At 46.7% G+C, this 233,964-nt stretch overlaps 4 protein-coding genes across 4 annotated transcripts; 2 read left to right on the plus strand and 2 right to left on the minus strand.

Annotated features, from left to right (window-relative positions):
- Positions 1 to 15,668: 15,668 nt before the first annotated feature.
- Positions 15,669 to 34,168, minus strand: RPIA (ribose 5-phosphate isomerase A). Its single transcript, XM_030947419.1, has 9 exons — positions 33,921 to 34,168; positions 28,458 to 28,518; positions 26,397 to 26,452; positions 22,566 to 22,625; positions 21,665 to 21,729; positions 21,271 to 21,339; positions 20,622 to 20,763; positions 20,038 to 20,137; positions 15,669 to 16,883 (listed from the first exon to the last, which is right to left on the minus strand). The coding sequence occupies exons 1-9, from the start codon at positions 34,101 to 34,103 to the stop codon at positions 16,786 to 16,788; spliced, it is 834 nt and encodes a 277-aa protein (XP_030803279.1). The 5' UTR covers positions 34,104 to 34,168; the 3' UTR covers positions 15,669 to 16,785.
- A 6,674-nt stretch (positions 34,169 to 40,842) lies between these two features.
- Positions 40,843 to 84,035, plus strand: EIF2AK3 (eukaryotic translation initiation factor 2 alpha kinase 3). Its single transcript, XM_030947859.1, has 17 exons — positions 40,843 to 41,246; positions 47,893 to 48,022; positions 62,898 to 63,092; positions 64,715 to 64,845; positions 66,817 to 67,051; positions 67,302 to 67,464; positions 68,346 to 68,483; positions 69,022 to 69,144; positions 69,680 to 69,900; positions 70,267 to 70,379; positions 71,446 to 71,568; positions 72,774 to 72,923; positions 73,953 to 74,721; positions 78,732 to 78,899; positions 79,432 to 79,533; positions 81,734 to 81,796; positions 82,838 to 84,035. Exons 1-17 carry the CDS (start codon positions 40,984 to 40,986, stop codon positions 83,012 to 83,014), a joined length of 3,264 nt encoding a protein of 1,087 aa, XP_030803719.1. The 5' UTR covers positions 40,843 to 40,983; the 3' UTR covers positions 83,015 to 84,035.
- Positions 84,036 to 86,472: 2,437 nt separating this feature from the next.
- On the minus strand, positions 86,473 to 134,814 carry LOC115903148 (histamine H2 receptor-like). The gene is made up of 6 exons (XM_030947406.1): positions 134,662 to 134,814; positions 132,038 to 132,209; positions 130,613 to 130,759; positions 92,976 to 93,282; positions 88,821 to 88,997; positions 86,473 to 87,145 (listed from the first exon to the last, which is right to left on the minus strand). Exons 1-6 carry the CDS (start codon positions 134,812 to 134,814, stop codon positions 86,473 to 86,475), a joined length of 1,629 nt encoding a protein of 542 aa, XP_030803266.1.
- An 18,765-nt stretch (positions 134,815 to 153,579) lies between these two features.
- On the plus strand, positions 153,580 to 156,030 carry FOXI3 (forkhead box I3). The gene is made up of 2 exons (XM_030948026.1): positions 153,580 to 154,282; positions 155,441 to 156,030. Exons 1-2 carry the CDS (start codon positions 153,580 to 153,582, stop codon positions 156,028 to 156,030), a joined length of 1,293 nt encoding a protein of 430 aa, XP_030803886.1.
- Positions 156,031 to 233,964: the final 77,934 nt, after the last annotated feature.

Genomic DNA, 233,964 nt, shown 5'->3' on the forward strand with positions numbered 1-233,964 from the left:
ATACACCCCTGATTTCCCATCCAGAATCTGAAGCGGGTTTGTCTCCTGGCGCTGGCCAGAGCTAAAAGACATCCCATTGACCAGTGCAGGTTCCAACAGGGAGGGTTTAGCAGGAAGGCCATCCTTGGAGGGGAAACCTGTATTTAGGGAATTGCTAAACCAGGGACAAGTTCTTGAGCTGGTTTAGCCCTTACTCACCTCAGTGATGACTCTGGACCTACATTTCTGGCATCAGCTGATGTCTGATCACTCTCTGATGTCTGATCTGAGCTGATGTCTGCTCTTACCGTCAATAAAACAGCCCAGCAGCTTGAAATCCTCATGAGTCTTGTTAGGTGTAGTAGCATTATCACCTCCTATCACTGGAGGATGTGCAAACAAATTGGTCATTCCCCACCATCTCCCTGGAATCAAGGCAGGAACCCAAGTGTGAAGCTAAACCCTGGCCTCACATCTATCCAGCTTCCAGCAGCTAAGGGGAGCTGACCCTTCTAAAAACAGACAAGTTTGTGGGTTTCTATACTTTAATTTATAGGCTGTAAGTAAAATAATCCCAGCATCTCAGCCCTGGAAAGTGACTGGGAGGAGCTGGACCACTGCTCTCCTTTCCTTTGAGAGGGGCAGAGAGAAATCCAGAGCTGAGGATTCCCTCTGGAGGGATTAGCCACGCTTGTGCTTTAACCTGCTTTATTTTTAACCTGGAGCCTGTGGTTTTCAGTAACAGAGCTATGGCTGAGAGCATCTGCTAAGGAATTAGTTAGAAATTAACTTTGCTGGGACTTCTGTAACTCCAGAGAGCAGAGATAAGGACCAGTGAAGAGTTTTGGCAGGGAGGGTGTAGGTGGAGCAAGAAAAGGATCATCCAGCTTGCTCTGTTCAGTGCAGTCCTCATTATGCTTTCAGCAAACAAATCCTATATTTTGCTTCTGAAAAATCCTGCAAACTTTTGTGATACTATTAGTATAGTTACTTGAGGGGGGGCTCAGTATTATTAATGCCAAATGAAAATAAAGAAGCACATACACACTACCCCTCATCCCCTAAGCTGTGGCTTCGTATTTCTAAAGAGGCTGACATTTCTACTGTGCTTCACAAACAGGAGATCAGATTTCAGCTTGGCACCAACTGTGGTCACAACATCAACATCGGAAGCACTTCAGTGGGAAGTCCCAAGGATGGACACCTGCAGCCTGCCAGCCCCAAAATGATCCTTTCAGGTCCTTCATGGCTTGGATTTCTCCTGCCAAAGACTTGTGGTGATCTTCATCCAAATAGTGTTTTTTTTCCTTTGCTCTGTGATTTGAACCAAGTCTGGCTCTGTCACATATCAGGGGCTTATCAGAGCTTACTCATTTTATTCAGAAAATTTTGCCAGAAATGCTTCAGCAGCTCCAGGTCTTAGAGAAAAGCTTGACATTTGATGGGTTTTTGTAGCAGTTCACTGGGCTGCAGCCATATACCTCCCACTGCCTTTGTCCCTGCTGGAGACAGGGCAGCCAAGCATAGCAATCTGGTTTATTGAAAACAGGGGTGCCAGACCTGGGGCTGCCCCACAGCGCTGGGAAAGGTCACATCCTGCAGACCTGCACTTCCAGATCATCAGGTTGCAGTGCTGGAAACGAGGAGTGAAGCAGATCTGAAGATGGGAGGGGTTCACAAAGGGAAAACAGCAGACTGGGACAAATTCTGTTCTCAGAGACCCTGCATGGGGTTTTCCTGGTGTTGGAGCAGGATACAGGATCCTACAAAGCCTCTGCCACACTGGAAGAAGCAGGAGCAAAATGGGATGCAAGTTCCTTGAAATGCATATGCCAGAAAAGCTTCTGGCCATGGCTTGTCTCCCTGCTGTCAGGAATTGAGTTTGGCTGTTAATTCTTTCATAGAATCATAGAATGGTTTGAGTTGGAAGGGACCTTAAAGACCATTTCATTCCAACCCTAATTCTGTGCCCTGAAAAAGACTCCACTGAATACCAGTGAATCCCTGTGTAATAAATAAACTCAAGTCTTCTTCCCTGGAGGCCACATTGGTTTTTAAGGTTTCAGGATTGTGGGGTGCATCTCAGCAGGACTTTAGCTGAAAGCTGATAAAACCCTGACATCTAAGGGCCAGAACTGCAGCAGTGGAAATAGGCAGATTCCTTTTGAGTTCAGCGTCCCTGAAATGCTGTGGTTCATGTGTCTGTACATTATTAGTCATGGAGCAATGATTTTTTTTTAATCCTGTGGAGTTTAAGAAAGCCATAATTCTGAACACGAGCATCAGAAAATAAGAGAGTGGTGAGGACTGGGAGCACCCAGAAGCCACAGCCAAGAGGAAGGTCTCAACCTGGCTAAATGTAGCACAGTCTACCACAGATCAGGTCTGGTCTGGTCTGGTATCCCCAGAAGTCACAAACACATGCAACAATGTGTTCACCTTCACCAGAGAGAGCAGTAAATCCAGCTCCTTCCCCTTTGCCCTGTTCCCCCATCATTGTCATCAGCTATTTCATAGGGAGATTGGTTGGGCCACTGCAGGACAGCTGTGCTGGGCAGGGCAGGGCTCTGGGGTCCTGCAGCAGGAACTAGTGGCTTTTCTTATCCCCAGGTGACAAACTTCTCCCTCCAGCAGTCTCCTGGGGGTATTCCCTTAGTTCCAGTGATGTTCACCCACCTCTCCTGGAGACACACACACACAAAAGCACAAAGAGAAGCTCAGCTGCAACTCTTATTTAATTCTGCATCATAGAGCCACAGAATGCTTTTGGTTGGAAGGAACATTTAAAGGCCCTCTAAGCAACTTCCCTGTCATGAGCAGGGACAGCTTGCACTAGACCAAGTTTCTCAGAGCCCTGCCCAATCTGAATATATGTCAACACCTTAAGAAGTGCTGAGCTGATAAATTACACATTTTTACTCCCTTTTATTGAATGCCATCAGCTCATTTTCAGTGGTCAGACAGGTCACGTGCAGTCTGGAAATCCCAGAGCTGGCCACAGCAGCTTCTGTTGGAATTTTTTACACTAAAATTGCTTTTCTTTTCAGGCACTGTGGGATTGATGAAGAGTAGAAGTTCTCTAGAGTCCACCATTTCTCTGGAGGCTTAACAGCCTCAGAATAAAATATGAATATAGGTTTATTCTGTGGCAGGATTTGTCTTGCACCTAAAGAAAAAAATATATTTGCTCTAATTTCTTGTTACACTGAAGCCAGCTTTGTCCTTGCAAAAGTAACTGGCAACATTAAAGGAACACAGATGTTTTCTAAAGGGAAAACTTTTATTTGAGGTTTTTAATTTTGCAGAAATTGCAGAAATTTTGCTGACACAGCGACGTCAGTGTGCAAAGTTCTGCAGGACCAAGTTTATGTTCCACTGAAATCCTTTGCTTCAGGACTAGTTCTTGAATGTCTACAAAACGTATACAAATGTCTAAACTAAATCCACAGGGGCTACTCTTCATTTCACATCCTTGCAGTTAAAGTTGGAGCAGTAGTGGTGAAGGCACTGCAGTGGCAGCACTTGGGAGCTTTGTGAGATCCCTCTGGCTATTTATCCTTTAAAACAAAAATCAGTTTTTACTAAGTATACCTATTTTTTATTTTTAGTATTATTTAGTGTATATTTTTCATTGGCCAGAGAAACTGAGGCTGCCCCATCCCTGGAATTGTTCAAGGACGAGGCTCTGACCAGCCTGGTTTAGTGGAAGGTGTCCTTGCCCTTGGCAGGGGTTAGAACAAGGTGGTCTTTAAGGTCCCTTCCAACCCAAACCATTCCACGATTCCCGGATTTTTCCGTGCATTGTAACAGCCACAAACACCACTAGATGTCACAGCTGCTTCACTGTTTGACTGCTCTCTCCTGAACAGCCTCGGCTGAAGAATAACTTTTGCAGGTTTAACTAAGGAGAAAAATGCAAAGACAACTAAGCAAAACCAAGGTCCCCGGGAAGTGCAGGCTGCTATAGGACACACTTTTCTTGAGAAAAAAAAAATCACGTGTTTCTCAAATCCTCTGATTTTGGGCACAAAAAGGCTCTGCAGTTTGTTCAGTATGAAGGAAATTCGTGTGCAGGGCCACCCTGATCCTTTGAAACTACAGCAAAAAGCTATGGAGAAGTTGATGTGGGACACAAAACACTGTGCTGGAGGCAGGAAAGCAAAGTGACCACAGGATATTATTTTTGCCTTTATTCTGATAATTTCAGTGCTGGCAGTGACTTTCCTGCACTTTCCCTGGGAATAGCATATGGCATTTGTGTTGTCACTGTGGTTGTTGATGCTTGAAGGTCCTGGAACACACAAGCAGCCACCCACCTCCTCCTACTGAAATAGTGAAGAAATAGCAAAAACATCAACTGAACTTAATCAGGCCAAACTCGAGGTGTTTTCTGTTGAAGGAGCTAATTTTAGATGCCAAACTACCACAGAGGCTGGCTGTATCTCTGCCCTATTTTAGCAGCTTGTGGCAGAGAAGCAAATGATTGGAAGGTGAAGGAGCAAGCACAGTTGCTTCAGCCCATGTGAAGGTCAGGGAAGAATATTCTTCCTCTGTTCCCAAGGCAATCTGATTTCTGTCTCTGCTGGTGTCATCCATAGGAACCTGTTCATCCTCAGGTCTTAGCACTGAGGTTGCCACAAAAGAAAAATACATTGTTTTCGGGGGGAGGTTCAAACTAATTATCTCCCAAGGCTTTTAGAGAATTTTTCTCCCTCCCCTAAACACACTGTAGTCAGTGCACCAGCCTGTGCCTTCATTATGTGCATGAAAATAATAGCAAAGCTGAAGATAATTAATTCATTTATTCACTCTCTCATGACCAGTAATTGCTCCTGTGGATTCCTTTTTCACTCCAGTGACAACAATTATTGCAAACAAAACCAAAACTGAATTCCTGTGAAATTGCTGTTAAAGCATTCCCTGAGGGTGAAAAAAAAAACAAAAAAAAAAAAAAAAAAAAAAAATAAAGCAAAAGTGGTTGTCAGAACAACAGCACCTTACAAGAAGCAGTAAGTATCTTGGTGGGAGTGTTCTCACTTTGCTGAATTGTGAAAAAACTTTGTGAGGGAAAGAGAAAGGGCAGACATTGATCTCTGCACTGTGCCCAGGGACAGGACCCAGGGAATGGCCTGAAGCTGTTCCAGGGAAGGTTTGTGTTGGGTATCAGGAAAAGGTTCTTCCCCCAGAGGGTGGCTGGGCCCTGACCAGGCTCCCCAGGGCAGTGGTCACAGCACCAGCCTGGCAGAGCTCAAGGGGTGTTTGGACAATGCTCTGGGGCACAGGGGGTGACTCTTGGGGCTGTCCTGTGCAGGGCCAGGAGCTGGACTGGATGATCCTTGGGAGTCCTTTCCAACTCAGCTTGTTCTGTGATTCTGTGAAGAACCTGGTTTAACTTCAATCCTAAAATGGACATGAAATGGCAAAGTCCAGGAACTTCAGCTAAATTAGTTCATATCCCAACTGTCCTTCTCTAAAAGCTGAGTGCATTTAATGGGAAAACAGATTTAAAATCCCACAGAAAATAAATGGCACTTTCACCTTGAGTGAGCCTTGAGTCAGACCTGCAGTGGGTTCCAGAGGAAACTCCCGTCACAGGGCATCAGAAGCACAGGCATGAGCCTGCTTTTCCTGAGTAAGGGGCATTTTTCAGCTCAGGGGGGTTTCTGCTTGGCTACACCACTTCAGTGGGTGCCACAGAGGAGGGTTAGCTGTCTGCTCTCACACTCCACTGAAACACCCAGATACATTTACCCTCAAACTGAAATATTTGCAGTGTTTAAATTAACTGTGATTGACAGGTTTAGAATGAGACAAGCCCAGATCCTGTAGGAGATCACAGTGAAGCACCACTCATCAAACACACCTGTGTGTGACAAAATAGGATTTTTATTAGATTTACCTGTGAGAAATATTTGAAAGGTGATGTCTTAAATGGCTGATTCTGGCTGTGCTTCCTCCAGGTTGGGGTGGACTGCAGAGGAGCACCACAGAGCAGGGGTGGACCATGGGTTAGGACCCACATCTCTCCACTGTAACAGGAACCCAGAGTGGCACAAAGGTGTGTGAACTGCCTCAGGCCTGGGCAGAGGGTTCCCAGCCTCTCTACATTCACCTAATTTGCATGACTTGCCCATCACAAGATTAATTATTACAGTGGCTTTAGTCAAATTCCTCTTCCTCACTTTAAAGCAATGCTTTGTCCATCTGATTCAGATACAGCCTAAAACCAGCTGAGGCCAGTGAGTCTGTTCAAGCTGACAGGCTTGGCTAAATGAGCTTCTCTGCTGGACTCAGTGGTGCTTTCTTTTGAGATGACACCAAATCACAGCTTTCCCAAGCCTGATGCCAACTCCCTTTGTGACAGAAGGGAAGAGAAACTTGGCCCACAATTTGCTTGGGAGAAAAGAGGGGAGAAAAGAGAGAAGAGAAATACTTTCAACCACCCCCTCATCCTCGATACGTAGCCCAGCTTTTTCTAAATCAATCTAACAAATCCTAGATGAAAACAATCATAGATATAGATATACAGATGTAGATGTAGATATAGATGATACAGATGATATAGATATATATAGATAGATATAGATATATAGATAGATTAGATGTATATATAGATAGATATAGATATATATATATAGATGATGTAGATAGATGTAGATATAGATATAGATATAGATTATATAGATATATATAGATATAGAAAGATAGATATAGCCCCTCCTCTACCCCATGTCAGCCTGGGAAGCACCCTGTGAGACCCATGGAGGTTTCCTGCCTTTGGTGAACTTCCCAAGCTGTGCCCATTGGAGCAGCCCATCCTCAGGGCTTGGAGCAGTATCAGGGATCCCCCAAGTGATCATCCTCAAGACACCAGAGGTTCCTTGTGTGTTTTGCCTCGACTGTTTGGGCTGACCTCCCCAAACATTGTATATGTTTGTCTGGAGAGGCCTTGCCTGTTTCCAGAAAAACAGGATGGTTTCAAACCATCTGTTTATCAGCAGGGGTGACAGCTACTATTGCCAGGTGAAAACTGAGATGCTCATCTCTTTTGTCTTCTGGGAACTGTATTGAAAAACAAACAGCCCCATGGCTGGTCAGGTTTGGTCACAACCCAGAAATTCTCTTTAGCAACCTGGCTGCTAGCACCTGAGTGTGTTAAATCAGACGTTGTGGGTGATGAAGGCAATGACAGGGCTGATATTGGATGTAGGGAGTGACTGGCAAACAACCCCATCCCCAGCACAGCCACTGTCACCATCCCTGTGATGTAGAGATAAACAACACAAATTTGAGTGTTTTGGCTTCATCTCACTCTCCAAAAATCACCTGCTGTGTTTCTGCAGTGACCTGGCTGGTTCCCAGAAAGCATCCCCCACTCCCACATCGGTTCCATGGAATTTTTCAGCACATTAATCTCCATTTCCTCCCCTGATCACACCTCTGCACAGAACAAGCTCAGTGAATGTGTCCCATCAGGGATCCTTCTGTGAAACACCTGGATTTTTAAAACTGCATTTCACTCAATCTTTCAAAACATCCTTCCTCTCCATCTGGGAATCCATCTGCAGCTGACAGTGATTTCTGGTTCATCAGCTCCACCCTTTCACTGGAGCTGTTCCTGCTTGGTGTGGAGGTGAGGAACCCTCACCATGGCTTGTCACCCTCTGATCAGAAACCTTTAACTAGATCATGTTTTCCTAGCAAGTAAGCAACAGCTTGGGCCAACATGAGGTAACATGAGGTACTCTGTATGCTTGAGCAGATTTGAAAAAATCTCTCTGCATCATCCATTGAGTATTCTGAATTCAGGAAAATCTTGTAGCCATCCTTTCCACTTCTACACAGCCCTCCTAGAATCACATTTTCTACTCTAAGCAATGCAACACTTTGCTGAAATGTTATTACAGTTCTCTGGTGTTGAGAGACTTGTAGGCAGGAGGGGATGTGGGTTGCTTTTGTCTGGGGTGGGCTGCCCCAGGAGGTGCGGGGTTCTGCCTAAAATAGATGGGGTGAATCCATTTTGCTCTTTCCATGAGGCTCCAGGTTTGTCCAAGCTCATGTAGCTTTTGAGTGGGAAGTTATGTGAGATAAATCCTATTACTGATGTGGGAAAACTAGGAATAAGTTGTTCCTGGTCCTGATCTATCCATCTGTTTGAGGAGCAAAATGAGTGCGGAGATGGATCAATAGACAAATAAACGAATTATAGCAGACAGTATTTGCCTGTGCTTGGCCAGCCATCTGGCTAAATAGCAATACTGATCTCGTAAATAATGACATCCCTGAAATACCTCACTTACTCCTCAAGCAATAAATACAGGCCTTAGGGCATGAATTTCTCCACTGAATTTTTCTTGGGGAAGGCGGCCATCCAACACAGAGTAACAGCAACATGTGGATTCTCTCTCTCACGTTGGTTTTATCTTACCTACTTCTCTTAGTTTAGTCAAATGAAGACTAGAAAGCATTAGGCTTTTTTTCTGTCTCATTTACTGAATATTCGGGAAAGAAAAGCACCTGCTTTTTTTCTGTCTTATTAACTGAATATTCAGTTTGGAACTCTGAGTATTATTTATCAATAAAAGTTTGAGTTTTCTAAGCATTCATTGACCAAACAAAGCTTATTTTCCCTTTTATAACCAAAATTCTCCCAAACTGGATGACTGAAATAACTTCAAAAGCTCACATTAGGCACTTGGTGACTGCAGCACTTTTAGGCGGCTGAGTGGAAGAGCTGAGTTAAAACACAGAACACCTGTAGGAATGATCCCCTATGTGAGCTGCCCCATCAAGGCTTGCAGAGAAAAAAGGCCCAAGGCTAAGTCAGTCCTGATCCAGAGGGATCAGGAGTCCAGAATGAGGGTCTGGTGGGATCAGACCAGCCAGGGGCTCAGAAGGGAGAGCAGGGGCTGTCCTGTGCTGGGCACAGCCAGTTGTGGGTGGTTCTGTGGTTGCTGGGGTGTCCCTTTGTGACAGTGTTCTTTGTGTCTCTTTGTGACAGAGGCAGGTTCCAGGGCTCTTTGTGACACACAGGGGCCTTGCTGTGCCCAGAGGCCACTGTGACCTCTGGTGGGGGAGGGGGGGTGGTTTTGGGCACAGAGGCCTGGAGTGCCACTGTCCCAGAGCACCTTTCTCAGGAGGCAGCAGCGGCCTGAGAACCTCTGCAGGACAGCATGACAGACACACCCAACGGGGAGAAGGTGAATTCCAAATCCTTGCCCACCCAGGGGCTGCTGAGCCTGAAGAGGTGAAGGATGAGGAATGGGGCAGCATGGAGAGGCTGGTGGTGGCACAAGGCTGGGCTGGAGCTGTGCCAAGACAGCCCCCTCCAGCCCACACCTCCTCTGTCCCACAGATGGACTTCAGGCAGCCCCAGAGCGAGCAGAACTGTCCAAATGCTCCTTCTGAGGCAGCAGAGGCAGCAGCCCTGGGCGAGCAGGTGTCCTCAGCAGCGGCACAGAGCCATGTCCCACCCCTGCAGAGCCCCTGCTCTCCCCCAGGCCCCTCCTCTGCCCAGGGGACAGCCCCGACCCTCAGCGGGCCTGGCTCAGTGCTGGAAGCACCAGAGCCCGGCGAGGGCTCCTGGTCCAGTGAGGAGGAACAGAGGGAAGTCTGTTATCCTCTCCAGCCGTGCCCAAGGGGAAACTACATGGAACAAGAGCTTTCCCAAGGGGAAGTCAACAGAACCCCCAAGCCATCCCAGGGGGAAAACAACAGCAACAGAACATCCCCGCAGGAAAACTGGCGCCGGATCACTATCAGGACGGTATGGGTCAACCCCGCCTACGCGGAGCTCCTGCGGGACCCCCTCCCGCAGGAGGGAGCAACTCCTTCTACCTCCGATGAGCAGGTGCCCGCAGAAGGGACACAGAGCCCTGGCCCGGCCAGCCCCTACTGCTCTCCCTGTTCCTCACGGACCCAGCTGGCAGCCCAGACCCTGGGTGAGCTGCGGGGTATGCACAGGCAGCCCTCCCGGCGGGCTCTGCAGGCTCTGTGCACCCTGCTCTGGTGCTCCTGCATGGAGCTGCAGCTGGATGATTAGCGCCCACTGCCAGACTCAAATCAGTTCGCTTGGGATACTTCAGTTGTCAATAAATTTTTTAATATTTGCAAAGGGTTCTGGAGAATTGTCACTGTCTGTGGGATTCACACCTGAGAGAAGCAGAGAAAAGAACGATCAAAACAATTCTTACCTCATTTGCTGCTCCTGTGTTGTGCCAAAGTGGAATGCAATATGTGGATTGTTTACCCAAAGTGATGGTATTTTGTTTCCTTGGCCTATCAGGGCCAATCACGTGTCCAAACTGTCTGTCAGCAGACAGTCACAAGATTCTGTGCAGTTGAGTTGGGTGCTTTGTGCAGATTCAGTGTAGATGTAATGTAATATAGTGTAATATAATATAGAATAATATAGTATAATAAAGTAATTAATTAGCCTTCTGATAATATGGAGTCCTCCTCATCATTTCTCCCTGCCACGGGGTCACCTTGTTTACTATAATTGTCCCTGCTTACTGCACAGAGACTCAAAGCACCCAACACCTTTCCTGCAGGAAGACATGCCAATAGAAGATGCTGATTTGCCAGCAGCGCTCAGTGAGCCACCTCAGGACCCAGATGGGTTCCAGCAGCACCAGAGATTTGAAAATCAGTGTTGTCATGGTTGTTGTGGCCAAGACAGCCACCAACCACCACCTCACCCACGAGAGCCTCTCTGGGAACAAGTAGCAAAGAGCAGAGGGCACCTCACCACATTAGCTCCCGGAGATCCTCTCCCAAGAAGTTGTCATTCAAGTGTCTTGGGAATCTCCTGGACCTGTCTTTTCCCAATTAACATCTGGCCAGTGGAATTGCCCCACAAGGACAAGGGTGGTTGGGTTGGCGGTGTCCTGAGAGTCCTTAAAAAATAATTCCAATATGCCATGTCCTGGTAATGAACAATATCCTCTGACTGGTGTCCAGAATTCTGGGCACTTGAAGTGAAGAAATGTCACTTTGAGATAAAGGAGCTTGGATGAAATATTCCCTACTGACCTGGAATATGGGAGATGTAATCAACTTAACTTTCAGTTCACTGTCTCTAGAACATCCATGATTTTAAAGGCTCAGGTATTAGATCTACTCCAAGGAAAAAAAAAAAAACCAACTAAGTAACCAGATGGGTTTTCGTCTTCACAACTCAACACAGACCAAACTTAGCTGTGTAGAGGGAACATGGAACTGTGCCTGCCTGCCTGAGAGCTTAAAAACATGTCCATCTGATTTTCAGGAAAAAAAAATCCTACCTTTTTTATCCTTTATATATGGTCCAAAACTGATTAGTTGAAAAACAGAAAAGGCAAGAAATTGCCCGGGCAGGATGGATTAAATGATACTGAACCTCTGAGTAATGTTTTGATGTGATTGTGACTGTCACATGTGGCAAAACCTCCAGCTCTACAATCCAATGAGCAGAGAAGATTTTTTTAATGATTCTACAGCTGAGGGTGTTCAATCTGCTACAAGTTTTTTGCTGATTTGCTTTAAAAGTGATAAAAGCTCTTGGCCAGCCTTGCTGGTGCTGAGGCCACGGTGTTGGTGAGGCAGAGCATCCCAGGAACTGGAAATCAAGCCCATTGGACATTTGTGGGCTTCAGAGATATGAATTACAGCAAAGCAAGTCCTTGAGCAGCTTCCAAGGATCAGATGAGGGAGCAGCAATGGCCTTGGGCTGCTGGGGAGCCTCTGGAAGGAGGCTGGAAAAGGCTGTTGATAGCCAGGGCTATCGCAGCAGCACATCCACAGGAAAAACAGAGCCTGAGCAGGAACCCTCAGTGCAGCCCCCAAAGCCCAGCCAGGGTCAGCACGTGCTGCTTGAGCTCTCAAATAAGGATGAAAGAAACATTTCATAAAAGATAAACCTCAGCCCACCTGCAGAGAAAGCTGCAAGTGCCCTGTCCAAAAAGTGGTGGTCTGTGGCAAAGAGGCTGAGTTTGCCCAAAGTGCTCATATGCAGGGGATCATACCCCAAAAATTCTCTCAGTAGAAAGTGTGATTATCTACTTGCTCTTCAAGTAGACAAGATTTTGGTACATTACTTATGAGCTGTTGGATTCAACTCTTCACTGATCTGGTCCAACCCTCACTAAATTATATATAAAAGTAAAGGAAAGAATTGTAATCTCCTCTTCAAAAAATAATACTCATTTAAGTGTTAAAGGGAGGCAGGACTGTCTTTTTTTCCCCTGCAATAAATTAACATAGTAAGAAAAGCATCCCAGTGTATCATCTAGATTTACAGCAGGGTTTTTCAGTTTCATTTGTCATTGTCAAATACATTACATTGGGATTAAACCGTACAGGTTATTAAATACTGATTACAAGAAGCCAGCGTGCTGTGGCAGGCAAATAAAACTTGCAAGTTACTAAAATTAAGGCTTTGAAAATGTTTTAAGGGAATTAATGTTTAATTAGAGATTTTGATCTATAAAGCATTCTAGTAATAGCTTCAGTAGGAGATTACACAAACCTGTGGGACATTTATAAGTGGAAAGGATACTTGATGTAGTATTTTCTTTAATTAATCCTGTGCTGGACGACCACCATGAGGGAATTTAGAGTTTGGTGCACAATAAAAAAGATCATTCCAGTCAGCAGGCACTTCAGCTTCTGTGGGGTTTTTTGCATTATCAAATTCATATGCACATAATTTTAACAATACAGCATGAGATGAACTTTGAATTTAGTGTGATTAAGAATATTTCTAACTCTACATCCCCAAGGGTACTTGGATATTGACATGTTGGGAGGTTTAAGATCTGAGCTTGGCTTAATAGTCACTTTTTTTTCTCCTGCTGAATTTCATCTTTCTGTTACTGACTTCCAGAAACAACATAAATCATCAAAAGCATTTTGCTTTCCAACATGATTGATGGTTTTATCTTTCACTCAGACATTCTTGTACAAAGTCTTCTGTTTCCACTAAAGAAAATAGTTTATGTTATTTCCTGTAGTCAAACCCAGTGACTGATCCTTTACTGTTTTGCTCACTACATGTAATGTTGATGGTCTGACATGACTTTCACAAGTCAGGAAGTGTCATTAAGGAAGTGTAAGAGGTTTTTGTGTTGGTAGGTGTAAAAATACAAACAGAAGAGTCTCATGCTCTGAAAAAAAATTCCTGCTCCCAGCTGCCAAGGTTATGGAGTTACAGGGATGATAAAACTCCCATTAAAGTTCCTGGAAGGGGAAGTAAATAAACTTCACAAGTTTTCAGTACAAAAACCCAGCAGTTTTAGGTCTTTAAGTTCATCTTTAATCTGAAATGCATCACCTTTCTGCTGATGTACTGAGTGAAATAAAGCTGCAAAGACATTTTTGAGGATTCAAAAGGCTTGATAAATTTGAAAAATCACTTTGAAAATGAGGACATCTTTCCTTTTCCTCCTCCTTTCCTGGTGCAGCTGGACCACAGTGTCATTTAACAGTGTAATGACACTGTTAAATCCATACAGTTAAAAAATGGATCAGGCCTTATGTTTAAAAGATATTAATACATACTACAGCTTACTAATATTCCTCACAGCTAATTTTTATCACTGGTTATGCTATGCTGATTTTCTCCTCATCACTTTAGCTGTAATTGTTTGGTTTAATACCCAGAGCACAAATCCTCTATGCTGCTTGCCTAATTATTTTCACCTCTTTTTGTGTCATAGTTCTCAGATCAGTAATTATGTCAGATCATAAACCCCATCCTACACTGACTGTAATAACTTGATAAATAGTAATACTTTCTATATAACATGGAATAAGGTAAGTTGGTTTAACAAAACACATAATTTCTTTCTAGTTAGTTTAATTAATTTATCTTAATTATTTAACCTATTAACCACAGGTTAATTAAATTGAATCTGATGCACTCTCTTACTATATTTATATTGGGTTTTTTTTTCCTGAATGGGACTAGTGTTTCATTACCTCAGTTGCTCATTAATTTTAGTGCTGCTGTTGCTCTTTCTTGAAACGTTTGTTTCCTCCAGGGCCAAGTTAATCCATAATTCAGAGCTAATGGTAAATCTCCCTGCATTACCTCCCATGCACAACCCAAAAGGCAACAGGAGGGGGGCTGGATCACATCAGGTAACAGAACCCACTGCAGGAATGCACCCTAAATAGCCACCATCAGCCTGCCTTGGGTGTAAAAGGACACCTCCTTCCATCTGCTTTTGATAGCAATTTTTGTCCCAATGCCCTTTTCTAAAAATATATCCCTGCTTTTCTTCCCAGGGTGCAAGGGAGCAGGGTGGGAGAGAAGTGGCAGCCAGTTTCTAAAGGCTTCTGAAGGCTCTTTTGAGGAGCACCTTGAAAAACCAAAGCCCAGAGCAAATGCCACAGTGAAACCAGCCAAGGTGGTAAAATCAAACTCAGCAAACTCAGGTGCAGGAGCTCTCAGGAGCAGCTGCACTGCCTCTACCAAAGGAGGTGACAGGGAGCTGCAGTGCCTGCCCTCAGCTGGAGATCCACCACAGCATGCTCATCTATGAACTGTTGCCTCTCCAAAAACATATGTAGTAATGGTGATAGCCTGGAAAAGCAAGGACCAGGGACTAGAAACAGCTCTGCTGCCTGTACACTTCACTTTCTTCAAACAGGCTTGTGGCAAGACAGCTGAGCATCAGTGTAAGCAGGCTGTGCTGGTGACAGGGCAGAGCCAGGGCACAAAGCCACCCCAGGAGGGGATGGACTCCCTGCACCCACACCTGCATGTGCTGGCAGGTGAAGATGAGGGTGGTCATGACAGATGAGGGAGCCTGGCAGCCTCCAAGGGAAAGGACATGACCATTCCCAAGAGCCCCTTAAGTCAAACTCCATCTACTGACTCTGCAAATGTCAGCTGGGGGAGCTTGCACAAGGATTCAGACACTGAATTTCTCCCCAGCGGTTTTAATTCCACACAGACATTTTAATTCCAGCTGTGTAGTGCCCATAACCCACAGCCCAAGTCCCACCCCAGCAGGGGAATCTGCTGCAAGAGCCCCCACAGGATTTACTCCAGCACCCAGAGCAGCCCAAGAATCAGACCTGCCCATCTCCAGGCTATGGAGCCCCTGCTAAGCACAAAGCTGAATGAGATCACAGCTGGTCCAGGGCCAGAAAGTAATGGTGCAGTAATGGGTTTATTGGCTTTTTGAGAAGGAGCTGTTTGATTTCAGGCAGAGGAGAGTCAACAGCAGCATTCACTCCTGCTAATCTCATTTCCAGCAGCACACTGAGTGAGAAGGCACTTGGGCACAAAGCTGTGCTCGATTGCTCTCTGTTTATCCAGGATTACATTAGGAGCCCAAGAGCATCTGAAAACAGCCCCTAACCAGAGCTAGGGCTTTGCAAATGGCTTCTGCAGCACCTGGCTGGTGGGAAAAGAAATCCCAGTGTTTCCAGCAAGCTGCTGGCAGTTTGCTCAGTACAAGAGCTGGATTTAGATGCACAGGTTTTAGATGTGCAAATTGAAAACAGTGCCTGTTGAGGAAAGTACTGCAGATAACAGGCATTGACCAAATAATTTGCTTCATTTTAAATAATTCATTTACCTTAAGTAAAAAGAAATCAAATGCAGAAGGGTGGGTTTGGCCAGGGTGAGGGATTTTTGCAAGGGGTAAGTTACCAGAAGTTGGTCTGACTGTGATCTACCCCATTATCCACAAAATAAGTTACTCTGAGAACAAAATTACCACCAAGTCTGGTATAAGAGCTCTTTATTTTAGTGTCTAAAACACAAAGAGAGAGGGCTTGCATTTCAACATCAGAACCATGCAAAGCACCTACACACCAAAAATGAGATACTGAACAAGTGTCTCTCTCCTGCTACATGTGGAAAATTTAGGCAGGAAGACTCCATTTTCCTGTGCGTTTTGCTTTATCCTTCCACAAATCAACAGCTGTGAGGGGTGATAATTAACCTTCATTGCAAACCAGATCATTTGCCACTGAACACTATTCCGTGCTGCCCTAAGCTGCTAAAATATGCTCCTGTAAGCTTCATCAAGCACCCAGTTCTGCTCTTGGTCTAAAAGGTCCCAGACGTCTCCAGCTACAGGACAGACTTTAATCAGAGGTACTGAATTAAATGACAGCAGAGTTTGGCTCAAAGGATGAATGTCTCCTCCACACAAAAGCCCACAAAAGGCCCTTATAAGTTTCCCAGAGAGGGGGATGTAGAGACCACCCTAGGCTCAGAGAATTGTCATGTGCACAGAGGACAACCAGACATCCCGAACTATTAAAAAACAGTGGTATAGAAAAATAAAAGGCATAAAATACTGAACCAAAAAGGTTCCAAATAAGGCATCAGCAGGTCCCAACTGGATATGCTCCTGTTACATACATCACCCTCCCAGCCAGGATAGTTAGGAATGATGCATTAGGATTGTATTTCTGACCTCCATCATTAAGTGCTATGAGCAACCAGAAGGGTTCAAGTTCTCTTTGAAAAAAAGAAAAAAAAAAAAACCAACCAAACCTCCAAACACAAAACCAGGGAGTAATGTTTTTGGTTAAGTATTTCTTAGAAAAGAAAATAAAAACGTTAAAGCAATTCATTGAAATGACTCATTTAAAAAAGACAACATTCCTGTAAAGTAAAAATATATATATATATAAATAGAATCTATTTTTGTTTGTTTGTTTTTCTTAAAAAAAGAGACATTCAGTATCACATCAGCGGATCCTGATCGGCTTTCCTGCGGGTCTCCTGCAACAGCCGCCACTCCTTAAGGCAAACGTGGGGTTGGCACGGGTGGGACAGCTGGGTCCCCTGGCAGGGCCCTGTCAGCAGGGCGGCTTCTCCCTCACGCTGACCGAGCCGTCCTCCATCCCAAAGTACACCCGCTGGGCCATGTCGATGAACAGCCCCGTCTCCACCACACCTGGGGAATGAGAGATCACTGGTTACTGCCACAGCCACCCCTTCACTCTGTGCCCTGTACAGTATTTATATCCTGTACAGTCACTGCCACAGCCACCCCGGCACTCCGTACCTGTACAGTACTTATATCCTGTACAGTCACTGCCACAGCCACCTCTGCACTCTGTATCTGTACAGTACTTATATCCTGTATAGTCACTGCCACAGCCACTCCCCCTGCACTCTGTACAGTATCTGAAGGGAACCCCCAACGAGGGGGAGAGAATAATGCACCTTGTCATATTTTCTGAAAAATCCTCTTTGCCTAGGATTTTTCTCCTGAGAAGCCTCAGAAAAGAATGAGAACAATAATTATCTGATTGCTTTGGAATGTGGTCTGGAGATTGTTTACCAGCAGGTGAATGTTTGATTGGTTCCATGTGAATTGTTTTAACTCAATGGCCAATCACAGCCAGCTGTGTTGGACTCTGAGGAGTCAGTCACGAGTTTTCATTATCATTCTTGTTAAGCCTTCTGTCTGTATCCTTTCTCTATTTGCTTTAGTATAGCACAATATCACATCAATCGTATAATATCGTATCGTATCATATCTCATATTGTAGGATGTGGTATGATGTGCTATAATATAATATAATAATAATATAATATAAGCCTTCTGAGAACATGGAGTCAGGTTCTCATCTCTTCCCTCGTCCTGGGGACCCTCACTAAGACCACAGCATCTGACTCCATCTTATCAGAAGGCTAATTAATAACTTTATTAAACTATATTATTCTATACTATATTACATTATATTACATTTCATCTAAAACTGAATCTGCCAAGTACTTGACTCTGCACCCAACTGCTCTGACTCTCGTGACTGTCACGCGACAGTCCCACACACACACACACACACACACACTTGGCCCTGATAGGCCAAGGAAACAAAACACCATCACTCTGGGTAAACAATCTCCATATTGCATTCCCTTTTGGCACAACACAGGCACAGCAAATAAGTATTGTTTTTTCTTTCTCTGAGGTTCAGAGAATGTGAAACCCAGAAATATTCTTGGGAACAACTGTGCCTTGCTTTTCTCTGTTAAGAGAAATGTGGTGACACTCGTGTCCTCTGCTCTGCCCTCTGTGGTTTTGCTCCTTGAAAAGCACCAGTGCCTCCATCAGAGGTTTGGAGAAGTGTCCAACCTGGATCGGCCACACTGGGAGCTTCTGGGAAGCGTTTTCCATGCAGCCACTTCCAGCAAAAACTCTCCAAAGACTGAGGAACAACTCCCAAAGCTCCCTCGACATTCACGCTGCCCCAGCCACCACTGTTGTACCAACACAGCCATGAGAAAAGCATTTTCTGCTATCTGATGGCCCATGGGAGCAAGAGGAAGCTGCACACGCCCACAGCACTGGGGATCACTCCCTCTGCCTTTAAACTCACCTGAAAGACTTCCCTGTAAGAGATCACCTGGCTAACATCTGTTCAAATGTTAAAACTCAGCAGCTCTGGTGCTGCCTCTGCAATTTGTAGCCCATTTGTAAATGTACTTTTGATTGCATTTAATTATGGGGTGCTCTGTCCCCCTGCTCTTCTAAGTTCTTCTAAGCCTTCTAATGTTTACACTTCTGTAATGGAGTTTCTCACACACTTTTAATGTAAATAATGATTGTTTTGCATTCCTTTCTGGAGGAGGAGAGAATTGATGGACTGTTGGTTTGACCAGTGTGGCTGGAGAGGTGGCAATTTCATCCTCCAATCCATGGTCGCTTTTGAAAGTCTATAAATACTGGAGTTTGGAAATAAACTGCCCTCTTTTTACCTTGGACACCCAGCTTGTGCATGGTAATTAATTTTGTGTCCTATTGTGACAGTGCTCCTAACTTCACAGTGATCACTGAGACACAGCCAGAGGTCAGGAAGGTGGACAGAAACAGAGACAAGGGCTACCACAAGCACAAGGTGGTAGCCAAAACCCTTCTACCAGCACTGCATCTCGGCTTTAACAGCCACACATTCAGGCTCATCCACTTCTGGGTAGGGAATAAGCTCTTCTTCCCTGAGCAGGTTCATTTCTGAGCAGGAAACAGGTGCCATTATTTACTATTCCTTTCTCAAACAACAAGAAATGCAGGGAAGAAGCTCCTGCTGTGCCAGAGCAAGCAGGCACTGCCTGCCTCTTGCACAGACACAGCTCTAATGATGAAGAGATTTGTACAGCCATGGGCAGCAACTGGGTTAGGATATGGAGCACTGCACCAGGGGCAGCCCAGATCACCAGAGATCCCTTCCAACCCCAACAATTCTGTGATTCTGTGATAGCCCTACCGAGGGAAGCAAAACCACTGACCAGAGCCTCTGCCTGGCCTGGGGTTTCAGTTGTGGAGCCAGGACAATACACAGCTGCTTTGTGGGGATGTTGGCAACTCAGTTTGTGCAACAAGATCCCAACCTGTTCCTGCATGTTCTGTGAAGGCAGCTGTGTGAAGGCAGGACTTGAGGGACAGGCTTTGCCAAGGTAACCAGAAAGACATCCAGATGCTGCTTCCCTGAAGTTCAAGGAGTGCCAGTGCCCCTGGGCAGACCCAGATGGTCCAGAGACAGCTCTTGCCTGGGCAGCAGGTCTCATGCAAGGCAGGGGTCCTTGCAAAGAGGCTGTTTTGTTTGCAAACAGAGCACTCAGCCACTGCTGCTTGAGCCCAGCAAGAGCCTGAGTACACTTCATCCTCACAGCAAGGCCAGCAGAGAGGGCTTCCCAATGGGAATGGGATGCAGAGCTGTAAGCAGCTCCTGGAAAATACCACAGCACAGTGCAAACCCTCCCTCGAGAGTGCACTGGTGTTTCCACTGAAGTCCCTCTCTAAATGGGCACAAGGAGAGTAAGAAAGAGGACAGTACTGTTGTGCCTAATGGGAAACAGTGTCAACATCAACCAGCATCTACCCCAGGTTTTCAGCACCATGTGGGAAAAGCGCCATAGGCACAATTGTACCAATTGAGCTGACTGCCCTCTTGAGTAGAAACAAATGCAGGGACCTGCAGGAGGGCAGCAAATATATACACACACATTCCCTCATATCCAGGAGAGAGCTGCCACATTCCAAGTTACATATCACACACCAAGCTTTAGTCAGCTTTTGTGGTTTTTAAAAAATCAGACATCACCTGGTATCATTTTGATAGCAGAGTTCACTTCACGCCACTCGTGAACCTTGTCAAACTTCCAGTCCAGGATGAAGTTCCCATTGTCTGTCACCACAGGGCCCTGGAAGCAAACCCAGTTGCCATGGCATGAGCCCTGTGTCTCATGATCCCAGCCAGGGACTGTCACAGCCCTCACTGGGACCAGCTGTCCCCACTACAGTGGTTTAGAGTCATCATTCACATAAACTGGGGCTGTCCTCACAATAAACCTGTCAGTGAAACCATCACCCCCAACCTGAGACCCTCTCTGGCAGCTCAGACTGCCCTGCAGCCCCCCAACACCCCCAGACTCAGGCTGGAAATCCCTCTGCTCCCTGCTCCAGGATGCTTCTTTAGGAGTCACAGCCAGAGAGGCTTTCAATGAGCAGCCTGAACACATAAATACACAACCCAGTAACCAAAGTACAATAAGGAGGAATTACACAAGATGTCACTTGTGGGACTGAAAGCCCAGATGTCACCAGATGAAGGGCCAGACCTCTCGTCCTCCCTTTGCCCATGTTCAGGTGGGTTCCCAGGGAAGCAGGGCTGACAGGGACACTCACTGCTTTGTTAACAGCCATCCGCAGCTCCACGACACCGCCAAATTTTTTGGTCAGGGCTTTGGTGACAGGGACATAAGCCATGGGGATGACCTCGATAGGAACTCCCTTCTTCCACTGCTCCCCAAGGCTGTCAGATTTTTTCCTGAGAGCAGAGTTTGAGGTGGGATTAGTGCTGGACATTACACTGCTGACACCATTAACATCACCCCAGGCCCTTGGCAAACCCCTCAGGCACAAGGCTTAGGAGCACACAGGGTCAGTCCATGTGTGCCCTGGTGCAGCCAGAGCCAGTCTAATGCACAATGCTCTACCCACTCAAAAGCCCTGTTTTGACATGCTTTGGACAAGCAGAACAGGAGTTGTTTTTTCCACAGCCCCATGGCTGGAAAATTTATCCCATGCTGACAATCACTGAGCTCAGAGAGCAGAACTGCCACTTCCCCACAAGCTCTGCTGACTCCCAAGCAGGCCTGCTGAGTTGAAAATTAAGAAAAAAAGATAAATTGAATTGCTGAAATACTGGGAGCCAGGCTCATTTCCACCCATTCCTGCTCTCCTGTAACCATTGGAATGACTATAATGGCCTAGCACAGCACCATCTGAAACCTCCCATGGAGCAGAAAGGTATTATGAGCAGTAATATCTTCACCTGTAATCAGCAATAACAATGAAGCACTTTGCAAATCCTGCAACTATCTTCTCCTGTGTCAAGCAGCCACTGCAAGGGGGAAAAAATAAAAACAGAACCAGAAAACATCAGACTGCTCCTCACTGTGCCCAATGGCCTTGAAATCCAGTCCCCTCTAATATGTTCTTGCTGGTTTTGGTGCTGCCGTTGCCCCACACCTTATCCTCCTGATCTCCACCCTCACTCTGTGCCCCTTGTCCCTGGCCAGGAACCATCCCCCACTGTTGGGACACACACAGCCCTGCACAGGATCCCCTCCAGCCCAGCCTAGAGACACCCACAGCCACACAGGGATGCTCAGTGACCCCCACCAGCACTGGGACAGACAGACAGACAGACAGACAGCAAGGCTCACCCGCCACCTTTGATAAGGTTGAGGTCGGAGTCCACCTCATCTGCTCCATCGATGGCAACATCAAGCTGTGGGGAGAGGAGGAAATGGCTGTGGGAACCCCTCCCCTCATCCAGGCCCTGCTCCTGCTGCAGCTCCAGGGCTAGCAGCAGTCACAAATGTCACCAGAGCTGGCACCACCTTGGTGCAGCCTGACCAGACACAAGTGTCTGATGGGCCAGCCAAGGACACCCTGAGACCACCCAAGCCCCTCCAACAACCCCAGGCATGTGAGAGGAGGAGAAACCCAAACCAAGTGCTGGCCTGCAAGGCACATCTCTTTAGCCTCTGGTGTTGTTAAGAACCAGCATGCAAGGTTTTCCCAGGAAAAATCTTTGACAGTTCAGCAATATCCCTGTCTCAAGCTTCATCTTGGAAGAGATGCCAAGCATTTGGAGGCACCAACAACCCAGCAGCCTTCTTGCCATCTAAAGACAAACTAAAGAACTAAGACAAAACTTGGGGTAAAAATAAACTAAACTTGTTCAAATCATTAAGGTTAGAAAAGATCTTTAAGATCATTGAGTCCAGCCATTCAACAAACCCTGCCAAGTCCCCACTAAACCATGTCTTCAAGCATCAAAACTTCATGTTTTTTGAACATTTCCAGGGATTCTGATTCCACCACTGCCCTGGGCAGCCTGTTCCAGTGCTTGACCAACCTTTCAGTGCAGTAACTTTTCTTAATATCCAATCTGAACCTCCTGTGGCACAACTTGAGGCTGTTTCCTGTTGTCCCAACTCAAGTTCTGCAGCGTGGCTGCCCAAACTCAGCCTCAGGGGAGGACTAAGGAGCCTGGATGCTTTCTGAAGGACCAGGTGAGAGGAAGGTCAGCTGAGGTCTCACCTCTGTGGTCCCACTTACCTCTGGATTTCGGTCCAAGTCACTCAGTGTTAAGCCATTCTGCAGGATCAGCTGACGAGCCTGTGCACCAAGAGAACAAACACCATTTATCAGTGGCAGGAAAGGAAAACAGACTCTTGATGTCCTTCCCTGGCTGCAGCAAGGATGGAGCCTCCTGGGAGATCTCCACTGCTCCACTCTGAGCTTGTGGAGAGGTTGCAACAGGAACACACAGCAAGAAGAAAATTATGTTTCCACACCAAAGCAGTTTAATCAAAAAAAGTCCTGCTGCTGATTTGAACTAAAATTCTCAGCTGGTGCAACAGAACTCCTGGGTTTGGGTGTCTCCATACTAAATAGCAGGAGGCCTCATCAGCTTGGTGGGAATCACTTGTATCTAAGCACTAAAGCAGATTTGGAATTTTTAAATCCTGTGTTGTTTCAGCTTGGACATCATTCTCCCTCACACCCATCCAGCCCTTCCTTATCTCCTTCCTTGAAAAATGGGACCAAGAAAATTAAATATTTACACCACAGCAATGTGGAACTAACAGAGAAAATATTTCTAAAATATAACAAATGCACAGCTTGTGGGAAAAGCGTGGGAAGCTGCTGAAACAGCTGCTTGGTGGCTCTGACCTAGGTCTCCTGCAGTGGCCATGTGTTTCCCTCTAGTGGCAACACAACACAGGGCACCCAGAGCTGCCCTTGGCTCAGTCCCTCGGTTTGAACAGGCAATCACAGAATTGTTTAGACAGATTTACTAACACCAAGTCCAGCCCTTAACCCAGCACTGCCCAGGCCACTGCTAAACCACGTCCCCAAGTGACACATGTACATGGCTTTTACATCCCTCCAGGGGTGGTGACTCCACCACTGCCCTGGGCAGCCTGGTCAGTGCTTGACCACCTTCCCAGTGAAGAAACTTTCCCAAATATCCAATGAAAACCTCTCCTGGCACAACCTAGGGCCATTTCCTCTTGTCCTGTTATTTGTCACTTGGGAGAAGAGACCAACCCTGACGTGGCTGCCCCTCCTGTCAGGGGGTTGTGGAGAGTGAGAAGATTCCTTTTCTCCAGCCCCTCAGCTGCTCCTCATCACACCTGTGCTCCAGAGCCCTCCCCAGCTCCACTCCCTTCTCTGGACACCCTCCAGCCCCTCAGTGCCTTCCTTGTCATGAGGCACAAAACTGAACACAGGATTCCAGGTGCGGCCTCACCAGTGCCCAGCAGAGAGGGACAATCCCTGCCCTGGTCCTGCTGCCACTATTGCTGACACAGGCCAGGTGCCCCTGGCCTCCTCAGCCACCTGGGCACACGATGGCTCATGTTCCCAGCACCCCAGGGCCTGTCCTGCTGGGCCACTTTCCACCCACTCTGCCCCCAGCCTGGAGTTCTGCAGGAGGTTGTTGTGGCCAAAGTGCAGACCCAGCACCTGGCCTTGCTGAAGCTCAGACCTTTAGCCTTGGTCCATCCGTCTGTCCATCCATCCCTCCGTCCATCCATCCGTCCGTCCATCCATCCTGTCCAGATCCCCTGCAGAGCCTTCCTGCCCTCCAGCAGATCAACACTCCCACCCAGTTTGCTGTCATCTGCAGAATCTCTAACTGGTTGAACTTTCTATGTTACAAATCATCATTCAAGTGAGATTCCCTCCTTGCACAGACTGTGCTCAGTCCGAACTTGCTACCATGCTGCAGCTAGACCAAGAAACCCCAGTGCAATAGCCTGGATCAGCTGATTCCCCTGAATTCTACCCACTAACACTAACAAAGTGCATCAGTCACAGGCACTGGCATACCAGAAACATTAGAATTAGCAGGTGGCACTCCTGGCAATAAGATTTGAATAGTTTATCATGGCATTTCATAGCATGCAGTTTTAACACCCATGGGCTGTGGGGCCCTAAGGACTCACAAAATTATAAGAATAGAAAATCAGTGGGTTGGCATTCATCACATGGTGTCCACAAAAGGAGATTTCAGGGATCTGGGAAACTCAAAGCATTGAGAAACACTGTGCTGCACATGCAGGCCAGACCCTGAACAGGCTGAGTCAGCAGTGTGGCAACGAGGTGGCTTGGCTCTCTCCAGGCTCGGCTTGCAAGGCAAGGGGAGCAGTGGGAATCAGAAGCAGAGCTCCCATCACTGAGGGAGGAGTGGTGGTAACTGCACAGCACTGGACAGGAGCAGTCCCACTCCGTGCCCCCGGCACACGTCCCGGTGAGAAGAGACAACGCAAGCGCCAGGGACAGATACTTACCCTGCTCTAGCTTTACTGGTGGAGGTGGATTAATGCCCTGACAACAGGGAAGGGAGGAGTATAAAAGCCCACTGAAACCAACTCTTCCTTGCCAGTGATCTCAGGCAGCCATCTACACCTGTACACAGTGAAAATACAATGCTGTTTTGCTGACCTGGGAACGCTCCACTCAGTTGAGGTCTAAGGGACTGCAAGAGATACAAGGCAGCCCCATGTTGGGAATTTTGGCTCCTGCAGGTGTACAATCTCTCTCTTCCCTTTAACAGCAACTTTTTGTTTTACTAGTAAGAAACTCAGTGGTGTTAAATCAACTATGACAACATTTCAGGGCAGGACAGGCTCCAGCCCATGCTCACTACAAGAGCTTCATCAATAGTTTCTTTAAGAACTAAAGACTGAACTTAGAGCACTTCTCCTAAATTCAAAGGGGACATGGCATTTCAGGGTGGGAATCATTTGTGATAGATCAGACTCTCACCACAGTCTATATAATCAAGAGAAGTACCAATATAGGTTAATTTTTTTTCACTTTCTGGCCTTTGCAGCACCTTACACCATACCCCAGTTACCTGCAACAGCTGGGAAGAGAGAGCCCTGTCATCCCCACACCTAAAGAACTGCAGGGTAGGAGGATGTTAGTTTTCCTAAGATTTTACGATAATTCAGGTTGGTCTCTATCCATCCAGGTCAAAGCAGGGTCAGCTCCCAGGTTGCTCAGGGCTGTATCCACCCAGTCCCTGAACACCTCACAGAACAGGCTCTGCCCTGCCTGCCACACTGCCTGACTGCCCTCACAGTGACAAGAATGTGACAAAAGCACAGTCCCCAGGACCATGAGAAGGACACATGCCCAATTCCTTGACTGGGGTATTGCCACTCAGCCTTGAAGACCCTTTGGGTGGTCCCCACTGTGTCACCTCTGCCTGCCCAAAAGGAGGTTCCCACCTCAGGGAGCAGAGGCAAAGAGACCAAAGCCAGTTGCCAAAGGCATGGGAGATGCTCAGAGGCTTCCCCAGCAGATCTGTATTCCACCACCAAGCCAGGCTCTCCCTCCAGCTCTCTCAACATCCAGCTTGGTATGAACAAATTCCTGCAAAGGCTGCACAGCAAACAAGAGGTTAAGCCAATTTCTCTTCTGCAATTTCTTATCAAATCCAGCTGATGCATTTGAAGTTCCTGCTGAAAACACAAGAGCTCTCTATTATTCCTTACAGCTGTCAGGGCTGATACAGACTCAAAGGAGACAAAGTGTCTCCAGTGAGCTTTGCACTATGAGTCTGGTTCACCACTAAGCAGCATTTTCCTGCAAGTGGGATCCAGAGGAAGCCACACACCAACCCTGACACAGCCAGCCTTACCACACTGGCTCCAAATACACCTCCCAGCCCCAGCTCAGGTCACGGTAACACAGCACCATCACTTTCTTTGTGAGGTCCTTCTGTAGGCTGCACCACAACTGCTCTCACTGGTGCTTTTGGTTCATTCACACCACGGTGACCCAGGGAGAGGCAGGGTGGCCTCCCACAGCCCAGGGGGAGATGCCCTGCAGGAGTGTTTGGACTGGCAGGAAGCAAAGGAGGAAAGCACTCACCTGAAAGGATGTAGGGATGCAGACAATGGTCAGGTTCTCCTCCTTAACTCGCTCAGCTGCAGGCAAAAAGCAGAAGCCTTGATTAGTTCATTGCACAAGACAAAAACATAGCAACTTTCTCTTTAAGAAACCTCAGTTTTCAGCCCCCCTGATTCACTGCAATTACTTGCTTGGCTTGCAAATAACTCAGTCACGCTCAAAATGCAAACAGGTGCCCCCTCCATAGGCTGAGGCTCAGTTTCAACACAAATGTTTCAACATCCACTCTGGCCCAGCCCAAGCCACCAGGAGCCATTAACCTTTATGTCTCCAGCAGCAGAAGAGCCCCAGCAGCAAATCCTCACCTGGGAAATCGGCCCCATCCCCTCTCTGACTCCATTAGACAGGTTTTTGCTGCTCTCCATGTAAACACAGAGCTCCAGCAGCTGTCTGAAAGTTTTGCTGGCTTGTTGCCCTGGGGACATCACATTAATTTATTATAGAACATTTAAATATATAGCAGGGAAAGAACTAATAAAGTACAGTATTCCATTAAATGGAAGGAAATATTTCCTCCCCCAGGCTAACCTCAAATGACTAAAATCTATTACTAAGATATCATTATGGATAAAATGTTATTTTAGTAATTACAATACCCAAGCCAACAGCCCAAGAGCCAGCAAGAGCTCGTGCACCAGAGCAAGCACATGAGCTACATGCTCCAAGGTAGTGCTGCTGCTGGAAGGATTGAACATGCAGTACATAAGGCTGGATGTTCTTACAAGCCACATCCCAGTTCTAAAGCAATCAGGAGACATGAAAAGCCAGAAATTTGCAGCCTGGAACAGCCACTCCTCTTCAAATACAATAGCCATTTATTTAGAGACTGATTCTGTGCTCAGAGGGGGAGTGGTTGCAGTACTGAGCCAAGCCCAGAAGGCTGAACAGCAGCTCCCAGACAATGAAGTGCATCACACACAGAGTGGGGAAATGGGTGACAAGGGGCAGCCCCAGCCCTGCTGTGCCCCTGCACAGTGAAGGGCTGGGCTGTGCTCAGAACTCAGCCTGCTCTGGGCTGCAGGACAGCTCTGCCCAAGGGAGCTGGAGGTCACCAGGGCACTCCTCAGACAGGCAGAGCCACCCAGGTGGGACACACTGAACTGTGCTGCCCAGAGAAGTGGGGCAATCTTCACACCTGGAAGTGTGGATGTAACACTTGGGAGTATGGCTTGGTGCTGAACACAGTGGTGCTGTGTGGGATTGGAGGATCTTGGAGGTGTTTTCCACCCTTAATGAGTCTGTGGTTCCCCCTCTGTACCCAAGCAAGATGCCCAAGAACAACAGGGCTGATCCTGCACTCCCAACCCACCATGGCCCCCACAGCTGCTCTGCTCTGCATCCAAGGACATCCAAAGTTCAGCAACTGAGACTGCCCTGCAAAGGAACTTTAAACCTCTGCACCCTCTGTAATGAGCTGTGACAGTAATTACCCTCACACTCACTCTGCACTTGCCTCACTTGAATATTTTGCTGAAATTTTCTGCATCACTCCCTGAGCAAAGCCCTGCACCTGGAGCAAGCAGGTAAACCTGGCTGCAGGGTACATTAATAAAATACAGCAGAATTTCACATTCCTCATTTTCATTACACCTCAGCAGGGCCCTCAATGTGAATCCCGTGGATGTGGGGAGCAAAATGAGCCACAGGCAAACGGGTTAAAGGAAGCAGAGCAGCTGCATGGCCCCGAGCCACACAGCAAGTCAGCACTGGGCAGAGCTGGCAAGGCTGGAACCAGACCAAGGAGTTCAGCTCCAGTTTGTGGTGGGTGCCAGTGGAGAGCTTTTCCTGGCTGTCAGAACAGGTGGCAAATCATTACCTCCTCAGGTCTCTCAGGCAATAAATATGGAGCCCAAGGCCCAGTTTTAACCTTCAGCTTCAAGCAGGACACAGCAGCCAGTGAACAGACCCAAGGCATCAGCTCTAAGTCAGCACACAGGTGATTTTAGGGTGTTTTTGAAGTAGTTGGGGCAGATGGAAAGGAGACTTTTTGTGGTGGGAGGGACAGGAAGGGGAGCATCCTACCTAATCGCTGCACCGCGTGTACAATCGTAGATCCGCTTCCGATCCCAAGAACTTGATTGTTCTGCAAATCAAAGAGAGACAGAGGAATGCTGTCACTGGAGGCTCCAGACTCCACTTTCCCAGTAAAACTGGCATCATGAACACATGCAAGAGGAGCCTTGTCCAGGGATGCACGTGGACACAGCATCTCAGCACTCTGCAGGCAAGGGAGGGAACACGCTGTGCCAGCGAGGGCACGGCCGTGGTCTGTGGCCAAGGGATTTTAATCAACTCTGCCTCTCATTAAAGGACATGTGCTTGCTAATTACCAGCACAGTCCGATCTCAGGGTGTTCAATGCACACTCACTGGTGGTTGCTGGCATTCCATGAAAGCTCTCCTGCCGGAAAGCTGTGAATTTCAGACAATACCACAGAGGAAGAAGGGGAAACAACCTCAAGATAAAATCTCCCAAGGAAGCCACACAGTAAAAGGCTGCATTTGCTGCCAACCATATCATTAGTAAACAGCACAGATGCACCAGCAGCCAAAGCAGAGAGCACAGCAGCTGTTCCTGTGAATAATAGAGAATACTTTCCAAAACAGAGTGTAAAGCTGCCTATAGGAGAGTCCAGCAAAACTTGGAATGTGGGTGAGCCTGGCAGCATGTGCTGAAGAGGATGAAATTTTAACCACAGCTCCATCCTGGTCTTTCTCTGTGTATTGCCTGATTTAAGAAGGATCACGGCCTGTCACCTGTAACACAGATACACTCCTAAAAGGTGCTGCAGGCTGAGGGTGGATGGGTGCACTTGTGTTACTTCTGCAAGACATGTTCTCTGCCACGTCAGTCTCTGTTTATCATCAACTCAGTTTCCCATCCCCTGTAAGTGACCTGCAGCCTTCTGTACTTCCCATTTTCAGCGTACTTCATTTTCTTTGGATGGGATCCAAAGCTTAAATTGACTTAAAGAGGCCCAGTATCACCACAGAGACTTCAGATGAGGAACATATGAAGACAACCAGAGATGCAGGCACAGAGCTGTTGTGCATTATCTCTTGGACATTAGACAGATCTGGAGCTCTTTCCTCTGTGAAGCAAATCCAGAGTTCAGCAGCTGTGGAAAAAGCCACACCTGCAGCACTTCAACCAGCTAAAATCTTGCTGTCACTCAAGTTTACCTGGAAAGGTGGAGTTCAAGACAGGTCACACTCCCCTAGGATTAGTCATTTCTCTTGCTTCTGCAATTTAAAAGCTCAAAAAAAACAGTTCTCCAAAACCAGAGGCTCAGCTTCCATCCCAGCCCTCACTAACCACTGTGACTCTGCAGCAGCTGGGCACAGCAACAGGTCCCCGCTGCACACCTGCAGCGTGGCCAGCAGACACCAAGAGCTCCTTGTGTCACCCACCCAGCAGGCAGAGCCAAGCAAGGCCAGCCAAGGAAGGGGCAAGCAAAGCTGAGCAGAGGTGGCAGGACATGGGCAGTACCAGTGTTCCCAAAAGACTTGTTCTGACCCGGGGAGAGGCAGTTTCTTCTCTTTGCCCTCATTTCTGTAGGGTGGGACAGCTTCTTGGAGCAGCTGGGTACCCTAAAGGGATGGGGAAAGCTTCAGCATGGGCAACTCCACTGTAATGAAGCAGGAAGAGCTCACAAGGGTCCCAGCCCATGCATTTATCAGCGATTAGAGGTGAAGTAGCACTTTTGATCAGTCTAAACTGGTGCTGTCACAGCCCCTGCCTTACCGTGACTCCCACCTCTCCCTCCTCAGCTCCAACCCCAGCCAGACCAGGGGCAAAACCAACCACAAAACATTTTAAAAACAGGGGCAGGGCAAACATTGGTGAGAAGTAGAGCACTGAGGAGCAGCACCTCATGCAAAAAAAATTACATTTCAAGTTGTTTACCATAAGCCCACCAAACAAAACCCAGGCACTGAGCCACAGCACAGCTGAGGACCCTTTTGGGTGAAGTGGGCAGTGACCACAGCATTTTCCCAGCCAACCCAAGGGCCTAAAGACACTGCCCAGCACCACAGAAGCCAGCAAGGCAACACACATGGAGCAGTACCAGCAGCACACAGGCACTGGCCAGTCCCACCTAAGTTTCCAAGGTCAGAGAACAAAGAGCTCCATCTAAAAGCAGTAGATAAATACAGGGCAAATCCCAAAGTTTGCTCAGTCCTCTCTGGGGCAGTAGGACACAGGGCAGGAGCTGTATTTTCATTTCTAACAGAGGTGCTCACAGGGCCTGCCCTCAGAGGTGTTGCATAAACTCAAAGCCAGCTCTCCCCAAGCAGCTTACAGCTCTAAAGCCCCAGCCCTGTGCCAGCCCCACTCCCCCAGGCTGTCACAGCCCCACAGCCTCTGAGGCTGCTCAGCTCAGTGTCCACTCCAGAGCTGGGGAACTCTGCTCCTGCAGCTGCCCAGGGACAAGGGCTATGGGTAAACACGCTGATCTAGCTTTAATAAAAAAAAATAAAAAGAAAAGAAAATACAACCAGAAAAGTTATCCTGTCCTAATCCCCCCTCCCACACCCAGGTTTACATGTGGCACACAAGGAGCTGCTGTCCTGGCAAGGCAGGGATGGGTGTGAAGGTGGATGCCAAGTGAGGAGCCTCATCCAGTACCAGTCCCACATCCCCAGTGCCACAGATTTATGGCACAGTTAAGCAACAGAGATTTGTCCAGCAGAACCAAACCCTGGTGTCTCCCACACATCCCTGCTGTGCAAGGGAAGTCTCAGCTTTGCTTTCAGAGGCAGCATTGCCCCCCCTGAGAGCTCTAACAAGCAAACACAAACGTATCCATTACAAACAGCAGCTGCCCCCTGCCAGTGCAAACTGACAGCTGAGACCATCCAGCTCCTGGGCAGTGACTCTGAGCTCCTTCTCCATTATTTCCTGAAGCCAGCTTGCACAAGCATTGGGGTGTTACCCCAGACACTGCCTCATTTACTTAACTGGCATCACAAGCCGAACATTGAACTTTAATTAGCTGGGACACAGCCAGAAACATTATCCTAAATTTGCCTGGCCATAAAACAGCACAAGGCCAGTGATTTCACTATTAAAGTCCAAAAGTACTGGTTTTACTCCAAATCAAAGGAGCCCCCATTTATGATACCTCACAGCAACAGCGGTGTCTTGGCTCCATGCCTTGTGAGATGAGCTCTTCCTCCCATGACCCCTCAATGCACAATTTTGGGCTTGCCTTGGGTAAGAAAGGGGATTTTTATGAAACTGCCAGAGCCCCCAGGCTCCCCCATCTCACAGACTGATCACTTTTGATGGTGTTGGCCTGGCAGGGGCTGGGTCTCACACACATGCCTGCTCTCAGGCAGGTACAGACTGCTCAGAGGAACAGGGCTGCAGAAGCAGCAGAACCTTCGTGGGACACGGGAAGCCATCAGCAACTGAACCTCAAAACACTACCCCAGTGAGGGGGGAGCAGGAAGGAAAAGGGATTTTTTTTTCTCTCCTAACTGCTAATATCTACATTCTTAGCAGGAACTCCTCACCCCGATTTCAGCACTGCTATTGCGAAAGGGCTGGCACAGAACTGATAAAGCCCTGCGTGACTGGAACCGTTGATCGTTGAGCTTCCCAACCAGGCTGTGCCAAACCTCAGGCAGCTCCAGCCCTATCTGACATTCACGGGACTGACTCAAGCCCCTGGCTGCACTGCCCTCCCTGCAGAGGACAAGACAGAATCCTCTGGTCAGGGACTGTTGCTCCTTGCCTGGGTGCTCAGAAATGGGGTGTAGCAGCAGTGCATCCTGGATTTGGAGAAAGGAGCAGTACCTGGCATTAGCCTGAACTCCCACCACAGCCCAGCTCGCAGGAGGGTGCACAGCGAAAGTTTGGAGGTGCAAGATATTACCCCAAATTTAGCATAGACAGTGCTGAGCTGGATCAGGCATGAAGCTGCTGCTGGAGAGGCACACACTGGGGAAGGAAAAGCTGTTTTCTCCCTTCATTTCAGCTAAAGGGAGTGAAGTCCAAAGCAAAGGAGAAAGAGGCTCAGCAGGACTCATCCATACACCCCAGGGTCCGTGCCACCTGAAGCTCATCCATGCCCTGGGAAGTTCTATGGCCATTCCGTACACTGGGGAGTCCCGGCACTGCACAGCCTGTCCCTGCACCTGGAGCTGCCTCACACAGCCCTGGGTCTGGCCGTGCACTGGAAGGCTCCGTGCACCCCTACGTTTTGTGGCTGCTCTGTGTTTTGTGTGGTCTCGGCACCCCAGAGCTGCTCTGTGCACCCCACGGTCCATCCATGCACCAGAGATTCTGTGTAGTCCACGGCCCCTCTGTGCATTGCGGGGTCCCAGGACCCTAAAACCTGTCCCTGCACCCGGAGCCGCTCCATGAACCCAGGGCCATCCGTGCTCTGGGACAGTCCGTGGCTGCTCTGTGCTTTGGGGCGTCCCTGCACCCCACAGTCGCTCCATGCGTCCCAAGCTCTGTCCGTGCACTGAGGGACTCTGCACTCCCAGTGGCCGCTTCGTGCTTTGGGGAGTGCCGGCACCCCAGAGCCATTCTGTGTGCTGGGGGATCCCGCGTGCATCCCGCAGCCTGTCCATGCACTGGGAAGCTCGGTGCATTCACTGCCACTTCGTGTACCGAGGGGTCCCGGCATCCCACAGCCTGTCCCTGCAATCCAGAGCCGCTCCACGCGCTGTAAAAATCCGCGCACCCCGCGGCCGCTCTGTGCTTTGCGGAGTCCTGCCACCCCGGAGCCGCTCCGTGCACCGGGGGACTCCGTGCAACTCACGGCCCCTTCGTGCATTCAGAGCCCCAGCACCCCAGAGCCTGTCCCTGCGCCCGGAGCCGCTCCAGGCAGCCCGGGACCCGTCCGTGCCTCCAGAGACTCCGTGCACCATGCGGCCGCTCCGTGCATTAGGGGGGGTCTCTGCACCCCAGAGTTGCTCCGTGCACCCCGAGCTCCGTCCGTGCACTGGGAGCCTCCACACACCCCGTGGCCCCTCGTGCATTGGGGGGTCCCAGTACCCCGGAGCTGTCCGGGGATCTCTCAGTGTACTGAGGGCTCCTTGCACTCCAGAGCCTCTCCATGCGCTGGGAAGCTCCGTGCACCCCATGGCCGCTCAGTGCACTGGGGAGTCCCGGCACACCAGATCCTGTCCCGGCACCCCGGAACAGCTCCGAGTACTGGGGGTCCCGGCAGCCCAGAGTTTGTCCCGTCACCCTGAAGCCGCTCCGTGCACTCCATGGCCACTGCATGCATTGGGGGACGCCAGCACCCTGCAGCCACTCTGTGCTTTGGGGGGTCCCTGCAGCCACTCTGTGCTTTGGGGGTCCCTGCAGCCCGGAGCCCCTCCGTGCACTCCGGGTCCGTCCGTGCTCCCGGAGGCTCCGTGCACCCCGCGGCCGCCCCGCGCTCCGGGCGCTCCGCGCACCGCGCGGCCGCTCCGCGCTGCGGGGCTCCGAGCCCCCCGCGCCCCGCAGCACCCAGGGCTGCCTCACCTGGACGTGCTTGTCCACGGCGGCGAAGGCGGCCCGTTTCTTGGCCTCCTCTGCCATGGTGCCGCCGAGCCGCCCGCGGGAGAAGCCGCGCCGCGCCGCCGCCCGCCCCGTTCGGACCCTCCCTGGCGGCCGGGCAGCCAGGGGCGTGCTCCGGAGCAGGGCGAGCCGGCCGGGGAGCCGCATGCCGGCGCGGCCCGCCCCCGGGGGGCTCTTCCTCACGGGCTGCAGGCCTGGGCCGTGCCGGCTCCTCTCCTCCTCCGCCTCCACCTCCTCCTCCTCTTTCTCCTCCGCCAGGAGGCTGGGACTTGTAGTGCAGCGAGAGGCGAACTACAGCTCCCACAATGCCAGACAGTCCTCGGAGCCACTTGTTGCATCGATGTGTAAGTACCGAGTACTTGCTAAGCTCCGAGAAACCCATTCCAGAGGCTGGAAAGGTTCAGGCATTTCTACAAAGAGCAGAGGGATGCGGGGTGTCCCACCGGGAAGTGCTGGGGAGGAGGAAGGATGATGGCGGGAGTCCCTGCAGGAGGCCAGGCAATGCACTGAGCTCAGGGAGTTACTGGAACTCTGGCCAGGCTGCCACAGGTTTTGAGGAAGAGCCTTTCTTGGACTTTCACTTAAACTTTAGCACGATCTCCCTCGAAAGTAGCAACATGGGCATGAAAAATGCCAGGGGTCCTCTGGGCACGTGGTATCAACCAGCACTTAGTCCTTACCCCACCGTGCAGGAGGGTCAGGACAAAACCCCACGGAGATCTCCTGTTCTGAAGCACACAGAGCCGTTTTTTATTTGCCATAACTTTTCCCTCTAGCCTGGGTTGACCTTTGATGGAGTTGTTTCTGAAACATACTAGAGAAGCACAGCAACCTTGAAGTCCCTGTACAGGAACATTTTCACTCCTGTGAGCCACATTAGGACCATTCACAAGCACTTCAATCTCTCTCAAGCTGCAATCCCACAAAGAGGGATGAGAATTGCAGGTATTTACCCCTTTACTACTCACTCCAAGGTCAGGCCACAATTCGTAGAGAATAATCTTTTTATTTTCTCAACAGAAAAGCTGCCGCTGACTTCTCTTTTTTAATTCTGTGTATGACTGGCTTGCTTTTGCTGCCAACCTCTGATTCTGCTGTGATTTTCAAGGACTAGAAACATTTCCTTTTGTTCTCCCTGGGCCGGCACATCAGCCCTTGAACAATGGGGTGGGATTTCAACAAAGACTCTATTATCATTGCCCGGGCTTATCTCATCTCCGTGAGGCCTTACCTTTCTGTTCAGAGCAGGTGACTCGATTTTAAGAGCTGCACGTGGTTCTGTGCAGCGGTTCAGTGTTTTCTGCCAGCTGGCAACGATTTTTCCTGCAAGTTACCCATTTGAAAGGGTACATACACACATCTAGTGGGATATATATTTAGAGGGAATCAGACCTAAGCACTGCTCTCTTCCATGATGCAAGAAGGGTAAAACTGAAGGAGCAGCTGACTGAGCTTTGGGAGACATTACAAGAGCAGGTAGTGACAGGACAAGGGGGAATGGCTTTAAACTGATAGTAGGTTTAAATTAAATATTAGGGGAAAAATTTACTGTGAGGGTGGTGAAGCACTGGAACAGGTTGCCTAGAGAAGCTGTGGCTGCCCCAGTGTTTAAAGCCAGATTGGAAGGAGCTCTGGGCAACTTAGTCTAGTGGAAGGTGTCTGCCCACAGCAGGGGCTTGAAACGAGATGATCTTCAAGGTCTTTTCCAACCCAGGCCACTTCATGATTCTATGATGATTCTGTTCAGTATCCTAAGTATTTGACTGAAATGAAGAACAGTCACTAGGGTTTTGTGTTGACTTAGGAAGCCCAATACTGGGCTTCTCTCAAATCTCACTGTTGTGGGGAGTGTTAGTGCAGAAGTGTGGGATGATAAATCTGTTGTACACTCAGAGCAACCGCTGATAGCTTTGGCTTGAAAAACATCTTGCAGTGCCTGGGGAAACACAAACATTTCCACTTCCAGATAATGACCTTTCTGTTAGCAATTTATCTAAATCTGTTGGTGAGTTACAGGTCCAGTGAAAGCAGAAAATCTTTCATTTATGCTGTACTGAGCCTTGCCTGTGCACTAAAGATTGGTATTGGGCATTTTAGAAACGGATCTTCTGTGAATTTCAGCAACAACCAGCTCTGTTTGCAAACAGCTCAAAGTCCTTTTGTACAAGCCTGTTTTTGTCCCATGTCAAAGCTTCTCCAGAAGCCAACTCTCACCCTGTGTGCTTCAGTGCCAGGAGGTGTTTGAACCTGCTTTGAACAGACATTCCACCTGTCAAACAGCAACTAGGAGGTGTTAACCCCAACCAAAACCATGCTGAGGAACGGAGCAGCTCAGCCCTTTCAGGCTGTCAGGGCGACTGCGTGACTCCGGGTGCTGAATTCTGCATCTGAGGCTGAAATTACATGGTAGGAAAATTACATGGTAGCTGAGATAACAGCTTGCTGTTGACAAAAAGGGAAGAGCCTGCTCTTCACTGCCTTCAGTCACCATCCACACGCAGCCTGGCTACAGTTTATGCTGGTGCTGGCATTCCTATCACCCTGTGCTGATTCACCTTGCCATTAAGGCAAGAAAAGGCAGCTTCTTCTTACCAGGTGAGTGAGGTTGAATTGGGTCAGTCAAATTTAATATATCTCTCTGAAAGGGAGTTTTGTAACTGGCTTAAGCTGCCCTGTCTAAGACAGAAAAAAAAAAAAAAAAGGAGCATTCCCACCTTATGGTCCATCACTTGCCAAGTTTTCCTGCTACTTCCATGTGTTGGCAGAGAGCTGCTCTTTCTGAAAGGTAAGGCAACCAAAAAAATCAAGGTCAGTTTTCCTTGACCTTTCCTGAGGAAGGTAGCAAGATCTATCAGTTGGGAGAGGGAAGGCTGTGGGACAGTCTTCCATGGCAGGCTTAACCCAGCCTAAACCAGCTGGAAAAGTGGATTCTAACCCGAGTGAAATCCTGGTGAAGGCACAGCCCCTCTGGGTGGCAGATGGGTTGATCCAATTAACTACTCCTCTCTCACTGATTAGGCATGAAACAGCTAAAATCCAAGATCCGTGATAGTAAAACTTCAGTAACACACTGGTGAATCCAAGTGGAAGATGGAGATTTCCCAGACAAACTCTCTTTCTGCTTGGCAGGAGCACTCCAAGCCTGTCACATCCCTGCAATTTACATTCCTGCAACCTAATTTTTTGTCCTGCAAACTCCAGTTCAGTGACATTTCCTCTGAATAACGCCTGCCTCCCTGCTTGTCTCTGGATTGATCAGTCGGGTGAAGAATTACTCAGTTTTATTCTGCTTGTGAGAAGGCATCAGCAGACGTGCCGGTATGCTAATTACAGCATATGTAGATTTTGGGAGGTGTGGATTCTCCTGGAAAAGGGAGGCACTGGGAATGGCCCTGGGCACAGGGCAGCCACGAGGTGGCACGCTGGGCTTTCACTGCTGCGCCTTGCTCTCCCAGGAGCAAGTTATTCGGGAAAAGCAGGCAGATCTTCAGTGGAGTTATGTAAAACACCATTCCTGTTAGCATCCATCCATCCTGCAAGAGCAGGCTTTGATTTCCACATAAGTGGCTAGTTAGATTCGAAGTTATTGTCATATGACTGAAATAGATCTCTTATGTCAGTCAAAACAGAATGCAGGATGTGAGTCATGCTTTGCAAAAAGCAGGAAGTTTGGTTTTGTTGGCAAAAATTTTTAATACAGAGAGAAAATTATAGGGCTGCATTGCCATGTTTGTCATAAGGATTTGAGAATAACGTTGTCCATCCCTTGGAGAAATGTTTCCAAAACAAGAAAAATAAGAGCATTTGCATTCTGATTATTATTCATTATTCCTCGGTGCCACGGAACCTAGGAGGAGTCTAGAAGGAAACTGTACTCTGGTGAGAAGTGCCAGATCCTCCCCAAAATAAAAGGCTGCGATTGGGAGGCTGCTGCTCTGGGGCGGGGGTGGGAGGGAACGCGAGAGAATGAGGTCATGCTCGGGGTGGTTGTTGTTCTGCCTGAAGTGTGATAAACCTTCGTGACCCAGCACAAAGGTACAGGTGCAAGTCTAGTCGTGCAATATCCCGATATTCTGGAAGTTTCTGGGGTCTGTGGTTGTCTCTGAGTCCCTCAAATAAGTGGTGGGACAAGAGATAAGTTACTGTAAAAAGCATGGCAAGGAATCAGCTTTTCTTCATTGTCTAGGAATATAATGGAGTTTAAAATTTAACTAAATTTACCCTTCAACATGACTGTTCAAAACATCACCATGCAAAAAAAAAAAAAAATGGATTTAAATGGAGACAGGTGCAGGGGAGGGCAAGTCAGAGCAGAGAGCCAAATGTGTAAGGGAAGAATAAAAGCCTTTGGCTTGGTTTGCCTAGAGAAACAAGGAATTTGATTACTCTTTATAAACATATGAACGGTAGACACTCAAGAGAGAGGAGTTATCTAAATAAAGAAAATAGTAGCACAAGAACATATGGGTACAGTAATAGAATGTCATTTAAGTTACTAAAAATGACATGTGCCATTTGGCAGGTGGCACAGGGTAAATTCTTTTGGACTTTGTTATAATGAGGGAAGTAAAAAAACCCAAAGAAAGGTCCCTGGATTGCAATTCAGTGGTTGGCTGGGGAGGGGTGTTTGTGACCTGCGTTTGCATACACCTGGTGCTCTAAAAGAGCTATATTTCCAAATCATCAGAAAATAAGAGTGCAAGCAGGAGGAAAAAAATTAGGTACCAGTCTAAAAATGACAATTATGAGCTCTTTTTAAAGAATTCATTGGGCAATCAAAGAGCCACAACTTCAAGAGAGAAAAAACATTGACAACTCTTGTTTTATTAATGGACTGGAGAGTGTGAGTAAAATTAAAAAGAAATAGCCAAAATGGAGAAAGCAGGAAATAAGGAAGTGTTGGTATAAATGAGAAGCTGTGAGAAGCTGAGTAGTTATTGGAAGTGAAGCACATCAAAGGAAATCCATAGCTGGCAAGGCTAAATCCCAGAAAACCCTAGAAGTGAATGGTACAGGCCCATTACTAGATGGACATGATTAAAATGTCAATAACAATGCAGAAGTGTTCATTGAACATTTATGATCTGTGTTTGTAAAGAAGCAGGAAGATACATGTGTGGGGGGTCACCTGACAGTGATGTGATTCATTTCAGTGCATTAGTGACCAGTGGAGCTCTTGTCTTCCAGGGATAACTGTGGCCCAGGAGGTTGGAAACAGCTGACTGCAGACTTGTGTGTTGACATTCCTCATCAGTGAGCCTTGATTGACCAGGGCAATTCTAGGAGGCTAAAAAAGTGCCAGGCTGGTGCCTGTCTTCAGGAGAGGAGGCTGCATGATATGGAGGAAATGTAGATTTAATAACATCAGATCTGTGGATAATGTTCTGGATCAACACCAAAAAAGGGTGTTATGTCACTCATTAAAGAATTAGTAATGCCAGTCGGAGGTCTAATAGAAATCTCATTTCATGCTTCTAAAAGACAACAAATAATTCAATTTCCTGCAAAAGGAAGGAAAGCTGTAATAAACTTTTAAAAGCATTTTTACTTAGAACTGCACAATATTTTAATTAAACAGGGTAATAAAGCATCAGTGAAGAATACATTAAACACTGGTCACAGAGATTATTTTTTTATAAGTGGTTATAAATCACTATTGAATAAGGCAATGTCTAATAGGACCCTTCAGGATCATATGTGCTGTACTACACACATACGTAATCAATATTTTCATTAGTCATTTGGAAGTAAATACAAAATCAGCCCTAATCCAATTTGCAGATGACATCCTCATCAGTTGGGTGGTACCATCAGGATCACGAAGGACTGTTCTTCAAAATATGGTAAACTGGGTCTGGAAAAAACGGGGGAAAAACTAACCCTGAAGGGGACAATTATATGTATCATTTATATCAAGTATACAATGAACAGGGACTCACAGAATGACTCGGGTTGGAAGGGACCTCAAAGACCATCTCGTTCCAGCCCATGCCATGTGCAGGGACACCTTCCACCAGCCCGGGTTCCTCTGAGCCCCATCCAGCCTGGCCTGTCCTGGAACACTTCAGGGACAGGGCATTCACAATTTCCCAGGACAGATCTGTGAACACATGGAGGGAACACGACTTTAAGGTACCGCAGGGGCTTCCTGGGGCTGCTAACACACCTGGCCAAAGTGCTGGGGTTAGTGGTCCTGGGGCTGTGTGTGCTGGGGTGGGGGGCCACAGAAAGCCCTCACAAAGATGAGGTGACCTGGGGTCAGCACAGGGCCCATTTCGGTACCAGGGTTAGGGTTACGTGTACCGCCCAAACAGCCGGGGGGGGCACCACCGAATGACAGAATCAAATCGGCTGGACAAGACCTGTAAGCTGACCGAGTCCCCGGTCTGTCCCACAGCCCAAGGGCGCTCAGCGCCGTGCCCGCTCCGCCTTGGCCACCCCCGGGCCCTCCCTCCCTCGCGGCCCGCTTCCCGCCCGACGGCTCCATTCCGCTCCGGCCTGGGGGGGCGCTTTCTGCGCCCGCCCCCCCCCGCGCCGGGTGGTGCGTGCCGCTGGCCCCGCCCTGCCGGCGCCGAGGAACAGCCACGTCTCCAGCCCGACCGAGGAAGGGGCGGGGCCACGTCGCCCGCGCGCCAGACGGCAGCCAATCGGCGGGCGGGCCGGTGAATCATGCGCTCGGCAATTGGCCGGCGCGGCGGTAGAGGAGGGGGAGAGAGCGGCGTGGCTCTGATTGGCCCGGCGGGCTCTGTTGACAAACACCCAGCTCCTCCCCGCCCCCCGCCGCCAGGTGCGCCAATCAGAAGGAAGCGGCGGGCTGAGCGGCGTGGCCGCGGACCAATGGAATGCGTGTCCGCCTCGCAGGGGCGGGTGCGCGCGGGGTGCCGGTACGTGGCGGGCGGGCGGGCGTGGCGCGGCGGGCAGGGCTGCGCGCGCGGCGGGCGCCCATTCTGTGGCGGCGACAGCGGCGACAGCGACAGCAGCGTTCATGTCCTAACGGGTTGCGGCGGCGGGCGAGCCGGGCCCCTCCATGCGGGGGCCGCGGGGCCGCAGCGCTCTGGCCGCCTTCGCGTTTCTGGTGCTGCTCGGGGTGGCGGCGGGCGGCCCGGAGCCGCCGCCGAGCGATGCCGCGGCTGTGGAGGCCGCGTTCGGGTTGGGGGCGGCCGCCGCTCCCGCCGCTCTGCCCGCTGGTTCCGCGGACGTGACAGTGGAGGACGATGAGGGCGGTGTGGCCCCTGCAGGGCCCGGAGAGCCGGACACTGAGGGCAGCGGAGAGGCCCGGACCGGCAGCAGGTGAGCGAGGGAGGGCGGTGACTGGGGTGGGGAGCAGTGCTTGGGGTTGAAGGGGGGTTTCAGTGCCCGGGTGAGAGTGCGGGGTCGGTGTCTGTGGTAAGGGTCATGCCTGGGGCTGACTGGGGAGAGTGTCGGTGCCTGGGATGGCCGTCGGGGGCTGGGGTTCCTCAGCGGTGTCGGTGGCTGGCTGGGGGTCAGTGACTGGATGGAAGTTGGTGTGGGACGGCTGAGGTGGGGTCAGTGCCTGAGGAGGCTGAGGAGTGTCGAGAATCACTGTCTGGGTCTGGTTAGGGGGAGTATCAGTGACTGGGATGGGGTCAGTGTTGGGACTGTTGAAGGGTGTCTGTGACTGGGGTGGGGGTCAGTGGTCTCAGCGGGGAGGTGCTGGGGAGGGGATCGGCTCCGGTGTGGGGGTGCTGGGCGAGGGTCAGCGCCTCAGGGGACAAGGGTGCCGTGTCCAGGGGGAACACGATTGTGTCTGGGCTAGGAATCAGCTGCTCGGGGTGTTGGGGAGGGGGCAGTGCATGGGGAAAGGGCTGCAGCGTCCCGGGGGTCGTGTGTGGGGCAGGGCCCGTGCAGGAGTAGCGCTGGGATGGGTCGGGAGTGTTGGAGCGGGAAGAGGGGAGGAGGGAGAATTGCGCTGTGGGGTTATCGTGGGTGGAATGGTGCTTGGGAAAGCGGTGAAATACGGGTATCGCAGGCTGGTGCGTGGAGCTGGACTGTGGGACACGCAGGGGAGTGTCCCAGGACCGGAGGAGAGATGCAGGGAGAACGGGTGGAAGGGATGAGTCCCGTGCTGGGGCTGGAGGAGCGCTACCGGGATGGACAGGCTGGACCGAGGGGCAGCGACAATGAGGAAAAGGCACTCCGGGACCTCACCAGCGCTGAGGTGCTTGTTCTTTACGCCGTGGTTAGCAAGGAGAAAGGGTGTCTTAGTTCTTAGACAAACAAGCTGCCGGATGTCACGCTATGTGACATCTGGCCCGTCTGCTTACCCTGGTATTACCACGTCTCGATCCGTTCCTTGCCTTGCTCCCAGTTGTGTGCCTGCGGGAAGGAGACCCTAAAGCATCTGGAGTCTAAACTCTTCCCAATGCCCGCAGCTCACAGTTGTTCAGAGCACGCTGTCCTTTTCTGTCATCGTTTTGTTTTAAAGAGAATGCAGTTCCCTCTGAGTACTTAATTGTCTGTTCAGCGCAGCCACTGGGGTGTGCCTGAGGGGAAGCCAAACATGCTAGGCAAATTGATGAACAAGTTTCAGAATATAAGAAAGGGAAATAAAATTCTTAATAGCTTCGTGTGGCAAGAAGCTCCGGCAAAAGGAAGACTTAGATGAATGACTCGAGTGCAGAAACGTTAGTGAGCTGATTCCGGTGTGTTTCTGAATTGGCTGTTAACGAAGAGATGACAAGCCACAGCCAGAGTTTAAAGGAAGAACAGCATGACTAAATGCCTGCTGTATTTGAAAACATCAAAATGAATAGCCCAAAGCTTGTTTTTAGTATGCCCAAGCATTCACTTAAAACAAGAAACCGGCTGATAACTTGGCACCCTGTTTTCTTGGAGGACAGTCTCACCAGTTAGCAACAGGATCATTCTTTTGTTTATCAGGTGATCAAAATACCACCTGGTTTATTGTAATTCTGCTGTATTCAGTTTTTGATAGGACCTTTGTTTGTTTAGCCTAGGAGAATTTTAAAAATATATTTTCTGCTTGTCTTCCAGAGCTAAGTAGAATACACTAAAGATGTTCAATGTAGTAAATTAAGCCTGAGATTAAATGTAGCTGCTCTGTAATTGATTGGCATGTAGGAACAGATTTGCTGTCATCAAATAAAAATAGAATGGCTGCCTGACCATAGTGTTTGTGTGCATTTATTTTTTAATCTGAGATTTCCACTCATCTCAGCTAATTGTTCTTCTGCAATACACAGGCAATATAGAGGTCAATATAATCTGGAAAAAAAAAAGAAAAAACCAAACCCGCAACTGTCTTTGCTGTAGGCAAATGAATATAATCATCTTGGTTTGAAGATTTCTTTGTTTTCCTAAAAGAAAACAGGAGGATTAGTGATTTACTGTACTCTTTACATACAGACATGCAGGGTTTGCTGTTGGAATAGCTGCTTAGAGTGCAAGTTTAACAAACAGCCATGTTTGCAATGTCCCAATGGACTTTTGAGGGTTTGATGATTCTTCTAAACTGAAACAGGAACAGTGGTAAATGTTCCATGATGACGATGAGTTCTGCTTTGTTTTTCTAACAAAAACAACTTACTTGAATAAATGCAAAGTTTGGTGCAGTGAAAGGGTGTGGGTGAACTAAAGAACTGTTCCTCCTCTGTCCTGTTTGCAACTCCCCTTGCTATCTTAGCCCTTTTGTTTGTGGGTAAATCATACCTTCACTTCTTTAACGTAGACCTGTACTGTGCTCAGGCCTCCTGACCTCCCAAAGTGGGCTGTGATCACTGTGGGCACTAACAAAGGTTTCAAGGCCCAGGACTGGCCTTTTGTCAGTGTATGTGGAAGTTTGCAGTAGATATTTTGCATAATTTAAAGGGGGGACATTATCACTGCCCTGGAATAACAAGTTCCTGTCTGTGAGCAAAAGAGGATAGGAACTGGTAAGAAAACATTTTCATTCAGCCACAGAGGCTGTTTTTAGATGGTTGGGGTCAGGGAAATGTGTCCAGATGTGCTTTCATAGTGACAAACTGCAAATAAAATCTCACTACACAGCATTAGCTTGTTCTCTGCCAGCTGCTCTGATTTCTGATATCTCTGTATGCTGCATGAACTGGCCCCTTGCTTTAGTCCTGCTGTTGGCCATCTGTAAGGGCCCAGAAGGGATTTTCTTCTCCTCCAGCACAATACATTTTGGACCAGCAGCTCAAGGCAAGGAGAAGTGCAGGTCTTCATTTTACTGATGTTAATTTTTCAGGTGAAGGATCCCAGGATTTAAGTGACTGCCTCATTTTGAGTAATATCTTTTTGTATCTTTTTTGTTCTGGTCCGGGCTTGTGGAGAATATTGAAATATAATTTTGTGGTATTGGTCATAGGTTTGTTTTTTTCCTGTCTTTTTTATCCCTGTGATGTGATTCACTCCCTGGTATGGTCTGTCATTTAATGTCAACAAGTATTGACACAGACTTGATGCTGTTTGTCTCTATCCTCCTCACTTCCTTTGTGTTAAAGCTGTGATTTTTGACTTCAAGCTGGGTAATATTTTGAGTTTTCCCTTCTCAGAAGAGAACCTGTTTTGGTAGTGTTCTCAGAAAACCTGTGTGTTCCTGGAAGATGGCAGCTTTGGTCAAGGCAGTCTTTCAGCTTTACCCCAGTCAGGAAGTGATGTAAATAAAGCCAGCAATAAGGTGCTGTTTTTCAGAGAATAAAAGAGTTTATCAGGCCTAACCAAAATAGAAACTGAGTCAGGAATTCCTTTTGCTTTCCGTTTGTCAATCAGTTGGCCCAAAGACACATCAAAAATACCCTTTTTCAGTTTGATGTAATGGAATTACAGGAATTGCAGCCCTGATGTCTTGAGCCAGCAAAGGCTGGCAAACAGGTGGCTGAAAGGACTCTGTTCTGGAACTGTGGCTGCTTTCTTTTTATGTTTCTAAGATTTTGATGTAGGAATTGCCATAATACACTGCAGTAAGCCCACAGTGGCACTGTGGGGGTGACAAAAAGCAAGTCACCTGCCTGTTTTTAAGCTCTGAAATATTTTCTTGAAGTAGATGCCTAAATTGCTTTTATCATAATGTGTTAATTTAGTGCTTGACTAGACTACCTGAGCAACAGAAAGATCTCTTGTCACCACTTCATGCTCCCAGTACACAAAGCTGCAAGCACTGGAATCTCACAGAGAAAGGGAAGGGAAAATCTGACAGTGAGAAAGTGTGACACTAGAGAGAGTGTTGGGCACAAATTTCAGCTCTTGCACCAAGTTCAGGGATGGGGTTTTAACTTACTGGAGTCCATCAGAGAAGAGGAAAACAGGTATTGAGATTTTAATTCAGACAAATAGAGTAAGGAATGAAGGATTTTATCAGAAGAGTGAGGAGTTTTAGCTCTTTTTTCCTGGTATGTGGTATTGCTGAAGAGCAAGATGAAGCTGGAACCAGAAATGTGGCTATTTAGTTGAAAATGAATCAGTTATTTAAAAAGCAGAGAGAAATGGATGTTTTTCTTAAACCTAGTTCCAGTTCTAAAGGTAGCCACACCTAAGATTTAGATATAGCTGGGCTGGTGCTGTTCCTCTGTCTCATGACAGTGTGTGCTCAGTAGGTGAAACAAAGTCCATTCTCCAGATGGGGACTAACCCTGAGTGCCACTGTACCCAAGAAAAGCCAGGATTTTTACACTGTGCAGAAGTGGGTGGTTAAACCAGTTCCTCCAAGTGTGTGCTGCTGGCACAAAGGTTCCCCACGCTCCCCTCCTCTTTCCTAATCAACTAAACTTAAAACTGAAGTGTGGTTACAGCACCCTTTGGGTGGCTGGAGGTCAGGGTGCAGGTACAGATTCCAAAACCACTGTCTTTGTCTTCAGTGGTGCTGGAGAGCCTTAAATAGTGAGGTAACTCCTAGGGAAGGCTAGGTTTGCATCTGGTGGGGGAAGATAATACAGAAATGTGAGATACAAAGGCATGAAGCACTTGTTACTTGAGGGAGAAGTCAAAGAGGAAGAATTAGATAAAGGAAAACAATGGGAGCACACAGGAAGAAAACATTTCACAGTGTGATTTTAGGATTTGTCTTCTCTGCAGTATGGCTGCCAAAATTCCCTTCATTCTAGCTGCATTTCTACCTCTTTTTATAACCTAGTTGTCAGGAGGATCAACATAAAATTTAAGTAGACCCACTTGGAATAATATTTTCTTATGCAATGCTAGAGGGTTTCAGATAAATTGTTTTACCATAAAGCAAACAGATTGTGTTAAATATGTGTCCAAGGCCTTTGGTGTGTGAGCACTTGTTTACAGTACTTGAAAATAGTCAATCTCCTGCAATCTGGTTTATTATTAACCCAGTCTACGTTTCTATGCAGTTGGGAAAAGTGTTTGTAATCAGCTTATAAAAACTTATGTCTTCTACTGTGCAAATATTTGCACAATTGGTATTTTTCTAACAGTTTCTTAAACTTAGCTTTTTGAGGAATGTGATGCTTGGCCACCTTCAGAAGTAGGAGCTGATATGGCATTTTTGGAACAGGTTAAAGATCTCTTTATTAGTAGTGTAGTGCTATAAGCATTATAAAAATCCAATAAATTGTGTGGGTTACTTTAACATGTAAAACAGCCATGTTTTACATGACCTTTGTTGGAGGTGATGTCATGAGCCACTCTCCCTGAACATGTTTTTAGATCATGATTTCAGTTTTTCCTTCCTTAAAGCAAACTAATAACCCCCATCATTTCTTCCCTAAATTCCGTCTTACTACACCATTAACTTTGAACAAGTGAATATATTTGGCCAGAGCTCTACATAATAATTTATTGTCCCTTATTGTTTAAAGTAAAGATTAATGTACATGTCTGTGTGTGCACTACCAGCTCCCTGCCCTTTCACCCTCACCTGAAACTGGTTAATCTCCCCATCACTTTATTTGCACAGTTTCTTATTCTCATTGAATCAGTGACTATAAAGGTCCTTCTGGGTCACTGGATCCAGCCCCCCTCAGTGCAGGCAGCCTGTAAAGTGATCAAGTTCTACTCCCTCTGCCTTTGAAGACTGGTGAGCTGCTGCAAGCCAAACTGACAACACAATCTCAGCTTTTTCAGGTCAGAGAGAAACAATCTTCAAGGGAAAAAAAAAGCCCTTCAGAAATGCCTTGTCAGTGCTTTGTCTCTGATGTCTCTCTTGTTTATTTTGTTTGTTTGTTTATTTCAATGCTGGAGCTCTAGCCCAACCAGAAATGCTTATTCTAATTGTACAGCTCTGTAAGAAACAAGATTTACTGAAACTGAGGAGCTTCAGGCACTGTAGAAATCAGCAGCCAGCCTGTCATGGCCCTGTATCCCAGACATCAGGCTACTTAAAGCCCAAGCTGCAAAACCCAGTTTCGTTTCTTCATGGTCTGCAGGTGTTGGAAGTTTTTTGTAGTGCCCTGTGTGTGCCTTTGGAGGGACTTTTTTATTCAGAGACTTACAAAATGTCCTAAAAATTTGATATTTAATCCAAAATTATTGAAAACTTAGTTGCAACTTAATATTTCTTACATCCTGGTTGGTTGGATTAATAGTTTTGGGTTTAGGTTGCTTTGAAAGGGTGTATTAAAGCTCAGTTTGGAAGGGACTGGAAGAAGCGAGATCCATACTGTTTGTAGAAATATCTCCAAAAAGATGATCTCATTCAGTCTTTTAGTGGTAACATCTGCATGCAGGAGCAAAAAGTCAACTGGCTGCCCCTGAATCTGAACTCTGAAAGTGTCTTACAACATGGAAATCAGTGCATGACATCCAGCCAGAGACTTCAGCTCTTCTACTCTGTTGTTGGTCTGGGTAGACTACCCAGTTGAATTGCTTTTCTGCAGAATATAGAGACTTAACTTAAGGGTTGGAGTTGGATTTTCCTAAGCATAAAAGGCAGCTAATAGGGGAAGTCCACCCTGCTGCAGTTCTGACTGTGAATGTTTCCACCTTGCAGATCTCTAGTAATTATCAGCACTTTGGATGGACGGATTGCTGCACTGGATCCAGAAAACAGTGGGAGAAAACAGTGGGATCTGGATGTGGGATCAGGTTCTCTTGTGTCATCCAGCCTCAGTAAACCAGAGGTAAGGCTTAGTTTCTTTCCTGACTAAATATTTAAAACTGGAGTTGTCTGTAATAAAAGGAATGCAGCTTCCTCCCTGTTTGGTAGATGTTAAATAATGGAACAAACACTTACAAAACTTTGTCAGTACTATTCTCAAACTATTTTTTTGAGCGCTTACATCATGTTGCCATTTCAAACTGGAGTGTGTCAGCATTTCAGCCTTGGGATTGATGTATTTGATAACTATCAAACTAGATGATGTAACTGAGTTGGGGAATTGTGTGTAATTGCTGATGGAAAACAAGTTACTTGTATTTTCAAGCAAATGAAAGGATCATCTGCCTTGTATTACTAGACTATGTCTTGGCAACCACTGGCTTTTTTTTTCCCTCAAGAAAAGCAAAAGTCCTTGTGACTTAATAAATGAACAAAGGATTGTTTTGGGTGTTTTATACTAGATAAGCAGGCTGCCTGTGAAATAGAATGTGTTAGCAATTAAACAGAGTGCTGAAGGTCACCCTGAAGTACTGAGTGCTAGAGGGTTGCATCACTTCTTGCAGATGAACTGTAAGAAGAAAATCTAGAGTTCAGTTTCTTGTTTGGTGCTATTGGCCACTATCAGTTTCAATAAACTAGGCTAAAAATTAGAAGGAAGTTTTTTTCCTTTTTTTCCTCTTCCTGCACTGGGAAGATCTCTGATTCATTCTCCCCTAGAATTAGGAGGAACAAAAACCCCAACAAAGAGGTAATTTGGGATGGTAACACACCACAGAAGTACACAGTCCCTCCCTGTCAGGGATGGTTGGGTTTGATGACCAGTCCTGTATCATCCTTTGCACAATGAGCATCAGAGAATGAAAGTTGAGTTCAGGATTATTCACACTGCCTGACTTTCCTGCTTGTGGTTCTTTGTTGCTATCTGTGGCCGTGAACTCTGTTTTGGTGTAAAGAAGGCAAAGCAAAGATGTGGACTGTTGCTGTGGTATTGTGAGAGCTGCTGATGAGTATGTCGGGTTGCAGAAGTAATATGAATGTTTACTCGCATTCCTTTGTTTCTGAGAGAGAATTTTATTTATGGATGCAGCTTTGTGAGATTTGTTCAGGTGTATTTTTGTGGTTTAGAAAAAACACTGCAGAAAAGAAGAACTTTCCCCCCAGAATATGTTTAAGAGCATTGAATTGTTTAAGAGAATTGAAAATAATACAGGAGAACTGTAAAGAGCTCTGTGAGGTCGAAGATGTCAGTGATTTTGTGATCCTTCACAAATGTTCTCAGCAGTAGATTCATAAAATACTGGTCTGTTACCTGTTGCTGCAAATAGTTTCTGATGACCACATGAAAACAGAACCAGTGGTTATGAAAAGCACACATTTAAAATCTGTGCAAATATAAACTTTGTTTTTTCACTACGAGTTAAGTCACAAGCCCAGGTTTTTAAAGATTTTGGGAGTGCAAGCATTTCTAATGATAGAAGTGTTTTTGCAAATATAGATTCTGTCACTCAACTGTCTGTCCAGGGTTTTGATGTTTTTCCAGTATGGTATGACTGTAGAAGTGAAAGGTTGGGGTTTAGACAAGAAAAAAATGTAGTTTGTCCATGTGGTATTTAATTCCCTTGTGTGATTACAAGTCAATACGTTGTGGCAGTCATAAAAATACATTTTTAAAGAGCATTTGTAATGGATAGAGGAAGTTGGACTTTCAGATGGGCTTTCAAATAGTTTCATTTCTACAGCTGTGGCCAAAGACACTGAGGGATTTTGGCAGTTAAGATGCAGAGCCTATGAGATAACTAATTTTGGAAGGAAAAGGTCATTTTGGCCTTTCAGAAGCTGTTGAGTGTTACAAATATGGGCCTTTTTAGACTTCTTACTGTCATGTAAACAAATGCTGTTAAGACAGAATTTAACAAGAAACATGATGAAAAGTGATGAATACTCGGAATAAACTGCATTTAAATATTTAAATATTTAATCTGCTGTCAGTAATCAGCTGAAAGACTTCATGCTGTGAATCTAGATACTTACTTAAGTCAGTAATTCACCTCATTAAAATTGCTGGGAAAATTCTGGTTTGGGTCAAAAAACTGATGTGGGCATGTCACCTCTTGAGTTTTATTCTCTCAAACTGAGTCTTGAGACTTTTCCTTCCTCTTCCAGCATTTTTGAAGTAACAAAGGTTTTTGTGCTAGCAACCACAGAATTCATCATAAGGCAGTAACATTATGTAAGCTGTTAAATTACATCTTCTTGCAAGAAATGGCAGATGAGAAACTTTGTGTTACACTTGCAGAGACAAAGATTTGCGTTCTTTCCGAGCAAGGAAAGTGTGCTGCTGGCTCTTAATTGTTTTGATGAGGGTTTTTTTAACTATCTCAAGTGTGACTACAATGAACTGTAGTTCCAAGTCCTGGTGCAAAAGCATGAATTTAATTCCCAAGTGCCTTTTAAGAATAGACCTTAGATCTTCAAACTTTCGGTGTTTAACAGAACTGTAGTTAACTTCCTTTACCTAACTGTAAAATGTCAACCTGGCTGTCTGGAGCTCTTGTGTTAATTAGGAAAGTGAGGCAGTGAAATTTCAAATGTTCCAGCAGCTCTGTCAAACACTTCAGATCTTGAAACTACTGCTTAAGACACTGACAAGTGAGATGTTCATCATTTGTCATATGAACCAGATCAATTAGAAAGGAAAGGCTGCTGAAGTATTAATTGTGTGTCTGGGTAACTAAAATGCTAAAATTCTTTCCTTGGCTCTAAGCTCCAACATAAACAAATCGTGGTCGGGGTGCCAATGCTGAAAAGTTGACTCTGCAGTTCAGGCTTGTGTGTGAGAATTTAAAAACTGTTTCCCTATCCATTGTTTTAAAATGGAAAACCTTTCTCTATAAAAGCCTGGTTACAAGTCCAAGTTTTCCTGTTAGCTGCACGCAAAGATTGCCTGATGAAATTCACAGTAAAGTCATTGAATCACAAGTTTTCTAAAAGGGAGCTTAATTTTAATAAAAACACTTTGCTCTTTAAGATTTGGGTTTGTAATTAATACACTGTCCATACTTAGAAAAGAATACTTTGGGGAGAAGCAGCATGTTGAAATAATGATGGTTAATTATAGTGAAAGAGAGAACTGCTTCAGAAGCAGTGGGAAAGGTTCATAGCACATAGTTTGTTGATGAGGATGATTAATTCTTTTACCTGCAAGCTTTATACTAAATTATTTAATGAGCACCAATCAGAGTTGTTTCAGTGCTCTGGGCAGAGGCTACACTGGGATGGACTCAATAATCAAGTATCTGGTAGGCTTGGGCTGTTACAGACTAATCCCTAAGTAAGCATCTTATTTCCTTATTGGAGGCATTGAAGATCATGGGACAAAATCAGTTTCAGCTCACAAGGCTGACATTTATAGGAGAGTAAACATACCACTGTATCCTGGAAGAATGGAATAATTTGATTATGCCATGTCACCAAATCTGTCAACATCCTTATTCCAATAAAGACTCTCATGACCTTTGTATTTCATTATGTGTATGCATGTATATAGAGATATACAAACATAAATATATCTTTTTATTGTGACAGCCACATACAATCAACTTTTCTACAAACTTAAGACATCTGTGCCATCTTTTTTTTTTTGACATAGAAGTGGCATATTTTTATGGAGTAGCCTAGTATTATGGTTTTTTCTCCAGAGAAATCTGAAGAGGTGAGGAAGTTTTATACTGAAGTCATCTGAAAACTCACTGCATTGTTGATGAAGTGAACCCATAGAGACTTTGAGCAGATTGTTTCTTTTTTGCTTAGAGCAGTGGGTTGGAAAAGGATTTTGGAATCTCACAAAACTCCACTAGTGACTGCATTTAATGTACAGTATGAGTATATCTTCTTTCTTTTTCCCTCCCTTTATCTGCATCATTAGCCCTTCTCAATTTTCAGTGCTTTGGTTTTCCAAAAGAAATACAGAATTCTGGTGTGAAGTGTCCAGACACCTGGGACTCTGAGCACTGACTTGCCTGCACATTGCTGCACTTTGGATAAGGCATCCTCTGTGCCCAGACAAGGCAGAGAAGAGCCTGGATCTGTCTTGGGTTGCTTTGGGGAGCACAAGAGGAAACTCAGCAATTCCCATCCTTTGACCTCTTACACTCTGGAATAGAAGAAAATGCAAAATCGACATTGAAATGGGTCAGGGCAAGGCAAGAGGTCAAAATGCCCTTTGAGGGGCTTGAATTGTGAATTCTGTTATATGCCCTCCCAGAGGTTCAGGGAGAGTAAATAATTGAACAGTGTCTTTGAAAGAATTAGGAAAGTTTCACCAAGCACTTACAGCAGTATTTTATTAGTTTGAATAAAACTTATGTGTTTGTTTGGCTCATGGCTTTCTATTATAGTTATTTTGCAGTTGAGTCACTGTCTGTAAATACCATCCAAGGAAAAGCTGATAGTGTTTGTCTTGGATATGGGTGGGGAACACTTAAGACTGTCAGACACTTGAGTGTTTTCACTGAAGAGGTTATTATAGCAGCTGTTAAATGCAGTGATGAATATTAGGAATTTATATTAATCCTGCATAAAATTGTTCTGACTCTGCTAACATTCACTGGCCAAACAAAAAGGAGATGCTTTTCAAACTACACAGACATTCTGAGAAAATGTCTTTGTTCTGAATTCTGCTTAAAAATGAATGCCTCTGTCTAGTTCACTGTTAGTAATTTTAACTCTTAATCTTGGGTGCATCTTAAAACATCTGGAATGGGACACACCAGCAACAGAAGCAATATTTCCTGCTTAGCACTTGCAATAGTCTCCATGCACCATCCAGGCAGCTCACAGGAGAGTCAGTTTGATATACCAGAGTAGCAAGTTGGTTCTTTGAGGTGTTTGAGTGGGTACAAAAGGTTTTTAAAGGACAGTTTTGCTCCAGAAATAACAAAAATTTTTAAATATATATTTGTGCTGTAAAATTACTTTCTGGCTGTAACACATTCTGAGCAGATGTAAAGCACTGAATTGCCACTCTTCTCCAGCAGGCAGAGTGTAAATCAGTGGTCTGGTTATTGAGGTGACTAAACTGGGGAAAATGCATTTCCTTGTAGGTAAACTGGTATAATTTTTGTTGTCTGGAAGAGTATTCTAGTGTCCTGTAGTGACCTTTATTTTTGTGTACCACTGAGACGTGTAGAACCACCAGATGCTTAGATAGTTGGAGGTGTCATTCCTGCAGAGAAAGACTGGCACATCAGCTGGCTCTCAGTCATACAGGTTTTTCTATAACAGACATGAAATTAAACTGTGCTAAATGAAATACAAGATGTGGGGATTGATAACAGTCGTTTTGTTGTTGGAGGCTGGAGGTAACCAGTTTAAAACTGAGAAAACTGTGCACTAAGATATCCCGTGACAGGGAATCAGCTGCCATCTCCATTGCACTGCAGGGGAAGGAAATGTGATTCCATGTTGCCTGCGGGTAGAGAGAGACAGATTAGTGTCTTAAATGGTCCTGGAAAAGCTCATAATGAATAAGAAGTGAGTGTCCAGAATTGTACTTCAAAGGAAGATAAATTCTAATTGCAATTGAGGCAGAGAAGGCTTAGAGCCATCAAGGGGAGTGGAGCCTGTGTTTGCAGGAAGGAATGGATGTGACTTCTCTTTAACTGCATGGATGTATTAGCATTCCTGATGGCACAAGTGGTTCTTTTCAGTTCTGTTGCTGGAAACACACACACGTGTGGATGAAGATGTGACAGGCTTGGGAAACTTCACTAGAGACACCTGTGGATTTCTGAGTAGAGATTTTTGTTGCTTTCTTGATGAAACTAAAACATAATTTACACTTTTCCTGAAAATAAACTTCTAATGTTGTTTAGTGGACAAAAAGTCATCTGCAAAAGACTTGTTTTAAAGTACCCTGATAGCTGGAAGCTGTGCTTTTATAGGAAACACAACCAACTTTTTTTAGTAGGGAATGGTAAACCTGAGGAAAAGGGGAATTGCTGACAGCTGCCTGAGGTGAGCTGGTGGTCAGTGTGATGCAGCATCATACCATTATCAGAAGCAGGGCTGTTGCTTAGGCAAGTGATGTTATGTATTTATCCAAACTGCACATCTTCAATCCTCTTAGTTTGGTGTCCTGTTCAATTAAAAAGCCCAAAAGCCTAACTGTAGCTGCAGCTTGGTGGCTGCCTTGCTGACACTTGGAGTTAACACCGACCAAGCCCTGAGGAAGTGCTGACACGTGTCCTTTCCCTGCTTTAAGGACCCTATGGAGGATGACAACTTCCCTTAGGGGACACGTGAGCAGCTACAGAGCAGGATGTTGTGGCTTGTGTGATACCAAAGCTCTCAGAGCAGTCCTCAGGTGATGCTCTGCCTTGAACAAAGCCAGGAAAGTTTCTCAGAGTGCTCTGTGTACGACCAGCTTTCATCTCATGCTCACAGCCATAGTAAAAATGCTCCAATATTGGAAAGGCTTTTTCCCATCCCCATTGTCTTTGGTTTTTTATTCTTTATAGTAGAATAACAGAATGGTTTAGGTTGGGATACTCCTTTAAGATTACAGAATTACAGAGTCCAAATGTTAACCCTACAATGCTGAAGTCACCACTAAACCACATCCTTAAGTGGCACATCCACAGGGCTTTTACATCTCCCCAGGGATGGTGACTCCACCACTGTCCTGGGCAGCCTGTTCCAATGCTTGACCATTCTTTCAGTGAAAACAGTTTTCCTTACAGCCAATCTAAACCTTCCCTAATGGAACTTGAGCCCATTCCTTGTCCTATTGCTGTTTCTTGAGAAAAGAGATTGACTCCTCTCACTTGGCTGAAACTTCCATTCAGGGAGTTGTAGGGAGCAATAAGGTCTTCCCTGAGCCTCCTGGTTTTTTCCAGGTTAACTAACCACAGCTCCCTCAGCCATTTCTTGCAAATCTTGTGGTCTGGACCCTTCACCTCCTGGGTCTAGATAAGGGCAGGAAGAGAGCTTGTAATTCAATTGCATATGGCCTACTGCATGTTTTGTATTGGTTGTTTAACAGTTCTGCTGTTTACAGATAATAAAATGGAGCAACTCTAGTACCTAGACAAATATCAGTTTCAGGTAATGGATAACTTAGATGGTTGGAATTCAGCTGCCCAATACACAAAAAAGTAATTTATTCTGCCCTAGAGCCTTTTTTAACTTTCATGCTATATCTTTGTCTACATAGAGAAGGGCCCATTTTAAGGGTTAAGCGATTTAGACAGTTTAGCAAATCATTCCTCTAGCAGCACAGCCACTGACATCTCATTTCCTAATTTCTTCTGGACTTTGTGCTTCATAAGGAGGTAACTATTAATCTTTGTCAGACTCGCTGCATGTTTCGTGTACTCTTTCTTTGCATCCTTGAAAGAGGAGACTGTGATTTGCCATGTTCTCTTCTTCTCGTGTATTGGGCTCTTTTCCTATAGGAGTTCCTCTGTGACTTAGTTTCTCACATGGACTCTGTGTCGTTTTCTGCAAAACCATCCTCTCCATGCAGGGCCAGGGAAAGAAACATGCAGGGTCCAGCAGAGATCAGTTTGAATCCTGGTCTCCTTAAGTGCCACAAGAAGCTTCTGCTATTGCTCCTGCATGGATGCCAGGTGCTCACCAAAGCCACTCTGTCACTTCCCTCCTCAGCTGGACAAGGGGGAGAAAAATCTGTTGGAAAGGCTCATGGGTCAAGATAAGGGCAGGGAGAGATCATTCACCAGGCACCCTCATGGACAAAGCAGACTTGACTCCAGGAAACCAGTTTTATTACCAATAAAACCAAACCTGAAGAACACCTTCTCTCACCCCTCCCTTCTCCCCAGGCTTAACTTCACCCTGATTTTCTCTCCCTCCACCCCAGAGTGGTGCAGGGGGATGGGGCATGAGGCTGCAGTAAGTTCATCACACCTTGTCTCTTATCTCTGCCACTTCCTCCTCCTTAGGGGAGGACCCCTCACACTTTTCCCCTGCTCCAGTGTGGGGTTCTTCCCACCCCTGTAGCCCCCACCACCAAAGCCTTGCCTTGCAAACCACATACAAGTACCAGTTCTGCTTTGGTGGTTGATGAACTGTGCAGGGCCTGTTTCTGGAAAGGCAATGCTTTGGGTAATGTTTTTTTGTACTAATCCACTCCCTTAGGTGCTGTTAGTTTCAAGGAGCTCAGTGATGGGCTCAGTAGCAGCAGCACCAGTTTCTCAGTGTCTCAGAAAGCACTGCTCTTAAGTTTCAGAAGACTTGCAGTCTTATTAATAAAACTTGCCATGTAAAAGAGGGGGATGGAATAATGTCAAAATAAAGTCTTTCTTAAAGCACTGTGCAGTTGGTTTTTTTATTATTATTAAGGAGAACAGTTTTTAAAAGTCTGTTACCATGGCAGCAGAGCAGGCTGGCATCTCTGTATCTCAAAACCCCAAGTCTTGTTTGACTGTGATTAAAGTAACTGTGGTATTTCAGTTTGCTTGTCTTCAGAGGAAGGGTCTGTGTGATTGCACAGCAAACAGTACTGGGTTCCTGATCTCTTTTGAAGATGGGGTAGTCTAGTTAGCACACTGAAGTTCCTCAGATTTCCTTTATGGCCCTTCAAGGGAGGGCAGAGCAGGAATAATTCTTTTAAGGGCAAACTCAAACTGAACAAGGTAGCGTGCCCCTGACATCGGAAAGGAGAGTATAAGTCTCAAGCTGCTGTGCTGCTGTCATCTGTTGCTTTTTATACTGTTTGTGTAAAAGACAGTTTTGTTGGGACCCTGGTGCTTACACCTGATCAGATTTTAAGATCTGAAGTGCAGAATCATGACAGAGATACCAGCTCTAGTCTTTAATAAAGGTTGTCAGGAGGATGTTGCAGGTGTTGCTTTGAAGAGAGAGAAGAAAGGAGTTTTGAAATGAGTTCTCTAGTACTCAGCCAGGCACAGAGTTACAGCATCACTTCACACACTCATCATACAGAAAACAGAGGCCCATGAAGGTTGAATTTATTACTCTTTTCCATGTATTCATGAAAAATGAAAGAGAAACTACCAGTTTGTGGAGTGTGGGGACTGATGGAAGGAGAAGAAAGACAGTGATAGATATAAACTTTTGTCATAAGGTGCTTAATGCAGGCAGGAGTCAGGGGCAAGGTTTTGTCACTTGATAGATGCTGTGAACTGTTGCTGGGTGAGCTGTACAGCCTGATGCTTAAAATCAGCCTGAGCTGTGAGAAACATCTCTGCTCACTGTTGCTGTGCAGACCTGGTGTGCTCTTTCAGGCTGTCACAGCCCAGCTGAGATGAAACCTATTTCCACGGATTCTCTGATGTGCCGCCTCTCAGCTCTGCAGGGGAGGAAGGCCACCTAACCTCACTGCTGTAAACAGCTCAATAAAATACTGATTATCTGATGTCCAGGTGCAGCCTTTCTCACAGTCCTGAGCTCAGAGATGGTTTGGGCATGTTCAGTGCTTAACAGGCACAGGAGGTGGTCAGGACAGGTATGCACTTCATAAACAAGTGTAATGCTGAGATCGGAAGTAATGGTACTCACAAGAAGGAAAAATTCTCCAGACAAACAACAACCTGTTGGTATTTCCTGCCTCAGCTTCCTCATTGCCTTTGAACATGTCTTAGGTTGTTTTACTGATCTAAATCATGGACTTCCTTTCGCAGTCAGTTTTCTTTTTCCTGGCTGGTTGAACAGTCAATGTTTTGAAGAATACTTTGCTCTTTTACCAGTGCTTTAGGCAGTGGAATCTTTTCAAAAGATTGTGCTTGTGTCTGGGTCTTTGTTCTCTTAAGGAAGTGGGGATGTTATGGACCTGCTGAAGTTTGAAGACTCTGGCTGGCCCCTTCATCCCTGTGTGCTGCTGTTTGATTAGGGTTTGCCTGTTAGTAAGAGTACAGTGTCATCCTTAGAGTGCCCTGTGCTTCAGGATTTCTGCAGGTAGCTGGAGGCAAAACAGATGAATCAGCATCCTGAAATCTGAGGTGAAGAGAAGAAAACACCTCTTCTATTGGAAGGAAGTCATAAGCCCATGTCTCTTTGCAGATAATCTTCCTACATGCATAGCAAAAAAGAGCAGACAATAAATCAGTTCTAGACCAGCCCAAACTAGGGACATCTCAAAAATTGTGTGTGTGTATGTATATCTATATATATCTATATCACCTGAAAAATCTGTAAAGAATTACAGTAAGAATACCTGTGTTGCTGTCTATAGGTTTGTGGTTTTAATTTGTTTGTTTTTTTAATGTGGAGCATACCAGCTTGCTTTCACTTTCCCAGATTTCTTTGTGCAGACTCTTGTTTCTACCCTTCAGAATAAAGCTGCCATATGTGACTTTTAATATGTTGCCTAGATTAATTTTAAAGAGGCTTAAAAGACATAGTTCTCAGTGAGAAGTAGCTTTCTTAAGACCATGCTTGATGTTGGCTTTGATCCTGTTTATTACAGTGATCTTATTGTAGGGATAATCATAGAGGGGGAAGAAACTGGTACCCTTATCACTTAAGATCATGTAGGTTGATCTTCGTTAATTAGTAATTGGAATGAAGCTCTTGCAGCTTATAGTAACAGTAGGATCTGAAAACTACAAGCAGAAGTGTTAGAAAAACATAAAGACATCAAATCCTATTTTAAGGAGAATATTTCACTTGTGCGTGGTTATTTCCTTGGATTTAGTAGATAGCCCAGCCCATCTGTAAACAATAATATTGACTGTTTTGGCACCAGACTTGGCTCAGATGTGTCTGCACGTGAGCAGGCTTGATTTTTGTTTCAGACGATAAAGAGCATTAGGAAGGGGGTAGAATGTCACGCTTGCTGTTAAACAGCTCCTGGAAGCTTTAGTACTTCAGCTTGTTTTGATCTCTGTTTACACAATTTTCCCTTTTCTTTCTTTTTCTCTTCTCCGCACCGCTGTAAATCAGCGGCTTCCTGCACCGACCAACCTGCCGTGGCACCTGGCGTACGGTGCCCTCCTTTCCAGTAAAGAGTCTAGACAGCAAATTCCCTGGAAGCGTGTGCCACTCCGGATCGTTATGGCTTTTTGCTTTTTTGTGGAGGCTTTTTAGAAACTGCATTACCTCACCCGTCGGCCTGGAGATTGCGCAGCCCGCGCCGCTGATAGGGCTGCAGAGCCCCTCGCAGAGCCAATGGAGAACTTGGGCTGCAAACTCTTAATGAGCAAAAGAGCAGCGGCTCGTTTAGGGCTCCGTAGTTAATGTGGGGGCTTTTTTTAAGTGTTACTTCTGAAAGACGAGCCACTTAACAATTATGTGCCATATTGCTGACCAGTGAAGCTGAACAAATAGCTATTTACATTGACAGATCAGAGGAATGTGTAAGTGCATCGTGGTAACCTACATTTTCTGTGCCAAGAGATTTGCAGCTGACTGCCTGGGTGACTCACTCCTTGGATTAGGAGATGAGGTAATGCTTTTGAGATACAGGGTGATGTCATTCCTTTACCTGAGCTGCATGCCGATGCTAGTTGCTAGTACTTTCAAGGAAAGTCCCTTTTCTGCTTCTCATGTACTAGAGAATGAGCTGCATAATTCAGATAGTTGTTGTTATTAATGTCCTTCCGAAGCCTCTGGCTGAACTGCTCTTTTGAAAACGGATGTCACCACAAGTGGCCACAAATGCCTTTTGTTACACATGTATGTGGGCACTTGCAAGTGGCACATTTGCATACCTGTCCCATTCTTCAAATAAAGCTGTTTTTTTAAAAGAAGACTTTCATGGTAATCAGGTGCTACCTCTTGTTAGCACTGTGTCATGTAATTCATTTATAAATAAAGTCATCTTAAAAGAAGGTGATTTTTTCCCCCCTGTTCTGTTTCTGTAGTGAAATAGCTCATTTGTGATGGTAAGTAACCCAGACGTCTCACTTGCACTTAGGGTCAGATTAACCTTATCCATTTCTACTCTAGCATTGTCCTTCACTGCAGCAGCTCTTCCTGCTGCCCCTGCTCCCTTTGCTGATGTGTTCATAGACAGCAGCTGTGATTTTCTCAGCTTTTCCCTCCCAGTGTCACCCAGGACGTGCTGCTCCTGTGGATGCCCTCAAGGTTGAGAGCACAAACAGGTAATCAGCAGAGCTGCCCAATGGTGTCAGCTGTCCTCTGCAGTCTATGGGGACCATGGTGTCAACACTCGAGCAGGCAGAGAGCCACTGTCAGGGAATTTTCAAAGCCATAACCTGATTTGATCCATATTTTGGGAGTATACAGGTGTGTGCTGCTGAGTCAGCTTCATGCATGTTGGAAATTCGGGTGTGGTTCCTAGAAATGGCCAATGTCTGTGTTGTTTGCTGGGGGAAAATTTCCTACTCGGGCCCTGGAGTGAGAGCTTTGGGACAGGGGGGGCACTTAAGGTGACTGTCCCCAGAGCTTGCCCACAGAGAGTCTTCCTTGCTCAGCAGCAATTCCTGGGCAGTTTACAGCACTGTCTCCATTCTTCACAAACCATGGAATGGTCTCCAGCCTCTGGAGCAGAGTATCTCATGCTGGCTGGGCTTTCAGACTACTTGCATGTGTATGGATCATGTGCAGATCCATTCAGAGGATTTGTTAATGCAAAGTAACAGCTGCACAGGCTAAAAGTTGTCATCAGAATTATTATGGGCTTCTGAAAGAATATATTACAGAAACATTTTGTGGCATTACTCCTCTGTGTTGAACAGAGTTTTAACAAGGTACTTCCAGCATGGTTACAGCTGCAGTTTTGGCACTGGCATTTTGGTTTTAAAAATGTGTTTTCCAAATCTTCTCAGTCTCTTTGTTTCTCAAGACCATAAGGTTGCTCTTGAATATGAATGTTTATTTAAACCTTGTTTGCTTTATTTGTGCACCAGTCAGGTGATCTCTACAAATGACATGCCCCACTCACCACCAGAATATTTCCTTTTTTGTTGGTTTATTTCTGTGTGTGTGTTTATAGGGCTGTGTGTGTTTATTTTTCCTCCCCAATGGTAGACCATAATGCAGCATTTGTGTGTCACATGCAGTGTCTTTTCCCAGGACGTTTGACCTTTATTGCCATAAGGTAAATATCTGAGAGGGAAAGAACTCACCTAGTTTTGCTTTGTAAGAGCTTCACAGCTAATCTCAGGAGCTTATTTTTATCATCTCTTCAATTACACATTGTGCTCCTGAAAGGAGTTTTTATTTCAATTGTCTCTCATCATGAGGCTTTTCAAAGCTGGAAAGCATTGGTGTTGGATCCTTTAGGGACCTTAAATACCAGCAGTGTGGGGTAACTCACCTGAATTTTCTCTGTAAATGAGGTGTGTTGAACAGTGTATAAGGAGATACTAGTCATGGCATGCACACATCTACAACATCTGTCTGTCCCTCCCTGTTCAGGTGAATCCCAACTTTCCTTAATGCTGTTTGCTCGACTCTGACCCAGTTAGAGGAATAAAAATTCCACGTTACATGGAATTTGAATCATGCAGAAGATGTGGTTTCAGATCCTCACAGTAGCTCCAGAAATAATAACAAGAAGAAACCTTCCTGCGTCTTTTGTACCACTTTGTAATACACATCTGTGCCTTGGAGTCTGAGCAGGAATATTTTTTTCCAAGTGACTAATACACATGTACCAGAAGCAGTCTTTAATTCCTAATGTGTCAAGTATCCGAATTTAATGTAATTATGTTGTAGGATATTGCCCAAATGGACAGAGGTTCTGAAAAAGCAATAAAACCTCCCATGTTAATCCATATCCTTAGAAGCTAAGATTATGTGGATTACAGTTTCTCTGTTCTTGATGGGCACAGCCACTGTGGCTCCACAGCATTCGTTATGGTCCATCATGCTGATAATGAGTTTCTTAATAAGTCCCTCAGTACTCACTGACAATGACTCATACCTCTGAACTAAGATCTCCTTGAAAATCTCTGTGTAATGGGTGAAATATTGTATCCCACTGAAGATTTTTTTTCCTTACTTGTGTTTTTAGGAAAAAGCCAGGCAATTTTTACAGGAACAGTGTGCTTTAAGATAAGAAATTCCAAGGAGAAGTCAGATTTAACTGTCAGGAGAGGCAAAGGTGAAAATGTGAGCTCTGATCTCAGTGATAATTGCTCTCTCTGTGCTTTACAGAAAGTTGGATATTCTGAAATAGACATTAATCATGAAAACAGGCTCAGTTGTACTTTCAAAATTACTCTATTTTGAAACTATCCCAAATAATCTGCAAAACTTTGCACTTTAACCAGTGCCTGTCTCTTGGAGAATGCTTCAACCCACATCATATTTTCTACAGTTTTGGATGAAACCTGTCAACTCATCAAGCTTTCAAATGTTTTGAAGAAGTGTCACACACTGAACTGTTTTTAAACTAAGAATAGAGAAACATGGGTTTGATTTGAATGCCTGAAAGTTTTCTGTCTTCAGTATAACTTTGAAAAATAGAACTCTGAGATACAAAACCAGTAGGACTCTGAGATACAAAACCACTGGGACGCTGGAGCATAGTGCACTAGCCTTGCTTATACAGCATTTCTCTTGCCATTTGTGGTCTGTGTGCTTTTAAATTATGGTTATAAATAATTAAAATTATGATTAAATCATAGCTAACTGTTGCTATAGGACATGAAATAAAATGATGCGGACATGCAACTTTTTAAGGTAAAAAAGAGGGTGTTTAATTTCTGACTAATATTTATAGATTTTTAAAAGTGACAGTGGATTGGAGGATGACAGTGCTACTTCTCCAATGACACTGGACAAACCAATAGTTCATCAAATTTTTCTTCTTCTATGAAAAAATACAAAACAATAAGTTATTCACATAAAGTGCCTAAGAAAGTTCGTTATAAGAATGTAAACGTAGAAGGCTTAGAGAAACTTAAAAAAAACAAAGCAACAGCTAACCTTGAATTCAATTACTTTAGGTGTTTGGAAACAAGATCATTATCCCTTCCTTGGATGGGGACCTCTTCCAGTGGGATCGGGATCGGGGGAGCATGGAGGCCGTTCCTTTCACGGTTGAGTCTCTGCTTGAGTCATCCTACAAATTCGGCGAGGACGTTGTCTTGGTTGGAGGAAAGTCTTTGACCACCTATGGGCTGAGCTCCTATTCGGGGAAGGTAAGAGCCTGAAAACGTCTTTTGTGGCTGTGTGTTTCGAGCTCTGCCTTGCAAACAGGTAACTCCTGAGGTTTAAACTGTGGTGCAGCTCAAGAGTTCATATGCGGGGCGCAGAAGGGGAGAATCTGAGCTTCATGGGCTGCAGTAGATGGCATGGCGCTGCAATCTCCTCCAGCCTTGGAGCTCCTGCTCTGCCCCTGTGCTGGCTTTAACCCTTGTCTCACCGTTTGCTAACCCAACAGAGCACTGTTCACTTTTTACTAGATCAGTTTTGTGCTGCGTTAGCTGTAGCAGGGGATCAGGGAGTGCCAGAGCCAGCACAATGGAAGGGACAGGGGCTTTGTCACCAGTAGTGAGAGGATAAGAGGGATGACCCCTTTCTGTGGGAGGACTTCAGCTTTATCATCTGGCTCTGAAGGAGACTTTGCAGTTCAGCTCACTGTGTATCAATTAATGCTTTAGGTGACACCTTTTTTAAAACTAATTTCAGGTTTTCAAAACTACTGAGAAAAGAAAAAAATTCAACATATGCAAAAGTTAAGGACTTACAGTTGTTGTCAATGTGCTTACTATGAGAAGAAGTTCTCCTTACCTTTTAAAGTCATATTTAAAAGTTGAGTTACATGTCAGATGTCATTTAAGTGGTTGTAAATATTTTGTGTAGTGAAGAACAGACATTTGATAATTCAGAAACATTACATTTTAAAACAAGTTAAAAATAGATTCAGTTAAAAAAATTTAAAGTTCCCAGTGTTTGTTTTCAACAAAATCAGGGTGGTTTTTTGGTGGTTTTTTTTTTCATTTTCACCATACATTGTAATGTGGAACACTTCTGTGGTGTGGTGTGGAATCATCACTAATGATAAAGAGCACAGACCTCAAACCAGAGTTCATGGATTCCTTTTGGTTTCCTCACTGGTAGCAGAGGGCTCTGTGCACCAACAGGCTCCTCCAGTGCTCAGAAGAGGAAATTTTCATTTCTGTTTTGATTCCTGGCTTATGCTCACAGTAGCAAAGCTGCCTCTTAGATGAAATAGTGCCTGACCCTTCCTAAGAGTTCGGGCAGTTTCCTCTCTCTGGCATTGCCCATATGATGCAAGTTCTGTTTGAGATTGGGACTGTTGGAAACTGTACTGGGAGAGTTTATTAAGGTTTTCTTTGCCTTTTGATAACTGACAAGGCAAAGGAGGAGTCTTTGTGGTATTTTATATAAATCAATAGTACTTTATTTGAAGCTGATAGAGTTATGCTGAGATAAATATGACATGAAAGCAGAATTATGCTGTGGGTCTTGCAGGAATGTTCTTTTGATGTCCACAGAAATAGTGGAGGAAGAGAGAGCTCAGATTTCTTTTTGTTAGAAGTACATGCAAAATATAGTCAAATGGTAGTCAAAATACCACAGACTGTAAACTTTCTAGAATCCTTTGAAAGTTTTTGTTCTGAAAAGCCGTTATCTCTTAAACCAGGCTTTTCAACATCCCTCCAGCCAAACATATAAAGTCATGGAGTTCCAAATTGCCTACCAGCCAAGAGCAGGCTGTAAGGATTGTTAGCTTTGAATATTGCTGTTGATGATACTTGTTTTGAAGTCTCACATGTGAGCCTGCCTTGTCCCTCAGGTGAAGTACATCTGCTCAGCCGTGGGCTGCCGCCGCTGGGACGATGAGGAGAGCGAGCAGGAGGAGACGCTGCTGCTGCATCGCACCCAGAAAACCGTCCGGGCTGTGGGGCCACGCAGTGGCAACGAGAAGTGAGTCTGACCTGCTCAGAACAGTCCTGTAGAGGTGGTGAGGCAGAAAAGATGGGAATTAGATCACATTGCTTCCCTCGTCCTTGCTCACCTCTGTCGCAGTAGGACATGAAATGAGCGACACTCGCGCTCCGAGATATTTAAGGCAAGAAAGAGCGTGTTTGTTTTTCAACTCCGATATTTATAGAATTCCAAAGGTCGCCATGGATTGGAGGATGAAATTGCCATCTCTCCAACCTCACTGAACCAACAGTTCTTTAATTCTCTCTTCCTCCAGAAAGGAATGCAAAGCAATCATTATTTACATGAAAAGTGTGTGAGAAGCTCCATTACAAAAATGTAAACATCAGAAGGCTTAGAAGAACTTTAGAAGAGCAGGGCGATACACCTCAGAAAAGTTTGTCACTGCTGTACTGCACAGGGCAAATATCACTATAATGATTGTTCTAACTGCTGCTTTTGTACAAGAGGAGACAGTTTAAAAGTTTTATAATCTACTCACTTCAAGGTTCTTTACCTACTAATGGTAACTGTCGCTGGGGCGACAGGTTATACATAATGTCTTAAGTTTTCATTTTAAGTTGGTATTTTAAACCATTCTTAAATTTATGTTGTTCATTCCATAATGTAGGTGGTTTGTTCTTTCTAAGCTGTAGAAACTGATTCAATCTGTGATTTTTCTAACTCTGTCATATTGAAGTTTTAATACCTCAAGATTTCTGAAAAATTACAGACACATATTTTCTGGAGAAAAAAGAAACCAAACCCACTTCATAAAACACAGACTTAAAAAGATGGGTCCTGTACATAGATACAAGTAACTGCCCAGCAACATAGTGGAGAATCAGTCATTCCCTGTTCCCCTGCTCCCTCTTCTGTTTGCAGCAGGATGTGACAAGTTGTGAATTTGTAGCCTTTCAGAGAGAACCTAATGAGAACTCAGTAACAGATCAGATGTCTGAGAGGATAAATCTTGGTTTCTGTGTTTCTTGGAGACAGATATTAGCCAGGAGAGGTATGTCAAAACCATAGTATTTAGTCTTGTGTCCCAGAATCCTTCTCTTTGTGGTGAGAAACAGAGGTGCTTTCCTGGTGACACGGAATGGGTAGGAAACATCTGAGGTTTTAATCCAGAGGAAAAAAATTTTTGTCTTTAATAAATCAACTGAGTATATAAAATATGCCAAACTTTTACCATAAGGATGTAAATTCTTTAAAGAGCCAGTTTGGGCTCCTGGTGGTTGCCAGACTGATAAGAAGCTTTAGGTACCCAATTATACTGTATAAGAAATATTTACCCCTTCATGCTGTCCAAACATGCCACACTTTTCCTGTCTGTCTCTTTGTAGATTTACAAGAATTGAAGTTTTTTGCTGTGCAAGAAAACTGTGCTCCTTACACATTTCATTATACATTTGTCTTTTTTTGGTGTTAACCTATGGAACACGAGCAGTCCTGATTTCATTAAGTACCTGTCCAGGGATCTGTGTATGTGGGGTTAAACAAAAAAATCATAGTCCCTTTTCCAGTTTGAAAAATCTTGTGTTTCCAGTTAAATCCACTTAATTAGTGAAGAGAAAAATAGCTTGTTAGAGTGCTGCTTCCTAACAGCTTTGTACTTACTGCTTTCATCAGCTGCAGAATGTTTTCTTACCAGACCCAGCTCTAGTACTTGATGATTTTAATTTCCCCCTTCATACACTAAACCTTTAGTGTCATTGGCCCTACTTGACCGGTTTTTTTCTCAGTTCACCCATCATGTTGGACAGCATTTCTCAGCTGGTTTGATTTGTGTTCTGGATTAGCACTCCCCTCCTGGTATAGTTTTGTCCATTTAACAATGTGAGAGTTTACTTAGAAAATATGGGCCAAATTCAGGTAATTCAGTTTAGAAATCTTCTGCACAGAGGACTTGGGACTTCCTTGGAATATAAAAGCTGTTTCTACAAAGGTTTTCTCTTTTTCTTTGAGGTGGAATTTCAGTGTTGGTCACTTTGAGCTGCGCTATGTCCCAGATATTGAAACTAGAGCAGGATACATTGAGGGCGATTTTAAATCAACTATGAACAAAGAAGAAACAAAAATTATTTCAGAGGTGGATGAGCAGGAAGCTATGATGAAAGACACAGTGATAAAGGTCTCTGTGGCTGACTGGAAGGTGATGGCTTTTAACAGACGAGGAGGACATCTGGAATGGGAATACCAGGTAGGGGGAAAGACAGAATATTAAATATCACAAAAGTAGATGTTTTGAAGATGTCTTTCATCTTTGGTTTCAGGCACTGTCTTTGTAAAGGAGCACACATCTGCTTGTAATTTTTAACTGAAGTTCTGACGTTGAGCTGCTGCATCTGTTACAAAAATTTAAACAAGAAATTTAAGCACTTTGTTTTTTATTCTTATTTAATAGCTCATTAATACAACATTCATTTTCCAATTACCTCTCTCCTCTTCAGTTTTGCACTCCAATTGCTTCTGCATGGCTGCTTAAGGATGGCAAAGTCATTCCAATCCGTCTGTTTGATGACACAAGTTATACAGGAAATAACGAGGTACCGGAGGATGAAGAGGATCTTGTGGAAGCTGCCAGAGGGGCCACAGAATCCAGTGTCTATTTGGGTGAGACACCAACTGCAGCATTTTCCGTAGTAAACATTATTAATTTCTCTGTTGAGGTTGTAGTAAAGCAAATCTTTTTTACTGGTAGATTTCAAACCCATAAATCTTTTCCATCTTGATTCTGAAATGCTCATTGCTTTGTAGTTTCAGTACATTGGAGATGACTAAAAGTCTTGAAACTTTAAAAGACAGGTTGGCAGCTAATAAAACAGCCTCATTGCCCATTAATTTGTACACTGATTGCAGTAACATACTGTGAAGAAAATTCAGATAAGATTTTACATGGCTTAGTTTTCATCCAGCTGTCTGGATCCATTGGATGTGGTTTGTGACAATTTGAAATAGAGTGGCTGGAGAGCCTCCTCCTCAGCTTTCTGTCTCTGGGAGGTAAATGAGCTTTAGTTTCCTAAGACTTGGTTTGCCTTAAGCCTTTTTCTCTAAGTCTTTGCACCTTGTAGCTTTCCAGTTAATGGTTAGAATAACAGATAAAGAATAATACTAGGAAGAAGACAGATTGTTGCAGCCTTCCTGGTAATGGCTGTTTTGTGCAGCATTAACAAGGGTAGGAAGTTTGAATGAGGTCTTTCTTCTGCAAATCCCAAACTCCTTTATAGCTCTTAAAAATTGCTGGCATTTTCCTGTAGCACCAGCTTTGGAGCTGTAAAAATGAGATGTTCTGAACTCTTGCTTTCCTAGAGCAGAGGGAAGATGTTACTTGAATTCATCCAGCTTAGCAATCAGAGTCAGTATCTCAGGTTCTCAGAATAAGAAGGAATATTTTCAGAAATGTTGTTAACCATGTGTTTTGACTAGACAGTTTTATTCCAGGGGTGAAGAGAACCAAATCTAAAGACTAATACACTTCCTTGTTTGTTACTTAGGTATGTTCAGGGGCCAGTTGTATCTTCAATCATCAGTCAGAATTTATGAGAAATTCCCAACCAACCCAAAGGCTCTGGAATCCAGGAATGATAATGCAATTATTTCTCTTCCCAAAATCAAATGGAAACCTTTAATCCGTAAGTAACAATTCAGAGTTTAATTTATTACCTTAGCTCAGAAAAGACAGGGCATCTTTCTGGTTTCCAGTATGTTTCAAACTAGTCTGATGTTTCCTGTAAACTACTTCAGGAGTATCTCTGTGCTTTATTAAGTGTTTATTTTTTTCTAATCAAATATTTAATGTCAGTTTTCTTTTACTATGGATTTGACAGGGTCTTTGTTACTAATTAAATGTTGGGTTGTCTTAATCAAATTTTTCTACAAAAAGAGGAAGAAGTTTTTTGCAGTGATGTGAATATGAGTGAATTGACTTGTCAAGGGGGAGAATTATTAAGTAACTGTTACCTTAAAGTACCTTTCTTAATGTTTCCTTCTATGAAATTTACTTCACATTACCTGATTCAAGAGGCATTTTGTAAAATTAAGCAATTGGAGTTCTCTTTAAATTCATGTGAGAACAGAATTTTACAAACAATTGACATTTTATATACTCTGCAGAATAAGCAGTCTGTACTCGAAATAAAGCTCAGAGAATTTTGTCTTTTCTATGCTTAGAGTCCCCTTCCAGGACTCCAGTGTTGGTGGGCTCTGATGAGTTTGATAAGTGTCTCAGCAATGACAAGTATTCTCATGAGGAATACAGCAATGGAGCACTCTCAGTTCTGCAGTACCCATATGGTAGGTGAAGTTCCAGACTTTGAAGTGTTTCAGATAAACAGCTTTTATTATCTGGAAATTTCAATCAATGACCATTTGTTAGACCTTAAATATGTTTATTTTTAAAAAGTATTTAATGAATTAGGAAATTATTGCCCAAACTAGGATTTCCAGATTGCAGCGTAGGTTCAATTAGTGCCACATAAAGCACAGCAAAGTGCCAGGAGTTGCCACGGGAGAGCTGTTGTGTGTGCTGCTGTTGCCACTGAGAGTTGTTTGGAGTGGAGAAATCTTGGAAATTACTTTTTCCAGAATTTACTAACAGTGCTGGAGACTCAGGATGGTTGTCACAAGTTTTCCATATGGAAGATATGCTCATTTAAAGCTAGAGAGGCCTAGTTGTTGTCCACAACCTTAATTAACTGAATTTGCTTATGTGCTATTTAAAATCATGGAAATAAAAACACCCCATATCTGTTGAGGAGACCTCTAATGAGAGTTGTTTTGTAGGTACCTGCAGGTAACTCTGTGTTCTCTTTGTGTGTTTTATACACAGATAATGGTTATTACTTACCCTACTACAAGAGGGAGAGAAACAAGCGCAGCAACCAGATCACGGTTCGATTTTTTGACGACTCGAGTTACAAGAACATTCGCAAAAAGGATCCTGTTCTGCTGCTGCACTGGTGGAAGGAGATTGTTGGCACCATTTTGTTCTGTATCGTGGCCACCACTTTCATTGTGCGCAAACTCTTCCACCCCCACTCTTACAGCAGAGTAAGTGTTTTCAGAATCAGAGTGATTTTCAGAGTCAGAGTAATTTTTTTCAGAATCCCAAATACAGAAGGAATTATTTTAGCTGTTTCTTTCAGTTTGGGCTCTGCAATGAGTAATATTAATAAGTTAATAACTAATGAGATAACCAAATCAAAAGCCTAAATTTATTGTTTAATCTGTGTGTGAAGGCTGCCAGCTGCCACATACAATTTGCTTAACTGCTTCAGCAAGCAGATTAGACTGCTTCTGACGTATCTGGAGATATTTATTTAATGCCATATCTAGGGTACAAACCAGGCTCAGGCACTCAAGGAGTTGATTTTGTTTGTTTGTTTGTTTTGTTCTTGTTTTGGAAATCCTTGTTAGCTGCGGAAGGAGTCTGAAACACAGTGTCAGACTGATTGTAAGTATGAGCCCACTTGTGGAGACATTAAAGACAACAGCTGGAGTGATGCCAAGAACTCTGGATATGTGTCAAGGTGAGGTCTGTTCAACACAACATAAACAGGGTGTTTAATCAGTGTGGCTACTAATGCTGTCTGGAGATAGAACAAGTAGGTGTTCACCTGTTCTTACCTAGGAACTCGCAGTCCTCTGATTTCCCAGGATAATCATCAACAAGGACTCTGTGACCCCATTACTCGTGGGAGATTGCAGTTATGATTAGTCTCAGAAATTCCAGAGAGTCAACAGGTTACATGTGATCAGAAGTATTGCTCTCATACTTCTTGCTGATAAGCAAAATGGGAGATTGATCCTTGTAGGTCTTAATCAGTGTTTACTCCATCTGTTCCTGTGTTTATGGTGTAAGGCAGAGAAAGGCAGTTGCAGATGGAAACAGATGACATCTTATATACTCTGCAGAATAAACAGTCTAAACTTGAATTAAAACCTTTATTGGTTTTACAAAGGAGTTGGTTAAGACAGAACGCTTAATTAGGGACATGCCATTATGCTCCAGAGCAAATGTGACCATTTCCTGTACATTTATAACTCAATGAAAGTCAGAACTGGAATGTTTAAAATGAGGAAGAGTAGGAAAAGTAGTGATATATAAGAACTGTGATGTTTTGGATGGGATGTTGTGTTAGTTTTGCATTAATTGATTTGTGGTGAGGAGGGAAAAACATCAGGACTAAAAGGACTAGCTGCAGAAACAGTTATTTGGGGTAGGGTTAAAGGGAAATCATGATTTAGAAAATACTCAGCTATAGAAACATGGGCTGTATACTCAGGATCCAGTAGGCATGCAACCTGGTTTTCTGAAAAACCTCTCCAGTGTGTCCAGTGCATGCAGAATGCATCCTGCTGGCCTGTGATAGGCTCTGCATAAATACACAATGGACAGTTGTCCATTTCATAGATAGGGAATTGCTCACAGTGGGTGAGCAGGGAAAAGGAAGAAATTCTGCACATGTTTTGCCTGTACAAAACTACTTCAGTTGTGGTCATAAATGACTTTATTTTTCTATCTATACTAATGCTTTTTTCTCCTCTATCCTCCCTCCCTTCTTCTGTCCCTTCCTCACACCCCTCTCTTCCCAGATACCTGACAGATTTTGAACCAATCCAGTGTCTGGGTCGTGGAGGTTTTGGAGTGGTTTTTGAAGCCAGAAATAAAGTAGATGACTGCAACTATGCCATCAAGAGGATCCGATTGCCCAACAGGTACTGAATGGATTTATTTGGAATAATGAATGAATGGTAGGATCCCATCCTACACAGAGCCATCGGCGCCTGAACTGATTTCCCAGATCCTTCATTAGGGTGAATGACATACTTTTAACAGGGGGCTGTCTCAGTGTTGGCACAGAGAATTTGGCATATGCAGTCCCAGCAGAGCTGACCTGCTTGGCTCAAACACTCCCATCACAGATCCCTTTGTGGGGATGCTGCTCCACAGGGATTTCCTTGGTGAATGGAGCCTTTGCTAACAGGACAAGTTATTGTAGTACTGCTAATGTGCTTCTCTCCTTCCTCTCCTTACCTTTCCTACTCCACCTCCTCTTTCTTTTCTCTTTTCCTCACCTCCTTTTTTGACTCCATTTGCCCATTTGTTTTATTTTCTGGTCCCACGACCCCTACCTTTTCTCTCAGTCATAGGTGATCAAGCCATGCTGCTGGATTACCCTACCCAGAGCTTGCAGCACTTCCTTTTAGTGGGAGATGGGAGACACTGCTGCTGAAAATCTCAAGTTAGAACAGCAAGAGGGAGGGGGTAAAGCTATGAAATCTAGAATTACTATTTTTTTGAATGTGTTAAATAAGTGTAACTTTTTAAGATTAAAGGTTTTGTTCAGAAACTTAAGGTAGCCTAAATTCGTCTTTTCCAAGAATATTCAAAGCTATTAAATAAAACCATCAGACTTTATTTGAGCCACTTATAGTCTTATGAAGAGAGATAAATTCCTTCAGTAAGACAGGAGGCTGCCTGCTTTCCTGTCCACAGAACAGAAATAGTCCTTATGCAACCTCCTTACCTATCGCCAATTAAAAAACAAATACTAAGGTATTGCTGTCTGTCTTGACTGTCAGTGTCTTCTACATCCCTGTAGAATTTTGCTGTTTAAAATCTTTTTTTCTATCCTTGAGAAAGTTAAGAAGATTAATTTCTTCTTGTTTTTGCTGCATGTAATTATGTGAAAAGGGAAGACTAAATATTGAGCCATTATGAGCACATTCTGCTCCTCCACACTTCTAAGCTAAAGGAGTTACTCTGGGGAATTTAAGACATATTTTAGTTTTGATGTGAAAAGCAATGCTATTGGCCTGGTGTACACTGGGGCACCTTTGATTAAATTCCTTTGCAGAAATGTTTGTGCTGTTCTGTTGCTTTTTGTGACCATGTGTCTTCTCCTCACCCCAAACCACAGGGAGCTGGCTCGTGAGAAGGTGATGAGGGAGGTCAAGGCTCTGGCTAAGCTCGAGCATCCAGGGATTGTTCGGTATTTCAATGCATGGCTGGAAGCTCCTCCTGAGAGATGGCAGGAAAAGATGGATGAGCAGTGGCTAAAAGATGAAAGGTAACTCATGGGGCTCTTTTTAACAATTGAATTTGAGATTGTATGTCAGGAGAACTAGAAAACTGGTAGAGGATCCAGGAAGATGGAGAGACTGTCTAGGAGAGAGATGGTTGTTAACTTAGCCTGCCAACTTTTCAATTGAACAGATAAAAATATATCACACTTCTGCATAAAGTTCTTGGTTTATGGGTCCTCTCTTGTGTTAAGGTTCTTCTTTCAGCTTAGGAAACATTACATGGTTCTTGATTGAACTTGTGTAGCTGAACTTTGCAGTGATTGGAAGGTTGGAGCGTTGCTGCTGTGATTCAGTTGCAAACTTGGCATCTCTGCCTTTTTTGTTCCTTTCTACTATTTTCTTCCTCTTAATTGTCTTGAGTTAGATGGACCTGATACCATACTCCAAGAATTAAATAAATTTATTTCACTAGAAATGCATGAGGGATAATCAGACTGAGGATTTGTGAAACTTGGTAGAAGTAGGTTAAAAATGGAAAATTAGATAAAGGAGGTAGAGAACGTGAAGAGAGAGGAAAAAGTGGGTGTATGCTGGCATTTACAGAATGAGGCCTAATACAAGACTGCTGGGTGGTTTCATAATAACAACTTAACATGCCTCAGAATTTTTAGAATACAGCGACCTTTATATTTCAGGCATCAAATTAACATTTCACAGCTGTAATTCTTCCAAGGCACTTTAAATAGTCCTTGCAGTGCCTGTTCCAAAGGGCTGCATTTTTTCAAACTGAAGATAAGCCTGATTGCTCATTAGGAATCCAGGCAGTAGAGCTTGTTAAATATTCCTTTATCAACACTTTTGTCTCAATGAGAAAACCTTATCCTTGCTAAGACACAGATGCTAAATGCTGGTTATTGGTGATTCCCACACTTGGGTAGTCACTCCTTGTTGCAGTATGATGCAGGTGTCAGGGGTAGCAGTTGTTAAAATCTGGGCTTTCAGAAGTGCATTTCTAGTAGAATGATTGGAATCTTCTACAGTTTCTCTAGTATTGATCTCTCTTTGTCTTCCAGCACTGATTGGCCACTCAGTTCTCCCAGCCCAATGGATGTCCCATCATTTAAGATCACAACAGAGCCATTTTCAACAGGGGAACACATTGAAGTTACTGCAGCTTCATCAGAGAGGGTGAGGTCTGTGGGGATACCCTGTGGTCAGTCAGATTCATCTGGAAGCCAGTTTTCCCCTCTGGAATTTTCTGACACAGACAACAAGGACTTGCAGCACTCAGAAGATCCACTATTAAACCTTCAGGACAGTGTCCTTACAGGCTGTGATGTAGAAGACAGTACTATCAACAGTAACGAGCTGGGACACTCCTTGGAAATTTGTCCTTCAGCTGTTCCTGTAGTACATCTGAAGGAAGGGACCTCCTCTTCTATTGTGTTTGAGGATTCTGGCTGTGGAAATGCCTCCAGTAAGGAAGAGAAAGTTGATGTTTCACATAATGAGAGTCCTTCTGAGGATAAAGGGAAAAGTGCAAAGAAATCTGATAACAAGAAATCTGCTTCAGGAAGTCCCCTCTCTGTTTCTCCTCCAAGGCCAACGAGTTTAAGCCTGGACCTTTCTAAAAACACTGCAGAAAAAGTGAAGCCCACCTCTCCAAAGGTGTATCTGTACATCCAGATGCAGCTCTGCCGGAAAGAGAACCTCAAAGACTGGATGAGCAGAAGATGCACCATAGAGGAGAGGGAAAGGACAGAGTGTCTGCAGATCTTTCTGCAGATTGCTGAAGCTGTTGAGTTTCTGCACAGCAAAGGATTAATGCACAGGGATCTCAAGGTTTGTATCCATAGGTTGCTGTATGTGGGAGGAATGTGGCACTGCAGACAAAGCCTGCCAAAATAGCTGACTCCTCTCAGTGACCTCAGCATGGGTGTTAAAAAAGCTGAATTAATGTCTGTACAATAATCTAGAGGTGCAGTGCTCCAGGAAATAAATATTCATCACTTGTTACTGCAATTAAAGTCATTCTTACAGCAAGACTTCTTGTACCTGGCACAGATCAGTGGCATTTGTCCTATGGTATTTTGAATTCATGTTCTTTGTACAGGGTTGTTCAGTGCTGAGCTGTATGACAAAGCTATTTTGGATCCTGTTCTACTATTTCAAGTGAAGCAGATAATTGGCAGTGTGGAGCTTGCAGTTGGACTTGATCTTAAAAGTGTTTTCAACCTAAATAATTCTGTGATTCTAATTCTGGTATTTTCCTTCTTTCTGTAGCAATACAACCTAAAAGGAGCAGTGTAACTCTTGGTTAGAGAAAGTAAAACTTAAGCAGTACTTCTCTGGGATTGAAATGTAAACTGTCCTGGAGCAGAATTGTGAGCCAGTGCCAGCTATCACAGTGAAGCTTTCTAAAGGAAGGATTTACAGCATTTTTAATGTCTCATAGCATCCAGACAGGGAGGACTGGGAAAGGTGGTTTGCAGCTCTGGTGTTTAGTACAACTGAAGTCAGGAGTAACTTGTATCTTTTCTTTCATTTTGTTCATGATCCTCCCATGCTAATGCCTGATTTTGCTCTAACTTAAAGCACTGGAAGTGTCAGTATGTGTCACCAAATAAATAAATTGAATTGAAGAGCCCAGCCAAAGTTAGTTTTATTAGGCCTAGCCCTGAGAAATTGATCTCTTTTGCCAAATGTGGACAGTTCTGTTTCCCTTTGCTTGTTTGAAGAGGCATTAGTAGCCTACCTCCGTGGAGTAATTACTGAAATGATTGTGGCTTCTCAGATGGTAATTTGGCATCAGCAGAAGCAAAAGCTAAAAAATACCATGTCAGATGTGGCAGTAAAAGGAGGTTCAAATTAAATATCCTCAAAGGGTATGTCAGAGTTAGAAAAACTCTAATAGCCCTTCCAAGTGTTTTCTTTTCCCATCAGCATTAGGCAGTTACCTTGAACCAGTTATCTGACAAATCTTTAGTGCTTGAGAAACTGACCATAAAAGTAATTAAATCCCTGTACTACAATGTTGCTAGACATGTTAATTAATAACCTTTCTTAACAATACTGTCAGGTGTAGCCTTCTGCAGTCTTCACTGAGCTCGCTGTTCAGTAAACCTTACCTAGATCTTCACTTAAAACTGTGTTAGTCTTAATCAGATGTGGAGTGTTTTGTTGGAACATCTTAAAAGTTCAGTGCTGGCAGCAGTTTGAACAAGAGATTTAATTTTGTTTACTTGGTATAACCAACTTGGAAACAGTCTCCCTGGATGAACACCTTCCTCCTCCAGGAAACTTTCTATGCTTGTATAGATGTTAACTCTTGGATCTCAAAGTTTATTTGTCTGTTATGTGTTAATTTGGTCAAAACAACAGCCAGCTTATTTAATTATTTTCTGTACTTTTCAGAAGCTCCTAGGAAGAGATCTCATCTAATTTTGTAATTTGTCCAGGAGGTTGGTCATGCAGCCCTGAGTTGGTGCCAGCACCAACAACTGAATAACCTGCAAAGCTGCCTTGCCTGGGCTGCAGGCAGAGCTCAGTGATAGCAGAGGCCAATTCTTGCTCCCATTGGCACCAACAAAAGCTGGTAGATCTGTGTGAAAATAAATTTCTATATGGGCATATTAAAAGATCCAAGAAGTAATCTAAATATTTAAATTAACAGTGCACATTAAAATACATTAATTAGGCTCCTGCTAATCAGGGATACTGCAATGACAAGATGGTAGGAATTTATGTGGGGAAGTGAAGAGGTCAGAGTTCAAATTCTTTTGAAGAAAATGAAGTGCAGAAACAAAAGTCTGCCTGTCAAGTGAATTTACTGTTATTCCTAGGATAAGCTGTCGGTCATGCTTGGCAGCTCAAAAGAAATTATCAGTTTCACAGAACTGCAAGAACAGTCTTGGATACATTTTGCAGCATTAATTGAATTAAACAGAGTATTCCAGATGTGTGAGAAGCTTATTCATGTGGAAAAAATGAGAATTCTTATTCTGACTGAAGAATATGGAGAGAAATTTCTTTGTGCAGGTGGCAAGATAACTAAACTTAGAGGGTGGTTATATATGATTGTACTCTGCTGATGATTTAAATCAAAACTGTGTGCTTCTGCCTTAGGCTTTTTTTTTCTCCCAAATGTGATCTTGGTGGTTTCTTTTTGCTGGTATTTTGCAAGAGCAGAGAGTCCGTTCCCCTTATTTGTAGAAACTATTTGCAAGCCTGTTCAGAGACAGTGTCCAGCCAGAGAAGTATTAAAATAAACTTTGTTATGAGGAGTTTTTCCCCAGGAAGAAGACAAATCTTGCCTTGTATGTTTGTAGGAGGAGAATGGAGATCAAGGCAATGGGATACAATCTCCTTCCTAATGGAGATGTTTGATCCTTGAGCATTAAAATTCTCATACCAAGACTTTTGACCATGTGGGTGTGCACTGAGGGGTGGGTGCTCTGCAAATGCTTCAGCCAGAGCCTGGAGACACTGTGGGTTTACAGGGCAGTGGCTTTTGTGCCCTGAATGCACTGTGACTCCAAAGGGCTGGACATTCATTACAGGGAAATACAGTGGGGGATAAGACCTGGCTCAGAAGGCAGTTTCAGAGGCACGAGGTGGGCCCTGTGGAACTGTTTCTCTAGGGCTTCCCTCAGAGCTGGCCATTCCCAAAAAAAAAAAAAAAACCCCCAAAAAACCCAAAAACCAGAAAACCAAAACCCCCAAGAATCCTTTTTTCTGTCTTGTTTCTTGTGCACACATGGGTTTGTATTCAACTGAGGAAGTCAGATGGACTTTGAAATATGGTCCTTTATCTTGTGGGAAAATATTGCCTTCTGTCTGTCTGCCTGCTCCTGTTGCAGGGCTGATGTCAGCAGAGCACAGACCGTGTTCTCCCAGCCTTGAGGGCCCAGGAGCTCTGAGAGGAGCTTGCCCAGCACCACCTGCTCTTCACAGCTTGGCCCTGTACAGCATCCTGCTGCTTCCTTCCCCTTGCAGGATCAGTCTGTTCTTATCCCCAAACTCTGGGTCTGTATTTGTAACCCAGCTGGAGTGGTTTTACTTCAAGGGAATAATCATTCTTTTGGTGGGTGCTGTTCTAGCTTTTGTTGTGCTTCTTCAGCCAGGAAGCAAATTTCTTGAAAAACTGTCTTGGATGTGCACCATTGCCAAAGGACAGCTCTGTTCCAGTCTCTTTTATCAGTAGGCTAAGCCAAGGATGGAGGTGTGTGGCAAACAAGCTAAAGGAGAGTTAAGCCAGATCATCACTGTTGCTGCCTCTATGAATTGCAAAGTTCTTAAGCTTCTATCAAAAATAAACTTTTAATTCTGTTATGCAAACAGCTGTTCCTATGTTAAACTGCACATTACACTGAAAAGCAGACCTTGTTCCCACTGTATCTGTAATTTAACACTGAGATGATGTGCTATGTGCTGGTTAGTAATACAGCAAACTACTTTAGCACTTAGGGATTAAAATACAAAAGCCCAGGAGATGGAACTGCATTGCAGCATGTGATGTGAAAGTGTCATGTGGGCTGGATCCCTTACCTGTGCTGTTCCCAGCAGTGTTGACTCTGTGTGTGTTCCTCAGCAGAGCTGTGTGCTGCTGGTAAACCTCTGCTGAGTGACAAGAAATGAGCAGTCTGAGCTTCAGGAAGAGACAATGGTTAATGCAGGAGTAATTCCTTTTACCTGAATACAATTTTACAGTTGTAAATTGCTATTCTTCATCACTTTAAGGAGTGATTTTAACCTTGACAGCTTCTGAGTTAGAACCAAGTGTTATAACCACTGAAACACAAACACTTGTTTGTTGCTTACTTTTTCTTTTCTTTTCACCTCTGTTTTCTCAGCCTTCCAATATATTTTTCACAATGGATGACATAGTAAAGGTTGGGGATTTTGGACTGGTGACTGCTATGGACCAAGATGAGGAGGAGGAATCAGTTCTGACCCCAATGCCAGCTTATGCCAGGCACACAGGACAAGTAGGGACCAAACTCTACATGAGCCCAGAACAGGTTTGTGCTTTCTTCTCTAAAGCTGTGCTTGGCAGTGCCCAGAAGAGCCCTGAGTTTTTGGGAGCTCTAAGATCAGGCATTCCTAGTAAAACATTGCAATCAAGTCACTTAATTCTTTCTCATCAAAATAGAGTTTTGAGCTAAATTGAATTTCAAAATGAATATTTAAATGTATATATTTGTTATAGCAAAACCAGTGGCTAATTATTCAGACTGGATGCTTTCATTTTTCTTGCTTTTAATGCAGTATGGGAAGGTAACTGAAAAGACTCCACTTAATTGAGGAAGAACACACTCTTGTGCATGAAGTTAAGTAAGGTGAAACATTTTGCTTTGCAGCACAGAGGAGCTGAGGATCAGGACCTTGCTCCCTGGTGCTGATTGCTGAAGTTCACCAACGTTCCTGTGCTGCAGCTTCCAGCTCTGCACAGGGCTGGTGACTTGCACGGGTGAACTTGCAGGGGTGATATTTACTTTGCAGATAATTGCATGCAGTACCTTGATTGCCCTGACCCTGACTTTGCCTTCTCAGATCTGTGGCAACACCTATTCACACAAGGTGGATATCTTCTCTCTGGGACTGATTCTCTTTGAGCTGCTCTACCCCTTCAGCACACAGATGGAGAGGGTCAAGGTATGTGTGGTGTTGGGTTATCTTCAGTTTGAGCATTTGTGTAAAACATATGTTTGCTTGGTGAAATGCTGGCAAGAGGTTCCTATCCTGTTTTCTTTGGAGAAAAGCCTTGCAGCTAGGAGCACAGCTTCTTTATCAGCCTTGTACAGACCCCCTGAATCACTGAAAATAATCTGCAGTCTTCCTAATGTGTGTGGTTGAATTGAGGCTTTAATGTCTTTACAAAGCCCCTCTGTTGTGAGGCCAAGTAAGAGAAACTATTGAACTACAATATCAAGAACTCAAGTAATAAATATAGCTTGTGACTTTAAGCCTACCAGCTTGGTTTTCATTCAAGAATTGGAACCACACTGTGCATTTTGATTATTTCATCCTTCATTTGCATCTGCAGTGCTTTTTCACCCAGAGCACTTGGTGAAAAATGGCTGTTCCTTTTCCTCTGGTGAGTCTTGGCTGTGAGTCTCACTCAGCTTCAAGCACAATCTTCCCATAACTGCTGCCATTCATTGCAGCAGATGTGAATTTGGGATGTTTGATGGTGCATTACAGCTCTTGCTTGCTGTTAAAATGTGAGATCCATCTTGCTCAGGAGCAAGTTCATGGAGAACGGGCTACAGCCAGAAAGGTCTCTCCTCTGTGACAACCAGTGACCTGTTTAGGAAAGAAAGAATCATTAAAGCTTGAATTTATCATTTGAATGTGCTTGGGGGTGTTACATTCTCAGGTGAAGATGGAGTGAGTTTAGCAGAGAGTAAGAAACATCTTGAACAGCTGCCTGACCAAGTGCTTCATCTGTTGCATTCTCCTGATTAAGATGCTCTGGCTTTTAATGGCACAAACAGTACAGTGTAGAGGAGGAATTGGTGTTTAATTTGAACTTCTAGCACTGAAATCAGTTTCAATTTCTCTAAATTATTTTTACTGAAGCAAAATACCTGGGGAAGAGCCATCCTGGATTCTCAGATCTCTTGCAGCAGTGATTACAGGCTTTACCCTTCCAGTTTCTCTCCTAAGAATAGAAGCAAAGCAAATAATCAGAATGAAGCCTAAATTCCACCTAATTCAAATTTTTTACTGGAAGAGAGTGTTAAAAGAGTGCCCTGACTTTCCAGGATTTTCACTGTCATTTCACTCTTCTTGCTAAAAAGGAAATTCCTGCCCTTTCATTGCTGGGTTCTGGAGTTTGGCTGCTTCAGTAGCTGTTTCTGAGTTTTTACACTGAGGTTTTCATTGGCCTCAGCCAAGCATTAGCACTGCTTGCTGAAGCAAAACATGCTCTGCCTGACCAAGTAACCCCGCAAATTCTAGGAATTTGTGACAACTGGCTGGAAAAATCCCCAGAGGTAGAGCGTGAGAGCTGCCTGTGTCTCAAGCTGTGAGCAGTTAGTCAGTAGCAGCGCAATTTATTTCCAAGTGACATGCTGGAAAACAGATCACTAAATGCAGGCTGAACTGACAGAAAAGGAGAAGTTTTCTGAAGCGTTTTGATGTCATCAAACTCAGTTCTCTTGAACAGGAGTTTGGCTGTTGCCCATCACTATTAACTGGTCACTTTATATTTCCAATGGAGTAATAATGAAATGAATCTTGATTTAACTTCAGAACTCCTGTATTTTGTGCTCAAACTTTTGTGAAAGGAAATCCTTCCAAGAAAATTGAAGTGCTAAATGCTGAACATGGGAAAAACACTGTCACTAGATGGAGCCAGTGACCTTTGTATGAAAGGAGCGCAGAAATACCCAACACAACTGCTTTCCAAGCTGCTGATAAATCTCCTCATTCCTCCTTAAAAGTTAAACAAAGACAGCTGCTTACACTGGTAGTGCAGAGACAATAATTTCATGTGTCTTAATACTGGTGAAGGCCATCCTGGAGATATGGGTGGTGCACAGATTTGTTGATTTTGTTCAGCTGAAGTGAGAAAGTTCAAGTTGATGTATCTGACTGATATCAAACTGCAGAGATCACAATTCTTGTAGCACAACTCCTCCCGATGCAGGCTCAGTACCTAGGGGAGCAGCAACTCACCTGTTCAACTAGGTAGTGATTTTTAACCACTAAAGCAACACTTTAAAACAAAGGGTTTTCTTTCGAGCAGGCTCATTTCTTTGCATGATTTGCATATTTTTGAAGGGTAGGTTAATATTACTAAGGAATGATATTTTGGAAAAGTTACATGTCATTCTTCATATTTTTGCAGACTTTAAGTGATGTTCGAAATTTGAATTTTCCACCATTGTTCACTCAGAAATATGCACAAGAGGTAGGTACAGTTGATGCTATTAATTATAGCCTTTTCATTAATAATTGTAGCTTTTTTCCTTTGCTTTCCAGTTGCTTTGTAGGTGAAAATGGAGAAACCAGGTAGCTTTCATGTTATTAAGAGGCATTTCCCAATCCCAGTACTTCTCTACATTTCAAAGCTATAACATTGCAATAATGGGCACGATGACACTTCTGTCACAGTGTTCCTCCAGGAATACATTTTTACCTGTCTTCCCTTTGTCACTTACAGCCATTCATTTCACATATGTCCTGTCATGATTTCCTGCAACAAATCCATGTTCCCAAAGAGAAAGTGCAAAGCTTCAGACAGGTAAAGGAGAGGCTCTAGGTAGCACCATGGCTGTATGGGATCCTCTCCAGAACTGGACCTCCCAAGAGGGAAATCACCATGAGTAAATTGTGCTGTGTTCTCATTAGTCAGGTCTATAAAGTGATGTGGTGGCAGGTGAAGAGGAGGTGATGTCCAAAACCTCCCCAATAAAAAGCTGAGGTGTTTTCAGGTGTTCAGGGTAGCTTCAGACCAGTGGCCAAATGAGACCAGCCTTTCCTGCTTTACAGCTGAAAGCTGCCAGGGAGAAGGGGCTGTGCTGTGCTCAGCTGGAGCAGGACACTAATTCTGATTAAATTTGAAACAAATATTTAGACTACTTGCACATTTAAGGGAAAAATTCTAATTTGCCACGAGAGAAATTCAGTGTGGCTAAATATGTGATGGCTAAACGTGAATCTAAAAATTACATATAAATTATGTATCATATATTTAACTTTGATTGCAAATAATGTGAAGTTTTTTATAACCCTATTAAACCTTGAATCCAGTGACAGTAAAGACATTTTTAAGAGATGCACAGTGATACATTTTAAAATATTTAGTGAACATTAACTACTGAGCCAAATAACTCAGAAAGCAGCTGGGGTTATTTTCCACTACTACACACAGCCACAGCTGAAGCCAGGACATGAAATGAGGAAGAGTTTATGGATTGGTTCATGTAATATGTGTTGTCTTTTCTTTCAGTACACCATGGTGAAAGACATGCTCTCTCCAAGTCCCACTGAACGACCAGAGGCTGCAGCAATCATAGAAAATCCTGTCTTTGAAGACTTGGAGCTCCCACCCAAGCCCGTGCTCAGGCAGAGGTCACGGACAATGAGCCTATCAGGAAATAAACATTCCAGACAACCAAGCAAATAACCATCCTCAGGATCACTTCTTCCACTTGGCAGGTTTCACAGGGATTGTTCAGCAGAAGGATCCTATGATGCAGAATGTTTATCTTGGGAATAGTTTACTTCAGCTTTTTTTGCCATGTTTAATGTATAAGACAAGTTGGGCAGATTTCTGTTTACTCTGATAGCCAAGGAAGCCCAGTAACCAAACCTTTCACATTCCATTTTCCTTACCTTTAGTCTCCTAAGCGGACAGGTCCAGCTGCTGTGCTTGCCAATATTGTGCTCCATTATCCTTTTTTGGGGGGTTTCTTGGGTTTTTTTGAAGCTTGTAAATGTCAGCTTGCTGGGTGAGTGAGAGATCTGTAACATGTAAATAGAATTAAAATACTGTATTTTTATAGAGCAAATTACAGTCTCTAAGCCTAGTGAGTGTCTATCCGGGTCACTTGCTCTTTGGTGAAATGAAGATGATTTTGAAATTAACTTTGACTCCATTTTTTCCGTGGTGGGTAAACTGGGAATCTGCGCTATTTTTAAAGCAAAAAAGTACCACAGTTGTACATATTGTCACTGTCCATAGCCTATCATTAGAGGAAATCATTTCATACTTCTGCACTACAGTAGATCTTAGGGAATGCATCTTACACGGATGAAGCTGTAGAGAAGGAAAAGGAACTTTTTGCCATTAAATGGGGGGTTTTATAGGCAGTGGTTGGAAGAGCCATAGTCAAAATTATGTACAAAAATGTTGTGATTCTGAAAATTTAAACCTAATGAAGTCATACTTGTCGTATGTAATCTTGTAGATTTGTACTTTTTAAAAAAAATCATCTGGTAGGCATTTGTGTAATCTGCTAATTTAACTGCCTAATGCCATGCTTTTATTTCTCACTGTAAATATGTTAATTTTTATTTATAAAATACAGAATCAATCCATTTGGGTTGGTGGTGTACAGGATGCACTTGTTGTAATTGTTGAGTGCATTGAATTATTGTGACTTCTTTCAAGTCTAAATGATTTAATAAACGTTTTTTATTTATAAGACAAAATAGTAGTTGCTTCTGTTTGAAGCCTGCATCCGTGTGTGCTGCAGATGGCAGCCCTGTGCAGTGGGAACCGGATGGGCTCTGCATTCCTGAAACTTCCTTTGCTTCCCTGTCTCACACTGGCCACAACGTGTGTGATGACGCAAAACCCAATGTGCTGCTTGGAAGTGAGACAGGATCTGGAGAAAGAAGGGAATTGAGCTCTTAACTGGGTGGATTATGGATGCAATTGCTCACCAGAGAGGGGAGAAGGGATAATTCTTATGCTGTTACAGCTGTTCTTGTACAATTTTATTTTTCTCTTTTACAGACTTAAATTTGTTAAAGTGTCTGAGATCAGTTTCCTAAAAGGATACTGGACTCAAATCCTTCTGGGGATTACTCTGCTGTGGTGTGACACTGTGACAGCAATCAAACCAACTGACACCCTGCAGCTTTGTGATAAGGCAGAAGTAGATTACAATTATTGTCTTCCACATCCTCTTGGATAACTCCCCCAGATACTGGCTTGTCCAGGTGAAACCAGAATGCTGCAGTGAGTGTCTGATCAGGAACAGAATTTGTGTTTAGCTGGGTTACAGCAGGAGAGTTAAGTGTGTCCTCTTCCTTGGATGTCCCTGTTTGCATCAGCAGCACAGTGGAATGGCCACGTGTGGAGCCTTTGCCTTCCCTGCCGGCTCAGTGATTACAGGGGGAGCACAGGAAATGAGGATTAAGGTATTTTTAACTTGCTGTGTATCTGGATGGGGGTAGCTGCCTATTCCAAGGGCCCTGCAGCATTTCAGTACCATAACTGGCATATGTGTTCACACCAGGTGTATCTGCATATTCTGGGATGTTACATTTGCCCTCAAAGGGGTGGATGAGTCCTCCCCTGCAGGGTCTCTGCCCAGCCACAGAAGCATCTGGCCTTGCTCAGCTCTGAACTGTCTGGTCAGTCTTTGCTTCTCTAAGCACTGGAGTGTTGTCCCTGTCTTTGTCCCTTATTGCTCCAGGGTTTGACAGAGAAAGGCTCTTCTCTAACCTGGGAGGTTTTCCTCTGAATGATGTGTACTTTCCTGCCAGCTGTTTTGTGGAAGAACACCCAAACTGGGGTAGCTGTGAGCTCACAGCCCTGCAAAGGGGCTTTGGCCTGGGGTTCTGCTGTGCTGTCCCATTCTTTCACAGGATATTGCCATCCCTCAGCTCCTTTCCTCCCCTATAGCTCTTGGGAATGAAACCCCATTCCTTGTCCTGTTCTGTCAAAATAACCTGGGTGGCAGCAGCAGGATTTCTGCCCTGTCCACCTTTGTGCCCACAGGATGCTTCCCCCAGAAGAAGGTGTAGGTAGTTACCACTTCCATATTGTTGCTGGAGTCCAAGAGTGTGGAACACCTCACCCTCTCCATGGAGAGTCATTTCCACAGGAGAACCACTGCTGAACCCCAGATCAGGGCTGTTTTTTCTACCAGGCTCTTGAGACAGAACTCCTGACCCTTGTGCTGGCATCTTAGGTAGCTCAGCTGCTCCAGGCAGGTCCTACTGCATTTTGCTACCTCTGAGGATAGTCCGCTGCTAGTTTTTCAGAGTAACCCTTCAGTGAGGCACTTGCGGCTTTCTTGCAGGGAGCCAGTGTTGTTGGAAGTCCAGACAACTATTTTGGACTGGTAAAAATAATAATTTCCATTTATCATTATTTTTATATCTGTTAGATACCACAGTGTACACACAAGTAATAATTCTGGTTCACATCCCATCTTCAGATGGTGTCAGCCACTTATAGCTTTGAAACTGCAGTGCTCCTGCTGTCACAGCAAGTCTTTGTCATCTGGGGTCTGCCACAGGGAATGTCCCCTTCCAGAATGAACAAGGAAACCCACAGATAATTCACAGAAGGCCACAGAAAGTTCTGAATATCCAGGTGTTGCAGAAGCCAGTGAGCTGAACCCTGAGCAACAGCCCAGGCTGCAGAGTGGTGCCTCTTTTGGAAGTGAGCACATCCCTCCTCTAATTCCCATACACAGACTGGCACAGGTGGAGTTATTAAAACTGGTCAAATCTGTAATGAAACTTTGAGATAAAAAGCTACAGCAGCCTGATAAGAAAGACTGTCCCACCTGACACAGATCACCAGCATGTGCACAAATGTAAGGTGACGTTATACCATACTGGTTTGGTGGTTTTTTACCCAACATGAAGGTTGAATTTGTCTTAGAAAATGCTCATTCGAAAAATAATTATCCAGGAATGAATTAGTTCCATTAATATATAACAAATTGCTTCTAAAATATCTGAGTTCTTCATATGGAAGGTCAAGAAATACATCTTTGTTGTATTGTCCCCAGCTGTAATATTCCAGCCCCTGCTTCCCCTATTTTCCTGCCCTTTGTTTTTCCATTGGGATGTGCTCCAGCACCTTCTGTATCACCACATCCAGCGGCTGCTCCTGCACCCCTATGACTTGGGTTTGCCCTTGGGGGCACCGTTGGGCACTGCTGCGCTGTATTCCAGCTCTGGAGCCGTCTTGGAAAACGTGGCTATGGAAACCATGTCTTCCCCAACGTCCACCTGAGACCTGCGCCTGCACAGGAGCAGCTTCTTGAGGGCGTGCTGGAAGTCCCTGTTGAGGAAGGCGTAGAGCAGGGGGTTGATGGTGGAGTTGCAGTAGCCCAGCCAGGTGATGATCTTGAAGGTGCCGAGCAGCACGGTGCTGGTGGAGTCGCTGCCTCTGGCCGCCAGCCAGACGTTCAGCACGAAGTAGGGCAGCCAGCACAGCACAAACACGGAGATGATGATGCTGATGGTCCTCGTGGCCTTGTTCTCCAGCTGCAGGTGGTTCTGCCTCTTGCTGTTGGGGTGGTAGTGGATCTCCAGCGTCTGGGACATGATGCGGGTGGCCTTGAGGCGGGAGGCTCGGTAGATGAAGAAGTACATGCTGCACATGACCATGAAGGGGAGGAAGAAAGCCAGGGCAGAAGCCACGATGGCAAAAACCCAGTTGGTGACAAAGATGCATTCCCTGCCCGCATCAAAGTCTACCCCAGGGATCTCATTCCAGCCTTGCATGACGGGAAGGAAGGAAATGAGGGAGGAATACACCCAGACCGTGCAGGTCATCACGATGCATCTGCAAAAGGAAAGAGATGCAGAAAGGAGGGAGGATCTGAGTAATTTTGGGCTGAGAACATCCAGTACATTTCAATCCCCATGGTAACCTGTGTGGGATATCGCTGCTGAGCAGTCCAGCAGGGCATGGAGAAGGGAAAAAGCTGAACTCTAACCAGTCCAGACTTGCATATCTCTAACAATTGGGTAATTGGTCTGTAGTTGACAGAAGTGGGGTCAGCTCAAGAAGTGCTCAGAGCTGGCTGAGAGAAGATGAGGAAAGGTTTTACAGAAGATGTTTGTTAGTATTTGAAACAACAGTGTGCAGATATTTTTGCTTTCAGCTTTAGTATCTGGCCATTATCTCACCCTCTAGGGCCTGATAAGGATGGAAGTGATGGACATCAGATGGCAGAATCTGCAAGGGGGGGGCCACAGAGCCCGCTCTTCTCTTTGCCTGAGATCCACAAGTTACACACAGCAAGAGTGACAGTGGGGAAAATATGCCTGAACCCACCCTGTACAGCACTCCACTGCTGCAGTGTCCTCTCTGCCCTCCCTCAGATGACTTTCTGCACCCTGCAGTCCTCATTTCAGCCTTTCATGTGAAACCCACATGGGAGCTCAGGAACTCTCCTTGTTTTCCCTGAATATCACTTCAGAAAAGATGGTGAGTTTAAGAGAGGGAAGACTACTGCTACATGCATCCTTCTGGGTCTCCTTTCACCTAGTCCTTAGAAGTTCTTCCCCATCTCTGCAAATGTTTAAGGCCAAGGCTCAAGCAACCTGGTCTAGTGGAAGGTGTCCCCGCTCACAGCAGGGGGATGGAGCAAGGTCATCTTTAAGGTCCCTTCCAACCCAAGCCATTCCATGATTCTATGAAATTCCTGTGAAATGACTGCACAGGGAAAAACCTATAGGTCCAACCCAGCCCATATCACTGGTTTCTACCCCATTTTGCAGCCCTTCCTTAGCTCAAAAAATATTCTCCCAGGAGCACAATCCAACCCCCTCAGCTGTATCCTCCTTGTCCTCTCCTACACCACATCAAGCATTTTCTGCAGTTTTAAATGGTGAAAGTTCCTTTTCCCACATCACTCTGCTTCTGGGCAGCACCTGAATGATCTGAGCTCATCCAGCCTCAGATCAAGGTAGGCCATTGTGGTGTTTTCAGGGTCCCCTGGAGGAGGAGAAATTGAGAATACGACTCCATGTTCTTATAAGGCTTATATTATATTATATTATATTATATTATATTATATTATATTATATTATATTATATTATATTATATTATATTATATTATATTATATTATATTATATTATATTATGCTATACTAAAACTATACTAAAGAATAGAGAAAGGATACAGACAGAAGGCTAAAAGATAATAAAGAAAACTCGTGACTCTCCAGAGTCCTGACACAGCTGGACAGTGATTAGTCATTAAGTCAAAACAATTCACATGAAACCAATCAAACAATGACCAGTTGGTAAACAATGTCCAGACCACATTCCAAAGTAGCAAAACACAGGAGAAGCAAATGAGATAATTACTGTTTTCATTTTTCTCCGCGGCTTCTCAGCTTCTCAGGAGAAGAAATCCTGGCAAAGGGATTTTTCAGAAAATATGATGGTGACAGGCCATGGCCAAGTGACAGCCTGGAGGGACTCAAAAAGAGAAGCAGCTGCACTCACCTGCCCCGGGACATCCTCCTGGAGTAGTGGTAGGGGGTGACCACGGAGCAGTACCTGTCCAGGCTGATGAAGCACAGCGTGACAATGGATGCGGTGCAGAACATGACATCAAAGGAGATCCAGACTTTGCAGAACAGCTTCCCAAAGAGCCACATCCCTGTCACCTCATAAATGATGCTGGGAGAGAAAGCAGGTGGAAATCAGAGCTGGAGGGGCTCTTTGTGCAGTCCCTGCAGGTGTATGAGGCCAGACTGGGTGAGCAACCTGGTCTAGAGAGAGATGTTCCTGCCCAGGGCTGGAACAAGATGATCTCTAAGGTTCCTTCCAACCCAAACCATTCTGTTTCTACTTTTTTGTGACCGAGTCAATGCTGTATGTTATCACACAGGTACTCAAGGTGGGCAGCTCAGACAGCAGGGATTCATCCTCCAAGCACAACCCAAAAAAGGAGCACCCTGTGGTATTTTCAGGGTCCTCAGGACGAAGGAGGAATTGAGAATGTGATTCCATGTACTTAGAAGGCTAATTGATTATTTTGTGATATTATATTATATTAAAGAATGCTATACTAAAACTATACTAAAGAATAGAGAAAGGACTCAGAAGGCTAAAAGATAATAATGAAAACTTGTGACTGCTTCCAGAGTCCTGACACAGCTGGCTGTGATTGGTCATTAAGTCAAAACAATTCACATGAAACCAATCAAACATCCACCTGTTGGATAAACACTCTCCAAACCACATTCCAAAGCAGCAAAACAGGAGAAGCAATCGGATAATATTATTTTCCTTTTTCTCTGAAGCTTCTCAGCTTCCCAGGAGAAAAATCCTGGGCAAGGGGATTTTTCCAGAAAATATGACAGTGACAGCACCCCACGTCTAGAGCATGACTGAACAAGAGGAAACCTGTGCTTCTTGCAGCCTGAGTGCCTTGAGAGAGGTGCTTTGCCCCACAAAGCTCCCCAAATTTACACCTGCACAGCTTTCTTTATCACAGCATTTCCCCAGTGCCTGGCACAGCACAGTCTTTTATAATTTCTCCCCAGTTCCTGGGGCATGGGACATCTCCAAGAAACTCACTTCACACCCAATCAAATGCTTCAAAACCAGGAAGGATTTCCACTCTTGCTTAAAAAGAAACAAAACAACAACATCCTAGGAGGAAGCCCATGCAGGCCTGTACATTATGTGGCTCATAAATGCTTCAGCAAGGTAAACACACCAGCAAAAACAGACACAGTACCAAAAATATTTCTAACAAAGTCAAGAAGGGCCTGTGAGAAGTGAGCAGTGAAGGAAGGAACATATGGCAGCTGTAGGAAGGCTGATGCATGTTTCTGTAGCATTCACTGAGATGCCATTTGCTTCTTTCTTTCTCCAGCTTTCTGCAGCTCCCGAGGTGCTGCTGAAATCATCTTTGTCAGTGAATTTGATGAGTAACTCCCTGGTCCTGCAAAGGTTTAATTGTCCTGTAACTTCCCAGCTTGCTGGTAAAACACAGTGAGCCCAGGGCTGCTGAGCTGCAGTGCTCAGGTGTCCAGCAAGGGGGAAAAATTCAACCTGATGTCAGAAAACAATGCCTCAGCTACATCTCATCACAGCAGTTCACTAAATGGATTTGTGAAGGCTGTTCCAGAGCACAGTAGGTGGGGGCAGTGCTGCTGAAGGGTCCCAGCCCTCAGCAGCTCTTTGTCATGTGGGACTCCGTGCAAAAATCCAAGCAAACCACAGCAGAGCCTGTCCCTACACCATGGGCAGCATGGAGGATCCCACAGCACACACCTGGAAAGGTTTCATGGCTCTTTTGCAGAGGGAAATGAGGCATTAGAATTGGAGCCCGGGTTCAGCTCTCGACTTGGGGGCTGTTCTGCCGTTCCTCAGAGCCCTCCTTTCCCCCAGAGATGCTGCAGAGGCTGTGGTGTGCCCTGGCCTCCCAGAGGGAGATGTGCTGCTGTGGGGACAGCCTTGCACACAGATCCCAGGCGAGCAGGTGTCCAGTTCTCACCTGCACACCCCTGACCTGCAGACATCCTCACAGCGTGGGGTGATGGACACCTGACCACTCTTCTCTGAGGTAAAAAGTCTCTGCAGCTTGGAAATGCTGCTGGATAGGAAGGAGTAGTAAAAGCCAAAAAAGCCCACACAATGAAGTCACCCCTTGCCTTGCCCTTTTGTTTGCAGAGAAAAAGAATAGCTGGAAATATTCAGCCTGGAAATGACAGACTAGCTGGAGTACTCAGTCAACAAGCTAAGCTCACTCCTGCAAACCAGTCAAGACAGGAACAAAAGAAAAATGTTACTCTTATGAAATTAAGACACCAAGGACAAATTTGTTCTTCCCTTCTCCCACATTTTCCTGAGCCAAACTGCCTCCTAAGATCATTTCTTTTCCTTCCCTTTGGCACATAATAACCTGCCAACTGAGGAGCAAACTGAAATCCAAAAGAGCAGCATAGATGGGAAGCCAAACCAGTGGGAAAGTGTAGAACAGCAGCCACTGTGCTGGCAGGGCTGGCCAAGGCTGATGGAGCCAGCAGGCTCCGTTCCTCAGCATGGCCCCACCAGGAGCTGGCAGGGATCCCCACCAGGCAGCGCCAGGACACTGAGGAGGGGCACAAAGCACCAGCCGTGCTCTCATCTTTGCTCCCCTTTGCATTTTTGTTGCTTAAGTAAAACATCACTAAAAGTAGATTCAAAATAGATAGAGGAAGAAATTTTTTTAGTGAGGATGCCCAGAGAAGCTGTGGCTGCCTCATCCCTGGAAGTGTTCAAAGCCAGGGTGGATGGAGCTCTGAACAACCTGGTCCAGTTGCCCATGTCCCTGCTCAGTGCAGGGGTTGGGTTAGATGACCCCTAAAGGTCCCTGCCAACCCAAACCACACTATGGTTCTATAATTTCAGAACCTGAACTTTAAATTCATCGAGCATAGACTTTAAGTTAGCAGTAATATTTTATAAAAGAACATCATTAACTGCATTTTTTTACCTGATACTATGAACTTTTAACTCAGTTTGTAATTGCTTGTTAGGACAATATTTTTCAGTGCCAAGTTCAAAGGAGTAGGCAGCCCAATGAGAACTGAAGCATAGAACATGAAAAGAATTCAGCTTCCTCAGACTGCCCCATGAACTCAAAACAAGGTGCAGCTCCCTGATTTACACAAACCTCTGTCTGATCTGCAGGACAAGACAGTCAGGACCACAAGCCAGCTGCTTTCTGCGTTTATTTCACTGTTTTACTGTTTTAGCCAGGTAGTGAAGCTCCCATAAATATAAACCTCATGCAGGGACACCTGCCTCTCCAGAGCCTCTTCCTCCATGAAATATAGGGAAAGCCTAAATTACCCTGCTTATCCTGAGTAAATTCCTTACATTCCATATGCAAGGCTAGTCCTGGAAGAGGGAGCAACGACTGGAGCTCCACGTACAAAGCTGGAAATCAAGTTCAGATCAGCAGCCAGGGTCCCTGTATGGCCAGCAGGAAAAATACCCTTGAGAATTGTGTCTGCATGCATGATAAAGAGATCATTACACAGAGCAGAGACAGGGAAGCACCTACAGCCACCAGCCCTTTGGAGAGCCCAGCCCTGAGCCCAGCAGGTGAATCCCAGCCCTGCTCTGTGGTGTTTGTGATGGTCTCCAGGATGAGGGAAGAGATGAATCTGACTCCATGTTCTCAGAAGGCTGATATATTTTTATACTATATTATGTTATATTATGTTATATTATGTGTTGTGTTATGTTGTGTTGTGTTGTGTTGTGATATGTTATATTATATTACATTACACTATGCTACACTTAAACTATACTAAACTATAGAGAAAGGATACATCAGAAGGCTTAACAAGAATGAATAATAAAAACCTGCGACTCCTTCCAGAGTCCCGACACAGCTGGCTGTGATTGGCCATTAAGTTAAAACAATTCACATGGAACCAATCAAACATCCACCTGTTGATAAACAATGTCCAAGCCACATTCCAAAGCAGCAAAACACAGGAGCAGCAATCAGATAATTATTGTTTTCATTCCTCTCTGAGGCTTCTCAGCTTCCCCGGAGGAAATCCTGGCGAAGGGATTTTTCAGAAAATACCACGGTGACATTGCTCAGGGAAAAAGGACATTTGTCCTCCTCTGCTCCCAGCCACTCCTCACCTGAAGGGCATCACCAGGCAGGCCACCAGGAAATCTGCCATGGCCAGGGACATGATGAACATGTAGGTGACCGTGCGCAGCCTCTTCTCCACCACGGGGCACAGGAACACCACGGTGTTTCCCAGCAGTGTCACCACGTCGATGAGGGTGAGGACAAGCCCCACCAGCACCTCCTGGAGCCCAACCCCTCCCCTTGCAAAGGAGGAGGCAGCGGAGGAGAAATTGGAGAGCCAGGATTCATTCCTGTCCGTCAGCATCTTCCCGCTGTTAAAATCTGAACGAGACAAAAGGAGAGAAGCAGAATTACCTCAATGATGATTTGTAGGTGTGGGAAAGGGAGGATGGAAATAATATTTGCGCTTCATTTGCTCCAGGAAAAATCCACACACCCTGCTGTGGCTGTGTCCTGGGTTAGCAGCCCATTAGAAGTGTCTGAAATCCTGAGGATGAGGTAAATGTGAAGCATTGACTGAAGTCCTTCACAGCATTTAAAAGCCCTCCTGTGAATGAAAATGCATCATCAGATGAAGCATGAGACCAGGGGAAAAAAATAGAAATGTACTGAGAGCAGAGAGAGGGAAAGAAAACAACTGAAATCAAAAATTAAAGCAGCTGGGCTATATCCCACTGAACAGCATGCCAAGTCCACATAATGTGGGGGCTGGAACTAGATGATCTTTAAGGTCCTTTCCAACCTAAACCATTTTGTGGCTCTCTATTCTCATTACCATCTTTGCCACCCCCAGAGCAGCTGGGGCTGCTTGCCCAGGCTGGCTGTTCCACAGCCCCACTTCTCAGTCTGGGTTGTCCTGGTGCCTTTTCAGACTCTGAATTTTAGGGGTTTTTTACTACCACAGTGGGCAGCTCCATCCTCCAGCCTGAATGGCCAAGCAGGGCTGCCAGCAGCTCCACAGGGAGCAGAATTGTGGAATCACAGAATGATTTGGGCTGGAGGATCATCACATTGAGGTGTCTCAGGTGCAGCCCTGACCCCAGAGTCATGTTCCCTCTGTGCCCAGATGCTCCAGCTCCTTAATTGGGGGGTTTTCTGTTGAGGAAATCCACATGTTTGTGTCCACAGCTCAGTTCCCAGACTTTACAAAGTGGTGTCACAGGTAGGTGGGAAGGTGGGAATGATGCCCTGCAAAAACTCCAGCAGTTCAAAGCTCACTGGTGCAGCTGAGGGAGCACAAAGACAAAACTTGTGGGGAAAAGAGAATTATAGAAGTATTTCCTGATGAAAATTTGTTATATTTAAATATCATCACTTCTCCTGTGACCAGGATGTGTTTCCACAGGACCCTCTGGTGAATCCCACATCTCCAGGATATCCTGAGTGCAGTGTGAGGGTGGGCCTGGATAACATCCCTGTAGCCCAACTTGCCTCATCTCACAGGGGCCAAACTTTGTCTTAGGGTGGGTGTAAGAACAAGGCAGCAAAATGTTCCCAACATCTCTTTGTCCTTCCTGCAGTCTTTGGTCCAAAATTACCTCTTAAGATGTTTTCAATGATTTCTGAATCATGAACTTTTCCTGCTTCCCCTCTGGCCCAGCAAACTTTTAGCATCCATTACCTCCTATGGCAACAACTTCCACAGCTCAGCTCTGCACCCTGCAAAGAAACACCTCTTTGTGTGGGAATCCATAAAATCAGAGGGTTTTGGGAAAGCTGCAAAAGGCAGGCCTCAGAGACAGCAGAACTGTGATTAGAGCTAAGCAGCAGCCATGAGATTTGTCAGCAGAAAAATTATATAAGAAGTAGAAAAGTAAGGACAAATAGAGCAATGGTGTGTGTATTAACGCTTGGCTAGAATAACTCCCTAAGCTGCAGGAAAGTTTATCTAGTGAGATATTAGGAAGTTCTAAGCTTAATAATGGAGCTCTGTGCATTGTGTTTTAAGGCTTACAAGCAGGTATTGTATTCCAAATAAGCAGGCATTGTTTTAACCAAAGGGATGTGTGCTTATAGTGGTTGGATAAATCTACTGTCAATGTGCTTTTGCTTTGTGTGATTGGTCATAAAGTTTTTAAAGTGAGTTGTAACATTGAGTTCTTTGTCTGCTGCCTGGGATGTGAGCTGCTGGCATCTTCCCATTGTCATAACCATGGAATGAGGCTGATGCTGGAAAATCAAACAGCTCAAGGCACGTTCCCAGCAGTCCTGTCCCGTTTGTGATTTGTACACAGCCCCAGCCAGTGACACTTTGGGCTTGTCCTGAGCCTGCCACCAGCTTCATTGGGTGCCTCTGGTCCTTGCCTTGGAAGAGACATCACACAGCCCATCCCCACCCACCCCCTCGGTGCCACTCTGGGCTCTTCAGCCTCTCTCACACCCCACCAGCCCCCTCCTCACCTGCCAGCCTGCTCATTCCTCACAGGGAAGCAGCAGAGGATTCCTGCCCATCCCTCCTGCTCTTCTGAGCCTCTGGGAGGGATTGGAGCTCCAAACAAGCTCCAAGGGGTAAATGCTCGGTGGATTTGCCTAAGGGAACAATCTCTGCTCTGTCCTGCTCCTTTTTCACCACCATCCTGACATGATTTTCTGATTTGAGTGGCACTGAGCTGCCCTTTCCACTGGGCTGTGGCCATCCAAAGATCTTGTTCCTGCTCAGAGTCCACTGCTTTAGATGGGAAAATACATGAAATGAGGAAATTAAGTTCTCTCCATCTTTTCAAAACCCCCTCACTTCACAGTTGAATTCTTTCTTCCACTGTAATGCTCAATGAGTCTCATAAAAACTTTTTTTCACTTAATAAAGTCAGACATTTTCCTTCATGCCCTGGTTAGACTTTCTTTAGCCTGTAAATATCACCATTTCATGACTCACAGTCTCTAGAACCCCACATATCCCAACCCCTATCCCTGTAAAGAGCATCTCTGACCTCTCTGTAACTCACCATGCGCTTACCCCTCCTGCATGTCACCTTTCAGACAAGTACTTTAATGTGGGAAATGGATATGTTGATCTCTACAAATCCATTTCCCACATTTTTTTTCACACAGGGAACTTCCTTCTTATCTCAGGGCTATTACATTTCCTTAAAAGCCCCCACCATGAGGGACTATATTGAAAACCTTTCAGAATTCCAAGCAGCCTACACCACCCAGGTGTTTCTTTTCCACCTGCTGACCTCTTCCAAGCATTCCTACACAACTGTGAGGCTGGGCTGCAGTTTCTGAAAGCAGTAGTGCCCTTGTCCTTGGATGTAACCATGAGCTCATGCACCTACTCATCCTTCAAAATCCTCAGCTCCATCCCCTGACTTCTGCTTATTTGCTGGATTTAGCGGTTTCCTTTCTTTCAAGTAAAAAATAAAAAAAATGAGAAACAAAATTAAGACTCAAGCTGTCTAGAAAATAAAAAATAAAGAAGGAAAGCTCTTCCTCACTGGAGCTGGGAGCCACTGGCTGAGACCTGAAGCTCTCCTGCTCCTCCAGCACTGAGAACAATCAGGTTTTTTGGACATCATCTCAGGCAGCCCCCTGGGCCAGCACTGCTAAAAGTCTGCAGGGTGTCTTAAGTACCTCAGTCCTAATGAGAATATTCCTTGGACAATACTTCACATCCTGGTAACACCCCATAAAAATAAAATAAAATAAAATATCCAGTCTCCAGCTGTCCCATAATTGCCAGGAAAGAGGATAATCTGTGCCATTCTTTCTAACAGCTCCACTGAGGGTGTCATCAGACTGGATGGGCTCCTGTGGAACAGTTGGGTTTCAATGCAGCCACATTTCCTGGCAGAAGGAATTGTTCAGGCTGTTCTCCTTCCTGTGTGTTCCACACAGACTGCTTGGGGACAGTGGGATGGGAAATCCACAGCAACAGGGGTGGGAAATCCACAGGGACAGGGGTGGGAAATCCACAGTGACAGGACAGGGATGGGAAATCCACAGGGACACAGCTGGGAAATCCACAGGGACACGGTGCATGGCTGCACAGGAGCCAGGCTCCAGAACCTGCCTCTGCAAGGGCCATTCCCAGCTCCACAGCCATCTTCCATCTCATCTCCCACACCTGCTGGTCTCCTCACACCTCTGGTACCTCGACATGATCTGGAAAATGCCCTCTGACCCCACCTGGAGTTGACCCCTAACCAGTTTAAACACTTGAGCACCACTCAGTGAACCTCAGGTTCTCCAAGGAGACCATGCAGCATTAGGATGGGGTCCTAAGACATGAACAGCAAAACATCAGGTTAGATGAAAAACCAATGTTTAAAAAAAACCAAAAAAACTATGTTGAAAATTAAAGTTCAAAACATTCAGTCTCAGGTTTTTAAAAACGACCGTCAAATTTTTGTTCATGGGTAGATGAGAATGATAGATGAGAATTCTGGATTAATTATTTGGGTTTTTTAGATGTAACACTGAGACAAGAAGGTTTTGAAGCCACACCTTCCTGCAAAGAATGACTGTTCCCACACGGTCATTAAGTTTGTATCAGCGTTAGAACGACTCTAATTAAAGCAGATCATTACTCACACTGCTCTGTGAACACACACCACTCTCAAACTTTGAGCAGAATTAGGACATGGTTGTTAGAACTCCTCTTTGCCAGCTCTTTGTGCTCCTCAAGTACCATCTCAGCCACCAGCCTGGGTTAAAGGTCTCCTCCAGTGAAAAACTCACAGCAGCATTGTCCTTAATGCAGGACACATTCAGCAGCAGGACTGCACAAAACCAGACAGATGTGCCTACACTCACAAAACACCAGATTAACACACTTTTGTCTTTTTTTTTTCCTTTTTATCAACACAAAGGCTGAGGGACTGGAAATAAGGCTGTCTTTATTTGACATCCATTTCTCCAACAATAAAAACAAGGGATAATGGATTCTTGAAATTTCATGTTTGCATCTTGAACTCTAATTCAGGGTGCAGACAACAGGATCCGGCTGCTCCTGATCCCTTTCAAAAATCCCCTGGCAGTCCCTGGAATCTCATCCACAGTCCCTGTCAGAGCTAAGCAGCCCAAGGTGGATGTCTGGATCCTTTTACCTCTGCCTGAGAGGCCAACCTTTACCCAAAGTGTACTGAATTAGTTAACTAAGAAGTTTTGCTCTCAAACTGCCTGGAGAATTGTCAACACAGTGAAGGAGGGGATGATACCATCTTAACCTCTCTGTGGAAATTATTGGGACAAATCAGGATACGCCATCTTCCCCCACTTCCTCAGCTTAAAATATTGGAGCTTTTAAATACTCCTGTGAGCTGCAGCACCCCATGTGGTTACACTGCTGAGATAGCCCAGGCTCTTTCTACAACATCAGTCATTCAGTCTTTCCTGTAAGAGCCCTCTTAAACCAAAGGGATAAATGCCCAGTTGTACCATGATGTGGGATCTTCCCAGGTTTCCTGGGGATCTCAGATGCCTTAGGGTTTGCACTGGGTTTTTTGGTTTTTCTTATATAATGGTTTTACTTCCTTTCAAAAAACTGATGGCTTGGATTCCGCTCTGAGGCTGCCTGAGCAAAGCAACTCCACCATTTCTGTTCCCCTTCAATATCCAGAAAGTTTGACCTAATGTATTCAGCAGACAAACCCCAAGCTAAAGGTTAATTTCATCAGTGAAAGGCATATTTTGATGGCAAGGGAGGGGAAAAAAAAAAAAGCTCTGCAATCTCAAGGCTGACTGCACTTTTAAATCTTAGAGGAATGATGAAAACTGGAAATATATTACTGGGAATTATTTGCTGCCAGGCTCTGCTGCTCTGCTGAATCAGGCACAAACCGGCAGGGAGCAACGCCTGCCCCAGGACCTCACACACCTTTCCCTCCTCTCCCCGTGGGAAAACAGCAGCACTCGGTGATTGTTGAACAGTGCGAGCGATTTGTCCAACTGTGGAAGGCTGTGGGTGGTGATAAAGGAGGGGGGAAATGCCTGGGGATGCTTCCACCAGGGCAACACGCACTCGAAGCAGCGAGTGAGCCTCTGCACTGACTCTCCTTCCCTCTCTCCAACTTTCCCGATGGAAGGACAGCGTTTCCCAGGGCACGATTTCTTTCCACCCCCAAACCCGCACTCCTACAGCCTCTCGGAGAGCCGCGGGGTTGGGAACACAATAAAACACAATAAACCACAATATCCTTACCTTGGGAAGTGTCGGCTGAAGCAGCCCGGCGGTGTCCCCAGCTGCGGGGTACCCGGGGCTCGGGCCAGCCCGGATCCGTCCTCACGGAGCTGCTCCCAGCCTGGCTGCGTGGGGATGGATGGTGGTTCCTGCCCCGAAGCGGGATAAATCCTCATCCACAGCCGGCACAGCGTTTGGGATCAGCCCCCGGCAGACGGGGACGCTCCTGCACAGCCACAGCAGGTCTGGCAGCCTCTGCCTGCCCGGGGAGAGGGGAGAGACCGGGGCGACATCGCAGCAATAAAACTCGAGGCGAGGTCAAACCCGCGCTGCAAACACGGGGGTGCTCACCGGCATCGGGAACTGAGCCGGGGTGCCAAAACCCAAACCCTGGGGGGCCAAAACCCCAAACCCTGGGCAGACAAACCCCTCACCCTCTGGGGAGCAAACCCCCCAACCCCTTGGGTGCAAAACCCCCAAACCCTCGGGTGCAAAAACCCCAAACCCTGAGGCGCAAAAACCCCCAAACCCTGGAGTGCAAAAACCCCCAAACCCTGGAGTACAAAGACACTACCGCCGGGGTGCCGATCCACAGCCCCGGGGCGCCAAATCCACCCTTCCTGGGGTCAAACCCTCCAAACCTCTTGGAGTAAAACCCACAAGCCCCAGGGCAGCAAAACCCCCGGCCCCAGGTGGGGCAAAACGCCGAGGATGCTGCGGAGCATCAGCCCGGGGAGGTGCTGGGGTCCTGCCCGCGGAGGGGATCTGTGGTGGAGGTGGGGAGAAGAGGGGGGAACCGTTCCGGAGGCGGAGACCGTGTTCGAAAGGGATGTCCTTTGGGCAGAGGGCTCAGGACGTGCCTGGGGTAGGCTGCAATAGAGGGGGTCCCACCCGGAGCAGGGAGCAGCAGCGGCAGCCCTGCCCGGGGAAGGGTGTCAGGATCTGCCCGGGGATGAGGATGGGGATGAGGATGGGGATTCCGCCGGCAGCACTTACCGAGGGCAGGCGGAGGAGCCGCCCTCTCTCTCCTCCGCCCCGCAGCGCCCGCTCCTCCCGCTCCAGCCGGGAATCCTTCCTTCCTTCCCCCCGGGAGACGGGGCTCCGGCCGGGAATCCTTCCTTCCTTCCCCCCGGGAGACGGGGCTCCGGCCGGGAATCCTTCCTTCCTTCCCCCGGGGAAACGCTGCTCTCTGCTCTCCTGCTTCCAAACCAGCCCTCCCCACTCCCCCTCGGCAGCCGCGGGTGACCCGATGCATGAAAACAATAATAAAAAATAAGAGGCGTTCCGTGGGTTTGGCTCCCCTGTTGCCAAACAGGGTGGTTTGTTCATAAACTAAACGGGGAAAATCTGAAAAATCTCGGGCTGGAAAAGGAACCTGTGGCAGGAGGTTGGTGAGATGTCACCTGGCCAGCCCCGCTGTGCCTTGTGCCCGAGGAGGGGAGGGCTGGCGTGGGTTTTGGGAAGGTTGGGAGGGCTGGCGTGGATTTTGGGAAGGTTGGGAGGGCTGGCGTGGATTTTGGGAGCTGGGCAGAGGGTTCTTTAGGCTGAGCTGGCCTGGGCAGGACCGGACCCGGCCCCGGTTCGGACTCAGGGAGCCACCGGCGCCTCTTGGGGAGCTCAGGGGCAGAAAATGAGCCCGGCAAGAAGAGGTGTAAAAACCGGGTTCTTTGAGTGCTGGGGGAATGTCACACACAAAGAAGGGCGGGTGTAACCCTCGGCCATGGCTCCTGTCCTAAAACAACCCCCAAATCCCGGCTCTTCACACTGAATTGCTGCCGTCGGCATGTCGGGCTCCTTTTCCATTTGCTTTCCAAAGACTGTTGCAAAGGTTTTGAAATCTGGCTTCACCCACCACCAAAAATGACACTGGAGAATTTTTCATTGGGTTTTTTCAATGGATTTCCTTTTTTCAAAAGGAGATCTCTTGATCAGGGTTGGTGGAAAGTAAAGAAACTCAAATTTTTTGTCCTCTCCCTGGAATAGCTCAGCTGCTGGATGGCAATTGGCCCCTCAGGTTTCAGACTTGTCTGTGATATTAGCACCCAAACTGTGATGGAAGAGCACGTTTGGGTAGTTTTGTGTCATGTTTATCGCTCCAGAAATAACCCTTTGAACATAATAAAATCTTTAATTTAAAATACTTTAAATTATGGATTTTCTCGAGAGGAAAGGGAAAGGAAAGGATGAGAGAAAAAAAAAGTGAGAGGAAAAGAAAAGAAAAGAAAAGAAAAGAAAAGAAAAGAAAAGAAAAGAAAAGAAAAGAAAAGAAAAGAAAAGAAAAGAAAAGAAAAGAAAAGAAAAGAAAAGAAAAGAAAAGAAAAGAAAATTATGTCACAGCCAAACACAACTTCATCCCTGCATTTTCCTTTAATAAGAACAAAATATTTTCTATAAAGCAGGAGAAATAAGTAATGCGTGAACCAGAGTTTTCTGTGACATTAGATTGATTCCATTACTTTAGTCAAAATAAGCTTCCATGTGTTTCTGAAAAAATCAGCTTTGACAACTTTGATGCAAATATGTGTTTAAAGTTGCCTTCTAATTTACATTTCATTTTAAGAAGTTTTAATAAAACTTGAAATCTGAGCAAAATATTTTATTTCTGATCAAAAAGAACAATTTTCAAGCCTGAAGGAAAGGTTCCCCAGCCTCTTTGAAAGCTGAGCTCCTGAAGCCAGTTTCTGATCTCCTTCCTCTCTCCTTTAATGCCACTGAACCAAACAGGAGAATCTGACCAGGGAAGATAAGCAAAGGAGTAGAAATTTTACCTAAAAGCTTGTACCATGGTCTTTTATTTCTCCATTTGCTGACAAATAAACATCAACAAATATAATTAAAGTATATATATATTGTATACACATTTAAATAAATTATATTTTGTATCCTATTAATATATTAAAAGCATAATAAATATATTAAATTGCAGAAGCAAGAAAAAACTTGTGATTTTTAATAACATCTAGTTTATAGTGGGTTTTAGTGTTTTGTGGTTTTTTTGACAGAACCTTCCTAAAACCTGTTTTTTCATAGACCCATCGAATCACAGAATGGACCTTTCAAGGTCATGTAGTTCCAATCCCCCTGCCATGGACAGGGATCCCAAATCCTTTTTGTCAGGGCTGCTCTCAGTCTGTTCATCCCCCAGCCTGGACTGACAATGGGGTTGCATCCACCCAGGTCCAGCACCAGCACCTGGCCTTGCCAAAACCCCCTTCTCCCTATTTCCCTTGAATTCAGAGTAAAAACTAGTCCAAAAACCCCAAAGGAAGTTGCCTCTTTCCCTAATTATCGTTAATTGCCCATTCCTGGGGGCTGGGAGGGGTCTCCAGAGAGTGGCACAGCTGGATCCTGGCTTTCCTCTGGCTGGGCCCTGCTTTGTCCTCCTGGATCCCAGGCAGGCTGTCAGGCTCCAGTAATTGAGTTTTTATAGAGTAGAGAATAATAGCAAACAACTGCAGCTCTTCCAAAGCACCAATCTCAAAAGAAATGACAAAGGAGAGAGAAAACAGCAAGAAGAAGTGGTCTGGACAGAGTGCTGCAAATGCTGTGTCAGCCACTCATATTAATGTGATCAATTCACCTGCCAGCATGTCACAAACCATCAGAAAAAACCATGACAAAATTTAACCTTTACTGGAAATTCAAAGATATTATCAAGCAGGGTTTCCTGGGATGTTGTCTCATGGGTTCTGGGGTTCTGGTTTTACATTATATTTTCATTATACTTACATTATATTTTCAATGCTACCTGGAAAGGCAGGAATGAGAGAAAATTGAGTTTATTTAGCTTTCTGATCTTTACAACAAGGAGGGTAATAGGAAATGTACATTTCAGAGCCTTTTGTGTATCAACAGCAGCTTGATCTTATAAACTTTGAGAAGTAGTAGAGCTGTTTATGCAGGCACCAGGGTACAGCTCCTTAAACTGGCAAACAAGGTGGTGCAGGGGCTGGAATACTCAGGTCTGAGAAACAGATTTTAGAGAGTTCTTAGGACTTGATAAAAGCCCTATATAGAATTGTCTTGAGCTGGAAATGGGAGTGTGTGTCCTATTTCCATCTGTCAGAGGTGGGGCAGTTCTCTTCTGTCCCTTGGGCAGTTTTCTTTATCTCTTCCACAAACCAATCCTCCCTCCAGGAGATCTCTTCTGTTCATGGGCCATTAATTATTAATTATCTTCTGTTCAGGGGCCATTAATTATTAATTATTTTCTGTCCAAGGCCAGTGAGTGTCCCTGCATGGCTGATCAAATTCCATCATGCCACTGGGAGATGCTCCGCCCAGGGGAGGAGCCAAGCATTCCTACCTGGATACAATCTGAGGTTCGGAACAGCACAGCAGCCTTTGCCCACTGCATTCCCAGAGGAGCAGCTTTCTGCTGCCCTGCATTGCCAGAGGGAGCCCAGGCCCATCTGCAGCAGCCCTGGAGCTGCAGAGGAAAACTCCCCCCTTGTGCAGGATCCCTGCTCCAGCAGCAGCACAGCTGGCACTGCAGGAGGGCTGAGCCCCCATGGGATGGGGCTGTGCCACCCCCTGACACACAGGGGGCAGCTCCTGCTCTGACTCTGGCAGTGGTTTGCTTTCTGGGTTTTTTTTATACTGTTGCATTTGTATTTTTAATTTTCCTAGTAAAGAACTGTTATTCCTATTCCCATATCTTTGCCTGAGAGCCCTTTAATTTCAACTTTATAATAATCCAGAGGGAGGGGGTTTACATTTTCCATTTTAGGGGAGGCTCCTGCCTTGCTTAACACACACCTGTCTTTTCAAACCAAGACATGCAGACACTGAGGTGCGGCTCCTTAAACTGGAAATAAGGTGGTGCAGGGAATACTCAGGAAAGGTTTGAGGCTTCATTTACACTCTGTGGCCACTTGCACAGCATTGTTAAATCCCTAGGGAAGGAGGGAAAGAGCTCAGGCCAATGTGTTGTGTTGCCAAGTAGAAGGACACAAGGAAACTTGGTGGGATTTAGACCTCATGGTTCAGCAGTGGAGATGCTGCTGTGGCAGGTGATAACCACACCATGCACAGAGATTTACAAAATGCACAGAGAATGATGGATAAAATAGACCTGTAAATCACATGGCATTGGGCAAATAGCCCCTTAAGGGTGTCAGCTTTGGTGTTTGCCTCTTGAGGGGGAGCCTGTCCTGATGGCTTCAAACTGTCCCGATAACACTGCTTTTTCTCCAGCCCCTTCTGAAGGCACCAGCATGAGAAGAAGGAGGAAGAAAGGAGCATTTGCTTGCTTCATTTAGCCAGGTGTGGACCTGTACAAACAGCTGTCTGGACTGTTACACAGCTCTTTCCTAACACTGCTGACTGACAGGGTTCCTGAGCAGAAGCCTCTGGAGGTGTCTGCTGACCACTTGTGTGGCAGCTGCAGGGTGTGCCCTGTGCCAGGCTGCTCTGGCCCTCTGCACTCGGGCTGTGCCCTGTGCCAGGCTGCTCTGGCACTCTCACTTCATCCCTGTGGAAGTGCTTGGGTCCCCAGCCAGGCAGGGAAGCTCCTTGGACACACAGTCCCTGCTGGGCTCCCTGGTTGTGCTTTGCCAGTATCTTCTGTGCTGCAGTGTCTGAGGCACTCCTTGTGCTTGGTGAATTCTACCTGACAAATTCTCTCTCTCTCTTCCTTCATCAGGCCCCCTATATTTATGTTTTCTTTTTCAGGTGGGATTTGTAATCTTCCTACTTTGACATAATCACTCCTAAACTGATTGCTCCAGCTGCCTGTGGCAGGCTCAGCTGTTCTGTGCTGCTTCCACTTGCTCCTCAGACCCCAAAAGTGCTTTATCTTCTTTCCAATGGATATCTTGGGGGTATACATTCCTAATTTTTTCTATCTTAACACTATGCAATTGATATTCTGGAAGCAAATAATACAGGTATTCCCATTGCCTTCTAGCAGTGTTTATGCTGATACAGTTCTAACCCTGTAAATATCTCCATGTGTCTGGGTGTTCTTCAGCTGAACTGCAGCCTGTGTCACACTGCTGAAAAATCAGGATCCTCCCCACTATCAAGGGAATTAGAGAGACCCAAAACATTCTTGATGAAATCCATGGGAATCACTGGAGCCTGAGATAGTTTATTAGACATTTATTATCATCACACCCATTAATTCAAGTCAGTAAGATGGAAATGTAGTTATAGAGTTATAGAATTATAGAAAAAGATAAAAGAAAATCAATCCTCAAAATATTGGCCAATCAATCCAAACAACCATCACCAGGGTCCAATTAACAAATCACTTTGGGTAAACAATCCCCATAACACATTCCACATGAGCCAAACAACAGGAGCAGCAAGAAGAGATCAGAATTGTTTTCTCTTCTCTCTCTGAGCTTTCTCACTGTCTTCCCCAGGAAAAATCCTGGGAGAGAGAATTATGTCTCTGTCTGTTCAAAGAGTATGTGAATAGCACACTTGATGATGAAAATGAGTTCCAAAATCTTTTTTCTGTCACTCCCCATAAATTTCCCATTGGTGCAAACTGGCCATGTGTGTTTTCCAGAGGGACCTCTGGTCACTGTCCCCAGAACTCTGCTGACAGCCTCTAAACTGCAGGGCTCTAGGTACTGAACTGGGTTAGTCAGAACGTGAAGTTTTGTGTCCAAATTCTGCTCTGTCATGGATTTTCCCTGGAGCTAGGGAAGAGTTTGAGGCTCATAAGCTCTAAAAGCACATCCAGACAAAGACATGGTCCAGCTCTGCCTCCTGACTTGCAACGATGGCAGCTCCTGAGTGCTTTTGAATGTCTGAGTTGTTCTTTGCAGCTTCACTTCAGCCACACTCTGGTGTCACTCCACACAAGAGTGAGCAACTCCAGCTGAACCTTCACCACTGCTTGGGGAGACCTTGGGCATTTCATCCCGGAGAGGGATAATGGATCTGATACTGCCAGATCACCCTTTTCTCACACCAGCTGATAATCCAGCAGAGACATATCCTGCAACGCAAGCAGAGGTATCCAAGGCTGGCAGGGAGCTGTCCCTAAATTTACCTGAAAGCAATAATGATTTTTACAGCTGTTAGACATCAGGAGACTCTCTGGGAGCTCTGGATAGTTTGCACTGCAGTGTCCACATGTCTGCTAGGTATTCCCATGGAATTGGTTGCTCACGCCTCTGAAGTGGCTTGTTTATCTCCCTGTAGCTGTTGGGCAGATGACTTTTATTTGTATGGGAGATCTTCCCAGAAATTTGATGACACTTCTAAGCAAAGTGTTTTTCCCTGCACAGGGCATGTCCCAGTTATCAGAGGGTCAGGGTTTCACCATGGTCACGCTCCTTGCCATATTCACACCACAGCATTTTCACCTGAGGATTGTCATGTTGTGCAAACAGAAACCCTTTGTCCAGAAGGAACCTTGGTATTTTTATCCTCAAACTGAAACCCAGTGAGTAACATTCCCCAAAGTGCTCTCTAATTATGGGCTCTTCCATTCCTAAGCATCCAGATTGGGTTGGGCTTGGAGCAGGGCTGTACAACTGAGCTTGGTGTGTGCTTTGAGCTCCAGAAAATTCAAAGACCACCAGAAAATTCAAACCCAAGAGGTATGAAAATGCTCAAACTGAGTCATCAGAAATGAGTGGAGATTTTTTAAGCCTTCACTGCCTGCCAAAAGCTGCACAATGACTCAACATCATGGTCTGAGGCAAAGCCTCTGGTTCTGTGTGTTACCTATTAGACCGTGTTGGATGTGAGGGATGGAGAAAATTATAAATCCAGCCAGAAATCCCATTGAGGAGACACCAGAGATCTGCTGCACAGACCACCAAGGGGAGTTGCAAAGGCTTTTGTTGATCTTGGAAGAAAAGACACCATTGATACCCAAAACAGTGTCCTGAGAGGGAGGAGAGTGCTAAACATCCACAAACAAAACCATTGGAGGAGAAAACTCAGGATATCCTACATGCTGTATCAGGACACAGAATCTATTTGAATAGCTGCCATATATTAATTGCTTCCAACAATCCTGGTTCTTGGCTCTGTTGTGTATTTCTAGCAATGGTGCTGAAATTATTGTATAACTCCGAGGAAAAAAAAAAGAGAAACTTATCATGGGAACCACTTGTCAGGCTGAAAAAAGTTGCCAAAGAAAATTTTCTTTTTCCTTTTTATTGTTCTCCTGACAAGCTGGACAGGGGCTCTTTTCTGTCATGCTGAAAAATCTAATTATATACATACATAAAAAAATAGATAGCACTAACCATTTGTCTCGCATGACTCACCACTGTCTGCAAATGTCATAAATGCTGGCAAGCAAACTGCAATCACAGAACACATTAGCGTCTCACAAGGCTGCCTGGCTTGATTACAGGCTGGCAAGGATTAGGCTGAGTAATTGGGAGAAGATGGGAGGAAGATTTCACTGGACATCTGGGATTATTGTGTGCAGGAAGCATGGCAGGAGACAAACACTAAAGGACAATCCAGTGCCTTCAATGGCAATCCCTGCTGCAGGTTGATACCATTTGTACAGCCCAGAAGAGATGAAGAAACAGAGCCTGTAATTTAAATAAATGTCTGTGAAACCCTTTGTTCATTTATCACTTGGGCCTAGTGTTTTAAAGAAAAAGAGGAGATCCCTGTCTGGAATAAATCTTCATGGCCACCTCCTGTGCAGGAGCAAGGCTGGGAAGCCCTGCTCTGCACCAGATGGTGGGAGGAGAGTTTCTGCTCCACCACAGTGGGACCCTGGACACCCTCACCAGGGTGCACAGTAAATGCATTTCCCTTCCTCACCAACCCCACTGGAAGACCAGGGTCCTTCTGGGTCCTTCTGTGTTCCACAGCACCTCTTCCTCTCTGCCCTGGGGCTACACCAGGTCCTGAGGCCTCACCTGCTGTGCTGTGTCCAGCTCTGGGACCTCCAGCAGGACATGGAGCTGTTGGAGCCAGTCCAGAGGAGGCCAGGAAGATGCTCAGAGGGCTGGAGACCCTCTGCTGTGGAGACAGGCTGGGAGAGCTGGGAGTGTTCACCTGGAGAGGAGAAGGCTCTGGTGTTGCAATAGGACATGAAATGAATGACACACACAAACTGAGAGGTTTAAGGAAAAAAGAGGGCAGTTTATTTCTGAACTCTAATATTTGTAGACTTTTAAAAGTGATTATGGATTGGAGGATGAAATTGCTACTTCTCTAGTTACATTGGTTAAACTAACAGTCTATTAATTCTTTCTTCTTCTAGAAAGGAATGCAAAACAATCATTATTTACATGAAAAGTGTGTGAGAAACTCCATTACAAAAATGTAAACAGTAAAAGAACTTAGAAGAACTTAGAAGAACTTAGAAGAACAGGGTGACACTCTGGGAAGACCTTAGAACCTCCTTCATTGCCTAAAGGGCTACAAAAGAGCTGGAGAGGGAGTTTTGACAAGACATGGAGTGACAGAAGAAGGGGAAATGGCTTCAAACTGAGAGAAGGCAGGGTTAGATTGGATGTTAGGAGGAAATTCTTTATTGTGAGGTTGGTGAGGCCCTGGCACAGGTTTACTGGAGATGTTGTGCCTGTCCCAACCCTGGAAGTGCCCAAGGCCAGGCTGGATGATGCTCTGAGCAACCTGGTTTAGTGGAAGGTGTCCCTGCCCATGGCAGGGGTGTTGAAACTGGCTGATCTTTAAGGTCCCTTCCAACCCAAACCATTTTTTGGTTCTGTGATTCTGTGCATGTCAGGGCAGACCAGAGCCACAGAGGAGCGCCCTGGGCTGAGCAGAAGATGAGATCACAGGAGTCTCAGTCTCAGACCACCAGGCATGATGGATCTGCTATAGATAGGCTTTAATAAGTAGACAGCTGTTCTAGATTGCAAGGCAATGGGTATTCTATTTCCATCTGTTAGAGTTATCTTCTGCTCATTGGGCAGTTTTCTTTATCTCTTCCACAACCAATCCTCCCTCCAGGAGATCTGTTCTGTTCATGGGCCATTAATTATTAATTATCTTCTGTTCATGGGCCAGTGAGTGTCCCTGCATGGCTGATAAAATTCCATCATCCCACTGGGAGACGCTCTGCCCAGGGGGAGGAGCCAAGCATTCCTACCTGGATACAATCTGAGATTCTGGGACACCACAGCAGCCTTTCCACTGGATTCCCAGAAGAGCAGCTGCCTCTTCCAGTGGACCTTCAGTGGAAAACTCCCCCCTTGTGCAGGATCCCTGCTCCAGCAGCAGCACAGCTGGCACTGCAGGAGGGCTGAGCCCCCATGGGATGGGACTGTGCCACCACCCTGATACACAGTGGATCAGCTCCTGTTCTGACTCTGGCAATATTGTTTTGTTTTACTGCATTTTAATTTTATTTTTATTTTCTTCCCTAATAAAGAACTGTTATTCCTGCTCCCATATCTTTTCCTGAGAGCTCCCCTTAATTTCAAATTTATAACAATTCAGAGGGAAGGGGTTTACGTTTTCCATTTCAGGGGAGGCTCCTGCCTTCCTTAGCAGACACCTGTCTTTTTAAACCAAGACAACTTTTTTAAAAAACAAAGCTACTTCTAAAACTCTGGAGAACTCTGAGGAAACTCATCCTTTCACAGTGAGATGGACAGTGAATTTCTGAATCACAGGGTTTCTCAAATGCTCTTCCTCAACTTCCATGGCACCGATGCCAGGACCTGTCCCAACAAAAGCCAGTCTCACTTCAATTTTACAGTCCCGTTTGAAAATGTACACCTTCCTGCTTAATTTTTAAAGTTTAATCCCTTGATTAAACCTTTGTTTAGTCCCTGAAGATCTGCACTCAGTCCCATTCACATGCACAGCATTTCCTGGGCCAGGGACAGACAGCTCTCGAGCTGTAAAATATGTTTGAAATGTGCAAAATGTGTGAAATGAACTGTGTGCATTCCCCAGCTCCTTCGATGTGCCTGGAGCACAGATTTTATCTTGCTGGATGACACCAGGGCAGTGATGCCTGATTTTTTGAGAAGTTTCACAGTAAAAAATGACAAATCATGAGGAAATACTCATGTGGACAGGGAGATTTTGGGCAGGAAAAGAGCCATGCTCTGTTTAAATCTGAGGCCATCCTGTGCTGCGTTGGGAAATTGTGCTCTTCTCTACAAAAAGCTGTGTTGTGCTTTTTGCATTTGACAATTAGATCTGTGGCTTATTTTTAGCTTTAATTAAGTATTCTTTCAAATCTTATCACTGCCCACCCAGAGCAAGTGGAGTGGCATAAATACAGACATGATGTAGAGTATCTTATGCTGAAGAGCACTGCAACAGCAATTAATAATCTTTTCTTTTTCCCAAGCATTTCATCTTGAATCCAGGAGAGGACTTGTTTACTGATCTGGTTCATTTGTTGAAGAATGAAATGCTGTCTGGCAAGGTTAATATTTCACATTTTATTATGGCTTTTCACTTGAGGATCTAAAACTTTTTTACAAGACTCAAAGTTTGAACTATAAACTTTTTTTCAGCAAATTGTGGCTGCCCTTTCCCATCAGTACTCAAGGCCAGGTTGTATGGGGCTTTGTGCAACCTGGTCTAGTGGAAGAAGTTTAGTTTCGCTTTTTTTTTTAGAACATGATTTCCCTTCCTCCATACCCCCCATTACTTAACCTATCAAAAATTTTACATATAAAATCATAATTAGAGTTACAAAATACTTTAGAGCTATATAACAAAACATCCCTTGCCACTCGACTTTTACTAAGTTAAGCAACGTGCATTTGCATGTAAAAAACATCTCACTGCTTGTCTTTTTAAGCTTTACTAAAGCTGCAAAATACCTCACAGCTCCATGGGTGGAAAGCTGATCAGAGAAGCCAAAGGCTCGCTGTTCCAGCGGGAATGGTGGGATAATTGCCCGCGGTTGTAGCACACACCTGATCTGAATGCCTATGGAGGAGTTTGTGGAAATGAGGATGTGCCTGGAGCAGCAGGAGGAGCGTGCAGCTCCTCTGCGATGGGAAATCACTCTCTGGAAATGCTGCTTTGCTCCAGAGATAAGGAAGCCCCAGGGAGATTAAAGAAGCATGTGTTGGAAATCAGGTGTTATTCTCCAAGGACTTTTCTCTTGGCAGGATGTGTGAATATTACTTGGTCATTAAATCTGGGGATATATATATATATAAAAAATATATAATATATATTACATACATTATATATTATTTATCAATATAATGTATATATTATATCTAGATACATGTTATATGTATCTATATATTATGTATAATATATGTATTATATATATTACATATATGGGTATATATATGGGTATATCTTACATATAATAGATATTATAATATATTATATCTATATTATATCTAGATATAATATATATCTATATATATTATATCTGGATATAAAAATATAATATATATTGTATATATCAAATATAATATCTAGATATAATATATATCTATGTATTATGTATAATATATATAATATATATCTATCTATATTATATATAGATATATAATATAAAGTATATATTATATATATGGGTATATCTTATATATAATATATATTATTTATATATATATATGTATATATTCTATCCCTTTTCTCTGGCAAGAGAAGGGATAGAATATAATTGCAAGGCTGGGGAAGGCAGATTTTAAATTTGAATGGTTTGGGGGGCAGCAGGAATCACTGCACATTTTGGGGGGTTGCTAAGGGCACGTGTTCATGCTGGCACCTCTGCTGGGGATGCCCAGCTGTGCCCAGCTGTGCCCTCTGCCACCCCACAACTGCACCTGCTGGCTCTCAGAAAGAGCAGGAGAGAGGGAAACTCATCTGTGGGTTATGATATAGGAGAGGCTGAATAGAGGAAAATACAGCCTGTCTGCTAGGATGATGAACTTCTTTGAGCTGGATCACACAGCTCTTCAGGGGCAGGACAAAAATCCATCAAAAGCTCATCTTTTCCAGGAACACATATAAAGAAAGTGGGGAAGGGAATGAAAATCCTCATCATTGATGAGGACAACAGAAACTGGGCTGGGGGGTGAGAGTGTGGGCACATGGCCCTGCCAGACAGCCATGCCCGCCCAGCAGATCTCTGCATCATCTCACTGCTTTCTCATATTTGCTTTTTTTGCCCCCTTTCCCTGTTCTCATAGCTCAGTAATTCTTTCCCAGGAATTCACATAAAATGGTGCACCAGGTGCTGTCCCCAGCCAACAGCTTAGGAACAAAACCCAAAAATGTATTTCTGTTGACAACTGTATCAGACTGATTCCTCTGGACCACCAAAATCCTCCTCTCCCAATAACAATCTGTCTGCTTTCCACTGCCTACTCTGTAACACCAAAACTCATTTTTGGTTGTTCTGTTTTTCATGTCTGGCTTTGTACAATCCAAGCTATGTTTGTTTATTTGACACTGACTTGTGCTAGATAAATATGATCTATGCCAGATAAATATAGGTTGGATTCAAAGAATTGGTATCCAGGCTATTTATGTTAGCAGCTTGACTGAATCAGTTTTAACCAAGGTAAAAAGTAAAATCTGAATATAGAAAAGGAACCAGGTAATAAACAAGAGCAGAATATAAGTTACTTCCATGTATTTTCTTTTTGCAAAACTGTGTTTTTCTGACCTTTGTGATGAAGTTGCCACTCACCCCCTTTAGATCTGACACCATCCATAGCCACAAAGCTGACATTTCTCAAACCAGGGATATCCACAAATGCAGATGAAGGTCACAGTGACCTCCAGGCTCTCCTGGGGAGGCACTACCATGTCTGGGGCTGACTGTGAGCAGCACCCACAGCAATGCTTTGCTCTCTGCTTTTGGCCGCCCAGGCTGTGCAACTCTCCCCTTCCAAAACCCGGAGAGGCAGCCCAAAGAAATCACAGCTGGCTCCCCAGGAGCCTTTGGGCAATGAGCTGGAAGTTGCTGGAATTTACAAAAATCCACAGTCAAAAATTAGTGCTTATCTATTAAAACTGTGGCTGAAGCAGAGTCCTTTGGCTCTGAAGGCTGAATCCACATTATTCCAGGAATAAAATGAGGAAAACAACCTGAGCTGAAACCACCACCACAGACAGCAAAGACTTCCCAAGCAGCACAACCAGGAGCTGCCAGTTTCTGATGCTCTCAGTGATGGGCACAGCCCAGGGAGGCTCTGAGCACTGAATTTGAAGCATTCCACATTCTCTGCTCCAGTAACTGGGAGAGATAAATACCTTCCTGCAGCTTGGGGGATAAATTCCTTCCTGCAGACAAGGTGATGGGTGAAGGGTGAAGGCAGGGACACCTTCCACTATCCCAGGTTGCTCCAAGCCTCATCCAACCCATCCTTGGGCACTTCCAGGGTTGGGGCAGCCACAGCTCTGGGGGAAAAAAAAAGGCATCATTCTAGCAACAGGTCCCTTGATGTATCAGATTTTATGTAAATTCATCAGATTTTATGTAGATTATTGCAGAAGATTAAGATACACATGAAAATGGTTTTTCTCTGATAATTTGGTTTTTTACTTTTTTTTTTTAATATATAGTTGATGTTATACAGAGCATTGATGGAGAGCACTGTATCCTGTCCCTTTTTTAATGAACACCCAGGGTGTGCCAAAACCTGCTCTAATTAGAGCAATTTTAGTGCTTTCCAGTGAGGTCACTGCTTAGGAAGTGCTACTCCATTAAATAGAACAAAAAATATCACCTAGAACCTGACCCACCCCCAAAAAACCCCAAACAAAATTAAAAAACAGTTGCTGGGGGAGAGAAAACAGAAGAGTTTCTGGCAAGAGAAAAGACCTCAGTGCAAATCAGATTCCTCACCACTGCCCAGTTCAGACTTTTGCCAGTTGGTGCTACATGGTGCTCTGTTAGAAGCCTTTACTTTTTGGTGAAAGGAAATCCTGTTTTTCTAGCTTGTGCCTGTCAGGGTGGTCACAGGGGAGCTTTAAATATTCATTTATTTTACCAGAGTTCAGAAATACTTAGCTCAAACCAATTAAGTTTTTAATTAAAATGCATTAGAAGGAGAATCTTGCATATTAAATTTCTCCTTTTATTTTCTTTTTTTAAGAGACACAGCAATCAATAGAGTTTGGCAGCCCCTGTATTACAACAAGGAGAAGCCCAATAACATTTTTAACCTTTGCTTGTGAATTGCATGAGTCACAGAATTGAAACTCACAGAGCAGAACCTTGTAACTCCATTTCCTTTTCCCAACGTGCTGATTTATGTATTGACCATATTCCCCAGCTCCCTGGGACAGAAATGCTGTCATTTTAAAAAGAAGCAGGGTTTCATCTGTGGGCATCATGCTTCTGTGGATTGCCAGGTCAATATCTGCAATTCTGTTAATGTAGGAGCTGCTGCAGTAATTGATCTGTGCCAGCACCCACCACCACTTGAATGATAAATCCATGTTTTAAACAAACTGCTATAAAAAACTGCAGAGAGCCTGGCAAAAAAAACCAAAAAAGCCTGGAGAGAGCCAATAAAGAAAGATAAAATAAAATAAACTGTTACAGAGCCTCCTCTGTGCAGTGTCTTCAGAGGGGACTTGGGTATGGGGTGTCTAGAAGAGGTGAACGATGGTGTTGGTTCAAAAAAAAAAAATGAATTTCAGTCTTCTTATTGTTTTGTGCTTACCCAAAACATACAAAATCCCATACTGGGACAGCAGGATACAGAAAACATTGCCATTAGTGGGATGAGTCTGAAATCCAGCTTTTCATGCTTGTTATTAGAGATAGGAAAACTTATTTGCAGGCTTCATAAACTTGATTTAGCGTAAGGATTTTGATAGAAAATGAAAAATGCCACTAAAACACAAAAATACTTTTAGTTCTGTTGGAAAACAAATTGTGTACAGTGAAAAACAACCATCTCCAAAGCAAGGATGGGAATATTTTATAAAGATACATTAATCTCAGGTGAACTTCTGGTGAAATTGCTTTTCTGTAAGGCCAAAACTATAAGAACAAAATAAAGGGAAAATTTAGTGCTCATATCTTCTTGAAAGAGAAAAATGTCTGTATTTGAACATTTTCTAGACTTCTCAGTTGGAGACACCTGGCAGCACCTCCTCACTGGCTCATGGTATAACATAAAATAATGAAAATATCTCACTGCAGAGGCAGAAATGTGTCCTCAGAGGTGGGGAATGAGCAGCAGAGCTCACCCAAAACACAACCCCAAGGGGCCCAGGAGAGCCTTCCATCAAAATAGAAAATGTATTGACTGGCTTTGATTGCTGCTGGAGTAAAGCAGCAGCAATTCTCCATGTAGGAGAATTACCTTTAGAACAAAGAATGTTTTTAATGTAACTGGCTTCTAGGAAAGGGAAGTGCAAGACAGCACTGAACAATTTACCAAGAGGTTTCTGTCATTCCCGTGCTCTTTGGGGTATAGAAACTGACAGAGCATAAAGTTCCTTTGAAAGTCAGACTACTGAGAAGTTGCAAAGTGATTACCTGAGACTGTGAAATAGATTAATTAACAAAGAAAAAAAAATGCAGTGCTTAATAAAAAGTTCCATATTCAAGGTGTCTGCCAGGTGTGTTTTGCTTTCAGTGCTATTTTTCTCTCCACAGCAGGGAACAGAATTTCCCATTATAATCAGGAATACTGCTAGCACTTAATGCCTGAATGCGGGACCAAAGACAAATTACAATGTAATCAATCTTTTCAAACTTTTGTGAAGGATTTCTCCTCTCACCTTGCACTCAAAAATGCTATTAGCATTAGTGGAAGTATCAGTTGTTCCTTTTTCAGTTTTGTTGGCCTGGCCCACTGTCCTACAGCCAGAGCTTTGGCCCCTTAATACAACAAAAATTCTCCATTTGTAGGTTACAGTGGCAGCGTCACCCTTGGCTGCTCCTCCTCCTGTGATTCACCCTCATCCCTGGCAGGGATAAATGTGGAATAAAAAAACTGTGGCAAGAGGCAGTCTATATTTTTCATTTCACACTCTGACACATAAAACAGAGCCTGTTTCAACTCAGTGCTTGGGTTTTAAATTTACCCTTCCAGCTCTGTGTTTAGGCAAAAAAGCCAGTTTGCTTTTGAAATGTTTAGTTTTCTGTTGTTCACCATCCTTTGTCCCTTTAAATAGGGGCCCATTGGTACCTTTTCCAAGTTGGCAAGAACACAGGGAAATAGAAATTTGTATTTCTAAATTGGGAAACTTTTTTTTTTTTTTTTTTTAATCTGGTAGCAGCTAGAAACTTGATTTAGGTGAACAAATGAACAGAATTAACTTTTCAGATGCTTTTCCACAGCTATCCAAGTGTCATCTCCTCCCAGCCATGGCCCTCACCACCAGATCCCAGCATCAGGAGTCAGCCCTGGCTGAGCTGGAAAAGGTCGTGATCAGAACAAGAAATTCCCCTTCATACCTATGAAAATATGGGGAGCTGCCTGATTTCCCAGGGAGGAGCTGAGTTCAGCATCCCCCTATGGAGATGTTCAGCTCTTTCCTCTTCCCACGGTGTCTGGATCACATTTCCAACATGCCCAGTTCTCCCTTTGCCTTGTGGTGGGCTTGAAGGCACCAAACCCATGCAGACAGTTGCCCAAAAGACAACAATGGTGCTGGAAAATGGATGCTGTCAGCATTTCTGGCCGCCTTTCCCAAAGTGCACCTTGCTGCCACACTCAGCAATGTTCCAGTTCCAGTTTCTGCCAGTCCCAGGTTGTGGCGGGAGCTCAGTGTGAAGAGGAGCAGAAGAGGAACAGGACCTCTGGTCAAGGCCAGGTCCTGTTTGGAAGGTCTTCAGTCCCAAATGTGAATTATAGATGGAATTAGGTCACCTCTGAAGAACAATCAGAATCCTTTCTTTGTCAGATGATCAGCTCCCTAAAAACTTTTCCTACCAAAAGCACAGGGAACACATGGATTTCCCAGCCATAATTGGATTTGTGTGCTTAAATCCCTTTATGGCATAGCCAGGGGCCTATAAATCACAGGGACACTTTGGAAAGAGACCCACACTCAAAAATCTACATTTTAAATTATTTTTTTTTTAATTTAAAGAGAAAAGGTTTTGGTTTTTTATTGTTTTTTTTTTTGCCTGCAGGAATTCTTTAGCAAATACATCTGACAGGTCAGCCAGGGATGAACAAACACAGGAGAGAAAGCTCCTGGAGCCTGCAGGGCTCCTGTAGGCACTCAGAGAGCTGTTCATAAAAACAACTGGAAACTGCAGAGCAGGACTGACCTACAGCTCTCTGACCCTGCTCCTCTGTGACACTTAGGGTCTGCCTGTGTAACTGGCACATCCTTGTGTATATATATATATGTGTGTGTGTGTGTGTATTTAATACATACATTTTATCCATATATATTTATAGATGTATGTAGATGTATTGATATAGGTTTTGTTTGCTCGTTTTGAGGGTTTTTTTGTTTGGTTGGATGTCACTGTGTTATTTTCTGAAAAATCCCCTTGCCCAGGAGTCATCTCCTGGGAAGCTGAGAAGTCTCAGAGAAAAAGGAAAACAATATGATCTCATTTGCTTCTCCTGTGTTTTGCTGCTTTGGAATGCGGTTTGGCAATTGTTTAGCCAACAGGTGGTTGTTTCATTGGCTTTATGTTAATTGTTTTAACTTAATGACCAATCACAGCCAGCTGTGTTAGGGCTCTGGAGAGAGTCACGAGTTTTCATTTTCATTCTTTGTACCCTTCGGCCTGTATCGTTTCTCTATTCTTTAGTATAGTTTTAGTACAGCATTCTTTAATAGAATATAATATCATAATACATTAGCCGTCTAAGAACATGGAGTCAGATTCATCATTTCCTTCCTGCCACAGGCGGCCCCAGAAACTGCCACAGTTGGTTTTTTTTTTTGTTTTGTTTTTTCCCAGCCATAGAGGCAATGGCTGAAGCACATGTTGGAAATACCCAGACGAAGCAAGCCATGAGTCTGAGTAGGGGTGGATCAAGCATTTAAACCTTCCTAAACTGCTCTCACCTGTCCTGAAGGTGTTCCTGAAACTTCTGACGGGAGCCAAAGTCCCCAGTGAAATCCCCACTGACCCTTACACTGTGCCCCATGAGACTCCAGCTGCTGACCTGCTGCTGCTGTGCCAAATTCTGTCAATTGTACAACACAATCCCAGAAGGCAAAACCCTTCCAGCAGTGAAACCCACCTGTGCTGGTGGCCAGCAATGGTCCACACCTGGGAGTAAGCGCTTCTGCAGTAAAAAATTGGCCTGAAGGCCAGAAAAAGCCTGAGAATAAAATTATCATGCACTGAAATTCCCAGCTCAGCATCAGACAAAACCACTGACATATGGCAGCCTCACAAACCAACCCAAAACCTGTTGAGTTTAGTATTTTATGCTCAGTATGGATAGCTGAAGCCCCATCTTGCCCTTGGCACAATAAATGGACGGACTGAAGAAAGTGCTTTATAACTGCAGAGTGCCCAGGGACCCCTAAGAGGCTTCTGCAGCATCCAGGTGCTGTAACCCTGGACATGGAATGGGGGGGAAAATGCAGATTTCATGAGTTGCTGTTGGAACCCTGGTTAAGTAATATTGTGTATTTAAATAAAAAAAATCCCACACTGAGGGCCATGAGTAGTTAGTTATTGAGTTAAAATTAAAAATAATTTGTCATTTCTTAATTAGACAATTTATCCTTGAAAAGCCTTGTAGAGAGAGAGAGACAAAGCTCCATTTTTAGTTTGTTAGAGTACTATGAAACTCACAGTTTGTAAAAATATAATATAAATAAAAATGAATGAACATCTGAGTTCAAACAAAAATGACATCTCACACATTTAATCCTGATCCTAACAATAAAAAAAAAAACCCAAACAAACAAACAAACAAAAAACCCAAAACAAAACAAAAAAACACCCAAACAACCAAAAAAGAAAACCACACTAAAGGCAAAAAACTCCACAAGTTGCCTGTAAGAACTGAAATGAGGGATGCAGAACTCCAGGTTCCAGGTGGCTCTCTAAAATGCAGCTTATTACATCCAAGATGTTACAGCAGTCATGGGTGACAGAGCTGTGCCTACAGCTGTCAGCTGCAGCTGCAGGCAGCCCTGGAGACCCTGAGTTTAGAATATAAATTCATTATATAGTATTCTTTGCTGAGCATCTTAATACAGTAGAACCAATCTATACCTTAACTTTTATCTATAGTCTATCATAACCACTAAAATTACCATATTCATGTTATTGTTCCCCAATCACTAAAAGTCAGTACATTACAGTTTAAGCTAGAAGTTGTTTTTCAGTGTTCTTGCAGTGGAAAATTCTGAGACCTTTTTTCTACTTGCAATATTTGCTGACTTGTTTGCCTGGGCTATCTTTCTGCTTGGTAAAAACATCTTCTTGTTTGGGGTGGGTTTATCCTTTGCTCTAAGTCATAAAAACCCCTTCTAACTAACACACCCTTTGCCTCCTTGGTTATCCAGTAAGACTGGCTCAGCAATTCTTTTCTTGCATATCAAAACTTGCTTCCATCTCTATTCCTTCATCAGACTCTACGTTCAAAAATCTTTCTGCTAAGCACACATCTGTGAGACCTTCTTGTCAAACTTTCATCCTTCCCAACAGTTGCCAGTGGAGATTTGTGTTCACTGGTTAAAGCTCTGAGCTTTCCTCCCCAGAGAAGTGCTGCTCCTTGTCACAGCCGGCTGTGCTGTGCTGTGTGGCCAAGCCTGGCAAGGCAATTACTGCTGAGCTAGAGGTGAAGGGCAGGCAGGCACTGCTGGGATGCTCCTGGCATTAATGGATCTCATCAGTCCCCATTTGGGAATGCAGCAGTTAAATATGCTTCATGCCATGCTGTGTCACACACGTGCTCATCCTTTCTCGGCTCTCTGCTGCCAGAAAAACTCCTCGATGCAAGCTGGAGGAGATGGATGTTTGTTGTTGTTATACAATAAACAGCATTAAATAAATCTCTGAATAAATGTCTGGAGAGTATCATAAGGTGGGCAGAGGTTGGCTCACAGTAAGAGGTACTGTACAGAGTAAGGTGTGCAGCCAGAGGGTGCCAAGCATTAAAACTTGAATTCCCAAAGCAGAGCTCTACCAGGAGCTGGCTTGGGTGTTAAGCAAAGAGGTAAAAACTTGAATTAATTAATGATTTGTGACAGAAGAATGGCTGATGGAGGTCTGCCATGATGCACAAGGTATTGGTTAGGAGTTGGCACTTGGGATGTCGGATTTCTGGCATGTGGGGAGCACGAGCTGCTTTTCCTGCAAACACAGAGCTGTGCCTGAGATCAGGCTGGGACACACACAGGTACACACACACTCACAGAGGCACATCCACACAGTGCTAAGGAAAAAAATGCTCAAACCCAAACCCTGGCCACAAGGCTGGGCAGCCAGATCTGGCTTTCATCCACACCAATTGTCACTAATCCTCTACAGCATCTTTGTCTTGTTGAGTCATGGGCTAAGCACAAATTCAGTTACTTGGACCACCCTGTTCCAGTGCTTCAGCTGATTTCCCTGGCCCTCTGATTTAGCATCATAGAAGTGCCTTCAGGATTCCTTTCAAACCCATTCTCCATAATCCAGTTTAATGTGGAAACAATACAATAAATAAAGATGATAAAAACCCAGCACAAAACAAAACAACCCCCCAAAAAACAGCTTTCAGTGCTATCCCCCAGACAAGATTATTTATTACACATATTGGTCAAAGTTTTGAGTGATCAACAAATGAAGGAGTGGGTTGCTGCCTTCTCTGAGGAGAAATCACCCCAACAAACAGTGTTTGAATAGGAAAATATCTATTACAGGATGTGCAGCAACCGTGGAGAATGTGAATCCAGGAGCAGCTTTATGAGGGGTGACTCAGGCATTGGTCATCCCCAGAAGAGTGGTCAAAACAGTGAGGGAAGAGGGGCAGGAAAGCACCTGCATTGCAGGGAGGAGTGACTCATGGAGAGTTTCATCTCCAGCCTCACAGATTTCTGTCCTGTCGTGCAAGTCCCATCCCCAGGAGCATCCCAAATCCATCCATCTGTCTTTCCCTACCAGCTACAGGCCTGGGAGTTTGGGGCTTATACTCAGGAACTTTTCCCTTCCTTCCCAGAGGTGAAATTTTGGTGGAAGAGTGGTTCCCCTTCCATGCAGTTTTCATTCAGGATGAAAAAAATGGTTTGGCCACAAAACTATTTGAAAATTCAGGTGGGTTTCACCAAAAACCCCCTGCTAGCATGGTTAGGATTATGTTGATTAAAGAGACAGCTGATTCTGCCCTGAAAAAGGTGCATAATCAAATTAGGTCCAAAATGAATGGAAAAAGAGGGTTACCATTTTCTGAAAGCCCAAGTATTGTCTTTTCTCCAGTTCCTCTGTTTTTCAATCTATTTCTTCAAAAGCTAGAAATGTACCAGTGAAAGGAAAAGGCCTGACTCAGCTCAGACTATTCCCACACTTCTTTTAACCTTGAGCAACTTGCTCCTGAAACCACAGAACTTCCCAGCCTTGCACTCACCTGACACCCCACACCTCACTCCCAGCCACGATGGGCTGGTTCCCATACCCTGCACTCCTTCCCTTCTCCTGGGCAGCTCCAAGCTCTCCATCCCACAGAGCCACAGCACCAATGCTCCTCCTGTCTCACCAGGGTGACCTCCAGAGAGCACTGGAGTCAGATCTTAGAGTTCTCCAAGAACTGAAGAAATGTTGCTTGGATGTTTTTCCTGCAACAGAAAGAATTGGGATCAGAAAGAATTGTATGGAAAACCAAAGGATCGGAGCTGGCATTTCTCCATCTGGCTTGCACAGCTCCATTTGGAGTTTAAAAAGCCCATTTATTTTGTATTAGGCAAACAGGGAACTGGTACAAAGCAACACTGGGTACCAACCCCCTCTCATACATGCACTGGCTGGGTTCCAAGGCAGCAGTGGACAGGCACAGGCTCAGAGGGCACCTGATTCCTCAAGCACATCAGCTGCTGCTCAGCTCTTCTCCTTGTGCTTTGCACCACTTCTTGATTTCTTTGCTAGTCTTGAAGCAATTTTCCCCACCTCTCAAGATTCACACTCCTCCAAAAGCCTCAGTGGGGTGTGCAAAGGTTTGGGGCTCTGTTTTGAGCCAGTGCCCCAATTTTTGGGAGTTCTGTTATTGTGCCATCTTTACTGCCCTGTCACACCTGGCACTCAGCACCAGTTTGGGCAGCAGCACCATGTGAACAAGCCTAGCTCAGCACCAGCACCTTGCAAAGCCAGGCTAAGGCAGAATTAAAGCCTTTAGGCTGGTATTTGTAGCAGCAAGATTGGGTTTGTTGATTTTATTGCAGGAAGCTGTGACCACTGCCAGAAACAGTGCCGGGGAGGCAATGGGGAAAGTGAGCACTTTCAGCTGTGGGACTGCAAAATGCCACATCAGGGGTCTCCTCTCTCTGATTTTTATTAAATTTACTTCTAATTTTTTTTTCATTATTTATTTTCTACAAAGCCCAAGCCTCTTGAAATAACTGGAAAATTTTCCAGGGAACCCAACATCCTTTGGATGCAGTTTTCAGGGTGAGTGAACCCACCACCACCACAGTGAGAGATGCAACGGGATTTTGGGAGCTCCTCTGTCACCTGCAGGGCAGTACAGCTGGTCTGGTTCTCCAGGTAAGGCAGTTTTTTGTCACAGCTGAATTGAAGAAGGTGCAGCTGATTGTAAAGGTGTCATAGCCTGAATCTGCTTTTGAGGCAATGTGATTGAAATAAAACACTGAAGTGCTTGTTTTCAGTTTTTGTCATTATTTATGTCTTTCATACACACATTCCTTGGATCAATCCAGTGAAATCTCACGGTGGGAGCAGTGATGGAAAGCAGGAGCAGCTGGCAGAGGAAGGAGCAGCTCCCAGCCTGGAATACCCTCACATGTTGATTAGAGCAGGAGCTTCCTGATGGGACTGTTTGCCCTGCTGACCTGCTTAATTAATTGACTCATTATCAGCAGCTCCCCCAGGAGCCATCAAACATCACCCATGAGAATATTTTCCCTTGATATCCATCCCACAGAGAAATAAAATCTACTTATTTTTCATATTTCTCTGGCATATCATTTCCCTGCTGAGTAGCACACACAGCTGGATGTTTCCATGGAAGGATGAGAACTGAATTTGCAAATATTACAGCATGTTTCCATTTAACAATTGCTTTTTTAAAAAGGGAAATATTTTATATAGGCTTAGCTCCATGTAAGAGAGGCTCTTCCCAAGGGGGATAGGCCTGGCTGGATATCACCACTCTTCACAGGGAGAGAGCAATGCTCAGGTCTACAAAGGCCACATGATCCCAGAACTCCTTGGAGTTCTGTCCAAGAATGAGATCTTGGAGATGTGTCCAAGAATGACCTGCAAAGTAAAGGAAAGGCTCAGACCACTCAAAACCCAATTTTTTTCAATGTCCAGTGACCAAGGAGATGGAGAGGAAAGTAAAGTATGTGGGTCACCATGACCCTGGATCGAAACATTTTGTTCTGAACTCATGGAAGGTGATCTCATGGGCAAAGTCAAAACATATTACAGAATATGTTGCTGGTAGTTTACAACAAAAAATAAAGTAGTATCAGTGGAAAATTCTAACAGTTTTACCAGGTTTATATTTGATGGAGGCAAATCCATCAAGCAGCTTTCAAGCTGACCACAGAATCACAAAACAAGCTGAGTTAGAAAGGACCCCCAAGGATCATCCAGTCCAGCTCCTTGCCCTGCACAGCCCCATCCCCAGGAGTCACCCCCTGTGCCCCAGAGCATTGTCCAAACACCCCTTGAGCTCTGCCAGGCTGGCGCTGTGACCACTGCCCTGGGCAGCCTGGTCAGGGCCCAGCCACCCTCTGGGGGCAGAACCTTTTCCTGATACCCAGCACAAACCTCCCCTGACACAGCTTCAGGCCATTCCCTCAGGCCCTGACAGCAAGAGAGTGGTTCCTTCCAGATGGAGGAGATCTGAGTCAAAGCACTTGGATGTCTGAGCTGAGCACAGGTGCATGCAGAGGACTTGTCATCATCATGGAGTCATTTATAGCTGCAGTCAGTCATTTATAGCTGTAAACTCACTTTTATCTTGCAGCAGCATCAGACAGACCTGTACACTATAAATGGAGTCATCCCATCCAGCAGTACATCCCCTTTCACTTTCTATTGATGATTCATGTAGCTTTTAACCAAAGCAAAGAAACCCTCTCCATCTAAGCAAGCTCAAATAAAGGCAATGAAGAACTTTTAATGTTTTATGAACTTCTATGAAGGTTGTGTCCCAAATTCAAGCCCAGCAGACTGTTCCCAAGCACTGACAGCACCTGAGCTGTCACAGAAACAGTGTGGAAATAGGCATGAGGTCAGCTGAGTCTGGTTGGAAAGCAAAAGACCTGGTTTTAGAGAAAATGGGAGGAGTAGCTGGCACTTGCTTTTGTTCTGGACCACCAAGCCATAACAATAAACCTTTCACATTTCTCTCTGTTTCTCTCCATCTCTTTTGAACTCCATCATTTGCCCAAGAAAGTGCCATTAAAACTATACCACTTAAAAAGAGTTGTTTGACCACCATCCCTTGACAAAATTCAGTTTTGTAAAATGTGTTGATTGGCAAATTCTTTGCTTATAATTTCTGCTCAGGTTGGTGGCTGAGCCAAGGGCAGAGCTGACCTGGCTGCAGGTGTGGATTTGCATCAAATCCAGGTGTGGATTTGCATCATTAACTCCTTCTCTGCTACCATGAAGCATTTGCTGAATGATTTATTGCACAATTGTGAGTTGGGTGGCAGCCGTGGGAAGAGTTTTGTCCAAAACAGGAGGAAAAATTGATTGCTCAGTGATGGGGCTGAGGATAAGCCCTTGAATGTCCTTGCAGCCTTCAAAGATGTGGTGGCATTCATGGGCAGTGCTGTTTGCAGAGCAGAGGTGTCCAAGCATTTACTGCAGGTGCTTCTCTTTTATAAATGTCACATCATGAAACCACAATGTTTTGTTCTGCTGGGCTAAGTTAATCCTCTAATTACATTTGTAAAAACACCTCTGGAAATTCTTGCCTGTTACAATGCAAATCACCAGTTCTTCCCAAGCAGGCTCCTCCAAGGGAGCTGCTGTGGGATTTCTGCCTGTTCCCATGCAGGGCACAGGCAGCATCAAACACATCTGAGGGTTCAGTCATTCCTTGGTGAACTGGATGCTCTGTAGTGGTGGCCAGAATGGCCACAGACATATTTTAGCCTGTCTTTCAGCACTGTGAAAATAATTTAGCCATTCAATAAGGATGTTTTGCACCTCTGATGTACAATGGGATAATTCGTGGAGAGTTCCAGAAAGACTCAAAGTAGAGAAAGTCATCAATGGATTAACCCATGATAATTTTGATTTTTCCATAAAGGAGTCATGAAGTAAATTTAAAGCTCAGTCAGTGCTTCCATGCTGGGAAATAGAAAAGACAAAACTAAAGATGGAAAATGCTACTTCAAAATTCATGATGAAGATGAGGGATGAACCCAGACATCCTTTTCCCTGAACAGATATCTCCATTATGAATCCCAAGGAAGACAATTCTTCAGCAGCTCAGCAGGACCAGGCAGGGTGTGGGATCCTGATGCCAACTGGGATTCTAATGGCTGAACTGCCAAGGGAGATCAGTTCCACTTCCAAAATGAGAATTTCCCCTTCTACCCAGGAGATGGCACTAAGGCATTCAGGTAAAAAGCATCACTTCAGCCTTACTAAAAACCTGGTTTTTCTGAAGCTGGAAGTTGGGGGGGAAAGCTGCAAATTTTACATTCATTGGGTTGTGCTTCTTGTGATGGGACCAACTGAGTGTCCTGAGAGGAAACCTCTTTCAGATTGTCCTTCTCATGGCTCCAGTGATTCTCCCCAGACCAGAGCAGCCTCCATCCAGGGATGTTCCTCTGTTTTGTACACAGGGAAGCACCAAATACTCTGCAGAAATATGGCTCAGTCACAGCAGTAATGAGGCAACAGGATCCTGGAAAACATCTCCTAATCTCCACCAGCCACCTCCTGACCCATTCCCAGCTTGTCTCTCTGTGTTGTTTCAGGGGTTTTCTCTTGGATTTTGCTACTTCTGTAAAACCTGGTTGCATCACTTTTGGAACCCTGTTGAGCTCATGGTTGGTGTCATCTTGGTGCTGCAGAAAAAGGACTGGAAATGGATGGTGTTCAGGTAAAGCCACTATTACCTAGAGCTTCTCACGTCTTTTTGGCCCCAGTGCTCTTCAGTTAACCCTGTGTTAACACAAACCCAATGTTCTTATCCTGCCAGTTTTGCCCACCATGGTTGTGATTACAATTTAGCAATATGCTTTTTCCTAGTGATATTACCTTGTATATGTGCTCTGAGAACTTTATACAGACACAGCCCCCCATCAGTGCAGCAAAACCCAGCAGAGCAGAGTGGAAATCAGTTTGAGGAACCCAATTCCAGCATGGGGAGACAGGAAAATGATGCTTTTTTTATAAGAGAAAGTTATCAGTAAGGCACGGGGTAAATTTTAAGTGGTGTAAAAGCACATATTGCCCTTAAGAACATCTCAATTCTCATGGTCTCATTTTCCTCAGAGAAGTCAAACTCTGTCTCATCTCTGATCTAAGCAAGCATTTCCCTGTTTTTTAAGTTAAAGGTAGTTTCATTGTTTCTGTCCTCCAAAATTGCCACCAGTCCACTACACTCAGCTACAGTGGAAATCCCAAATGCTGCATGAGCTCTGGTCAGCAATGCCCCACACCAGAGCAGCTTTGAGAAACACTGGCCCATTCTACTTCCCTGTATCCTCTGCTTGGAGCTTCCCTGTATCATCAACTTGTTTGCCAGACATCATTTTGGTAAATCCTGCAAATTTAGATGATTAATTCCTTGGGTCAGGGACCAGTGTGCTGTTGTGTCTACACAAGTCCTGTCACCAACAGGTCTGGGGATAGTTGATTTCACTGTAAAATAAGTTATTTGTTCCCATTATTTTTGACATTTTAGCTGTTTATCTTGCTCATCACTCAATACTGCAAGGATGCCCTTTAAAAGGAATAACTTTTAGGTGTCAGGGAGAGGTTTCTCTACACCACCTACTCTGGGATAATTTTGGCATCAATTTAGAAGACCCATTCAGGTCACTAAGGCCACAGCAGAAGAGCTGTCAGCCCTTTCCAGGTCTGGGTTCGGCAGCTCTCCATTGCCATCTTCAGGCTGAGAGCAGCCTTGAACCCTTCAGAAACCTAAAAATCCCGAACGGACACGGCAAACTCAACTCCCGTTTGCCCAGAATTGGCTGAAATTGATGGTCAAAATCTGGAATAAGTTGTTAAATGTAAAGGAGGGGAAGGAGCTCTGCAAGGCTGGTACTCAGCTGCCCTGGAAAACACGGGATATTTTCCTCTCTATAAGTGGACAAGGTTTTAGAGAGTAAATTAACACCAACAGCGCTGTTTAACACACACTACTTCTTGCTGAGAGTCAAAGTTTTATCATCAAGTTCTCTTTAAAGTACATAAATGGAAACTGCCAGGGTGATTTTAGCTCTGTACCCTCCATTGTCCCCTGAAAATAACATTTCCTGACAATGATAAAAGCTGAGGTTCATGGGAGATTTTAATCATAATTTGCACTTAAAGAAGTCTTTGCCAAACATTTCACATCTGACAGACACAGTGGTGGGTTTGGTAGTGATGAGGTTTCCAAGGCTTTCAGGGTCTCTGATGAGCAGGATCACACAGGCAGCTTGGAGGGCCAAAGAGCTGTAATCACAGAACAACATAGGTAACACATCCTAAAAGAAATCAGAAAAATGTGCCATAATGTAGATGTCCTGGTCCAACAGGGCCAGCCCAGAAGAGGCTCCCCAGAGCCAGCATTGTCACCCAGTGAACATCTCCATGCCACTCCCCACCTCTCCAGTCTCCAGACAGTGTCTGGCCACCCTCACAGTGAAAAACACTCTCCTAATTAGATCTGGTTGGAAAATCACTTTCTAGGAACCCAGAAAATCATAGAATGGTTTTGGTTGGAAGGGACCTTTAAAGGTTATCTCACCCAACCCTCCTGCACTGAGCTGGGACAGAACAAAATCATAGAATGGTTTTGGATGGAAGGGACCTTTGAAGGGCATCTCTCCCAGTCCTCCTGAGCTGGGACAAATGCTGCTGCTCAGAACATTCCAGCAGCCAAACTCTCCGCTCTCATGGTAGCTTGTACCAGATCCCAGGACTGTTTATACTTTTCCCCACTGAAATCCCAGCCCTGAGGGCCAACATGGATGGTGCTGGCGCTTACCACAACCACCTTGGCAGCACTCAGTTCCCGACCAGTTTCCATCGCGGCGTCCATCGTGCATCCTTCCCGAAGGGCAGCCACTGGGCAGAGATGGGAGAGGACCAGTCCAGATTCTTCAGGAAGATGCTGTAGCTATCTCCATACTCAGTCACCCAGCGGCTCCTGCAGAGGACATGGAGAAAGGCATGAGGAGAGCACCTCCACCCAGTGCTTTGTGCACCAGAACAAAGGACCTGCCTCCCCTCCTGCCTCCCCTCACCAACAGGTCTGGGGATTGATTACAGTTGATTTCATTGTAAAATAAGTTATTTGTTCCCATTATTTTTGACATTTTAGCTGTTTATCTTGTTCATCACTCAATACTGCAAGGATGTCCTTTAAAAGGAATAACTTCTAGGTGTCAGGGAGAGGTTTCTGTACACCACCTGCTCTGGGATAATTTTAGCATCAATTTAGAAGACCCATTCAGGTCTTCACCCACCCAGCCAGGAATCCATGTGGGGCAAACAAAAGCACATTCAGGTGGGATGGGAGAGAGGGGAAACAGCCTGTGTCCATCAGGAATGGGGCAGATGCTGCAACACACATGGCTGTCACCAGGATCCATCTCCCACCTGGACCAACCATTACACAGACACAGTCTGCACCCCACATACAACTCCAGGATCACAGATTAAAATCTGCAGTGCAGAGCTGAAATATGTGTGTGTTCGGGGAAGGTGGGGGGCATGAGGCAGCAGGGAGGAATTGCCCTTCCAGTGAGAAATGAGAGCTGAGGAGCAGTTTATGCCTGTTTGGTTCATAGTGTGCAGATGAGTCACGTTGCAAACAGCTCCTGCCCTGCTTGATTTGAGAGAGCCCTTTCCCAGGGGAAGTCTGGGCATGGAAATGATGAGACATGCCTCCTGCCCCAGCCCCATGGGGATCTTCTTTCCACAGGGATGAGACTGTCACAGGAGTTTTCTCTCCACTCTTACGAACCCCACTGCAAAACTTCTCAAGAAAAGGATGATCAGGCTTTGGGAGTGGATTTGTCCCCGAGGGAATTTCCTTGGGCTCATTGCATAACAGGGACAAGGAGAAATACATTTGAGAAACATCTTCCAATGCCAAGCAGCTCCAAAACCTCCCTGACCTACTCCTAGCCTGTTCCCCAGTCCCAGCAGCCACCCTCTCCTCCCCTCCCACCTCTCCCTTACTCATTGAAGCGGATATCCTCAGGGAAAATGGGAGAAGGCCTTATGTCCTCTGTGTACAGTCCAGCATGGATTCCTCTCCGGGGCTCGAAATCTTGCTTGTAGACAGTTTTCCAATCAAGGTCAGAGCAGTCTAGTGAAAGAGAGTCCAAATAATTTAAAGACTTTTTCTTGGATGTCTGTCTCCTGCACAGTCTGAGTGTTCCCCCTTCCCCTGAGCTCCATTGGCTGTTTGTGCTTCCAGCTCTCCTGTTGGAGTTAGCATGATGAAAAGGTTAACCAAGGGAAAATGGAGGAATTGCTTCCCTGGTGTAGGTAAGGTCCTTTAGATGAGATTATTCAGCCCTTATTTTCCATATCCTGTGTGAGGGAAGACATACAAGGCAGACCGGGAAATGACATCTTGTGATCTTCCTGTCTGGATATTGACTTGGCACCTGGTATACATTTTCCCATACTGTCTATTTTCTTTTCCATCCTGCCACTCATCAGGGACTAAACCAAGGAAGAGATTCATGGCTCACTTAACCCCTAACTGAGGATCATCACATCTGCTGTAATATCTTCCCCAAAAATCCCTGTGGGAGCTGGTTTGAAGAGGCCCCATCTCCCACCAGACTCTCCAGGGATGTCTCATCTGTGTGTGAACAGCTCTGTGTGTGTCCTTCTGATCAAGCAGATCTAACTGGGGATGAACATGCAGGGAGGACACACAAAGAAGAGCCATCCATTGCAGAGAGATTTTCTGGGTATTTTTAAAGTGACTGATTCCTACAGGGAGTAATTAGTGGAGTATTTTTGTTGTTTTCACTGAGGCTGAGGTTTCAGGTGTCTCACACATGCATGGCCATGTCAGGCTGTTAATGCAACCCAGCTCCTTTCTTATGACATTATTTCCAGGGAGACCACACTGAGCAGGGCTGTGGTCCATGGGATGGGCTGTCTGGAAATTGGGGTGAAAGAAACACCATTTACAACACTCCAACCTCTTCTAGAAGATAACTGCTTTTCTCTGCTCTGCTTTCTCCCCACCAATGGGCAGATGGTTACAGGGGATCTGTGAACCCTTCCTGTGTCACTCATTTTCCCTTCACCCTCTCCTCATCTCTTCTGGAATGATATTAAAAACCACAAAACCAGGCTGAAGGCCACCAGTTATTCACATGGGGCAGTTTCCACAGCCTCCATCCACTGACCTTGCAGTAAAACAGCTGAGCTCCTGTTCTTGGTTTTGTATTTATCAGCATTGGACAGCACTTCCTTGTACAAATCCTGGGCAAACTGCTGGTAGGTGACCACGTTAGCAGGTGGTGGCAGCTCTCTCGGCTCCAACACCCCTGAGACTGGGAGGAGAAGAAGGTGAATTAGTCAGGAATCACCACCAATAACTCACCCAGATCCTACCCTTTGGATAACCTAAGTTGGAGTCCCAGCTGGCAAAGATCAGGGGAGACCCAGTCACTTCAGCAGAGCTTTGCTGGGGTTGCATCAGTTTTGGTGGTTCATGACTCAAGTAGGGGAAGGATTTTTGGGGGTCCAAATCAAGGGGAAGGAGCCCACTGCCTCCACATTGCTAAAAAGGAGACTCTCTGCAGCAGGTCTGTGTGTGAAAGGGAAAAAATCTGCACTGCTGGGATACACAGGGGAGAGCAGGAAAGGAAGAGCCCACAGGGGTTTTGTCATTAGCATAAGATAGCTTCAGATGGGCTTGGCAAGGAGATCTTTGCAGCCCTCAGAGGTAAGTGGAGTCCATATGGAGACACCTGTCTGAGTTGCTTGTCCAGACTCTCCTTCTATTGAGTGGAGAGGGAAAACCCACCAGGGCTCACTTCACCTCATTGTCAGGGTGGCATTAAGCTGCAGGAGATGGCTGTGTCTTTGCTCCCCTCTGATCATGGAAGGATCCAGACACAGGCATCCCACACTGGGAGAGATCAGCTCAGGGAGCAGAGAGGACATCCTTGGCATGTCTTCTGTTTGCTTCTGGAGCACTGCTGAGCAATGACACCCTCTTCCCTCTCAAGCAGGAACTCAGAGAAAAATCTTTGCTTTGGCATGGCTGAGCATGTCAGAATGATGCTTGGTGACCACTCCTTTTGTTTTCCTGACTTCCATGAGTATTTTAATCCATGCAAGCAAGCTGTTAAATGGTGTGGCTGAGGGCTGGCCACCAGCACATTTGCTGTCAGACAGGTACCCTTAGCAGAAGGGTTTTTTGAACCACCCAAACCCCTCACATCCAGCCAGGGCCCTTTTCCCTCCCTGCACTTCTGCAATGTGGGGTTGACTGCCTCTCCCTCTATCCCAGCAGAGCTCTGAAGATAAAACCCTTAGAGACCCTTGCTGGAAGTGGCTCTTCATGCACCAAGATGTTTCTAAAACCCCAACTCCCTACTCCCATGCTTTGGGCTGGCCTGGGAGCTGCATATTCCTGGTGACAGGGCGCTGTGCCCATGTGTGACCCCTCTCCAGCTCAGCCCAGCACCCAGGCACCAGCAGGATGCTGCTATCCATCCCTGTGTGCCCAGCCAGCACAGAGCAGGGGCTGGGGGCTGGCAGAGGCCCAGCAGACAGTCCCTCAGGCAGCTGGACACACCAGCAGTGCCAGCACCAGGGCTTACCCTCAGTTTCATCTGTGGGAGCAGGAGGTGGAAGGGGCGAGCAGCAGCTCAGGTCGTGCACAGGCTCAGCCAGAATCTCCAGTTTCCCTGCCCATCTTGGGGACAGGTCAGAGGGCTGGAACTCTGGCAGGTAGCACTTGGGCAGGTCTTCCAGAGGAGGGTATGAAGGTGTCTGCAGAAAAAAGTCCTGTGTGAATGGAGAGGCAAGAACTGGGGAGGGCAGGGACTAAAGCATCGTCCAACACAGCCAAGCCTGGGCTCGGGTGGGATCAGCATCCCTGGGGATACAGGGGCCACAGAGCAGCTCTGGGGCTCTCACTGGAGTACAGGAACCAGCACAGCTTTCTCTGCCTGCCCATCTTACAGCCTGGGACTCTGCTGGGCCCTGGGTGGGCAGTGGCAGGGAGAGGGGAGCCCTGGCAAAAGCAGGAATGGCTCCAGGGCTCCTGTCAGGGAAAGGCTAAAGAAGATCCCAGTGTGGCTGCTGCCTCCAGCCTCTCCAGCTGCAGCTCCAGATGCTTCTTAGGGGCTCAGAAAGGGATTCTCCTGCTGTGAGGAGCTCCAGGCTGCTGGGCCAGCAAGGACCATGCTCACATGGTCTGTCTGTTGCTTTGGGTCTCTGTGGCTTTCTGTCTGTCCCTCCAACCCCAGGGTAATCCTCTGATGTTTTTCCTTTGCCAGGCTGACAGTAGGGCAGGGGGAGGCTGCTGGAACTACCTGTGTCTGGGGGCTTCCCCCACTGAGGACAGCCAGAGCTTCTCCTGAGGTATCTCCAGAGGGACAAAAGGCTCCAAGAGACCCTGCTGGGGATGGCTCACCAGCCAGTGCTTTCTTCCTCAACCCAAGGACTTCCCCTTCCCCTTGGGAGTAGGTTAGTGCCCAAAATTTCACAGATAAAAACATCACAGTTGTTTTACCCTCTTAAAAAAGAGCAAATCCTCTCAGGGCCAAGAGGGAAACCTGGGCCTCCTGAGCACCTCATCACCACACTACCCAGTGGGACAGCTTTCTTTGGCAGGTCTTGGAACTGATAGGGAGCCAAAGGGAGCTGCAACCCAAGAGAATCAGACACAGCTTCCTTCCTTCCTATCTCCCACGCTACACCAGCACCTTGAAGGAAGTGCGCAGCCTTCAAAAAAAAAAAAATTAAAGGAAAATGAAAAAAGAAAAAAAGAAATGGAGATACATGGCTTGGGAACTGCATTCCAGCAGGCAGGGGTTAAACACTGCCGTGCCAGCCAGGCTCCTGGAAGGAGAGCAGCCACCTGGGGGAGGAGAGGAAAGAGGAAGGAGAGGAGAAGGGAGAAGGGAGAAGGGAGAAGGGAGAAGGGAGAAGGGAGAAGGGAGAAGGGAGAAGGGAGAAGGGAGAAGGGAGAGGAGAGGGCTCCCCAGGCTGCTGCCCGGGCGGGGATGGCAGTGGCATCTCTCTGCCCCGGTGGGCACCCTCGCACAATCATTTCCCTGTTGTTGTCCCCACCTTTTCCTCCCCAGCCTCACTTTTTTCCCCCTCTCTGGTGAGCGTACGAGCCCCAAGCAGTCCCGCAGCCGAAGGTGCCCCCCAGCACCTCTCCGCAGTGGCCCAGAGCAAACCGCAGCTGTCCCCACCGGGCTGCCACAAGCAATTAAACCGGGGCAGGCGGAGCGAGGCAAATCAGATTAAATAGCTCAGGGGGTCGCTCGCACTGCCAGGAGATTGGAAAAAAAAAAAAAAAAAAAAAGTAGAAGAAAAAAGAAGAAAAAAAACCAGCTTCCCCACAGAAGTCCTCTGAAGCCCGTGTCAGGGCAAGGAGCCATCTCCATCCCAAAGGCAATTCCCCTCCTCAAGGCTCTCAGGGATGGATTCCCAGCAGCCCCACGGGAACAGGCACAGCCCTAGGCTCCGGCACCGGCTCAGCCAGCACTCGTTAGTGCCCTGACTTAATGAGTGTAATTAGCATCACTCCCCACCAACAGCTTTACCGGAGGGTGCCAGGGGGATTTCCCGCAGGAGGGACGGGGGCACAAGCCGAGGGCATCTGGGTGTGATGGGAGTGGCTGGTGGGTGACAGCCCTGGGGACCACCGCCATGGGGACAGCAGTCTGGGGACAGCAGCCCTGGGGACCACAGCCATGGGGACCACAGCCATGGGGACCACAGCCCTGGGGACAGCAGCCCTGGGGACCACAGCCATGGGGACAGCGGCCTGGGGACCACAGCCATGGGGACCACAGCCATGGGGACAGCAGTCTGGGGACAGCAGCCCTGGGGACCACAGCCATGGGGACCACAGCCATGGGTACCACAGCCATGGGTACCACAGCCATGGGGACCACAGCCATGGGGACAGCAGTCTGGGGACAGCAGCCCTGGGGACCACAGCCATGGGGACCACAGCCATGGGGACCACAGCCATGGGTACCACAGCCATGGGGACCACAGCCATGGGGACAGCAGTCTGGGGACAGCAGCCCTGGGGACCACAGCCATGGGGACCACAGCCATGGGGACAGCAGCCTGGGGACAGCAGCCCTGGGGACAGCAGCCACCCCTGGCTCCCTTTGGCACCATCCCCATCCCCAGCCGGGCCGGGAGGGGAGCTGGGAGCCTGGGCTGGGTATCAGAAGCAGGGAAAGGAGCACGGTACCGGAACGTGTGCCTGGATGGGGGAGTGATAATCGTCGTGCCAGCAGAAGTCCTTGCGATAGACGCTCTTGTACTTGTCCAGCGCGGGGGGCAGCTGGGGGGGAGAGGAGTGAACAGAAGGCAGCACTAAGCCTCGGGGGAAGCCTTCAAACATGGAGATACAAACCCAAAATGGTCCCCCAGAGCTCAGGAGAGGTTGAGCTACTCTTCTAGGCCACCTGGGTCAGTCCAACAGGACGATTCCTTACTCTGTTAAGCCCCAAGTAGGATAGCTGGGAAGGTTCTACACTCTTTTGGCAATGGTTTGTGGGGCTCTTCTTGTCCCAGGGTTTCCCTTGCAACAAACACCTTCCTCCTGCCTTCCCCAAACCTCCTCTGAGTGCCCAAATGGCCCCAGGCAGAGCACTAACACTGAGCTGCTGAAATACTTTGATCAGCTGCTGAGGTCCAGCGTCACTCAGGTCAAATCAGCTCATGCTTCCATCTTCCATCTCAGTAACATTTGCTGTGTGCTTATCACATATTTAAAGAGCTGGCTAATGTCAATACTCATTCTGCAAAGTCATTGGGGAAACTGTGGAGGAAAACTCTGCCAGGGGATATAAAGGCAGTGACACCTACACTAACACCAGAAATCCTTGCAGTGCAAATTTTGGGAGACAGGGAGGATTTTAGGGAGAGAGCACTGTCTGTGTATTTTGTCCCTCAGCATGCACCATGAGCACTGCTGGAGTCAGGAAGCTGCTGAGATGAGCCTTCACGCTGGCTCCAGAGCTGTTTCTATGCTGAAGCATCAAACATGATAACTCATCAGTGATAACTAATCAATGATAACTCATCAGTGATAACTCATCAATGATAACTCATCAATGCAAGGCAAGGGCTGGGGGAGGTGTGCCATAGACATGTTTTATGAAAAATCCTTTCTTTGGGATTTTTTCTCCTGAGAAGCTGAGAGGCCTCAGGAACAAAATGTAAACAGTGATTGTCTGCTGCTGTGGAATGCAACAGGTGCATCTGTGATTAGTCTCATGTGGTTGTTTCTAATTATTGGCCAATCACAGTCCTGCTGTCCAGACTGTCTCGGTCAGTCACAAGCCTTTGTTATCATTCCTTTTCTATTCTTAGCTAGCCTTCTGATGAAATTCTTTCTTCTATTCTTTTAGTATAGTTTTAATATAATATATATAATAAAATAATAAATCAAGCCTTCTGAAACATGGAGTCAACATTCTCGTCTCTTCCCTCATCCTAAAACCCCTGTGAACACCATCACAGAGGTGAGCTCTGATTGCAGTGTCACTGTGATCTCCACTGTTACACAAACACATCCACCACACACGGGTGGCTTGGGCAGCCCTGGCATGTCCCTGTGACTGGGGACACTGCAGCAGCACACAGCACCTTAGGGAAGGCTTTGTGTGCCTTGCCACCAGCCACCCACCTTGGGCAAGGCTATTTTTTATATTCTCAGTCCTTCTTTTCTAACATTTCACTCTTTTCCTGCTCTGGGTTTCCCAGACCAATGTTTGCTTTTGGCCAGGATGCAGAATTCCACTGTCACCAATTCCTATTATCTTCCCAGACCAGCAGACCCAGCCAAACCCACTACTGGAACACCAGTGAGGATGAGAGTCCTGTGTGTCCTTCACCTTCCAGGCCTTTGCATCTCTTATCATCTCCATGGTGACCCAGGAACCTGGACCAGAAAAATCACTCCGTTAAAAACCAGCAGACCAGGTCTTCCCCTCCATCCCACCTCAAGGGATAAGGGAACTGGAGACCTGGAGCTGGCTACTGGCAGGAGAAAGGGGATTCAGATGGAGCTGAAATACTCAGATTGGCAGAGTATGACTGATTTCAGCCAACCTCAGCAAAGTAAAATATACCCAAGCAGGATGTAAGAAGATGGACACCTCAGGGGATGCAGTCTGTTGGAACTCAGAAGGGAGGAGATGGAGGCATCCCAGCACCAGCAACCCCAAAATCACCCAGGGGGTGAACAGGTGTGACCCCTCCTGCAGCAGGAACATCAGTGATGGGATCCAGCAATGCCTGTGTGGTCACTGTGTTTCCAGGGTCAAGGGAAAACTCCATTGTGACACCACTGAACTTCAGAACCCTGGAGCCCTCCTGGAGGTGGACAAGGGGAGCCTGAGGGGGTTGGTGTTGTTTCCTGGAGGCAAAGGCACCCAACAATTATGCTGGGGAGCTGTTATCACTTTTCCAGCTGCAGCCAGCCATGCTGGGGACACGTGGCCAGGAGAGGGACAAAGGCTGCCCTTTGTGAGCTCTTGAAGCCTCCACCCAAATCCTGCTGAAGAGGTGAGCAAAAGAGGGGGAAACTGAGGAGAAAAGGACATTGCTTTGTGAGTGTGCTGAGCAGAAGCAAACAGCATCCTTACCTCCCTGCATGGAAGGATGGGGAACACTCAGAGTTAGGGCAGGCAGGGAATTCCACTTGGGCTCAGAGGTGGCTGAGGACACCTGAACTGTCCCCTTCATGCTGCCATTCTCTTCCTCTGATGAGGCAGCAGGGGATGCTCAAATGGAGTCCTCTGTCCCATGAATAGAGAGGAACACCCCACCAGATACACAGAGCAGTATTTAGTCCTTAAAAAACACCAAGCCTTGACCAGGTTTGGATGTATTTCACCAAAAGACTGATCTTGCCTAATTTTGGGTGTACACAAGGAGGACATCTCCCTCTGAGCAGATCCTTCCTGACCTCCTGGCTCATTTAGGACAATTCATGTGGCCAATGCAGGTACATAGCTGGGGCTGAAATAAATCCAGAAACCCAAGCTTTGTGAGCTGAATCTCACCCAAGAGTCCAATTTCTGTAGCTATACATGAGCCTAGTGCAGCCATTGGCTCAGAAATGAGATTCTCTGCCACTACAATGATGCAAGTAGTGGTGAAGGCTGGTGATGAGGCAGAGGATGAGATCTCAGCTCCAGGAGGAGAACCAGTCACAGACCTGTGTTCAGAGGCACCATTGGAATGAGCTGAATTCCATGAGTTATTTCTCTCTCTGCACACTGTTACAGGGAGCCCAAGGATGTCTGGCAAGGGTTGTGTGCTGCTGACAGTTCTGCACTGGTGTCAGGAAAGAGGAAAAGCCCTTTGTCCTCACTGCATTTTATGCAAATTAATATTAGAATAAATAACGCAACAAGGAAAGAAACTATTTCCAGAAATGTGAAACTCTCATGTTCTCCTGTGCTTATATTAAAGGGATTACACTCCATTTCCTTCTTAATACAGCTAATGCTCTATGGGAAGCCCTCAGGCCAGGGATTAAAGCACTTATTCAATTAATTAGGAACAAACTTCTGCCTTAAAGTCAAATACACAAATATCAGTAAGCCCTTGAGAGTGTCTTCCTTCCAGGGCAGAGAAAATGGATTCTATTTCTGATGTAAATGAAACCAAGCCTGCAATCTAGAATTACCTGGAATAATAAAAAATTAAGAACAATCACTTTAAAAATATCACTATTCTGTAATACAGCAAAGTAAAAAAAGGACAATCCCGTCATCTTGAACTCAGTATTGGAACCCCCAGAATGGGGAGCAAAATCAGGCCCCACAAGCATAAACTAAATGAGATACAATTTTAAGATGTAACACTGGTAACCAGCTCCAAGCCCAGGCACAGCAATGTTTGGGAATATTTGAAGTTAGGGGTGAAATCCTGGCCCTGGTAAACACAAAAAAGGAAAATGCTTATTCAGTAGGATCTGAATTTAACCTAAGGTGTCTGATTCATTACTGAGATAGGAGACAATTTCCAAAACCTGGCTCCAAATCCTAATCTTGATGATAGCTTGATCTTTCTGTCTTCTCGCAGGCACAGCTCACATGAAATTAAAAGGCATTTTGCCAGAATGGTTTATGCAGGAGCAGCCCACTATTGCTGTTCAGTTTCCCATTTCTTCCTCCCAAATATCAAAAGATGAGGCTGATAGTTGCCAGCATAACCCCAATTAGAAGTGGAGAGGAACCAAACTCGCAGCTCTCACTTTGCCTCCAAGAGAACTTTTTTGCCTCCTCTTTGCTAATGCAGATATGGAGAAAGCTGTGCCCTGCATGGCTGCTCTCTGTGTAGCTGTCTGCACATCCCTGAGACAGAAGATAGTGCTGAAAACCAAACAAACACCTGCAGGAGGAAATTACTCTTAAATAATTGGTTTATTTTCACAATACTCCAGGGAGACGATGGCTCAGATTCCCAGAGTCAGGAGCTTAAACCAGTCACCTGAATGGCAGTGCCCCTCTTTCTCAAGGCAATGACAACTCCAAACATCCAGGAAGGTATTCAGAGGGTGCTGGTGCTGTTGGCCTCTCCACATTTGCACAAAAGCAAAGCACACATCAGCCAGGACCAGAAAGTCAAAGGCAGACATTCATGTGTTTGAGTATCACCTTGGGAGAATTTGCCAGTGGGCCCAAATGCGTGATAGCTGAGCTCAGATCCTTTAAAATCACATAGGAAGAGTTTAAGTTGGAGTCGAGGAGCTCAACTATAATGTAAAACAATGAGATTTGTGTACCTGGCCTGTGCAGATCCCTCCTGGCATCCTGCTGGTCATTCCCCCTGTACTCAGAGGTACCTCTGGAAAGTCAATCTTGTAGTCTCAGTAAGACTGCAGTTGCATATAGGACATGATGCAGAGATAAATTTCACCTCAGTTTGGCCCTAAGTTGCCATTTTTGTTGTCTTTTCCACCTGTGAAACACAAGAGTTCTCTGTAGGTCTGTACTGCCCCTGTGCCAGGCACTGCTCAGGGCGCTGGCAGAACCTGGGGGAGCCATCTCAGCTATTAACAATTGCATGCACAAAAACATGGCCAAGGAGGACATACCTCCCTGTCAGCCCAGCCCCTGACAAGAGCTCCTTGGGCCAGGAATAAGATTCATTGCCCTCATGAAGATGTTGAAAGAGGGAAGTGATGGGTAAGCAGGACCCCCAGCCTGTGGAAGAGGCAAGGTTTAATCTGGGAATCTCCATTCAGGTTATCACCACTGGGAGACAAAGTGCAAAGAGGAGACTCTTCTTCAAGGGAGGAGTGTTGACAGCCCATTCTGTCAGCAGGAGGTCAGCCACCCATTTGGGTGAAAAACATGAACTTTTGTGGCAGTGCAGCAGTCCAGCATGGCCACATTTCCCATGGAGTTATTTATTTCATCCTTCTCTCCTGCTTTCTTGATAAATTTGTGGGGCATTTGTGACTTCTTGTGAGCAGAAACCAGCAGCATCCTTCAGCCTAAATCTGACGCCCCTGCTGCTCTCCTCCAGCCACCTAAAGCACTTACAGGACTGAGCCCTCAGAGCCAAACTCCTTGTTGCACAGACACTCCTCTGTGCAGAAGACAAGGGCAGCTGGTGAACTCAGTCGTGGTGCTCCAAATCTTTGGGCAATTCTGCTGTAACCTGCTAAAACAATCAATTGTTTGTCCCTGATAATCCCCCAAAAACCATCCATCAGCAGAGGATGGCTGAAATCTCATCACTGCCTATGAGATGTGTCCTGTGATATAAATCATGGCATATTTATGCACCTGTGTAAGGCAAATACATATGGGCATTGTCAGAGAGCCTAAATCTGCTCCCTAATGCCGTTGTTTAAACAGCCCTTTAACCACATCACTTTTCTCCTCGTTAGGTTAAGTTGCTGGAGGTGAAAAAGTCCTTCCAAAATGGTTTTCACTCACTCACTCACTCAGGCCAAAGTAAACATGCCTCTGGGACCATTATGTGTATCAGGTATCCAGGCTTTGTTAAGAGCTTGCCTGTTAGGTAAATTCTGCTTCTTTTTCTCCCTGCAAGAAACAGGTTAAAATTAGAGACAGGCTCACAGGAGTAAAGCAGAGCAGCCTTACAGAGAAATGGGAAAAACAGAAAAAAATCAGAGCAGAGCACACAAGTGACCCGAGTCTGGAGAGTCTCTTGATCTAATGCAACTCTGGTTTCAATATGACACTGACTTGCTTTATGCCTGTCACTTGTGATCACATTCATCTCAAAATAAAATGTGATGGACAGTTTATTTTCTCTGTGCTGGACATTTTCAGTCAGCAGGGTCACCCTATGGAGCTGAGAGCCCAGGGTAACAAGCCAAACCTTTGCTAACAAGATATTAAGAGGAAATGTGCACCTTTAACACACCATGAGAATCCTCCAGCTGTGTGCCCACAGGCCTGGAGGAGCTTCTGGGCTGTCCCTGAGTGTCACCTCACATTACAACCACACCTGCTTCTTAAAGGCAAGGCTGGCAGGACAATGACCACTCTGAATCTGCTCATCCAGACCCCCTCCACACCCAGCTGCAGTGAAAAGGAGCTTTTCCATTGACTGCTCCAAGGTTTAGGCTGGCTGTGCCACAGGGAGATTCCCACTGCAGCCATTAGGGCTGTTCAGCTGATCTAAACTGTCGGGGAGAATAAAGGAACCACCTGCTTCCAGTGACAGGAAAAGTAAAGTGAGATCAAACAGAAGCAGGAGGAGAGAATTTAAGCAATGCAAGAGGTGGCTGCATGTCATTTCAGAAGTCACCTTTTGTCTTTGATCTGTGCTTAGGAAGTGGGCACCTCCTGGATCAGATGGCCAGTGGAGAAGTGTGCCACCAAAGCCACCCCACCCTGAGGTCTCAAGTGTTTGCTTTCCCCAGGGATCCTCCTTCTACTTCCTTGTAAATCATCTGCCCTAAGATTTCCTTTAGAAAAGCCAAATAATACACATTAGGGAGCAGGACTTGTGTCCTCCCCTGACACCAGGATCATTCACTGTGATGAATTTGAGCCTTCTCTTTTAAAGCTGTGTTACACATGCACATGTAGGTTCCCTAGAGACCAGGGACTTATTATAAAAGCTGCTGTGCAAATAAAAAAGCCCTGTCCCTGAAAAGCTTGCAGTCCAAACACACGAGACACATCAAGAATTTGACTGGAAGGATTTTAAAGACGAAGCACTTTGAGACAAAGCAAACTACACATAACACAGAAAATCTGTGGCAAAACTGTGGATAAATCCCACTTTGCTGAATCCTCACTTCTGCTCTTTAACAGCTCCTTGGAGCACTGCCTGGCTTTTGCTAACAAAGCATTTGTTTTAGCAGCACACTTTGGGGAAATTAAACCCTGTGCCATTTTCATGTGGCGAGAACATGCAGCATCTTTCTGAAGGCCAAGATTCATATCAGGTGCGAGTACAGATATTCACCAACCCCGGGCATGCAACAAAAGAAACCCTCTGCATTTAGTTTGTTGATGCCTTCAGTGAGTATTAACAAGTGGAAAAATCACGGGAAAGAGAGAGCCTGGTCTCAGGTTACCCCATAAATTGGCTAAGGCTGCAGAGGGGATTACAGTCCCAGAGCCACCCTAAGCACGGAGATGTCATTAGGGCAAAATCAAAGGTAACCATGGGGCTTGGCAGGTAACTGTCAACAGCCACGGGAAAGAGCCAGCCTGGGAAGGAGCTCCACGTCAGGATGAAATTCAGTCACCTTTATTTTCATTTCAGGTGAGGGGTCAAGCAGAAAAGCTATCCCCAGCGGCCTTTATTTACAGTTTTCAAGGGAGTGGCTGATGGAGCATTTAGAAGAAGAAGGATGAACCTGCTCTCCCTCACTCAGGGAGACCTGCCTGATGACAGACAGGGGATGCTGTAATGGCACAGGAGCTGGGAAGGAGCCTTTTATGAATGAAATGGCTGTAGTGCTAGTGAAAAACTCCCAGTGTCTCAAATGGAGCCAGGACTTCATCTGTAATATTTGCAGGGAGCCCAAGGAAATTATTGTCCCACCAGGACACTCTAGCACAGGAGCTCACTCCCAGAACTGCTAACAGCACAGAGCCCCCCATAAGCAGATTTCAAGGCATTTTTTCAATATTTTTCTTTTACATTTTTATCTCCATCCTCCCTAGGCAGCCAACCTGAATTTCTAGAAAACCACTATGTTACTTTTTTTTCCCATCTAGACAGGTTTAAAATTTGCTATAAAATCCTTACAAGGTTTTTTGTATTTCTCTGGATCTCTTGCTGTTTATTTAATAGAGAAGCTACAAATGGTTTTGTGTTGTCAAGTCAGAGGAGCTACATCCATGCTGGAAAAAATGCCAGGGACTGTTTTGTGTTCTGAGCTCACATCCACACAGCCGAGCAGCACTGCCAGTAACAGACTGGTCCCATGGAAACTGCCCACTGGAGAAGTTTATAGCCTCTGAGCCATGCCTGGGGATGGGAGAGTAGTGTAAATCCCAAAACATGCCTGGTCCCTGCTGACAACTGGACAGCATGGACTGCTGCAGGTCACTGCCTGGGCCCAAGGCATGGTCCTGCTCAATGCAGCAGGGGAAATGCAGCCACTGAGTCTGTTCTGGGCATCCAGAGCTCTCCTGTGCTGCTGCCAGGTAAGTGGAAGATCACTTGCAAGGGAGTTTAAGTCCTCACAGCTTGCAGCTGACCAGCATGGGGAGGAGGGGGTGATGGCATCACACAGAAACCCCACAGGGCACAGCTCCAGCTCCTCCATGGACTGTGGGCTGCAGCCAGGCCTCCTGCCATTCCCAGAAATCCCCACCCAGACAATGAAACAGACAACAAAGGGCCAAATTCCTCCTTTTCCACTCAGGCACTGCAAACCTCCCTTCACCCTCCCTCCTCTTTAAAGACCTAAACCCAACCAGCAGCCAGTTTTGCAAGGGTTAATCAGCATTAAATGAATGTGGAGAGACAGTCCAGGACTGTAATCACTTATTATTTTCAGGTAATGTGCTTTATCTCTGGCTAATCTCCTCATCTGGAGAAACACTCAGTGCAGACAAGAGTCACTGGGGTTATCTCTGCTGCTGGGGCTCCACGGGCTGCTGGCTGCCATGGACCCACGAGAGGCCAAGGAGAGGACTTCAATTATGGCCTGAACTATGCTCTGCTAGCTGAAAGGCCATTGTTTAATCTACTAGAAATCATCTATTTTAGCAGATAAAGGGATTACTTGGGTTTTCTTTCCCCCAAGAACAGCATGTTATTCCAACTACTAATGGAACATTCGGTATTTAATTAAAGAAAAAGCACGGGGAGAAGCAACACAGGCATCAACATCACTTCTGGGGAAATTCAAATTGATTGTCACCCTTTGATGCTGCTCAATCACCTCTATCTCACTCACCCTTCCTACAACCCAGATTAAATCATCTGGTTCTCTCCATCCTGAACAATTTTTTTTTTCCTAAGGGATCCCATCCAAAACTTTGGGACTATGTGATGTGAATTCACTGCTCTGCAGGAATCTCCTGACTTGTAAAGAGCCAGATTACACTCTCCTTGTCAAGAGGAGAGTGTGGAAATTTGGGTTTGCCTCTTCCACATGCTTGGTGTTGGTTGCTGTCTGTCAGGGCTCTGTCTGCCTGGCCCATTAGAGTGATCTGGGGACACAGGTCCCGCGTTTGGAAACTCAAAAGTGGCTTCATTGCCAACAGATGAACTGGAACTGCTGCATGCAAAAAATCTGCTCTTTGTCCCTTTTCCCTCCCAGCTCCCTTGGCTTTGCCATCTCCATTTCCAGAGATGTTTGCCCTTTATTTTTTGTCCCACAGACTAATGACCATAAAGGGCAATGACAAGTCATTCCCAAGTGCTCCTCTGCTCTGCAAGTACAGGTTCCTTGTTTTGTGTTCTCCACCCCTTCCATCCACAGACTGTGGACCCAAAGGGTCTGTGGGGGAATAGTAAGAGGCAGATGCAAATGCAGCGTATAAGGGTGCACACTTCTTTTGTGAAAATTGTAAACTGACAACAAAAAACCCAAATGAAAAGCAATAAACCAATTTCTGTTAGCATCTGAATGTTAACCCTCTTCCCTTTACCAGAATAAAGAACAGGGTATGTTCAAGGAGATTATCCATACATGCAGCAGTCAGAGCTTCCTCACAGAGATGACTTTTTGCACATGTTCCTGCTGACTGTCCCACTCCTGGCACACTCCCAAAATCGGTGACACTTCATTGCAAACACCAGCTGGGTTTTTTTGGGGTTTTTTTTTTCCCCTTCCTGATCATTCATTTCTTTGCACACAAAGCAAGGACAGGGACCAACTGAGCAGCCTGATTATTTCCTTCCATAATTTTTCTGTGTCTTTTCATGGCTGTTTCAGTTGATCTGCACCCACATGTGCCAGCTGCATCCTCCTCCAGATCTCTGTGAGGGATCTGCTGTGTGGCAGAATGTCCCAGACAAACAGGGCTGTCCATCTTGTCCACCCAGCTGCTGCCTGTCCGTGCAGTTCTCATCCTTTCTCCCCTTCCTCCTGGCCTTTGCCTGGCTCATGCCAATGTTTGATCTGCATCATCCATCACAGGACACAGCAACCTGGCTCTGCAGGCCTGAGGAACCGGCACCACCACTGGAGATGTGATCATCTTCAGGTTTTTGATCGTCTGCCTTTGCCCAAAGTCTTTGGTGACTGTAACTCCATCCTTCGCTTCCTACAGGCAGCTCCAGAAGCTGCTGTGAATTATCAAGTCACCCTGTCTGCTACCAGCCATGGTGTTGAACCAGTTGTTCAGCTTGTTCTTGACCAGCACTGCTGACCTCACCTCTTCATAATGTTCTTCAGCAGCTTCTTTCACATATCACATAGCCCTAGGACACTCCACACACCTATTGCAACATTCCGGGTCAAATGACTTTTTGAAATTGTGCAACTGAAGAGAAGAAGTGCTCCTTGATATCTCTGACCTTGCCAGGGATCAGCCTCTTGCACTAGTTTTGCTGTACTGTCCCTCTTGCTCTGTGGAAATGATTTTAGCTTCTGACTCCTCCAGCAAGGAGCACAGTGAGGAATTTGCCTGGGTGTCAGGAAACACACAAGGCTTGGATGGTCCCTTGTGGGAACTCACGCACTAGGAGCCCTTTTCCTTGTTTAAGGGATCTTTGCTGATAACATGGAGGTGCCTGGTTGGGCCAGTGACCCATGCCACAGCCACATCAATCCATTCTCAGCCCTCAGTCTCCCGCCCTTTAATAGAATTATAGAATGGTTTGGGATGGAAGAAACCCTAAAAATCATCCAGTTTCAACACCCCTAGCATGGGCAAGGACATTTCTGCTAGACCTGATTGTTCTCCAGGATTGTTCTCTTCCAACCTGGACTTGAACACTTCCAGGGATGAGGCAGGTTCAACCTGTACCAGAGCCTCACCACCCTCACAAAGAATTCCTTCCTAACATCCAATCCAAACCTGCCTTCTGTCAGTTTAAAGCCCTTCCCCCTTGTCCTGTCATGACATGTCCTTGTAAAAAGTCCCTCTCCATCTTTCCTATGGGCTCCCTTCAGGTACTGAAAGGCTGCAATAAAGTCACCTCAGAGACTCCTTTTCTCCAGGCCAAACAATTCCAATTCTCTCAGTCTTCTTTGCACCTTTGCTAGCAAGATGATCTTGTCAGTCTTCTTCTGAGGCATTATAATCTCCCAAACACTAAGAATCTCTAAATCTCTCGATGGGTCATCTTTTAAAACTCTGGTAATATTTCCCCCATCTCATCAGCCTGTCCTTCTCTCAAAGCAGGGAGATCACTTCAACATTAATTCAGAAGAGCCCAGGGGAAATCCTGGTCTTGCTCTTCCTCTCCTTGCTAATTTTGGTCTTCCTAAATGCCAATCAAAGCTTTTCAGCTCTGTTGACTATTTAGTTTTTGCACTTGCACTTCTTTTTGCTTATGTAGAGCCCCATGAGAGCCTGCAGGCCCTTGCCATGCCTGTCCTGGCTGTGTTGCCCTTGCTGGTTTCTGACATGTGCCAGTCACTCACAAATGTCAGTCACTGGGCACATGAGTGGTTCCCTCCCAAGGTCAGGCTTAGGCACACCTTGACTGGTACCAAAATCACCTGAAATCCTTCAAAGAAATCAAGGAAGTTCTTCCTCAGCATCAGCTGTAGGAGCCCATGGAGCTGTGAGCATCAGGGAACCTGGCCCACAGCCCTGAACAGAAAGGCTGCTTTCTGTAGGGTGACAAATCTGGAGTTTACCAGGTTTGGTTTTTTATAAGTGTGAGTCCTGTTGATGCCTCTCTGGTGTTTTACACCACTGCCTTAAAACAAGGGTTTCTCCATGTGGTGTCACTCCCTTGTCCGTCCACCTGATTTTCAAAGGCACACAGGATTGGAATCTTTAACGGGCTCATTAGCAGTGAGATTTTACCCAAACTGATCTCAAACTCCTGTTTCTGCTGGGAAAGCTTCCATTAGCAGCAACCCTTTGCTGGACCACTTCCCCTCATCAGACACTGACCAAGTTGGAGACACCAGAAAGCCAAGAAGAGTGAACAGACTTCAAAAGGTTTCTTTACAGTGTCACTGTGGTCAGCTGTCTCTGTGTGCCCAGCTGAACTGAGCCCCTTCTCTCTGTCCTGCTTCAGTTCTGGCCCCTGATTCCTGCTCTGACTTTGTCCTTTATCCTCAAGGTCCAGGTCTTGCTCAGATTTTATAGACTACAAAGAAGTCACCCCTAATATGTCCTTGAAGACAATTAACAAATTAAAGAGAATTCCTTGAGAAGTTTCAAGACACAGCTGCACATTGTGTGGTGGTATCTGCTCAAAAGCAGTTTAAATCCTGTAGTTATTTGTATTGTATTTAACTGGATAATAAATAGCTTCATCCCTGTTGTTTCACCCTGATACTCATGATTTTATAGGTGCCATCACCATTTCATACAGCATCAATATGGAGTTATTACAATTTCTTATTCTTGTGCCTCATTCACCCCAAAAGCACAACAAGGAACAGCTGATTGTTCTCAAGAACTACAATACCCTTTTTTAGAATTATTAATTTTTGATATAGACTCCATTATCTCTTCAATATTATCTTTTTTCCTAAATATGTCCTTTTGTTTTTCCATATCAAAAGACACCCTGCCCATTTGCCCCCTGTTCCAAGGCAGAGATAGATCTGTGTCAATGAGCTGTTCTCTTCCTTATTTAACTCTCCATACCCTCAATTTTAGACTCCTTCACAATTGGTAGACAAATGATCTTTTATTTTCCCCCTAAATCGATGACAGAAACAGAATAATGAACAAATTTCCACCAAATTTCCCTCAGTAGAGATTAGTTTTTCACAGCGAAATTCTGAGATCTTGGTTTAACCAGTTGGATCCACTTAATTTGCACTCCAGTGATTTTATTTCAGTTTGTAAAACCCACCTCCAAGACAGAATTTATCAAACACTTTCAGAAATCAGTTACATCAAGAGTTGCTCCCTCTTGCTGGAGAACAACAGCGAATTATTTTGACAAGGTCTATTTTCTATCTACACACACCTGTTGGCATAATTTTCATTACCTTCCTTTAAGAAGGAAATTAATAATTAATTAAGAGATACACCATACATTTCTTACCTTTAACAATGAAGGGCTGAAAGTCTGAGCATCACTAAATCATTAGCCCAAAGCTTTTAAATAATGAGCCAATATCAGATTTCTTAGTGCTCTAAAATCCTCCCAGTGTCCCAAAGTGAAAAGCCAGCCCACACAATATGTTCCTGGTTCAGAGAGTTCTGGAACCCTTGGCTGAGAATTACCAGGACTGGCTGATCATAAAATATTTCACTTATGTGGTTGCTGTTTAACATAATCCCTAGTTATTAATGGAGCCCAAAATGTTCTTTTGCCAGCACCTGAAACTAACACACTATCGGATTTTTTTCTGCCCCAGACAAACATGGAAAAGAAATACCAATTTAATACTCCTCCATTTCTTTGTGGTGGTGGTGATGGCAGCCACTGCCTTTATCTACTAATAGTTTTGATTATTTTTACCTTAGCTGACCATAAATTTATGTTTTTCTGTTTCCATTACTCATTCTAGAGTGGAGGTGGCTCATTCAGATGAATTAGGACCAAAAGATTTTGCCCTTTACCTTACCCTATAGGAGTGATCCCTATAGAATAACCAGCCCAGAGCACCAAGCTCCATATCAAATATCCCATTACACACAAAAAACATTTTAAAAGCCCAGAGATGCTTTATTTCAGCCCAGGTCAATTTCTTGCTCTAGGCATGAGGGAAGAAGCCCCTTGCTTAACATTCCTCCCAGAAAAGACACAACCCAACAGTACCAAGCCAGGCCACATCATTGCCAAGTGGACTGTTTTACAGTTGCAAAAATAAAATGAGGAAGGATTCAATTTGTGTGATCAGAGTGAGGATTTTAAAATACTTTTTATGAATCTTAAGCCTGAGGCTGGAGGAATGCAGGGTGCTGAGAACTTCCGCAAACACGTTTCCCAAGCCCTGGAGCGTGTGCTTAATCCAGCCACAAACAGGTGACTTCCTTCTGTCTCCCACCAGGTTCCTTTTCCCCCCAAAACACAAAAGTCAGGCTTCTTTCCCAGTTTTGGTAAAGTCACTTCTGATACACAGAGTTACTGAAGCCTGGCCACATCCCTCAGTCCCTGAAAACTCTGAAATTCCCACTTGCAACTGTCTCACTCCGGAGGTGTCTGTTTAATCCCACTTTTATTGGGAGCACAGCTCTGGGTACTTTACAGGGGTTACAAACAATGAAGCTTTTATCAAAACTTCAGCTAATCAGTCTCTAACAAGCTCTCACTCAGGAAGGGGCTAGGCAGGCCCAGGCTAAAGCTAACCTGAGGGGATAAGAAAAAGGGGGAAAGAAAAGGATTGGGAAGAGAGTGTTCTTCTCAAACCGGATTAGTGCTCCAGTCAGCCACAGAAACACTTGTGAGAGCACAGCAGCCACAAAAAAAGTGAGAAGTGGACACAGAGCAGACACTGCTCCTTTCAACCAGGGTGTTTGCTCCCAGCAGCCCACAGTGCTGCAGCATCTACAGCTTGTGATGAACGATGATTTATTCCTTGTTTTTTGGCTCCATGACACTCAGCAGCATAGAATTGCACTGAGAAAATATTAATATAAATAATCCAAAGCATTAACCCTCAGTTTGCAGCCTGCAGAGGCTGTGAACTCACAACCAAACCAAGCCTGCTGTTGGTAGCCTGAACATGGTGGGATGAGGACACCTCCCCAGGAAACATGGTAGAGTCTGAAAAATCAAGAAAAGGTTTGAAAGCCTCGGATCTCATCACAAGGAGAGCTGGAAAAATTGCCAGAACTTAGACCAGTAGATGACTAGATACAGAGAGGGAGGAATATAGACCATTCTCCTTAGGTAAGGGATTAAAATTACTCTAACTTGTGTACACATACACAGAACACCCCTCCCAAATTCACAGCACTGAAACATCTATTGCACAGCATCAGATATTCTCTGTTAGCCATTTGCAGGACAAATCAGGGGTTGAGTGAAAAAAAGAGATGTTCCTATAGCATATTAATAGGGAGGAATAGGGAGAAAAATGCTTAGGTCTAAGGAAGGGAGAGATACTAGATCTTAAATTTAATTTGAGCTGCTCTTAGTCAATTCCTTATTGTTCTTGAGGGTGGAGACACTGGAGTACTTCAAGAGAAAAGATAATTTTTCTATCTTGCCTCTGAGGATGAAGAACTCATTCTCAATGTCACTGATCACTCTGGAGAAAGATAGAAAAGAATTATTACGGAGCAGATTTTATGTGGACCACGGAGTTACCACCTTGCTCCTCGCCAGCCCTGGGGAAAAAGGGAGACTCAGACTGCAAATGCAGCCAAAATAAAACAAACCAGCAGAGATCTGGAGCCACTGAAGGCATCCTGGTTTCTCTGTCCTCCTGGTCAAGCCAAGAGAAGCGAATATGGGCTATTGTGTTCTGTTCTCCCAACACACACCCTGCTGCCAGAGCTCAGCATCCTTGGGAAACAGAGAGGTCCAGGTGGGTGCAGGTATCTGTTCCCACTGCTGGGCTCACTCAGCTCTGAAGCATTTTCAGCTTGGTTTCTGTGTTCAGCTGCACACACACCTGAGATCCACAGCAGAAAAGTGGAGCCTGTACCTACATGCTCAGAGAAGCAGGGCCCCAGAGGCACAGCCAGTGTCTTCCTGCAGGGGGAAAAGTGTGTGTGCATGACAAGGACAGGCACAGCACCTGAGCCAACGGTGGGGACGGCACCAGGCAAGGATGGGGAGGATCCTGCTCTCCTGCAGCACATGGGAAACCTAGAAACACCTTCCAAGGCAGCTGGCTGGAGAGGTTTGCACTTAGCCCCAGCTGGCTGGGGATAGAGCTCAGCCCAGCTCGAGGTGCCACAGGCTCCTCTGGCCAGCACACCTCACTGCCCACTCCCAGAGCCAACAAAGCTGCTGAAACCCAGCCCCAAGTCTGCTCCCAGAGATGGACAATAGCCTCAGACTCCTACCTTGAAACTGATTTCAGTTTGGTGTTTTGTCATCTCTTGCCAGCTCCCCAGTGTGTTTCTGCAAACATCTCCCAGAGCTCTCCAGAAAAAAAAAGCAGCATTTAGAGAGCAGAGAGGCAGAGTGCTGGATCTCTTCATGCTCTCCTCATGCCTTGGCAGAAGGGAGCAGCAACAGGTCTGTACTGAGAGCTGATGATATTTTGAGGCAACCCTGCATGCTAGTTGCAGGATAAATGCATTAAGAAAATTAAATGTTTTTACAGCCGTCACAGCATCAAAGCTTTATTCTCTCCACTCTTTAAATTAAGTGTTGGTTTGTATATCCATGCCATCCCAGCTATGTAATAACCTCTCTAAAGCTATTTTTGTTTCACATTCCTTCGTATTTGGTAAAGCAAGCTGGAGTTTTCTGAGGACACGCGTTTTTATTAGAGCTAATTCAGCATTATTTTCTAGCCCGTTTCCTTTGTTGGAGGCAGAGAAATCAGCCAAGGGAAGCTCGAAGGCAGCACCCCATGCCTGTGAGGGAAACTGCCTTCCCCGCCTGGCCATAGCCGGGCTGCTCCTCTAGATGGCTCTGCTTTTGCCCAAAAACATCAAATCCCTGGAGCAAAAACCTCAACTTGGAGCGATACGGAGATACCACTGACTGCTCCTCTCCCTGCTGCAACGATCGCGGGGGTTTTGGCCAAACGGATAAACACAGATTTGTTGCAATTTTAAAGAATAATGTTTTCGGCTTAGCTCTTCAGACTCAGAGGGAAATTGCTTTTTAAAAGTCTACCTGTTTCTTGTCCTTTAAATGTCCTTTCTAGCTGTGATTTCTCTGTAAACTGCTTGCTCTGGATGCCTGTTGTCCCGTCGGACTTCAAACCAGCATTTTCCAGCACGACCCTGCTCTAAAAAAGATGAGGAGCTGTTATAAATCTTAAAGAGAAGGAAGCTGAGAAGGGAAAAGACACCTTGTGAAATGTAATGTAAACTTTCCTTCTGTTGTTCTGGGTATCCAAATACACACGGCAAGCTCTTTTCCCAAGGGATGCAAAATAAAATCAGGAAAAGCAACAGTGACGGCAACAAAATAACAAAAGAAAAAGAAAAAAACCCACACACGCACACACACAAAAACACAAGAAAAAAAAAAAACAACAAAAAAACCAACAAAGCCCCCGAACACCTCTCTTTATGATTAAAGGAGAAAACCCCAAATCCTAATTCTTTAACCGAAACACTTTTCAGTTATTTTCTGCATCAAAAATCGTTTATTGATTTGTTTTAAAACGAAATACAATGTTGAAAATCCTTCGGCTATTATATCCCTACTCAAATCACGCAGGGCATGAAAATTTGGGATTGAAGTCAGCTCGGAAAAGCTTCACTGGTTTAGACGTGTTTTTATAACTATTTTATGGAAGACATAAAACGCAAAGACTTTTCCCAAATGCTCCTCTCTGCCCCAAATCCTGTTGTCAGACCAAGACACCCGGCGCTTGCAGAGAGCACTTCGTGTTTACACCAGGAAAGGGCATTTTTCGGCATTTTTACCAGCAGAAAACTGAATAACAACTCCATTTAAGAACGAAGAATGAAATGTACATCTCATGCACTTGGTATTTAGACAAAGTCTCTAAATCATCCCACACTATTGACGGTATTTTTGTTGTTACACGGGGGCTTTGCCCCGATCCAGAAGATTTGCCGGAGCTGGCCCCTGGGTAGACCCCGGGTGTCGGGATCGTTACGAACACCGAGAGCTTTTTCTCTGCAAAAGGATGCGCTTTCCGTTCGGGCTGCCCCGGAGCACTAAGGCGAAGATAACTTTTATTCACTAAATCTCGCCCCGCGCCCTCCAGCCCGTTCCGCCCGCGGTACGAGCGAAGACACCGGTGGGATTTGTTTGTTTGTTTGTTTAATTTCGGGCAATTCCTTATCCAAAATTAATGAACGGCGATCTCAGCCGCGGCTGTTGGGAGACGGGCGGCAAAACTACACTGCAAGAACAGAGTTTAAGCGGACAGAGTTTCAGCGAGTTCCTCTCTTGGCGCTCCCGTCGGGGGGACCGCAGCGATGCGGGCCGAAGGGATCGGGGGCGATCGCATCCCTGGGAAAGCGGGATGGCATCCCAGAGCGCCGGGGCACCTCCGGGGAGGGGGCGGCCGGTGCGGGGGCGACCGGGCAGCGCCGGGAGAGACCCCCAGGTCGGTAAGGGGGGGACGGGCACAGCACAGGGGGTGGGTCCTGTTGGGGGATGCTGCCCCCGCGCTGCCGGGAGCCAAATCCCTGGCGCCTCCCGCAGCTCCCCCGCCGGTCCCTCCCCCATCGCCGCTCTCGGGCCCCGGCCTTGCCCCCCTCCGCCTCCCGCCCGCCGCCGAGCCGCGCTACTGGCTGCTCCCTGCGCGCCGCCGCCGCCCGCCCAGCCCCGGCCCCGGCCGCGGGCGGGGGAGTCCGGGCGCACGGCAGCGCCTATAAGGGCGCCGCGCCGCAGCCCCCCGGGAGTTTTTGGTCCAGGGCCACCGGGGCCGCGGGGCGGGGGGTGTCGCCGGGAGAGCACGGGAGCGGGGGGGAGCGCCGGCCGCCCTGCATGGCCAGGGATTATGAGCGCCGGTGAGTTGCAGCAGGCGCAGCCCAGAGCCTCGGCGCCGGCGGCCGCCCCCGCGCCCCCGCAGCCCCGCAGCGCGCAGGAAGCCCCCGACATGGCCGTGTACTGCAGCGAGAACTTCAGCGTCTACCCCCAGCCCAGCCTTCACCCGCCCGGCGCAGCCGCCGCCGCCGCCGCGGCCGCCGCCGCCGCTGCCGCCGCCGCCGCCTCCTCGGGGCAGCGGGCGGGCGGGTACGCGCTGGGGGACTACGGGGCTCCCGCCAACGCCGGCTACCTGTGGGGCATGAACAGCCCCGCGCCCTACCTGCAGGGCCCGCCCGGCGCCGCCGCTGCCGCTGCCGCCGCGCCTTTCCTGCCGCCCGCCTCGTACGGCTGCTCGCGGGGCGGGCAGCTCGTGGGCTCGCCCCCGGCGCCCGGCTCGCCGTCGGCGGGCGGCGCGGAGCTGAGCTGGCTCAGCCTGGCCAGCCAGGAGGAGCTGCTGAAGCTGGTGCGGCCGCCCTACTCGTACTCAGCGCTGATCGCCATGGCCATCCAGAGCGCGCCCGAGAGGAAGCTCACCCTCAGCCACATCTACCAGTACGTGGCCGAGAACTTCCCCTTCTACAAGCGCAGCAAGGCCGGGTGGCAGAACAGCATCCGCCACAACCTCAGCCTCAACGACTGCTTCCGCAAGGTGCCCCGCGACGAGGACGACCCCGGTGAGGTGCCGCGCCGGGCGGGAGGGATGGCTGGGCAGCGGGGAACGGCGGTGCGGACACCGCCGTCAGAGAGGGGCGGCAGCGTCTCCGTGGCCGGCGGGTCCCCTGTCCTCTTCTAGTCGGGCGCCGTCCCGACACCGCGCTCCGCGTCCCCCCGGGCCAGCGCTGTGATGAGCCCGCGTTTCCCCATCCCTTCCAGTCGGATGCTGTGATGGGACCGCGCTGCGCGTCCCCTCGGGGGCATCACAGTGATGGGACCGCGCTGCGCGTCCCCTGACCCGGGCTCTGTGATGTGACCATTCTCTTTTGCCCAGCCCGGCCCGGCGCTGCCCCGCGGGAGGTGCAGGCGGGGGCCGGCCGGCCCCAGCCCTCGCCCCCTCCCCGAGCAGCCCGGGAGCGCTGGTTGTGCAAGGCCCGGCTCCCTCGACCCGTGATTCACGGCTCCCCTCCCTGCCCGCCGCTGCCCGGGCCGGCCCCGGGGCGCAGCCGGTGCCCGGGAGTGGGCGAAGGCGCGCCCGGACAGCGCTGGTCCGGCCCGGCGGTGCCGGGACGTGCCGGGCTGGAGCCGCTCGGGACCTTGCGGGGTCACTGCGCCCGTCCCGACCGTGGGCAGGAGGCGAGCAGGGACAGCTGACGCCAGCACAGTACCCCGCACCAAAGCTTGTGCGAGGGGCAGCTTGTTTGCAGCTCAGTGCTGCTGGCCTGCCGTCCCCTCAGAGTGCTTGAGTGTGCCACCCCATCTCTCCATCAGTTTTTCTATGAGCCGTGACCTGGGCACTGCCTTGTCACCACTGCTGACATGGCTCTAAGTGGCCCAGCTTCTGTGAGGCAGCCAGAGCAAGGCGAGCCCCTCTTCACATTCTCTTTAGCCAGGTTGGAGGTACAGGTGCAGATCTGTTTGTGCTTTAAGATGGGGAGATTCTCTTCTTCTGTGTGGCCTTAAGGTTCACTAGTGCATTGGAGAGATGGAGGTGGAAATGTCCTGGAGACAGGTTTTGGATCCATGTACTGGACAACAGAGGGAGGAGGAGCAGGTGCAGGAGGGATGTGGGGTCTGTGCCAGTTGGACACAAGACATTGATGCTGCTTATCTGTCATCAGCAGGGCTCGCTGTCACAGAAGTTGACTTTCTTTCTTGTGTCTCCTGTTTTCCACCAGGGAAGGGAAACTACTGGACCTTAGATCCCAACTGTGAGAAGATGTTTGACAACGGGAACTTCCGTCGCAAACGCAAGCGGCGCTCGGAGCCCAACGCGCCCGCAGCCACCTCTGCGGCCTCCTCTCTGGGGGGTCTGAAGGCTGAGGAAGAGAGACCCATCCCAGCCACAGGCAAACCATGTGGAAACAGCCCACCCCCAGAGCTGGACCCCTCACCCTCTGCCAGGGACCATCCCAAAAGCTCCTCTCCCTCCAGTATCATTTCATCCACACCCAGCTGCCTCAGCACCTTCTTCAGCGGCATGAGCTCCCTGAGCGGCGGAGGCAGCCGGCTGACGGGGGGTCTCAGTGGTGACTTGCATCATAGGAACTTCTCTGCTGGACAGCTGAGCAGTGGCACTTTCACCCCTTCCAGCAGCTCTTCTCAGGAGGTGCCTTCCCCAGAGCAGCTGCAGCGGGTCGCGGGACCTTCCCCTGCCTACTACAGCTCCTTCCACCCCAGCAGCGGCAGCCAGGGAGCCCAGTACAACCACTACTACAACTTCACAGTCAACAGCCTCATCTACACACGGGATGGAACAGAGGTGTAGGTGCTGGGGCAGCCAGCCAGCGCTGCAAAGGGAAAGGGAGTTGGACCATGCGCTTTTGCGAACAGCATTTCAACGTGGACACTTCCCAGGAGTTCTCCCAGGAAGACTGATCTTCTCACCTTTTGAAATAAGAGCACCCTTTATGCACCAGCTGAAGGCAGATGCAATGTTTTTTCCCCCCATCCAGGAAAACGTTAGGTGGTGTAGATGGTTTGCCATCTAAATTCTGCAGGCGTGAACTGAATTAATGTTTTCAGAGGTTTCTAATCCTGAATGTAGAACAAGAAGTTTAAAAACCATAGCCATAAAGTGGTATTGGCAAGAGCCAAGCATAGACATCCAGTAAGTCTTAGAAGAGATCAGGAAAAAAAAATGAAGAGATTTCTTATGAAGTGCCTTGTACAATGTATTAAAAAACCTCTTCTGCCAGCAATTGCCTCTGTAAGCCCTTGCTTGTGCCCTGATCCTGCAATATGCAATGCACGGGGGGAATATCCTGTATAAACAACTACCCAAAACCTCCTCAAACTCACAGAGGGTCTTCCTGTGTCTGGCATATTGTACAGCAGGGCTGTGTCTTGTAAAACAATCTTCTTTCCCTGAGCTTAGTACCAAAGATAACTCTAGCCATGCAGCTTTAGCACAAGAATAAACACTGGGGTATTTTTATACATATTTGTACGTAATGTAACTCTTCTGTACATACATTTCTATGTGGTTTTATATTTGTAAATTATGCTCTGGAGCTGTACTTATTTATAATGTGTTTTAAACTTTGTTAAAGTTTATTTTACTTTGTTTCTCCCCCTTTTGTTGTTTTATTTGTTTTGAATTTTTTGTTGGTTTTGTTTTTAGTGTATTACTGAAACTTCAGGCTGAACAGCTGTTGGGAATAAAATATTAACAATTGTTAGATATTGGCCTGGTTGTTTATCAGTATGTTTGAAGTATTTTAAAACTCTGTGGGAGACAGGTTTTTCTTTTACATCATTTGGGATAAAAGGTGTAAAAATTTATGAACAATTTCATGTTCATAAATTTCTACCCTACTGTGCAGTAGGGTGGAAAAAAACCTGCTTTATTCCCAAATGAGACACATCTGAGCTGGTTTGCAGTTTCTGGGAGTCTCACTGTGCAGTGTGGGCACTATGTCAGTTTTGTTTGTTTATTTTTCTCAAAGACCTGAATAGCAACTGTCCTTATTCAGCCCGGTTTGGTAAAAAAAAAATAAAAACTTGCAACAGTAAAAGAGGCAGGACTGGTTCCAGCGCAGTGCCAGCTTGCAGGAGGCTCAGTCCGTTTTGCAAATCAGTTTCTCTAATGGGATTGTGTGACAGGATTGCACCTGCTTACACTATCAGCCAGTGAAGAGGTGGGACCAGTCAGCCAGAGGGCCAGAAAGCACTTTTGGGAATCCTTCCTGATTTTCTGCTGCTGGGAAAGGAGAATCCATCATCCAGCAGCCATTGCACTACACCCCCTCATTCCTGGCGTGTTCAGGAGCTGTTTGTTGGGGGCTGTGTGCAGATAGAGCATAAATGTAGGTGTCTTTATGAGGAATGTGGCGTCCACAATGAAAGGGCATAAATGTAGGTGTCTTCATGAGGAATGTGGCATCCACAATGAAAGGGCATAAATGTCGGTGTCTTCATGAGGAATGTGGCATCCACAATGAAAGGGCATAAATGTCGGTGTCTTCATGAGGAATGTGGCGTCCACAATGAAGTTAAGGTGCAATTGCAGCTGTTTAACACCCAGGCATGTGCCGTGATTTAGGGCCATCCCTGCGGGCTATTCGCAGCACAGAGCAGTTGGCAGCGCCCGTGCACTGGCTACCTGCAGAACGTACAGGGCAGTGATGCAAGACAAACCGCTGGCCTGATCCAAAATATAATGAAGCCATGACAAAACATCAGATGACTTGCATGTGCTTGGGATCGGGACCAAGGGCTTGCCCCGGCACTGGCCAATCCCTTTGTGCAATCGCTGGGACAGTGGGCGGGTGGCAACTCCTTCTCCCCCTCGCCCCTTCCCAGCACAGATACCATCTTCCTGGCTTTAGGGGTAATTCCTCCTGGTTTTGATTCCATCTCGGGTGATGCAGTGGCAGCGATAATGGGAGGGAAAGGGCAGAGTAACACTAGGAAAAGGACAAGGTGGTCAGTCCTGCCCTGCTTCAATCCCACCAGGTGTGGAATAGCTTTATTTGGAGTTTGATCTAAGAGCTGTGGAGGGATTCCCAACACCTCTGAAAGATAAAGATCCAGTCCCTAAGTAAGCCAGGAACTGCATACTTGTGTATCTAAGTGACCATTGCACCCCCTCTCCCCTCTGCCAGGCTGCTCTCAGACCTTAGCAAGCACTGAGCCAACGCAGGACACTCGTGTGTGTCCAGCTCGTGTTCTTCCACTCAGATTTTTTTAAATTTACCCTCTTCCATCTCTGTGGAAGAGATGCCATCTCTTTTTGTTTTAAATTATTTTAAAATGCCACCATTTTTTAAATTTACCATCTTCCATCTCTGTAGAGCTGTGTCTTTGCAGGCATTACCCGTAAATATTTGAGGATGCAGAACCAACAGTGAATAAACGTTCCCACTTCTATCAGCTGTGTCTTTCTGCACAGTACCCATAAACTTTTGCTCTGGAGGATCCCAAATCTGAGAAATTTGTATTGCAGGGTGGCCTGGCAGCATGTCCTCAGCAATATGCCATGGCTCAACAGGGTTTGTGCCACTTCAGTTGGCAGGGGCACAGCCAGAACACGCCAGAGCAGAATCAGATAAGGGTTCAGCCACCACAGTGCTCCAGGCTGATCCTGAGGGATGGTGGTGGGCTCAAGGGAGGCTTTGGCAGGTGTGACTGTCCCCAGTGCACCTGTACAGCCATAACCACCAGAGCCTGCTTCTTCCAGGGAAAGCACATCCTTAGCTGGAACCAGGGAATGTGGCCTCTCCTCCAGAGCTCCCCCCGGTGTGCTCAAGGGACACTTGAGAGCAGATTTCAGCAAATAGGCACCCAGTCTGCAGAGGAGACAGTGAATGAGCTAATGGCAGCCTTTTGGGTTTCCTTTTGCCATTGAAAGAGACTTCTTTTAGCAAATCTTGGTAGAGGGAGGGCAAGAGGATTGAGTTTAATGAAGGGCACTTAAAAGCAGCAGGGCTTTTGTCATGGGTTTAGGGATTTGCTGAGACTCCCCGACTGAGGGAGGGAGAAGACAAAGGCAATTAGCCTGCTGTCCCACCCTGAGAGTCCCCAGTCCCCTATAAATGCCAAGGCCATGCCTGGATTGGGCAGTTCTCCATGACAATGAGCCTCTCCCCAGCCCGGGTCAGGTGATGGCCCAGGAGCCCCGGGCATAGCCCACTCCCAGGGAAATCAGCCGAAAAATGTCCTTCCTTAGGAAAAAGGCTCAAACTTCAGGCCTTCATCCTCTCTGCTCCGGCAGATTTGTGGGGATCAGTCCATAACCAGCCCTTCACAGAACTCCTGGCTTTAGGGGAGCAGCGATTTCCTGCAGATTAGCTGGTAGCCCACGGATCCCAGCTGCTGGTCACTAGAGTTAAACATCACAATATAGCTGTGCTAGGAACCCCGACCAGCAGAGAGAGAATGATGCATCTGTTTTTTAAACTTCTTGTTCTACATTCAGGATTAGAAACCTCTGAAAACATTAATTCAGTTCACGCCTGCAGAATTTAGATGGCAAACCATCTACACCACCTAACGTTTTCCTGGATGGGGGGAAAAAACATTGCATCTGCCTTCTGCTGGTGCTTAAGGGGTGCTCTTATTTCAAAAGGTGAGAAGATCAGTCTTCCTGGGAGAACTCCTGGGAAGTGTCCACGTTTGCAAGAATGCTGTTTGCAAAAGCGCATGGTCCAACTCCCTTTCCCTTTGCAGCGCTGGCTGGCTGCCCCAGCACCCACACCTCTGACTTCACTGATATCAGAATGTTAATTAATTACTTTATTATACTATATTATTCTATACATCTAAAACTGAATCTGCCAAGCACTCAACTCTGCACACAACTTCTCTGACTCTTGTGACTGTCACTCGACAGTCCCAACACACACACACACCTGGCCCTGATAGGCCAAGGAAACAAAACTCCATCACTTTGGTTGAACAATCTCCATATTGCATTCTACTTTGGCACAAACACAGGCACAGCAAATGATAAGAATTGTGTTTTCTTTCTCTGATGTTCAGAGAATATGAAACCCAGAAATATTCTTGAGAAGAATTGTGCCTTGCTTTTCTCTGTGAGGAGAAATGTGGGGCTACATCACAAGAAATCTCATCTTTGCTTGTTTTCTCCACTCTTTTTTAGGCATCCAGAGAGGTGCCTCCCCAACTGTGGTACAGTGAAACCATGGTTATGCTGATGACTGCAAATTCAGCTGCCTGGTACCTCTGCTGCACTCCCAGCACACACAACCCTTGTGGGGGTCCCAGTTGTGGGTTTCTCTGGGTCTGGATTGAAGGCACTTGAGACAGTAATTCATGTTTGGACTCAGGTGTTTATTATTTCTTATCAGTAAAACAGTCTCACTACTGTGAGTTCTGCAGCTTTTCATTAGAAGGCACAAAATGACCAACAGTCTCTTGTTACAAGGGCTTTTAAGACTAAATTATCCAATTAAGAAAGGACACCTAGATTATTTTCCCTTTTAACCCAATAACTGATCCCACAGAGCCCACAATGCAGACTTTTCTGCCCAATTACAAAATGCCACCCAAACCCACGGAGAAGCATGAAGAAGAAGCATGAAGAAGAAACCCAGGATGAACACCCTGTGCTCTCCATCTTGCTGCCATCCACAACATACTAAAAATCCCAAAACCTAAATTTCTCACCAAGTGATACACCTACACTGCTCTCTATAATCTATTTCACACTTTTGTGGATTCTAGTCCATCTTGAAGTCTAGGAAACTTTCTCCATGAATGAGGGTCAAAGTCAGTGCTCCCCTGGGTGTCAGGGCGCTCCAGAGCAGACAGAGAAATATTCCCAGTGCCCTGGGTTTCCACAAACCCCTAAAAAAGGCATTCCCTGCTGGAAAACAAGCACAGTCCAGAGGCATTTCCAGAGGCTGGATCAGTAACACAGATGCTTGCTGGCTCCTACGTGTGGCATTTCTCCAGCGCGGGGTCGTTTGACTCCGCTCAGCGCTGCCCTTACCGAGCTGCCAGCCGAGGCAGGGCCAGGCACCCAGCCAGTGCAGGCCTGCACTTGAGCTGCTGCAGCACAAAGGCTCCGCCAGCACAGCTGGATCGGGCCCGTCCCCTAGAGGAGACCCAGCTCCACCAACAAAGGGATCTGCCGTGCCAGGGGAGCTGAACCCCCCGCCCCAGCAGCAGCCCCGGGTGCGGGGCGCTGGGAGGGGATCCCGGGGGCACAACAGAACCATCCACGCTGGGTTTCATCGCCCGCCAACTCCTGCACAAGCGGGGCTTCAATTACCGCCACTGGCCACGGGCTGTGCTTTGCTGCTCCTCTGAAGGTGCAGCCTTTGATTTGCCCCTGTCGCTCACCAAGTCCGTGGAATTTGGCTGCAGTGTGTTGTTGCCTGTACAGAAGGTTTTATTGCCTCTTTTTTTTTATTTTAATGGTGATTTTCCATAAAAATTTTTAGGAATAGTTCAAATGTTACAGCAGTGTTGTAAACAAGAATCCCTCCCATTGCCCTCTCTGTGTTTCTAGAGATTAAAAAACATCTTCATCAGATTTCTTGAGACAAGGCCCTGCAAACCCTGCAGATCTCACCTGACTCTGAGTGTGATGCACCTAAATTCTGCTCAGCTCAAAAATGGGAGCTGGTCCTGTCAGTTTTGTTCTGATAGCACACAAAATAAGAGGGACAATGACTCATTTTGTAGCTTGACCAAAGAGAGTCAAGATGAGAATCAGGCCTGACTGATCATCTATGGATGGCTGACACCTCAGCTAGAAATAGCTGTGCCAGATGGAGACTACAATAATTGGGAAATTGATATTTCTCCTTAGCTTTTGGAGAGTAAAAAGACTGGTTTTATTGCCGTGTTAGTAAATCCCTTCAAAACTAATTATTCCTTTTTTTTTTTCCCCTGATTGCTGAAAGAAGGAAAACATGGATTTGCCTTTTCTTTTTCTGTCCTGTTTGGCAGAAATCTCCATCAAGCTGAATTTCCGCCCCTGTCCCCCCACTCAACAATTTCTATTAAAAAGAAGGTTGATGGAATGTTTTTGACCAAATTACTGAGTGCAATATTCACCTGGGTAAGGTGACGAGAATTTGCCCCTCAAGGAATAACTGAAGTGTGATGTAAAACATCAAAGGTGTTTTTTTTTTACTTTATACCTGAGCTATCTCTGAATCATATCAAATAATCTTCTCGTTTCATAACACCATACAATGCAGGCTAAAAGTGTATGTGATCTGCTTTGTGTACTGCTGAATGGATGATTAAACTGTGTAACCTGAGGGATAGTCATCCAGGGCCTGCCCCAAACACAGTGAAGTCAGGGGGAAGACTCCCACTGACTTCAGAGGGCTTTGAGCAGACCCATAATCAGCCAGGCTCTCAAACACTTCAGGTGCTGTCTTTGAGACTGCCTGGGGACACATAAAAGCAGCTAAAGGTTGCACATTTGTGAAATTAAAGTTGCAGGCCTGATCCAGGCACTGGCTGCCCCAGGAGAGCAGAAGTTCTGCCCCAGCTCCTCGGATCATTTCCCCTTCCCTGCAGTCCATTGTGTCTGGGATTTATTGACAAATCAAAGCTCTCACCATGCAGCTGATCCACGTTTGCCATAACAGTGACAAATCAGGTCAGGATTGATGGTTAACCTGCCTTCAGACCCTTGAAGGGGTGCTGATTAATTTATATCTAATTTATATCTAATTAAAGTAAACAGTGGAGCTGAGCTGGGCCATCTCCCTCCCAGGCCAGTTCAAGGGGTGGCAGAACCCACACCTCACCACACCACTCCTCAAAGGGTGATCCTGGAAGACACAGGGGTAGTGCCTCAACTCCACAACAGTGGAGGGAGTCAAAGTGAACACGGAGCAGAACCAAGCTTGGTTCACTCTTCCTTCAGCAGAGTGAATGATACTCAAACGGGGATAAATTACATTCCCCTTGGGTGGAAATTACTTTTTCACTAATGTAAATGTTTTAGTCTAGACAATGTACATCTAATGAAGCTGTCAGGCAGCAGGTTCAAAGCAGACCAGAGGAGGAGGTGCCTTACAGGTGATGGAGACACCCTGGGATCTCCTACAGGAGATCCTGGGAAAAAAAATCTGGCTAAGTAAGAGCAGACAAGTTGCTCTCTGCAGGTGACTGAAGAGCTAATTTAGGCCAAGCTTTTAGACTCCCCCAGGGCAGTAATTCCTGGATATCTGCAGATATGGGACATCTGTCATGCGCGGTCATGTATCCGGTTACAAATAGTAGCATGACCACCAGGGAAGGAGGTTTCAAAGCAAGACACAGCCCTAATCCATAGGTGAGCATCCTTTGTCATGGGAGAAGAAAGCTCCTGCTGGAGAAATTCTTTGAGGTGGAAGTTTTGATGAGCTTTTTTACTCTACTTATTTTATTCCTGTTCATGCACTGCTGTAATCTGTGCAAGCACTTTTCAGCAATGCAGCATCATCAGTGTATTCTCTCTTGCCTGCTGCTAGGACTTCACATGAAGTGTAAATCTTTTGGGTTTAGTGACCTGCTGAGGCACTGAGATGCTCACAAATCAATGGGATGGAAAGGGATCCATCCAAGGGTGCTGAGGGAGCTGGCAGAAGGGCTCACTGAGCTCCTCTCCATCATTTATCATCAGTCCTGGGTAACTGGGGAGGTCCCAGCTGGAGATGCCAATGTGACATCAATCCACAAGAAGAGCTGGAAGGAGGATCCAGGGAAGTACAGGCCTGTCAGCCTGACCTCAGTGCCAGCCAACGTTATTGAACAGATCATCTTGAATGTGATCACACAGCACATACAGGACAGGTGAGGGATCAGACTCAACCAGCAAAGGTTTTGGAAAGACAGGTCCCGCCTGACCAACCTGATCTCCTTTTATGACCAGGTGACCTGCCAAGAGGATGAGGGAAAGGCTGTGGATGTGTCTACCTGGGCTTGAGCAAAGGCTTTGACAGTCTCCACAGCACATTCCTGGAAAATCTGGCAGCCCAGAGCTGTGCTGGAGTCACAGTTCCTGGAGGTGAAAGGAAAGACTTTCTTTAAGGAAAGACTGGATGTGGCACTCAGTGCCATGGTCTGGTTGACACACTGGTGTTCAGCCGCAGGATGGACTCGATGATCTCAGGGTCTTTTCCAACCTCATTGTTTCTGTGATTCTGGTTTCAGGGAAATACTGTTTCTTATTTATCCTGAGAGTCTGCTCTCCTGTTCTCCGAGAACCAGCTGTTTGTGAAGGGCAGCCTGGCTGGAGATGGCAGGGGGTGAGAGCTGTGGTGCTCTGAAATTTGCAGCTCCACTGTCCCCAGCACCTGGGGCAGCAGTTTTGGAACTGAGCTCAAATCATTATTTGGTCAGGAGCATCAAAACCATCAGAAGTCTCAGTGGCAGAAGGTTGGACAACCTTTGCTGGGCAGCAGGAGAGCAGCACTCCTGAGACAGCTGCAGAGTGATGCCCTGGCCTTGCCCTGCTGAAGCTTCATCAGGGCCCTCATCTGGACCAGAGATCATCCTCAAGCTCAGGGAAACACGTTTACATCCTGATTAAGACAATGTGAATTTTGTGGCTTTCACAAGCAAAGTGAAAATAAACCACAATCTCTTCAGACAGATCTCTCAGCTGATGAGAAAGGTAGGGGGGATTTCCCCTGCTTCCACACATGAGTGATGGGGAGCAGCTGGGCTCTGTAGCTGAGGCACTGTGTGACTACATGTGGGCAGAGATTGTCAAAAGATAGTAAGAACTGCCATACTTCATCAGAGAAAAAAAATTAGTGTCTTCCTCCTCTCCAACATTTGTCCCTTTTCCTTGGCAGCACGGTGGGGGAGCAGACCTGACAAGAAACCAAGGAGACCCTTCAAGGAATCTGAGAATGTGTTTTTCATAATGGAACAAGGGATGGTATTTATTTTCACTGTCCAAGGCAGGGAATAAGTGAGCAGTGGGAAAACCACAGCAATGAGCATGTCATGAATGTTGCATAACTCTGAATGCTGTTCTATTCCAGACAGCAGCTGCTTGTCGCAGTGTGAAACCTCATCTGAAAAGGTGACAATCCAAAGAGACAAGTATGAGTGAGGAAGCGTTACAGGCCCTGTTTTACTGCAAGGGAACATCATGGGACAGTGATTTGTCGAAGGTCACACAGGGCTGTGCCGGAGGTAGGTGACAAATCCACGCTTTGCAATGCCTCCACCACTGACCTGTCCCTGCTGAGTCAGCCTGAAACCCTCTGGCATGGCTTCAAACTCACCCTTCCTTCTGCTGTACAGGAAAGCAGCAAATCCCAGCATTTTTTGCCTAAATCTTATCTGTAGTGGCTTCACACAGAGGCATGGGTGCTGCTGGGGAAACATTGGTCCTGCCCAGGAAATCCTGAGCATTTAATCTTCCTCCCTCCAAACCCCACAAGTGACCTGCACATCCAGGGACTAGTTCTCTCCCAAGGGATTCTCACAGGGTGTAAGATCTTAACCACAGGACAACTGGAAATGTGCTAAACCTGCCATAAATAATACGAGCAGCTCAGAGCTGCAGTGACCAGAAACTTGTGATTTCTTTCCACACGCTACAGACCTGCCCAGGTTTTGCAGAGAGAACATTTTGTTAGCACACCACAATATTAGAAGAAAGGGTTAAAATGCCTTATGAGCTGAATCCTGCCCTGGAGGGAGATCTGATAATCTAATTACAGCAGTTCAAGTCCCTTCTCTACCCCCAGTGCAAACCTCTTTGCATCCAGGAGTGATACCAATCTGATTCCACCCAGTTTGAGCTCTCTCCAAGCAGCAGCCTTGCTTGCATTTGTGCAGCTCCATCAAGACACTGCAATGCTTAGGAGCATCCATTCTTCCTGTTCCTGAGGGTGGAGGGATATTTTTCCTCATTTTTGGTGGACAGATGAGCTCCTGGACTCTGGTGAAATACTTTGGGTGCAGGAATGCTGCATTCCTCCTTGCCACTAGCAATCTGTTTCCACTTGAAGTCAAAGGATGCCCAGAGTTTTTGTGAGGAGGGTGCTGGAAGCAGGAGGAAGGATGACTTCTGAATGTGGGGGTCCCAGTTGTTGGTTTCTCTGGGTCTGGATTGAAGGCACTTGAGACAGTAGTTCATGTTCACACTCAGGTGTTTATTATTTCTTGTCAGTAAAACAGTCTCACTACTGTGAGTTCTGCAGCTTTTCATTAGAAGGCACAAAATGGCCAACAATCTCTTGTTACAAAGTCTTTAAAGACTAAGCTATCCAATTAAGAACTGACACCTAGATTATTTTCCCTTTTAACCCAATAACTGATCCCACAGAGCCTACAATGCTGACTCTTCTGCCCAATTACAAAATGCCACCCAAACCCATGGAGAAGAAGGAAGAAGAAGTATGAAGTAGAAACCCAGGATGACACCCTGTGCCCTCCATCTTGCTTCCATCCACAGCATACTAAAAATCCCAAAACCTAAATTTCTCACCAAGTGATACAACTACAGTACTCTCTATAATCTATTTCACACTTTTGTGGATTCTAGTCCATCTTGAAGTCTAGGAAACTTTCTCCATGAATGAGAGTCAAAGTCAGTGCTCCCCTGGGTGTCAGGGCACCCCAGAGCAGACAGAGAAATATTCCCTGTGATGCCCTGGGTTTCCACATCTGAACTGATCTCTTTTCGTGGCCAAGTCACTCTGGCTGGATCCTCAGCTGCAGGGAGGTATTGGCTCAATAAATCTAGGAAAATATTTCAGTTTGCAGCAGAGGAACTGCCCCAGCTCCCTTCATGTCAGCCATCGAGGTGGGACTCAGCCCCTGAGCTCCCCTGAGTGTGCACAGCCCATTTCCCCGCTGCTGACAGGACCTGGGCACCCTGCTCACCTGCACACACCCAGCTGCAGACACGTGTGATCCAGTGTCTCACCTGCAAGCTGCATCCTGCCCTCCCTGCCCACCTACATGCCTCAGATCCCCACCAAAACTCCCCAGCTCTTTCTAACAGTGGGATTGGTTTCACCAGCTTCAGGTGTTTCCAGCACAGAATGTCAGATGTCTACATCTGAGCTAATCACCCTTTGAACTGATAGAGAAATTGGAGTGGTGCACCTGCTTGTATGGTTGTTTTTAATTTTTTTTTTTTAGGTTTTCTTCAGGAATGGATTCATTTGTCCCTAGACCCCTACTCTCAATGGAGAGATTTGCTTTAAGTGGCTCAATTCCCTCTCCACTGTATAATAAATGTGATTAAAGTAATCAAGGGCATGAAGGGCAGGGAAACACTTGTACTTCACCAGGCCTGGCCTTCAGACTGCGCTGCTGCAAGGTGGGAGATGGGGAGGGAAGGAGGGGTTAAACAGGATCAGACAGACTCTTCAGGAACCATTCATTCATTTCACTGCCCATGGAAGAGGTCTTTTCTTTCCTTTGCTCCAACACCTACAGGATCCACTATGCTTCTCCAATTGTTGAAGGAATGAGGCCAAGTCCCTGTTCTGATGCAAATCCCCTTGGCTGCATCCTGCCATTCACAGCATGGACAACTTCATTTTCTCTGAAAGCAGCCCAGGGTGGCGGAGTGACACTGAGAAATGGAATTCAATGGCCCTGACTGTGAAATGCTGCTCAAGCAGTGGGGAGGAACAGCCCACACGGACCCTCCCAACCAGTGGGTTGCTCCAGTTGTCTCTCACTGGAAGGATGCAGGCAAATTTGCCCAGTGCAGGTTTTTCACTGGCATTGCTTCTTGGAGTCTGCCACACCAGCCCAAAAAAGTGAAGGGAAAATCTCCCTTCTTCCTTGCCAGGGGAACTCTGTGTTTTCCTCCACCCTCCTCAGTCAAGGGGAAGAAGGCCCACCCAAACTATCCTTTCACATTATGTTTTCAGAACCGGCCTGGGGTAGAAAAATCAGGATTGGGCACACCAAATCACATTTAGACTTAAAATTCTTCTGGGTTTACAAAGCTTTTCCAAATCTTAACTGCATTTCTGGTCCTGATACCTGTATTGAAATGTACTGTATGTAATTTCAAATTCTTTTCTTTTTCCATAATATTTTTCAAGTCTTCTTGCCCTCAGGCAATAAATTCAGTTAGGTCCATGGATGTTACTAGAGAGCCAAATTTATTTTTCAGCTCCAGACGTTCTTTTCCTTATTTTTCTTTCTTTTTCTTTCTTTTTTTTTTTCATATTTTTTTCCTTTCTATTTTTTTTCTTTTTTTTCTAGGTTTTTTTTTTAATCTTCTTTCTTCTCCATATTCCTTCCCTTCCCTCTCTAATACTTTACAGAAGTTACACCGGTACCTGGACTCTGCTCCTTTTTCTTTATTTTTATATTTTAATTTTTTCCTTTTTTTTTTTGTATTTTTTTTTTTTTTTTTTTTTTTTTTTTTTGTAGGGTTTTTTTTCTCTCTTCTTTTTTTTTTTTTTTTTCTTTTTTTGTAGGGTTTTTTTTCTCATCTTCTTCATATTTTTTTCCTTTCCTCTCTAATCCTTTACAGAAGTTACATCGGTACCTGGACTCTGCTTCTCTGCACGTTCCCTTTTCTTGTGTAGGCTGAAACTGCTGGAGGTAGAGGTGTGGCAGTGATGTTTGATCTTATTTCACATGAAAACTCTTCCATCCAGGGCTGATCCCCCCACGCACAGCTTCACCCTGAAGAGCACCCTCCTGTGTCAGTGCTCTGGGGAGCCAGCAGGCAGGGTAAGGCAATGCCTGCTGTGGGGAGGGCTGGCAGCGTCTGCCATCCCATCCCCTCCGGCCATGGAATCTGTAGCCTCCTCCAAAATAAAGGTGAACGTGATGGCACTGCCTCTAGACAGTTCATGCCTCAAAGCATATTCTGGTTCCAGCTGAGGGTGAAACCTCACCAGAGCCAGAATTCTGCCTGTGAAAAAAATACAGAGGATACTCTCTCTGAGGAGCACCTTGGAACTGCCTGTGTTGTCTCCATTCCCGTGAGGGCAGAATTAGGCACTAAAGGGCACCTTAATCTGCAGCCTTTTGTCTTCCCAAATGCAAATGGATGGGAGTTATGCAGTGACTGATTATATAAATGTTAGGGACTGAAACGATGACTCAGGTGTGAGGAGCATGCACTCCCTGAGCTGGCAGCCAGGCTGCAGGATGCACTCACTGGGATCCAAGCAAATCCTTCCTCTGTGTCACTGCAGTGTTACAAACACTGAACAGTTTCCTCACAACATGTTTTGAACGTCACTAGATGGAAACAGCACTTCAGACCTCTTTTCTGCTGCCCACCTCTGTGCCTGGTCATTTTTGGCTCAGTTCTCATTTCCAGGGCTCACAGGGACACCCAGCCCAGCCAGGCAAGCTGCCCTGCTGCAGACATCTCCAGGGAAAGCACAGTCCTCTCTCAGTCAGCTCTCCCACAGGAGTTCTGGGCACTTGCCCTGTGATGGAGGAGCCAGCAGCTCAGAGGAGGAAAGGCTGGGAGCAGCAAACCTTGGAATGCCCTTTACATGGCATGTCCTCGCTGGGGATGGATCATGGAATCACAGAATGGTTTGGGTTGAAGGGACCTTAAAGATCATCCAGTTCCAGCCCCTGCCATAGACAGGGACACCTTCCACGAAACCAGGTTGATGAGAGCCCCATCCAGCCTGGCCTGGAACACTTCCAGGGATGGGGCAGCCACAGCTTCCCTGGACAACCCATTCCAAGTACACCGCATTCACAGTACACCCATTCCCAGTGCGTCTCACCACAGTCACAGTAAAGAATTTCAGATTTTAAGTGGAAGAGAAGTAAAAGTTCCTGCCTGTGCAGGGTAACTTTATGGGCAGTATCCATAGCTGGGAAAGCAGGAAAGGTCATGTCTGTTCCCAAGGCATGAAGAGGTCACCCAGCTCTGTTTGACCACAGGTGTGGGAGCTGGAGCAACCAGTCCTAGGTCTGGTCCCTGTAGTGCCTTCAAGCTTTCCTTTGAATAGGTTCCCAATGGAGGTCTCCTCTGTGGTGTTTCATGGGCTGTTCATTGGCCACTGGACAAATGGAGCAAAAATTGGTCCAAATTTTGGCTCCCTTAGCCACAGGTACCACCACCACCACTGGTGAGCACCCAGAGATCAGTGCTTCTTCAGTCCCTCCTTCACCAGCAGGTTGGATGGGGGTACTTGAACATGGAAAAGACATGGACAGCTGTGAGAAAAAAATCATCAAACACCATTAAAAAAGATCAGGGAGTGAGTGAGACACACAGAGAGCGATTCAGTGTGAATAGCATGGCAGACAAGTCAGAAACATGAGCAATGCCTAGAGGTGTGAAGAGTCAAAGACAGGGATGAAATACAGAGAATTGTGTTAGTAGCTGTGAAACTAAATACAAACTGCTGAAGTAGAATGGTTGCTCCCCAGCTCTTCCGCTCTGCTATTTGGGATAATTTTAAAAACAATACTTGCCAGAGATGCAAAATGGCCCAGTGGCAGAACACTGAAGGTTTCTGAGGATGAGTGGTTTCTGTACCTGCTCCTGCACTTCCTAATCATTCAGCATTTGACATCACCTCAGTGACAAACAGCCTGCCATGTGTCTCCAGCTTTCTGAGGATCTGTGGCTGTTCACTCTCCTTTGCTGCACCCACACTGAGCACAGGTGTCGTTTCCCCAGCAAATTGGGATGTCTGGTAAAGCCTGGTAATGTGCTTCATGATTATTGATCAGTTTGTCTCAGCAAGTGCTTTTCTGGCTTCATCAGGGCTCTTCAGACTATGGGGAAGGACAGTATTTCCCCTCTACATTAAAGGGGTAAATTCTTGTGGAAGCAAGGACTTGCATTGAAATTACTGCTGGGAACCATGCAGGGTGGTGTGCTCATCAACTGGAGTGGCTCCAGCCCCTCAGTGTCCTTCCTGAACTGAGGGGCCCAGAGCTGGACACAGCACTCTGAGTCTGGCCTCAGCAGTGCCCAGCACAGGGAGACAATCACAGCTCTGCTCCTGCTGCCACACTGCTGCTGATACAGGCCAGGTGACAATGGCCTCCTTGGGACAGATTGGCCACTGTCACCAGCACTCCCAGGGCCTGTTCTGCTGGGCCACTTTCCACCCGCTCAGCCTGGAGATCTGGAGCTCTGCAGGAGGTTGTTGTGGCCAAAGTGCAGACCCAGCACCTGGCCTTGTTGAACCTCAGACCACTGGCCTTGGTCCATCCATCCATCCATCCATCCATCCATCCATCCATCCATCCATCCATCCATCCATCCATCCATCCATCCATCCATCCATTCATCAGTCCAGCCTGTCCATATCCCCTGCAGAGCCTTCCTGCCCTCCTGCAGATCAACACTCCCACCCATCTTGGTGTCATCTCCAAACTGACTGAGAGTACCTTCCTCAATAAAGAGATTAAACAGAGCTGGCTCCAGAAGTGTTCCCCTGGAGAACACCAGTTGTGACACTCCACCATGTGGATGTGGCTCCATTCCCCACTGCTCCCTGGGCCCGGCCATCCAGCCAGATTTTCACCCAGCAAAGTGTGAACCCATCCAAGCCATCAGCAGATGGTTTCTATAGGAAAACACTGTAGGAAATAGTGTCAAAGGCTTTCCTAAAGTCCAGGTAGACAACATTCACAGCCTTTCCCTCATCTGCTTAGCGTGTCACCTTGTCAGAGAAGGATATCAGGTTATTCAAGCAAGGCCTGCCTTTCACAAGACTGCTGGAGGAGTCACTGCTACCCTTAGACTCTATCTCAGTTTAACTGAAATTCATCTTGGACACTGCTTTTTGGTGGGTTACCTTGACAGTGACTCCATCCTATTCACATTAGGCGTAGTCCTAACTGTGGAATATCCCAGTTAGCTGTGGCTCCGAGGTCACGGCAAGGTGGCAGTGAAGTGTCATCAGCATCCCAAATGTCCTGTGGCTGGATAACATCTGGCCACTGTCAGTTCCCACAAGGACATGTGACATAACCTGGGCACAACCTGAACGTGTGCCATGGTGGCTGGGCACCCACATCTTCCCCTGCTCCCATCTCCTGCCACCACAAACACAGATAATCCCCAGCTCATGCTCAATCAGTCCTCCTGAAACCACTTCATGGGCTTGAATTTAAGCTCTGCTTTATGACCGAGGGAGCACAATCCTCGCAAAGCCCCAGTAATCATAATAGGTGGAGGCAGAATTGATACATGTGGGCTTTTTCTATCACTCAATTAAATGGTTAGTTTATGCAACATGCCGTCCTTTTGAATCAAAGCTGGGTCACTGTTAGGCTGAGGTAACATTAATTATTTTTCCGCTTGTCGGATCCCATGAAAAGGATGTGAAAATGGCCTGTTTATGAAAGAGTGCGGGCAAAGGCTGTGAGCTGATTATGTCAAACATATTCAAAGCTTCCTCTGCAAAAGGGATTGTGATCAACAAAGCATAGCCCACACCTGCACCCACTTCACAATGAAAGTTGTTAGGACCATGAAGCTATTGGGGGAAAAGAGAGGTTGCATTAACCCTTCTGGGGAATGGGATCCTCCACTGTAGGGTTCACACACATGCACAAAGTTGCTTTTCTTAATCCCACAAGGAGATCCCAAGAACATTACTCTGGGAGCAAAACCAGTCTTTCTCACCTAAGTTTTTCCCTGCATTGGTTTTCTAAGCTGGATGGAACCATCAGAGTGATGAATTTCCTCCTGCTCTTTGCTGGGCTCCAAGGGAAATTTCAGAGAAGAGCTGTTTGTGCTGAGAGAACAGGAAAGCAGTGCAAGTTCAGCCCCCAGTCCCAAAAGTTCTGTTCAGGGCAATCCTGGCACCCTCAGGGCAAGTGCCTATCACAGGGATCACACTGCTGGAGTCAGGCCACCTCCTTAATAAAAAATGTATCTGCCTGGAAGGCAGGAAGAGAGAGAGGCGTGCTCTCAGGGAAAGCTGAACTGCATCCCAACTGCAGGGGAGTTACCATACCCCAGGTTTTTTTACTTACCCCATTTTCTTGCAGCCCTGTTGGCTATATTACTGCTGGAGAAAATGATCTGAATTCAGCACTGAGCCTGGCTGGAGCAGGAGTTTGGACCAGAGTCGTCCTGTGGTCCCCTCCAGCCCAGGTGATGCTGTGATAGGCAGAGCTGTGTCTTCATGAGATTCACAAGACTCAGGGCAACCTTGCATGTGCTGCTCTGTGTGGGAAGATGGGACAGAGCAGTGTGCCAGCATCTCTCTCTACACGCTGAGTATCTGCTCTCCCTTTTCTAACTTGAGTGGCAATGCTCTAGAAAATAGATTTACAGCAAGTGTGACCTCCCTGACAGCCCTTGGTGAGCCCTGGCCAGGGCATAGGGCAAACTCAAAAGGCAAAGTGGATGCACTCACCTGGCATTTTCCTGCAGCAGCCCAGAAACTCTGCAGGAAAGAGCTCAACATTCAGAGTCCTGCTATCTGGCCAGAAATGCTTTTTTTTTTTTTTTTGAGCTCCCAGAAGGTCACAGTCCCACCTGTGTTGGAATTTTCGGCTCATCATCCTGTTGGCTGGTACAGATGAGCCCTCCATGAGCAGATGAGCTCCATGACAAACTCCTCTGAAGCCATCTGAAATCAACCATGGCACACAAGACCTACCCCAGGATAAAGATGGTGCTAAAAATTCAAGTTTCTGTTCAAGCCTCCTGTGGTTCAGCAGATTTTCCTGGCTCTGTCCTCTAAATCCTTTCTGGCTCCTGTGCCAACTCAGTATTATCTTATGGCGAGACTTGGGACAATCCTTTAATTCAGCAAAACTTCTACTGATTAATGTAAGAATTCTTTCTTAATAAGGATGCCATAGACTAATTGCATTTGTTCTAATTAATGCTCCTGAGGGGGCATCTAGAAATGTCCTGCTAAGCATCACATAATATAAAACCAGATTAAGGAAAATCTCCACCTGACTCTTATCAAGTTTGAAGTTTTCCCGGATTCATTGCATGATGGTAAAGAGAATATTCCTCTTGTAGATATTAAGACATTTCTAGAATGATTTTCCCATGTATGCTCATGTAAAATAATGTTGAAACAACTTTACCCTGATTACAGAGCAAAAGTAATTACACAATAAACCTCTAAAACTCTCATGTTTTAACATCTTCAAGCTGGGTTTTGAAGTTTTTAAAGATGAAATGCTATAAAAACATTGGTTAAATGCTCTTTTGTTTGGGCTCTAGTCTTATGTCTGGGCCATGGTAAGTGGAAATGAGTGAAAAAGCAAGGCATGCTGCAAAGAGGTGTCAGTGACTTAGGTAAGAAGGTTAGGAGGTAATTTTTCATTATCAAGTGTTCTCAGAGATACTTTAACCTTGTTTGGAAACAAACAATCAAACAAAACCTCCAAATACATAATCTAGCAATCCTCATAATTAGCATGGAGCAAGGAAAAGTGAGTTTGGTAAACAAAAACTCAGCTAAGAAACTATTCTTGATTAATATGAACAGCGGTCGTTGGAATAATTGTTTTATTTAAAAATCCTTTTTTTTTCTTTTGACAATTTAAATCCCTGCCCTTGGGAGTCTAAAATAGCTACAAATATTTAAAAGGAGCAGAGGGTGAGAGCACTTTAGTTTAACAAATGCTACAAGCTCTTTTGAGAGCATAATGAAAGACGTTATAAATGATGAAGAATAGTCACTATTTGATTGTAATTATGTAAAAATACACTAGATCTCTCAATAGTATTTGTGAGGGTCATTACACAAATCAGACTATGGCTTTCTGCACAATAGTTGGTTCAATCATGAACACACCTCTTTAGAAATCAGGATTTCCCACTTGCAGGATATTGTCTTGTTTTACTTATTTATTCCTAAAACTTTAATGAAAAGCTAAAATACCATAATTTTCCTGGAAATTATGCCCTGAAAAACTGTTCATAAATTGAAATCAGCATGCAGACATATTTTCAATACTTTTTTTCCAAAATCTTAGTGTTCTAACGCACTAAATAGTACTTTAAGCCAAAATGTTTGATTTTGATTTTGAATTTTTTCCCTTAGGAAAAGAAATTTAAATGCTTTTTAAATTAATAACCACTCATTGAAATTTTGTGGTGAGAAAAGATTAGCAAGATAAGACCAAACCAACTTTTAAAGGGACTTAAATATTTGTGGAAAAATGTAAACAAGAACCCTGTCTGAAGGAAAGTTTCTGTTTCCAGGATGTGGCATTTACAAGCAATCCCCTGCTCTGGCTGAGAGCAGCTGCTCATGCCAATGGCCCTTGGCAGCCTCTGCAGCTTCTCTCCCTGCAGTCTGCCCTGCAGGTGGGACCTTGCCAGCTCCAGGCTCTGTGGAATTGTGCTGGTGCTGTGTGGGCTGGTGTGGACACCAGGGCAACATGGCCAGTGAGGCTTCTTGAGCACTCCCTGCTACACATGGAGACTCCTTTTTCCTGAAAATTATTTGTGCTCCTGGAGCACCCACCAAGGTGCAGCATGCTCAGGGGCCAAGTGGGCGACACTCGCCTGATCCCTGGCAGGTGTCTGCCCAGCCTCTTGCTCCACCTGAGCCAGCCTCAGGCTCCTCTTCTCATCAGAGGAGAGAAACTGGATTTCTCAGAGCCTCTTAAATTCAATATCTGCATCTGACTGATGAAATGAGCCCTGCCTGGCAGCTCAGAGCAGACACCTTTCATACAGACATTTGCAATTAGGCAAGGAGAGTCCTGACTCTCTGTCCACACCTGATGTGGCTATTCCTCTTCCTTTCCCTTGGAAAACCACTGGAACACCTGACAACCAGTCCAGGAGCAGGAGAGCTCCTCAGGCACTGCCCACAACATTTACCCACTGTGACATCTGGGACATCAGCACCATGAGCTGCCTCTCCTCAACCTTTTTCTCTTTTAGTGTGGAACCAACGTGGGGACTCAAACCCTGTAATGGCACAGATATAGGAACTACAGTGTGTGTAAAACCCCAGCTAAGTTCTACAGGGGTCCCTAATACGTCTTTTTATGGCTTTCACATATGTGCCCTGAATTATTCATCCTGACGTTTGCATCACACACCCCTGTGGAGCAGCAGGGACCCCTCACAGCCTGGCCCAGAAGGTCCAGTATCACTCCACAGGTGATGTCCACAAACTCTGTCCTTAGTCTGGGAATGGGAATCTGGCATTCTGACACAAGTGCAAAGCAGAAATTAATGAAATGCAAAGCAGAAAGTGTTATTGTCATCTTAGATTGTTCAGCAGCCAAGATAACACCAACATGTCAGAGGGAAGGAGAGGATGGACCATTTTCTGTAACCTCTCTCCTCCCCACTGGTGGTGGCTTTTCATGACATGTGGTTTGTTTTGTTTGGTATTTTTTCATGGGAGCTGAGTTCCAAACAGGTCATGAATGGAATCAAAAGCTGCTTGCTTACTTTGGATTTTAACCCGGAGGTGTAGCTTCTCTACCTCTTTGTACTTCTCCTTTTCCCACATCTTCCTCCAGCATCTCCAGTGGCAGATGCAGTTCCTTCTCAAAGGAAATGCCAGCAGGACATTTAATGACTTTCCCTCTCCTCCAAGGGCTTGACTCATAATTACACATGGAAAGATACACAAGAGATTATAAGAGGAGTAGCAGGCAGCCAAAACCAAACTGATTTATGTACAGTGTGTGACATATGGCAACGTGAGACAAGATCTCTGGCTTATGGGCACTCTGGCAAGACACAAGGTTCATCCTATGGCAATGCCTTGTGTTTGCAGAGCTCCCATTTCTGCTGCTCTGTCCTGTTTTTTTTTTTCACTTCAGGCCTTCAATGAGAGGACCCCAATCTTCCTTGGCCAGCTCTGTCTCAGGCATTGCTTAGACACGTGCACAGGTGAGAACCACACAGCTTCAAGGGATAAGGCATCTCATGGAACAATTTTATCCCATTCTCACAGACTGTAAATGCAGGTAGTGATATCCTGTTTATCTGCCTCAGAAGGGAGTGTGAGGGCAAGTGAGTGTTTAAAGCACCATGTGGTTGTTGGTTATTTTTTGTATTGCCATGAAAAGTCAGAACATAAGAGCAGGCAGTCTGGCTCAGATCACCACTCTGCCTGGCCCAGCTATGTCTCCAACAGGACCAAGAGCAGGATTTGGGAAAGGATTATGAGGATAAATCAAGACTCTTGTCTTTACCTTTATGTAGCCTTCACTTGTTTCCCACTAAGCTGAAATAATAGCAAAGGATTGACTATTGCCTTAATGGCCTTTCCTTTCTTTATCCCTCTTTCCCTGGAAATGAGTCACCATGTGAGGCAGGGAGATCAGGAGGTGTCTGCTGTCAATGGGAAAGCAGCTCTCAGTCAAAGGCAAACCTGCTTCCTACAACAGGGAGTGGAAATTTCCATGTGGCTGGTGCTTGTGGGTCCCACCAGTCTTGCCTGCAAACCCTCTCCCTTTGATACCAAGGTCTCCTCACAATGGACTTTTTAATGCATCATTCTGCCTTTGATGACTACTGCCAGATTATTTTTCTTATCTGACTTAGGAAAGATCTGACAGGATCAGTTAGCTAGCTGCAGGGTAGGTTCTTTGAAAAGCAATGATTTAACAGGGCTTTCTTTCACCTCCTCTTGGGGTTCTCCAAACTTTCTGGTTTATCCAGCTCTCTGATACACAGCACTGCCCTCAGCAGTGCCTGGACAGGCTCGGTTGAGGTGCTAGCACAGCCTGACCCGTGGCTGTAATTCCTCCCTCAGTGGGGCCATGAGGATGTGGAGAGCATCTCCAAACACAGCCCCAGGACGAGGGGAAGCCTCTTGGGGCAGCAGGGAGGTCCAAGGTGCTTGGAATTAGCAAGGGGGAAAGCACTGAGTTAAGCTGCAGTCAAAGTGGCTGCCAGGAAGCTCTGGCTGTGCATTCCTGTCCCCTTTTGGCCTCTGCACAGCCCTTGGTGAGGGTGGAGGGAGAAATGATCCCTGCTCAGCTGGAGCTGGATGCCAACATACACTCAGTGCTCAGCTGGCCTCTGCTGGTCCCTGCCAGATTTAGCCCTTTTCTGACCCAGAGATAGGGCAACTGAGAGGTGTTTTAAAACCTTTTATTCCATTTTCAGTCTCATACGAAGGGTGAGACAATACAGATGTTAAAACCCATGCCATCACAATCAGAAGTCAACTATTTCCTAATCACAAAACACTGTAAGTGTTTTGTACCACTCTTGTGGGGGTCCCCAGGCTGCAGGGTTTGCTGGGTTGGAGGGGAGATCAGCAGCCACCCCAGAGAGCTGGGACCCTCTCAGGAGAGTCAGGGGGACACAAGGACTCAGCAAACCAGGCAGCTGGGTCTCCTCCTTGGGAAGGGCAGGCACATGGAGCTCCACGGTGAGAGGTGTGGCTGGAGGAGCCGTGGTGTGGGACCAGTGGCACTGCCAAGCACAGAGGGGCTCACGGAGGGGTTGCATGCTTGAGCAGCCCTGAGCAATTCACAGTCAGAGCTATCAAAGCAATGACCCAGCTCCTTTAACATGCTGTCTGAAATGGTGCTCAGAAGCTATAACACAAAATTTTAATGCTCCACTGTACCCTTACAGACAGGCCAACAATGATGTTTTACATCTACACGTCACCTTCCACATCAGAGAATCCCATTGGGAAGGTCTGGAGAGAGTTCAGGGAACTCTGGGGGCTAATGGCATTATGTAAAATGTCCATACAGGCACACAGCAGCTCAGTGAAGTACAATCCTGGTCTCCTTCCAAAGCTGGAAAATTTTTAATGGGGGAAGATAATAATTTCACACACTGTGGATGCACAGAGGAGTTTGGATTTTCCAAATTTGCTGCCTGTGCCTAAGCTAATGCTCTCACTGTAACCCTGTTGAGTAAAGGGCAAGCAGAGACATCCCATCAGCACCCAGACCAGTGGAAGGAGATGGACAAGACCATTGTTCATCTGCAAGAAGGTGGAGAGACACTCCAGGGCTAGGATGACTGGAAAGCTCTTTATGGAAAAAAGGGAGCCCAGGCAGGAGAGAGGAAAAGAAATTGTGGGGAGAGGGAGGGGGCTGTGGGAACAGCACAGGGCTTGCAGCAGTGGGGCTGCCTGTCTGTTGGGATGTTTGCCATTTGTCCAGATTGGAGCTGGTGATACAGCAAAGCTCTTTCTCTCTTCATTTTTTGTTATTCAGACAGATAGAGCGTTTCTTTGGTTGCCATACAGAATGAATTTCAGATCTGATGCCAGAGGATATTCGATATGAGATCTAAACAGAGCTGTGTGTAAGTTCATAATGCTGTCTGTGCTGGAACATGTTGCAAGACTTTGAATCTTGCTCTGTGTTAGTGCCATCAGATACACCTTGATGCAATCAAGTGTAACACACCCAGCTAAAGAAAAGATGTGACATCCTTGCTGCAAAGCTAACAGAAAAACCACCAAAAGGGAACAAAATCCCATTTGGCAAAGCCTCAATCAGCTCAGGGGAAATTCAGCATTGAGTGTGTGTAAGCGCTCACAGTGCCCAGCTCAGAGGGTATGGAGGGAATTCTCAGAGCAGAGAGGGAAAGGAGGCATTGGCAGCAAGGTGCTTTAGATAACATTGCTCCTGATCTTGCCTGAGATTCACCCTCTGCTCCGAGGCTGGGAACAGCTCTCCTGGATTCACCTGTCTGGATAAAGAGCCTGCTGCCTCCAGCTCTGCACTGCCTCTCTTCCTGCCCAGGGAACTGCACTATAATCCCCATTTTTTTAAATGTTTCCTTCATACAATATATTTGGGAAAGCTTGCAGATGGTGAACTCGTAATTAGGCAGCATGGGCCATGTGCAGTCCTCACACCCAGTGCCAATGAGCTGGATTCCCCATCTATGGCAATCACCACATCCTCTGCCACTTCAGACAGTGGAACCCTGAAGTATTCCAAAATGTGTGTACCCATCTAAGTTACTTCTCATGCAGGTGTCTGTCCCCCTCTGTGTATTTGGCTGTTGCTGGAGAGAAAATCTTCTGTAGATTAAATATGGAAATCTACTCATGCAAAAATTGGGGTGTTCAGAACTCCCTAGATCCAGATCATATCAGTTTTCTTCCCCTCCTTTTCCAAGCACACTATGATTTTTTGCTGTCCATCCCAGAATGGGATGTAGCTCATGCCCAGCAAAAGCCTTGTGCTGTGCAGATGGAGCAGGGTGCCTTTAGCAGATTCTTCATCAGCAAGATGGGAATCATATATTAAAAGGTAATTGCTTTTGCATGGTTTCCTGTAATTTTAATTTTAAAGTGTGCAAAAAATAGACTAGATACCTTTGGTATATTTTTTGTTCATACTCATAATCTTCCAAGTGATAATTCAGTATGCAGAACATGAAAAACTCTGAAAGCTGCCCAGAGAATATGAGCCCACAGCCAACCTTGTGCAGAGTGTGGTGATCTTTACACAGGTCCAGCACTCTCTGTCATTCACTTCCAGGGGGGAGCCCATGGTCAGCTTTCACAGCTGGCCCTATAAAATTAACTCAGGTGGTTGTGATGGTGTCAGATTTGAATAGTCTGCAGCATCCAACTTTTTTTTTAAGTGAACCACAGAATCATTTAACCCATCATGGTGAAGAATGGTATTTCTGATATCTGTTTTCACTTTTAGAATATTTGTCTTGCCATCAGTATGGACTTCTCCATTCAGACTGAGCATCCTTCCTGTCACTTTATCCCCTAACCTTTTTATGGGAGTGACCCTGCAAAGTGACAGCTGGCACTGAAGTTGGCACTGAGAGGGATGGGGGACAGGAAAGATGGGGGATGTCATGAAGGATATGAGTGTCACTCTGAGTGACCAGACTGTTTAACACCTTTGACTGCAAAAGCAGCTCTCCAAGCCCACAGCTGCCTTCCCAACCTGCAGCCATTCCTTTTTATCAGGCAAATGAGGCTTTGACCCTGTTTTTCTGATGGTTCACCATTATGGGAACTTTCACACCCAGAGCAATTTTGTGGTCAGAGCACTGGGCTAATAAGCAGAAAATGAAGTTAAGTTGTGGCTTTGGAATAGATACCTACATGCCCATGAGCCAGCTCCCCAACTAGAAAATGAATATATTAATATTTTCTTACTCTATTGATTGTCTTCTGTGCTTGCCCAGAAGATCTCTGTCAGGATGTGTTTGGTTGTAGAGTAATTGAGAGGAAGACTCTGAATTTGGTCAGTCCCTGTGGGCTGTGCCTGTTCCCTCCCTCTGCACCAGCCCTCACAGCCTAGCAGGTCAATTCCTCTATACTATGATGACAAAAATTGAGTATTTCCAAAGACAAGGTCTAAAGGCTGGTCAGCATTTTGGTTTTGGGAGGTGACTGCCTATAGCTGCTGCTTCTGCTGTGACACAGAGCTTCTGACCAGCCCAGAAATATACTTCTGTTTCATTTGTTGGTTATTAAAATATTGCTAAAAATGAAAAGACATGTTCAGAGCTGGGCACAAGGAAGGGACAGGGGGTCAGCCTTGGTGATGATCTAGAGTGTGAAAGCCCCTACATATAAAAGAGAAACGTTTTTCTATATAAGACAGGATCTCATGGATACTCAATGCACACAAAAGTCAATGGCTCACTTTGAGAAACAAGAGCTTCCTTTTCTCAAAACTTCTCTGAGACAGTAAATGGACTCTGCCTATAATTTTATTAAACACTCTAGATACTATTTCATGCAACTTGACAAATGTTGAGTTGCTCTGCTCATCCTGTTCCTCACAATATTGTTAATGATTCAGTACAAAATGTACATGCATAGTACAATGAAAATGAGCAGGGGAGGGCAAAGGAGAATCTAAAAGCAGGTAACAATTAACTGTGGATGAAGAGCCATTATGACCTGCAGACACCACACTTTATTCAATAACTGATTATTGCCCTCTTCAGCTGATCCCACTTCAGGTCCCCTGCTGGTTTTGCAGCTTTTACAAATATCAGAGGAGCAAATCTCAACTCTTCAGAGGTAGAATCTGAAGACACTCGTCTGTGAGCCTTTCCTGTCTGCTGATAGAAACTCTGATTGCAAGTCTGAATTCAAGCACAGAGGAATGAGCAGTTGCTAGTAGAAAAAATAATTCTGTATCAGTCATAACCTACAAGGAAAGACAGAACAAACTGGGATTGCTGAGCATAAGGACAGAGTGGAAATGGGCTATTGGGCTTTGAATATGTAAAAAGCTGCAGTGGAAAAGAAGGGAATGGTCCGTTCTCCATGTCCATGGAGCAGCACAAACAGTAATGGTGTCTGGATTCATTGTTCCTAATGGTTATTAGGAAACATTTCCAGCAGCAAGGTCAGGATGCAGTGAGGGGGTTTTGCTGAGCAGATTGGGATGCCTGCAGTACTGGACACCTTCAGAAAGTCTACCCAATTTACAGAACAGACTTGACCTGTGGAGACAGAGTTTTTAAAGTCCCTTGCAGACCAGTTATGAAGCCAAAAATTCATGCATTTGTTAGATAAATGGATTTCTAATATCTCTGCAACTTTTTTCCCTATAATTTTAAAATTGAAGAAGGCAGAATTCAAGCCCCTGGACTGACAACTGGTATCAGACAAGGAAATAAAAAGAGCAGTAATAGGATTACCTGAGCATCACAGTTTACCAGAGCAGGATATAAAAGACAAAATTCATAAATCATGATAGAAACTCAAAAGTTACTGAATCTGAAGAGGAGCCAAAGCCCTCCATTTAGTCCTTGTTTATCAAACTGGTGAGCAAGAATGTAATTATGCAGTTCAGCAAGCCTTCAGTATGTGTGTGCACTTGGTATGTACTCAAATATGAATATATGTGTGTTTGTACACTCTAATGTTCAGACTTATTTTACTGATGGTAATGGTGTAATAGTGAATGCAGAGTGCAATCCCTGTTTTCCAAAAAATGTTTGTTGTAATTCAAAAGCAAAAGTTTATTTAGCCATCCTTACGATGATGGAGGTTCCATTCAGAGCAGATATGTAAACACATCTTAGTAGCCAAACTCATCCCTGAATTTTTAACTATACACATTTTCAATTGTGACCATGTTAAGATTAGAGACAAAATGTTATTTCTTCTGATTTTTGAAATATTGGCGAACGTAATCAATCATTTACTTGTCTACATTCTCTACATTTCTGATTACAGAAAGTTAAAACTGCCTGACCTATTCAGTTATGTTGTAGCTTTTATGGTGAACTTCATATTTTTAAAACCTTGCATAGACAGGAAGCAGGGAGATCAATGATCACCAGCTACAAAAAAATCACAGGTGTTTTGAAGCTATGAGTATTAAAATGTCACAGGCTGCTGAGTGACAGTTTATGAACTTTTACAACCAAAACACACATTTGATGATAATTTTTTATTTAAAAATGATCTCTTGGTACTGCTGTCTGTGAGTTACTTATTTTTCATGTGCACAGGTAGATTTTAGAAGTCCGGGTATTACTGGAAGCTGACACTGCTCTGTGGCTATTACATTTATTATGACTAAAGCTACTTGAGGACATGTGGGCCAAACAATAATAGGTTTCTGTGGTCCCTAATAAAGGACATTTCCTGAGCAACAGGCAGAATTTGCTCCATGTCAAAAATTGTTATATATTAGATGACAGTAGCAGCAGTAACTGCTTGTGATCATATCCCCTGAGTAGGTAACACTACACTGAGCTTTGTACAGTTAACTTGTAAACATTCCTGGGGAGGGGAATTCCTCTTGGGAGTCAGCTTTTGTAATGGAGAACATTGCTAACCTTGCCTTGGTTGGGAATTTATACTATTTCCAATTCCTTCTTCCTGCAGCTCCCATGCCAAAGTACAAGTGCTTTCTGCTAAAATAATTCAATCCATGAATTGCATTCACTTATACCTACACCAGAAATTCCTCAGCATCCTTCAGATGTCAGCTGACAGCATTCCCTGCTTCCTCTCATGAACATGGTCAGCACCTGGTAAGCTGGACACAACTTTTTCTCATCTTTCCCCCTAACACAGCCTTTGCAAGGACTTTCCATGCACAGCCTGTCCTCAGCACTGCATGTCTGAGGTCCCAAATCCCCTGAAGCCTCCCAGTCCCTGGGAGCTGCTCCGTGCAAGTTAAATTGATTTCGGCATGCCTCAAAATTGGCTTTGCAATTTAAGACCTTAAACACCAACTCCAGACTTCTAAACTTGAAAACTGTGCCTTGACTGCTCCTCTCTCCTGTGTCCCCAGGTGTGGGACAACCACAACTCAGTGGAGTTACACAGGCGCCATTTGCAGAGCAAGGAGGAAGAACCAGGACAGAATAATGCCCTTCAATGTGACTTTTTCAGGATGACGGCACCCCATGTGCCTGGGCTGTCCTGTTATCCTGGGAAGCAGAGCCTGGATGCCAGATGTTGGCCCAAGTTCAGGTGCACACAGGCCTGTGGAGCCCTGGTCACTACCAGGGCTACCTGGTCACTACCTGGTCACTACCAGCACTGCCACCACAGCCCTGGGAGGGATGTCAGAGGTCTGTGCTCTCCAGGGAAACGCACATCTCAGAGGCAATGGAGCTCCCCAGAAACCTGAAATGAAGGACAAGTGTAAGGATTGTCTGAGTCCTGCGATTGCTGTTCTTTTGCTAATGTGCTCCGCGCTGTTCTCTTTATAAATTACTGAATTATCCTTAGGAACAAAAGGTATTAGGGTCCTGCAAGCTTCTCTCAGTTTGTGGTAGGACTAATTCATTAATGTGGCTCCAACAGGAATGTGTGCAATGTTCTTTCTAATTGGACATGACTGGTCAAGAATGACTTGGCCTCCATCCAGATCACACTGTCACTTATGCTGTATAATAAGCTACTACTACTGGCCCATGAATCAATTTTTAAACAATCTCCAGTAATGAACTTGGACGGCCCATTGTTGTTGACAAAGAAATGCACAGTCCTGCTATTGTCAAGGGGCTCAATTATGGGTTCTTGCTGATAAAATAGAGGGGGGGAAAGGGGGGGCGGGTGTACGGACAGTAGTGACAGACTGAAAGAAGTGTTTCATCTCTGGGGTCCTTACAGAGGATGACAAGCCAAAAGGTCAGTTTCATAGAGGTTTAACTTGAAATGTCTGAGGACAAAAAAGGCATCTAGAATCATTAGGAAATGTGAAGTTTGACTTGCACCATTGGAAATCCTTAATATATTATTTTAACTGTAGAACTGACAAACTCTTTGCCCACTGGGTGGGAAAGAGAGGTTAAGGAAAGTAAGAGCTTTATATTTCTCCAGTGGGGGGGAATAAAAAGGTTAATTTTAGTAACTCTGGGAAGAGTCTGTGAGGAAACTGTCAATGTTTCAGCCCATTTGCCTTTGTCCTGAGCCAGCGGAGTCAACGCGGTTAGCGGGAGCGGCTGCTGCCGGCACTGGCTGCTGGGCGCCGGGCTCCCAGTGCTTTCCCCTCAGATAACCTCAGCAGTCACTGAAATGTCAGGGCTCTGCCCAGTTCCCCCTGCCTGAACCAGCCTCAGCAGCACAGCAGGGCTGCCTCAGCGCTGCAGGATTACTCACAGGTTACTATCACTTTGCTCAGGATCACTCGCACGTTACCGGGACTCCCGGAGCCCAACGGCGCAAAGAGAAGGAATATCTCCACAGTGGTTCTTAGCAGCTGGGTTTGGCAGGGAAGAAGATGTGCTTGAAATACTCTTCCTATCTGAACAACACCTTACAAAGCAAGTTCCTTCTCATGCCCATGTGTGGCCACAGTTGGCAACTCTTTTTTTTTTTGAAGCTTTAAAAACACCGTGTGAAGTCAGGGAGTTGATACCAGGTTTCTTCCAGCAGCAGAGGACACTGCTGTGATCCCATGGAAGAGTGCCCACCCAAGTTAGAAAAAAAACAAGCAGGGTGAAAATTTCCAAGTGAATATGTCCACTGGGCCCGTGAGTAAAAACTTTCTCTTCCGGTGATTTGATCACAAAGATGGAGGAGAAAGGTGCTGGGCAGCCGCACCAGGCAATTCCACTATGCATTTCCCAGGAAGGTGAGTCACTTCAGGATAAGTTACCTTGTCTCCATTCCCCAGCCACAAAGCAGGACACCCTGAGTGCTTTTGAAAAGCCAGCCTCAAGCAAGACCAGTGGGTGGGATGGGGTGCGATGGGATGGGATGGGATGGGATGGGATGGGATGGGATGGGATGGGATGGGATGGGGTGAGGAGGGGTCCAGCAGGAAAGTGGGGAATTAAACACATGTGGAAACATCACTGGAGCAGGAGTGAATCTGGACATGCAAGGCTGATGCCTGCTCAAAGGTGGAGTCTGAGCCACACCTGCTGCTGGGAAGGTTGCTGGGGCTTGTCCAGCAGATGGGCTCCTCTCACAGGATAGTCCTTCCAAAGCCCTTCAGCAGAAAGGGGAGGGAAAGTGCTGAGGACACCATGCTCAGCGCACCCCAACACCAGCTGGAGTCAGGGAGAGATGCTCCAGGACCACACGTGGCAGCACACAGGGACCTGGTGGAGCGCCTTGTGCAGAGACTTCATGAAGCAGCAGAGGACAATCCCACATGGAAGCGTGTAGCTTGGCATTGCTGGCTTTCTGTTATTGCCCAGACCCCCAGCGTACAGGAAAAATTCATCTGGGACAAATCTGGGGAGGCGTCAGCAGAGGAAGGTGCTGGGTGGTGGGCAGTAGGGCCTTTGCAAGGACAAGCTGCCACTGTTGGAATATGCCCTTAGGACAAGATCCTGTGTGGTGGCACTCCTTCTCTGAACTGCTGAAATAGCCAGCTTGCAGGTGACTCCCAAATTTCTCAAGGAAAGAAAGGAAAGCTTCCCCTCCCCATTCTCCCAGCTGGCAAGAAACTCTCTAGAACGTGCCTTCCTGTGAATGTACCCAGACCTGTCCTGCTAATGGTTTCTGATTCACCAGGCAGGAATGCATCTCTACACCCAAAAACTGGGCTCTGGTTTTTCTGTTTCTCACTGGGATAGAGAAACAAGCAAAAGAAGGGGACTTGAGCCCAAGAAGAAAGAAAAGGGCTGTGGGGTGAAGAGTCACAGGCATTGAGGGGATGAGGGCTGGCTTTTCACCCAGCACTGTGACCCAAATCTCATTTCAGTCAGCAGAGAGCTGAAGACAGCCCTTGTGCCTACTGGCAGAATTTTGAGGCACAATCGTGCCCTGAGCAAGTCATACTGCAGCGAGTCTTGTCCATGGGACAGAGCCAGCTGTCCCAGCAGAGGTAATTCCCACATCAGCCAAGGTCTCTGTAGGGGCTGAGTGGAGGAGAAAGGTCTTGGGAGCTGGAGCTATTTGGGCACTGGCTGCAAACCCTCTCCTTACAGAGCCAGAGCCCGCAGGGGCCGCATTCGGTGCCTGTCTCAAGTCTGGGCGACCCCGTCTGTTCCCATTAGGAGGCCCAGGCAGTAAATTGGGCCCTGAATATATAATTAAGCAAAGGGCACCATCCTGAAGCCAAGGTTCACACTGATTTGTTGTGGCTGGGGTGGGAACAGCCCTTTGCAAATCAGTCGCAGGATGTTGCTCCTAGTCAGCTGGAAGCTTGGTAGCTCAGCTCCATAAAAGCTGGATCTAACGCTTCAGCTCCCCAGCTGGTTTCAGCATCCTGACCAGCACGCAATCCTGTGGCTTGCTTTTCTGCACGACAGTCTGGAAACCTTCCTTGAGAGCCTCTTGTTTGCTGGCTGCCAGGATTTGCCATGCAGATTCTTGCCAAAGGGATGATATAAACAAAGCATAATGTCAAGTTTCCCACACAAGTAAGATGATCTATTAGCACTGCACTTTGTACTAATTATTGCACAGTGGGTGGGGGCTTGTGAAAGGAGATTTATGCATTCAGCTAGCCTCACTTTTATTATTTGTAAGTACTTTTTGGCAAGGAATGAGCAAGATATGTATTTTATTGTTACACTGTTGCAAACATCCTAATCTTCCACACTCATTAAAACCTCATAACAAATAGTAAGAATGATATATTGCAGCCACAATGAGCATCTCATTCATCCCCAGGTGGGGGGAGGGGGCAGAGACACAGGAGAGGGAGGACAGGGCAAGAGGGAATTTGATTTTTTGGGCCATGGTCATATTTGCATCACTTGGAGAGCCCAGGTACCTGAAGGGAGGAAATAAACGGATGGATGAGGAAAGGCTGCTGGGATACCAGATGGATGGGGAGCTCTGAGATAGCAGTGTGGAAGAATGATGCTGCTGCCTCAAAGTGTGAGCCAACACTCCCAGAAAGCAAAAGCCCATTTGTGCCTTTCCTAGCATGAAGCAGTTAAGTTGTAGATCTGCTCTGAGAAGTCACTTCACTACCCAGGAGCAGCCAGGCTTGCAAGACTTGTGCCCATGTGCCAGGTCCTGGCATAAGGAAGAGTCTGGGGCATCTTGGGAAAGCATCTCAGAGTATTTCTGCACTGCCTGGACCAGGAAAAAGGGGTCCAGAATTTGCACAGTGGCCCAGGTTGTCCTTGGGAAATTCACTGCTGCATGCTGCACCCTGGGGTTGGTGTTGGGTGAAAGCCAAACTTTGTTGTTTTAGGGGGAAAAAAGCTCTGTGGAAATTGTTATCCCAGGCTGAAGGACTCTAATAGCACTTCCACGGCCTCACAATTGTTTGTGGGGCATTTTTTTTACTGCAAACCCTCAGGTAAAGATCCGAAAAGATGACCCAGAGTTGTGCATGCACTCTTGGCACCTTGGAAAAGATTGCAGGAAGAGATGAATGGAAAGGTGTCAGGAAATCCAGTGAGACACAGTCCCACAGTGCCAAGCTGTGTGTGATCTGCACAGCACAGCTGCCAGAGCCAGCCCCACCCTGGCTCATGCTTACCTGGGTGAGATGAGAGCTGAGGAGCTCTGTTCAGAGCTGGGGGGGGTTCCTCAGCATTTCCTACCCAATCTGAGCCCTGCTTGCTCCGCTGTTTAGTCATCTGTAGATGTTGGGTTGAGAGAAGGACTTTCAGCCACTTCATCCATCATTTTTCCCACCCAGAATATTATATTTTAAATAATGTCCAGGCTGGTCATGAGCCCAAGGCTGCTGCCAGCCCAGGAGCTTTGCTCTGGTCAGAGCCTGTTCAGGGATCCTTTCTCTACACACTTGCTTCTTCCAAAATACCACTCTTGGTCCATCTCTTTTTAGCCTCCCAAAAGTTACATCTGAACTGACTTCTGGTCACAAGGGAGGAGAGTGAGACCCAGGGGCCACCTGTGAGTGTCAGCCCCAGCCTGGGGCAGGGTCAGTGTGGAGCACAGTCAGAAAGTCTCAGACATTGTTTCCTGCACATCTTTGGAACGGCCACATGTGTCAGGCAGACAGCTCGACCCTTCTCCAGGCACCTCCAGAAAGGGACTGAACATAATATTCACTTTTTATCCCTCCAGTCCCAAAACTCTTGGCATCATCTATCTTCTTCAGTTTCAGGTAAATAAAGTTTTGGAGCTGGTGAAAAACTACAACACAGAAGTTTTGAAATATTTGGGGATGGCTCCTGTATTGTCTTCTTCCCCAGATTTGTATGACTTTTCCAGCTCTTGTTGGCTTATCCCCAGGAAAGACAAAAAAAAAAAGACAGGTAAGATGGAAAGGGGAAGAAATGGTTGAATTTAAGACATCAAAGATACTGGACCTTCAGCCCACAGAAAATGTTGAAGTATGGAACACTTCACAGAGATGATTTTGGGGGTTTTTGTTTGACTTTTTTTTGAGATGTCCCTTCTAATCCTAAAGGTTTCATGCCCTCTTCCTCCAGCTGAGCTCTATTACTGCAATGGCACCACACTCCCAGGGGACCAGGAGGGTGTGTCCCCATGTGGGAACAGAATAATCACACACCCCTGGCCTTTGCCCTCCCATGGATATGGGAAGTGGAAGGGCGTCCTGCTCTGCTCCCCCTCTGGAAGCACGGGCAGATTGTTCATTATGCCAGAGTCATGACATGGCTAATAAAAATGCAGGGGATTAGGTCCACATCTGTGTTGGATGGTCAGCTGGAAGAGCAGCACTGGGTGGAGAGGCTGGTTTCCAACCTTGCCATCAGCATGCCCAGGAAAGGATGGTCTGCAGATAGTTTCCAGAGAAAACCTGGCTCCTCTCTGGGGCAGGAAGCGGAAGTTAAGGGGAGAAACCTTGTGCCTGAGACAGGAAAAATGAGGATTAAGGAAGTTCTCAGCATTAAGTAACTCATCCCTCAGGCTTAAGTTGCCAAAACAGAGATCAAGAAATGCACCCAGCAAGGAAGGGTGTGTTTGATACTCTCTTGGGAGCCACTGGTGTGAACCCAAATCATTCCATTAAGGATCAATTGATCCCAAATGCAGGCACACACTACTGAATGAAGGATTGCTGAGGCTGCTGCTGCTGCTGCTGCTGCTGCTGGTAGCAGGGACCATCCACAAATCTGCACCACCACCCCACTGTGGTGTGAAACCCCAGCTGAGCAACCTCACTTCACTTCTCCCCACCACCAGCAGCCCCTCCAGCAGCTAAACCCTGCCTCATGCCTGCCCAGCCACACTTGTCATCCTTATTTGACTATTTTATCTTTTCAATACTTATTCTGATAATAAATTTGAGCCAGAGCTGGGAAACTCCCTCCTTCAGCTGGTGTCTGCTGTAATCTGGTATTATTTTTGTTCTCACCTTCCTCCCCATTCATGTCCATTGCAATGCAGACTGTTATCCCATCCCTTCTCTGTCCCCCCCAGCATCCTGTGCTCAATCTCCCTCTGCACAGGCTCACCCTGAACAAACCTCTTTTGTCGGGCCACCCCACACAACATGAAAATTAGCATAATTTGGGCAAGTTGAGGCCACCACAGCAGCTACAAGCCATGATTACGGTGCATGTGGTTAGCACAGCCTGCAACATCAAACAGCATGTTTACAACAGATGTAATCCCTCATGATACAACAGGTGTATAACAGTCAATACCAGCATTGTAGCCATCAAATAACTCTGTGGCATGTTCACATTGATCCCATATTAATCCAGCCCCCTGGGGGCTTTGGGCTGTGATTTATATGGCTCACTGGGAGGTTTCAGCACCTCTTTGGCACAGCACCAAACTGCAGGCAGGGATCAGTGTACAATTTACCTTTGCAGAGAGGGGTTTTTGGATCCAGGCTCTTAGCAAGCCGGGTCTGACAATGGCACTTTGAAAAGGAGGGCTTGTCGGAGCACGCAGGGGCACGTTTCCCTCAAAGGGTGATTCATGCTCCACAGCTCCAACCACTGTCCTGGTTTTACATGCTCCAGTGATGATGAATGAAAGCAGCAACAGGAGCACAGCCCACATCAGCTCTCACAGGCTCCTGCCTGTGCTGTGGATTTCCTCTGCATCCCTTTATACATCAGCCCAATCCGTTTACCTTAGAGAGGAGGAATACAGGAGAGCATGGGATGAAAGCATACCAAGGGAAGGGAGATTCTGAACGGGAATCAAAGGAAAATCCCAAGGCAGCACATCCAAAACCAATGGAGATACTTTTCCACCCAGTCCTTGGTTAAATCATTACATTTGAGACCAAAAAATGGGTGAAATTCAAGAGGATGAGGACTGTTCAGAGGGATAAAAAGAACATCTGCAGCCACCTAAGACACAGCATGCTCACCTGGGGCAGGAGTAGGAGCCTGGCTCATGGCTCTGCTCCTGCCTAACAGGAGTCAATCCACTTTTGACTGCTAAAGCTCCTCATTTAGAAACTCATCATACACCTAATTTTAGTTTGCACCTCTACAGGCAATTTTCAGGCAAAGCACCAGCAATCAAATATGCACAGATATTAAATTAGGAGCTGTCTTTTAATAACAAGGGCAAAACGCACTGCTGAAGGAGTGTGGAAAGGAAGCTGGTGTTGTGTGTGCTGCAATCCAACAAACGAGCTTCACTTGCAGTGGTGGCAAGCTGGTAACTTTCATGAGTATTAAATGCAATTAAAGAAACAAACACTCTCCATCATTCCCCAGAGTGAGAGATATTATCAGTTGTGGCTTTGTATTTTTACATAATCACTGTTTAAAGGAACATTTTTCCATGTGTGGAAATTCCCTGTTTTCTCCTCCAAACGCTAACAAAATCCTTGCCTCTGGCTGGCTCCACTCTCTTCATGGCTCTCTGTTATGGCACTCCTGCTTGCCCCAAGGCCCCAGGGAGGAGAGCTGGGCCCAAAACAAACGCCAGAGGTGAACGTGCTGGAGATCCAGTCCTACACTCAAACAGCACACGTTCCCTCTGCTCGGGGTGCTTTTGAAAATTCCCCTCTTCCCAGTGTTGGAAAGGTTTTTGTGATCTCACAGACCTCCCCTCTCAGGCTTCCCGCCCCAGGGACGTGATCAAGCAGCACGTCCCACCACTCCCACGTGCCCATCACCCAGAAACCCCCCTGGGTGAGCAGCACCAAGGGCACAGCCAACCCAGGGAGCTCCACCGGCACCACTGGGGACACCTTGGGACCTGGATAATGACAACTGCTTCCTCCTCTGATCCAGTTATGGGATTGAGCTCAGCCTCACCCCAATGGGTCACACATGGAGCTTTGGCTCCATGAGCTCAGCTGCTCTGCAGTAGTTTCATCCTCTTCACTCTTTAATTCAATGCCCAAATTATTTGCTCCCTTGCTGGGTGGTGTGGCCAGATACAGCAGGCATAAGGGAGGCTCATGCCAAGGGGGCACTGCTCAGGATGTCCATGTCTTGCACAAAAAATTTGCATGCCCAAGCTGTCTCACACACCCAGCTAGGAGCATCCACACATGGTTGTCCACATGTCCATCTGTACCCCATTTCTGTCCAGCCACAGTCACTGCTCCCCACAGGCAAGGCAGATGTGCTCCTCCCACATCTCCAACCCCTGGTCCCAGCACCCTTTGCACCAGGCAGAGATTTCTGGCTGGCTCACACAGCCTTTGCTGGATTTGTTTGTTTGTTTGCCGTGCGTGCTGTGTGTGTGCTGTTTGCCTGCTGAGCTTTTCTCTGCCTGCATTCAGTCTGTGGGCTGGCCTGCTCCACTCTTGGATGGCATCTCACTCACTTGCAAGCCTGCAGAAGCTGCCTGGCTCTCCTGGCAAATCCCCAGCACGACCAGGACCATTCCCAGGTTCTGAGGTGAGGGTCTTGGGGCATCCTGAATTCCCCCACGACCTCGTTGAAGCTCTAGAAGAGTTCCTCTAAAAGCTGTTTGATGACCAAACCATGAAGCAACAAAGGGCTGCTTTTCCAGTGGCAGCAGGAAAAAGTCTGATGGCATCAGTACACTGAGTGGGTTATGGTTATGTACTTTTGGATGTTGTTTAAAGAGTTGTAGAATGGTTTGGATTGTAAGGGATCAAACACATCACAGAATTCCAAGCCCTCTGCCATAGGCAGGGGTGCCACCCACTAGATCAGGTTGCTCAGGGCCCATCCAACCTGGCCTTGAACACTTCCAGGGATGAGTCATCCACAGTTTCTCTGAGCAGGAGACCTAAAACCACTTGGAAATCATCCAGGAAAGCCTATCAATGTTGAGTCCGTCTCAGGAGACATTTAGGACCAGACCTTGAGACCTGTATCCACTGGATGATCCAAAAGGCTCATCTCAAGACTTGGGACACCAGCCACATGCCCAGGATCACTCAATAAAGCCATGCAAGAGTGAGGAACAGTCCCACCATCTCCCTGTGCTGTGCCATGCTGCGCTATACATGAAATTCCTTGGGGAGGGTCTAAGCTCTGTGGTTATACTGACCAGACCCACGCTGTGCTTTCACACTCTCCTGCAGGCACATTCCTAATTTTGTGTGAGACAGGCAAGAAGACACCAAGGCTTTGAAGTTTCTCTAAGACCAAGGCAGTTATTGCTGTTATTTTCCATCTGGCAAGACTTTGAGGATCCATGGCGCTTTCCAAATACGTTTTCTGGGAATGTTATCATGTTAGAAACCGTTTAGATATAAAACGTCACCGCTCATGGGAAAATCTTGTTAACACGGAGCCACCAGCGGAAGCTCTTCTTAAAAATTCCTTTCTGCTTGATAAAGGCTTTCCTTATCTAAACAGTGGTTTGGTGTCCTCCCCCTGTAGGCTGGTGTTGTGTCACAGAGTCGGGGAAGCCTCTTCCTCGAAGGCAGAAGAGGAAAGTCTAGATGAGCTGCCTTTCATGCCATTGTTTTGGTGGCTGGAGCCCGTAGGGCTCGTGTTCATTATCACTGCCAGGGAACTGCCTGGGCTGCTCTGCCTAAGCCAAGGTGCTGCTCTGGTACTGGACCCCATGGCCATGCAGCCACCCATGGCCTGAGGCAGCATCAGCCCTTCTGTGGGCAACCAAATTCTTCCCCTCCCTCCTTCTTCTTTCACTCCTCTTCTTCTTCTACCAGAATGAAACCAATCTGGATATTGATCATCTCTGCTGCTCACACTCATCCAGCCACACAGGGCTGCACATAACAGCTGCTATTTGATTTTATTTCTAATCTCTTGTCATTTTTTTGACCAAATCCCTTTAAGCCTCTTTTAAATATCTCGGGGACCCTGAAGGGCTATTCCCCAGCTTTGTTTCTCCTTGTGCTCTGCCTCTTTCAAACACCTTTAAATCCTTGCCATTTTTACCCTTTCTGTTCCTGTCAAGCATTGCCTACAGCAAAAGGTTGGCTCTTCTCAACTCTTATGGACACCTTTGCAGAGCAAGGATCTCACAGGTTACCTACATGAACCTGATACTGCATTACCCTTAGCTGTAGGAGCTCTAGCAAGGATTTTCCTGAGCAGCTCCCAGCTTTGCATGTAGGATGGAAATTCCAGGGCTTGCAGGCTGTGAGGCGAGCTGGTTCCCTCCTGGGAAGGGAAATGCCACTGAGGCCAGGAAGGATCACCAGAACCTGGTGTCCAAGGTTGCCTAAACCAAGTCAGGTTATTCAGGGTTCTAAGGGCCCATACCGGGATATCTGGATCCCAAGCTCAAGCCTGGAGCTGGAGGCCTGGCAGCTCCCAAGGGCAGTAACTTTATAGGGTAGGAGAGGGAGAGTCCTATGGCTTTTAGGCTCGTGGCTTGCAGCAGAGAGGCTGAAAGCCCAGGGGTAGTTTTACCTCTCCACCCTCAGCCTACATGCCTAGGCCTCTGCTCCTGGTCCTTGGAAGCTTGCTGAGGACCAACCCTTCCTCATAGAGGGAGCAGCCCAGGATAAGCAATTCAGCAAGTTCCTGCAGTGCCCCACTTGCAGTGTCCTGCGGCTGCGGCCGCTGTGATCTGAGCTGAGGGCTGGAGGCGCCCAATTAGCCTGAATTCCCTGTGCACACCTACAGTGTCCAGCCTGGCAGGGAACTGCAGGAACTGAGTCCAAGACCCTCACCCAACCTGCCCCACATGAACCACTGCTGCTGAGGAGCCTCAGAGCCTGGACAAGGCAACCCAGCTTGCCCATGGCTTGGGAATACCTGCTGTATTTTCTAAGCCTTTCTCAGTCCTTCTCTTCCTCTTCTAAGGTGAGTCCTTGCAAAACCTGAAGGATTCACTGCAGAGCAATGCTTACATTTTTGATTCTGCAGTTCAGTGCCCTCAAAGAGCCCTGCAGCCACTTAGCTCATGATGACGACTGATAGCAAACACTGCTTCCTCTTACTGCAAGTAAAAATAAACAACATCCTACTGTACCCACCTCTATCCAAGAAAGCACTGTAACTGGTATTTATAGATAAACAGAGATACATTGCCTGCTGGGGTCTGCTGCCGTGAATTTAGACCTGAAGATTGAAAATCCAATTGTGTTTATAAATCAGCTGTGACATGCCAGTGTCATGTCATCAGCAGAAGGCAAAGGGCATGTTTACTACAAGCAAAGGCACACGCTACAGTCATATGCATAAGCAAGTTTCTGTGCAGACAGGTTATTTTTTGCATAGTGGTTTTTTGATTTTTACATGACTTAAGGATAATGCTCTAGGAGCCTTCCTTTTTTCCTTAGTGCAATTTTTTTTTTTTATGGTAACATTGTTTTTTCCCCTTTTGTGATTGACTGGAGGTTTTGTTAGGTTTTGGTTTTTTTAATGTTCTAAAGAATGTTTGTGCTTTTTTTGGCACCTTATTACAGACCTCAAAAAACCTGACTAAAATCCTGACTGCTTCTAAAGCTCCTGCCAGAGGAATTCATGCTTCTCTAAATTTGCTGTTCACATTTCTCGTTCCAACTGATACTTTTAATAATAAATATGGTTACTAAGAATAACTGTTTACCACCTCTGTCAGCTCCAGTCTTTTATTTGGACTCAGATCTCACCCTTGGGTTACCTGCTTGTGTTGAACAAAAATCAGCATTTTGTATAGACTCTGTGGGGACCCTCCTAACAAATTTTCTGGTGTCCTTAGGACATGCAGCAATCGGCCAGCCTGAAAGGTGGCATGTCACAGCCTCCTATCCATCTGTGATCTCGTAGGTGCCATGATTTACATGGCTAAATCCAGCCTTTTCCAATCCCCAATCCCTCTCCATGTGTCACTTTATTTTCATCAATGCCTCTTGTCTCTGGCTCCACAGCCGGGCTTCCACATCCATCCTCTTCCATCACGCTAGCCAAGGTTTTTTAGCTGCTTTTTTTCCCTTTTTTCCTTTTTTTTTTATCCTCTAGACCAGGTCCTCTTATTAGATATGCCCTTTTCACTGACCCTGAATTATTGCTACCCATGGTCTTAGAAGAACAGTGCTGTTTGTTAGTCTAAGAGCACATGTGACTACCCTCTTCCTGGCCAACACCAGAGGTTGCACCAGAGATTTTTTTCAGGCCAAAAAACCCGGCATTTCAGCAAAAGCTACGGGCTCTGAATGTGATCCGTGAGGTCAGGAGAGGACAAAGGAATCATCGTCTATTCGGGGACCTGCCGGAAGACACTAATCAGAAAGACGTGCACGAATTTATTCCAGAGCATGCAAGAGTTTCCCCGGGCAGAATGTAACCTCTGTCAGTGGCACACATCCCGTTCCCGCTGCAGCGGGGCTGCCAGCAGGAGCCGGGATTTTAATGCCCGGGATTTTCAGCGCAGCCCGTGGGGAGGGAGCGGAGCCTGGCCGAGCCTGCCTGGCGGCGGGAGCGGGACGCTAATGGGGAAGGGCATCCCGGTCCATAGGGGTCTGGGCTGCAGGAAGGTTCCCAGCTCGGCGGCTCTTTAGGGTTTGCAACAATTTGCAGATTAGTGTTGGCACTTCCAAGGCTGGGCTGGCAGCGAGACCTTTAACCAAGACAGACAGATTCCCTGCTGTGGCACTGTTCAGCGGGCTTAAATGGAATAACGACGTCTCTCCAGCTTGGGTGATATTGGGTCAATCTTTTTCTGTCTCACTGTGTTTCCACCCCCCTCCCCATCCCCATCGCCGTCCCCATCCCCGTGCTCCCCCTGCCGCAGGTCGGGGCTGTCGGGAGCGCTGAGCGCTGCTGCTCCTCTGCCTTTGTGCTTCGGGAGCTTGGGGAGGGAGGGGGGATCATTTTTATAACTCTTTGTACCAACGCAAGCAGAGCTAATGGTAAAAGGCAATCAAATCTTCTGCTCCAAGGCATAAGCTGGTTGCCTGCAGGGTCCGGGAGGAATTTTGCCCTCCCTTCTCTCCTGGGTTTGGAGGCTGCTGGGCATCAGCACAGATTGTGCTTCACCCCCAAAAAAGTCTCTTGTTCTTGTAATTCTTCCTTGTTTTTGCTGAGAAAAATGACAGAGGGAATGAAAAGTGCTTATGGAGTCCTCAAGGAAGCTTCCCATTAGCAAGTAGAGCTGGGGGAGCTGCTCGTGACTTTGCTGGACCTTGGGGCAAAGCATCAGGTTGCCTTTCCTCTGGGGGTTTTTGACTGCCTCCCTCTGATGTGTTCTCCCTCCATGGCACAGTGGGAGTTTTCTGCCTTTAAATCCTTTCTTTTCAACTCCAAATCCCTACGGGTGCTGGCTGTACTCAGACTAAACATTTCTGTGTGCCTGCTGGGTGGAAGCCTTGGGGTGGGAGATACCCCCACCACCACCACCAGCCTGGCATGCCAGCCTGACCCCTTCCCTGGGGAGCTGCTCGCCTTAGCTTGGGTCAAGGCAATCCAGCAAGACACAGGGCAAAAATGCAAGCAGGCACAAGCAGAGAAACAACCGTTGGGGAGGCAGGAGGAGTTCAGAGGTAAGCCGGCTGTCCTCGGGTAACAAACTCTGGGCCACCCACATCAGAGCACCAGCCTCAGCTCAGCTCCCTCCCAGCTGAAATGACCAGGGGCAAATCTCAAAGGCAGAGCCAGCGCACAAGACAGACACAGACACACTCACGCACACACTCACACTCACACACTCACACACACACACTCACAAACTCACACACCCCTATCAGCACCAAAGGCATCGTGGCCCCTTCTCCCAAACGCCTAGGATGCCGGTGCCAGGGGGATGAAGGTGATGAAGGCTCAGAGTGGCTTCATTCAGGCCCCCTCCTGGCTCTCAGCACCCCCTTTTACCCCCCCAGACTCATGGAGGGGTGAGCCCACTGCAGCCACCTCCCACGAGAAAGAAAACACACCCTTACCAAAAAAAAGGGCTGGAAAATTCTTGGTGTCTTTTTTTTTTTCCCTTCTGTTGTGTTCTGAAACCAATAATTAAATTTAAAAAAATAACCCAACAACAATTAACGCAAATTAAGTGTGAGGTGTAAGCTACCGGCAGAAGTTTGATTTGAAAAGAGCAAAGCAAGCAGTTCTGGTTGGGAGCTCTGATAGTTTGTCTGGTACAGATGGCCACAGAGGCAGAGCAAGGGGAGGAAGGAGGGAAAGGGGGTGAGAATACGTGGCTAATGAGGGGTATGAGCCCCAAAGTGCATGAAACCCTCTGGAGTGGCATGTGGGTTACAGCAGAACTTTTATCCTCTCAGATTGCACCAAAGGAGCATTTGGGTGGCTGTGGCTGAGCAGCAGTGGCTCCACTCCACTGCCTCCATCATGCCCAAAATCCTGCCCAAAATAAGCAACCTTGCCCCAAAATCAGAGAGCTCTCAGACCAAGAGGGGCAGGGAGAAATGCTCACGAGTGTGCTTGCACCATCCATCCTTGCTAAGCATCTTTTTGAGATATCATTTTCTCCTGGGTGAAAATCCCACTCTCCCTTCCCAATCCTGCCCATCTGCCCTCCCACCCTCCTCGGGAAAGTTTGGTGCCTTTTAGGTCCCAGCCACTAACAAGGGTGCTACCAACACACAGCTGTGTCCCCCCATGCTACAGCCTGCAGCTCATCCCTTTGGCATGGGTGGGCTCCTGTGTCACTACAGGAACATCTGGGTCTCCCTCAAGAGACACTCAGAGGGGCTTGTGGCTGCCAGCCCCAAAATTCATCATTCATTCTAGGTCTGGACACTGGACTGCTTCCCAGGGGATAAACCCCCACCGTTTGTCCTTGAGGACAGTCTTTTAAAAGAATCCCTAAATTGTTCTTATTTCTCATTTAACAGAGTCCACCCCAAATCCTGTCATGTCTGGGGAGATGGAGGATTGAAAATTGCCCTTTTCCCTCCTGGCTGACCACCCTGAGTGTTTTTCACGGGACAGCCCCAGAACCGCAGCATCCAGCATCCCATTTTCTTGGGATTTGAGATCTTTGGGGTGTCCCTAAAGAAGTATTTTGGCAGCGAGCTGGCTCGGAGCTGCCAGCTGCTTCCCCCCACGGCCCCCAGCCCTCCGCAGCCCCCTCCCCGTGTCCCCCACCCACGGCCCTTGGCCGGGGGAGCCGCGGCGCCCGCAGCCTGCCCAGGGCTGGCAGGGAGAGAGAGACATCAAAGTCTGCCCTGGAATGTGTGTGGCTCTGCGAGAGAGATACGGAGCCAGGGATCATGAAAGAGATACTGCGATGGTTATCGGCCCATCAAATCAAGGGGAAGCTGAGCGTCAGGCTTGCCAACAATACCTGTTATTGTTCCTCCCCTGCGCGGCGCTTTATTAAGCGCTATAATCATTTTAATATTCATACATCTCCGCAGCCATTCCACCCCCCTCCCCTTCTCCTCCTCTGTGCTTTTCAACATATTCCACATTGGAAAGTGCCTTTCTTGCATTTCCTGGGAGCTGGCTTTCCCTCCGGGCAGCAGGTGTTTCAGTCCGCAGCGCCCAGGAACGTCCCTCTCCGCAGCGGGAAAAGGGGATTTTCTCGTGGTCTTTTGCTGCGCCCTCCCTGCACCTCCTTCCATCCACCACCGCCCCCTTTTCCTTCAAGTGAAAGCTAATTAAGCAGCACCCTGCTCAAACGATGGCATTGTTTCGCTCTCAGTGGGAGAGAGAATCCCGAAGTCCTTGTCCAGGCAGTGCTCCCACTCCGGTGGGCGTGTGCTCCCAGGAAATCCCCTCCATCTCCGGGTGGCTCGGGAGCGGCCCGAGGTGTCCCTGCAGGGATGCTGTGAGGCAGATGAGTTACACTGGCTGTGCACGGGCTGGTTTGTACCAGCCAGCCTTGGGATGAGCAATCCAGGCACAACAGGAAGGTCCCTCTGCCCATCCTTCACAGGCTCTCCAGGCTTCATTCCTCAGCACAAAAAATAAAACTGACTGTGGGGTGTGTCTGAGTGTGGGTACCCCAGAAATCATAAAATCACAGAATGGTTTTAGTTGGAAGGGACCTTAAAGGTTATCCAGTTCCAATCCCTGGCCATGAGCAAGGACACCTTCCACTAGACCAGGTCACTCAAATCCCCATCCAACCTGACTTTGGACACTTCCAGGGATGGACAGCCAAAATTTCCCTGGGCAACCTGTGCCAGGACCTCACTATATCACAATAAAGATTTTTTTTTTTCCTAATATTCAATCTAAAACTGCCCTCTGTCAGTTTGAAGCTGTTTCTCTTTGCCCTATCACTATGCCCTGGTAAAACACCCCTCCCCAGCTCTCTTCTAGCCCCTTTTAGACTCTGGAAGGTGCTAGAAGGTCTCCTTGAAGCTTCTCCAGCCTGGACAATCACAGGTCTCTAATCCTGTCTCCATAGCAGAGGTGCTCCAACCCTCTGAGCGTCTTTGTGGAGTTGCTGCAACAGGTCCACATCCTTCTGATGTTGGGGACACCAGAGCTAACCTGATCCCACTGCCCCTCAGCACCAGGATAAGCCAACCCAGCCAAACCATCATCCCAAACCAGCCCAGAATCTGTGCTCATCACCTCCATCCTCTTGCTCCATCCCACTGGACCAGTGGCAGCTTAGCATCTTCCCTGTGGATGGCGACCATCGTGCTCCTCACAACAGGTTCAAGTGGCAGGATGTTTATTTGGGGATTACAGTCCTCAGAAATACCTGACATGGAGATTTATTTGGTGGTGTCCCATCTTTTCTGGGCTGGGCAATGTTTTCCCAGGGGTGGAGGTGCCTGTCACTGGATCCCTGGGAACAGCAGCATGATCCACTGCTCTAAGTCCTTGAGAAAACAGCAAATCTGGGAGTTGTTTCATGGGCAAATACTGCAAAAACTCCTTCAAATGGCTGTTTAAGGGATTAGCTGCAGATAAGGGAGGAGAAGTGCTGCAGCTGGCAGGCAAAGGCTGCTCCTGGGGATTGGAGGGGTAATTTGGGAAGAGGCACCAAGCCTGATGCTGCTCTGATTTGTCCCTCTCCTGGAGACTCACAGTGCTGTTTTCCTCCTGCCTGGCCCAGTTGTGATTCAACACAAAAAATCGGCCACATATGATGCACTTTCCCCAGAGACCCCACCCCACCAGGACCGGTGACAAGGTGAGGGACACTTCAGCAAAAACCAAAGTCCAGCAGCAGCACCTCCACCTGGCTTCCTGTTCCACACAGAGCCCACTGCTTATCCCAAAGTTTACTTTCATTTTGAGGCACCTAAATTCATTTTTAAACTCCTTCCTCAGTTTAGTTAACTGAGTGTTTTCACTTGTAAATGAGATGGCGGAAAAGTACCTCTGAAACCATTACAGTGAAATTAAAATTTAAAAAAAGGTATGGTGGGATAATTGCCTAAATTCCCCCAAGTAACTTGGGATCCCTTCCAAACCCAGCTTTTTGGTTACCATATTTGAGTAGAACCTTCCCCTATTTGGAGTATTCAGAGCACCTGTGGTGAAGGGTGCTGGGTATGATCAGAGCCCAGTGGGGTGATGGAGGGGTGCAGGGGGACCCACGAACTGCCAGGGGCCAGGGGAGGGTACAGCTCAGCCTGCCTGGGCCAGGGAAGGGTGACCATGTCCACACTTCAGGGACAAGCTCAGGGTGACCCATCCCAAGACAAGAACTTCAAGGTTCCCCAGTTTTTGGTCTGGGGGATACATCCCACTTGTGCCTGCCCAGCAAAGCCCCCTTTCCATGGACTGATCTGAGCCTGGTGACCAGCCCATCCTGGCACAGAGCAGGGGTGCAGGGTGTGACCCCAACTCCCTCAGCTGCAGCTGAGCTATGCACAGCTGGGGCTCCCTGGCAGGGCTCTGAGCTGCTGTGGAGTTCCCCCGAGTTCAAAGCTCTGCTGCTGACTTTGTACCCCGCTGGAAAACACTTCCCCTCGCCTCCTTCCGGGTGAGATTTCATAGCTGCAGGAGAGAGCCCTTTTCATCATTTAGCCTCAGCCTTTCTTTTTTTTTTTTTCTCTCTCTCTCTCCCCCCAATTTTCTTTTTTTGGTAACAATATCCTATACAGAAAGGAAACAAACAAATTAACTGCTGGGTCTCCAGGCTGAGGCAGCCTCGCCCACACACAGCAGCCCTTGATCCCCAAAGTGCTGCATCCCCTGCACCATCCCACGGGCACAGCAGAGCCCACGGGGCCAGAGGGGGTTCTGCAGCTGTGTGGAGCCCCACGAGCCCCACAGCAGAGCTCAAGGTCAGGAGGGGACAGCTTTGCTGGGGCAGAGGGGTTCAACCCAGGGCTTGGCATCAAGGGTGGGGGATCTGTGAGGCTGATGAGCAAACATGCCTCTGCTTTGTTCTCCTTCTCCCAGAGGGATTCTCTTGGGAGCATGGAAGTTCTTGGATCTTTTTCCTTAGAAGGCAGCCTAAGTGATGCTGGGGTACCTGAGCATAACTGTGATAGTCCCACCCTGCGTCTGGCTGCAAAGCAGCACAAACCTTAAGGGACACCAGTGGCTGCTGGGTGTCCTGTTCCTCCTGCCCACCTCACTCATCAGCAAAAGCCACTTGGCAAGTCTCTTAAAATTGCCACCAAAGCCAGGCATGGCCACAAGGGAGAGGAGAGACACTCAGGAGCCCTCACACCCCAGCAGAGGTCATACATGGGGCTTCAGGAAAGCATTCAGGGATGTTCCATAAGCAACCATAAAGGGCTTGAGTCAGGGCATAACAGAGATTTACAGGTAAATCTGAGTCCTTGAAGCAGGCAGGTGAAAGGAGAGGGTGGTTTTCTAAACATAAAACCATAGAATCATTTAGGCTGGAAAAGACCTTTAGGATCATCGGGTCCTGCTGTTAACTCAGCACTGCCAAGGTCACCACTAAGATGTGTCCCCAAGTGTCCCCAATCCACACATCTTTTACATCCCTCCAGGGATGGTGACTCCACCACTGCCCTGGGCAACCAGTTCCAATCCTTGACAAACCTTTGAAGAAAGTTTTTCTAACATCCAAGCTAAACCTCCCCTGGACAGCCTGAGGCCATTTCCCTTTGCCCTCTGATGCAAAATACCAGATTATTCCTCCTGTGCCTCCATGCCTAGCACACCACAGGGTTTAGCTGTGCTGGAAAGCTGCAGATGTCCCAAACACAGCACAAGTCCCAGGGGTGACAGCGGAGGAATGAGGTGGAGAAGGAAATCCATGTAAGCACAATAATGGACCTGGGATTTGGGAACATGCCCATTTTTCTTCTTTGCCAGCTGTTTGCTGAGCACCTCACAGGGTACAAATCATTTGAGCACCAACTCTCCTTGGAACACAGTTGTGTGGCCACCAGGCATTTCAAGACACGAGAGCAAATTTTGTTAATTGCTGGATGACCTAAATCCCATTCCTAATTTTGAAGTGATGTAAATCTAATATTTAACCAACCAAATAAAGTAGCCTAAGTTTATTCTGGGGCACATGGTCAAACTCATAGCTTATAGTAAAGAGGTAAGGCAGGCAACTTAGTGGATAACAATCATGTTCAGGGGTTAGGGAATTGTTAGGAGCTGTTTTGCCAAGATAAGCTTTCTGACATCCATCATTGCTTCCGTCAAACCCATGAGGTTGTGAGCATGGTGAGAAGCTGCTGTGGTTTTGCTTTATTAACAGGCTTTCTTGAGTTGACCAAAGGGATTTTTAGCAAATATTGATTTTGCAGTAGTGATAATCCCCTGCAAGCAGGTACTGTGCCCTACAGCATTTAAATAACTGTTGCACAGCTATTTTGGGAGAGAATTCCAGAAGTTATTTAATTATTTTTGTCTATGATCTCTTTTTGTCATTTATCTTTTTATCTATTTATCTATTTTCATCTATTTTATACAAAACCAGCACTCAGTCCAGGCAGGTTGCTATTCCTGCTGCTGCAGTTCAGCTGAGTTTGATGGAAGCCACAACTTCCTGAGAGTCACTTCAGGGCTCACAATCAGCAGCCTAATGGGGATTTACCAAATTACTGCTCGTTAGCAGAGCTGCATCAGGTTACCATAAACAGGGTAATTCAGCCCAAAGCTCCTTCACTGACAGCATCACCCCTCACTGGGGCTCTGTATCACTCTGGCCCTCCTCATCTTCTCCAGGATGGAGGCAAAGGAGCAAACTTTCCTCTCTGAAGAGCTCAGATCACGTGGGAAAACCGCACAGAGCGTGGAGGGATCTTGACATACAAATGTGTGGCGCCTCTTCAAAGCTCCAGCACAGGAGCTGTTTACACTGTAAATAAACAGACACAAGTAGCGGGTGCAATCCTTTTCCTCATGCTCCACTCCTCTGGGAAAGAGAGGCAGCTCCAGAGGTACCGTGCCCAAGTGCAACAGCAAAAACTTCCCCTCTTTTTGTTCATTGGGTGGTGGTGGAAGGGGTCCTCTGAAATAATAAACTGGGGAAAAATGGGACAAGGAGGCTTGAAACAGTGAAATAGCAGGACTTCATTTTAATCAGCAGGTTTTCAGAGAAGGCAAGTAAAGGTGATTGTAGAAACCCAGGGCACTGGGAATATTTCTCTGTCTGCTCTGGGGTGTCCTGACCCACAGGGCAGCACTGACTTTGACCCTCATCCATGGAGAAAGTTTCCTAGATTTCAAGATAGACTGGAATCCACAAAAGTGTGAAATAGATTAGAGAGAGCAGTGTAGGTGTATCACAGGGGAGAAATTTAGGTTTTGGGATTTTTAGTATGTTGTGGATGGAAGCAAGATGGAGGGCACAGGGTGTTGTCCTGGGTTTCTTCTTCATGTCTCTTCTTCCTTCTTCTTCTCCGTGGGTTTGGGTGGCATTTTGTAATTGGGCAGAAGAGTCTGCATTGTGGGCTCTGTGGGATCAGTTATTGGGTTAAAAGGGGAAATAATCTAGGTGTCCTTTCTTAATTGGATAATTTAGTCTTAAAAGCCCTTGTAACAAGAGAATGTTGGCCATTTTGTGCCTTCTAATGAAAAGCTGCCAAACTCACAGTAGTGAGACTGTTTTACTGCTAAGAAATAATAAACAGCTGAGTCTGAACGTGAACTACTGTCTCAAGTGCCTAAAATCCAAACCCAAAAAAACCAACTACTAGGCCAACCACAGGTGATGATGGATTCACTCGTGCCATCCCATGCCCAGGCACATCTGGCTTCTCTGCTGGCATGGTCAGTGCTGAGGAGTGTTGGGAAACAGGGGCAATTCAGGTCCATCCCTCCCAGAGAAATGCTTTCCAGCAGGAAAAAAGCAAACTTCAGATGAGCAACAAGTGAATCATTTACTTCTGCCTGATTATTAAAAGAAAATCCAGACTGGGATGACAGGTTTAGTGAGTATGAGAGCTACTGCTGCGGGTACCAGGCTGCAGCTTCCTCTTATGGCAACAGATTTTACACAGACTGCCAGGGGGTCCTGCCTGTAGGACCCCAAAAGCAGCCCTTAGTGAACTGCAGTGGGGAAGAAGTAAAGTTTTTCCCCAGACTGGGTGGGCAGAGGAAGAAAGAAGGGAAGAAAAAGGCCTTGTCTTAGTGATGGGGAATGTGGAGCAGGGCAGAGCAGCATCTGTCCTGGGAGAGAGCAAATGGGTGCCCAGCCAGTGTGCTGAGCACCTGCAGCTGAGCAAGGACAGGAGCGCTGACAGCTGCTGTCTGAGGTGTGCAGGAGGTCTCCTGTGGGTGACCCTTTCAGCTGTGGGACAGCTCTGTGACATTTCTCAGGGCTTTGAAACCTACCAGAGTTTTGGCCTTGGCCAGCCAGTGCCCTTGCATCAGGCACTGGAGGAGGGAAGCAAAGCAAGCCTGGCCACAAAAGCAAGATGAGACCTGATGGTCAGGGATGTCCAGCAGCCATCAGAGCCCTGTGCTCTGAGAAAGCTGTGGAGCAGCTCTGTGGGATCCAGCAGGACTCGGTGGGTTGGGTGGCGCAGGCTGGACCAGTAGCCTTGCATCACCTCTTGGCTTTCAGCCACCAAGTGCACTTCCTCCTCCTGTCCATCCCTGTGGGATTAAACTTTCCTCTGCCAGGTGCTCTGTGGTTGGGGCAGGGCTCAGAAAGGCTGGATGATGGTGGTGAGAGAGCTTTAAAATAACCCAGGGTGTGGACACCTCCCTGGCAGTCATGTTCTAGAAGGGTCTGGCTTGCCCAAACCTGTGCTGTGTCCTCAGCCCTCAGTGGGGGCCTCTGTGGGGATGAAATCAGCTGCAGGTTCCCTCCTGGTAGCCAAGCCTGGAAGGCTCCTCAAGGACCAAGGCTCTCCTGCAGTGCAGGGCAGAGCCATCCTTTGCATGTCTCCAAATGGCAAGGTTTTGGGTCAGGCTGCACCAGGGCCAGCTGTCCAGCCTTGGAGAGCTGAGGCTGGACCAAACAAACTCCAGAGGGCTCTTTCCACCTGAATGATCCCATGATCATTCCCATGAGTTTCCCTGTGATAGCAGGACCAGCTAGATGCACATCACATGTTGCTCTGCAATGAATACACATCCAAAACTCCTCCTCCAGACAGGGCTTGGGTCACACTGTCTCTGGGTGTAATGACACAGCCAGTCCAACAGGATCCTGCTGTAAAACCCACATTGCATGATAGAAGTGTGAGAAGGTTGATGCCCAGATCCATGGATGGGCTTCCATCAGGAATTAGGCACCGTTGTGTCTCCAGGCATGAAAGTTGGATGCCACTATAACCTGAGCTTGCCCAGCCAAGCCAGGAGCCACCACAGTTGTCCCTGCAGCCTGTCCATGAACATCTGTCCTCCAAACCAGGCTCCAGCCATGGCCATCCCCACCTATGGGTGTTTATTTAGTGTTCTCGCTCTCACCCCAAACTATTTTTGAGGCTGGTTCACAGCACCTCAGCTGGGACACTAAAGGTGTCCAGAGGATGAGGTGGGTTGAGACTGTGTGTTCCTGCTGTGAGAAGAGGAGGGACAGGGCAGGATGATGGCAGCACAGCTGGGAGAGTGGAGGTGGCTGCTCCTGCTGCTTCTGTGTGGACAAAAGGCACAGGGATGGGCAGAGAGAGCTGCCAGTGGAGGGGACACCCCAACCCACACTCCCCAGCCATCAGCACACAGACCCTGCAGATGCAGGCTGCGGCTTTTCACCAGCTGAGCACCCAAGTGCTCCCATAGCTGAGGCCTCTGTGTGCCACAGTGCCAACCTCCCTGCTGACAAGGGAGCACTAGTGATGAGATCCCACGTGTTTTTGTTTTTGCTGAGGTAATTGCCAGCAAACACTCTAGCTTGATAAGCAAAACATTGGCAAGATGCAATTTCTAAAGCATCTTTAGCTAAATTTGTAGCGGTTGTCTCCAATTTGCAGTCCTGTTTGTGTCTGTGAAGAAGACACACACTTTCTCAGCTCCTTTCTCATGTTCCCACTTGCCTTGCACAGCCATGGAGGTAGAAGGAGGATTCCCCTCGCTTTATGCAGCTTGGCTTTGACTGAATAGCTTCCAGTTACCTTGAAACCTAATCTTCTTTTGAACTCTTTTAAAGTCAGTTGCATTCTTGGAAGGAGATGAGCCTGCGAACTTGTATCATCTGATGAGAGAGATAACAGCCCTGCAGATCCCACGCCCAGTGGCAGGCACAAGCCAGAAAATATCTGCACCTGCTCACATGGAAAAAGCACGCGGGTATTAGAGGAGGCAATTTGCCTTTCATGAGTTTGGGGATGTTTATTCCATTGAGAAAGCTTCTCCAAGATGTCCCGGCTGCCTGTTTTGGGACAGCTGGCCGTCAGTCCTATGGGAGCTCTGGGACACACTCCAAGACTAAATGGTGCTGAATGTCTCTAGATGAAGATAATAATTCACTTTTTGGAGTGGTCTGGTGCTGTGCTTCGCAGCTGGTAAAGAGAGATTATGGAAAGGAGCTGAAAACCTTGCCATCCTTAGATCCATAACTCCCAAGTTTTGCTCTTCTTCTTGCCCTAAGATAGGGTTTCAGCAACAAGATGTTCTAAAACTTTAGGTCTGTCTTCCTTGCCAGTCTTCCTTCCAGTTTTGTTTCCAACTATTGCTTGTTTCTAGCTCTCCACCAGAGACCATAAAACAGCCCCAAGGATCACATCATTCCTGAAGATCACACAGTGGTAACCCCCATTCTAGGGGGGTATATAGAGCACTTCCCATTGTCCCTACACCCCAGTCACTGGGTTGAGGTGTGACTTTTGGGTAGTCTGTCAGGTTTCCTGCACTGATGTACATCCTTATAGGATCCAAGTGTCTCTGACAAGTGTCTAAGCTCCCAGCTGTAGATCCAAGGGTTTGGATGTTCACCTTTTCTCCTTCCCATGCAGCGGCCTCGCTCTGTTGTTGGCTTTGCATTAGCAAAGATCTTGCCGCTAAGAGATGAACCCAAACTAGCACGTACAGACAGGGACTACTTGAGAGGGACAATCAGATCTGCTTTCTCTCACCCCTCCCTCCACCCAAACTGGCCATGAGACCAAATGGCGTCTGCCATGGAGCAGAGGAGCATCAAAAGAGAGGAGGGCTGGAGAGAGCAACAAAAGCCGCTGCATGCAACATCAGGGCTGGATGCTGAGCGTGAAGCAACCAACCTACCCAAGGGCAAAGATCTGGGCCCTCAGGACTCCTGTGGGAAGCTGGGGTGACGCCACCTTTTTCATGTGCCTTTTGTGCTCCTCCATGGCTTCTTGGATCCCCAGCTTCAAACACATCTGCTTATCTCCCTGCATTACTCAGTGCTTCTCTACGTGTGCTCTAATGCATCTTCAAAGCGCTGCACTCACCGCAGTGAACAGACCGGTTGATTCAATTAAAGAAATTTCTAATCAACAATGGTAGTGACTGTGAGGGGTGGGGAGATGATTTGGGGCAGCTGGGGAAAAAAATTGCCCTAAAATTGCTCATTGTCAGAGCCATCCAAGGTGATACCTGTAACAACTCAGAAGCCTTCTTTAAAGGTCTCACCCTCACAGGAACAGAGGAGCCTCTGCAAGAGCAGACGTGTACTAATGGGTTTTCCTTTTTTAGTAGTGTTATTGCCACTGGGATATTAAAGAGCTCCCCCAGAGCATCTGGGCAAACAGCTAATTCCCCCGAAACCCAGGGTGGTTCATCAGCCCCAATACATTGGCTCTGAGTTGCTCTCAAACTCCGAATGCCAGATGTGGGTTTCAAATTGTAACAGTGAGGGTGAGCAAGAGGAAACAACCAGCCTTTTCCCTCCTGGAATTTCTTTGTTAATTAAAAAAAAGGGGGAAAAAGTGGTGAAAATCTAAATTCTGGTTCCAGAGGGTTTGGGCAGAGTCTCAGCGGGAGCAAAACTGGGCTCTTGAGAAAAGCCGGCTCTTGGTCTGGAGAACCCTATGGCTATTGGAGGAGTTTTTTCCTTTGTACATTACATTTTTTGAGTCATGGCATTGCTGTTTATTTTCACCTTGCTCTCCACTGTGATGGGATGACATCAGAGCCCCCCAGTGACTGGAGAGGAGCCTCTTTGCCAAGCACCCCAACTGGAACCCCACCACTTCTGCCGGCCACACGCTGGGTTTTGGGGCTATGGGAAAGGAGGCGAGTGGGAGTGGGGCCGCTGGCTGCCAGCAGAGTTCCTAGGGCCCACAGCCCGCTCCTGCCCACATCTGAGGAGCTGCTGGGAAGGCGAGCGGGAAGGAGGGAGCTGCATGGCAGATGCTTTGCTCCGGTGGGCCGTCTCCAGCCGGCAGCCCGCGGGAAGGCGCGCCCGCACCGACGCTCCTGGCGGTTGCCTTTGATAGGTGCCGTGGAGGAGCGAGATCGGGGCAGAAAGAGAGAGAGAGATCCAGTCCGGGAAGTCGTGTCTATCTTTGTTCTCCTCCTACCTGATTGCGGGATGACTCATCCCCTTCAAACCAGCGAGGCTATTTCTGACACGAGGTGCTACTTGGCGTGAGTAAAGATGGAAAAGCCTGCCCCATAACTTGGATGATAAAAAGGATAATAATTATGCTTTATATAGCAGACTTACAAATAATGGCTTGCTTCTTTGGCTCTTCAAGACCACACACTTTTTTTTTTTTTTTTTTAAGGGGGAGAGGTGTGGGGGGTTAATTTGGGACTTTTTTAGCTGGAACGGGAGATCTGTGTGGTCCCGTAGGCTCCTGTATAATAATTCTTTTAGCTTAATATCTTTTGATCTCCTCTAAGTTATTCATCAGCCCTGAATAACACACTGCTTGACAGTCAGAACTTTTTATTGGTGAAACGGTGCTTCATTTCACCTTCAAACAAAAGCAGGCTCGATGCTGTGCCTCCCCAGGAACCCATGGGCAGGTGTCAGGTACCTTAGGAGAAATGGGATACCAAGTGGAGACAGGAAGGAACAGGAAGAAAAAGGAGCAAGGTTGACAAAGAGAGTTACAAAGGAACAAAAAGAAAAAGCTGTCCAAAAAAGATGAGAGGCATTTGAAAGATAAAAACCAGTAAAAAAATTGGGGTATTTTTACCCAAATTTAAATTACCCCAAGTTTAAATAAAAATAGAAGAGAAAATAAGGGCTGAAGTGAGATACAGATAAAGGGAAGTTATTTCGAGCCATCCTGAGGAGTCCAGTGAATATCTGTTTCAAGCTCCCACAAGCATGGAGAAAAGAAGTCTGGAGGATGAAGCGGTCAAGGCTGAGGAAGTGGGTTGAGATGCTCACATCCAGGGAACCCCATTGTCTCATCCTACAAAAGCTGTCAGGCTGGGGAAGGCACAAGGCAAGACCACCTCCAACTGAAGAACAGCCCGGGCTCTCTGTATTTGGCAAGGGAGGGAAGTGGTCTGCCCAGCTAAACCCTCTGTCCCGGGATCAACAGCATGGTGAGTGCCAGAACATCTCCCAGACACCAGGAGGGACAGTGTAAAGGTTTTGAGACTTGAAAACTGCTGTAAGACTTTGGAGAGGCACACAGGGCACGTCAAGTTCCTCTGGAGATGGCTGGTGCTGCTGGGAGCAAGGAAGAAGTGTCCTGTGTGTGAAACATCAGCTGAAGGGAAGGGAAGGGAAAGGAAGGGAGATCACTGGTGGGACTCCCTAAGGATCAGTGCTGGAAATCATCTCACATCTTCCCCACTGACTTCAGCACTAAAAGGAACCCCATGCTGATAAATCAGCTGATCTCAAAGAATGGGGGCAGGAAAAAAGGCATAACTAATCTGGAAAAATACATGAACAACAATGACACCAGAAATAGCATGACAATGAAGAGCACAGAAGGCAAGATGCCACACTTAGGGTGGCCTTCATGTGACCTTGTATTGGCCATCTGAAAATAGTCCAAACCACTCTGTAACTGGAGAAAAAAGCAGGTCCAAAAATTAAGTTTTCCAGCAGGGAGCAGCAATAACTGTGGCCACACACCCAATGCATGAGAACATAATGCAAACCAGTGTAGAAGGAAAAAACTGATGTTTGCTGTCATATGTAGCTTTCCCCATGGAGAGGCACAGACGCTGCCAGAGCAGATGGCAGGGTGCAATCACAGTGACGTAGAGCTCCAAGGACATTGCCAGTGTCTCAGCAACATCCACTTGGGAAGAGATGGTCACACAATGGAGCTGGCCAGCACTGGGACATGGAAGTGAGGGACACCACAGCAGTACAGCCAGGAGCTGGCCACCCCAGGTAGTGGCAGGAGATGGCTGACCAGCTTGGGGTTGGATGCTGGCACGTCCCCAGATCATGGCATGGGATTTTGATTTTCATCATCGAGTCTAGTTGGGACAGAGTGGTGATAATCCATCCTCAGGCCTCCTGCCATTGCTGCTGTAATGCCTGAGGAGCATATATTCCTTGGCAGTTCTGGAACAGGGAAGGACTCTTCCAAGGACTTTGCACCTCACATAACACTGTGGTTTCTACTTCATCTGAACCAGCCAGGACTTCAACCAAAGCCAGCATTAGTAGTCAAAGGATGATATTTCCCTTCTTTTCCACCCAGGTGCCCATGTTTATCCTGTGGGGTACAAAAAGATCAAAAAGAAAGTGAAATGAAGCCCAAATCAAGGCATCTGTAACAAGGTCACCTTGGTTCTGACCTGGAGGACTTGCTCCTGCCAGGCTGGAGATATCCTCTTGTAAGAGCAGAGATGTTGGAGAGATCTCTGTGGTTTGGTGTCCACCACATACATCTGTCCATGCTGAGACCTGTCTCCAGTGAGAGTCTTGGGCTCACAGCAGCAAACAGCAAGCAGTTTCTGGTCTCTGGAAGCAAAGCAAGAGAAGCAGAGGTCAGAAACACCATCCCAGCGAACTGTGGCAGCCATTGGCCAGATACCCAAATCAGAGTTTTTCTCTCCAGGTTTTAACTCCATCCTTGCAGCACAGCAGGCAGGTCAAAGCCTGCTTTGAAGCGAAACCCAGGCTGTAACCCAGATGCCCAGGGCAGGCACGGGGCCAGGTTCACACCGTGCATTAGCCCCGGCTCTCAGGGCTTGTGTGTGGACAGTCTGGGCCAAGGCTTTGGTGGAAGACTCACAGCTGCGTGGGAAGCTCCTCAGGAAAGGGGCCAGCTGTGCCAAGGCTGCCGTGGAGCCAGGTGGAAAATGATGGTGAGTGAACTGGCCAGGACAAAGTGGTCCAGCTCCAGTGGGCAGGAACCAGAACTGAGATCCTGCATGGAGACCCACTCCAGCCAAGCCCTCACGTGGCTCCCCTGGATGTGGATCTCTGGCAGCACCAACCCACACTGGCACTGGGACAAACCCAACAGTGGGAAAGACACTCAGAGCATCCAGTGCCAGCAAAAGCAGGGCCATGCTATGCCTGTTGCCCCTGTAGGGGCTTTGCAAACACATCACAGGGTTACCCATGAGGGTATGAAAGCGCTGGGAGGGGGAAGGCAGAAAGGCACAACTGCTCGTGTGCAGTCTGAATCCAGCAATTTTGCAAGGTTGTTGGTATCAATGCCTTGGTTTGGGCTGGAAAATTAAAGATGAAGAGCAAAGCATGGGATTTAGGCATGGATTAAAGAAAGAAATAGTAGATAGCAGGCAAGAATGTAGCCAGGAACAGGATGCTTCACTATGAGAAATTACAAAGGCAGTTGAAGGCAGGAAGGACCTGTGGGTCTTGATCTCAGTGGCAGAAGGAGAGATACAAAGCAAATCCAGGCTGAGCTGCCATGCTGGCAAATATGTTTGTGCCCTTCAAGTGCAACAAGATACAGCCAGGATCCTGTGCTGGTTTTCTGTCGGGAGCCTGGGGGTGGTGTTGGGTGTGGGGCCTTGAACTGGGGCTTTCTGCACCTGTGAGGACTGAAGATAAACTGAGCAACAAGCTCAGTGTCAAGGAAAGTCTTGGCCCAGCATCCCTGAGACTCTGCTCTGGAAGGAATTTTCCCTCAATAAGGGAAATTGAAGCTGTGGCTAAAATCTGCCCCTCTTGTCATCAATTGGGACTAGAGAAAAGTCATTTTAAACTCAGCTGAGAAGCAGATTCTTTGGATAAAAATCTGTTGCCTTAAAGACAGTTGTTGAGATGTGCTTGAGTACCCACCCTCTCCAGCCCCCAGCTGCTGCTCCAGTCTCCCATGGATACATAAACCAGCCCTTGAGGATGTCTCAGACACCCCAACACCTCTCAAATGTCCTCAGGGGCCATGTGTGTTTGACAAAATGTGGTCATCAGAGTTGCTCAGAGGTGCAGGAAAGATCTCATACAGCCCAGATAACTCTATTATAGACACACCCCAAATTTAGGGATTTATGTCTGAGTTCTGAGTCCAAACAGAGCTCCAGCTGGGGAATTTTTTCCTGCTCATTGCTGAGCTGCAAGCTGCTTGGCCATAACGGTGGCTGCTGGCAATTGGCTCTTGCACATACATAACACAAGGCTCTTAAGCAAAGCAAAATTCAAATATGCCACATTGATAAATCCTCATGAGACACCAACGGAGCCAATGAGTCAGACAGGTCACATTTCCATATGGCACAAATCATCTTTGCTACATCCAAATGAAGGCAGTCACATCAATTTACTCCTGCTGGAGAAATGGGCCCAAGAAACTTGATGGGAAAGCTATTTCATCTGTCATGCCTCCACTTGGGAGAGCAGGTCGTGAGGCAGCTTGCTGAGTGCAGTGCTCAGATGCAATATGATAAGGCACTTCCATGCCTGGAAGAAACACCAGTCTGGAGAGATTTTAATAATGACTGCCTTGCAGAAGGGTCGTGCTGTTGGGCAGCAAATGTCCTCGTTCAGTCAGTGAAGAAGAGCTGCATTTAATCCTGGTGCACCACTTTTCCTGTTAAACCAGACTCCTAGGAAAGACTAATGCGGAAGGAGATGCAATCAAGGCAAGCCAGTGGAAAGATAACCCATCAATTACCCAGGGCTTGGGATATTCCTTCAAAGGCCCATTCAATTAGACATCTGATTTGCATGTCTTTCCCATTTGCTCTAGGTACTCATTAGGGGCATTTAAATATAACCCTGACTTCAGCCCCACAAAGCCTTGGGTGGATGCTTTTGAGAACCTCATTTTAGTTTATCAGAGTTGTCAGAAGTTGCAATTACTGTAGAGCAAGAGACAAAGTGCTTTATCACCCCTTTGAATCTGCTGGGATTAACACCCTTCTTGCAAAAATAAGTGTCTTTGCAGTCTTTAAAGGTCCCGAAGATCAAGATCTCTTAAGCCTCATCAGAGGGACAGTCACAGTGGCCCCCAACACTGGACTGACATGCAGCTCAGCTCAACATTGCCCTTTTCCCCTCTTTTTAACACATTTATGCCCAAATAATTGGTTGTCCTGGTCCATGATGACTCATTAAGTCAGGACCAGCTGCTCTCCCTTCAGAAAGAGACCAGGACTAGGTCCTGGCTGCCCTTGGCTGCAGTATCTGGGTTTTTCAGCATGGAGAGGGGACGCCCTGCTGTCCCTGCATGACAGGTCTGTCCTGTCCTCCTGTCCTCCCTCCCTGACCTTTGCTGCTCTGTCCGAGCCATGTACTCTCCATCCCAGTGTTTTGGGCTGAGCTGCTATTTCAACATCATCTGAGCTGAACTGGGATGGGAGTGAGACCTCCATTCAGCTGTGGCCAGGTGCTTGTCTGAGAGTTTGGAATCTCAGATAGGGAATACAACCCCACCAAGCTTGGCCCGTGGTTGGCACATCCACACTGTCCCTATCCCATGTGGGCACTGGTCTCTAACGAGCTCAAATCTACCTGAAAACTGCTCAGGAGTCTAATTTAGTATAGGATGTAGGAACTGAATATCTTCAAGTCTGCCTTCTCCCAGAAAATTTGCCTGAAGTTTGCCCAAAGTTTCAAAGGTCGCTATGAAAGAAGACAGTTGAGCGCTGATAAATCCTTGAGGAAAACAGATTTAAAAAAATAAAAAATCACCCCTCCCTGTCTCCTCCCTGCCTTTGGCAGAGCAACAGAAGCAGACGTGGTGTAGACACAGCTGTACCCGCACCAAGGGCTTTGGTCAGTGCACTGTGGTATCGTGGGAGGCAGGCAGTGAACACGCTCCAGCAGGAGAAATCCTTCCAGCTTTGGCCCAGCCTTGGTCAATATTTGTCTTAGTTTGCACAGAGCCAGCCTCAGGAGTGATGAGGATTGCACATCCCTGCATGTGCCAGACCCGGACTAGGCATGTGGGCTGCACACAGCAGCACCCCATCCCTGGGAGGGCATGATGGGTGCTGGAAGAAGTTTAAGAGAAAAGCCAGGGATGGCCCCAAATCCCATCCAGACTGACCCCACCAATCCCTTTGTACCTGTGCAACAGCACCCCAAATGTAAGCAAGAAAGCAGACTGTCTTTTAAAAGAAGAAAACCATGTTAACCTTATCCCAGCCTTTGATTTCTGCTTGGATGTTCTTGTACAAGGTATAAAGGTAGTGTCTCTAATGAGATTACATATTATAGTCAGTCAGGAGCTGTTAAAAGGCTGTTTCTAATGGGATTAAAATGTATAGCACCCAGTTATAGCCGTAATTGCATTACACCCCTAAGGAGAGCCTGTAGTGTAAACTGAAGGCAGGTCAGGGATGCAGCACACACTGCTTCACTTCAGTATCTCCTGAGCTGCTTCCCTGTTTTTCCTTTTTTCCCCTGCCTTGGATGAAGAACAAAGAGGGAGAAGATTTAGCAGAGTGTCAGGAAGTGACTGGAGGCTAATCCCTCTGCTGACACTCCCCAGCACCAGGGGGAAGTAACTGAGATCAGCCAAATTGGCATATCAAAAGCCTTCTAATTATGTCACTGGTGGTTTAAGCCAATTCCTAACATTCTTATTCATGGAGTTTCCAGCACAAGAAAACCTTTCTTAATCTGAGCTGTTGTTGAGCAGAACTTAATGTCATGGATGGGTTTCTCTTTGTTGCTGCTGAGGATGCCAGGATGGCTCCCTGCTCACAGAGAACAGGCTTGTGTGATGGCAGGACATGGCAGGGCATCTCCCAGTTCCTCCTGGGCAGCAAAATTTTGTGAGCATAGATTTATCACCTGAAAAATAAAATCCAATCCCTCCTCCCCATACACTTGCACTCTGGTCATGGAGAGTGGCAGTAAGTGCAGACCAGTTTTTCCAAGAAATGGTGCTGTGACAGGAGAGACTCTGCTTCCCTGCATGTCCACCAAGGTGGCACAACACCGACCTCCATGTCACCAAATCCCACAGTGAATTCACCTTCTAGTGTTAAACCCAGCAGGGTCAACACTGAAGCAGTTTGTTCAGCTCCATCTCAAAATCTGGGTCTTAAAAATGCTCTTGAGCAACTCCCTACCCCAGGGAATTGCATTCCTTGCTGCTACCTCAGTGCTATCAACAGTGAGGGTCCGTGCTGGACTGCACGTGCAATGTGTCCACAACCTTGGCAGTGAGGGCAAGCCAAGGACCCAGGGCATCCTGGCAGCTGGTGTCTGTCCTACCTGTTTGGCCACACACCTCCCTTTAAACAGGGACAGCCAGCTGGTTTGAAGGGTGTGAGTTTAAAGCAGTAATAATACTCAGTCCGTAGGTAGCACTTTTCATCTGCAGCTTCAAATCTCTTGACAAATATTGCTCGCAGTAGCAGAGATCTGAAAAGAACAAAGGAATTGGGTCCGTGCCCATCTTGCTCCTTTGTAATATGCAAAGAGGGCCAGAAATCACTTTGTTCATGTTAGATTTTATTTATTTTCTTTTCTAATGTATTAGAAATGCAGATTTTCATTGCCCAAGAGAAAACTGTGCATCCATATCATGAAGCAGATACTGAGCAGGTGACACTCAAGCAAACAGGGGAGTGATTTGTTCTCAAGCTACTTAAATCACCAGCTTTTGTACTTTTCTGTTGTTATTGTTGTTACAACTCAAGAGCCTGCAAAACACTTGGGAGCAAAGAGACTTCTGGTAAGAGCTTGACATGGCACTGTCACCACTCACTGGAGATGAGATGCTCCAGCCCTGGCTGAGATGTTGGACCTGCAGGGTCCAGCAGGTCCTGAGCCACACATGGTCTGTGCAGGGTATCCTGCCAGGACACAGGGACACCAGAGCTTTGAAAAGCTTCAGTGCCCCTTACCTTTGCAAGACTGGGTTTGAAAGCAGCTCACAGGCACTTGAAGTTTATTTTTCTGGAAAGCACCGTTTCTAATGATGTAGTAAAGCATCAGCCTGTGCAGGACCAGCACCCAGCTCTTTGAATGGTGTCTGCCCTCACCGAGCAGGCACTCCTGCCTGCAAAGCCACCCTCCTTTAACCCTTCTGGGGCTTATCCCTGGGAAGCACCTCTCCCTGACACCATGTAGGACCACCAGCACAGCTGGGGAAGGGGGGATGATTCATACAACAAGAGTCTGTTGGGCCAGCCAGGGTGCCCAGCAGGCCCAGTGATGAGGGCACTCCCTGGGCCCCAAATGTGAAGGCAAAACTCCCCCAGCCCACGCAAGGCAGAGCAGAAGTCTGGCACCTGCTCACTGCCCCGCAGCGCTCCAGCAAAGGGGCTTGGTCCAGGGAAACGTGTGGAGCCGAGCGTATCCTGAGGTGGCTCCTGGAAGCATGGGAGTGACACAGGGGTGCTGGCCATCATCAGGGCATTTGGGCTAGGAGGGTCCTTGCTCACGTTGGGCAGTGAGAGCAGGGATGGAGAGGGGATTGATTGCAGTGGTCCTGGGGAGACAGCAGGGAGGACAGAGATCTGAAGCCACCACGGAGGTGGCCAGCCTGTGGACCTTGGCACAGGTTTTTAGCAGAAGACACTGTGGATCACAGCTCAGCCACGTTCAAAGTTTTTTCCAAGTAACACTGTCTGTTTTTCTAATCCAGGAGCTTGAGATGGATATGGGCTAAATGAATAACATATTCCCTGTTGTATTAGACAATTAGCAAGAGAAGGGGATATAAGGTCCTGCCTGTCCCAAATTCCATCAGTGTTTCACTGCAGGAATGTTACATTGAGAAACAGGGCTGGTGATAGTGGGAACATGTGGAGCCCTTTCCAAGCATCTTCTGGCTAATAGAGCAAGATAAGGGTAGTAGAGAGAAACAGGCTTCAGAAGCAGGATGCAGACACCTGGATGATGGGCACTGTCAGACTCATCCCTCCATCAGTCTGCCTGACCTGGGTCAGCTGGCAGAGAGGATGCCCTGTTCCCCCCCAGAGTCCCTCACAATCCTTCCCTTCTCAGCCAGAGCCCTGCACTAGGGCTCAAGCAGAAGATGCTGGGAGCAGGGGACTCATTTCCATCCCTTTGCCCTGGGTAAGCTGCAGCAGAAAGGAGCCACGCTGGCTCTGACAGCCGGCTCCCTTGAGATGCTGATGGGCAGAGCCGGGAGCTCGGCCAGGGGCTGCGTGCACCAGATGCACAATCCATCCCCTACCCTGGGCTCTGTGTCTGACTCTCCTCCCCCAGTTACAGCATCACCTGCCTGTTTATACGGGAGATTTGAAAGCTGTTACCTCCAACTCTTTTTATACCTTGGTCTAATCTAGATACTGTTAATGATATTTACTTTCAAGACGCTCACCTTAGATTGGCTTTTCAACATCTAAATTAAGCGTTCCATCCCAGTCTTTGATATCATGACGGCACTTCAGCTACCTTTGATCATATCTACTAAGTATTCTCATTAGTAATCAACATTACTTACTTAAAATAAACACATGTTTTCTTGAAGCTTTGTGGTTACACTTAATCAGCCGCAAAAATTCCCCTTAAGACGGTTTGTATCATTCAAGGGCATTCGCGTCCATAACCCTAAACAACAACCGTAAGTAGTTGTTGTTTTCCCTGTGCTCTCCAAAATGCTGTCTGCCCAGATCTGACTTTCCAGTGAAAGGATTTGATATCTGTAGCATCCCCCCCACCAAACCGCTGTTCGATACTGCCGTGTAAACTGGATCACAGCAAGAACTGCTGTTGGCAAACTCCACCTCTCCTATCCTGGACCGCCTTGGCAGAGGGCAGGAAACAGCTCCGTGGTGCTGGGTCTGACCCCTGACTTCCCAGCAGTGGTGAAATCACCCGAGTCATGGCAGGAGATAACTGGTGGTGCTTTGGATGGGAGGCAGGTACCGCTGGCTCTGCGCAGTGCCTGTGCCCTCAGACCGCGCCGTGGCGTTCAGACAATGCAGGCCCTTACAATAAAGGTCCCTCTGACATGTAGAAAATGGTGAGAGGCTTCAATGTTTTGGGTAGGGTGTGTGAGTCAGCTGCTATTGCTGCACCGTGGGCACATAAACTCTGCCTGGCTCAGGGTCCTGCACCGACACTTCACGTTGCTAATGAGCAGCTTGTGTATGAGCAGCCCTGACTCACCCCTGCCTGCACTTGAGGAAGCTCCCAGGAGAGGCAAATATCTGCCTCCTCCTCCCAGCTCTGAAAGTGTCCCTGTGTCCCCTTCCACCTCCTTTCTCTTGTTCCCACCTTGTTCCTCACCTCCTCCCTTGGGAACCCTATCCTGGTGGCCCGCATATTGGAGTGGCCCCAGATCACACAAACATTGCAGCCACTCATGGTGAGGGATGGCAGAGGAGGCAGCTATGGTGATGATGGGCTCCCACCAGGATTTCTCCATCCCATCTGTCTCCAATGGGAGAGGACCACACCACCTCCCAGCCTGACAGGCACAGAGGGATTAGGAACACAAAGCCCCTGCTGGGGGGTGATTTTGCAGGGTCTAAATCTTTCCTGCTGCTGATAACACTTCCTCCAGCTTCACCCAATCCCCTCCATCCTTTGATGTCAACTGGAGGCACCAGGTCTAAAACAGCCACTGCCGTTCATTAGACCTAATTAGTCCCTAATGCCTTCTTAAATCCCATTTTAAAAGGGGACCATTCAGCACGTCCAGGGCTAAGACAGCCCTGGCTGAAGGCAAAGTTAAGGGGTCTGTGATCAAAAGGAGGGAGAGTGATCACCAGGTAATTCAAGACAGAGGGATTTGCAGGCTGCTACCAGCTCTCACAGCACCAGCTCACACAGACTGGGCAGGAGGGCAGGCAGCATCCCTCACAGCTGGAAGCAACCCAAACCCATGGATTCTCCATGGAGGAATTGTGTCTGCTCTGAGATGCTGTTTTCTGATGGGGGCAGGCACCGTCAGCAAGGTGAGGAAGGGGAAAGGGTCTGGAGGCTTGGGCAGTCCAGGAGTAGCGCATCTGGTCTGACTCTGAGTAACAATGTTTTTCCAACCAGAGTTATTTTTAGAAATGTGTTGAATCAATACCTCTTGGGGGCCATCCCTTGGATGGGGAAAGGAAAGCATCTCCCCCTTCATCCAACTCATCTCCCATGAATGCAAGAGGTATGAACACAAGCCAGAGCTGAGTGATCAGGGCTTTGATTTTGAAAGACTCAGTGGGGATGAAATACTATTTATCCCATGCTCCAGTACCACCCAACACCACTTCTCCTTGCCACTCCATCCCCATCCCATCTCCTTTGTGATGCTCAAGAGCTGCAAATGGGATATTCCCCAGCCTGGGCCTTTGCCTGAGCCACACGACCAACCTCCCGCCTTTAGGTCCAACTTTCTCTAGAAACCAGGCCCACGTCCAAATTAATTTTCTGTATGTGTTGTTGGAGTGATTAGATCTGCAAATCAACATAGCCACAAACTGAATAATGCACCAGCGCCGAGCGCTGTCGGGGCAAAGCCCCAAGTTCCTCGTCAAGTTCAGTCCTGCAGAGCCTGTAACTAATGATTTTTCTCACTTGGCCCAGAGTCAGCGCCCTGTCTCACATGCACACACAAACATTGTACGTGTGCCTTGTTAGCATAGCATGATCTGCAGATAAAGGCAGGGAGGGAGGGAGAGCAAAGCACTGGCCCTGGGACACTCATGGGACACCTCGCCCTCAGCTGAGCTGCTGAAACCAGGGGAAATGGCAGGATGTTGGGACAAGCATCCCACTACCCAGCTCCAGTCATGTTGTACCACTTGCCCTTCTCCCTCGCTGGGATAGTCTGCAGGTCTCTTTTTTGTCATGTTATTGAGGGCTGGCCCAAAGCCCTCAGCTATCAATGAAAGCCAGGGATGAGGTCAGCGTCCTGGCAGGTCCCATGTCTGGACACCACACCCCTGGCCACATGGTCATGGATATAGAGGGTGGTGGTAGCTCCCAGAAACGCTCCAAGTGTCACCTGTTTGGATCCAGGAAGGAGAAACATACGGGAGAACCAGCTACAAGATGTCTTCTACACACATAGGCTGGTCCCCAGGGTTTATTTGTTGGACCCTGACAGTGTTCTCTCCTGACAAATTTGGGTTTTCATCCGCATTCACATTCCTCTTCAAGCCACAGGCTTCACCTCTGCAGGTGGGCTTTCCCAGGGCAGGGCTGTAGCCCCATTTGGGACCCACTGGGCGTGCTGGTGGGACTCAGGGCTGCCCTGCAGTGGGACAGGCAGCACACAGCTCTGGGCTCTCTGCCCTGCAGCCACCCTCTTGCAGGGATGGATCTGCACCCATGAACTCTCCTGCAGCCTGGTGAGAGGCAGTGATCTTAGACCAAAGGTAGGGAGGATGCTCATCTCCTAAGTTACCTTCTAGAACCCACCTCTAACACCTTTTAGCCATCTAAAACATCTACTGTCCACAGCAAGAGACAGGATGCCCCAGAGGCCCATTCTGCTCCATCTTTGAAGCTGTTTCCAGGACAGGTAAGCTGAGCTGCCCTGCAGGCATTTTCTCCACTCTCTACTGAAGGAGCCCAGAGCCAAGTGTGACCAGGGTGACATTTGCATCACTCGACAGTCAGTCTCTGCAGCACTGACCTGGAGCACAGCAGGTACCTCAGCCCCCTTTGTAGTCACCAAAGGCCCTCTGGAGGTAAAATTCACCCAGCCTGCTTCCAACTGCTTCAAGACAAGATGAACTGCACCCTCAGTTCCCCTGGCTGTGCAGATTAAATCTCCATCAACCATGAAAAGAACAGAGCAAGACCTCTGGGGCTTTTACCTGCCTGCATTTAGTGATACAGTTCCCACCCCTGGTGACTGAAGCTGGTCGAGATAAGGATTTGCATCAGTGGAGCATTAGCCAGGGTAGGTGAGGTCCCCATGGCTGGAACACAGAGAAAAATCAGCAAAATGGGCTTCTGGGTGAAGAAACGTATCTGCCCCACAGAGATGCCCCTGCTTGGATGGGATCTGTGCTGGTGACAGCTCAGGGCAGAGCTGTCACCCCCAGTGGCAGATGCCAGCTCCCAGGACAGAATGGGTGTTCAGTCCCACCTAAAGCCACCCTGCAGGGTGAGTGGCACCCCCTGGGCTCTCAGCACTGCCATGCAGTGACACAGTGACACAGACCATCTCTGGCTTTAGCTTGACCAAACTGACCTACCCCTGCACCAACCCAACCCACCTCACTAGTGCCAGCCCAAGGGAGATGTCATTTGTCAGGGCTACCATGACATTTGCTGAGAAGCACCTTTGTGAGTGGCCTGGTCTCCCAGCCTGACATCTTGATGCTTCAGACACGTGATATTTAATGCAAAGCAGAGCAGAAAACCTTCCCTTTCAGTGCTGAACAGGATGACTTTGTGCTCAGCTACAGTTTTAGCTGTGATCTCCAGTTGTATTACCCTCTCCATTACCCTGTTCATTCCATTTCCTTATGATGAAGAAATTATGATAAAATTATCATTTTTCCATGCTATTTATTCTTGGTTGCCTGTCAGGTGTGATAACTGTAGAGGAGGTTATTCTTTATATTGCACATCCTAAAGAGACTGGGACATCTTAATCTGACACCAGCAGGAGCAGCCATATCTCCATCAATCTTCTTTCCCCATCCCATGAGCTGGCTGCCACTGAAAAGGAGACCCTCAGTGCTGCTATTTCTACTGTAGCACTTCCAAATATGCTCCTGCAAGGTTCTTTCCAAGGATATTCCCCTTAGCATTAGCCCTGAGAAGGAAGTTGTATGCTTAACCCAAAACCATTTGTTCCCTGCTCTATCCATATACCCTTCCCCTCCCTTGTGACCATGTAGTGGCTCATCCAGCTGAACACTAACCTGACAAAGTTTGGTCCCAGCTGAGTCAAAAAACTGCAAGGCTGGGATCTTGGGGGATACAAAGCTGACCCATGCACCCATTCAATGTGCAAAGGTGCCAGGTGATGGGAGAGGAGCAGCACCACCCTGAGGTGGATCTCCAGAGTTAGACCTCGCTCACGCCAGCAGAAAGGGAAAGGAGTCCTGCAGGTGTAGCTTGTACCAGCCTGCCAGGCCAAGATCAGTGTGAAAGAATGCACCCATGAGTACAGCTCCAGGGTTCACCTTGGGGCCTCTGCTGTTCATTGCCCCAGCCCAAGCCCCAGCTAGATGTTGCCATACACCAAAGGATTTGGTGAAGTCACCCCTGGAGAGCAGCAGCCTCTGCTGCATCCTGGCTGTGCAGTGTACACACAGCCACAGGAGGGACACCCTGGGCTCCCCAGGTAACCCCCCAGAGGAGACAATCCACCCCTCTGTGAGCACCCATCAGCCACCGTTCTGGTGCAGGAACTTGCTGGGGACCTTCTCCTCCTTCCATGGTTTCCTCTGAGAAGCAAAGCCGTAGAGATGGCCAAACAGAAGCAGGACATCCAGGACCCTGGGAAGGGCATGGTTTGGGTGCTTTCAGAGACCACAGGTCAAAACCCATATTCTGCAAGCAGAAGTCCTGTACAGATGTCTCCTTTCTGCAGGAGGCAGGGAGGGACAGTCACCCTTAGTCGTCCCCATCTCCTCTTGGGTGATCTAGCAGTGTCAGAGATGTGCCCACGAGGTTCCAGAGTCTCAGCCTCTCGTGTAAGGATCCATGTGGGGACCATGGCATGAGGGTGATGGTCCCCAAACCTGTGTGGATCCTAACACAAGGGGCTTGGTGTGGGAGATGCTGCCCCGGGCCGGTCTCTGCCGCCCACTCGCGGAGCATCTCCCGGTACCCCACCGCGCAGCTTCAGCTTCTCCTCTCGATGCCTTTGCTCCGCAGAGAGATCAAAAGGCATCCAACCCACTGATCGCTGGGTTTTGTGTCGAAAGGCTCGCTGATTACCTCACCATTAGCTGCGCCCATTAAACAAAATCCTAAAGGTTTTACACAAAGCTGAGGTTTCAGATGAGAGGGCGAAGGAATGACTCAGTGCCTTTAAACGCCAAAGTCTTCTCCTCCGTCCTGTTTGTACAGCACCTAGCACGAGGGGTCCAGGTGCATGCCTAGGGCTCTGAAACACCGCCACAATTAACTAATAAGTGTAATAGCAGCTGTACTCCCACCAGCACGGTTTCGTTTTATTATTTAAATATTCAGTTGCGCTGGGTAGCACCTCTCGGAGATGAAGTTTAATTCAGTGAGGTGGAAAATGTCCCCCCACTGCCATTGGCAGCCACTGCTGCAGCACAGGTACAGCCACAGGAGCAGCCCTGGTGCTGCTGAAATCGAGGATGGGGCAGAAGAGAGCAGCCCCAGGGTCATGCAGCCCCCGGAGCGCTGGGGCAGAGCTGGGTGAGGGGGTTTTCAGCTGATTTAAGGAGTTTATCGGGCTGATCCAGGTGGTGAGATCCCCCCTGGGACTCATCCGACTGAGACTCCTGGCTGTAGGCATCTCTCCAGCTGGCAGCATCTGGGGACATTGGTCACAGCAGTATCACCTGGAGTGGGATGCAGGCGAAGGGGAGCAGGGAGGGGCACCAAAACTCTCTTCTCCTCCTTTTCCACCTGGAGAATCAGCAACAAACACCGATTTTCAACCCTAAAAAAAGAGCCGATACAAAACAAAGCAGCGCAGTGGTTTGGCAGCACGGCCTGAGGTTTGTGCTGGTGCTCACTGAGTCACAGTCGGGCACCGAAGTCGATGGGAAGGGAACATCCAGCAGGACAGGTCTCCATGGGGACCCTGGGAATTCCCTTCCCTGCTCCCGGCACCGGCGGGCGCATCCCGGGCGGAGCCCGCGGCTGGTGGGGCTCTGGAAGTGCTTTGGGGCTCTGGAAGCACTTTGGGGTTCTGGAAGAGTTTTGGGGCTCTGGAAGCGCTTGGGGGCCCTGGAAGCACTTTGCCCTGAGCCTGGAGCTTCCCCTGGTCCATAGCCCACGGCTGATGGTCTGGAAGCTCTTTGGGGCTCTGGAAGCACTCTGGGGCTCTGGAAGAGTTTTGGGGCTCTGGAAGCACTTTGGGGTTCTGGAAGCGCTTTGCCCTCAGCCTGGAGCTTCCCCTGGTCCATAGCCCACGGCTGGTGGAGCTCTGGAAGAACTCTGGGGCTCTGGAAGAGTTTTGGGGCTCTGGAAACACTTTGGGGCTCTGGAAGCGCTTTGCCCTGAGCCTGGAGCTTCCCCTGGTCCAGGCACGGCTCAGAGCAGGGGGATACCAGCAGCTCCTACGGCAGAAGAAATAGTGCCATCTGCCGACATTCCCGCTCCGTTCCTCGAAAGCCAGCGGCGCTTATCTCCCCCCGTGATCGGCGTTTGGGGTCGTGCCAGCCTGAGAAACACCGCACGGGATGTGCTGCGGGGGCACCCCCGCAGGTGAGCCCTGGGCACCTGAGAGCCCCACAGACATGCGGGATGGTCCTGTGCTCATTGGGAATACAGACCCCAAGCATTCCTGGGAGAAGAGCTGGAGGGGAAGGTGCTGGTCACTGCCACCCAGCAGGGTTTAATTAACTCCTTCACAGCAATTAATGAACGCAGTGAAACCCCTCTAACAGGCTGCTCTTCAAGGGACATCCCCCACCCCATGCAATTCCTTAGTACAGCTTCTTCCACCCTAGCCTGTGCTCCTACCACCTGTGATCCTGTGGGGTGCTGGAGTTACTGGGACTCCCAGAGGAATTACTGGAAAACAGCCCTTGGCTGGTATGGTGAGCATTCTTTTTTTTTTTTTTTCCCTAATGAACCCTCCCAAAATCACAAAAGCCTCAAATCCCATACAAGTCCCTGGGAGGTAACTGCATTTAGCATGATGGCCCCTGCTTGAGTTCCAGACCAGATACAAGGAACAGATCTTTACAAGGAGAGTGGTGAGGCACTGGCACAGGCTGCCCAGAGGGGTGGTGGATGTTCCATCTGTGTAAATATTCAGGTCAGGTTGGGCTGAGTCTGAGCACCCTGGTCTAGCTGAAGATGCAGGAGTGTTTGGGCCAGATGAACTTGAAAGGTCCTTTCCAAGCTGGACTATTCTCTGGCTCTATAATAATACATTTATATACAGCATATGCATTGGATCTATGTGGCACCAGGACCATGGCAGGAGATGTCACTTGTCCCAGGCACTGGCAAGGCAAAGGTCACTGCTCATGTCCAAAACTGTTGGGAGAAACTCTTCCCTGGGAGCATCTTTTTCCACACAGGTGGGAAGAACCCTGTGACAGGAAGATGGTCCCACCCTGCCACCTTCCCAGGGACAGGGGACCAGGCTGAAGTGAGAACCTAGTGGAGCTCAGCCTGGGAATGGCCCCTGGAAAGTAAAGCTGCTGATTTGGTGATTTTCCAAGCTGACCTACCAATAGCAAAACCATCAAAGCAAGAGACACATTCCTGAGGTCTGACCCAGCACGGCAAAGTCAAGGAAAGATTCCCACTGAACTCACAGCCACTGGACTGTGGCCACAACACTTACATATAGCCAAGACTTATTTATTGTTTTTCCCCCATGGTTTTAATCAAGACTTCATCCCACTAGGGCTCTGTCTCATCCTGCAACAAGGAAGTCAAATTTATCCTACAGAGTCATTTTGAGACAATAGATAGCCAAATATATATAGTTAGACACATTACCATGTAGGTATAAATATAAGAAACACATATATATTTTATATACATACAAATAACCTCTTAAACTAGAGCCCAGCATAAAAAACAGAGTAAACACTGTAATAATTTTAATTATGCAACACATTCTGCCTAACATATTTATTTTTAATGGCAGTCATTTTAATAGCTCTAAGGCCCTGAATTAGTCCAATATGTTCTTAACTATGTTCACTTTAAATACAAATGTTAATGACTTTTCCAGAGGGTCCAGTGCCCTGGATGAGCTTGCTACACAGCAGTATATTCTCCCTAGCATGTTTGCTTTTAATAACAGGTTTAATGATGCACTTGGGGCCTTAATAACCATGTTTAGTCACAAAGAGAAAAACCAGCTACAAAATACTTTCTCTAAAAACTAGGCTACAGGGGATTTGCTGTTTCAAAGCCACACCAGCCATCCTTTAATGTGCCTCTGTGTGTTTTGGCTCTGCCTGCATCCAGGCTGGGGAGCCTGGCCATGGAGGAGCAGCCTTGATCAATTTTTGAGGCTGGTTTTGGGGTAACTTGGGGACCCTGCACAGCAGCTGAGCTGTTCAGGGTAAAGGACCACAGCCAAAGGTGGCCTCACCTCCTCCCACCCCCAGTGCTCAGTAGTGGGTTTGGGGAGACACAGGGCAAATTTCAAAGGGAGGTGTTCCCGGGCTCCAGCAGAGGCATCCTGGGGCTCTCACCGACGCTGCTGGCACAGACGTGCCAAAGGGAACGCGTTTGAAAAATCACACCCACCACCCATTAAAAAAAACACAACAAAACACCAAAAAGCACCAGCAACAACTACAAAACCCCACCTCCTACATTTAGCTTTATGAGAGCTAGAAATACCTCCAAATTAAGAGGCAGGCAGAGGACAGCTGCTCTCTCCTTTCATGCCCACATCAAGCTGAGGACCTGCAGCCCCGCTCGTGTCAGCCCTCCCGGCTGGGGCTGGGGGCAGGTGGGGCCCCCGGAGCACATCTATCCCAGCAGAGAGCCAATTCCAGCTCCCCAGAAGAGATTCACCCAGTGGTGTGGCTGGCAGGGCTTCTCTCCTGGCTGTGTCCAGACCTGTCCAAGGCCAGAGTTGTGTTCGGACTGTGAAATCTCTCATGCCCGGGGGATGCTCGGAGCTGCCCCCATGACCTGTGGGCATAGGACCAGCCCAACCCTTCCCTCTCCACTCAGATTGAAGGGTCACCCCCCACAGGGTGTCACAGCTGTCCCCAGAGTGCAGCAGGTCCCCTACAGCATGTGCTGGCAGGGCTGGAGGTACCCCAGGGGCAGCACATTTCTCCCTCCACGCAGAAGCATTCTGGGGTGTGCATCTTGCACCAAAAAACCCTTATGGTTTGTCCTAAATATAACCATGGCAGACTTTGCCGGGCTTCGGCTCCACTTGCATGAAAAACACTTGCAAGGCTTGAACCGGCTCTGGTTTGTCTACCTTCTGCCCCAGGGCCTGAGTGAAAAGGGAGGGTGGAATCCAATAGCATGTTGTGCATAAAAAGATTATGCCAAAGATAACCTTATTGCTAATAATAACCCTGGAATCTATCCTGTGAATAGGCCCTATTGAATGCTTGAACACAGGCATTCCTCGGTTAGGTTTTTCTGCCTACAAATATTTCACTCGAGTGTTTAAATACTAATCACAGAATTCAGACGAGGGGGTTTTTATCTTCAAAGTGCTGCAGCGACAAAAAAAAATTAAAATTAATTCATTAATCAAGTATAATTAAAGGGTATAAAAGATGCCTTTTTCCAGAGCAGGGAGCCAACCAACGCAGCATGAAGCCATCGTGGGGACTCCAAGCATCTTTCCCACCGCGAACGTGATTTTCCCGGAGCGGTGCCCGGGCAGTAGCTGTGCTTGTTCCCAGCAGCTCTGCTCAAGCTGTCTTCCTGACATGTGTTAGGCTGTATGTCGGCCACGCAGGAAATAGGGTTTGAAGCTCACAGCCAGGAGCAAAAGCTGAGATTGAAGCTTTAATGAAGCTGGGATTGAGTGGCTAGGGTGGTTCAGTGAAGCAGTAAATGCAAACACATTATCACCTGAGAACTTGCTCCAATTTCACACCAATTAACTAGGAATGAGAGAGGAGGGCTGGGGCTGGCTGCAGAGATGGCTGATAATCCTGTGAATGGGCAGAAATGGCTCGAACGCAGACGCGCTTGTGCCAAAACGAGTTTGTTAGATAACGCCAGTCCCGGTAATTTTGTCTTTGGGAGGGAGCATGTCATTACTGGAGCTGCTTTTATTAGCAAATATTAAAAACATTTGCCGAAATACAGTTGCCCGTGAGGGAAGCAGGGGTGGGAAAAGTAATAAAGCAATAGCTGATTATTTTATTCCTCTGCCAATGCGTCATATCGCAGGGGAAGGGAAAAGGGGAGTGGGATGGGATGTGTAGGATTACTGGGGCAAAGACGGCAGCTCATGGAGGGGAATATCCCATCCTCGAGGAGCCCCTCAGGATGCTCAGTTCTGGATTTCAGGTGGGTTTGTCTTCTAATCCACTGCCAGAAGATGTAGGTCTGAACAGGTCCCCAGAACTCACCTTGGCAGCAGCGACTGGGTCCATCCCCGTCCCCTCCACTCAGGAGCCAGCTCACCTTCACTGCACTTTAATATTTGAGTTCTTCCAATTTTTTTCCCTGCCGTGGTTATTTTCATTTTAGGAGTTTGAGTGGAAGAAAGGCAGCACTTTAGGGGAAGTGCTGTTAAATGGATTTCCATGGATTGAATGCTAAAACAAATCCCACCCTCAGTGCCCCACATCACCCCTCCAGTTACTGCAGGTTTCAGTGTCTGGGAGCAACCAGCCAGATCCTCCAGATCCACTCCAGACATGAGACATCCTGCAACCAGGAGGCTGCACTGGAGCAAACTCTTGGATGTAAATAAAATCTTGTTTTTATTTTAAAAAGCATCAATGGTAAAAAAAAAGTTACTGCAAGTGCAAAGGCAAGAACCCCCTGCTGGGTTTTGTGGTGACACAAGGGGCTGGAGAAGATCTCAGGAGAAATCCCATGCTGTGTGGTGAACCCTGGGGAAGGTCTGTGCCCCAAGAGGGGTCCTCAGTGCTCCCCCAGCTCTTCTGTGGCAAGGCAGCATCCAGGAAGTTGTGTTATTCCTGAGCTGCTTGCCCTGCCCTGCCGCAGGGAGCTCCAACAAAATAATTGCAAGAAAGGTGCAAACAGAGGAAAAGCAGTGACTGCAATCCTCTCACTCAATACTGAATTACTCCAGGCTATGGGAGGGACAGAGATATCTCCCTCTAAGATCAGGAAAGTGTTTTCTCCGGTGATGAAGGCTGGATAGCCAGCAAGGGAGCAGGACAAACCATAATATAGTAAAAAACCCAAGTATGGTTCACCCCACTAAGAGCCAAGAAGAGTGCTGGGGCTGGCTGCTGCTCCTCATCTCCAAACAAGGTGGGCACTGGATGCTCCTTACCCCACTGAGCCTGATTTTCAGCACCCTGCTCACTTCAGGTCCTCATTCCCTTCTGAACAGATGTGGGAAGGAGGAAAAAGCTGCAGCTTAAGTGAGCAAGGGTCAGTAACTGCTGAGCCAGGTGCTGGAAGATTCTTTCCCCAGGGCAGGTGGTGTGGGGGGCAGGGGGACACCTTGTTCCAGTTGTTCCAGCCATGGGAAGTGGGGATCTGTGGCATTCCCTGCTTCTGGCATGCAAACCACTCTCCCAAGCAGGAAAAACACTTCCAAGTGGCAGATATCCCATTCCATACACAACGGTGCTCCCGAGCCCCGGTGCAAATCCACAGGGCTCTTCCTGTCCGTGCTCTCCAGCCTGTAATTATCTTAAAGGCAACAATTAAAACTATTGAAACACATGTGATGGGTTTAGGGAGCATAGCTTGGCTAATCCCCACAAGCATCCCGGAGGAGCGGAAGCGAGGCGTTCCCAGGGTGCTGGGGCTGTGCTGGGCAGGTAGGGACCAAGTGGAGCTGCAGGGCATCAAGCTCAGGGTGAGGAGGTGGCAGCAGCCTGGTCCCCAGGCACCGTGGGACACCGAGAGTCCTCCAGCTCGCAGCGACCAGGCTGGGGGAGCTGCAGGAGGGTCCCCCTGCTCCTCACCTCAACAATTCCCAGGGTCACACAGAAAGTCAGTGACAGCATCATCCTCAAAACCTGTTAAGTTCTAATTGCAAACTTCAATACCAAAATATTTAATCTTCTTTTCCCATGTCAGTCCAGGACTTAGCACAGTGAGTCCTGCTCCATTCCCTATGCCAGATACCAAAATAAAGCCATGCTCAGACACAGCCTCTTCTCCCTTCCCCACTTCTTTTACTGCAGCATCATGCTGCTGTTTCATTTCATGAGCAAAATATTCTGCAAATACCTGTGATGCTCTGCTTGAGGGGTCCCAAGGCAAGAGCAATGAGATGAATAGTGAGGAATTGCACAAAATATCACTGACCTGTGCTCATCACTTTTTAATTTATTTGTTTTTCGGGAATCATCAGTTTTGCTATTTTTCTGAAAGCACCACCCTCCCGGAGCCACGTTATATGGGATTTTCTGCTCTGCTTTCTTTAAGAATTGGTTTCTAACCTGCCCTAAAAGTGCTGAACCAGCTTTGGGAGCCTGAAAATGCAGGGAACTACAGAGCAAAAAAGAGAACACAAACTCTTTGTTCTCAGTATCTCGTGATCTTAAAGTGCTCGGGGTGATCTCAGGAGTGTCAGGGCAAGGACAGAGGCACACAGGGCAGCTGCTAGCTAGTCTTTTCCAGCCCTCTTGTTCTGCTTTTCATCTCCCCCATAACACCTTCTTTTTGTGATTTGGTGTTGTAAATATTTCTAGGATTTGCAAAATTTCTACATTTCCTTCTTTTTCCAAAACTGAAACATAATTTTAACCATTTGGGATAAAGTGAGTAATTTTGCCTTTAAAATATCTTTTTTAAGGTGTGGGAGTTTTTTCCAGTTTCTGCTCAAAAGAAGCTCATGTTTGCTGAAAAGAAAAAATCTTTTGAATCAATTCAAACAAATTCAAATTCCTTTTTAATCAAGCATTTAATTTCTGAATTATTACTTTTCTCCTGCTTTTTCCATCCCATTTCTCCCCCTTTCTCATTCTTAAAATGCAAATAATTGAGAAAAAAATCCCTTCTGAGCCAATTCTGTTGCTCCTGCCACCAACAGCCCCAAAGATGCTCCCAGCCCCATGCTCCCCTCACCAGGGAAGGAGTCTCAGAGTGTCCCAGACAGACCCCTTTTGGTGTTCCCAATTCCCTGTGGATACCTATCCAGCTGCAGCAAAATCACAGGATAGCCATGGGGCTGAGGGAGACAGAAAAACCCATAGCAAATCCAGCCTTGATAGGAACCCAAAAGGGCTGTGGCTGTTTTATGAACAGTGTCAGGAGTTATCAAGGCAGAGGAGCATCACCCTGGGTGACCAAAGTGCTGCACACTTCCCCAAATTGAGGATCCCCTCACAGGCAATGTGTCTGCCTTATATCCTCTGTGTATTTATTACACAAATTCTACACATCTCAGGTTATAAATTACTCAAATGCATAATTAAATGTTTCCGTTAAAAAAAAATAATATATATATGCAGCTGTTGAACACAAAAACTTTTGTCTCATGGGCCATCTCTGACCAAGGCATCCTCTGAGTGAGCTGCATCCTCCCCCACCACTCTCATAAGCTGCACAGCAGACAGCCATTGTCTTCCCATGTATTTATTGATTTCCAGCAGTATTTTAGATAAGTGAAGCCCAGTTGCCTTTAAGGGCAGAAAAAATTTGGGCTTAGGTGTCATTCAGTGTTGTGGTCAAATGGGAAATTTTATTTGGTGGTTGCTCTCCATCACGTGAGTGATTCTATTTGCATTTCTAGGGGGCTTTAGTCTATTTTAAGCTGGGAAAGGGAGAGGGCAGCAGGGCTGGTTGGAGCTCCAGTTTCCCTGAGCAGCACACCCTGAGTTGGGAGATTAATAATGACCAGAGCAGCACAGGGATAGGAATTTACAGCAGTGTCTGGTTTTTCACAGCAAGAGTGAAAAATACTGGGGAAAGAAAGAAACAAGTAGGCATGGAGAGAGAGGCATGGAATCCTATTTCCAGCTACT

This window comes from Camarhynchus parvulus, chromosome 4 (genome assembly GCF_901933205.1).
Source record: "Camarhynchus parvulus chromosome 4, STF_HiC, whole genome shotgun sequence".
NCBI classification, from domain to species: domain Eukaryota; kingdom Metazoa; phylum Chordata; class Aves; order Passeriformes; family Thraupidae; genus Camarhynchus; species Camarhynchus parvulus.

Excerpts from the sequence above, each read along its gene's own strand:
- LOC115903148 (XM_030947406.1), bottom strand. The coding sequence starts at position 134,814 with ATGTTTGAAGGCTTCCCCCGAGGCTTAGTGCTGCCTTCTGTTCACTCC. Across the intron at positions 88,998-92,975 it reads TGCCTGGTGATGCCCTTCAG|CATCATTTATGAGGTGACAG; the intron begins GTGAGGAGTGGC and ends TTTCTCTCCCAG. Across the intron at positions 87,146-88,820 it reads AGGAGGATGTCCCGGGGCAG|ATGCATCGTGATGACCTGCA; the intron begins GTGAGTGCAGCT and ends TTCCTTTTGCAG.
- RPIA (XM_030947419.1), bottom strand. The coding sequence starts at position 34,103 with ATGCGGCTCCCCGGCCGGCTCGCCCTGCTCCGGAGCACGCCCCTGGCT. Across the intron at positions 20,138-20,621 it reads GGATGGCTGTTAACAAAGCA|GGCCCTGTGGTGACAGACAA; the intron begins GTGAGTGTCCCT and ends GTTTGCTTCCAG. Across the intron at positions 16,884-20,037 it reads TGCTATCAAAATGATACCAG|GTGTGGTGGAGACGGGGCTG; the intron begins GTGATGTCTGAT and ends CTCATTCCCCAG.
- FOXI3 (XM_030948026.1), top strand. The coding sequence starts at position 153,580 with ATGAGCGCCGGTGAGTTGCAGCAGGCGCAGCCCAGAGCCTCGGCGCCG. Across the intron at positions 154,283-155,440 it reads CCGCGACGAGGACGACCCCG|GGAAGGGAAACTACTGGACC; the intron begins GTGAGGTGCCGC and ends GTTTTCCACCAG.
- EIF2AK3 (XM_030947859.1), top strand. The coding sequence starts at position 40,984 with ATGCGGGGGCCGCGGGGCCGCAGCGCTCTGGCCGCCTTCGCGTTTCTG. Across the intron at positions 71,569-72,773 it reads AGGATCCGATTGCCCAACAG|GGAGCTGGCTCGTGAGAAGG; the intron begins GTACTGAATGGA and ends CCCAAACCACAG. Across the intron at positions 79,534-81,733 it reads CACAGATGGAGAGGGTCAAG|ACTTTAAGTGATGTTCGAAA; the intron begins GTATGTGTGGTG and ends ATATTTTTGCAG.